Source organism: Gorilla gorilla, chromosome 9 (genome assembly GCF_029281585.2).
Source record: "Gorilla gorilla gorilla isolate KB3781 chromosome 9, NHGRI_mGorGor1-v2.1_pri, whole genome shotgun sequence".
Taxonomy (NCBI): domain Eukaryota; kingdom Metazoa; phylum Chordata; class Mammalia; order Primates; family Hominidae; genus Gorilla; species Gorilla gorilla.
In genome coordinates, this window is record NC_073233.2 from 81,258,641 (window position 1) to 81,546,998 (window position 288,358).

Here is a 288,358-nt window from a genome sequence, read left to right on the forward strand (position 1 = left end):
GACAGACCTTGTTTGAGATCTTGACTTTGCCGCTAACTAGCTATGTGCCTTTGGGCAAGTTGTATCCCCGCTGAGCCTCCATTTCCTCACGTGTGAAATGAGACTGATGATCCCTTCCCGAACAGGACTGCTGCTTGGCGTGCACGTCTTTGGATTGCAAGAAAGAGATTTCATTTTGCTTGTGAACTAGAAGGGTGCTTATTAGTGAAGATGTGAACTGGCAGCAAGGAGCTGTCACAGGGCACTGTGGCCCAGACATCAGAGCTGCATCTCAGGACATCTGGCCTCTCCACTTGAGTCGCCAGTGCCTCCCACACTGCCAGTCAGTTGCTGTTCCACTGCTTTCCAGCTTCTGCTGCCTCAGGGCCTCCGCCTCCTCCACTCGGAGGACCCTGGGCAGACTTCAGTTTCAGCACAAGATACCCAAGACCAGATCCTCACCACTTCCCCCACTCAAGTGCCTCAGTAAGAATGGGCTTGGCCCAGCCCACTGTTACTTAGAGGCCCACATTCCAGGGCACTGGCCAGCCTGTGGACAGCCCGGACCCCATCAGCTGTGGGCAGGGAGGCCCTGGAATGAGCATCAGACCCCAGGCTCCCAGCCCAGGGGAGGCTCCTGGAAGGATTAGCTCCTCTGAAGCAGTGGTTCTCAGCCTGGGATGCACATTATAATCATGAGGGTCCAGGCCAATTCCAAGCCAATTAAATCTGAACTTTGAGGGTGAGACCCAGGTGTCTCTATGTTTTTTAGAAACCTTTAGTTGAAGTATAACATTTATACAAAAAAGGACATAAAAAAGGACCCAGCGTGATGGGTATTCATAAAGTGAACACACCCAGGTCAAGGAACAGAAAATCTCATCACCCCAGAAGCTCCCCTTAGACCTCCTTCTGGTCTACCCTCCAAGGGTAACCACCACCCCGGCTTCTGACACCATGATCTAGCTTCACCAGCCAAGGTAGAGAACTACTGCTGTAAAGGGAATGACTATGGTTAGCCACTGGTGTGGGGGAAAGTGGGGCTTGGGTTTGATGTTAAGAGGGAACACCAGCCTGGCCAACATGGAGAAACCCCATCTCTACAAAAAATATAAAAGTTAGCCAGGCGTGGTGGCGTGCACCTGTGGTCATAGCGACTTGGGAGGCTGAGGCGGAGAACTGCTTTAACCCAGGAGGCCAAGGTTGCAGTGAGCCGAGATTACACAGCACCCCATCCTGGGTGACAGAGGGAGACTCTGTCTCAAAAAAAAAAAGAACAGCTCAAACCAAGGCAAGGAGGGGTAGAGGAGCCTGGTGCAGGCCCCGGTGGATGGGGAAAGAGGAAAAGGCAGGGGAGCCTAGATTGGGAGCTCCGTGAGCGTGGGATTTTGTTCTTTGTTCCATCCCCAGGCCTGCCACAGTGCGTGACACACAGTAGATGCTCAGTAAATATTTGTTGAATTAAATCTGGAGAATTCAGGTGAGAACCAACTCTAGGTCTTGAATGCCACGAAACAATAAACCCAGCTTCCACTTAGTGTTTGCTGCAAGCCAGGAGCATGGATCATCTCGAATCCTCACAATGGTCCTGGGAGGTTGATACCATTATTACCCTCCTTTTCAGATGAGGAAACTGAGGTTCAGAGAGGTTAGATGCCTTCCTCAAGGTCACCTAACCGCTAACTGATAGAACCTGGAATCTGTCTGCTCAGGTCTCTGTATCTCATGGAAGAGGAGGGCTGGCCTGGTGTGGCTGGAGGACAGGAGAGACAGCCTGAGCACCCAGAGTCACATGTAGTCACTCATGAGGCTGGACTAATGTTCCTTAGACCTGCCCTGGGAAGGGGATCCAGATCCCAGATGAGTGAGGAGAGTCAAAGCCAGAGGCCATCTCCTCTTCAAGGGAGTTCTCCAGGTGGTCCCTTGGGTTAGGGACAGGGGTCAGGGTTTAGCTAGACCATCTATCTAATGGAAAAGATGAGGCACAGAGGGTCAGGAACTTACCTGAGGTCACACAGAAAGGCAACATTGAGGCTGGGGGTAGCTGGGGAGAAGAGCCCAGGCAGGAAGGTTTCCTGTGGTCAGAAAAGCCAGGAAATGACGCTTAAAGCCAGGGGAGGCAGAAGGCTAGACGAGCTGGCCTCCAGGGGCCCCGTCACACACCTCAAACAGCCTCAGCACTGGGCTGGTCCAGAGGGCTTGGAGGGAGCAAGTCTGGCTAAGGCCTTACCTTAAACCTTCTGGGCAGGGCCTGGGGAGGGGATGGGGGACCTCAGGGCCTGAACTCAAGCTCCAGCCCAGCCTCTCGGCACTGGGTGATGCCAGGCGAGTGTCTGTCCCTCCATAGACCTGGATGACCTCTGTGAGCCCTTCACATCTTCTGCATGCCTGCCAAACACCAAATCTGTGTCCTCACAGACCTTAAGCCACAGGCCAGGTTGCAGGAAACGGCAAGGGGAAGTCTATTTTAGGCCCAATTATAGCCAGTGAGGAGTCCTGCCTGGCAAAGGCAAGTGAGCCGGCATCCCAAGCTGGGTCAGAGGTAGTTTGCTGGGCTGGACTGGGGAGGGAGATAGTGAGCAGGCATCAGGGATAAATCGGGCAGAGCCCCTGCCGCCCAGGGCAAACACTGCACCAAGGGAAGGGAGAGGAGAGAGAGCTCCTGAGCCCAGTGTCCTGGAAGAAGCTGGTGCCCCCGATATGAGGTCTCAGCAGATCCTCATAACACGCTTCGATGGGCGAGTTCTCAGAGAGGTGAAGTCACTTGCCTAAGGTCACACAGCCTGGCAACGGCAGAACTGGGACTTAACCACTATCCATGTGACACCAAAGCATATATTCTTCCATTTTCCCCTAGATTTCTCTTCTCCAGGCTCCTTAATCTCAGATGCTTCAGCAAGCCACCTGCCTCCCTGGGCTTGGCTCACACTCCCTAGCTCTTGACCTGCTCATGTTCTGGGCCCAGAGGGTAACTGGACTGCAAGTCTCACCCTGACAGTCCCCAGGGTCCCCACCAGCCCCATTGTCTGCAGTTCATGGCTCTGGGTTCCTCTCTCAGACTCACCATGGGAAGAAGAAAACCCCACACCTGCCTCCCTGAGCACCAGTCAGGTGGGCAATAGAACCTGGGATGGATGGAACTGAGAGTGCTGGGCCTCCCATGAGGGAGCCAGTGAGGCAGTCACCAAAGACTTGACACCTCCACCCCAGTGGGATTCCAGACCCAGGCCAGGGTCTGGACCTAAATGCAGGTTGAACCTGGTCCTCAGACCCAGACAGCCCCAGCTCAGCTTCTGGCCTGGCCCCAGGCTGAGCCCCATCCTGGCCTCCTAGCCTCAGTTTCTCCTCAGACTGAGCCCACCCTCCCCTGGAGCTAAGACACAAACACAGGACAGCAGCCCACCTTCTTAGGGTTAGGACTTGGCCCGCTGGGGGTTAGCCTAGGATGGAGCATTGAATTTTTTTTTTTTTTTTTTTTTTTTTTTGAGACGCAGTCTCGCTCTGTCGCCCAGACTGGAGTGCAATGGCGCAATCTTGGCTCACTGCAACCTCCACCTCCCGGGTTCAAGCGGTTCTCCTGCCTCAGCCTCCGAAATAGGTAGGATTATAGGCGCCCACCACCGCACCTAGTTAATTTTTTTTTCTTTGTATTTTTAGTAGAGATGGGGTTTCACCATGTTGGCCAGGCTGGTTTAGAACTCCTGACCTCAGGTGATCCGCCCACCTCGGCCTTTCAAAGTTCTGGGATTACAGGCATGAGCCACCGCGCCTGGCCTGGAGCATTGAAATTTAAGTCTGAGCCGGCCGTTCCTCCAGGCTTGTACTGTATGTACTTCCTTTTGGAATTCTAGCACAGCCAGCAAGCAGAGCGGCACCCACTACCTTTGGTCCATGACTCCAAGGCAGTCATCTACTCAGACCCCTGCATACAGCCACACTGTGGTGGCTCTGATCCTGCGACCCAGGATCCCCACCCCAGGCAGGGCCTGGCTGGGGCATGGCACCTGTACCCCTGCTTCCAGGTCCCCATCACAGCTCGTCCCAGTTTACTGGGACCTTGTGCGGTGTACCTACAATGAGGTGCACACATTCTCTGGGCCCACTTGCCCAGCTGTACCATGTGAAGTTCAACAAGATGGTCTCTGAGGTCCCTGAGCTCAGGGATTCCAGTGCTGACTCCATGGGTTCAGTTGAGATGCCAGGATTTTATAAAGCCTGTGATTCTGAGAGTCCTTTGTTCTCAAGCCTGTGGTTCTCCAAGCTCCATAAAAAGCGAGTCTAAATCTTTCCTGTGGCTTCCACAACTGCTTCCCTGTCTACTCACTGTGGAGCAACCCAGATGCTGGTAGACTCTCAGGGAGGGGCCCACATCACAGTGGTTTCAGGGTCAGAGCTGGCTGCAGGAGGAGCTGGCGCATCCACCCAGCAGTAAATAATAATTAGGCTCCCTCCTAACCTGGGGGTTGCAGGGCCGAGAATTGTTTGGGCTGTGGCCCCGGGAGACCTACTCTATGGAGCTGCTGCCAGGGCAGCCAGGTAGCTGCCTCCCACAGAGAACTTCAGGCAACATGTCTGGCACCCCAGTTTTCAGATAAGGAAACTGAGCTGGGGGTGGATTTGATGAAAACCTCACAGAGAGCTGGTGGTAGAGAGGGGCCTGGACCCTCTCTGGGATGTCTGATTAATAGCCAGTGCTCCTTAACCAAAAAGCATTTCCCCATTTAGTTTATTGATTGAGACAAGGTCTCACTCTCTCACCCAGGCTGGAGTGCAGTGGCACGATCGCGGCTCACTGCAGTCTCAACTTCCTGGGCTCAGGTGATTCTCCCACATATTTTTGTAGAGACTGGGCTTCATCATGTTGCCCAGGCTAGTCTCGAACTCCTGGGCTAAGCGATCCTCCCAACTCAGCCTCCCAAGGTGCTAGGATTACAGGTGTGACCACTACACCTGGCCTTCCCCATTTGGTTTATTGAGTGACGACACCTGAAATTGCCACCATTTGAACTCTAGAACCTAGAGCTGGGGTGTAGATGGTCCCCTTACAAAGAAAACATTTCCAGGAGTGGAGGCATTCTGGATACTCTGGCCTTCCATAGGCTGGGATGTGGGACCCTGGAAGAACCCCTGCCCCAGCCCTGGAGGTCTCCATTGACATATGAGGGTGCTGATGTCATGATCCTTACATCAATGACCTGTAGCTCCTTATGCCCTTCCCCCACAACCTGGGCATGACCCAGGGAAATGGAAATTCATCCCCTGCTCCCCTCCCCATGCGGTGTCCAGTTCGCCTCCTGGAATCTCCTGGACTCTGGGGACCTGACCTTTTCCGTCTCCTAGCCCCTGGGTTCAGATTCTATGACTGTTTAGAACTCCACCCCCAGCCATCTATCCCCAGCTGACTTATTTACCTTCCTCTCTCCATCTCTGTCATGGGCTGTGGTTATCCTGACCCCAGCCAGGCCTCTGGCCCAGCACTAGGTCCTCCCTGGTGTCTCAGTCTCCCATCAGCCCTACTGTCCCAGGAGGACCGCCTGAGATCCCCTGAATAGTACTGAGAGGGGGAACGGGCCACTGAGCTGCTCCCTCCAGTCCTGGAACACCCTGTAGCACAACTCCAGGGGACACGATTCGGAGTCGGAATACAGTGTGAATACTGCCTGGAGTTTGTGATGACTGGCATTGGAAACTGGCAGGGTGGGATGGCTGTAGTAGGGAGGGGGGCACTGAGTCACCTGTCCTGCTGGAGGGAAACTAACTACCCTGGCAGAGAGAAGTGGTGCGGGGAGTAGGGAAGTGGAGGCAGGAGACGCCTCCTGGAGGATTTCACTAGGCCTTGAAGGATGTGCCGAAGCCCACCGTGTGGGCTTCCTTTATAGACTCACCTTCACCAGGCCTTTTCGCCAACTAGGTGAGGGTTTCCAGGGTTGGGCCTGGGCCTCGTCAACAAGGCAAAGTGAGGTTATTCTTCCTGGCCACCAACTGGCAGGAGGAAGATGAGGCCCAGAAAGGGGCAGAGGTGGCTCTAGTTACACTGGCAATGCTGAGAGGACCCAGAGGAGTATCTCAGTCTCCAGTCTCTTTATCTTGCTTCGCACAACTCCTTTCTTGGTTCAGAGCCCTGAAGAGGCGGATACAAGAGGCCCTCTGGGCCCCGCCGCCCAGTCCCGCGCAGCCCCCTGCAGTTCCCAGGGGCGCGAGAGAGGGCGACGTGGAGCAGCGCCGCCCGGCGGCAGAGCGGCGAGCCCCTCCGCGGCTCGGGGTGAGTCGGGCGGGGGGCGCAGACCGCGCTCTGACGTCGGGGGCGGAGCGGCCGTGACGCGCGGGGGCGGGTCTGCGCACCTTCCCGGCCTGACCGGCGATTCATTCAAAAGGCGCACAGGCTGCGCGGCTGTCCGGGCGCTCGCCGAGCCGGGCGCGGCGCCGAGTTGAACGGGGAGCCGAGCTGGAGCTGCCGCGGCGCGGCCAGGTAAGGAGGGCGCGCGGAGCGCCCATCCAGAGTCCGCTCTCCGCGGCCGGGCCAGCGGGATACGGACCCCAGTGGCGCCCTCTGCCTCCCCGCGTCTCTGAGGAAGTTCGCGGGCTCGGCTGATGCGGCAGCCCGGCCGCGCGCCCCCCCACCCCACTCCTCCCGCCTCGCGTCCTGTCCCGGCGCCTTCCGCGCACCGGCCACCGCCAGTCTCCGAGCCCCGTGACCTGCAGGTCCTCCGGCCGCGACTCCGGGCCGGCCCTGCGTGGTGGCTGTCGGGGGGCGCGCGGGGAAGCAGCGGAACTTGCGGTGTGAGGGGCCGGCGGGGCCCGGAGCGGTCCCCGGCCCGGGAAACTTGGACCGAGACCAGGTTGTGGTGCGGGCTGGACGGCGGCGCCTCGGCGCGGCTGCGGCGCGGGAAGGCCAAGGGGGGGTCTGGACGGTGTCAGCCCGTGACTGTGGGTGACACGGCGCGTGAGGCGGCCTGGCCGGGCGAACGTGTGGCTGGGACACTGGGCGGTGACGCCGGGCCGAGCGGGCGACACAGAGGGGCTCTGTGTGTGGGAGACAGGCAGCGTGTGTGCGTGTGTTGTGTGAGGGAGAGACCCGGGGTCACTGGGGTCGCGAAGTGCGTGGCTTGGGGCGTGACCGGCGCAGGGCCAGGGCCACCCGTTACTGTGAGTGTGAAATAGAGGGAGAGGAGCCCAAGTGACTGAGAACGAGCCGAGCTCGCTGGCGCCATGGTGTGCGTGTGGGGTCAAGTGGTGTCAGTGTGTGTGTGTGTGTGTGTGTGTCTGCGCCTAGGGCGATGATGAGTAAGAGGCAGGAGGAGGAGGGACCGGACCTAGGACACCTTCCGGCAGATGGGGGGCGATGAGGAAGTTGGGGAGCCAGGAGACAAGGGTCTCCAGGACTGTCCCCACGAGGGCACCCCTCAGGAGTTCAGCTTAGTGAGGAGATGGACCCTGAGGGATAGGCCCTGGCCGAGGGAGAAAGCCGAGGCTGGGCAACATCTGGTGGGGTGGCCCAGCTGGCAGCAGGGTAGGGGCCCTGTGGTAGTCTCAGCTTCCCCCCGCCCACCTGCATCCACACACTCACGCATCGAAGTCCCTACACCTGGCAAAGTTCTGCCCCTGTGTAATCTGTATTCTCAGCGGACCCGGACACAATCTTGTTCTCAGACCCCCCCACCCCCCTCCCCCGCGCAGGCCTCAGTCTCCCCATCTGCACACTGAGGTGCTGGGCTTTGAATGGACTGTGAATCATCATTTTGGGATCCTCTATTGTTTTTGGGTCAACCGCCTGTGTTCTCCCTTCCCTTCAGGCAGAAAGACTGCAGTGGGGGGTGGGGGTAGGCTTCTCCTGGGGACACAGTGGCCCAGGGGCTGCACTCAGGGGCTACTGATAGGGTTGGAAGCACAGCCTTCTCCAAAACTGGTCAAGGAAACATTAGCCTCCCACCCAAAGGCTTCCTGGTCCTCTGTCACAAAATGGATCCATAGACAATATGGATCCCCAAATCCATAGACATTCACTTGTCTGCCTGGGTGTCCTTTCTTCAGTTCCTTGGGTTGGGGGAGAGTGGGGAGAGACTTGTTCCCCAGGAGTGGTCTCTGGTCTGGGAGGCTAAGTTCTTGCTGGAGAGCTGGAGCGGTGCCCTTTCACCATCTGGGCAAGACCCTTCTGAGGCCCCTTCTCCCATACGAAGGTCTGTGGGGTTCATGCAGGGTGGGGTGGAAGCTGAGCTCCCTAGTCTAGGAGAGGGTGGCACTTGCTGTAGAATCTGGAAGTTCTGTCTTCTGCTGTCGTCCTCTGAAAATGCTGATTACATTCTAGGGGTGGGGGACAGGGTGGGGGACAGTGTCAGGCACTGTTCTGAACACTTCATGGTGTTCTGTCTTGTTGAATCTTCGCAGTAATTCTGAGATGTAGTGACTGTGTTTCAGAGAAAGGAACTGAGGATCAGAAAAGCAAAGTGACTTGGCCAAGGTCATACAGAGTCAGGACAGTGCCAGGACTGGAATTCAGGTCTTCTGACCCCAGAGACCTGTGAGATGCTGGGAGAGAGGATCACCCACCTTCCTAATGACTGCTCATGGCTTTCCTGGACTTCTGTCTCTCAAACTTGGGCTAGTAGGCGTGGCCTTGCCAGGGCATTACATTGTGAGTTCTAAGTATGATATGTGTGTGTGCACACATGTCTGGAACACTGGGGATGGGTGGGTTACATGGTCATCCTGTTCCTCCCCAGACTTCACTCCCAACCAGACATCACCAGAAAGTCCTGTCCCCTGCCTTCTAGAGCCTGGACCTGGCTTTGGGGGTGTCCCCATGACTTAGAAGAGTGTATGGAGTTAGCAGCACAGCCTAGGGGTAGCAGGGAAAATTGAGAGTCCCAGGTGACCTTCATCATACTTGAGAGGCCCCCTCCCCTCTGCAGTTGCTCTAGAGGCATTTCCCCAAATCCACCTGCATGTTATGGTGGGGAGCAGACAGGGAGTGACCTTGAGCTGGTCCCTACTCTCTCTGGGCCTCGGTCTCCCTGTTCTTCCCAGAGACCCCTTTTGGCTCTGACCACTGTTGCCACTTGGCCAAGAACTGGAACTGGGGATCAGGGTGTCCCTCGGTCCTCTCTGCAATGACTGGAGCTGTGCTTCTTGGGGCTGATGAAAATAGCTGTCATGGTCTCTAGGGGCTGAGCCGGAGTTATTTCCATCCTCAGCAAAGAGGTGGAAATAGCTTAGGGCCTGGGAGGGGGAGCAAGAGGAGAAGGGTTAACTTCTCCTTATCCCAGCCTTAAAGGAGGCCCCCAGCCTCAGCCTGTGCCCTGGCCAAGCCAAACCTTTCTGGGAACTTGGGCCTCTGGGGATGACAGTGGGGCCAGGCTGGGTTTCCACTTGTGACCACAGTTGGGACTGGTGTGATAGCTGCTGGAGGGAGGGCCCTATGTCTAGCCAAGGAGAGGAGATATTGAGGGCCAGTCAGCACCTGCCCCTACTCATAGGGTCAGGCCCAATCTCATTTCACAGAAGGAGAGATTGAGGTTCTGAGAATTCAGGGACTTACCCTAGGACTCCTAGAACCTTCACCTTCCAGACACGGTACCTGCCTTCTGTCCTGAGTTTGTCATTCTGTGTCCACACTTTCCCTGGCGGCTGGAGGTTGGCCAGCACTGGAAGCAGGCCCAAGACACACCTGGACGTCGGCCTGCCTCATATTCCAGCTCTGGCCTTGCCATCCCTGCCCAGGCTCTGGTTCTAGCTTCTGTGCTTCCACGTCGGCTCTCCCACACACTGCCAGAGTGACCTCCATAAAATAACTTGCTTTTCGCCTACAAAGTGTAGTTCAAACTCCTCACCTGGCAATGAGGCCTTTCCTTCCAAGGCCTTTCAGAATTTACATCTTTACCCTCGCCTCTCCTTGCCAGATGCCTTGTCTGCCTTGCCTTTGCTTTTAAAGCTTCCCTCTTTCTAGAACCCTCTTGGCCATCCAGACTATAGCCCCAGCTCCACCTCACCCAGGAAGCCCTCCTGGCCCGAAATTAGTCTCTCTTCATTGTTGTGGGCCACCTGCCAGGTGTCCTTCCTCACTGCTGGGGAATGGGCACAGGTTTGGGGCACCTGTGGGTACCGCATGCTCAGCTTGGTGGGGCCAGCGTGGCCAGTAGCCCACCCCCTCCCACTGCCGTCTCTGTGCTGACGAGACCTCTTCCTGAGGAAGGGCAGCTGCTCTAGGATCCCAGCACCTGTGTGCTGGGAGGCACCGGGAGATTTGCACGCAGGTTTCTGGTGCTCACCATGACCTGAGGCAGAATGTGTGCTGGGGGGTGGGGGCAGAGACTCAGGGCCACTCCTGTGGGTAGGGGGCAAGTGTAGTGCTTGTCACGGTCCTCGACATCTTGAGCCAGTAGAGGCAACTGTCCCTGCTCAGGCCCTGTTGTGTGCCAGGCTCTGGGCCCAGCATTTCCTCACAACAGCACTGACCCGGGCCCTCTCCTTTCCAAGTTGGTATGGGGGAACCTCGACTCAGAGAGCAGCCCTAGGCTGAGTCACGCAGTCACTTGTGTTGTAGTCAGGTACTCCAGATCCTACCCAGCCCCCAGCCTGGTCTCCAGGCAGGAAGTGAGGGTCGAGGGGTTTGCCTGACAATTCTAACATTAGTTTCTCAAGAATGGCCAGGCTGGTCAGCACCCAGTCTGGCTGGGCAGGACCTGACTACTTCTGTTATGGGGCCAGCCCTTCTGCCAGGTCAGCAGGAGAGAGGACCAGAGAGGAAGGGGTTTTGCCTGAGATTACTCAGCAGGGTGTGTTTGGCGCCATTCCCCACTCAGGATCGATGGGGGAGCAGGGATGTGGTCTCTGGACGGAGAGAATACCCACTGTGTGCTGAACCCATGTCTTTCTGGGCCTAGGCTTGGTGCTGCTGAGTGGGGCTGGAGTGGCAGAGAAGACAAGAGCCAATGCTGCATCCCTACTCTGCCCATCCCTGGGATTATGGCCTGGGAGGCTGTCACATCCTCAGCCTTATACTCCTGGGGGTCATCATTCCCTCCAAGCACAGGCAGGGAAACCAAGGCCCAGAGAGAGGAGGCACTTGCCAGGCCCCAGTGTCACTGGGATCCAAACCCAGGTCTGCTGGCCTTGAAGGCCAGAGTTCTTTCCTAGGCCACTCTGGGAAAGATGAGAGCTCTATAAATAAGCTGCCCATGTGGCTGTGAGCAAGTGCCCTGGCTAGTTGTCACAGACAGAGGGGGACAGCGGGACCTCTACAGCCAGTTAGAGTCAGGGTCTGAGTGTGCAGGTAGAGAGAGGAGTGGGGGCTTCCAGAGGAGGGACCTACGCTTAGCCCAGTGCATGCACTGTGAGGAGGAGCAGTGAGAGGGGAGGACCTTGGCCGCCCACACCACCGGCCTGCTGCATGCCTGGCCTCCTGCACACACCCTTTCCCTCCCTCCCTCAAGGAGCCTCACCCCTTCTGGAGGAATCAAGGGAGACTGAAAACTGATGGCAGGGGTGAGGGGTGGGGGAGTCTGGAGAGGAGAGGGGGCCCTCTTGACAGGGAGGCTGGGGAGGCTTCCTACAGGAGGGGATGCCTGGCCCAAGGCCTGATTGTAAGAAGAGCCCCTGTTGCCTGTGAACGCTGAGTCCTCCACCACACCATGAGGTCAGCTGCACTGGTGTAATTGGGAAACAGGCTTGGGAAGTTGGGGCTGGGTTCCTGACTGCTGAACTACCCCTTACATTCCTGACCATGGCCCTGGCTGGTGTGGGAGCAGGTGGATGCAGGCCTGTACAGGGGCTGGGACATGGGCACTCAGGGCCCTCCCAGAGAGGCCGAGGCCCCTCTACTTGCGCTGCCAGGGTTTACATGGAGTTCCCCAAAGCACTCTTGCCACACCCAAGCCTCTGGGTGACCTCGGCTGGCTGTTGCTTGGTCCTGAGCTTGGGTTCCTCTGGCCCTTGTGGAGCTGTGTTGAGAGCCCTCAGTATCCCATGAGGCAGGGACTAGCACCCCTGTTTGCAGAGGAAGACCCCGAAACTCAGGGAGGGTAAGTAACCTGCCCAAGGCCACCGCTCTGCGAAGTGACAGAGCCAGAGTCTGAACCCTGGTGGGTTGCTCCAGGGCCCAACCTTGTCTCCTCCCTGCTCCACCACTGCACTTGCACTGACCCCAGTCCTCAGCGTAGCTCCACTGGGTAGGACCTGACCTGGGATGGCCCTGGGGGCGCCTCTTTCCCCAGCACCGCAAGTCTGGGGAGAGTTGGAGAATGGGGCAGACCAGGGCTGTGGTCTCCCCCAAGTCCCTCCCAAAGCCTCTGCCCAGGTCTTCCAGGTCAGGGTGATTGGGGGCAGGGCCCATGCTGAGCACATTAGGGACTTGGGATCAGTTTTATGGCCGGGGCAGGTGGCAAAGGTGGCTTCTTGGAGGAGGTAGCAGAGCATGAGCCGGGGCTGCAGTGAGGTGTCCTTCAGCACCCCCAGACCCGTTGCTGTCCTGTCTCAGGGCCAGGGTTGGCAACACAGGGCTGTCTGTGGTGCTGAGAGGTTGACGGTGGGCCAGAAGCAGTGGAGATACCAGGCCTGGGTGGCTCAGGCAGGGGTCGCCTGCCAGTTGCCCCTACTCCAGGGTAGGTAAACTTCATCTCCTTCAAGGTGAAGTTGTTACAGGCTACCACTTGACCTCTCTGAGCCTCAGTTTTTTCCGTGTGAAGCATGGAACATGTCTTTGAGGGGGTCAGTGAGACCCAGCTTAGAGTGGGAAGGGGACAGGCAGTAGTGCTCAGTGAGGAGGGTTAGGGAGCCCCCTCTCTGCCCGAGATAACTGTCTGGTCTCAGACATCCCTCCTCTAGCCCCAGACTCAGCCCAGGAAGTGGGGCAAGGATTGCACCTGTACCATACCCAGACTGGGAGGAGCTGGGTGGGCCAGGTGTGGCCACCTCAGCCCTTTTCTTGGCCTCAAGGGGCCAATTTAGCCCCCTTAGCCTCAGCCCCACCCCATCCACCTGAGCCACTGAAGCCCAGGCCCAGTGGCAGCCAGGAGGTCTGAGGTGCAGAACCATGCCCAACTTCTGGGGGTGTGGCTGAGAGTGGGCTGGGGAGCAGCTGCTGCCCGGCCTCGAGGTGGTACAGGATTAGGGGCCTAGGATTTGAGGGGTTTATACCCCATCATGGTGACCTGGGAGCTCATGGCTGCCCAGGGCTGTGGGAGGGGGCAGGAGTGGAGCACCTGTCTCACTGAGTGGCCCTGAGCCAGCCTCCGCACATCTCTGAGCTTCCAGCAGCAGCCCTAGTAAGCTGGGGTTCCACCCTGGGACCTCTTTTTCCCCGCTCTGGGAATTCCCAGACTTCCCCGGTCTTCCTGCCTCTTTCAGTTCACAGCTCCCTTTCCTGCCAGAGCTGGCACAGACTAGAACAATATGCAAATGAGTATAGATGCAGGCAACTCCTAGAGGCCCCATGGGATGGCGGTGCAGACAGCACCTTCTCCTGGGGCCCTCCTGGGTCCTTAGTAACAGACCCTCAGTTGAGCCACCTACTGGGTGCTACTAGCTTGCTAGCCTCCACCATCAGGTTGGCAAACACTGCAAGGACATTTACTATGTGCCAGGTCCTGGGCTAAGTTGCAGGGCAAAAGGAGGCAGAAAAGAGACAGTCCTGGGCTCCATTCCTGCTTCATCTCTTACTGGCTGTGTGACCCCCGCCAGTGACCTCCCCTGACCTCAGTTTGCCCAGCTGTGAAACAGGAATGCTCACTTCTCCTGCAAGGAAAGGCAACAACCCAGGATGAGGGCCCGGCCTGCACAGGGCTGGGGTCCATTCCTTTCCCTGTGAGTGTGGAAGAGGGAAAGCCACTCAGTGTGGTCACTGCCCTACTTCAGCCCCACTTGCCAGGGAACCGCTGGGCTCCTTGCTAACCTGGATTTCTCTGTTGATGGGTGGCCTTTGTCTTCCTGCCTTGGGTGTGGCCACCACCAAGGGAGGCCTGTGTCCAGCTGTGTTTCCAGGCAACCCTAGCCTCTGGAGGCCAGAGGGATGTCCACAGGCTCAGGAGCCACTATCTGGGAAGCAGAGTAGCTGCCCCCCCACCTGCCCTGCTCCAGGTGGGCACCAGCCCCCACCTCCATCTCCCCCAGTGCGGCCTCTCTTAGCAGGCAGCCTGGGGAGCCTGCTGAGACCGAACTGTTCATTCTTCTCCGTCCCTTGCTTAACCCTTCCTGGCTCCCATAGGCCCTAGGGGGAAGTGCAGGCTTTTTGGCAGGCAGCTGAGCCTTGGTGTGACCTGAGCACTGCCCACCAACCTTCCCAGAATCCTCCCGTCTCCTCCACCCTCCCACCCTCCAGATTCCCACCAGGGCAAACCCAGCACCGCCTGTATACCAGACTCTGTGCCAGGCGCTGAACGTAAATAAAAGGTGTGTGCCCTTCTCCTCCACATTCCACACGTAGGGAAACTGAGTCACAGTGAAGTGTGGGGAATGCTTACTCTGTGCCAGGCCTGTGCTGAGTACTTAATGTGATTCTCTCCTTTCAGCCTTACCACAGCCCTCTGCAGGCAGGCCACAGAGCCAGTGCAAGACAGAGCAGAGCAGGACTGCACCCCATACTTTGTATCCCCAGGTTAGCCCAGGGGTTCAGATCTGGGTTCTGACCCACCCCAGCCTCTGGGCTCCTTCCCCCTCAGCCTGCTCACTGGCTCTTCTAGCTCGGCATAGCTGGGCTCTCTACCAAGAGTGCCTTTTCTGCCTTCTCCCCCAAATCAGCCCATACCCGCCCAGGTCGGCACTGGGCATGGAGCAGGCAGCTCGTGGTGGGGAAAGGGCTCGGTAATAGGATCTGCGTGGCACCATGAATGCTGAGGGGGAGGTGGGGGAGAGGGTACTTCCAGGAGGAAGTGACTTCGAGCTGAGCTGTAAGGAAGAGTGGGTGCTGGCCAAGCAATGAGGGGAGAGCAGAAAGCAGGTGCAGCGTGTGTGAGGGTGGAAAGCACTCAGCGTGGCAGGTGTGTGGGTGGGGGAGGTTGGCGGGGGCGCGTCACGACGCCATCCTGAGGGTGGTGGGAGCTGGCCCAGGGCCAGGGCCAGAACTGGGTGTCAGGGCACCTAGGCTGCAGGGCGGGACTGACCTGGAGGCCAGAGACAGGGCAAGGGGGCAAGAGCAATGGGCGCAGGCCTTGGGAGAGCTTAGGGACTGTAGGGAAGGGGAGGGCCCTGCCTAGGGGAGGGGGAGTGGCGTGGCAGGGCCCGGGTGACCCCAGCGAGCTTCAGTTCTGGGAAAGGGGAAGCTGCCTGTGGCCTGGGCTGGTGGCACAGCTTCCTCTTTCTCTGAGGCCTCCGGGCTGCACCTCCCTGGGGCTCCACCGCCTGTGGCCTCAATCGTGGTCTGGGGCCCTCAGCTTGGGGGTCTGGCCATGGCCTTTGCTAGTTGGCTTTTCTCCAGGGAATTTCTGGTTCTCATTGTTGGGGCATGTTTTTGGAGAGCTGAGTCTGAGGAAACCCTCCCCGCCTCGTGAGCCTGTTTGGAGGCCTCCCGCTTCAGACATGGGGCTGGGTGTGGAGTTTTGTGGCAAATAAAACAGACGTTCCTGCCCTCACCACTGTCTGGTGGGGGAGCAAGGAATAAACAAGTAAGCAAACAAATACTTAATCACAGCCCTCTGCCAGCAGGGCAGAGGAGAAGGGCTGTGGAGAAGGAAATCCCATGACCTACTTTAGCTTCATTACCTCCTTTAAACCCCATGACTGGCTGGGCACAGCGGCTCACACCTGGAATCCCAGTACTTTGGGAGGCCAAGGCGAGAGGATTGCTTGAGCCCAAGAGTTGGAGACCAGCCAGGGCAACATAATGAGACCCCGTCTCTACAGAAAATAAATTTAAAAATTTAGCCAGGCATGGTGGGGCATGCCTGCAGTCCTAGTTACTCAGGAGGCTGAAGCAGGAGGATCACTTAAAAGTTCAAAGTTGCAGTGAGCTGTGATCGTGCTACTGCAGTCCATCCTGGATGGCAGAGTGAGACACTGTCTCAGAAAAAACAAAACAGAAATTCCCCAAAAACTTCGCGACAGCCTTGCCAGCGAGATGAACGTCCCCATCTCTGTAGATGAGAAAACTGAGACCCAGTGATGTGAAGGTCCCACAGGGAGATGGTGGCAGTGGAGACTGGGCCCCAGGCTACGAGACATGGGAGGAGTGGCGTCTAAGCCAAGTTCCTTCTCTGCTACCCCCCTGGGGCCCCTCCTCCCCATCCAGTGTGGCTGGGTGTGGCTCTCCTCTGTCAGGCATCGGAGGCTCTGGGGCCTCACTGACTGCCCAGCCTTTAGGATGAGGCAGAGGCGGATATGGGACCTTCACATATCCCCTCCCAGCCGAGGGGGCTTCCATCTAACTGTTTTTTTGGTCACGGTTCCAGGGCCGTTTTAGACAGTGGAGGCCTTGTGGGGCAGGGGGTGAGGGGTGCTGAGCAGCAGGTGTGGACATGTGTGTGCACCAGGCCTTTCTACCTGACCGGGCAAGTCCAATGGGGGCTCAGTCTGGGCTGAGTGTGGGGGCCGGGCAGCCAGACTGGAGTAAGTGCTGGTTTGGGGTAATGAGAAGGTGCGTAATTAGAAGGTGCAGGGCCCTAGGTGGCAGTGTCTATGCGTGTGCTGGAGTGGGTCCTCGTTGGCTTTGAGTCTGGGCCTTTGGACCCCGCTTTCTTCCTGGAAGATTCTAGATCACACAGCTCTGCGTCTGTCTGCAGATGAGCAGCTGCACAGCTGCTCCCTGTGGGCTTAGGTCACCTAGCAGGTGCCACCCAGGGTTGGGGTGGTTCTAGGGCTCTCTGCTGTGGTTGCTTGGCCTCTTTTCACCCCCGCATCAGCCCTCTGGGCCTACCTTGGGGACATGGAGGGCTGCTAGAGCCGGGGGCTGGGCTGTTGGGTTGGTCACGGTTCCCCCTGGCTTTGTCTTTTTTTTTTTTTTTTTTTGAGATGGAGTCTTGCTCTGTCACCCAGGCTGGAGTACAGTGGCGCAATCTCGGCTCACTGCAACCTCCACCTCCCAGGTTCAAGCGATTCCCCTGCCTCAGCCTCCCGAGTAGCTGGGATTACAAGTTGTACCACCACACTGGGCTAATTTTTGTATTTTTACTAGAGACGGGGTTTCAGCATCTTGGCCAGGCTGGTCTTGAACTCCTGACCTCGTGATCCACCTGCCTCTGCCTCCCAAAGTGCTGGGATTACAGGCGTGAGCCACCGTGCCTGCCACAGCCTGCCCCCACCCCCAGCATCAGGCTCTGTCTTACATAGTCAGGCCTAGCGGGGAAGTGAAGCCTGAGGACTTGGGGCTCGTGGTCAGGTCTGTGGGTTAGATCCCTCAAAGGACAGGGGAGGGGCCATGGGGAGACAGGCTCGAGGTGGGAGCTGGGCCCTGGCAAGGGCACAGGACACTTTGGGGCAGAAACTGGAAGGAAGACTTGTGACCAAATTCAAGGAGTGACAGGGGACCCTCCCCAAATGGCCTGGGGGTGCCATCTGTTGGGTGTTGACTGCCAGGTGTGGCCTCCACCTTATACTATGGCCCTACCTTCTCCTGTCCCTGGCTTTCCCCTGAGCTGGCCTGGGACCCAGAGTGGCTGCCAGTGACCTGGAGAGTCCTGAGATGATGTAACTGCTGCCCACTCCCTCCCCTGAGTGTAACTCAAACCCTGGGTCCCTCTGAGATCTGCCAAGAGGGAGGGCGGGTGGACAGATCGGTTTCCTGGGCTGCTATTTTAGGTGGGAGGGCTGGGCTGCCTACAGGGAGAGGGCTCTGAGTGATTTGGGACTACCACAGGAGGCGCTTTTCTCACCTCACCGGCCTTGGAGTCACAGCGGGGGCCTCCACCGCGGTGGCCCTGAGCCAGTGGCTGGGTTCCCAGGCTGCCCCTGGGCTTAAGAGGCTGCGTGTGGCCTGAAGAGCACGGCTTTCCTCAGCCTCGTGCCCCTGAAGCCAGGCCTCCAGGAAGTACACAGCGGACTTCCTTGCTCTGCCACCTGTCCCTTCTGCTGTCTGATGTGAATCCTTTGTCCTGCTGTGTCCGCCTCGTCCACTGGCCGGAGGCTTCTCCAGAGCAGGCCACCGTCTGGGCCTGGGGGCCTCAGTCTCAGACCGGTGGGCCGTGACGCCACCATGGATATTTCTCTGAAGTATCACACACTGCACTCCCACTCTGCTTTATTTCGTTTCTTGGCACTTACCACCAACTGGCGGGGGCACCTCTCTGTTTGCAGTTGGGTCTCCCCTGGAATGGAGCTCCCTGCAGACAGGGACCTTGTCTGTCTTGTTCATACCGATTTCTCCAGTGCCCGCACGCAGTAGGTGCTGGAGAGATGACAAAGACAGAGCACTGGCTGCCGTGACCACCCCAGCCCCATAGGTCTGCCAGGGGAAGAGCTGTGGCCAGACATGTTCCAGCCTCAAGGGAGGAGTCACCCTCCCTGGAAGAGGTGTGGACAGTGGCCATGCGGAAGGACCAGGACCTAGATGGGGTGGGGAGCTGTGGGAGCCAGACCCACTTTGGGGAAAGCTTCTAGAGAAGCTTCTGGAAAGAGAGGCCTTCGTGTTGGGCTTTGAAGGGTAAAGGAAAAGGCCTTCCTTGGACCAGAACCAGCAGGAGTGAAGGCAGAGGCCGGGCATGCTTGCAGACCTGTGAGGAGGAGGTGGGGGGAGCCTGAGCCTGGAGCGCTGGGCTGGAGTGTGGAGGCCGGGCTGGGGTGTTGGGTGTTGGTTGCAACTCTGTCATCACGGACACAGGCCGCCACACGCGCTTCCTTCCCCTGCTGATGCCTCGGGGCACCTGGCAGTTTAAGGAAGGGGAAGGAAGCCCTTCCTCCTCTGGGAAGCCTCCCAGCCTGCAGAGCCTTCTTCCTGCCTTCCTGCCTGTGCTGCCCCGTGAGGCCGGCTCCCAGGCAGGGCAGCCCCCTCTGCTTGGGCCTGTGCTTGCGGGTGTGGAGCCGGCCTCCCTGGGCTCTGCCTGCCCAGCAGCACCTTGCCTGCTCCCCATGAGTCCTGTCATCCTGGAAGTGGTGCTGAGGGGACAGCAGCTGCCTGCCTGTCCCTGCCGCTCTGCCGAGCCTCCTCTCCATTTGCCCTAGGCCGGCGACCACGAGGGGCCTGAGGATGAAGCCAAGTCTGCTGTGCCGGCCCCTGTCCTGCTTCCTTATGGTGAGTTGGGGATGGGCCCTGGGAAGGAGAAAAGCCGCACCCTCAGCCCTGCATCCCTCCAGCAAGAGGGTGCAGACACTCCCGGGGAACCCCGTGCTGGGCAGGGCTCAGTTACTCAGCTCGTGAAGAATCTGAGGCAGTCGGACCCTAGGAAGCACCTCTGGGCCCACCCAGGCTTGTCAGGGAGATGGAGAATGAAGGGCTTGCTGGCATTTATGGGCAAGGCAGGCATGGCTGAGGGCAAGATGCCCGTTGGCACGCAGGCGTGAGAACGGAGCCCAGCCCAGAGGGTATGCTGGTCACCAAGAGGAAACTGGGCAAAAGAGGCCTGGGATTTGGACCTTGAGAGCCATAGCACCTCAGGTGCTGGGGTTCAAGATCTGTATTGGTCTGGGGGGTCCCAGATTCCAGGTCCCAGGACCACAGGATCAGGCCAGCTGCCCAGAGCTGCAGGCAAGTCCACATTACAGACTTGCAGCATCTTGGGGTCTGCCCTGGGGCCCATCTTTCTGCTGTGACGCTGGAAGCTCAGGGAGGGTGAGACTTGGCCTTGGGCCTTGCTAAGGGTTGCTCCATGTACGGGAGGCCTTCCAGCCTTAGCAGGTGCTGGGAGCCGCTCTGGGGTCTGAGGAGATCCCTATTCCATCTCCAGGGCAGCTGATGGTAACCTCATCCAGCCTAGGCCAAATTGGGGGACTCCAGGAGGGATTCAGGAGGGATTCAGGAGAGACAGTTCATTCCTAAGAATGGGAAGCAGAGAGAACTCCTAGTGAAATGGGCTGGGGACACACACTGAGAAGATGGAGCTTTCTTTTGGGATGCGTCTCCCTGTTTGGGTGTGTGGGTGTGAATGGGGTAGCCTCGCCTTGAGGGCAGGTCGCAGAGGAGGATGTGGTCCTGGAGACTTTCGCTGAAGGGAGGGCCCAGAATAGGAAGCGCCACCTGCAGACTTGGCTCCAGGGATTATAAATGAGGCTGGTTAATGATATGCCCAGCTGTGATGGGGGCAGGGATGGACCCAAAGTAGGAGGAAGCGGGGGCAAAATACGAGAGAGGATTCGGAAGCATTTCCTCCTCATCGTTCTGGTTAGCTGGAAGGGCTTGAGATCCTGATGTGGCCTTATCTGGGGCTTTCCAGCACTTTCCAGAGCCAGATGTGGCTCTCTCCTTGCCCAGGTACTGGTCTTGCAGCAGGTCTGGGACAGGACAGGTTTTCCGCAGTGTGAGGTATTGAGGTTAGAAGAGTGTGTCCCTGAAGCCCGGGTGGGGTAGTCAGTGGTCCCCACCACTGGGGTTTCAGGAAATAGGTAGGGGATGGATGACCCCAGAGACCCCACACCCAGCACTTTCTGCCTCTTTCAATGCCTACTGTTCTTCTAGCTGCTGCCCTGGCCTCTCGCTACCCTGACATCAACAACCCTTTGGCAGTGCCCACCTGGGGAGGAGCCCGACCTGGTGAGCATTGCCCTGCTCTCCTGCCTGTCCTGGGAGGGCCCTGAGGGCCAAGGGCAGAGTCCTGTGCCTGGCCCCCAAGGGTCCTCAGGCTTGGCTCCTGGCCGTGCTCTCACCCTTTACCTCCCACAGGACCCGGGGCAGGGCACATTATGCAGGCCCTGCCCCCCAGGCACTTTCTCAGCTGCATGGGGCTCCAGCCCATGCCAGCCCCATGCCCATTGCAGCCTTTGGAGGAGGCTGGAGGCCCAGGTGGGCACGGCAACTCGAGATACACTCTGTGGAGACTGCTGGCCTGGGTAAGCCAAAGGGAGTGCGGGGAGGGCTCCTGGCTGGGTGACCAGGACTCTGGATCCTGGGGCCCCAGCCTTATTGTACCCTGAGCAGGCCTCATTCTTCCCATCTGTGAAATGGGATGGGGCAGGACCACGGAGGGTGCCTGGTAGGAAGGAATCCAGCCTCTCCTAAGGATAGTGTTTGGGGAAACTTCTGGGCCTCAGTGGTATCTTCCCTCCTCGCAGGTGGTTTGGGCCTTGGGGGGTTCCCCGCGTTCCATGTCAACCGTGTTCCTGGGCACCTCTGGGTACTCATGGCTGTGATGGTGAGTGGCAGACTGGGGCTAGGACTGGTGCAGGGGTATGTGCGGGAGGGGCCAGTGAGTTGGAGCCCAGCAGCCTCTGCAGTGTTCATGTGGGGGCAGTGGGGTCCTTCTTCCAGCCCAGGGCAGGGCGTGCAGCCAAAGGGTCTCCAGCAGGGCACAGTCAGCCACTCCCCTGGCTGTTTCTGCCCACCATGCTTCTGAGTGGCAGAGAGTGTCCTGCGGATGGCAGCCACAGCTGGGGGCTGGGGACTCACATACTGACCTGTCCCCTGTCCGCATCCCTTCAAAGAGATTCATGCCAGCCAAGTGCAGTGGCTCATGCCTGTAATCTCAGCAGTTTGGGAGGCCAAGGCAGGAGGATCACTTTGAGACCAGCTTGAGCAACATAGCAAGACCCTGTCTGCAAAAAATAAAAATAAAAAATTAGCCGGGCGTGGTGGTGCTACTCGGGAGGCTGAGGCGGGAGGATTGCTTGAGTCCATGATTTCCATGCTGCAGTGAGCTGTGATCGCCCCACTGCACTCCAGCCTGGGCAACAGAGTGAGACCCTGCCTAAAAAAACCCATGCAGATGAGTGTGCACATGCAAACACTCACGTACACACACGCACCTCCTCCCGCCACTGAGTCAGTCACCCCCTGAGGCACTAGATTCATGGCCAGGCCACAGGGAGGCAGATCCCATGTCCCTGTGACCAGATATGTGTCCTGTGTGCCATCTCTTCACCCCCTGACCCCAGCGTGAGGGGAGGGTGGGGCTGGGTGTCTGGCCGTCCTGAGGAGGCCTTGTTTAGGACAATGCTTCGATGGCCAGAAAGGAAAACAGGAGGACAGTGGGTTGACCTTTGCATCCCCAGCATGGAGGGGAGTGGGCTGCCCTGGGCACATTGGCTCTCCTGCAGCCCCCACTGACTTGGGCCCTGGGCCCCTGTCTCTCTGTGTTTGTGTCACTCTGCTTTTGTCCTGCCTCCATCGTCTGTGATGCTCAGAGTGGGGGCGGCGGGCCCGACGTGGCGTGGAGGTGGCAGCAGGGGCCAGCAGCGGTGGTGAAACACGGCAGCCTGGGAACGGCACCCGGGCAGGTGGCCCAGAGGAGACAGCCGCCCAGTACGCGGTCATTGCCATCGTCCCTGTCTTCTGCCTCATGGGGCTGTTGGGCATCTTGGTGTGTAACCTCCTCAAGCGGAAGGGCTACCACTGCACGGCGCACAAGGAGGTCGGGCCCGGCACTGGAGGTGGAGGCAGTGGTGAGGCACAGCTGGGATCCAGGTGGGGAGGACGGGGGCACGAGCCCAGCCCCAGCTCCACTTGGGGGCTGCCAGCGGAACCCTGCCTGGCCTCTGGGGTGTGAGAGGGAGAGGCCTGGGAGGTGATAGCTGCAGACTGACAACATGGGAGGAAAGGTGAGGGGACGAAGGTGTGGCCATGGGGGCAGAGCAGAGGTGGCACAGCTGGTCAAGTGGCTTCAGTGGGATCCTACCCTGGGTGAAGCCTTGCCCATATGTGGGTATCTGGACTCTTTGGAGGCCACAGTTGTGTGTATGGTTCCAGGGTCGGATGGTGGCCTTGGAGTTACTCAAGGTGACCTCTGACCTCTGGCCTGGAGTAGGAGGAGTGCCCTGTGGCAGGAGGGCTGGCAGGGCAGCTGTCCTGTCCTGGGCAGGCACCATAAGGGGCTCGGGTTTCGGTTCCAGGCTGTAGTTTGAGTTACAAGGCCTGGAACCGGAGGGACAGGCATGTGCCACCACCTTCACCCCCAGGGCCCCGGGCCCCTTTCCTTCTTCCCCACACCACTACTCCCCTGCAGGGCAGGGGCCCACTCGCACACACCCTGCCCTGGGCCCATGGGAACCTGTGGCTACCTCATGAGTGAAATGGCATCTCCCATGCTAGCACCCTCGGCTGTCTGGGGCTGGCATGGGAGCCAGAGCCCCTTCTAAGTCCTGACACTGAAGTCTGGCGGGGGCAGGAAGCGGACAGGAGCAGTAAGCCGGCAGGAGGGAACGTGGTGACTCAGGGCCATTTTGCCTGGGACTGCGCTTGTTTTCCTAGAGACTTCCCTTTAACTGCTGGATGCTGCCTGGGTGCAAGTCCTGGGAGCTCTGTTTGCTGCTGGGCCCAGGGCTGATCATCGTGGCCCATTCTCACACCCTTGAGATTTGGGCCCAAAGCTGACTAAGGGCCCTCAGTTAAATTGTTACACAGACAGGGCACGGTAGAGAGGCCATGGAATAGCAGTTTGCTGTAGATTTGGGGAGTTCTGGGTAGGGTGGCAGCCCACAGCTCCTTGAGGCTGAGGAGGAGACAGTGCAGACCCAGAAGACGCTGACGCACCACCCCCTCGCCCGCCCAATTCAATGACTGGAGTTCAGGTGGCCCTGAAGCCTCTATGCACCCGGGCTGTTGGGTGCAGGAAGCAGTGGTGTTGAGTCATGAAGGTGATATGGGCTTCTCTGAGCCTGGATCCCACATTTGCAGGGCTCTGGGAGGCTTGTCACCTAAATGCACATGCTCAGGGCCCTTAAGAAGGCCAGGGGTGCCCTCTGCTGGCAGATCATGGTTTAGCTGAGGAGTGCGGCTTCCCCCCTCTTCCCCAGGATCAGGGCCCTTCTCTTCCCCAGGAATCAACCCTGCCTACCGGACTGAGGATGCCAATGAGGACACCATTGGGGTCCTGGTGCGCTTGATCACAGAGAAGAAAGGTGAGGAGAAGGTCTGACCCCATCCCAGTGCCCAGGAGAGGAGGGTTTCCTCCAGGAACCTGTGAGGCAGCTGCGGTGGGCAGAGTCTTGCCCTGCTCTGCCTTCCCTGCCAGGGTGCCTCAAGCAGCCTGGTGCTCTCTGACCCAGGAGTGCACACCTCTGCCTCCCATTCTTGCCTGATGAAGTGGGAGGAAAAGGCGCACAGCCCAGGCTGGGAGTGGTGGTATGGAGGGTAGGTGGGGGGTTCTCTGCTGGGGCAGGGGGTGGGAGGTGTGTCCCATATGGCCACAGTGAGGGTCTGACTGCAGCTACCCACAGAGAATGCTGCGGCCCTGGAGGAGCTGCTGAAAGAGTACCACAGCAAACAGCTGGTGCAGACGAGCCACAGGCCTGTGTCCAAGTGAGTGGGCTGGTGGGAGATAACGGGGCCAAAACCTACATTAACCAGCCTGCCTCCTGGGGATCTCCCACTTGGGTCTCCCTCCTCAAGTCACCCTGTTCCCTGCTGGGGTCTCCTGCCCCTGGCCTGGCCTATGGCCACTTCTGCCTGTGCCCCCTGCAGGCTGCCGCCAGCTCCCCCGAACGTGCCACACATCTGCCCGCACCGCCACCATCTCCACACCGTGCAGGGCCTGGCCTCGCTCTCTGGCCCCTGCTGCTCCCGTTGTAGCCAGAAGAAGTGGCCCGAGGTGCTGCTGTCCCCTGAGGCTGTAGCCGCCACTACTCCTGTTCCCAGCCTTCTGCCTAACCCGACCAGGGTTCCCAAGGCTGGGGCCAAGGCAGGGCGTCAGGGCGAGATCACCATCTTGTCTGTGGGCAGGTGAGGTGGGCACAGACGCAGCACGGGCAGGTAAAGACGTGACAGCCTGGGGGCCGGGAGGGGGAGGCAGGGCCCCAGCTTGGGCCCTGAGCACCCTGCTCAGTGGGAGCCCTGCCCTTATTGGGCCTCTCTGGGCAGTGGAGGTGGCCAGAGAGATCAGGACTTCCCGGTTACGTTGTGTCTCACATGGAGCCCTTGCATCCCTAGGGCAGCATCTTGGCCCCCATGGCACCCGGGCCTCTCAGGCTAAGGCTTTGGTCCATGAACTTGCTGTGTGACCCTGGGCACGTGCTGCCTTCTCTGTGCCCGGGGATCCCTGCTAACAGGGATGATTGCCCCACTCTCCTCACAGGTTCCGCGTGGCTCGAATTCCTGAGCAGCGGACAAGTTCAATGGTGTCTGAGGTGAAGACCATCACGGAGGCTGGGCCGTCGTGGGGTGATCTCCCTGACTCCCCACAACCTGGCCTCCCCCCTGAGCAGCAGGCCCTGCTAGGAAGTGGCGGAAGCCATACTAAGTGGCTGAAGCCCCCAGCAGAGAACAAGGCCGAGGTGAGGGTCAAGGAGAAAGGTATCTGTTGGCACCTGGGCCAACCCTGACCAAAGACGGGGCAGGGGTGGAAGTGCAGCGGGCCCTAGGCAGGGGCCACTTTCCTGGAGCCAGAAGCCAGCCCCTGACTCAGCTCTGACCCCTCACCCCTGCCCACCAGGAGAACCGCTATGTGGTCCGGCTAAGTGAGAGCAACCTGGTCATCTGAGGGGTGGTCTAGTCTGAGGACACTGCGGCCCTGCCCTGGGAGGTTCCGAAGGCTTCCTGGAGGAGGTGGAGCTGCAGCTGGGACTGTGAGGACCGAGAAGCAATGGCCCAGCAGACGAGACAGCAAAGACCAAGGCCTGGAGGTGGGAGCGTCCGCCCCAGTGAGGAGGCAGGTGGCCGGCGGGCACTGTGTACAGGAGCAGGCTGAGCCCCGCCCCCGGCCCTGCTGCCATGTTGCTCCCCTGAAGGATGCCCTGACCCCCGTGCCTGCCCTGGCTGGATCCTAGGAGCCCACGGGATTCTCTGTATCATCAGAGGCTGGGCTTGGCAGAGGGGAGGGGCCCGTGCCCGTCACCCCTGGCCCCATTCCTTGGTAATTAGCCACACCCTTGCCTCTGTACAGGGCCCTAGAGCAGATGTGCATCCCCCTCCTCTTCTAGCAGGTCTATAAAGGGAAGGGGCAGCAGAAAGTCCTGGACTAGGAGAGTGAGTCCCTGGGTTCTAATCTTGGGCACGTCTGTGGCCATCGCTGGGTCCATTTTTCTGACTGTGAAGTAAGGAGAGACGTCTCAGTACCCAGGGCCTCTTCAGCTCTTTGTAGGTTCTGGGCTGGGTTGTGGGGGACTGGGGAGCTGGGCTCTACCATCCCTCCCATTAGTAGCTTTATCCAGCCCCATTTTTGCTGCTTCCAGGGCCTCTGCCTTCAAGGCCCCCATGGGGCTGTCCATCCATGGCTCTGCCTACGGAAGGGGCTTAATGCATGTGCCTGCCCCTCCCCCAGCTGTTTTTAATGAAACTGAAAAAACAGACTTGATCCCGGCAGGACTGTGATACAGAGCCCTAGCCTGCCCAGCCAGCCCCAAGATCTCAGGAGCTTTAGAGAGAAGACTTGGTGGGGCTGGAGCACACCTCGGGCCTCAGTGGTTTCTGTGTCCCTGTGGTGCTAGTGCTTCTGGGCAGTGCAGGCGGCTGCCAGGCCCAGCCCTGACCTCCACTCTGGCTCAGCAACCTGGTTATTTATGTGGGGCCGTGCAGGCATGGGCCCACTGCCTGTCCGTCCTGTTTCTCTTATTTATTGAAACTCACCATTGCCCTATCCTTGTGTCTCCACCCCCTTCCATGTGTTGAATAATAAAAGGTGGGAAAGTGCTGTCACGAGGAGCTCCTTTTCTCTGTGCCCTTTCCAGCTTATCCGCCTGTTCCACTTGTACCTGTCCAGCCCTGCCCTGTGTTGGGCACCGTGACAGGCTGCCCTCCCCTCACAGTTCCTGCACCTCAGCAGCCAGGGAAGCAGGGCCCAGAGGAGACCCATCAACTCATCTGGTTCTCACCAAAGCCCCTAGCTAGAGGCAGGGCTGTCCCACAGAAATAGTGTGAGCCACATATGTGACTTTAAATTTTCTGACAATCACATTTCAAAAAGTAAAAAGAAGCAGGTGAACTTAATTTTTTTTTAACCCAGTCTATCCAAAATATTTTCATTTCAATATAAAATCAGTATAAAAAGTGTGAATGAGCTGTTTTTGCTTTTGCTTTGAAATCTGGAGTGTATCTTACACATCTTGATTAGAACTCAAATATTTCAAGGGCTCCATAGCCACGTGGCCAGCAGCTACCACACTGGTCAGCGCAGCACCTGAGGAAATGCACTGCGTGGAGCCCAGGAGGTAATTGGGGGTGAGGAAGATGTGCGGGCCAGGGAATGTGTTCCACAGAGAGGGACAGCATGTGCAAAGGCTGGGCACCAACACATAGTGGGCACCTGGGCCTTATGCCAAGGACGCCAGGAAGCCTCCAAAGCATTCAGCTCCTGCTTGGCCAGTGTGGAGAGGAAAGGAGCCACAGGAGCGGGTGCCACACCCGGCAAGACAGAGCGTCTCCATCTAAAATTCCTAGGGCAAGCTTCCAACCTGGCCCAAGGGCCACATGTGGCCCAGGATATGGCTTTGAATGGGGCCTAACACAAATTCATAAACTTTCTTAAAACATTGAGATGTTTTTGCTTTTTTCTTTTCTTTTTAGTTCTTCAGCTATTGTTAGTGTTAATATGCGGCCCAAGACAATTCTTCCAATGTGGCCCAGAGAAACCAAAAGATTGGACACCCCTGTGCTAGGGTTTAGTAATGGGAAATGGGTCGGGGGCTTAGGGCCAGCTGGGTGGGGCAACAGGAGCAGTCCTGGGGGCACCTGTGACACAGCCATGGAGGATGTCCCATGCCATCCAGATGTGAAGGCCCAGAGCTCTCAGGAGACAGACCTGGAGACAAGAAGACCTACAGGCACTCAGGTGGGTGTTTAGGCCAGGCCTGGGCTGGGAGGAAATGTCCTGGGGATGATGCCTGGGCTGCTCCAGGGCACCACAGAGAAGGCACTGCTAGGGAGGCAGGAAAGAAACCAGGGAGGGCAATGTCCGTGGCAGTGTCCTGGCAGCCAGGGGAGGGGGTGGGTGCAGGGTGGGCTGCAAGGCCAGGTGCTGCTGGGGGTGAGGAGGACTGCTCTGTGCCCTGGTGAGTGGCACAGGAACTTGGTGGGATTCGCCTAAAGGGAGGGGGGAGACCAGGGCCAGGGCCAGGTGGATTGAGGGAGACAGCTCCCTGCCGAAGCCTGGCAGGCCATAGCTGGGTGGGGCCTCAAGCTCTGGGGAGAGACAATTTTCAGTTAATTTGAGGTTTTATTGTTGTTTGTTATGTTGTCTAAAGACGGAAGAGAGGGACACATTTAAACTAACGGCCTCTGAGAGAGGCTGAAGAACACGAGTGACACCTGATGGAACCTGGGGAGGTGTGGAGAGGACCAGCCTGTGGAAGTCCCCGGCCTGTCTGCAGCAGGCACAGGGCAGCTATGGGGCGGCCATGCTGGGGCTGTCGGGAGGCCTGGCTTCACAGGGGGCAGGGAACTTTCTCCTGAGCAGAAGCCAAGCTGGGGGCCTCCTCCTACCCTGGGCAGACGTGCTTTGGGATTTGACTCTCCTTGGGTACCTAGGGCACAGGCGTCTCTCTCCGGGGCTTTTCAGGTGGGCAGGAAGGGGAGGGACACCTCTGAAGATCCAGGAGATGTTTCACCTGCACCAGAAGAGGGGAAGGAAACAGGCTGGACATCAGGAGGAATGTTCTGGAGCAGAAAAGGATGCCAAAGTGTAGGACAGGGTGTCCATTGTAGGGGACTAGCAGGCATCACCAGTGTACCCAAATAAGTATTTCCTGCAGCTGCCAGAGTGTCTGGAGTCCCTATTTGCCAGCTGCTCAGCTGCATCTCAGGGTCTGGCCTCTCCACCTTGACTGGCCCTCAGCCTCCTTCCCCAGGGGAAGGCTGGGCTGTGGGGTCTAGATGCCCTCTCCGCAGCCTGCCCGTCTCGCCTGGGCAGAGGTACATACACATGCAAGCCAGGGTGCACCAAGGCTGGGTGCAGGCTTCCAGGCCAGGGCTGAGCGCCCCCTCACAGTAAGCACTGTGCTCTCCTCCAGACTCCCCCTCCCCAATTTCTGCTTGCTGAAAGGTGTGGCCCTGGCCTGTTTCTTCACCTGTCCCTTGGGGTATTGAGGCTAGCTTGCAAGAGTGGGATGAAGAGCTGAGGGCTCAAGTAGGAGTGTGTCTGATGCCCTTGGTCTTCAGGGTCCGTACCCTTACCTGGAAGCTTTTCTGGCTTGCTCCATCTAAATCCCTGAAGCTTTGTCAGCGCTTGAGTTCAAGAGGCCCACACGGAGGTGGGAGCTGGAGGACAGGGTGGGGTTCTGGGCTGACCACTGAGGGGAAGAGTTCTGAGCTTGACCTCTATGCTCCACCCCTCTTCCCTATGGGCCAGAATGGTAGGGGCTGGGACCCAAGTCTCCACCTCCCCTCCTGCTCCTGGCCCTCAGCTCTGCCACTGTGACCTGGAGCTGAGCCTCTGGGAGAAAATCCCTTCCTGCACTGGAGAAACTGACTATGGTGACTCAGCCCCAACAATGCCTGTGGCCAGAGGTGCCCCCTCAGACACTGGGGGTGGGTTTCATATTGGATCAAGGACTGGGAGGCTGGGTGGAGGCACAGGGTGAGATGATTTGGTGAGAGGCATTAGAGAGTAAGGAGGCCTAAGTTTTCATTTCAGCTGCAGTGTGAGCCAAGCTACTTGGCCTCTTTTGGCCTGTTTCCTCTCCAGGTGAGGAGGCTGAGTTCTCGGAGGTATAGCTATGGGGATGTGGAGCATGAACTGTAGGGGCCCGGCCCTGGGAAGGAATGGTGGACAGATAACCCAGTAAGAGAAGCCTGGGCCTGGGCTAGGGCAGTGGCTTCACCCAGAGGGGAGATAAATAAGAGATTCAGATGTTTAGGAGGCAAAACTGATAGCACTTGATGGGACTGCTTTGGATGAAGGCGCCAGAGCCTCCCTCAGCTGTCCTTTTTCTGTAACCACAAACCACCAAGTCCCCCTTGGTTTCCCATCTGACAAATCCATCTTTTAAGAAAGCTCAGGGGGCTGGGTTCAGTGGCTCACACTTGTAATCCCAGCACTTTGGGAGGCTGAAGCAGGCAGATCGCTTGAGCCCAAGAAGAGTTCAAGACCAGCTTGGGCAACATGGTGAAAGCCCGCCTCTACAAAAAAATACAAAAATTAGCTGGGAGTGGTGGTGTGCGCCTGTAGTCCCAGCTACTCAGGAGGCTGAGGTGGGAGGATCACTTGAGCCCAGGAGGTGGAGGTTGCAGTGAGCTGAGATTGCGCCACTGCACTCCAGCTGGGTGAGAGACTGTCTCAAAAACAAAAACAAAACAAAAAACAAAAAAACTCGGGCCTTGCTTGCTCTGAGATGGGCAGAACATGGGGCTTGGTGCGTGGGCTATGGAGCCAGAACAAGTGCCAAATGTGAGTTCTAACTCTGCCCCTCACCAGCTCTGTACCCTCGGCCAAGGTACTTACTTACCCTCCTCAGCTTCCCCATCTAAGATGGTGCTAACAACAGGGCTCACCTCATGTGTGCTGTGAGGACCGAATGCCTTAAACATGAGCAGCAGGCACCAGCCACACAATAGATGTCAGCTTTATTGCACGGATGGCTCAATGAATTTCAACTCTGAATGGCCCCACTGTACTCCCACATCACACACTTAGGGTGGGTGCTGAAGTTGCCACTTACAGCTCCCCGGCAGCTGTGAGACCCTTAGGGCAGACCCCTGTCAGATCAGCTGTAAGATGCACCATAGGTTTTTCTTGACTACTGAGAACAAATTTAGCATCAACTTGGGGAGAAGTCCAAGGGACTCACTGGCCCAGGACAGTCCTCTGTGCCTCCCTCCCCAAGAACCACTCAGTCTAGTCACCTAAGACTTTTTTTGGGGGGGGAATTTTTTTTTTAATAGTTATTGAGTGTTCTACAGCTTACAGTAAATACCATAGTTACAAATTCTTGGCTTCAATCTTTCAGAGTGATCACTGTCTGATCTTCAAAACAAAACAAAAACCCAAAAGAATCCAAAACAACAAAACAAAACCAGATTTACACTTCATACACACAAGCGAGGCCATGGGGCTTTCCAATCTTTACACTCCGGACTGTGTTTTGAAAACACCTATAAATTCTTTGATCAAACTACTTGGAAGACACTGGTCAAAGGTTTATTATTATTATTATTATTATTATTATTATTTTAAATTTTATTTCTTTTTAAAATGTGAGTTCCAATAAAATTTAAAAATTAGATTCCAACCTGTAGATTAAAATGAATTAAAAAATACAAAATCATATACAACGCTCTCTTCACAGGGATGTTACATGCCATGAGAACAGGTTTCTCTGTCATGTGATATGAAACAGGGAAGCAGATGCCTTTAAGTCAGGATGGGGACAGGCCCTTGGGCCTTTCAAGATTATTACAGACAACTCCAAGTAGCTAGAGGCCTGGCCTTACCTCCCCTGGGTAAGGAGGAGCTTGAGTCACACCATAGAACCTGACTATCTGGCTGACCCGAGGAGAAGGTCTCTGGGACAGTCTCCCCTCTTTCCCTGACTCTCTTAGGCCTGAGGAGAAAGGCTGGGGCCTGGAGATGTGGTCTTGCTGAGGTCAGGCCCAAAGCTGATCTCACCCATTTGATTCCTATGGGCCGGTACTTTGCAAAGCTGTTACATCTGTTCTCCTTAGGAAGGAAAATCCCCCCGCTATCAGTGGCTGGAATGGGTAGAGGACCTCACTACCCCACAGCAAGGATATCCAGGGACTATCCATGTGGCCATAGGGAAGCAAGTGCTGTTTTGTCCCTTTCTAGCTTTGTGGCAGCCAGTCCCAACTCCTGTGTGCCTCGGTTGGCCTTTGGGTTGGACTCAACAGCATGCACCACAGAAGCTATCCACTGGAGAAACTGAGGGACCTGGGACCCAAGTCTGGCTTAGGCAGGGCTGGCCATGGAATGTTGAAGCTGGCCTGCCAGGAATTTTGAAGGCTGGGCCCTGGAACCATATAATGCCTAATTTCAGAAACAAGGATTTTCTAGGAAAGGGGCAGATGGATAAGTAAAGGACAAACCCCGCAGCCCACTTGGCATGCCTGCCTGCGCGCTCAGAGGCTCCGGTGTGGAATCCCATCAGTTAGTCTGGCGTGTTTCTTCAGCTCTGCGGGTGGGTCCCAACTGGCCCACTCTACTACTGCCCCTCTCTGGATTCCCAAGCTTGGCAAGCAGCGGGGGCCGCACAGCCAGTAGTGATGTGGGAGAATACGGGATAGAAAAGCAGACTTCCACGTATTTTCACTTAACTACAATTGAGGAGGAATTCTGATACAGATGGTGATATATGACAAAGTTCACAGGGCCCAGAATGGGGCCCGCCCCCTCTGGGCACAGAACAAAGCTGAGGAATTTGATATGGAAGCTCTGAGCCTCGCTTAGTCAGTGCCTCGCTGGGAACCTGGATGAGTCCTATCTGTATGAGGAGCCAAAACTTGGTGACCAAGGGGCCTGTCCTTTTATACTTCATGTGATTCCTTTCTGAAGGCCGTCAGAACACAGCAAGCCCTCCAAAGAAGGACCCCCAGATCTCTGGGAACGGGGTACCTCAAACTTGGAACAATTTGGGTGGCCAGGGGTAAGGATGCTCAGAGTCTGGTTCTGGTCCTCACTCATGGGAAAAGCAAGCCCAGGGACTTCAGTCTGTATGCTTTTGTACCAACTCACTGGATCTGGACAGTGGGCAGGCTCTCAGGGGTTAGGAAGCCAGGTGTGCAGGCTTACCAAGGACATGGGTCTCCCAATAGAAAGATGCCTCGTGCTGTCCTTGAACATGTCTTCGGCCCTGGGCATTGTGACCCCAAAGTGTTTTGTCCAAGTGAGGCCTTTAGTTGCAAATTCTCATCCTCCTTGTGCTGCCAGCTAGATGTGCCTCTGGGTCCCTCCCCAGGGCTCATTACAGGTCCTGGCCCAAAGCAGTTCATACAAATCTGCTCAGCTCAGAGACTGGGCTTCCCAGCTCTATAAAGTACAGTTAGCCCCTCCCTCCATGCTTGCCAAGAGACCCAGCAGGTGGTAGTAGAAAGAGCAGAGGATTTGAAGAATCACTTACAAGCTGTGTGACCTTTTAGCAAGTCTCAAGCCTCCTGAGCCTTAGTTTTTTCATCTATAAAATGGAGGACTTTGGCAACCAATGTCAAAGTACTTTGCATACCAAAAACGCTCTGGACAGGTGTGTGTGTCTCTGCTAAATATTCAGGAAAGAGGATATACATTTTAGGGTCATTGCCAGGTAAGAAAGAACAGCAACTGTCCTATCTCATGAGGAAGAAATTAAATATATATATTTTTCAGAACATGGCAAACCATTATGTTTCAGGCTTTCACTATTTGCAGGCAATCCAGCTCCCAGACTCAAACTTCTTGACCCCAGGCCAGTGAGGAGAGGGGGTCAGGTAGAAGTAGAAGAATTCAAAAGAGTTGGCTGGTAACTGGAGCCATCTGTACCCCTGATCCTGGCCATAGGTGTTGCACCTGGGGAGAGGCAGTGGCATGAGGAGGAGAGAGGGGTTTGCATCCTGGGGCCAGTGCTGTAGCTCACTGTCAGGCGGCTACATCCCTTGTCCTCTCTTGCTTGCCTGCCTTCAATGAGACGGCCCTTCCAGCTCTGACTTTTTGTCTAGATTGACCACCATGCCATCTAGAATCTTTGGAGGTATCTACCTATGGTACCTCCCACTAGATCTCTGTGACCTTACCAGTAACTGTGCCCATCCTACCGGAGGCACATGACTGTCCCCGCTCTCCTGGGCTCAGTCCTTTTGCAGTGACTCCCCAAGCTTGGCTAGGCTTGTGGATCTCCATCACAGCAAGAGGCTGAGGCCAGCTGAACTGGGGCTCATACTGAAAAAGGGGTGCTGGACCTGGGCTCTTCCAGACCACAGCCTTTCAGTGCCTTATTTTCACCTTGGGGCCCCCCCTTTGCTCTTGAATTACATAGTAGGCGCTAAGATAGGGCACAGAGCACAGATGCTTCAGTACGTGAGCCTGTGTGGGGATCAGATGGAGGGGAACAAGACAGCAGACAGCCTGGGATTCGAGTGGCTCTGTCACTTATTAGCAAGTCACTTGACTTTTCCAAGCCTTGATTTCCTTATGGATCAAATAGGAGAAATAACCTCTATTTCATCGGGTTAAACCAGATAATTTATGTTCAACTGTTCTGTGAACTGTGAGGTCCAGCTGTTAGTTTTACTTACTGGTGCTGAAAGAACAATAGCTACAAGGTCATTCCTAGGTCTCCTCTTCTTCCTTTCTCCTCTCTGTGGTTCCACCCCAGCCCACATGGAGGCAGCAGGGTTCTGGGAAGCCTGGCAGATACCAGCATGCTGCTCACTATGGGCCTGTTCCCTTCCATAACCTGTCTCCTCATTTGTCAATTGACTGTAATAACTCTAACCCTGTCCCTCTCAGGGCGAGTACATGAAAGGCTGTGAAGCTTTGACCTCTGTGATGCACCTGACAAATCCAAAGGTTTCTATTATTATTATCATTATCATTATTATTATTTTGGCATTTTTCAAACACGTATGACATAATCTAGAACAACCTTCACCCACCTTTACAAAACCAAAGAGGGTGGGAGGAGGTATTTGCAAAAAGTGAATTAACACTGGAAAACTTTCTATTGTTTTAAAGTGAAACCTCATCAGCACCCAGAACAGATAACTTAGAACAGCTGAATTTTTTCTTACTGGTCCTAAAGTTCCTTGGAAGCCCAGGAAGGTGGGCCCCCAAACTCCTGGCTCTAGGCCAAGGATGCTGATGGGCTTTACCCTCCTGGGAATGGCTAGACAGCTTCTGAGCTCCTTCCAACCCAAGGGTTTCCTGATTTTTCCCTCCCTTAGGGAGACATGGGAGGTTGGGGTAAGGATATGTCCAAGTTTGCATGAATTTAAAATGAAAGCAGTTTTTTAAAGTCCCAAATGTTGTCAATGATCCCATTTTTTACAATAAAATGTTCGTGCCCCACCCCCAGAGGGGCTGCTGGCCCAGCCAAGCGCTGGGTGCCGGAGGCTGCTGCTGGGCAATCCAGGCTCCTGGCTGAGACTAGCAGGGACCTCCTCATCCCAGGGGTCCCTCTTCTCCCAGATGAGCCTGTCTCCTGGGCCTCATCCTCATTCTCCTCTCCTGATGACTCCTACTGTCTTCTTCCTCTTCCTCTCCTCTTGGGATGAGGGGCTACTGTCCTAAAAGCATGGCCTCTCCTTTTCGGCCAGTCCACCTGCTCCTTCTCCTGGAGGTGGAGTCAGGTACAGGACGAAAGTTCCAGATGTCTTCACAGAATTTCCAAATGCTATTTCTTCATTTGCAATTTCTGTTCCTGCCATCCGCCCCCATGTAGCCTCTGCCCAGTCTTCAACCCCCGCCTTTGGAGTCCGTGGAGGAAAAGAGTAGAAACAGGAGCCCAGAGACCATTCCAGACTCACCAGGTATGGGCGCTGCTGACTTAATTTTTACAAAACCAAGCCAATCCGTCCCTAGGTAAATTTTTGTAAGCAAGGTGCCCACTAGGTAGGAAGGCTGCATTTAATGCTAATTTACTGTAAGGTCTAGGGAAGTCCTTTCCGCTTCTCTGGGCCTCAGTTTCCTCATCTGCCAAATAGGGAAATGGATGAGATGATTGCTAAGGTCCCTTCAGTTCCATGAGTCTATGAAATGTTTATTGCTATTGCTTTTCCTTCACTATCCTCACCTTCAGAGCTGCCAGCACCCACCTGGAATGTGGTTCCTTCACTTGGGCCATGAATGGCACAGGTAACCAAGAGCTTGGCCTGCCTGCAAGCTCTACGGTCAGACAGGTGAGTCCTGGCACTGGGAAGGGCAAAAGAAAAGGGAGAGACATGCCCTAGGTTCCCACTCCAATCAGGAGGAAGCTCCTCATCAGAGTGGGTCCATGACAGCTCAGAGGCTGAAGTCTGGGTGACACAGGGCATCCGGCCTTCCAAGGCCTCGGGATGCAGGGATCCCACCACCCTGCAGCCGCTTGGCAGGTCTAAGGACAAAATCACCTTTTGAGGAAGTGCCAGGTCAGTTAACATCACTGTGCAAATCAGAAGGTCCAGGGCCAGATGCTTTGGCCAGAGACCTTTCAAACCAAAGCCATGAGGCAAGCACCGCTCCTCCCTTCTTCCCTCTCCTTCCCCACAATGCCCTCCCTCCCCCCACCCTCCCCCAAATTCTAAAGACTTTTTTCCCCAGGTTCTCAGCCTGGGGTATTAAGCTGCTAATAACACGCCTACATACTCAGGTGGTTTTGTTCTTGGTCTGTTGCAATGGTTCTCAGGAGACATTTCATTTGTGTCTGGGACATGGGAATGTCCTGAACTAATCTTGCTTAAGAAAAAACAACCAGAACACTCCCCTAGAGATGTAGCCTGCTCAACAGCTCTGAGTTCCTACCCTGGACCACATCTGTTTATGCTCTTCAAATGGAATCCAGCCTTCAGATGAACCACTGCAATAAACCCTACTCTCTGCTTGCCTCTAGACTGGGATCCCCAGGGACAGGACACTTAGGGAAGAGCAGAGAGGACATGGCCTGGTCAGGTAGGAGGAAGCGGGTAGAGCTGGAAGGGCAGGGGCTAAGAGGGGGACAGTTGGGGAGAGGCAGGAGATTAGAAAAAGCAGCTTTTACAAAAACCAAAAATAAAAATCAAAACCATTAAAGATGCATAAAGTGACCCTTGCACTTCCGTTGTCTCTTCTTGCAAATAGAGGTGGTGCTGCTAGGGAACTGCTCCAGCACCGGTGTAAGACTTGAGTAGTTGCATACAATGTGTGACTCCAGATCTGCAGAGGGAAAGGGGAAAGAAACAGTGTCAGTGATATTCAGAAGGCTTCTCCCCTCAACTCGGGAGCCCTCTGTGCCTTCCTAGTGAAGCTGCCTGCCTCCCGCCTGTGGAAGTTGTTGTGCTCTGGTGCCAAGAGCCCTGGAGGAGATGGGGGAGGCCAGATGATGTGGTGGGCCAGAGGATTTCAAAGTGACATCCCTGGAGCCCTATGGTTCACTGTCACTGCCTCAGGAGCTGCTAAGGGGACCAAGGAAGCCAGAGGTCTGGGTCAGCCCAAAGCCTCCAAATAGCTCCAACCAAAGCTCTTAACATATGATCTGGGCAAGAGTTCATTTGAAGAATGGGGCCCATAGTTAAAAGAAGTCCGAAGACCATAAGGTAAATGGCACAGAATTTAGTACTAGAGAACTGAAGTTTAACCCTAGCTTAATTTTTACTGGCTAAGTGATATTTAACTACATATTTATCTGTAAAATAGAGCTAATGATCCTTATTTCACAGAGCAACTGTAAGGATTATGAGATAACATAAGCAAAGGGATAGCTATTATTATTTCTGTTATTATTTAGATTTCAACAAGCAGTCAACAGAAGTGATAGCTATTATTAAGAGTGATATTATGGACCTTGGAGCAGGAAAGCAACTGATAACTTGACAGCTGTTACCTGCCCCAGCTGACACCTTTGCTCCAGACCCAAACCAGGGACTTTGAGGCAGTTCCTGTATGTACCCCGCTCCCACTTCTCTCACCCTGGCCACACTCACTTGGATGGGCTGCAGGCTTTACCAGTGTGGGGGCACGTAGCTGTACGCAGGGGTTCCTTGGGTCCTATATGTTGGCATGGAGACAGGGTGTGCCCCAATCGCCGTGTGCTGGGGTGTAGTCAGCAGGGTACCTGAGCATCCAGAGAGAGAAGAGTAACCTGACGAGGCTGCACCAGACACAGGAATGAAGAGGATGAAGCTACAGTCTTTTGCATGGCTGCTCCCTCTGCCCAAATCCCCCATCTCCCTCACCTTCCTGATGACCTGTTTTCTGCCCTTCTCCACCTCACCAGGCTTCACCTCCTTAGGGGAATCTTTTCTGATGCTTGAGGACAGAATCAATGACTATTCTAAGTCCTCCTTTTCCTTTTGTCTTTGAGACGGAGTCTCGCTCTGTCACCCAGGCTGGAGTGCAATGGCACCATCTCAGCTCACTGCAGCCTCTGCCTCCTGAGTTCAAGAGATTCTCCCGCGTCAGCCTCCTGGGCAGCTGGGATTACAGGTGCCCATCACCACGCTCGGCTGATTTTTTATTTTTACTAGAGATGGGGTTTCACCATGTTGGCCAGGCTGGTCTCGAACTCCTGACCTCAAGTGATCCGCCCACCTCGGCCTCCCAAAATGCTGGGATTACAGGCATGAGGCACCACACCCGGCCTTCCTTTTACTTTTCTTTGTATGCTTCTCTTATTGCACAATCATACTGAGTAGTAATTGTGATGTCTGTGGTTGTATTTCCCACACTAACCTGGGTGTTCCTTAAGGACAGTGTTCTGATCTGATCTACTGATACTGGGTTCCCAGGACCTGAACAAGGCTGGCACTGAGTAGATATCCAACAGTTTGCCAACTTGATCTGAGGAGTAAGAGGCCTCAACCATACCCTTACGTTAGGGACAGAATAAAATCCAAATGCTCACTCTACCCCTTGTACTTTCTTACCTCAGATAGTATCCTAGCTGGTTCTTTAAAAGTTGGGTCTCTAGGCTAGGCATAATGGCTTATATCTGTTACCCCAGTATTTGGGAGTCTGAGGCAGGTGGATCCCTTGAGCCCAAGAGTTCAAGACCAGCCTGTGCAACATGGTGAAACCCTGCCTCCACAAAAAAACACAAAAATTAGCTGGGTGTAGTGCCGCATGCCTGTGGTCCCAGCTATTTGGGAGGCTGAAGTGGGAAGATCACTTGAGCCCAAGCAGATCAAGACTGCAGTAGGCCAAGATCGTGCCACTGCACTCCAGCCTGGGTGACAAAGCAAGACCCTGTCTCAAAAAAAAAAAAAATACCTAACAGTCCTTGGGGACTTCTGCTTTTGTCATCCCTCATAATTATTATAATTATTGCACAGGTCCTTAAGCTCCTGCCTAATAAAGAACATTGCCCCTGTGTCCTCTTTTTTGGCACCCCTGCTGTTACTGGAGTGCTAGCATCATCTCTCTCCCCTAAAGTACACTGACAGCCTCCTCACTGACCTACTTGCTTCCAGATCACCCCTTCTAATCCTGTCTCCACTCTGCAGCCAGAGAATGTTTAAACCTAACCACATCCCTGCCCTGCTTGACCCCCATTGTGTGCAACAGAGGTACCACAAGGTATTCAGGACTTTCCACCATCTTATCCTTGCTAGCGATCCAGCCACCTTCCAACTCCAAGCCTCTATTTCCGAAGGGCCTTGGCTCCATTCCTCCATTCTGTGAACATGCCATGTTCATGTTCTTTCTGCACCACCCTTCCCTCTTTCACTTCTCTAGTTAGCCTGTGTTCACCCTTTAAGGCCTAGCTCGATATGTCCTTCTTGGTGAAATCTTCCTCATCCCCATAGACAGATTTAGAGGCTCCTTCCTCTGGGTTCCCAAGCCCCCTGGCACAGGATCTCTTGTGCTGTGCTGCAGCCAATTCTATGACTGTGTTCTCTGCTCCGTTTTGAGTTCCTAGAGGAAAGGGATGGACACTGATGCAGATGCTGCCCTCACCTGCTGACATTGCCATGGTGGTGCCTGCCACCATGCCCATGGCCACACCGTTGGTCCTCGGGGCGGCAACTGGCGCCGGGTAGATAGCAGAGGGAATGCTGTTGGGCTGGACGACCGTGGTGTGGTGGATGACATGAGGCTGGGCAGCATACACCGGCTGTGTGTAGTAGGCTCCCTGGGGGAAAGAGGCTGAGGTCACATAGGCATTTGGAGAGGTAGGTGGGATATGGAGAGAGCAGCACTGGCTGAAGGACACAAGGTCTGGACCCCAGCTGGGGCTCTGCTTGTCTTACTATGTGACTGTGGTCAGTGCAGTGCTGGGCTCAGCTTCTGGTCTGAAAAATAAGGCTCTAATCCTGTCCTGCCTTGCTCATAAGGCTGCTATGATGATCTAATGGGATAAGAGCTCTACTCCCTTAACCTTGGTTTTAGCATTTTAAAATGTTTTATCTTACTGCAATGAAATTTCATAAGCTGCCTAAAATTTAAAGTTAGGAATAACAATCAATCAGTTACCAAGCATGTGAACAGGGCTGGTAAACTCCAGAACACATACACGGAAGGATAATTAGTAGTAGTATCATAATGGTATAAGTGCATATTGTAAAAAAAAAGTACATGTTGAAAAAATAATGGCGGCCGGGCACAGTGGCTCACGTCTGTAGTTCCAGCACTTTGGAGGCCAAGGCAGGCAGATCACTTGAGGTCAGGAGTTCGAGACCCGCCCGACCAGCATGGTGAAACCCCATCTCTATCAAAAATACAAAATAATGAGCCAGGCATGGTGGCGCATGCCTGTGGTTCCAGCTACCTGGGAGGCTGAGGCAGGAGAATGGCTTGAACCCGGGAGGCGGAGGTTGCAGTGAGCTGAGATCATGCCACTGCACTCTAGCCTGGGTGACAGAGCAAGACTCCGTCTCAAGAAAAAAGAAAAAAAAAAGGCATACATGGATAGCATTTTCCAGGATGTCTCTTAACTAGCTATTTCCCTTTAGGTAAAAAGGTAAGGATGAAGAAGAGAGTGGTCCAAGGTGACTCCCAATGCCTGAATCACATGGCTGCTTCCTGCTGCCACAATTAACTGGCCCACTGACTTGTAGGGGAAGTAAACAGGAGCCCCTGAGATCATCTTAATTCAGAAATCTTCAAATGTTTCTACTAAATGAGATTAAAAAAAATAAAACAAGAGGCTTGAGATCAATTTAAGTTTTGTCTTCTACTCTAAAATATAGCTGTTTTTTAAACTAAAAAAGTATTCTCCTCACCACTTATATTTCCTATAGAGTCACTCCAGAAGAATGTGTCATGGGTATGCTAGAGCCCCATATGGTCCCCTGTCTCATACCAATCCTGGAATGCATATATCTTCTAGCTGAAGGAACCCAGAAAGGCCCATCAGGCACAGAAAGAGAGAGTAACTTGCCCAAGGTCACAGAGGATACTGGTGGCAGGGCCTGTGTACTTTCCTCCTCCCCACTCAGCTCACAGACTGAGGAAGGGTAGATGTGGGGGTTAGGGAGAAAAGACCAAGACGTTGGGGTCTTATCTTGACCAACCAATAGCTCGTGGTGTAACCTTGGACAAGTCATTCCCCTCTTTGGGTCTCCGTTTCCCCACTTGTTTAACAAAGGAGTTGAGCTAGAAAATCTCTGAGGGCCTTTGTCCTCTGACGTTCTGGGCTCTGTTAATCTAAATGACTTCATGCCTACCACCTCTAGGGGCTGAGGTGGAGTGAGGGAGTAAGCAGACTGCGGGGATATTGCTTCAGTGATACAACAAGGACGGCTAGCCAGAGCCACAAACCATCCTCTCCTTCCCTCACTTCCTCACCCTACCCCACCACACTGCACCCAGGCTGAAGGCTCCTCTACCTGCAGAAGAGGTGGCTTTGACATGTACCTACCTGGGCATACAGATTCTGCTGGGGGTAGGCACTTCTGATTGGATACATGGCCGTCTGATAGGGGTTGGGTGATGGGGAGTAGGGGGGTGGAGCAGTATTACTCTGGGTCGGTGGGACCTTGTATGGTGTCCCCGCAGTATATCCTGTACCAAGGCAATAAGAGAGACTTCCGGTTAGTTGGCAGAAAAGCATTGCTAGAAGGCAGCAGGTCCCAGTCACGACTCCCCAGACAAAGATGGGCTGAATCCAGGCTGGAAACAGAGATGAGAACAAACAGAGAACAGGATTCCACCCAGAAAGCCCTGGCCCCAGAGGCAGTTCCCTCAGTCCTGGTGCACAGGGCTGCATGGATGATTCTGGGCATCTTTTCTTTCTCTGGGTCTCAGGGCTCTCATCTATAAAATAAGAGGCTAGAACCACATGGTCCCTTTTAGCTCTGACAGCCTGGGATTTGGAGCTGTCTGTGTGAAATGGGCAGGTGCACAGAGATGGAAACCCTCAACTCACTTGCTCTTTATTGCTACTCTACTTGCTTTTCTGTCTTCTCACACAGAATCCAGGGTATCTTTTTGCTGCTGTTTCTGTCTTTCTCTCTTTTGCTCTATTTCTTTTTCTCCTTATCTCTCTCTCTCTCTCGCTCTCTTCTTGGACTTCCCTCCATCATGTTCCCTCCCCTCCCCACCAAGTTTGAAGGTGAAAACCCCATACAAAACACCATTCGGAGACCCTCATCTTCTGGGATGCTGACCATACAAAACACCATTCGGAGACCCTCATCTTCTGGGATGCTGACCATACAAAACACCATTCAGAGATCGTCATCTTCTAGGATGCTGAAAAACTTTGCTCTGCAGAGTTGGCTCCTCCTTCTCTCCTGGGCTCTAGGGGAAGGCCACCTCTGTCTGAAAATACCTGAAGTCAGGGATCACAAAGGTTCACATCAACCTGGAACCTGGGCCATGTCTGTCCCTCAGCAGGATGGACAAAAGCTGGAGCTAAGAATGGGGCTGAGATGTCAGGCCCCAAGAAGCTCACAATTGCCCATGTAAATAAACTGCTGCCTTTTAATCCTCCGGAAAAGAGTGACAGATCCTTTGTTCACAGAAAAAAACTTGAAACATGAGTCATTCAGGAACAACACTGTCTCCTTTTAGAATCACAAAATGGAATCATTCTATGGAACCCAAGTGATCATCAAGGGACTCCAATCCTTGCACTTTACACAAAGGGATCCTGGGCTCAGAAAAGGCAAGTCTTTTTAATAACTTCTCCTAAAGACTCTAAACTCTTCTAAGTTGAAGGGACAGTGCCTGAGGACCTAGGCTTTGAAGCCCTACTGGGGAGGTGCTGAGGTGGCTTCTTTCCTGTGGTTCCATCTTGGGTAGGTCTAGCAGACCTCACTGAACCTCTCTGGGCTTCAGCTCTTTCACCTATAAGATGCTCACCAAGGACCCTTTCAGCTCCGAGGTGCTGTTTCTATCATACAATAAGGGACTAGGGGCAGAGTGGAGGGAGTGCTTTATTGGAAGAGAAAACATCTAGTCTTCAGTCCTGGCTTTCCCCCTAATTTTTCATGACAATTGTCAAGTCTTTGGGCCTTAGTTTCTTATTTTGTAAAATCAGGTGGCTAAGAATGAAGATCTCTTCCTAAACAAAAATTCCATGGTTCTAAAGATCCTGGGTCTCTTCCACCTTAACCCCAAGTAAAAGCAAACTACCACATGGTCACAAATCTCTCTCAGTCCACATCACACCTCTTTGGCTTGGCACCCCCCTGCCCCTGATGACTCAGGAGGATAGGAGAGCTGCTGCACAGCTGCCACAAAAGTCAGCCTGTTCCCTGGATTCACATCATTTTTTTTTTCACCTGCAGATCCATAGTTCTTTCCATAGTTTTGTGATCAAATATGCTTGGGAAATAAGTAGCAATGAGGATAGAATGGAAAGTACATATGAAAGAGAGGGAAGCATGTTAAAGAGAAGTAGAAACTAACTGGAAGTGCGACTATGAGCTGAGTGAGAAGTCTAGAGCAGATTTCTCAAAGTTTCTAGATTATGGAGCTAATCATGAAATGTGGTCATAGGAGGAGAAGCAGATACTGTGGGGAAAGACAGGGAGTCTAGCTTTGCAGATGTCTAGAAGGAACCATCTGATGTGTATGGAGACACAATTTACTTATCTATAAAATAAAGGGGTTTTATAGATAAACCAGAGATAGACATTTCCCAAATGTGGACAACGGACTATAGATCCCAAGGGATCTTAATAGTTGTTTTTGCCAAAGAAAAGGAAACAAAAGAGTTCTATAGTCCCATATGTAAAATAGAGATAAACAGTTAAGATTTTGTTTTTATTCCACGACCCTGAGAAGTTTTTAAAACAATAGGGTGGGCTGGACCTGATGGCTCTCACCTATAATCCCAGCACTTTGGGAGGCCAAGGCAGGAGAAGCACTTGAGACCAGGAGTTTAACACCAGCCTGGGTAACACAGACAGACTACATCTCTAAAAAAAGAAAAAAACTTAGCCAGGCATGGTGGCTGGTGTAGTCCCCAGCTACTTGGGAGGCTGAGGCATGAGGATGGCTTGAGCCCAGGAGTCTAAGGCTGTTGTGAGCCATGGCACAACACTGTACTTCAGCCTGGGTGACAGAGCAGGACCCTGTCTCTTAAAGAAGGTGGGGAGGTGAACTGTGAATCTCTAAGATGGGAGTATGTACAAGACTGTATTTTCCAAATTAATTTTACCACAGAATCTTTTATTCATACTATAAACATTAAAACAATTAAATTTCAGCCATGTTTTTTGTAATTGAAGCTAGTTTTGGTAAACCAAGTTATACTGTAACACATCCACATCCATTCATTTACATATTGACTAAGGCTACTTTCCTGCTACAATGGTAGTCACTGACAGAGAGCATATGGCCTTTTTAAAAGCCTAAATATTTGGCCCTTTACAGGAATGTTTGCTGACCCCTAATTTAAAGGAATATATCAAGGTGTAGAGAAACCTAGCAGAGCTGAAAGCATCCCTTTTCTATGCAGGAGAGTAGGACACCCCTGAATCAGAAGGTGCCTGTTTCTGAAAGCTCTGTAGCACAGAGCCATGGTTATGAGCAGTCTGGAGACAGACTGACTGCCTGGGTCCAAACCCCCAGCTCTGAGACTTAATAGCTATAGGATACATCAGTCTCCTCGTGTGTGATATGGGAACAGTAATGGTACCTACTTCATTGTGATAAATACATTAACTGTTAAGTAAAAAGCACTTAGAACAGTACCTGACATATTAGAAGCACTTTATAAAGATCAGCTATGATTATTTTCTCTCTCACTTTATAGAGACAGTAAGCTTCTGTCCTAAGGGTATGCAGGCAGAGCCTGGTCTGAGAGACTAAAGCTAAACTATGACTACTATGGTCTGTCCCAGCTTGGAACACAGACTCCACGATTCTAAGATTCTAAAATGTTAGGGCTTAAAATGCCATGATTTTATGATTCTTTAAAGTTAACAGGCCAATGATGCTGATGACTTTCCTTTATGCTCCTGGAGAATGTGCTCTGGAATTTTTCTCTTCCCTGGGGAAGCTGGATTACCCACTGTATGCCACAAGGACAGCCATATTACAAAGTGGTGAGACTATCCCTCTGAGGAAAATCAAAAAGCTCCAAGAGACTGCAGTAGAATTTGGTTCCCACATCTAAGAATAACCTTCTCTGAGAATGTTTCCCTTTCTTTATGTTATGAAATGAGACACACACATACTCAGAATACAAATCAGTAGCCAAAACACCCTTGGCAGCCAAAGAGATGATGCTGCAGAAGAAGGCCTTGCTTGTTTGTCCAGACAGTCTGAGATAGGAGAAGCAGAACTACAGAGCTAGAAGACTCAGAGATCATTAAGACCAACATAAACATTTCACAGATGAGATAATGAGTAGTTGCTGAAAGAGAGAGCTGTTTGTGGGGATCTAAGACTCAGTGCTACTTCCTCTAACCACAGTGGTTCTCAAGGTTACCATTTGTCAGGAGGATCTTCATGAGGCTGGAGAAACTGCCTGGGGGCCCTCATCCTAGGTTCTGTCAGTAAGTCAGGTCAATTCCTCTCTCAGGGAATATCCTCATTTGGACTAGACAGTATCAGAGAACTTTTCTAGTGCTGACATTCTAAGTCTCTGAGTATTTCAGAAGACTTTCCTGAGGAAATCATTTCAGAGGACTTTCCATAATTTACTAGTGGTCCTGTCAATACTCTTGAGGAACACTGAAAATTCCCCTGGAGCTATAGCCTGAGCTTGGGTAACACAAAAATCAGGGTTTATTACTTTATGCATCTAAGTAAAAGAAGCTGTTAGGCTTGTTGCAAAAAAGTCTCACAGATTTTGCCCAAATGAACTCAGACTCAGTTCACTCACTGGAGGCCTGGCTATCCTGAAAGGAGTTCTAAGTCTGAAGGTCACAGAATTAAGACTTTGGAATGTTGTGCCTGAAGGACATTAGAGGTTTATATTCAACCTCCTCCTTTTCCGAGAAAGAACCTGGAGCCCAGAAGGACAGATTTTCCCCAAATTGTACAGCACATCAGTACACAGCTAGGCCCAAAGTTCAGGGCTCACCCTGCCCTAGGCAGAGCTCTTGCTGAGTTAAAGTCTCTGTAGTCCAATCTTGGGCATTTAATATACTGGCCTTTATTGTCCCCATTTCACTAAAGGCAATATCATGAAAGAAAAAAGGAATTAGACGACTCGAAGTCCCAGCTCTGCCTTATAAAAGAGGCTTTGTTTATGATGTCCTATTCTTTCTCTTAGGTTCCTAACCATAATTTTAGAATCAAATGGGATAATAAAAAGAGTATGTACATTAACAAGATAAAACCTTTTCAGCCCTTTCTGCAATCCTTTTTCACTGTCATAAATCTTTTTCAGTTGTAGAAGCCCTACCACCTTCAAAGGCATTGATCCTTGCATCACGGATGCCTTTTAGACTAATTGGTTTATTGATCATCAGATTTATATGTCTGGACAAAATAAAGCTCTATGTCTGAATCTTGCTTTGACCCCTAAGACTCCTTGTTGGTAGCCAAGTAAGACAGTGATGAATAAGTAGGAGACCTAATTACAAACAGGCTTAGCAAGTATCAGTGAAATTGAACTGAATTTGTCAAAGTGCCCTGAATTTTCTGTGGTACTAGAAGCCACAAAATCTGAATGCTGGGAGGAATCTTTTTGAGTATGGGAGGGCCAGTCAACCCCAACTGCATTAAAAAATGGCACAGGTTTATACATTACTTGCTTGAAACAGAGGTAGGCCAGGCATGGTAGCTGGTGGGCAGACAGCTTGAGCCCAGGAGTTCGAGACCAGCCTAGGCAATGTGGGAAAACCCCATCTCTACAAAAAATTAAAAAAACTAGCTGGGCATGGTTTTGCATGCCTGTGGTCCCAGCTACATGGGAGGCTGCGGAGGGAGGATTGCTTGAGCCTAGGAGCTTGAGACTGCAGTGTGATGTGATTGTGCCACTGGACTGCAGCCTGAGTGACAGAGCAAGACCTTGTCTCAAAAAAAAGGTGGGGGTGGGTACATTTTGGTCTTTTTCAGGGACTGTGATAGCCTGTCTGGGAGGGAACAGTGGGATGTGGCTGCTGGACACTTAATGGGATTTCAGGAAGATTTCAACATAGTAGAAGGCAAGGCCTTCTGTTACTCAGACTTTCTGTGGAAAGGGTTGCCTCTGAAGGGAATGAGTACTCCATTTTTGGAGATGGTTTGTTGGCCAGCTACTGTTAAGGGCAGCTAGAGAGGTGGTCCCTGTTGGGGTGGAAGACGCTGAGTACACATCATCTTGCTGAGAGATAAGGAGTCTAATTGCAAGAAAGAACCTTGGAGATGATTTAGTTCCGTTCCCTCATTTTGCAGTTTGAAAAATCAAGGTCCAATGCATGGACATCAATTATCCAAGGTTACACAGAACCCAGTCTAGAATTCAATGCAGCTTCCACTCCAGGCTGCTTTCTGCTACACTACAGTAGGTGTGCCTATATGTGTCTATATCCAGATGTTTAGATGTAAGAGAGAATATGTATATCCCTATTTTTATATATATATAATCTTACGTATGTTCATTCATTCTACCTGAGGTATCTGGAGAAACTCCTTATGGCTGACATACCTCTCTTTTTTTTTTTTTTTTTTTTTGAGACGGAGTCTCGCTCTGTTGCCCAGGCTGTAGTGCAGTGGCGCGATCTCGGCTCACTGCAAGCTCCGTCTTCTGGGTTCACACCATTCTCCTGCCTCAGCCTCCCGAGTAGCTGGGACTACAGGCGCCCGCCACCATGCCTGGCTAATTTTTTGTATTTTTAGTAGAGACGGGGTTTCACCATGTTGGCCAGGATGGTCTCGATCTTCTGACCTTGTGATCCGCCCACCTCGGCCTCCCAAAGTGCTGGGATTACAGGCGTGAGCCACCGCGCCTGGCCTGACATACCTCTCTTAAAGGGTAAAATCAATCTCATGAGAAAAGTCAGTAATTGAATCTTAACCTGGGTGATACCTTTTTCTGGCTGTGCTGGTTACTAGCTGGGTGGCGTTGGACCTATTATGTTTCTAGGCCTCATCATTCAAACTGGGATGAAAATCCACCTAAATAACTTAGTAGACTGAGTGTAATGTAGATTAAATGAGAGGGTGGATTATGAAACCATATTTTACAAAAGGTGAGTTACGTTGTATAAACATAAACTGATGTTAACATCTAGGGGCAATGAAAACTTGAGAAAATGACATTAGATGTTGATATGGTTTAGATGTTTGTTTCCTCCAAATGTCATGCTGAAATGTAACCTCCAGTGTTGGAAATGGGGCCTGCTGGGAGGTACTGGATCATAGAGGTAGATCCCTCATGATGGCTTAGCACCATCCCCTTGCTGATGAGTGAGCTCTGATTATTTAGAGTGTGGCACCTTCCCAGCCCCTTGCTCCCTCTCTCACCATGTGATATGCTGGCTTCCTCTTTTGCCTTCCGCCATGACTGTAAGCTTCCTGAGGCCCTCACCAGAAGCTAAGCAGGGGTTGGTACCATGCTTGTGCAGCCTGCAGAACTGTAAGCCAATTAAACCTCTTTTCTTTATGAATTACCCAGCCTCAGGTATTTCTTTATAACAACACAAGAACAGACTAACACAGATGTTTTAAAGAAAAGAAAAAAATACAATGAATTCTTCTAGTCTACTTACTTAGTACATTAATAATTTGTGGAACCACACACTATCAGGCCTTGTCTGGAATATCCCTGTGAGGGCTTATCCAGCCCTCACAACTTAAGAGAGAAGTTCTCACCACATCCAAAGTCAGTCATTCCTCTATTGAACAGCTCCAACAAGACACAAAGTTCTTCCTTATATGGAGTCAAAATGCCACTCAGTAATTTCATTTTTTTTTTTTTTTTTTTTTGAGACGGAGTCTTGTTCTGTCGCCCAGGCTGGAGTGCAGTGGCGTGATCTTGGCTCACTGCAAGCTCCGCCTCCTGGGTTCATGCCATTCTCCTGCCTCAGCCTCCTGAGTAGCTGGGACTACAGGCGCCCACCACCATGCCCGGCTAATTTTTTTTGTATTTTTAGTGGAGACAGGGTTTCACCGTGTTAGCCAGGATGGTCTCAATCTCCTAACCTCGTGATCCACCCGCCTTGGCCTCCCAAAGTGCTGGGATTACAGGCATGAGCCACCGCGCCCGGCTGCCACTCAGTAATTTCTAAACATTGGTCCTCATTTCCCCAGTGGAACCACTTTGTGTTAAAAATTAGATGTGACGGTGACAACATCAGTTACCCTACTGAGCCTCAGGATGAATATGACCAGTCTGACTGGCTAGCTGGTTTCTGGCCTCCCTGAAGACTCCTCATACACACCTTGGTCCCACAGTGCAGCTTCCACTAGGGCAGTGTTTCTCATACAGAGGGCAATTTTGCCCCATAAGGGACATTTAGCAATGTTTAGAAACATTTTTGGTTGTCACAATGAGGCTTTCCTACTGGCATGTAGGGTAGAGGCCAGGGATGCTGTTAAACATCCTATAATGCACAGGACAGCGCCCCCACAACAAAGAATTATTTGGCCTAGATGTCAATAGTGCTGAGATTAAGAAGCCCTGTGCTAGAGGGGGGAGTCCTCTCTGTCCAAAGACCCACAGACCTTCAAAATGTGCCCTCTGTCCTTTCCCCCTAAAATGCAGTAACAGTCCTTCCCCAATCAACTTGTTGGCCAGGTGAGTATTTCCTTCTCCCTCCCTCAGTGCTTTGTGTTTCCCCAAAGCTGAGTGCATGATCAAAGAGGATGACCTTTCCTGAATAAGGAGGGCTAATTTTTTGCCTCGGTAAAAGAACCTCTTAAAACAGTATTTATCTCATAAATGTCATTTTACAAAGCTCCCTTTCCTTTCTTCCTAAGAAACAAATCAGTCCCAACCAAGGGGAACAAGGAAAGGAGACAGGCTGTATTTACTGAAAGCCGCAGAGGATGCTTGGTAAGTTCGGTTCTCGGTCCCGGTGTCCACTGGGAGGTGGAAGGTGCCTTCAGTGCCACAGGAAGACGAGTTCTGTGGCCAGGCCTGTTTCATCAGCAGAGTTGCTTAAGGGAAGACACAAGAATGGCATTAGACAGAAATAAGAAGTGGCCACCACCAATCACAGACACAAAGCAAGGGTCTTGTGCTGGACAGAAACATACAACCCAAGGGGCCTGTTCAGACACATGGGATGGTCAGCCTTTCTGAGATGGTTGAGTGGGTTAGGAGGAGTGCTGAAGTATGTTTCCAAATGATTTGAAATCAAGGAAATCTGAACTTACACTAAAAGAGTCAGGACTTTCTACCTACTACGAAAACCACAAAGATGCCCATGAATAACCATCTCCTACTACCTGACACTGTGGCCTAGGGCTCTGGTATATTCCTCAGCCACTTTCTCATTAATGTGTAGCAACTTGGGAGCCTTTGTGTGTCACCAGATCAACTGAGCACTCTTTGTTGTCTGAAATTTCATCTGGAGGTATATTTATAAGCTGCTTTCAAAGACAGGCCCACAAATAATGACCACATTACATGAACCTTGCTGGACTACCATCTCTTCTGAAGGGACTGAGCTGTGGCCATGATAGCTTAAAAGGCACTGGGCACTGTGCTACACCGAACCTAGTTAGCCAGTGGGGCACTCCTTGCTAATAACTCCTTCTCCTGTACACCCAGCTGAGGCCAGACAGACATACTTCTTGCATACCCCTGAATATCTCCTACTGAGGTGTTACTGGGTGCCCCACCTGGGATATTTCCTCATGAATTAGAGGTGGTCCTTTGGGCCATTAAGAAAGCACATATGAAATTTGGGGTAGGTAGGAAATATAGATGAGGCCCAGTTTAAGATCTGCAGAGACTTCCCAGGCTGACTCAAAGCTCAGCTCAAGACATCTGAAGGATGATACTTCATATGTTTTAGAAATGGGGAGTGACTCAAAAAACTTACCTTCATGGTGTCCTGAGGGAAGGAGAAGAGAAACAGAGTTCTGAAGTGGGACTTGCCTAACTTTTTAGACATTTTCCTTGTTATAATTTCAAACACTAGAGAGGAAACATTCTTGACTCAAATTACTGTTTATGGTAAAACAAAGAATTTTAGCAACATATTTTCCACTCAAATAAAGTCTTGGGGGGGTCATGGATATGGGGTGTTATATAGTATATTAGCAGAAGGTGGGGCTGCATTGGCAATACTTAAAACATTTAAATAAGAGGCTAAGACAGGGTGTTACGAGAATAAAGTATGCCTATACGCTCTCTAATTCCACCAGGACAAGGACATTCTACCTCTAGAGAGATGCCGTAACCCCCTCTGCCCATTCAGGTAACAGGTAATGCCTCTGGTTCCTTCGATCCCAGAAGTACTGGGGCCAGAGAAGGTCAGGGACTGTGCTGTTTTTGTTGAACCAAGGCTAGAATTATGGCTATTGTAGGCTGACTCTGCATTTGCATTAATGGCCCGCGATATATACAGCAGATGCTGAGAAATGAGAAGGAAATCATGGGCAGGAAAGTCACACTAAAAGGAGAATTCTGATAAGAGAAATGGAGACCCAGCAGTACTCCATGTAGAGCCCAGGGCCTTTCCTGGACATGAAGACATGGCTCTGCAGACAATGCAGGAGGAGGAGAGTCTGTTTTGAACAGTCATTTTGCGTTTCTTTTCTTTGGGGGGTGGGAAACAGGAAAGGGATAAAGAATCCAATTAGTGTTAACAAATCTTATCAACATGTCTCCAAATTTAGACTCTGCCACACATGTGGCTGGAAAGCAGTGGCCACCCAAAACAACTCTCTAAAAAGTAAAACATGTAGCTCTGAAAAGTCAGATAAAGCAAACCCATGCCCTCAAGACCCCGCAGGAATGCCATCAGGGGGCAGGAGGCCTGAATTTGGCTGTAGGAATTTAGAGAATTTGGAGGTTCTCTTCCATTCAAATTTTTTCCTCCAAGTGGTACTTTACCATAATTTTCATCATAAGCCAAAAGTCTGACATCAGCCTGAAGGACTGTGTGACCATTAAAGTTAGTAAATCAAACTAACTTATTCTTTACAAAAGAGTAAATCACTCTTTTATCCAAAGAGTGACTGAGGCCTACACTGCACTCAGCACTGAGGGGAGCGCCACGGTGGAAGGGAACACACGTGGGTCACAGTCACCGCACACAAGGTACTTATGGTCTAGCTGGGGATGCAACACAGCCACACGCCAACCAGGGAGTGAACAAGACAGCATGATACATAGTAAAATAATGTTCCAGGTTAACCAGGAAAGAAGCAAGTGCGACTGTGCCTTTGGTTACTATGTCTTTTCAACTGATGACATGAACTATACTATATATTTTTCTGAATAAAAATATTTTTATTTATTTTCTTCGGTTTCTTTACAAAGAAAATGAATTAGTGTTTTCTGTACGTCTCTGTATATTTGAATCCTTATAATTTACATAACTAGATAAATGTGAAAACACATCAAAAAAACAAATATTAGCTGTCAACTTGACCTCCCCATTAGTTAGTTGTACCATGTGATCCAGCTCCTCCATATAACGATTCTAAAGTCACCCATTCTATTGGTGGGAGCGATTCAGAGCTCAGTTGTGGGATGAAGACAATTCCAACTGAAGCTTTTAGAGGCATGGTCACAGAGGAGGCTGCTCTGAATGGCATGCCTGCCTTTGGGTGCTTGAAAAGTACCACTTCCTAGAGATGTTTTGTATTTTGAACTAAGTGGTAGTTAAATATAGGCATATACATATGTGAAGACATTATTAAGCTGTACACTTAAGATAAGTGTACTTTATATACTTTGCCGTCTATGTGTTATCCCTCAATTAAACGAGAGAGAGAGAGAGAAAGAACCCTTGGCAGTGAAGGGCCATGGGCCCAGTCACAGCATGCTGCCCACATCCAGGTGCTGGGTTGTTCACTTCCCTGGATACGGGGCCCTCACGCCCTCTGACAGTTGAACAATCTGTTTAGCACACTTACAAGGAGATGAGGCAGCAAGGGACCATCATCTTGAACAATGTACTGAGTCAGGAAATCTGAGTAGTAGCCTGGGCTCTGCCACTTATTAGCTATGGGACCTTGGGCAAGTTACTTAACCTTTCTAAACTTCAGTTTTGTTGTCTCATAAAATGGCAATAATCATCACTCCTTGATTGCTTCATAGTACTGATGTGAGGGTCAAAAATAAAGTGTCACCCAGTCTTATAGTTTCTAGTTCTGGTTTCTGTCCCCTCTTCCATCTCCAAAGTTGTAGGCTACAGCTCTAATTGAAGCTCTCATCGTCTCTCATCTGAACTACTGCAACTGCTTCCTCATGTTAAATCTGCTCCCCCCAATTTTCAAGCTGCATTCAGAGCGATATACCTAAGACCTAAACCTAATCATAAAACCCCCTTTCTTGAAAACATTCCATAGTTCTCCACCGACTCTAAGCTAAAGTTTGAACTCCTGTGTAGCATTCAATGCCCCACCATGATCATCTTGTCCCAATGACCTCTCTAGACTCTCTCATTGTTCTCAATCTCCAGCCCATACTACAGCCACAGAAACTGCTTATCATTCCCAGAATATGCCAAGGAGCTTCATATCTCCATGTTTTTGTCCACACTGCTACCTCTTCTGGCATGTATCTCCCCAAACTCCATCTGGTAACATTAATTAATCCATCAATCATGAGCTGAAGACTCACACCTACTACGAAGCCTTTCCTTCTCCCCACCCCTTAACCACAGCTCTCTCATGCATACCTATAAACTGACTATCCCAATCCCTGTGATTCTTGGAAGCACCTGTACTTGATGGCATGTCTTCTCTCCACTAAACTGTGAGCTCCTTGAGAACAAGCCCCTTGTCTTACTAGTCTTCGTATTTTCAAAGGGCCAGCTTAGAGCCTGGCACAGAATTTTATAAAGTGAAGAACTGCATCTGTATTCTTTATGCAGATCTATTTCAGATGCTATAACTGGAAGGGGAAGAATGAAAGCTTCTCTAACTTTTTATGCACCCTTCTGTCCAGGTTCATATATCCTGAGGCAAACAAAAAATGACTACATGAGAAACAGGTCTGCAACTAACAAAATTGAAGTAATAAAATTATAAGAGGACAGTTTATTAGCATTTAAAGGGACCTCAGAGATCATGTGAAATTAAACAATTTATCTATGGCCTGGAGACAGTAGTAAATTGCCCAAGATCACACAGCCCACAGCAGTGGCAAGGAGAAATTTCACAGCTCATCTCCTGACAGATGCGCGACACACAAATTCAATTTCCAGCATCCAAATAATTCAAGGTTAAAAGTTGAGAAAGGGTGCAGAGATTTTACAGAAACATTTTCCTGAGCAGCCCAGGTGAGGGTGGTGAAAGTTGCAAGTCCCTCCCATGGTCCCTTCCTGTCTATGACAAAAAGGACCTAGTCAAGTTATACTGCTGGGACCCTCACAGGTGCCCAGAAGTTCCCGTGGTGCCTTGGGCCTGGAGTCCACACTGTCCAGAGAACCCAGTTCTGGTCCCTCATTTATCAGCACGCTGCCCCCCCACCTCTCACCGTCTTCTAGGAAAATGAGCCCAGAGCTCAAGTTCTGGGCTAAGGGAACAGATTGTATCTAAAGTCAACCAGGTCTTCAAACATGTCAGACTGCCGATGGAGATGGAAAATCTGATCCTGGGGCAGACTAGTTTTTTGGGTTCTAATAGGCATAATCCAGGTACTCCTTCACAGAGGCTGCCACAAAGCCAACTGAGGAGCTGCATACAGGCCCTGGAATTTTTATTCATTTGTTTGTTTGAATTCGGCAGCCAGGTTAGGGTGAGAGACGCCTTTTAGTGCCATGACCTTTGCTGCTGCCCTAGGGACGGTTCATGTGTGTCTCCAACCCATGATTTTTGCACCATCAGACATGTTCCTGCATGCTTTAGGAACTGCTGCTGAGCCACCTGGGGGGAGCCCAAGCCTAGGGGATGGGATTTGGGGAGGAGAGGAGAGGGGATCTACCATTGTTACAAGAGAACACATTCATAGACTGTAATACAGATGAGGAAAAATAGCTTTCCTACCATAAGCTGAATGCAGGAACTGAAACTCTGTTGGATAGAAATGTTAGTTGAAATTACCACTAAGAATTTGTGCAAAGTTGTATACATTGCAGTTACATAAACAGACTTTGTTTTGCAATAGCAGTTTCCCCCCAGCTTCACAAAAGCAGTAAATAAAGATGTAAAACACCTTTACCCTAGAGAGGGTGACAGACTTGTCATCTGGGAAAGTCCATTCAATGCAGAGAGCCCCTCCCTGGATGCCACAGTGTCTTCCAGACATCTGACCCAGAGCTGCCGGATGTGAACAAGCCCAAGTTCCTGCTTTTTGCTTGTCTGTTATAAGAATACATTTCAGTTCTCCCAGGAACTGCAGAGGGATTTCACATATGCTAGGAAGTGAAGGTTCAGAGACAATATCACCATCTTTGGCCTCTAAAGAGCTGTCTGTAAAACGTCTAAGAGATAGGACCAGTGCAGAGGCACTCCATCCCTGAAGCCTCTGGGTCACTGTGGTGCTATAGAAGGAGCACACGTTGTGGGGTCGGACAAGTTGGGTTTGAATCCCAGCTATACTGCCTTTTTTGGAGACAGTGTCTCACTTTGTTGCCCAGGCTGGAATGCAGTGGTGCAATGATAGCTCAATGCAGCCTCCGGCTCCTGGGCTCAAGTGATCCTTCTGTCTCAGCCTCCTAAGTAACTGAGACTACAGGTGCATGCCACCAAGTCTGCCTGTTTTTTTAAATTTAATTTTTTGTAGAGACAGGGTCTTATCATGTTGCCCAGGCTGGTCTTGACCTTTGGCCTCAAGGGATCCCCCTGCCTTGCCCTCCCAAATCTACTGGTTTTTAGCTGTATAACTTTGGGCAACTTATCTAACCTGTTTGAACAAAGTTGGAGGCAAGAAGCCCCAACTTACAAGACTAAGGTAAAAATGAATGTTTGTAACATGACTTGTGCAGGGCTTGGAACAGGGCAGCTGTTCAGAAAGCACAAATTCCTTTTCCCTACCCTTCTCCAAGTTTGTTGTACGTAAAATGGGAATAATGTATTTGTACTTTATAGGGATGCAATGAAATCAAATGAGACAATGGGGAAAATGTTTTGTCAACAGATTCTCATGAGGAGGTTATTTTATCTGTATTAGTTAACCTGTTTATCCGTCCCTTCATTTATTTTCAAGCCAGATTACCATTAATAGGTCCCTCGATTCTGAAAGCCAAGTCTTGATTGGCTCCTACCTCTTGTGGGGCCAAAGAGTTCTTAAATAAGATCCCTGAAATCATTAAGAGCTTGGGAAAAAGCTCCAAATACCCACATTGCTTTCAGAACCAATGAAAAGAGTGAAATGTTTCCCTGCATCTTGGACAGATGACATCTCAGGGTACTCAGAGCTGCTAAAAATAGCTCTCTCTCAAGCAACTTCTGGGTCTCCTTAAAGCAGCTGAAAGAAATTTAAACCTAAGAGCCTGGTTCCTTCTGAAGGCACCTCTCTGCATCACAAATGGCTGGCTCTGGCAGGAAGGTGAGAGTAACCTACACTGTCCTTTCTGACCTTGAGCCAGCTTCTCCATGGTAGGAAGTTGGAAGTCCCCCAGTCAGGAAATCTGCACTGTGAATCCAGAGGCCAGCATTCCAAAATATGCTGTGTGTGTGTGTGTGTGTGTGTGTGTGTGTGTGTGTGTGTGTAAGTAACTCAAAAGGAAAGGGATCTTCCCAAGGTTACACCAAAATCAGAAGCAAAGTTAGTGCTACAATCTAGGTCTTTCAACTCCGAGTGTGTGTGTGTGTGTGTGTGTGTGTGTGTGTGTGTGTAACTCAAAGGGAAAGGGATCTTCCCAAGGTTGCACCAAAATCAAAAGCAAAGTTAGTGCTACAATCTATGTCTTTCAACTCCGAGTTTGGGGCCTTTAAATACAATACTCTAATGCTACCCTCTCTTGTGGATTTTTGTCTGTTTTTGAGAAAATAGTCTGGGTGACTTTAGTAGAAATATGTTGACTTTTAAAAACAAAATTGGGGACAATCAAGTTAGATGAGGGCTTATTTTTTGTTTGGAAATATGTTTTATTTATTTATTTTTTTTGAGATGGAGTCTCACTCTGTCGGCCCAGGATGGAGTGCAGTGGCGTGATCTTGGCTCACTGCAACCTCCGCCTCCCGGGTTCAAGCAATTCTCCTGCCTCAGCCTCCCGAGTAGCTGGTATTACAGGCACGTGCCACCACGCCTGGCTAATTTTTTGTATTTTTAGTAGAGACAGCGTTTCACGGTGTTAGCCAGGATGGTCTCTATCTCCTGACCTCGTGATCCACCTGCCTCGGCCTCCCAAAGTGCTGAGATTACAGGTGTGAGCCACCGCACCCAGCCTGGAAATATGTTAACTTTTAAAAACAAAATTGGGGAAAATCAAGTTAGATGAGGGCTTACTTTTTGCTTGTTTTAAAATTAAAGCTGAATATACATGCCAGGATGTACTCAATCTCAATCTCTTTTTTTCCCCTACAGTTTCAGCCTCCTCCTATCTGCACTCCTTTCCCTCTTTAGCCAGTCTAACGCCTTAATTTCTCTCTGGCCCACTGATGCAACTACAATGTAGCAGTTAAGAGCTCATGCAGCACAGTGGCAGGGTGCTGGGGCTTGGATCTTTGGGCTAGTTATGTAACTTCTCTAAGCTTTAGTTTTCCCATTTCGGAAATGGGGATAATAAGAGTACCAACCTCAAAAGTTTATTGCAATATGCAACAAGCTAATATAGATAAAGAACTTCAAATAGTTCCTGACACATAGAAAACATTCAATAAATAGTAGCTATTTATTCCATGTCTTTCCACTTATTGGCAAACTGATCCTGAAACAATCCCACAGTCTATCACCAGAGGTGCTGAACATTATGAGAAAATAGCCCAGTGCTGGGGATGAGAGCCTGGACAAATTCACAGCCTCCACCATTCAGATGGGCCCCCAGTGTGACCCTGCTCTGTTATCTTTTGGTAGTTTCCAGTCCTACTCCTTCCTGTGAGGCTCTCACATCCTGATCTCCCTGGTTAAGAACCCTCCTTGATCTCTACTCCCCTCTGTCTCAGCAAATCAAGGTCATTAGATGAGAATTCTCCACTTTCCACTGGGCAATTTATTCTAAGCACATCTACCTGTGACCTTTCCTTTAGTCTTTTCTTTAGTTGCTCTCCTGCGTGAAGCACCCTGTCTCCACCTGCTACTCAACTTCCCAAACCAAAGAAGAGAACTGAGCTCCAGATTTCCCACCCCTACAGCAGCCTCTGTGGAGGCCCGGCTCTGATTGGCACCACCTCTCCTGTATCTCTGACTTGTCCTCTCCACTTGCACCTTCCTATCAGTACCCCAGACTCACACCTGAGAAAACCTTCCTTCAACCCTATATTCACTTGTAGTCAGTGTCCTTTTGTTTTTCCTTTCCTGGTAGCTAAGCTTCTAGTAAGAATAGGCTATATATGCTAAATCTACTTCTTCACTCCTGATTCACTGCACTCTGGTTTCTAGCCTCACCACTTCAGTGACAATGCTTCCAATGAGGCCACTGATGGCCTCCTGACTAGAAAGACAATGAATCTTCTTCACTCTTGATCTTACTTGACCTTTTGCAACAACTCATTTTGTTTCTAGACAGTTTACAAAGTCAATTCACAGATCTCATAGCACTTAAATTTAAGTCATTTATATATCATGATACACATGATCCTCAAAGCCATTGTAGTTAAGATAGAACTTACCAAATTTGATTATCAGAGAGAATTTCTGTAGCTTTTATTGTTTTTGCCTTCTATCATAGATCTTAGGGAAAATATTATATGTCATATTGACTAAAGGTAAATATAAAACCAATGCTGAGATACCATTATAGAACTTTAGCCCATGTGTCACTGCTCCCTTCATAAGCCTTCCAAAGGCAATGACTACAGCTTCCTCAAGTTTGAATCATCTACAGGGTCTTCCAAAGTATCTTGGGCATAACAGGGTGGGTCAAAATGTCTGTGAAATGACACATCTATGTAAGCACCTTAGGGGATACCATCGCCTATTTACATAAAATAGTTCTTGTTTGTCCAAAAAAACAGGGGCTGTCTGATAACTTCTTGGTGTGTGTGTATAATTATGACATGATTCCTACTTAGAGATGGGGGAAATGAGGTTCAGATAGGTCAGGTGACTCTAAGGTTGCGAATCTAGGAAATGACACAGTGAGGACTCAAATCTAGGTCTTCAGACAACCTGTATTCTTTTCTCCTTTAAGTAAGCCCCAAGAAAGAGAATGACAGTAGAATAAATACTATATTGGCAGAGAAAAGCATAGGACGAGAGTCAGGAGATCTGCCAAAGATTCTAGTCCATATGCGGCTGCTGACTCACTGGGTAACTTGGGACAAAACACTGCTTTTTGATTCTCCTTTTTCAAGAGAAAAGGTTGAACTGGACTATCTCTAAGGTCTTTTGAAGCTTTCTAATTCTACAATGATAAGTGCTAAACAAGAAAATGGGGGGGTATTATCAAGACATTCAAGGCCTCTCCAAATCAGCCCTTGTATATCTATAGTTCAGATTCATCTAGCTGCTCACAGTTTAGCCACTCCCCTACTTCTACGTTCCTCACAGTGTCATGTTCTCACATCTCTAAGCCTCTGCCCATCTTCTACTCTGCCTGGAATGCCCACTATTCCTCTGTGTGCTTAAAGAACAGCTTCTACTTCTTCAAATCTCTGTTGTTCTCCACTCTCTGAAGCCTCCCCTACACTTTCACCCCCAGGCAGACCGTTGTTCCTCCTCCTTCCCTTATATGTATTCCTTTTTACAATACTTAGCACATTAGTACCGCAATGAGTTTATATGCCAGGCTCCCAAATGGGAGCTACTTCAGGCAGGCAAAGATGGCATCTTTTAATTTTTCTATTCCAGTATGGAAGACATTCAACAAATACTTATTGAGTAAATGGAACTTACATAAAACCATCCACAACCCTGAGGCAGGTAGTCATATTTGAATCTTAGAGAGGTGAGGTGACTTGCCCAAGGCCTTACAACTAGTGAGTTGGGTAATCAGGATTCAAACCCAGGACTTTCTAACCACAGAGCCCATACTCTTTCTCCTGCTCTTGAGTATTAGAACACCAGCTGAGCATGAGTGTTAAGATCAGAACTAAGACCGCTGCAATGATCCAAGCCCAAAATGGAATAAACCTTTTCAACATTTTCAAACCCATTTCAACCTCAATCTGAGTGTTGGGCCTTTATTATTTTTGAAAAACAAGTAGCTTATCTCAGCTTGAAAACCATCTCTTTACCCTCTGGTGGCAAGAGCATGTGTGTGTGTGTGTGTGTGTGTGTGTGTGTGTGTGTCCCAAGGGGTGTGTGGGTGTGTGTGTGTCCCAAGGTGTGTGTGTCCCAAGGTGTGTGTGTGTCCCAGTGGCAGCCTCAGGGAAAACTGAGCAAAGAATGAATTTGGACATCGCTTGGGAGAGTAGAAAAGGTTCTATGAGGAGGATGCAGGTCTCAGACATTCCAGCATAGGACAGATGAGCCAACCTTAAGTCCCAGACAGAGTGGAGGAGATTCTATTCCCACCCCTACCCTGAGGCTGATTGTCCCAGTTCCCAGAAGGGACTCCCAGGAAAATCGAGCCTGGAGAGGCTGGGCCCGGAGCAATCAAGAACAGGAAAAGGCCAGCAAGTGGTTTTGCTTCTCCCAAATAGAGTCCCCCTTCCCACTCCATTCGCCACTGCTGTCCCATTTCCTCCTTACCTGGAGCATAACTGGGACTATTGGTGGGGTACAGGCTGGGATTGTAGGCAGGGGCAGCTGCTGGATAGGCTGTGGGGTAACCTACAGAGAGATAGGAAAAGGCTTATTTAGTTAGGCAAAACAAAACAAAACAAAACAAAACAAAACAAAAAACACCCAGATTTTTGAGGAAATAGAATCCAAGCCCTAGGTTTGGCATTCAGTCTCTCCATGGGCTATTCCAGATAATATATGTGACCAGCTTTCAGCCTCTCAAGAGAAAAGTTACCAATACCAAAATCCCAATATATGCAGACTTTTTGGTCTATTTTTTAAAAGCGATACAAGAAATATTCTATATGCTCACTATTAAAAAAAAAAAAAGTAAGTGGTCGGGCACGGTGGCTCATGCCTGTAATCCCAGCACTTTGGGAGGCTGAGGCGGGTGGATCACGAGGTCAGGAGTTCAAGACCAGCCTGGCCAAGATGGTGAAACCCCGTCTCTACTAAAAATACAAAAATTAGCCAGGCGTTGTGGTGGGCACCTGTGGTCCCAGCTGCTATGGGGACTGAGGCAGGAAAGTCACTTGAACTCGGGAGGCGGAGGTTGCAGTGAGCTGAGATCATGCCGCTGCACTCTAGCCTGGGCGACAGAGCAAGACTCCATCTGCCGCCCCCCACAACCCCCCGCCAAAAAAAATGGAAGCAACATTGAAGTTTACACTTTTTATGTTCAAGTTTACTTTCACATTCCTGCCACACTACTCTCCTCCCCAGAAGTAACACCATTAACAGTTTGGCATCTATCTTTCCAGATGGCTTTCTACACATTTTTATATACATATATTCAGTGGTGTGCTGGTAAATATTTAACAACGGGCTCGAAGGGGTTGGAAATGAGAGCTACTTTGCAGCATTTGCCAACTGCCATGGCATAAATGCTTCCACTATGACCAATTTGATGCTATCAACATCACTGAATGAGTAGTTCGGAAGAAGTGCCCACAATCAGCTCTCAAGAGCTTACACAAACCAGCTCCAGCTCACTACAGTATACTATATTCAGTTTGGGGGATTTTTTGAAATTTTTTTTATCATGGTAAAATACATGTAATATAAAATTTGCAATTTAACCATTTTTAAATATGTAATTCAGTAACATTAATGACATTTAAAATGTTATGCAACTATCATCACTATTTGTTTCCAAGACATTTTCATCATCCCAAACAGAAACTCTGTAACCATTAACAATACATCCCCCAATACTCAGCCTGGTAACCTCTAATCTACTTTCTGTCTCTCTGAATTTGCCTATTTTATGTAATTATTTTATGTAAGTGGAATCATACACTATTTGTCCTTTTGTGTCTGGCTTCTTTCACTTAGCATAATGTGTTTAAGGTTCATCCATGTTGTAGCATGTACCAAAACTTCCTTCTTCTTTATGGCTGAATAATATTCCACTGTGTATATGCCAGACTTTCTTTATCCATTCATCTGTTGAGGGACGCCCAGGTTGTTTCTACCTTTTGGCTATTGTGAATAATGGTACAATAAACAATGACATGTAAGTATCTGTTTGAGTACCTGTTTTCAAATCTTTGGGATACATACCAAGTAGTAGAATTGTTGGGTCATATGGTAATTCTATGTTTAGCTTTTTAAGGAACCACCAAACTGTTTTTCACAATGTCTGTACTATTTTACATTCCCTCCAGCAATGCATGAGAGTTCAAATTGCTCTACATCCTCAACAACCCTTGTTTTATTACTATTATTATTGTTATTATTATTATTATTATAGCCATCCTATAGTAAGTGTGAAGTGGGATCTTAGTGTGGTTTTGATTTGCATTTCCCTAACGACTAACAATATTGAGCATTTTTCATGTACTTATTGGCTATCTGTATATCCTCTCTGGAGAAATGTCTATCCAAATCATTTTCCCATTTAAAAATACAATTATTGGGCCGGGCGCAGTGGCTCATGCCTGTAATCCCAGCACTTTGGGAGGCTGAGACGGGCGGATCACAAAGTCAAGAGATCGAGACCAGCCTAACAAGGTGAAACCCCGTCTCTACTAAAAAAATAATAAAAATTAGCTGGGTGTGGTAGCGTGTGCCTGTAGTCCCAGCTACTTGGGAGGCTGGGGCTGCAGTGAGCCGTGATGACGCCACTGCACTCCAGCCTGGTGACAGAGTGAGACTCCATCTAAAAATAATAATAAAAATAAAATAAAACAATTATTTGTTTATTTTTTAGAGACAGGGTCTTGTTCTATTACCCAGGATGGAGTATAATGGCAGGATCATAGCTCACTATAGCTTCCAACTCCTGGGCTCAAGCAATCCTCCTGCTTCAGCTTCCTGAATAGCTAGGCCTACAGGTGCATGCCACCACACCCCGCCTTTTTTTTTTTTTTTTTTTTTATAGAGACGGGGGTCTCATTATGTTGCCCACACTGGTCTCAAACTCCTGGCCTCAAGTGATTTTCCTGCCTCGGCCTCCTAAAGTGCTGGGATTACAGGGCATTTTCCCATTTTTTCATTGGGTGGTTTGTCTTTTTGCTGTTACACTGCAGAAGTTCTTTATATATTCTGAATATTAAACCATTATCAGATGTATTACTTACAAATATTTTCTCCCATTCTGTGGATTGTCTTTTTACTTTCTTTATAATGCCTTTGATGCAAAAAAAAAATCAAATTTAAGTCCAATTTACCTATTTTTTTCTTTTGTTGATTATGCTTTTGGTGTCCTATCTAAGAATCCACTGCCAAATCCAAGGTCATGAAGATTGACCCTTACGTTTTCTTCTAACAGTTTTATGGTTTTGGCTTATATTGAGATCACTGATCCATTTTGAGTTAATTTTTATATATGATATGAGGTAGGGGTATACATAGCTATATATTCTACTTTTTCACTTTAACATTATAAACAATTCCTCATGTAATTACATATTCTTCAAAAGGCTTATTTTAATATCTTTATGATATTCCATATGTAGATACATCATTTAACCATTGCCTGTTTTAGTTGTTTGAAAATTTCATTTTTATAATAGCTAACAAACTAAAATAACCTAAGTAAATCTCTGACTGATTATTTCTTTAGGAATGAATTCTAGAAGTGAAATCTCTAGGTCAAAGGGTAGGCCCTTTTTTTTTTTTTTTTTTTTTTTTTTTGAGATGGAGTTTCACTCTGTCGCCAGGCTGGAGTGCAGTGGCGCTGTATTGGCTCACTGCAACCTCCGCCTCCCGGGTTCAAGAGATTATCCTGCCTCAACTTCCCAAGTAGTTGGTATTACAGGCACATACCACCACACCCAGCTAATTTTTGTATTTTTGGTAGAGATGGGGTTTCACCATGTTGGCCAGGATGGTCTTGATCTCTTTATCTCGTGATCCACCTGCCTTGTGCTGGGATTACAGGCGTGAGCTATCGTGCCTGGCCGGGTAGGCCTATTTTTAAAGTTTATCCATACAACGAACAATCTGAGTATCTACTTGGTGCCAGACACTGGTTTAGGGACTTTTGTCAGTGAACAAAACAAAGATTCCTGCCCTTGTGGAGTTCATATTCTAAGAGGGTGGGAGAAGGCACCCTTGGATAAATATTAAACATAAAGTCTTCAGTGCTATGGAAAAGAGAAAATGGGCAAAGTAAAGGGAACCAGAAGTGCCAAAGTGTCGAGGGTAAGGGCACTGCAATATTAAACATGATAATCAAAGTAAGACATATTGAGAAGGTATTATTTTTGCAAAGGCTTAAAGGAAATGATAGTGTTAAGCAGATAGCTGAAGGAGTGTTTCAGACAAAACAGTCAGTGCAAAGGCCCTAAGGTGACAGCATATGGGACAATGTTGGAGGAACAGCAAAAAGGCCAGTGTGGCTGGAATGGAACAAATGAGGGGGCAGTAGTAGTAGAGGAAGTCAGAGAGGTAAAGGGCTGGCCAGTTCATGTAGGGCTTTACAGGCCACTGTGAGGACTTAGACTTCTATTCGGAGCGAAATGAGAAGACCTCATAGGGTTTTCAGCAGAAGAATAACATGCTTTGACTTATGTTTGAAAAGGGTCACTCTGATTGATGTGTTGAAAACAGACTATAAGGGGGTAGAGAAGCATAGCAATCAGCTGAGAGGCTACTGCAAGCTCCTGGCAATAGATGTGGGATTCAGGGAAATAGTGGAGGTTTGAAGAGACGTGACATTCTAAGAACCTTCACATACTTTGCCATACTGTTTTCTAGAAAGACCATCAATTTGTACTTGTTCTAGCAGTGTATAAGTGCCTGTCTCACTGCTTCCTGCAGTTGCTAAATGCTCACTGGTATTCTGACTGACAATGAAAAGCTGGTTTTAAAAGTCAAAGATTAAATCCCTAAATCCCTAAAAGCTTCTTTGGGATTTGTAAATACTGGAGCTTTAATAATATATCTTTGTTAATATGCCTTTCCCTAAATCCTTTCCAATTCCAAAGAAAATTCATCTCTTTACCCCCTAATCATTTTCTGATTTTAGAACTGAGGTAGCTAACTTGTCGATTAATTAGCAATCTGGAGGTGTGCTACTTCTCAAGAAGAAAGTCAGGGGTCTAATCTGGGAAGCCAAGTGATCCAGTCTCATAGCCAAAATCTGTACTCAGCTTCATGTGAGAAATTGTGCAGCCACAGGTAATCACACTCCTGTTTTGTCATTTCAGATGCCTTTCACTTTAGGGGCAATTATAGGATGTTCCTTCAATGTTTCCAAGTGGAATTATTTTTAATTCACTTGAATTTGGCAGATATTATATAATGGCAGCATTACAGGGAGCTTTATTTGGTCCTCCCTCCCTCTCTTTCCTTCCTTTCTTACTTCTTTTCTTACCTTCCTTCCTTCCCTTCTTACTTTACTTCTTTATTTATTTATTAATTACAAGATCTCAAGCGTTGCCTGAGTCCAGGAGTTTTATAACTGTTAATACATTACGTCTGGTCAGGCATGGTGGCTCACACCTGTAATCTCGGCACTCTGGGAGGCTGAAGTAGGAGGATTGCTTGAGCTCAGGATCTCTACAGTCTTGTGACACATGACTGTACACTGAGTTCTTGAAAAGACATACCGTGTCTATTTCACTCATTTCTCATACAAAAGATATTTTCGCAGTTGTTTTTCATTTGAGCCTCAAATCAATCCTAATGTGATTTCTCCCATTTTATAGCTAATCAAATAGAGGTTGAGAGGTGAAGTAACTTTCTGGTTAAGATTATTCAGCAAGTCAGTGGTCGAATTGGGAAGGGAATCCCAAAAGCAATGCCTTTTCCACACCTACCAAATAATTATCACTTTGTCCTTAGAAACAAACCTGCCCCTTTTGTATTTGTATTTTTTGAAGGTCAAGAGTGAAGAGAATAAATGGACACAAGTTAGCTTTTCTCCTTTATATCCTAAAGGCTGCAGTAGTGATCAGGTATTCTGGGATTTTGATGTGTACATTTTAATTGCTTTATAGATGTCAATACAATCTAAGCCTCTTGTTGGTACTAGGATTAGGACTAAAGAAATGTAAAGCTATTTTTTGATTAATATGGAAATTAGAAATTACTTTCAACAGAAATCAGGGGACTATTTCTGAAAATACTTTACCTTTAGGAGCTAAAAATAGCAGAGTATCAAAAGGCCAGAGGAAGACAAACTCCCTGGCTCAGAAAGACAAAGAGGCTTACTTCTTTGTGAGCAGGAGAATACTTAGGCAATGAAGACATTTTAGGTCTGAAGCTCACAATTAAAAAGAAAACTGCCCTGCAAATGACCCCCTAGGGTGATCAAAACCAAAACAAGACCAAAAAAAATCTTTATTCTCTCAAGATAATAAAGAAGAGGGCAAGAGGAAGGATGTAATTTTGAATCTGTATTATGTTCTGGCCACTGTGCTAGGCACTTCTATATCTGATTTAATCTCTACCCAAAGTCAACAAAATATATTACTAGTTCCATTTTAGAGACGAGGATATTAGGACTTCTCTTACAGAGCTAATAAGTAGAGAGTGGAGACAGAACCCATTCCTACCAGCCTCCCTGCCTCTCCTCAAAATGAGTCTACTCAGAGAAAATCTCTGGATTTGGCTGCCATTTACTTTGCCAAAATTCTTTTACTTTATCTTCAAAACCAAGGAAAATAGGAAATTACTCTGGAGAGTCAATTTGGTCAAAGATGGCTGTGTTTAAGAAAAGAAATAAAACAACAACTACTGTTTCCACTCAGTGGAAAGGTCATGGTCGTGTTATTGAAAAGTATCACAGGCACTGAATTATAGAGTTGGAAGGGGTATTAGAGGTGATTGAGTCCAATTTGTCACTCAGCACAGGAATACCCTTTATAGTGGCACACATGACTGGCAACATAGCCTCTGCCAGCATACTTTTTTTTTTTTCCAAGACGGAGTCTTGCTCTGTCTCCAGGCTGGAGTGCAGTGGCGCTATCTCAGCTTACTGCAACCTCCGCCTCCTGGGTTCAAGCAATTCTCCTACCTCAGCCTCCCAAGCAGCTGGGATTACAGGCACATGCCACCACACCTGGCTAATTTTTGTATTCTTAGTAGAGATGGGGTTTCATCATGTTGGCCAAGCTGGTATTGAACTCTTGACCTCGTGATCCACCCACCTCGGCCTCCCAAAGTGCTGGGATTTACAGGTGTGAGCTACCAGGCCCGGCCACTCTTTTTTTTTTTTTTTTTTTTTTGAGACAGAGTCTCGCTCTGTCGCCCAATCTAGAGTGCAGTGGTGCGATCTCAACTCACTGCAACCTCTGCCTCCTCGGTTCAAGCAATTCTTCTGCCTCAGCCTCCCACAGCATACTCTTCTAATGATGGTATGCTCAGAACCTCTTCAGTGAGTCAAAGCACCGACTGGAGAGCTCTGAAGTTAGAAAATTCTTCACTCTGAGCTAAAAATCTGACTTATTAAGAATCTTACCCTGAACATTTTTTCAGCCACTGGAGTGCAGAGGCTGAGGCAGGAGAACTGCTTGAACCCAAGACACAGAGGTTGCAGTGAGTCGAGATCGCACCATTGCACTCTAGTTCCTGGTCCTAGTTCCACCCTCACAGAACATGTCTACCCTCCTCCTGGACAGCTTGCTAGAGATATAAAGATATCCATGATTCCTCCTGAATTTTCTTGTGTCCAAATCCAACAGACCCAATTCCTTCAATCTTCCCTCATCCTGACTGCTCACCTGTGATCAGACTTCAATTTACAAATCCCCTTCCCTTAAAACAATTCAATTTTTCTTCTTGCCTCGTTGATTCTTCTGCTGATAGTTTTTCCCCAATTAAAAAAAGATAATTAAGCTGACATAACAAGACTATGGTGATTGTGGTCAGTGAAGGCCTAAAGTGACTGCATCCAGATTTCATCATCATCATCATCGTCATCATCATCATCACCATCATCATCATAGCATCTGGCAAATACTCTGTGGCAAGCAGGGTGCTAGGTTCTTTACAGAGCACTTACAGTCTAATGGGAAAATAATACAGTTATTTAAATTAATCTCTAGCAGTAATATATGTAAGATATAATCAGAATGCTGAAAGTGTTATCAGAATGCTGAGGAGGAAATGAAGAACATGTTTAGAATAGTTGGGAAAGGCTTCTTAGAGAAATAAACATTTTAGTTGGCTTTGAACAATGAATGGGAGGAGTTTGTCAAGGTGCGGAGGGGGCAGGAACAAAGAAATATATACTGATTCCATGCATGAAGGTATGAAAGTGCATACCACATTAGGGAAATGGCAAATAGTTAAGTACAGTTGGAATTTACTGCGTGTGGGGAAAAGTGGCAGGAAATAAAGATAAAAAGGTAGACTGGGGGACAGGCTGTGAAGGGATTTGAATGCCAGGCTAAGGGATGGAATTAATCAAAAAATAACAGGAAAACATTGGAGGGTTTTAAACTGGGGGGTTTCATATGTATGTCTTACAAAAACTACTCTGGCGGCAGCATGAAAAGGAGTTCAGAGTGGTTAAGATCAGAGAAGGAGGAACATGATAGTAAGTCACTACAGTAGCCCAAAGGAAAAGCTAAAACACTAGCAATAGGATGAAGAGAGGAGGGACTACAAAGATGTTTAGGAGGCAGAGCCTACAAAATTTGATCCTGAGCACAAAACCCCATTTTAGTCCTGTGGGCTAAGAAGCTACAAAGAATGATTGGAAACACTCTAACTGCAGGGTTTGCAAGTACTATCCCATCCCCCCGCCCCACCCCCGCTTCTTTTCCTTGATAGGCAGAAGGAAATAAAATAAATAGACCCTTGAATCTGTTAGCTCCAGAAAAATGCATGAATCTGAATTTCTCTTACTAGCTGGGAGGCTTGACTGCTGAGAGTGCTATACTGGTGAAAATGTAGGTCAGCCCAAGCAGGCAGCAGTTCTGTAGTGCTGGCTCTGAACCTGTCCACCAGACCTGAATCTAAGATAGCCTGTATATTAGATTCAAGGCCCAGCCACCCAGCCTTCCACTGGCGAGCTGCAGGGAATTGTAAAGGGTGTGAACTATAATAAATGAGGCACTGTTCTCATCTAGGGCAAGGCAGCTCCTCCTGAGGTAACAAGACAGGAGGAAATATCCAGTAATCAATTGCGCTCTGAGTTGTGCTGCATCTTCAGAGAAAGCATACCTATCCAGGTTAAAGGCCAGCAACCTCTGGGTCATTCACCTAGGCTGAGCCCTAGCACAGAAAGGCTGCTAAAACCAGATCAGCCTTAACTTCCTATGTTATTAGTGTACAAACAGTATCAACAACAAAAAAAGATAAGAAAATAAGTTGCTTAGACGCTAGTAATATAACTGCTCCTACGTAAATATATAAGGCCAAGAGTGTGCTGTTGCCTCAGGACAAATTTTTTTTTAACAAATCTAAAAATATCTCTGCAGTTCCCTATCTGCTGGTATAGGAGAAATTTTAATGGGAAGCAGATGGCCTATTCTCTCAATCCCCATTCTAGAAGTGTGCTGTTGCTTCTTTTTTCTCCTACATTTATAAGGCACTTGGGAGGTACTCAACACTTCAGAGGTTGTTTGGTGTCTCTGACCTCTGTGTGTTTATCTTCTAAAACAGATCAAAGAGCAAGGTGAAATTTTGTGAATCGATAATTTGGTCCATGAATACCTTTGTCTCTCAGGTCACTTTTTTTTTTTTTTTTTTTTTGAGTCAGAGTTTTGCTCTTGTCGCCCAAGCTGGAGTGCAATGGTGTGATCTCTGCTCACTGCAACCTCTGCCTCCCAGATTCAAGTGATTCTCCTGCCTCAGCCTCCTGAGTAGCTGGGATTACAGGCGCCTGCCACCGCACCCAGCTAATTTTTGTATTTTTAGTAGAGACGGGATTTCGCCATGTTGGCCAGGCTGGTCTTGAACTCCTGGCCTCAAGTGATCTGCCTGCCTCGACCTCCCAAAGTGCTGGGATTACAAGTGTGAGCCACTGCGCCTGGCCCACTCTTTTATTCTATGGTTCCATTTAAAGATATTTACTGAAGGGAAAAATCTTGCTCAGATTCAACAAAATATATCGGAACACTTGTTTTCCATGTAAAATAATAAAATTAGACACCCCCAACCCCACACCTCACACTTCTCCAATTCTAGAAAGACCAAAGACTTTAAAATAAAACAGGCTGGTCGTGGTGGCTCACTCCTGAAATCCCAACACTTTGGGAGGCTGAGGAAGGAGGATCGCTTGAGCACAAGAGTTTGAGACTTGCCTGGGCAATGTAGCGAGACCCTGGCTCTAAAAAAGTGGTGGTGTGTGCCCATAGTCCCAGCTACAAGGGAGACTGAGGTGGGAGGATCACTTGAGCCCAGGAGATGGAGGCTGCAGTGAGCCGTGACTGCACCACTGCACTCTAGCCTGGTGACAAAGTGATACCCTGTCTCAAAAGAAGAAAAAGGAAAAAAAAAAGAAAAAGAAATAGGAGAATATCAGAGTCCCAGAGAATATCAGTATGACCTTGGGATTACAAAATGTTTCTTAGATGATACCAAAAGGGAGAACCACAAAAGGGTGAAAAAATTAACTAATTAAAACATAAAGTTCTATATGTCAGAAGATGCCATAAACAAAGTTAAAAGGCAAGCACAGAGAAATAAAAGACATTTGTAACATATGTAACATTGGACTAGAGGCCAGATTAAAAAACTCATATCAATCAAGAAGAAATGAAAATAAGCCAACAGAATCTAATCAGGCAACAATTCACAAAAGAAACCGTACAGCTGACTGGGGAGAAACAGAAAGATGTTCAACCACAAAAGTAATCAGCAAAATGCACATAAAAGGAATATTATATCATTTCATACCTATCAGACGGACTTTTTTTTTTTTTTTGAGACAGAGTCTTGCTCTGTCGCCAGGCTGGGGTGCAGTGGCGTTATCTCAGTTCACCGCAACCTCCGCATCCCGGGTTCAAGCGATTCCCCTGCCTCAGCCTCCCAAGTAGCTGGGATTACAGGCACATGCCACCATGCTTGGCTAATTTTTTGTATCTTAGTAGAGATGGGGTTTCACCATGTTGGCCAAGATGGTCTTGATCTCCTGACCTTGTGATCCGCCCACCTCAGCCTCCCAAAGTGCTGGGATTACAGGCGTGAGCCACCGCACCCAGTCTAGGCAGGCAAAAAAATTTTAAAGTGTAACAATATCAGGTGTTGGATAGGACCCAAAACAATGCTCATATTTTGTTCAGGGTTTCTACATTTGTATTCAAATGGGTTATTGGTCTATCTATAGTTTTCTTGTGATGTCTTTGCCTGGTTTTGGTATCAAGGTAATGCTGGCCTCATAGAACGAGTTAGAAAGTGTTCCTTTATCTTCCATTTTTTCAAAGAGTTTGTGCAGGATTGGTGTTAATTCTTACTCAAATATTTGGTAGAACTCACCTGTGACGCCACCTGGTCCTGGGCTTTTCTTTGCGGAAAGTTTTTTGATTACTAATTCTCTCTCTGTTATAGGTCTAGTCAGATTTTCTATTTCTTCACGAGTCAGTGTTGGCAGTTTCTTTCTTTCTAGGAATTTGTCTATTTCACCTAGGTGCCTAATTTTTTAGCATACAATTGTTCACAGTCTTACCTCATATTCCTTTTTATTTCTATTAAAAGTCTGTAGTAATGTCCTCTGTATCATTCTTGATTTTAGTAATTGGAGACTTCTCTCTTTTGTTCTTCATCAGCCTAGCTAAAGCTAAAAAGGTTTGTTGATTTTGCCGGTCTTTTAAAATAACCAACTTTTGGTTTATTGATTTTCTCTGTTTTTCTCCATTTTATTTCATTGATGTCTTTATCGTGTCCTTTCCTGTACTTGATTTAGGCTTCATTTGCTCTTTTTCCCCGCAGTGTGTTAAGGTGAAAGATTCAGTTACTGAGTTGAGGTCTTTCTTCTTCTTCTTCTTCTTTTTTTTTTTTTTTTTTTTTTTTGAGACGGAGTCTCCTCTGTCGCCCAGGCTGGAGTGCAGTGGCACGATCTCGGCTCACTGCAAGCTCCACCTCCCGGATTCACGCCATTCTCCTGCCTCAGCCTCCCGAGTAGCTGAGACTACAGGCGCCCGCCACCACGCACGGCTAATTTTTTGTATTTTTTAGTAGAGATGGGGTTTCGCCGTGTTAGTCAGGATGGTCTCGATCTCCTGACCTCATGATCCGTCTGCCTCAGCCTCCAAAGTGCTGGGATTACAGGCGTGAGCCACCGCGCCCGGCCTCTTCTTTTTTAATGTAAGCACTTACAGCTATAAATTTCCCAGACATTTTGGTATGTTATGTTTCATTCATCTCAAAGTATTTTCTCATTTTCCTTGTGATTTCTTTTTTGACCCACTGGTTATTTAGGAATGTGTCATTTAATTTTCACGTAATTGTGAATTTCTCAAATTTCTTTCTGTTACTGATTTCTAATTTTGTTCCACTGCAGTCACAGAACATACTTTGGTATGAGTTCAGTCCTTTATACGTACTGAGAGTTGTTTTATGGCCTAGCACACTGTCTATCCTGAAGATTGTTCCATGTATTCTTGAGAATTATATTCTATTATTGGAGTGCCCTCTAGGTGACTGTTGGGTATACGTGGTGTACAGTGTTGTTCAAGGCTTCTATTTCTTTTCTTTCTTTTTTTTTTTTTGAGACAGGGTGAGTAAAGATGCTGACAGTAAAGGAAAGGAGAGGAAGTGACAGCTTGAGGAGACAGAAGAGTCCACAGGAATTTTCCTTTATATATACAAAGGAGATGGCTTATATATATATATATAATATATATATATATAATATACATATATATATATATATATATATGGCTTATATGGCTTATATATATATATATAAGCCAAGTCTTTTTTCCACCCTTAAAAATGGAGGAAATTAGGAGCACATATCTAAAGGCATCTTTGTTTACATTTACACTCAGGTTGCTAAAGTTCACTTTTATACTTATTTTATCATCCCGAAGCCTGTATCCTACAACCTTTCTTAGCCCTTTCCCAGTGCTATAATTAGTTGTAGGCTGGAAAGCCAAAAATCCATGCTTTTTAGAATTATGTATACATTAAATGTTAATACTTGAGCGACTGCCTTCAAAAATAAGCCAAGTGCACAAACTTTGGCCAATTTAACTAAATAAATACTTATTTGAACACTTAATGTGTGCTAAATGCTATAATGAATGCAAAAGGAAGACATAATTCTTGCCCTCCGTGAACTCACCATCTAATGAGAAAGACAAGCAAGAACATAAGTAACCCTGATATTAGGCTGCCAGGGACAAAGGCCGTCACAGAGGGAGAGATAAGCGTTGTGGGAGAAGAGGGAAGAAAGACGAAAACACTTTTAATCTGGTCTGGCTTCTGGATTGGAAAGGTTGCTGCAACTCCAAGTTAGTGACAGAAGATACCTTAAATAGAGTGTTACCTGTGCTCAGGTCATGTCCCCTTCCCTACTGTTGTGGACACTGACAGCAGGTGTCAAACTGAGACAACCTGTAGTGTTATGCAACAGTGGAGCTTCATTTATAGGCAGACCTAGGTTTAAATTCCAGCTCTTTTACTTTTTAGCTCTGTGACTTTCGGCAAATCACTTCAATTTTCAAAGCCTGGGTTTTGATATTTTAAAAAATAAGACACAATCAGTTAACTTACTTATTGGTAAATAATTTTTGAGTATCTACTCTATGTTAGCACCAGCGTCCTTTTTTCCTTCTCCTGTATCTGCATGTGGGCTGGCTTGGAAGGTGAGCAGGGCCAGGCCAGAGTAAGTTCAGAGCAAGCCCTAAACTTACTTTGTAGAGACCCATCTAAACATTCTTACTGTGAATCAAAAGAGATACTTCCTCCTCTGGCTATCCTAAAGGAGCCATCACAGTCCAGTGGGAAGAACGGGGGTTCTGAAGGCAGGCAGTGTGGATTCAAAAGTCAGCTGTACCATTTACCAGACATAATATCATAGAAAAGTCCCTTTACCTAATCCTCATGAACACAAGGATATCCTATACTGCAGGCTAGAAAATTTTAAAAGATGGCATGCAAAGCACCTAGCATAGATACTTGGCACAGAACAGTAAGTACTTCAGTAAATAATAGTCTCCCACCCATGCCCTTTTCATTAAAAGTTCCCTGTTGGAAACAATTGTGTTTGCCCATGGATTTTAAGATTGTTTGATGAAAAATCTTCCAGATCCTCAATCATGTGCCTTATCATTATCACCCTGCCTTTCCCTCAACTCTCACATGGCTCCAGCTGGTTAGGCCTATTATTGTTTGACCAAGCACAAGCTGGACAAAAGCAAGCTTCTAGTCAGCATGGCTTTTTGTAGAAACAGTAAACCAGTCATTCTCTGAATACAGGTAATTTTTTGTATACTGTTGTGTGTATGTGTATTTACAATCTTTTGTGCATTTTAAAACATTTTTGTCCCTCTTTAAAAAATTGTAAATGAGAGTGTCCCCACATTTTTGCCTTTTTATTTGTAATTTATTTCAGTCTATTATTTCTGCTTTATGCTACTAGCTAATAGTGAAAGTTCAAACAACCTAAATGTCTACCAACAGGGCATTAGGTGAAACAAATCTAAACCCAATCTAGAATTCCTTAAGTAAATTAAGGTGAGTTATAGAACAGTACATAGCATATACTCTCATTTTTGTTGAAAAACAATGTATGTATGTTCATTTTAAAAGACCTAGAAAAACAGATACACCAAAGTGTTAACAGTGATTGTCTCTGAATCAGAGGAATTATTAGTGTTCCTCTATGTTCTTCTCATGTCAGTATTCTCTATTTTTTCTAAAATGAGCATACACTGTTTTGGAAATAAGGTAAAACAACAAGAGAAGCCATAAAATGATTATATTGGCTGGCCGCGGTGGCTCACACCTGTAATCCCAACATTTTGGGAGGCCGAGGTGGGTGGATCACCTGAGGTCGGGAGTTCAAGACCAGCCTGACCAACATGGAGAAACCCCGTCTCTACTAAAAGTACAAAATTAGCTGGGCGTGGTGGTGCATCCCTGTAATCCCAGATACTTGGGAGGCTGAGGCAGGAGAATCGCTTGAACCTGGGAGGTAGAGGTTGCGGCAAGCCAAGATGGCGACATTGCACTCCAGCCTGGGCAACAAGAGTGAAACTCCATCTCAAAAAAAAAAAAAAAAAAAGATTATATTATCGGTCGGACATTAGATATTTTCAATTAATCTCTTATTGTTAGACATGTCATCTGTTCCAAATAACTGCCACTCATACTTCTGGCAGAGCCAGTACTAGAATACAAACATCCAGTAGATATATGTAAAAATGTCTCTTTTTTTTTTTTTGGTAGAGACAGGGTCTCAATATGTTACCCAGGCTGGTCTCTCCTGGCTTCAAGTGATCCTCCCTCCTCAGCATCCCAAAGTGCTGGGATTACAGGAATGAGCCTCAGGTCCAGCCTTTAAAAACTCTTATTGGGCCCTAAAAATTTAAAGGGTTGTTGTTTCTAGAGACTTTGTCAACAGGCTGGTGAGGTCCTAAAGGAAGTAGGTGGGAAATATGTGCAACATGCACACCAGGACAGGATTTTCAAATAAAGTGAAATGGAACATGTCTTAGGTCAATGATCTCTAGAAAATACTACCATTTCAACACTTTTTTGTTTAGAGCTACCATTAGGTTACTATATGACCTGGGCAAGACACTTACAGCCCTTATCAAATATTCTATCTCTGTTTCCTCATCTGCAAGATAGTAACAACAGCTACTATTAAATGAACATCTCCCATAATGTTTTACAAGTGGGAAAACTGGGGCTCTAAGAGGTTAAGTAATTTGCTCATGGTTATGTAAGTGACAGTTAAGATTGAAACCAGATCTGACAAAAGAGAATGAAGGTAGGGAAATATCTGGCTCTATTTCTATGAGTTATTTTATTTTTTCCTTTTAACATTAAGGAGGTATCAGCAGAACTTTCTTTGTACAATGCAAATGACACTGTGTACTCTGTGGGATTGAATTAGAAGGTACATTGAATTACAATTAACTCAGGCCTCATCTTAACAGCTGAGTAATTAGATCAATCTAATCTTCTGAATTTTACTGCTTGTTTTATTATGACCTATAATCAGTTGAAATTATAACAGGAAGTCTAAAAGTCTTATACAAAGGCAACATGCTGCAAAGGAAAGAACATTTCCTAACTCTCAGTAGCTGGATGATTCAAGGCAAGTTACTTAACTACTTTGCACCTCAGTTTCCAAATCTATTAATATAAAATGGGAAGACCACTGTCCCACAATTACCAAGGTATATTGTTTAGAAATGCCCAAGAACTAGAAAAAAGAGGGATTCCTCAAGGGATATGAGAAAATTACCTGAGCAACATCTAAAAGGAAAGGTCTCTGACACACACTCTGGCCTCAGTACCCCCAAGAACTCAGTGAAGGTCATGCCCATGCAACCTGTCACCTTTGCTGGAGGAAGCCTGAGGTAAGTCCAGATTCCTCCTCCTCCCTCACTCCCTAAGTCCAACATCAAGTCCTAACTTATTCATTCATATTCCACAAATATTGAATGCCTACTGAAAGCTAGACACTGTTCTCTCTAAAAATGTCTCAAACATGTCCCCACCTCTGCGTCTCAAATACAGCTCCTAGTTCAGTTCTCTTGACTGAAGTATCAACACTCTCCTAACTGGTCTTCTCCTTTTTCCCTCTCTCTCCAATCCATCCATCTCATTACATCCAGAGAGATCTTTCAAAAATGCCAACCTATCCATCATGCCTAAAAGTCTCTGGCAGCTTCCCACCACCAAGGATAAAGTTCCAAACTTCTTATCACAGCATAAAGACCAGCCAAGTCTAGCTCTTGCACATTTAGATGTCCTATTTCTTCTCTGGCCAAGCCGGGTCTGGCATTTTACACTTCAACAACAACACACAGCTGTTCTAACATTTGATTATTCTACTTTCATGTCATTGTTCAGGCTCTTTTCAATGCTCAGATAGTCCTTCTCTTGTTCACTTCACCTCCTTCTCCAAAATGTCTTCCTTGACCTTCTCCCCTTCAGACTAGATTAGGTGTTCCTTCTGGTTATTATTCCCTTAACTAGTTTTTCTTATATTCCTTATCAAATTACATTTCCAGTTTTCTCAAATATTGCTGGGCATGGTGCCTCACACCTGTAATCCCAGCACTTTGGGAGGTAGAGGCAGGAGAACTGCTTGAGCCCAAGGATTTAAGACCAATCTGGGCAACATAGCAAGACCTCATCTCTACCAAAAATTAAAAAAAAAAATAGCCAGGCACAGCAGTGCGCATCTGTATTCCCAGCTACTTGGGAAGTTGAAGTGGGAGGATCACTTGAACCCAGGAGATCGAGGCTGCAGTGAGCTATGATCATCACACCACTGCATTCCAGCCTGGGCAACAGAGTGTAAGACCCTGTCTCAAAAAAAAAAAAAAATTCACCCCCCAATTTGTTAGGTCTAGTATCAGTCAAATGATGGCCCCCTACGTTGTGGTTCTCTATGTTCTTATATGTCCCACATGGGAGTTTCTGCTTGGGCTCTCACTGCCTATTTTTTTTTTTTTTTTTTTTTTTCAGTCTTTCTCCCTCTCTAATCCCTCTCTAATCACCAAGCCTTGTGGCTGATAAGACCCCTTGGCCTGGGTCTATCCAAGATAGACCCATCAGCTAACTACCATTTCCCTGCTGATTCAACCTCCACTGCAGAAAAAGCTGCATGGACTTCAGATTCAGAGACAGACTCAAATCCTAATTTTGTCATTTCAAACTATAAATTCAGGCAAGTTACTTCCACTCACTGAGCTTTAGCTATCTCTTATATAAAACAGGATAATAATCACTTTGCAGAGTTGAGATGATAACGCTAATATAAAATCCAGTATTATTACTTATGTGTCAAGTTACTTTTTGTTTGTTTGTTTGTTTGAGACATAGTCTCGCTCTGTTGCCAGGGTGGAGTACAGTGACGTGGTCTTGGCTCACTGCAACCTCTGCCTCCTGGGTCCAACCAATTCTCCTGCGTTAGCCTCCCAAGTAGCTGGGACTACAGGTGCACGCCACCACGGCCAGCTAACTTTTGTATTTTTAGTAGAGATGGGGTTTCACCATGTTGGCCAGGATGGTCTCGATCTCTTGACCTTGTGATCCGCCCGCCTCAGCCTCCCAAAGTGCTGGGATTACAGGTGTGAGCCACCACGCCCAGCCCCATGTATCTAGTATTTATGCTAAGCGCTTCACATTAATCCCATCTAATCCTCACAACCCTTTCATGAGGTAGGTCCTACCATTACCTTTATTGTATAGATGAGAAACCAACTAGAGAAACTAATTTACTTGCCTGGGTAATTGTGATAGACAATGGGCTCACTAACCCAATGATCATTCCCAACACCCTTTGCCCTTACCAAATGCTTTCACTACTGAGGCTGGAAAAGCTAAATACTCACTTTCCCAGCTTTCCTAGCACTTAGGAATAGCCACGTGGCCCAGTTCTGACCAATGAGATGTACACAGAAGTCTGCTGGGGATATTTGGGTCTTTGCTTTCCTAGGAGAAGAACAGACTTTACTCGTGTTCCTCTATACCCCTTTTTTCCTACCTCCATCAGAGACATAATGACTAGAGCTACAGCAGCCATCTTAGAGCAGGAGGAAAAGGCCAAAGAATCATAGAGATATTGGTCTTGTACTCACTGACCTAATAAATCAATGTCACCTGCCACTGACCTTCAGACTTCTTTTTATGTAAGAAAAATATACCTCCTATTTACCTATTTATTTAAGCTCCTGTTTTGTTTTGTTTTTTTCTCTCTCTCTCTAACTCTTATCTCTATTTTTCCTTTCTTTCTCTTTTTGAGATGGGGTCTTGCTGTGGTGCCCTGGCTAGAGTGCAGTGGCATGATCATGGCTCACTGCAGCCTTGACCTCTTGGGCTCAAGCAATCCTCCTGCCTTAGCCTCCTGAGTAGCTGGGACCACAGGTGTGCACCACCTAATTTAAAATTTTTTTTTGGAGAGCCAGGGTCTCTCTATGTTGCCCAGGCTGGTCTCCAACTCCTGGGCTCAAATGATCCTCTTGCCTCAGCCTCCCAAAGTGCTGGGATTACAGGCATGAGGCACCGCACCTGGCCTAAGCTACTGTTAATCAAGTCTTCCAGTAGCATATTCTGGCATTTATAACGGATGCATAGTGAGTGATAAAACAGTGGAGCTGAGATTCAAACACTGACAATTCTTAACTACTAAGCTACATGAAAAAAAAATCTGGCACTGGATTTACTAGGGAATGGGTACTCAAATGAAGAAAATAACTATAATAATATGAATCACTCGGCCTACCTTCTTAAGGCTCCAAACTCCTCTGGAAACTCAGGATGGTTAGTAAACTAAATTACAACAGAACTGCTTAGGATCAGGTCCCCTCTTTGGACACTGTGCCCAGCCCTCTTGTCTGCATTTCAATTCAGAGCTCCCAGCTCGGGATCCACACTAAGGCGGGAAGAGGGTAGGAAGGTTTGGAGTCAGGTCTTGACTCTTTGCCCATCCCCACCTATCTTATGGTACTACGAAGATTTCAGGCCTCCTGCCATGCAGGCATAAGGCAACAGAGTTCAATGAACTCAGTATAAACTTACAAATTGTGACAGCACTTGTGGTAACAGTGAAGGCCAAAGCTTCTCCTTGGTAGACAGAGACCTTTGGAGGTAACAAGAAGTATGGTTTTGTAGCTTAAACAAGACCAAGGACTACTGATTTTTCTGCATCTTCTCCTGCTGACAGCAGTAATAGCAAAAATCTGATTTAGACACTTAAATTCAAGTACCTTCCCCACCAGCTGAGCAATTTTCAAGTAATCACACTTTCGACCTTACTCAACATGAGTCCTTTTAAAGCCAATTTTGGGGGCCAATTATTTAGTTTTCCTAAAATATGCAAGGAAAAAGAAAATTGTTGGCTATCCTGCTGGAAACTGGCTTGCATCCCTGTGTCCAGGGTTTAGGACCACCTAATCTGTCTTGAGAAGGTGCCAGCAGCCCCTCCTGTCATAGCTGACACATGTGTGACATTTGACACATAACCTGCTTCTAAAGCTGTTTTGAACTTGAAGGAATTATGACATTCATGATGGCAAGATTCCTAGACAAGCTCACAAAATTGGGAGAGAAGAGGAAGACTATGGAACATTTACTAAATGGGAGATAGGTCCATTAGAATCATCCAGAGAGCTTGTAAAAACACCGATTTTGCTGGGAACCACCTCTAGGGTTTCTGATTCTGTAAGTCTGAAGCTGAAGCCCAAGAATTAGCATTTCTAGTACGTTTGTAGGCCCAGGGGTTACATTTAGAAAATCACTGCTATAAAGTATAAATCAATTATTAGTCACAGAGACTTTGGAAACTGACAATCAGGCACCTCCAGATGCTGGAAAAGTTTCTCCATCCGTAAGAAAAGGTTCACTGTAACAGGATATTCACCTAGCTTATGGCCTTTTTTTCCTCCCAAAAACAAAATGACCCCCCTTCTCCACACCCCTCCCCCCAAATCTAAACAGCAATAGTGACAGGTTTCAACTGGTTTCTTTTTATGGACCAGACAGACCCTGAATGCTCAGAACATAGGGAAATGCCTGTGGGTTTTCACAAGGCAAAGCTGTCTCTTAAAAAAGATGCTTTGAGTTCAGAAGAGGAATTCTCCTAGAAGTTCCAGACAATATACCCTGAAAGAAAGGACAAGTCTACAGTGGAGGTTCTCTAATCTCCCAAAGTATGCATATACTACTACTAGCTGCTACTAAGAAAAAAACTCTTAGACCAGCTTTTTCCACAACATACCTGTGCTTATTACCATAGTAAAAACCAGGAATGAATAGGTGCAAGGATGGAGACGAGTGTGTGCATGTGTGATATATATTAGGGGTTGGGAAGACAAACATAAACTAGATAATTCTGAGAACCCCTTCATGGCAGCTTAGGAGCTATCTAAATGGGTTACAGGTTGAGTTGAGATACTGATTCCTTAAGCTCTTAGGCTGTCTGGGAAGAAGGTGAGGCACAAGAGCTCCTGGGCAGCTTTGTCTATCTATCCAGAGTTCCCTATAAATAACATAATTTTCTGTGTGAAAGCACTGGCTTAGAGCTAAATGTGAATTACTGTTTAGAGAAGACCCTCAGGACAAAAAGCCTATTCCAAACTCTCAGGTCAATTTGCCAGAGAGATTTATGGACCTCTGAAAAGGCTTCATTATTAGAGGTTTGATCATTCAGTCCTTTATTCACTCAACTAACCAATATTAATTGAGAGTTCCCTTTGTGTTAGGCACTTTGTGTTAGCACTGAGAACACAATGACTGCCTGCAAGAGCAATGGGTATTACTAAAGATATAAGCAATTATAAGACAGTCTACAGTCATATGCTGCATAATGACATTTCAGTCACTGACCGCATATATGAAGGTGATCCCGTAAGATTATAATACTGCATTTTTACTGTACCTTTTCTATGTTTAGATACACAAAAAACCATTGTGTTACAATTGCCTACATTATTCAGTGCAGTAACATGCTGTACAGATTTGTAGCCTAGGCTATACCACATAGCCAAGGTGTGTAAGTAGGCTGTACCATCTACGTCTGTGTAAGTACACTCCATTATATTTGCACAACAACAAAATTGCCTAATTGTTGCATTTCTCAAAACGTATCCCCCTTGTTAAATAGTCCATGAGTGTAAGTTAACTATGTAGCTTAGTGGTTAAGAGCATGAAACATCCGAACTTAGGCTTGATTCTGGCTTCTCTACTTCCTGGCTCTGTGACAGAAACAAGTCCTTTCATCTTTCTTGATTTGTGTCTACACCTATTAAAACTTGGATAATACAGATTAAGTAAGAGAAACCTTGCAGCACAGCTGCCAGCACTGCCACCACCTTGAGTCAGGAGAACCAAGCCCAGGCTGGGGTGTTGGAAGTCTGGGGATTCCAGCCTCAGTCACTATGGACAGTTTTTTCTTCATCTGTAGCTCTCTGGCCACACCCACTCCTTTACATTCAAGGTAGAGGAAGAAGATAATATGAAGCATGTGCTGGCATTAATTATGCTCTGCTTCACCAATGGAGCTAACAATGAGTGTAATGTGGTAGAAGGTGTAACCTGGAACTATGACCACCAGGAGATTACAGTCCCTCTGGCAAACCTCAAGTTGTCCTGTCAACCCAAGTTACAATACGCAATGATGTTTCTGAGGAAGAGGAGGAAGCTGAGTTGTGCCCTGTCCTTCCTGCCAAAAAGCAGTGGGGATAAGCCCTAACCCTCACTGTTTAGCTAGCTGCCTGCTACATGTGCCATATACCATCTTCATGGACAAGACTGAAGAATTCTGAATGTCTCTTCTCTGATGAAAAGGAGAGTCTGGGGTGAGGGGGTGAGTGGGAGGCACTTGGGCCAGTGCTAGAAGAGAAGGAGGCCTGTTCTCCATAGGGCCCTGGTGTTCTGGTCCTATACCATGTCTACGGCTTACCTTTTCTCTAGGGGTGGGAAGCACTCTGAACTTCTATCCTGACCCTATCTCTTCATCTACCTATGAAGATTGGAGGTCAGTATCCAAAGCTCAGGACTACACATTTTTAACCAGTTTACATTTTTGGATGAAAGTTGAAATAAAATGGTGTGGAATGTTTTGCAAAAAAAAAAAAAAAAAAAGATTAAGTAAAATAATGACATAATTCTCAAACTGGGTACAGGAACTCCTATGGTTACTCAACACTATGCTGCAGGGTACAAAAAAAAAGTACTGAATAAACAGGCGCACCTTCCTGGGGTGTTAATTTTACCAGACGGTAAATAATTTGAAGTGTTTGTTTTATAGAAAACAAGTATGACTACATAATGGTGCCTTAAGGCAAAATCCTTATGAATTCTGAAGATAAGACATAGACTTCAAATAAATTTTAACCTTGGAGTGGCTGATGTGGGCTATTCACTCCCGCATCAATCCAGAGATGAATTCATTCTCCTCTGATAGCAGGTACACTTTGGTAGAAAAGTTTCCAAAACACGGTGTATGGCCCATAAGGGCCCTCAGCAAACAGCAACCATTACTGTTATTCATAGATACCTGTTATAATAAACCCATCCACTAGAGGAACAAAATGGGTGGGGAAAGGGGTCCTCTCTACCCAGATACCATTTTTTTCCCAAGCTCTGGACCTCTCTGGTTCCTGACCAGAATCTCTGTGATTCCATGGGAAGTAGAACTCTGGGAAGCTGGCCAATTCTGACCCTAAATGCCAAGGAGTTCTCTTCGAAAAAGAGATAAGCACTAGTAAAGTTACTAATCTCAACAGCCTCCTGGGGACCCAGCCCGCAAGCAGTTAACCCTCAAGATAAGAAAAGTCAGTACAATGATCAATGCAGCTCTACCCATGACTAGATCTGTCACATTTAAAAGGTTCTTCCAGATCAATTATGTCCTTAAAGTCTCACAAATAAGTGACAGATAGGGTAGATACTATTATTCCTACCTTTATAGGAGAGGAAACTGAGGCCGTTGGAAGTAAAGGAACTTATTAAAGTTTTTAGAGGCAGAGCCAGGAGTCAGACTCAGGTCTTCAGACTTCAAGAACAGGCTCTCCCCACTACATTAAGCAACAGAAACCATTCCAATGAGAATCTATGCAGCACAGCCAAAAGCTCTTCCAGTCCTGTGTCAACATCCCACTGATTTTCAGCTGTATTTGAGGCCACAAAAATTATATGACCATTGATTAAGGACCATACATAACTAATAGAAAGCTAAATTAAATTGCATGAGCTTAATTAGCAGGGAAAGGGAAGTCACTCACTGGTGGTAGCTATGGCTATACCTGACCTTTCATAGGATACTTATGGACAGGCTGGCTTTCACGGTCTATTGAGCTTGCCCAAGAATGTCAGAAGCTCCAGAGAAAGAAGCCCTGGACTGTCACTGTAGGAGAGGGCGCTGAGTAAAGGTACTGAGCTCACCTCATCTTAATCTGTTTCTGAACCCTTCATTAACACCAGGGATTCCAAGAAGGAACACAGAAAAATTGCATTTACAAGAAAATGCAAAAGAAACAGACTAAGGGAAGGAGTCAGCCAGCTGATTTATAATAAAAGAGATCTAACAAAAATTTAAAGATTAACACCCAGATTGTTAGAGCTAACAGGGAAACTACTAAACAACTCACATAAGCCCCTCATAGCCTAGATGGGAAAGTGAAGGCAAGGGAAATGGGTGGAACTTGTCAAGTGTCTCCTAGTTGTTAGTAGCAGAATCAGAATTACAACTTAGTAACTCCTCTCCTCTCATGCTTCAAGATTCACGCTTGCCTTCTCAGAAGGCTTTCCTGACACCAACTTCTTGATAGGGACAGGGGGCAGAGAAATTCTTGGCAGAAAAGAGCAGGCCCCTGGCAAAACCCCACCCTCAAGCCAAAAATCCTGAAACCGCGGCCCAAAGTGAGAACTTATATCTCTGTTTTCCTGCTCAAATGTTGCCTTTTCCTAAACCACCCATGGTCCCACCCCATCCTGTGCCTATAAAAACTCCAGATTTAGCTGGTAGACTGGACTATGGCTGGACATTGGAGAGAAGTGGCTTGACTTCAGAGGTACAGCTTGACAGCAAAACTTCGAAGAATCTGGCTGGAGACAGCTGGACTTCAGAGGAAGATTACCTACCCGACCCGTCCCCTTTTCAGCCCCTCTTCCCACAGAGAGCCACTTTCATTGGCAATAAAATCTCCTGCATTTACCACCCTTCAATTCGTTCAGGCGACCTCATTTTTCCTGGATGCCAGACAAGAGCTTGGGAGCCACGAGTGTGGATACAAAAAGGCTGGCACACTGGCCCTTTGCACTCGCTGGTGGAAGGCAGCCTCACACAAAAAGGCAAAGAGCCCACTGGGCTGTTAACACTTAAACTGTTCATGGACAGCAGAGCTAAAAGAGCACTGTAACACGCCCTCTGGGGCTTCAGTAGTCACAGGCACCCCCACCTGGACACTGCCTTGGGGCCCGCACAGAGTTCACTGATGCCAGAGCCCAAAAGTGGCCGGCTGGATCCTGCACTCACTTGCCTACTGCTCCCTTCCACAAAGGGTTGAGCATGGCGAGCTGAGTAAGCAGAGTTTGTTCCTGCCAGCGCCCAAAAGCACTTGCTCCAGTTCCTGCACTGGTTCGCTCACACGCTCTGTCCCACAAGGGGTAGACAAGGGTGGACTGAGTAAACGAGGCACCCCTGTCGCAAGTCCGGCAAAGGGGTCAAGAAAATATCCTGCTTCGCTCTGACAGTGTTGTGGCCCTCCTCTATATACACCATGCTTCCACAGCAATTTGTGCATTTATTTATTATGTTAGGCTTTTGGAATACAGTGGCACATCCCTCTGAGGTAGTATTTGTCTCAGTGTATTCTGTCTTCTTATACTTCTGTGTTTCCATTTCTTACAGATCTGTGCTGGTTAAGATGGAGAGTCTATGGAGGTACCATAAACACAAAGAACACACAATCACTGTGTGTATGAGTCTTTATAAAACTGGTAATCTTGCAATTTAAAGAACAGAGTATATAACAAAATTGGAAGGTCAGAATTCATCCAGTCCAGTCATTTAGGCCCCCTCCTATGGCAGTAGAATCCTTCTCACCTGGATGCCTCATCTATAAAATAGGCAGGAGCAGATCTCTACTGGAGGGGAAGAGAGCACCTATGTGGCTTACTGCTTTCTCTTTTAACAGCTCCTAGGCATCCTGAGGTGCAATCTCCTAATTTTCTGAATAAGGAAACAGCTAAAATAAAGGAACTTTTTACTTCTAGGCTCCCCCTTCATTCAGCATGAACAAAGAAAAAAGTAGGGCCTTTAGAGCCAGGCAAACTGTAAGGGAATCTTCTATGACCTTGGAAAAGTCATTTGACCTCTCTGCATCAGTTTTTTAACTGATCAATTTTTTAACATCTATCTTCTAGGGATGTCGTGAGGATTAAATGAAATAAAATATATAAAGCATCCAGCTTGTGCCTGGTACAAGCTCAATAAATAGCCACCATAGAATTACTCTTACTTGAATCAGGCTGGAACCTGGTATTCCCTAGAGCTCTGTTCAGCAAATCTGCCACCATCAAAGATTGGCTCACCATAGAAAAGATGTGATCACCAGCACCCCTGGAGGGTGGCAAGGCAGGTTTAAAATACCTTGATGCAAAACCTTAAATAAAATCTCTCCAGACATAAGCAGCCACCTAAATGTTAATTCAAAACACTCAGCATGGTAGTGAGTAAAGATTTTTCCCCCTACCAGGGCAGAAGACAGGTAAGAAAGTGAGCTATAGGACAATTTTCCATCATTTTATAGAAATTTACCAATGACTGAATATACTGCTATGTCTTGAGCTAATTGTGAGAATCCATCATTGTGAACAGATACATGGAAAGCATGTCTCTCACTGTCATGCAGGGTGATGACCATTCTTTATTTGCAAAGAATACTGTGATATAGCAAGACTTTAGCCAGAAAAAGAAAAAAAAAATCCTTACCCGATACTTTCTTTTATGCAATGGTAACAAACTACATGACACTGACAGCTTTTCATTGTTATTGTTTTAAGGATACCTACATTGGGAGCTCTTTTGCTATTCTGCTTTTGTCCATAGAAATCCTCCACCTAAACAACTACTGAGCCAGCAGAAACTATCTGAAGTAACTATTTCGGAATTCCAGAGTCTAATCAGAACACTTGCAGTATGCAGAGGGAGAGTTTAATGGAGAGGCTGGTAAAATTTTCAGAGAATTTCAGCCTTTTGCCCAGTGGCTACCATCCTCCAAGTCCCTGGTGCAGATTGCTGGAGCTAGATGGGCAGTAAGGACCTTGGCCTCCAAATATGGGAGTTATGTGTTCTGATTGTTAGTTTTGATCACTGAGAGGCCAGCACAGAGGCTGACAGCCATGGTTTCAACCTCTACTGGCCAAAGCAGATTCCAAGGCATTTACAAGAACAGATGAATGAATAAATAAATATTGTATGATTCTACTTATATGAAATATCTAGAATAGGCAAATTCATAGAAACAGAAAGAGCCAAGTACAATGGCTCATTCCTATAATCCTAGTGACTTGGGAGGCTGAGGTGAAATGATTGCCCAAAGCCAGAAGTTTGAGATCAGCCTAGGTAACAGAGAGAGATCCCTTCTTTAAATTTTTTTTTTTTTTAAATTAGCCAGGCACAGTGATGTACACCTGTAGTTCCAGTTACTTGGGAGGCTGAGACTGGAGGATCCCTTGAGCCAAGGGACTTCAAGGCTGTAGTGAGCTATGATCGCACCACCGCACTCCAACCTGTGGGACAGAGTGAAACTCCATCTCGTTTAAAAAAAAAAAAAAAAGAAACAGAAAGAAATTTAGGGGTTACCAGGGGCTAGAGGCAGGGCAAAAGATGAGTAAAAGAAGAGTTATTGTTTAATGGTTACAGAATTTCTGTTGATGAAAAAGTTCTGGAAATAGTGGGGATATTTAAACAACATTGTGAATGTACCTAATGCCACTCAATTATACACTTAAAAAAGGTTAAAATTGGCCAGGTGCAGTGGCTCATGCCTGTAATCTCAGCACTTTGGGAGGCTGAAGTAAGAGGATCAACTTGAGCCCAAGAGCTGGAGGCTGCAGTGAGCTATGATTGTGCTACTGTACTCCAGCCTGGGTGACAAAAAAAAAAAGAAAGAAAAGAAAAGAAAGAAAAGAAAAAAAAGGCTAAAATGGTAAATTTTGTATTACATATATTTTAGCATAATAAACTTTTCATAAGTACACCCATATTTCACATAAGCTGGCTTTTATAAGCTATATGACCTTGAGAAAGTTACTTAACTTAGCTGAACCTTATTCCCTCATATGTAAAATAATAATAGCTCTCCCTTGAAGGATTATCATAAAAATTGGAGACTACGTTTGTAAAGTGCCTGGCACCCCACTGACAGTAATTAATGGTAGTTATTACTATAATAACAGCAACAATAATATAATTTGTATAAACTAATAATAATTTAATTCAACATATATTTAATGAACTAACTGCCTACTCTGTTGTGGGCACAAGAAGTACATAATTTCTGCCCTCAAGGAGCTCACAGTCTAGAAAAACATACAAATAAACAACTTTTTGTAGAGAACAGGAAGCCAAGGAGAATTTAGGAGCAGAAAAATAATAACCCAACAACAGCAATAGTTCTTTGTTTGGGAGAAAGAGTTATTCTTCTTTACAGAGGTGGGAAATCATTTTGTAACCCAGGAAAGTAAATCAGTCACAAGCAAGGGGGTGTAGCTCAGTGGTAGAGTGGGTGCTTCACATGTAAATCAGTCACAAGCAAACACATAGTTTAATGTGCATGATTCTTGCCCTGACAAGGTTTAATCCATCTGCTTTTAGCATCACACACAGTATCTGAGACAGATACAAAATCACTGCTTATATGGACTATAAAACCCAGAGAGGACTTGCCTGACACTTCAGTGGAGTGGAAAAGGCTTGGATTTCTGAGTCTTTCCTCATCTGTAAAATAAGTGTTCTAACAGAAATTTCTTTCTTTCTTTCTTTCTTTTTTTTTTTTTGATATGGAGTCTCATTGCGCTGTTGCCCAGGCTGGAGTGCAATGGTGCGATCTCGGCTCACTGCAACCTCCGCCTCCCGGATTGAAGTGATTCTCCTGCCTCAGACTCCCGAGTAGCTGGGATTACAGGTGCCTGCTACCATGCCCGGCTAATTTTTTGTACTTTTAGTAGAGATGGGGTTTCACTATGTTGGCCAGGCTGGTCTCAAACTCCTGACCTCATGATCCGCCCGCCTTGGCCTCCCAAAGTGATGGGATTACAGGCGTGAGCCACTGCACCCAGCCTCTAATAGAAATTTCTACCTCACAGTGCTTGTTGTAAGGATTAAATGAGATCACAAATGGTAACTTTAAGTTGTAAAGTATTGTGCTTCTTATGTATTATTATATGCGGTTTTGTGAGCCTTTGTTCTCACATGCTTCAGAGAAAATTTGTCCTAGGAAAGTCAAACTTTGTTTTTGTTTTGTTTTGTTTTTATAGACGGGGTCTTGCTCTGTCACCCAGGCTGGAGTGCAGTGGCGTAATCATGGCTCACTGCAGCCTCAACCTCCTGGGCTCAAGCAACCCTCCCACCTCAGCCTCCTGAGTAGCTGGGACAACAGGCATGTGCCACCATGTCCAGTCAATTTTTAAATTTTTTTTTGTAGAAATGAGGTCTCACCCATCCTGGCTAACACAGTGAAACCCCATCTCTACTGAAAATACAAAAAAATTAGCCGGGCGTGGTGGCATGCGCCTGTAGTCTCAGCTACTCGGGAGGCTGAGGCAGGAGAATGGCGTGAACCTGGGAGGCGGAGCTTGCAGTGAGCCGAGATTGCACCACTGCACTCCAGCCTGGGCGACAGAGTGAGACTCTGAGTCAAAAAAAAAAAAAAAGGAAAAAGAAAAAAAAAAGAAATGAGGTCACACTATGTTGCACAGGCTGGTCACATTTTGTTTTTAAAAGTCAAATGTCCTGAGCAAAGCAGCTGCCACTCAAAATGAGCTAGCCTAAGGCTGACTACATAGGTAATATAAGAGGTTTGAAGACAACTCTTCGTTGCTAAATAGCTCAAAGGAATTGTCAAATTTCAACTATCATTGTTCTAAAAAAGAATAATTGCTGTAAACCAAGTAGGCAAGGAAAGAGGGTCTCTTGTTTTCTCTGAGGGTCTCTGCTCAGTCTCCATAAGACTCAAAAACAGAAAAGTCTCCCTGTTCCATCTGGTCCATCCAGAGGGGTTGACCAGTCACAACAGATAATCCAAATGAAATTTTTTTTATTTTTATTTTTTGAGACGGAGTCTCTGCTGCCCAGGCTGGAGTGCAGTGGCACAATCTCGACTCACTGCAAGCTCCGCCTCCCGGGTTCACACCATTCTCCTGCCTCACCCTCCTGAGTAACTGGGAGTACAGGCGCCCACCACCACGCCTGGCTAATTTTTTGTATTTTTAGTAGAGACGGGGTTTCACCGTGGTAACCAGGATGGTCTCGATCTCCCGACCTCGTGATCCGCCCACCTCGGCCTCCCAAAGTGCTGGGATTACAGGCGTGAGCCACCGCACCCGGCCTCCAAATGAAATTTTTATTCACCTACAAAGCAGAAAAAAATCTCTCCCGCACTGGCTACCTGTCCCAGACTCTCCTTGCCATATCAGAGGGCTACTCATAAGCAAGGATAGACAAATCACAGGAGTCTTTTCCTCAAACCCATCTCATACTTCTCTGCTGTAACCTCCTTCACTCATTAGAGTCTCATCTCCTTCCCTTTATTTCTTTCTTCTCCCCCCTTTCTTCCTTCAAAATTTACTGAGAGCCAACTCTGTACCAGTCCCTGTGCTAGGTACTGGGGATATAATGATGACGAATAATAAACAAAGGCTACTAATGCTTTTTTTTTTTTTTTTTTTTTGAGACATAGTCTCACTGTCGCCCAGGCTGGAGTATAGTGGCACAATCTCAGCTCACTGCAACCTCTGCTTCCTGAGTTCAAGCGATTCTCCTGCCTCAGCCTCCCCAGTAGCTAGGACTACAGGAATGTGCCACCATGCGTGGCTAATTTTTGTATTTTTAGTAGAGACGGGGTTTCACCATGTTGGCCAGGCTGTTCTCGAACTCCTGACTTCAGGTAATCCACCCACCTCGGCCTTCCAAAGTGCTGGGATTACAGGCGTGAGCCACTGTGCCCAGCCTCTCAAAGCACTTTTGAAGTAAGCAGACACTATTATCCCTACTTTATAGAAGAAACTCAGAGAGGTGGGAAATGACTGAAGATAAGAGAGTTACCTTGTTTAAAGAAATCTAACTAAGTGTCTTGGAAATTAAAAAGCAGCTATAAGGTGAGCAGAAAGAGAACTAGATTGGCTGCCAGAGGTCTGGGTTCTACTTCCAGGTTTGACATCTATCTGTCCATCCATTTGTTGAAAAACTAGTCAATATTCATGGCATGCAGGGGCCTAGCTGGGTATTAGAGATACAGGAGTAAATCAGATACTGAATTCATTATCAATCTTTTTTTTTTTTAAGACAAGGTCTCCACTCTTGTCACCCAGGCTGGGGTGCAATGGTACAAGCATGGCTCACTGCAGCCTTGACTTCCTGGGCTCAAGTGACCCTCCCAACTCAGCCTCCAGAGTAGCTGGAACTACAGGCAGGTGCCACCACACCCAGCTAATTTTTACATTTTTTTGTAGAGATGAGGTCTCGCCATGTTGCTCAGGCTGGTCTCAAACTCCTGGCCTCAAGAGATCCTCCCCCACCAGCCTCTTAAAGTGCTGGGATTACAGGTATGAGCAACGGCACATGGCCCACTGTGAATCTTAAGTGCTTTCCTTAGGCACTTATTAGACCTCAAGTTTCTCATCTAAGAACAGGGTTGGATTTGATGGTCTCTAATAATCTTACAATTCTAAATAAAAACATAATACCAGCCACCAGCTGGACTGAGAATATAGATAAATAGGATGAGCAGGAGATGGGCTGGAGATACCTGAATGGTAAGGTCATAAAAACTTTCTATTGCAAGCTAAGAAGTTTGGACTTTATCCAAAGGACAGTGAAGAGTCATTGAAGGGTTTTAAGCATTGCAGTGATGTCAAATTTTCAAGAGAGAAAAACGATTATGGCTATGTTATGTAAAGAACAGACTGGGGACAGGGGTATATGAAAGGAGTTAGAAAGTCCAGTTAAGAGGCAACTTAATCCCAGAAAGAGTAATAATGACCTGAATGATAACAGTGGAAAGATAGGGAAGAAAAGTCTAATCTAAGAAAGGCAAAGGAGGTTTTTTAAAAATAAAAAGAACATTTCATATCCATTACGATGGCTATTATTTAAAGAGAGAGAGAGAAAAAAAACAAACATTGGTGAAGCTGTGCAGAAACTGAAACTTTTATAAACCACAAGGGAGAATGTAAAATGCTGCAGCCACTAGGAAAACAGTATGGCAGTTCCTCAAAAAATTAAAAATAGAATTACTGTATGACCCAGCAATTCCACTTCTGGATATATACCCAAAAGAATTGAAAGCAAGGTCTTCAAGAGATATTTGTACATCCATGTTCATAGCAGCATTATTTACAATAGACCAAAAGCAGAAGCAACCCAAGTGTCCACATACCACTGCATGCGGCATATACATAAAACAGAATATTATTATTCAGCCTAAAAGGAAGGAAATCCTGACACACAGATGAAACCTGAGGTCATTAGGCTGAGTGAAATAAGCCAGTCACACAAGGACAAATACTGTATGATTTCATTTATATGAGCATCTAGACTAGTCAAATTCATAAAGATAATAAGTAGGTTGGTGATTGCCAGGAGCTGGGGGGGAGGGTGAAATGAAGAGTTATTGTTTAATGGATATCGAGTGTCAGTTTTGCAAGACGAAAGGAGTTCTGTGAATCAATAGTGACGACAGTTGCAAAACAAAATGAATGTACTTAATGCCACTAAATAGTACACATAAAAATGGTTAAGATGGCTGAGCGCGGTGGCTCATGCCTGTAGTCCCAGCACTTTGGGAGGCCGAGGCGAGTGGTTCACCTGAGGTCAGAAGCTCCAGACCAGCCTGGCCAACACAGTGAAATCCCGTCTCTACCAAAAATACAAAAAGTAGCCAGGCATAGTGGTATGTGCCAGCTAAGAAGGCTGAGGCAGGAGAATTGCTTGAACCTGGGAGGCGGAGGTTGCAGTGAGCCAAGATCGCACCACTGCAATCTCTGGGCTATAGAGAGAGACTCCATGTCAGAAAAAAAGAAAAGAGAAGAGAAGAGAGGAGAGGAGAAGAGAAGAGAAAAGAGAAGAGAAGAGGTTAAGATAGCAAATTTTAAAAAAATTATTTATTTATTTTTTGAGACACAGTCTCGCTCTGTTGCCCAGGCTGGAGTGCAGTGGCATGATCTTGGCTCACTGCAACCTCCACCTCCCAGGTTCCAGCGATTCTCATGCCTCAGCCTCCAGAGTAGCTGGGATTACAGGCGTGCGCCACCACATCTGGTTATTTTTTTGTATTTTTAGTAGAGACGGGGTTTCGCTTTGTTGGCCAGGCCGGTCTGGAACTCTTGGTCAAGTGATCCACCTGCATCAGTCCCCCAAAGTGCTGACATTATAGATGTGAGCCACCGCGCCCAGCCAAGATAGTACATGCGTTTTACTGCAATCTTTTTTAAAAAGGCAGGAGTTAATAACTGGCTTTAGAAGGCAAAAGAGGCAAGAGTATCAAGGATGATGTTTTCTGATTTTAGGAATAGGCAGATAGTGGTATTAATCACAAAATGATAAAAAATGGGTTACAGGGGAATGATAAGATAATGAGCTCAGTTTTAGACATAATAAGTCTGAGCAAAGCATGAGACATTCATGGAGGAGATGTTCAGGAGACAGCTGGATAAACTAGTCTGAAGCTCAGAAGAATGGTTTGCCACAGCCCTAGAGTTTATGAATCATCAGCCTATAGATAGCAGCTGAGGCTAAGGGAGAAACGGAGCCCTTGTGCAACATCAACTTTTAATGGATGAGCAGGGGAAGAAAATTCTGAAAGGAGACAAATTCAGGAACAGCTGGAGAAGAAGAAAGGGAAAACAAACAAAAATAAAGAAACAATTATGGTCAATGAAAATTATGGAGGCAATGAAAGCTTGCTTCAAGAAAGGGGTCAGGTGTCAAATGATATAGAAGAGTCAAATTAGGATAAAGGCTAAAAAGGGTCCACAAGGAGATTATATTCATGAGAACAGTTAATAAGAATTCTCTTTAGATGCTCTTCTTCAACCATAGGTGAAAAAGTAATTAAGTGACCTTGGAGTTCTCTCCCGAGGAGAGGAGATCAGTTTGAACATCAAAGGGGGAGTTGTGAGAGCAGTTTCAGAAATTAGAATCCATTTTCCAGGCTCATCTGAGATCCTAATCACTGTACTGTCCAAGACATAGCCATGTATGCTAGAGCCCTAAAAGCACCTACTTTGTAACTGGGGTTAGTTTGGCTTCTGCTATACAGTGTGACCTTAGAGAAGCTTAATTTCATCTGGAAAATAAAAACTATCTTCCAGAATTGTTATTAAAAAAAAACACACACACATATACGAAGGGAAAAATCCCACAAAAGTTATTTGCAAAGAATAAACAAAGTACAAATGTCAATTAATCAAAACCTCCAACAGGTGATCCTTACAAAGTTTTAAGCAAAAACAGCAATCTGGGGGGGAAAAAACCACCACTGGTTAAAAAAAAAAAAAAAAAGATGGTAGTCTTTGAACAGATTAATTTCCTAGCCTTCTAACCTTGAGAGTTGTATCTTTTGTTAGTGTATTTGTAGCATTTAGACCTATGTTTTCTACTGGCTGAAGCCAGGATATTCATTAAAGGTCAACACAGGAGGAGTCAGAAAGAGCTCTTGAACTGGAGTGGGCTAGCAGAGGAATGTGAAGTGGCCACAACGGAATGAAGAGAAGGGAGAACACTTGTTATTCTGTGGTAGAGAGACAATGAATACACAGACCCAGATGGGGAGACACGGGTTCCAGACTCAACCCCAACACTTTCTTCAAAACACTTCTTATACTCCATCTTTTCACCTATAAAATTATGGATTCATTTAAGGGCTTCATCTGTTCTCCCGTTTTAGAATTATTTTCTAATTGTGTTTTGGAAACTTCATCACAAGTCAGTGGCTAGCCCTGTTACATTTATTACTCTCAGCTGTCGTGTGAGGAAGACATTCCTAACCCCGTTTTATCTTTTTTTTTTTTTTTAAAGCAAATGATAGATTGAGGCCCAGAAAGCTTGATAACTTATCTGATGTCATATAGCTCTTAAGTGGCAGAATAGGGTCTGTAATCTAAGTCACTAACTCTATGTCCCATGCTCTTTTCCCTGTAGGTGTATACTCATTGCTATGCATTACAACAACCATTAATTGAGTGTCCACTATGAGCCAGGCACGACACGAGAAGCTTTATAAACATTTTCACCGACTGCAAACCAACCATCTGTATAGGTCATTATTCCATTTTACAGTCAAGGAAACTGAGATGCAGAAAGATTACTCAACCAAAGTTCCATAGCTAATTAGTGACAGAGACCAGATTTCAGCAGAGATCTGACACACTCCAGAACACATACTAGATAGACCCCTGGGTGATGCTTGGACACTGACACAATCAGAACATTTTAGAAAAGAAAAGATGAGAAGAATGTTGAGGTCTTGACTACACTCCAAAATTCTAACAGAAAAACCTTTACGAAGCTTTGGAAAAAGAAATGCCCTGGTCTATAAACAGCCCACTGTCATGGTGAATCTAGGTAAAGGGTATTCAAGTGTTCACTGCACTCATTATCTGTCCTAGTCAGCTTGAGCTGTCATAACAAAATACCAGACTGGGTGGCTTAAACAACAGACATTTATTTCTCATAGCTCTGGAGGGTAGAAGTCCAAGATTAGCGTGCCAGCATGGTCAGGTTCTAGTAATGACTCCCTTCCTGGCTTGCAGATGGTTACCTTCTTGCTGTGCTGTTACATAGCAGAAAGAGCTCTGGTGTCTCTTCTTCTAAGAGAACTAATTCCATCATGAAGATTCAACCCTCATGACCTCATCTAAACCTACAATGGTTCAATCTCCAATTACCATCCCATTGGGGATTAAGGGTTTCAACATACAGATTTTGGAGGGACACAAACATTCAGTTCATAGTATATAGTCTATGCTTAAACATTTGAAAGTATATGGCATATTACATTCTCTAAATTCACTCTGCCAAAATATATAAGGAACTAGTTATAACCACATTATAGATTGCTGCAAGTGTAAAAATAGGTGTTTTCTGTAAAATACTGAGCTCAGGTTTTGTCACACAGTAAGTACTCGGTAAAGGGGCTTTAAAAGGAAGAGAGAGAGAGAGAGAGAACACTATCAATTGGCTAGAAGACAGCTGCTTACTGGAATACATTGCACCACAAAACTATATTTTATTTCCCATCTTCAGACTTCAAGAGAATTTCAAACCAGGAGTGTTTCCGACTCCTCTGTTCCCTGCAGCCACCATCCCATTTCCTCTGAAGCAGATGACAGTACAATGGACTTGACCCCCTGTACTTTTGCCCTCCTGAGGCTACCCCAAAATGCTGGCCAGGAACAGGCTTCTAGCTCCTCAAAGGGAAGCTTTCCTAGCCCTAGAAATGGAAAAGACAATCCTCGTCTTTAGTTTATCATGGGGAAGAGAGAAAGCAGCACATATTTTAAGACAGATTAGCTTACTGTAACAGAAAGCACATATACTTTGAAACCACAAAGAACTGAGTTCAAATATTTTCTCATCCCTTAGAAGCTATATACATTAGTCAAGTCACATGACCTGAATTAAACTACCATAGTTGTTTATCTATAAAAACTACAGCATTTATGATTAATGAAATTATAATTAATATATAGTACCTAGTATGTTCTTACCAAATGATAATACTTTTAACATAACCATATAAATGCTTACTGTAATGCAATATATTTGGCATTTGTTTATAAATTATCTTCACTTAGATCTTCCATTTCCAGTAATACAGAAGAAAAATAACCTGAAAATCTGCCTACTGCATAATACCTAGAAAAGCTGGTTATGAAGTATAACAAACATCGTATTACGTAGAGTTGAGATTTTAAGAAAGAAAAAGAAATCCCTATTACTCAAAAAATGAAGAGGAAACAAAAAATCAGGAAGTCTATGTAGTGAGCTGATATTGGGATGCTTTGGGGAGATTTTTTAGTCTAGGCACTCAAAGGGCTTGCTTTTTACAGCCACCAGGGGTAGGAGATAGGCTGTGGGCCCTGGAGCAGCCAAGAGCTGCAACTCAAATTCCCCTGCATAAAGTTGGGACCTTGGAGGAGTCATAGTGTCAGTTAAAAAAAGAAAAAAAAAATCCAAAAGTACAGAGATTCAACAGCCAAGGTTGGGTTAAAAAATAAAAGTCTCCCTACAAATTTGAAACTTTGGCCTCTATAAAGTCTGAATTTATACTACTTATGTGGAGTTTATACTATCTGTGTGGTCCTAGAATCTACAGCAGGGAATTAACTTAAAACAGTTCCAGGCTCATAATATTCCTTGGTGATTAATAGAGACAAAAAAAGATCCTCCTTTCCTCTAGAGGAGTACAAATTATCTTGTTTGATTCTCACAACTGTCCTATGAAATGGATAATATTTTGTCCCATTCCCAGAATTATCTAGTATGAAATAGATAATATTATCCCAGTTCATCAAAGAAATTAAGTCTGGGGAGGTTAGGGCAAGTTGTCCAAAGTCACCCAGCTATTCTCTGACAGAGCTGGGATTTGAACCTGGTTGTTGTCCAGTCAGTCAAAACACATTACCGAGTCCTACTATGTGCCAAGCAGAGATAAAGTCTGTTCCCTTTCCAATTTTGGAAATTTGGAAAATTTGACAAAGTCAATTCCCCTTCCAGATTTACAATGTTTAAATCTTGATGCAAATCAATAGATAAATGCAACTGTTCTCTTCCTTCTCTAGTTTAGTAACTTAGTAAGAACGAAGGCAGCCAGGATCAAAGCAAATAGGAAACCAAAGCCCCACAGGGTTCCCCTGGGCTCCGTCTGCCAAAGCAGTTCAGTTCCCTCTGGCAAAGGAACTTAAGTTGCTGGAACACTCTGAACTGGAAAGGGGAAAAGCAACAAGCTCCATGAGCTAGTAGGGTATCGGGTACTGCCCCATGAGTCCTGGTTACTGAAAATTAATTTTGTTAGAATAAATATACAAATACAAATTCAAACAGAAAATATTTACTGTTAATTTAAGTAATAAGGACAATGAAACTGTTGTGATAAACACAAACATGGGAAATAGAAAGTTAGTGATAACAGTTACAGTTATATCAGGCTGAAACTCCAATATATTTCTGAATGTTAATTTGGTTGCATAGCATTGAGAAAATCCTGATTTAAAAACATAAGCAGATATAAATGGTAGCATTTTTTTAAAAAATTAACAGGCATTCTTAGAAGCTTAACACACTGATCATCTAACACGTATTCATGTTTTATAAAAATAGTTCTCAATATTTTAAAATAATCAAATCGAATGTTTGCAGACTCTCTAAAACACTCTCCTGGTATTATTGTAGAACAAAGTTGGGAAACAACCACACAACAGGTTCTCTGAGATCTTTCCGCTGGACCTCAGACATATCTTCTGCATGTTCCCAAACTTTCCCAAGACTTTTGGAGGTATATGTTAGGAGGAGGAGCAAGTTATTTGGTAATATCCTTAACCACCATTTCTCAAAATGAGGGCCATTCTCACACTACTCACCCGTGTAGGCCATGTTCTTAGGGTTGCCATAAGGAGCCCCAGGCTGCACGGGGCTGTAAACAGGGTTCATTGTGGAAGACTGAGGATCCTACAGAGAAAACAAAGAAAACAGCACTGATTATTTATTGTTCATTCTTCCTGACATCAGCTTCTCCTCCATAATCTTCAGTTTTCCCTGAAAGGAAAGCATCAGGGTGTAGTGGAAAGAAGACTAAACAAAAAAGCCAGTTTGCTTGTACTTGGCCCTATGTTAAATACTTTCCCCATTTTACAGATGAAGATAGTAAGGAGCAAGGAAGTAATATAACTTGCCTAATGTCAACCTAGGCATTTTGGCTCTCAGCTCAGTGTTAGTCCCACTATCCCACAGACAGCTCTGGCACTAGAGTACTATGTGGCACTGGCCATGTCACTTCCCCTGTCTGGACTTCAATGTCCTGATATAAAATGAATTAGTTTAAGATCTCTGAGGTCCTTTCTAATTCCAATGCTGCTAGTCTAAGAGTTGGAAAAGGATAAGCTTTCTATGGTTCACTAGAGGAGCTTGGTGTCTGGTGATGAGCAAACAGACTGCTGGAAGGAAAAGCAGTGTCTCATCCGCCCCTTACACCTGCAGAGGACAAGATACCAGTTACCAGCAGCTTTAAAAACAGAAAAGGGAATTTGTTGCCACTGATAATTTTAATGCAAACAAGGAAATATGGCTAGGATTTCTCTCCAAATTTATTCAAGGGAAAGAAATAAACTTGGAAATTTGTGTGCAATAAGTATCACCTGCACAAGTGCTCTGTTAATTATCTTAATGAAGCACATTCTCCATTCTGATTAATGCAAAATCTGTCATTAAGCTCTATTAGCCAGCCAATTTGTCCCACCTTGTTTAGGGAGCCTTTCCTTACTATATAGCCTGACACATTTGAAAATGTGTCTCCAAATATATTATTTACACATCATAAAAATCAAACAATTCCTTCCTAACTAGGTTCACAAGATAGATGGGCAATTTTTTAGGTCATTAACTTCTCTTGTATCACTTCAAAATAGGAAACAAGTCAAATGTTGAAGGCAGGCAGTGAACAGCTGGCATGATGACAACTGCTCTGTGATTAGTCTGCCTAGGGTTCAAAAATGAGATGTGGAGAAAAGGTGGGCTAACAAGGAGAGGAAGCTGGGACCATCAGATAAGCAAAACGGAAAATGCCACTGGCCAATTTCAGAGGACAGAATGTCCTAAAACATACGTAATGTGTAGCCCTGGCAAACTACCCCAGGGCAACGAGCTAGATAAAATTACCATCAGCCAACAAACTGAAACTAGAACAACTTGAAGATGAAAGTTAAAGGAGTTATATATATATTTCAGTTAAACTTAAGGGAAAAAAATATTCTCACAGCCAGAGTTATCTAAAAATATACCCAAGTAACATACACTCTCTCTCTAAATAAAAGCACTCTCCTCACAGAGTATTGAGACATTAATGATGAAAAGAGATCATAGATTTTTTTTTGGTTTTTTTTTTTTTTTTGAGACGGAATCTCACTCTGTTGCCTAGGCTGGAGTGCAGTGGGGTGATCTTGGCTCGCTGCAACCTCTGCCTCCCAGGTTCAAGCGATTCTCCAGCCTCAGCCTCCCGAGTAGCTGGGACTACAGGCACGTGCCACCATGCCTGGCTAATTTTTTGTATTTTTAGTAGACAGGGGTTTCACCGTGTTAGCCAGGATGGTCTCGAACTCCGACCTCGTGATCCACCCACCTCAGCCTCCCAAAGTGCTGGGATTACAGTCGTGAGCCACCGTGCCTGGCCGATCATAGATGTTAAAATAAGTTGCAAACTGTCAAGTGACATGCAAATGTAAACAATGATGATGTGGCAATGTTGCTCATGTGACAACAACAACACAGAGACTACTTGTACTCCTTCCAGCTTTGGGTCTCTCTTCTACCCAACCAGTTCTCTGCGTGGTACATCAGGATGAGGAAGACTGATAAAGTGCTGCAGTGGTTTGAATGTTTCCCCCCAGAAAGCACGCGCTGGAAGCTTAATAACCATTTTAACAGTAATTAAGATGTGGGACTGTTAAAAGGTGATTAGGCCATGAGGGATCTGCCCTGATGAATGAGTTAATGCCATTATTACAGGAGTGGATTTTATCACGGTGGGCGTGGGTTCCTTACAAAAGGATGCGTTTGGCCTCCTCTTGCTCTCTGTCACCCTCTTTTCGCCCCTCTCTCTTCCACCATGGGATGACAAAGCAAGAAGGCCCTTGACAGATGCTTGTACTCTGATATTGGACTTCCCAGCTCCAAAACTATAAGCCAATACATTTCCATTCGTTATAAATTACCCAGTCTGTGGTATTCTGCTATAGCAGCACAAAAAGGACTAAGACAAGTGCTAAGCAGTACAACTTACCTGGAAACATCTGAGCACTCTCCTACTGAGAAGACACTCTGTGTTGCTGATTGGACAAAGTACAAAATTGCTTTTTATAATCAAAGAAACTCATCAGCTTTGAAACTGGTCTCCTGCTGCTCCAAAATGAGGGCCACTGCCACAGGAGGAGATCATGCCTGGGGTAGATCATGCCTGGGGTAGCACTCCATAATAGCACTCCATCAATTCCAATCTCAATTAATGACTGACAGAAATGAGATCTGCCAGGGTTTCAAACTTTAGAATATGACAGCCACTTCTAGGGAGCTGCTCAAGGGTAGATGGGATTCCCAACTTCTAAAGGAAGGTTGGCCTTTTATAACAAAATCTATACTGTAAATAGTTTCAGGGACAGGCTAAAAATGAGTAGGAAGATCATAAACTCTACAATCAGGCAGATTTAGGTTCAAATCCTGGATCTGCCACATACCATGATGGGATCACAAGGTAGTCCTTTAACTTCTGAGTCTCTGTTTCCTCTAACCTCAAAATGGGAAAAAAACAAAAAACATACTTTTTAAAAAAAATTTTTTAATGACAGGTTCATTAAAGTATAATTTACATATAGTAAAATTTTACCTCTTTTAGGTATATAGTTCTATGAGCCCCTGAAAAATGTATTCAGTTGTACAAACATCACCACAATCAAGATATAAAATATTTTCATTACCCCAAAAAGTTGTCATATATCTGTAGTTAATACCACCCGCCTTCTTCAAAAGCCTTACGAATAAAATCCAAACTCTTTCACAGAGTATACAAGATCCTTGATGCTCTATCTGGGATGGGGCTCGGAAATCTGTGTATTTATGTTCCTAAGGAGATTTTGTTGCCCAGTTTGAGGACCATGCCTTAGCCTTTCTTTCCCAAATGCCATTTCTCTCACATAGGCTGTCTAGAGGAATTGAGATACAGCAGAGAACAAGAACAAAAATTTCTGCTTACATGCTAGTTGGGAGGGGGAAGAAAGAGATTTTTTTTCAAGTGAAAGATATATCAGATGGCAATAAAAACTGTAAAGCAGGGGTTCCCAACCCTGGGCCATGGACCAGCACCAGTCCATTCCATGGCCTGCTAGGAACCAGGCAGCATAGCAGGAGGTGAGCGGCAGGCAAGCAAGCATTACCACCTGAGCTCACCTCCTGTCAGATCCGAGGAGGCATTAAATTTTCACAGGAGCGTGAACCCTATTGTGAACTGCACATACGAAGGAATCTAGGTTGTGTGCTCCTTGTGAAAATCTAATGCCCCCCCTCCCCGCCCCATCCCCACACATACCCCTGGTCCCTGGAGCCAAAAAGGTTGGGGACCGCTCCTGTAAAGAAATCCACTCAGGCTGCTTAGGGAGTGCTAAGGGCAGGTTGTTGCAATTTTAAATAAGATGATGCGAAAAAGTGTCATTGAGTGACATCTGAGCAAACACCTGAATAAGTTGAAGGAGCAAGCCATGGAGATCTCTGAGAAGAAACTGTCCAAGTAGAGGAAACAGCAAATACAAATGCCCCCAAAGTAGAAGCATTTTTGAGAAAGAGCTTAGAGGCCAGTTTAGCTGAAGTGGAGTAAATGAAGGGGAAGAATAGCAAGTAAGATCAGACAGGTAATGAAGGCCAAATCATGCAGGGCCTTGTAGGCCACTATACAAACTTTGTTTTTATTCTAACTAAGATGGGAAGCCACTGGACTGTTTTACAAAGAAGAGTGAAATTATTTGTCTTCATTTTAAGAAGAGGTAGATTGTTGTGCTGAGATCAGACAGCAGGAAAGCAAGAAGACAAGTAGGGCATTCGGGAGGTTTTAGAAACAGTTCAGATGAAAGATGATGGTGGTAGTAGCAGTGATGGTGGTGGTGGAAACTAGTCATGATTTTTATATATTTTGAAGATCAAGCTGATAGGAATTGCTAATGGATTTAATATAAGGTATGAGAGGAAGAAAGACATCAAGAATGATGCCAAGGCTTGAGAAACTGGAATAATAAAAATGCCATTTACTGGTGAGAACTATGAGAGGAGTAGGTTTTGGGTGAAGAACAGAAATCTGGATTTGGACTTAGATTGGAGATGCCTAAGAATTTTGCTCAGAACAATGTTTGATATACAATCAACACCCTATAGAAGGTTAGCCATTAGGACTACCACAAACATTACCTCTTTGGTGGTTCTGCGGAGGTTAAAAAAAAAGGAAAAAAATAAATAAATACTACCCCTACTACCAGCAGCTACCATTTACTGAACACCTACCATGTGACAGGTACTGTGCTAAGGACTTATTAAGTCCCTGTCAGTCTTATAATACTTGCAAACTAAGTATATTTTTATTATATTACAGATAAGTAAACTTAAGTCCAAAAAAATGAAGTGACTAGCCCAAGATCTCATAACTAAGAAGTGAGGAAAAGCCAATTTCAAAGCCAGGTCTGTTTGATTTCAATGTCCAAGTTACTTTCACTGTACTAGATGAGGCTTCCAGGCTCTCTAGTCACCTACCCCAGTACTAGGTTCGCCTCTGGAACAGTAGGCCTCAAACCCTTGTTAAACTCAAGAGCCTAAGTGCTCTGCTTGGACCCTAACAGATCACAACATGGAGGCAGTTCATATCTACCACAGTACCTGGCACCTGCTGGGTCACTGCTGGGCACCATGGGCAGTTATAACTATATGATATGGCCTGATGTGCCTACCTCTCTGGTTGCAACTTCTACCACTATCTTTTTGTTTTCTTCACTTCAATCACAATGACTTCCTTGTTGTTCCCTGAAGACACCATGCATGCTTGTGCCTCTGGGTCTTCGCACTTGCTTTTTCCCCACACCTAGAATGCCCTTTTCCCCAGATATCCAAATGGCACAGCTCCTCACTTAATTCAGGTCTCTGCTCAAATGTCACCTTATCAGAAATGCCTTCCTTAACCAACTTATCTAAAATAGGTCCTCCACATGCTGTTATTCTCTGTTCTCTCATCCTTTCTTACTTTTTTTTTTTTGAGACGGAGTCTCGCTCTGTTGCCCAGGCTGGAGTGCAGTGGTGCAATCTCGGCTCACTGCCACCTCTGCCTCCCAGGTTCAAGCAATCTGCCTCAGCCTCCCAAGTAGCTGGGATTACTGGCACCCACCACCACACCCAACTAATTTTTGTATTTTTAGTAGAGATGGGGTTTCACCATGTTGGCCAGGCTGGTCTCAAACTCCTGACCTCAAGTGATCCACCCACCTCAGCCTCCCAAAGTGCTGAGATTACAGACATGGACCACTGTGCCCGGCTTACTCTTCTTATTGATATCTATTTTAGTCTGTTTTGTGATTCTATAACAGAATAGCTGAGACTAGGTAATTAATAATGAACAGAAATTTATTTCTCACAGTTCTGGAGCATGGGAAGTCCAAGATCAAGGGGACGGCATCTGGCAAGGGCCTTCTTGCTACATCATCCCATGGAAGGGCAAGAGAGAGAATCTATTCCTGAAAGCCTTTTAAAAAAATGATTTTTTTTTTAAAGAGATGGGGTCTTACTATGTTGTTCAGGCTGGACTGCAATGTCTATTCACAGGCACAGTTACGGCACACTACAGCTTCAAACTGCTGGGCTCAAGTGATCCTCCTGCCCTAGTCTCCCAAGTAGCTCCCTGAAAGCTGGCTCCTCAAAAGCCTGTTAAACAGACATTAAGCCCACCCCTGAGGACAGGGCCCCCAGAACCTAATTACCTCTTAAAGGTCCCACCTCCCAATACTATTACATGGGCAATTAATTTTCAACGTAAGTTTCATAGAAGACAAACATCCAAACCACTGTAACACCTATTACTGTCTGACATATTTTCTTGTTTATTCTTTCCCCCATTAGAGTAAGGTCCATGAGAATGAGATTCTGTTTATCTTGTATCCCCAGTGCACAGAATATTACCTGGCACAAAACAGGCACCAAATACATATTAGTTGAACAAACAATGAGCCATCTTTCATGCTTCTCCAAAATAAAACTGTGAAAAAAGCTTCAAGATGTTTGGCTTTCTTGGCATATCCCAGTCAACTTCTTGGCTCCCTATCTCTCCAGCAGCTACTTCCAATGCCCAGAGAAGCCTCTACTAGGAGCTCATCTTGGGCAAAATAAGCAATGGTAAGGCCCAGCAGTTGCATGACATGTGAGAGAGAAAAGAGAGGTGCTAAAGATTCCTCCTGGTGAAGCTGATTTTTCACTTCCAGATTCCTACCCACTGTTCTACAAATGGCTTCCTGCTACCCTCAAAACATCTCAACTATTTCTTTCAAAATAACGAAATATATGACCATTAAATGACAAACAAAAAAGCCCAGAGATTAAAGTAATATTTGCACAACAGGTTGCAGTGTTTAAACTTAGTGTTTTAGTTTGCAAACTACTACACTTTGCAAACTAAAATGGTAAAATTCTTTGAAAAATTTACCATTTGAAAAATGGTAAAAATGGTAAATTTTTCAAATAATTTTACCACTTACACAGTGCTTTAGACTTTACAATGAGATTTTAACCATTATCTCACTTGGTCCTTTGAAGTAAGCAATGCAAAGATTATTAATTTCATTTGACAGACCAAGAAACTAAAGCTTAAAGATTTAATGCCTTCTGGGATAGATACTGTTGGGAAAGGAAAAAGATTGTGTTTGCCCAAAAGAGGCTATGGTCTACCTAGGAAAGTTTAAAAGTTAAATAAAAATTAAAATGCCAAAAGTAATAGAAGGAGGTGGAACTTCTGGAACAAAGTGCTTACCAAACCCTTTCCCCCAAAAGCAAAAATAAAATGAGATGAAATGTTAAAAAAAAAACCATTTTGGGCCAAAGTATGAAATGTCTATTCAAGAAAAACTTCTGAACCACATTAAGAACCGTGAAAGTCCATGGCATTTTACCCTGGGGCCGCCCTTATCCCAATCCCAAGCTCTGTAGGGGGCCTGCTACTAGGGCAGGCTAGACCAGGCTAAAACGACTACTGCTACCAGAGTGGGCTGATTTAATTTGAAACTGAGCATAGAAAATCCAATGCCCAGAGTCATTGTCAAAAACAATAGTGAGGCAATTTGGGGAACAACAGCAAATAATCCAGGAAGGCCACTAATGCAGCTACTCTGAGGTCATACTAGTTGGTGCAGGCAACAGACCTACAGATAAGCCAGAAATTTTAAAGGGAGTTCTGGGGAACACAACAACCATAGTGGGTCTTGATAAACTTTCATAGGATCCCTAGTGGTCTGTAAAGAAGGTCTTCTCTATCTGCTGATCCTGGGTGAATTTAAGGCCTTGGACATAACAAAACTAAAAGTTAGAGCATAACTGTAAATTGCCTGAATTTTGAATGCATTCCCCAAACCACATACAGATCCACTACTGGTAAAGGGTGGAAGCCTTCCTGGCCTACGTTTAAGCAGAACTCCTGATCAAACATTGGATGGCCACTAATCTATGCCAACCCAGGGGTGACCTTTAGGAAGCCAAGTTTAAAAATTAAAATAGTAATTAAAAAAATATGGCCAGAGACATCAGAAATCACACTGCAAAGGAGACAGACTCTACAGAAGAGTCTAAGCAAGTCACTAAACAAAAAATCCCAGCAACAACAACCTCCTGATGGTGGGGTGGGGGTGGGGTGGGTGGGTGGAATCCGAATCAAGAATTGCTACAATATATTATCTAAAATATGTAGTTTTCAACAATACTGACAAAATCATGAAACATGCAAAGAAACAATAAAGTATGTCCCATTTGTGGGAGAAAAACAGGTAACAATAAATTTTGTTCTTGCAGGGGTCTAGATATTGGAATCAGCAGATAAATACTTCAAAGCAGCTACTACAAATGTTAAAAAAAAAACTAAAGAAAACCACACTTAAGGAATTAAAGTATGATAATAACTTATCAAATAGAGAATATCAATAAAAAATATAAAAATTGAAAGAGTCAAATGGAAATCGTATTCTGAAATGAATCATTCAAGAGAGGCTCAGAAGCAAACGTGAGCTGGCAGAAGAAAGAATCACTGAACTTGAAGACAGAGCAATAGAAGTTATACAATCTGAAAAACAAAAAGAAAACAATGAAGAAAAATAAACTGTGAGAAACTAGCAAGCAAACCAAAATACAAGCATGAGAGTCCCAGAAAGAGGAGAGAAAGAAAATTAGGTGGGAAAAATGGGAATACTATGCCATTAAAAAAATAAAACAAAAAACAAAATCATGTTCTCTGCAGCAACATGGATGCAGCTGGAGGTCATTATCCTAAGCAAATTAACCCAGGAACACAAAACCAAATACCACAGATTCTCACTTATAAGTGGGAGCTAAACATTGAGTACACATAGACACAATGATGAGAACAATAGACACTAGGACTTACTTGGGCAGGGAGGGTTGAAGGAGGGTGAAAGTCAAAAAAAAAGTCAGGTACTATGCTCGCTACCTGGGTGATGAAATCATTTGCACACCAAATCCCAGTGACACGCAATTTACCCATGTAACAAATCTGCATATGTTACCCCTAAACCTAAAATAAAAGTCAAAGGGGAAGAAAAAGAAATTATACCACAAATTGAAAAAAAAAGAAGATATAATGTCCAAAAACTTCCCAAATTTGATTAAGACAACAACAACAACACATATTAAACTACACATCCAAGAAATACAATCAACTTCAAGTTGGATAAACACAAAAAGATCCATAACTGGACGCAACATAGTAAAACTTCTAAAAGTCAAAGAGAAAATTTCAAAAGTGGCAAGAGAAAACAACTTATCTGATAAAAGGGAATAACAATAAGATTAACAGCTGACCGGAGGCCAGAAGACAGGAGGTTGGTATATTCAATGTGCTGAAAAAACAAACAAAAAAAAACCTGTCAACCAAGAATTCTAAATCCAGCAAAACTATCCTTTGAAACTGAAGTCAAAATAAACACATTCCCAGATAAATAATTGAGACAATTCATTGCTAACAACCTGCCTTTCAAAAAATACTAAAGAAATACTAAATATTTATGACTGAAAGGAAGTGATACTAGACAGTAATTCAAGTCCACACACAAAAATAAAGAGCACCAGGAAAGCTGATATGTAGATAGATAGATAGATAGATAGATAGATAGATAGATAGATAGATAAAACAAGGTATAAATATTTTTCGTGTTAACTGGCTTAAAAGACAATTGCATAAAACAACTATAAAACTGAATTGTTGGCCTTATGATACATAAAGATATCATTTACATAAAATAAGAGTCCAAAGTAAGGAAGTATGGGAATGCTGCTATATTGGAGCAACATTTCTACATTTTACTGAATTACATTAGTTTGCATCTGAACTAGACTGAAATAAATGCAATAAGTTATAATAAATTAAGATGCATATTTAATCCCCAAAGCAACCAGTGAGAAAATAAATTTTAAAATGTTAAATATCAACAATATCAATAAAAAGGAACAAACTACTGATACATGTCACAACATGAATTAACCTTGAAAATATTATGCTAAGTGGAAGAAGCCAGGGCAAAAGAACACATATTGCATGATTCCATTTATATGAAATGTTCAGAAAAGACAAATCTGTACAGGCAAACAGTAGATTTTTGATCATCTGGGACTCAGAGCAGGAATGGTGATTGACTGCAGATAGAAGCAAGAGATTTCTTTGGTGTGAAAAAAAGGTCTAAAATGATTTTTGGTGGTTACAAAATTCTGTAAATTCACAAAAAAAACACTGTACACTTAAAATGAGTACATTTATCATATCTAAATTATACCTCAATAAAGCTACTAAAAATACAAATTGTTGACTCAATAGTTACAAATTTTTAATAAGCTAAAAGAGATTAAGTCATTTACTTCAGCACACTCATTTTATATAAACTGATACTTGCTGTGCCAGGCCATGCATAAAGTGTTACAGATTCAGGGGTAACAAGGCACAATTTCTGTCCCTGGGGTATTTATATGAGGGAAACAGCCTTGGAATTAACAGCAATATAGTACTGTTGTTATACTGAAAGCTAGAATTGAAAGAAAAAAACAACTAAAGTGGGGTGATGGGGGAGCAGGTGGGCAGTGCTGTGACTGCCACTAGATGGCAACATGCTCAGTTAAAGGATTCTATTTCCCAACTTTCCCAGGAATAGTTAGGTGTGGCTATCTGATTAGTTTTGCTCATGAGATGTAACCGAAATACTCTGTAGAACTTCTGAGAAGGCTGCTTAAAGGGAACTCTGTTACCTGGGGAAGGTGCCCTTTCCTCTCCCCTTACTGATTCCTGCTATCTAGAATTAGGACATGATGATTATAGCTCAGCAGCCTTCTTTTCCATGAAGTGACCTTGAGAATGGAGGTTTTAAACTGAGAAAGGTAGAAACAACCTTGATTTCATGGAACAATCATTTCAGCTCTGCTGTACATACCTCTGTGCTTCTTTTACATGAGAAAATAAAACTATATTTTAAAACCACTATTATTTTTTATTACTGTTATATGTAGCTGAACCTAATCCTATTTAATTGGGAGGATAATACAGGTTTCAAAAAAATACGTCATTTGATCTATGTTTTAAAGGATGACAGGAATTCTACAGAGAGAGGAGGAAAGGCCATTTGTGAAATTACACCGTGAGAGGACAAGAAAACATTCAGAAAATATCAAGTAATTTGGGAAGGTTTGAGCATGCAATCTGAGGGAAAACACAGCAAGGATTTTATTCCTGTCCCCATTTCTCAACTCAGTCCACTTAGCTCTTAGAAAAGATCTCAGAAAGCCAGACTGTGCATGGCTACAGGTAATTTTATGATCCCAGAGCTCTCTACACTTCTGTGTTATAAATACTCCTTGCAACTGTAATTTGCTTGCCCAATTATTTTCTTCTTGCTACATTTTAAGCACCATGAGATCAACAAATTACCTCTTTTATTTACTCTGAATTCCTGGAAAAGGGCCTGATATTAAAGCAAGGTGCTCAATAAACATTTGTTGACTAGATGAATGAATGAATGGATGGATGAATAAAAAGAAACAGTCTACTGGAATTCAACAGTTTAATTTCCCTTTAGAAATTATTTCTTCTTACCAAACAACTTTAAGAAAACTCCATTTCAGTGGTTTTTTTCTTAATTCTATCAGTACGATATATAAGAAAGCCATTTTTATAGTAGCTGTCTGCTTCTTCATATTGCTTGCCAAATATAATCAGACAACACATTAGCTTTCTACATTTTATAATACTGTATATAATATTTCATCTCAGAAAATGCTTCAATTTAAAAATGAAATGGAGGAGAACCCTGATTTCTAGGAATCTGCCAGAGAATCTCAATATCTGAAAGGCTTCCACAGTTACCAGAAAGATCTTTCATGCAAAAGCTCAACACCCAGCTTTGTGCGTGCCTGTAAATGAGATGCTCATCGGCAAAATGTCACATTTCAACCACCAGAGCATTCAGCCCATTAAAATACCTTTAAGAAAATGGCTTTTTAGCTAATCAAAACCACAACAAAATTATCTCTAAAGCAAATGCTTACAAATAATATAAAATTTCTCTCTCTCTCTTTTTTTTTTTTTTTAAGAACAAATTTCAGAGAACACCTGCCTAAAGAACCCAACTATTCATTAAACCACACAAGTACTCGGACCTTACTATGTGCCAATTCTCTGCCCTTAAAAGAACTCATCTTTTAGTGGGGAAATAGTTGTATTTAAGATTGACTGTAATACAAGGTGCTGCATTAGAACAAAGTGCTTGAAACAGAGAAAGGATGTCATTTTTCTTGGTAGAAGGGTCAAGAAGAGCTTTCACAGTATAGCACTTTTATAGCTTATAAAGAGAGTGCAAGAGTTAACAATGACCATTTTACAAAACAAACAAACAAACAAACAAACAACAACAACAACAAAAACAGAAGTTAAGTGATCTGTTCAAGGTCCCATAGATAGTGGGATGCCAGAAACTCAAACCTGGGTCTACAGACACCAAGTCCAGTGTTCTTTCTATGATATCATGCTGTTTCACAATCCAGATGTATTATCTAAAACGGATGTAATTTCGAAATAGCATTTTTCTGCCTTCACACTCTACAATACAGCAGACTTGATATTTTGAGTTCCCCTGAACATGCCATACTCTCTTGTCTCTGAGTCTTTACACACGCTGTTTTGTTTTTAATACCATCGTTCTCCATCATTTCTGGTTTCTCTCAATCATCTTTCCTAGCTCCTTCCCTCTATCCCTCAGTCTGGATAATTCTTCTTCTTTGAAGATGCAGAGTATCACTATATTGCCCAGGTTGGACTCAAACTCCTGGGCTCAAGTGATCCTCCTGCCTCAGCCTCCCACGTAGCTGGGACTACAGGCACGTGCCACCATGCGCAGCTTCTGGATAATTCTTACTCTTCTTTTTAGGGTTCAATTATGTGCAACTTTCTCTGGGATGTTTTTGTAGCATTTATCACACTATAATTGTATCCCATCCCTCACTGTAAACCCCATGAGAGCAGTTTTGTCTTGATCAGACTTTCATCCCTAATACCTAGCAGAGTCAGGCACAGAGTACCAGGGTTTCACAACCACATCACACAATGGCTTTAAATTATCACATATCTCTGAAGCAGAATTATAATTTCCTAGAAATGGATTGCTGCAGACAGACTTTCTATAACACCCCCACATATTAGAAATTGTGATCAGGGATTTCTAGAGAGACAATAAATCAGCAATCCTCAGAGTCTCTCTTTAACGGTTACTTACAAGAGGTTACATTTGCAATGCAAATATATAAGCTAAATTTTTATCTCCTTAGTCCAATAAAGGCCTGTGATATAGTATAAAAATATTGGGGCTCCTCTTCAAAAGTACAAACTGCCGTATTACCTATCACATGTAGTTACAGAGAGCTAGTTGGAAGAGGTCTGTGGCATGGCATCTGCTATGGTCTAAATATGTCTCCCAAAATTTATGTGTTGGAAACTTAATCCCAAATGCAACAGTGTTGGGAGATGGAGCCTTCTGGGAGGTCTTCAGGTCATAAAGGCTCTGCCGTCATGAATGGATTAACATCCTTATAAAAGGGTTTGATGGAGGAAGTTCATCCTTTCATAGCCTTTCCACCTAGAGCCATGTGAGGACACAGCATTCCTCCTCTCCTCTGGAGGACACAGCATTCAAGGTGCCGTCTTAGAAACAGAGATGGAACTCTTACCAGACAATGAACTTGCCTTGATCTTGGACCTCCCAGCCTCTAGAATTGTAAGAAATAAATTTCTGTTCTTTATAAATTACCCAGTCTCAGGTGTTTTGTTACAGCAGCACAAAATACACAAAGACAACATCCAACAGCCTTTTTTTTTTTTTTTTTTTTTTTTTTAAGGGGGAGAATACTGAGGCATAGAGAAGGGAAGGGACTACCCTAGAAATGAACAGAAAGTCATGGTTGTGGACAGGGCTCTGAGCAAAACCCAAGCCTCCTGACTTTAGATTGGAGGCTTTCTACCATAAATCATCTTGATACTCTTCTCTGGATGGACAGATGAACAACTGGATAGAAAGACCGACAAATGAATATATAAGCTATGTGACAGCATACTTCCAGGAAAGCCCCTCCCCACCTTTGCTGGTCATAAGTCTTCCTGGGTATTTTAGATCTATCTGTCATGAGACATAGGATACTGAGGGAATGTGAAGAAATACAGGTGTTTGTTGAAGAACCCACAGAGTCAAGGGGTTCTACCAGAATATATTAGTTTTTTGAAGCAAACCTATGAGGCCCACTAGATTATAAATTCTCAACAGCACGTTTATAGCATGCAAAATAATCACCTTCCCTGAGGAAGCAATATGTGTGAAATGTCACCTAGAAATTTCATATAATGGTTAAGAACAGGTTTTTTTTGTGTTGTTTTTTCTTTTGAGACAGAGTCTCGCTCTGTCACCCGGGCTGGAATGCAATGGCGCAATTTCAGCTCACTGCAACCTCCACCTCCTGGGTTCAAGCGATTCTCCTACCTCAGCCTCCCAAGTAGCTGGGATTAAAGGCGTGAGCCACCACGCCCGGCTAATTTTTTGTATTTTTAGTAGAGACGGGGTTTCACCATGCTGGCCAGGCTGGTCTCCAACTCCTGTCCTCAGGTGATCTGCCCACCTCAGCCTCCCAAAGTGCTGGAATTATTTGGCGCACCCAGCCAAGAACAGGTTTTTAAGCCACAGTTAACAGCTGTGAGGCCTTGGATAACTTAATCTCAGTTTCTTCTTCTGTGTAGTGGGAAATACTAGTGGTATCAATATTCCAAGAATGTTGGAAAAATTAAATGAAATAATATATGTTCTGCCTGAGCACATGTAAACACGATAAATTGTGGTTTTTATCATTATTTTGCCTAGAGGAACATCTTCATCACATGCAACTGTCAACAACCAAGACCTACAGTGTCCATAGGGACCCAAGGCACTGGACTGTCCCTTTCCCAGGTCTAGGGCTTTAGAAGGGTAATTACAGAGCCTCAAACAAGTAAGGAAAGTATTCATTTCACCTTGAGGCTATCTGCCACAGGAAGACAATTACATCCTTCTCTATAAAACAGAAATACTACCACTTAATATAAAGAATTGCTATGAAGATACTATGGAGGATAAAAGTAACAAAGTAATATAATCATATCTGTGTTCTAGAATAATATTTCATGGGAAGATGAAGGATGGGTTAGCAAAGGAGAAACAGAAAGTCTTAAAGCAGCTATCCAGGTTAAGGAAATGAAGGTCTGAACTAGAAAGGAAAGCTAAAACGGAAAAGAAGGAAAGAATATAGGAAAATATTTTGCAGTCGGAACTGACAGAATTTGAAAATTCTCTGTATGCAGGGCTTGAAGAGGGGAAAGTCAGAGGTTTCTGAGGTAAGCATTCAAAGATGGTGTTCATTTGGAAGAAGTAGAGACAAAGATGTCCAACAGACAACTGGGAATCTGGAAATATTGATTTGGGAGATGATGGTTGCTGTGAACTAATTACCCACCAACCATTATTTTTATTAGCTTAGAGGTTAGCAGAAGAATCCAGCAAGAGTATAAAGGCAGTAAGGAATGAAGATTGTATGGGGGAAGTATAATAGCACAAGAGAATATTGTCAGATGTAATAATTCAGAGCCAAACAGGGCTCTCAGAAAGAACGTCTTTTGAACCTTCTCAGTCGTTAAAGAAGCAAGCCTGCTTGGTTCCCAATGTACTTTCTTGCTGCTTCTTTCCTCCCTCCTTATCTTCAGTCAATAAACCTTTACTGGGTCTTTATCTTATGCCAGTTCCAGCATCAGCGCTGAGGATACAGAGTACGTTATATACCATAACTGTTAACATCTTTAATTTTAACAGATGTTTAATGTTAACATCTTTAATTTTCACAGCAACTTTATTTATTATCCCCGTTTTACGGATGTATAAGCTGAATAGCCCAGCCTATGAGGAACACTCTCCTCTGAGCTTTCATAGTCCTTACAAATTTTATATCACATAGTACTCTGTATCATCAGGTTTTCTTAAATAACCATAATTTATTCATATCCTTTTCTTCCCCAGGGTACAGCACAGGACCAACTTCACACTACAGGTATTCAGTATTTGATGATTGTATTATTCAGGGTTCTCTAGAGGGGCAGAACTAAGAGGAGAGAGAGACATATATATATATATATCTATATATATATAGGAATTTATTAAGTAGTATTAACCTACAGGATCCTAAGATCCTACAATAGGTCATCTGCAAGCTGAGGAGCAAGGAAGCCAGTCCAAGTCCCAAGCTGAAGAACCTGGAGTCCAATGTTCAAGGACAGGAAGCATCCAGCACGGGAGAAAGATGTAGCCGGGGTAAGTCAGTCTGGCCTTTTCACATTTTTCTGCCTGCTTTATATTCAACGGTAGCTGATTAGATGGTGCCCACCCAGATTAAGGGTGGGTCTGCCTTCCCCAGCCCACTGACTAAAATATTAATCTCCTTTGGCAACATCTTCACAGACATACCCAAGATCAATACTTTGCATCCTTCAATCCAATCAAGTTGACACTCAGGATTAACCATCACTTTTATTTTAACAACCATCATGTTGTTAAATATACATAACACATCTAAAGGACTGTTTTAAAGTCATTCCATTGACCAAGTTTTTACATGAGATCCTAAAAAGTAGTAATTTCTTACTAATTCATTCAGCAAATCCCTAAGTACTAGATCTGAGCTAATCACTGGTACTAGATCTAGGAGAAACAAATCACACACAGACCCTGCCATCAGGTTTATTGTGGCACCCACTAATGTCACCTATTGTTTATAATGAGTTTTACTTCCTTCAGACATTAGAACCAGAGATACACGTGTCTTTTGAATATTCAAACACTTAATAGGAATAAACTATCAGCTGAAAGAATACGTGAATGAATGATAGACAATCTGAACCTTGGACCAGGCCTTGGTCTGGTCACCGGAAAGCTGAGCGTTCTTAGCAATGAGCAAAAACTTCTAGTACTAAATTTACTCTAGCTTTTTTACTAAATTTACTATATTATCCTATTTCCCCTTCACTGATAATCTGGTTTTCGTCCTATTCTATTACGTGTATTTTAAAAATTCATTCCCTTTAGGAAAAAACCATAGGTATACAGAATATAATCAATCAACCTGAAGATGGTATAATGAGTCGCTTACTTTGTCCAGATGCCCTGCTGAAGGTTTGGAGTCAAACCAGGCCCAATGTGCAAGTCAGCAGCAAAGTCAGTAGCTACTACTACCTAAGTTTAATAAAAAGGGTCTCTGCTGGAGGAACTGTGTTGCTTCAGAGCAGCCAGGGAACTCTATTCTTCAAAGCCCACCCTCTTCAAGTTTTCAGCCCCCACATTTATAAACAGGGAAGTTCTGGAACTAGACCATGGAGGACTACATGTGTATCTCTATCCCTGATCTACCAATACCTTAGAATCAGCTTCCTTATTTATTCTTATCTACCTACTATACAAATGTAAAGTTTGGGGGAAAATGGCCCATTATTGGTAATACAATATGGGTATGGTTGACTTAGTTTAGACAAGCAGTCCTGTAAGCACTGAATACTCAAAACACTGGAGGGTTTTGCTTGTTTTGTTGTTACAATATACATAACACAAAATTGACTACTTTAATCATTTTAAAGTGTACAGTTTTGAGGCATTAAACACATTCACATTGTCATGCAACCATCACCACCATCCATCTCCAGAACTTTTCATCTTCATGAACTAAACTGGACTCTTCATACCCATTAAACACTAACTCCCCATTCTCCTCTTCCTACCCAGTCCCTGATACCACCATTCTATATTCTGTCTCTAAATTTAACTATTCTAAGAACCTAATTTAAGATGAATTATACAATATTTGTCCTTTTCTGACTGGCTTATTTCATTTAGCATAACATCTTCAAGGTTCATCCATGTTAAAGCATGAAAATGCTGGTTTTCAATAACATTCCAGACTTCCCATTTCGGATAAAGATAATCACAAACTGTAAGTCTGACCATCATTTATTAGCTTTTAGAGATAAAATTAAAAGCTCACTGTGGAATTTTTCCCCTCCTGTGCCATTGAGATTTCCAGATTGATTTATAATCTAGAACAAGTATTTCCAAATAGATCATTTAGATGGAGCATCCTGCTACTTGGAAAATAAGTTCTAACACGTTCATCAGGAAGCAAAATGGCCCTCAATAGAAAAGACAATGTGGTATCAATGTTTGAATAAAGATTAATGCTTAGCATAAGCTACTCATCTGTTTTGGTATCCCTAAACATATTTTCTTGCAGGAGAACAAGTGTGCATCTGTCTGGTTTTCAGAATATATGTACAAATATTTCTTATTACAAGTAGTATGTTTTCAGTATTAATAAATTTATATCATCCACATTGATGAGCCATGGATTATTTTTTAACCAGCAAGACCAATGTGAATAAAATACGAATGATCCTACTAAAAACAAACAGAAAAGACCTCTTCCTTCTCAGTTGGGGATATTATTTTTTGTTTGCTTTTTTCCTTTTTTCCAACTCTCATCTTCCAGACTTTAATCCTATGTGGCTCTGTACATTCCATGCTCCAACTCTCATCACTCTCCCCCCTTCATCTCCTGATCTTTTTCCACTGTATTCTCTGGAACTCAAGGTTAGCAAAATCCTCTACAACTTCAACCTCTCCTATGAATGTCCCCTGCTCTAAGTGAAATCTGGCTGTCTCATATAATAATGCTTTCCTGTGCAGCACTTTCAAGCAGAGGCTGATTTTCTCTCACTTCTCACCTTCCCCTGGGCCTTGAACCTCACTGTTACTTACAGACCCTTCTCCATAAAAACATTCAGTTCTGAATCTCACATCATCAGATTCAACATCATCCCTCTTTGTAGCCATTTACTGCTTCCAAGTAACTTTCCTCTTATGCCTTAAAGATTGTGGCTCCTAGCTCACTGTCATTCTCTCTAATATATTCTTATCATAATTCCTGGTAATTTTAATAACCACATAAATAATGATTATAATGCATTGCCCTCTCAGTTATCTGATCTCTCCTCCACTGATCTTGACACTTCCACCCAACCTCAGCCTCTCATTTCCATGGTTATAATCCTTGACCGTGTTATTACTAATAACTGAAACCTTTTTTCTCTAATCTTAATTTCAAATATCTCATTTGCCAAACACCATCTCTTAACTTTCTAGTTTGCTCACTATAGTACCCCAATTCTAACAATCCCTCAACCTATCAGGACATTCAATCTACTAATTCTACCTATATTTCATTGTCCATCACCCTCCTCATACCCTCACCTCTCTCCTAACCCTGGCTATCCTAAATTCCTTGGTCAATTTTTTAATAATCATTCCCTTGCCCCTCTATCACTTGTATTGACACTAGTTTGGTTAAACCACAACCCTGGTTAAATTCAGTCACCATCTACTCTCTGCCAACACTGGTATAGGTCTTGGGAGTAGGAAAACACACAATTATGTTTACTAAAGTTAAAATTTAACTTTAAACTCATGATCACTATTTTCATGTAGGTCCTTTTTTTTTTTTTTCTTTTTAGACAAAGTCTCACTCTGCTGCCCAGGCTGGAGTGTCATGGCACGATCTTGGCTCACCACAACCTCTGCCTCCCGGGTTCAAGCAATTCTCCTGTCTCAGCCTCCCAAGTAGCTGGGATTACAGGCGCCTGCCACCATACTTGGCTAATGTTTGTATTTTTAGTAGAGACAGGGTTTCACCACACTGGCCAGGCTGGTCTTGAACTCCTGACCTCAGGCGATTTGCCCACCTCAGCCTCCCAAAGTGCTGGGATTACAGGTGAGAGCCACTGTGCCCAGCCTCATGTCAGTTCTAAATGAAATCTGACAATCATTCTATATTTGCCTCGTCCATCCTATACTGTTTCCTGCTTTCTTTGCTCCTAATCTCACTCTCAACTAGTGATTTTGCTTATTTGTCTAAAGAAAATTAATCATCGAGAAGAGAGTTTTCAAGAGCTCCCACCACATTTACCTACCAAACTGCACCTGTACCCACAGACTCTTAACTTCTCTCCTATCACCGTGGATGAACAGTCCACGTTCCAACCTTCCAGTGGTACACTAGATTCCATTCCCTTACCAAACAAAGGACACTACTTCAAGTCATTTCACCCCTCTTTCTTGAGCGTTATTAGGACTTCCCTTCTCTGCAGGATTATTCATATTAACATACTGTTACTTGTCTCACATAAAATAAATACATAAAATAAACAAAAAGTTCTGTCTTGATTCCATCTAACATACTAGCTACCATTTCTTTCTTTGTTTTTTTCTTGAGATGGAGTCTTGCTTTGTCACCTGGGCTGGAGTGCAGTGGTGCGATCTCGGCTCACTGCAACCTCTGCCTCCCAGGTTCAAGCAATTCTCCAGCCTCAGCGTCCCGAGCAGCTGGGACTGTAAGTGTGTGCCTGTCTAATTTTTGTATTTTTAGTAGAGACCAGCTTTCACTATGTTGGCCAGGCTGGTCTTGAACTCCTGACCTCTTGATCTGCCTGCCTTGGCCTCCAAAAGTGCTGGGATTACATAGGTGTGAGCCACCACACCAGGCCCCAGCTACCATTTCATGTCTCCTTCCCTTCATAGCAAAATTCCTATAAAGAGTTGGGTTATTTTCTTCTTTTAACCCTCCTGTATTGAGAATTCCAGAAAGAGCTGTTTTATACTGTACTTGCTTTCTCTCATCTTTCTTCCTATTCTTTTGAACCCACTCCAATCAGATTTCCATTCCCACCACTCTACCACCATGTTCTAATCAAAGTCACCAGTGACCTCCACTATGCTAAAACTAGTCGTCAATTTTCAACCCTCATCTTACTTGACATGTCAGCAGCAGCATTTAACATAATTGATCATTCTCTCCCCCACACCCCATCCCCCACTTTTTTTTTTTTTTTTTTTTTTTTTTGGATATCAGGTCTTTTGCTCTTTTGCCCAGGCTTAAGTGCAGTGGCACAATAATGGCTCACTGTATCCTCAACCTCCTAGGCTCAAGCGATCTTCCCATCTCAGCCTCCCGAGTAGCTGGGACTAAAGGCAAACACCACCACTCTTGGCTAATTTTGTTTTTGTTTTTGTTTTTGTTTTCATAGAGATGCTGTGTTGCCTGGGCTGGTCTTGAATCCCTGGGCTCAAGTAATCTGCCCACCTCAGCTTCGCAAAGTGTTGGAATTATAGGCGTGAGCCATGGTATCCAGCATCTCCCCTCTTTTCAATACTTTCATCACTTGGCTTTTGGACACTATACTCACCTGGGTTTTGATATGTTTGTTTTATTTTCCTCCCTATCATTCTGGCAGCTCTTTCTCAATTTCTAAACTTTGTGGTGACCTAGGCCCCTTCTCTTTTCTAAAGTCTCCATACACTCTCAAAGCCCCCTTACCTAACTGCATAACCAAATACCATCTACATTTTTATATTTACCACCTCCCACTCTTCCTAAAATCTGTTTCTCCTGAAGTCCTCCCCAGTTCACTGAATTGCAACTCCATGCTTTTAATTGCACAGATAAAAATTTTGGTGTTGTTCTTGACTTCTCTTTTTCTCACACTTTAACAACTAGTCCATCAGCAAATCACTTTCAGCTCTGTCTCTAAAATATATTCAGAATTCAATCAATTCTCACTACCCTCACTTCTACCATCTTAATCTAAATCACTATCATCTCTCACAAGTATTACTGCCCCGCCTGTTTTTGCATTTACTCCTTCTTTTGTCTATTCTCAACACAGCAGCCAGAGTGACTCTCTGAAAACATAAGTTAAATCAGGTCACTCATCTAATCCTCAATGACTTCCTACCTCACGCAGTGGGAAAGCTAAGTCTTTACTAGGATCTAGAAAACCAAACAAGAAATGAATTTATAATGCCACACATTATAAATTACCATCTCAACCTTTTGACTCCTGTTACTCTCCTCAACTTCAGGCACTTCACTTCAGCCATCCTGTTCCCTGTTTCCCTGCTATTCCTTAAAATATACCAGGCCTGGCCTCAGGGCTTTGGCATCTATTCTCTCTGCCTGAAATGTTCTTCCTCCAGTTCATTCTCTCACTTACTTCAGGTCTTAATTTAAAGTCACCTTCTCAGTGAGACTTTCCTTGGCTCCCTACCTAAAAGTGCAAACCTTTAACAAACTCAACATTATAGTTATCTTCCTTGCTTTATTTTTCCTCTTTCCCACATATCTATTGTACTTAATATTTTATTTTTTATCTTGTTGTATGTCTTCTCCCCCCTTCACCCAAAATGTAAGCTCCATGGTGATTCAGATTTTAATCTGTTTAGTCTACTGTTGCATCCCCAGTGCTAGAACAGCATCCAGAATATTAATCACTCTTCTCCACACTTTTGAGGAAATAATTTGAGAGGTGCCCCTGTTCTATGACTCAGATGATACACAGATTATACATAATGAAAGCTCCCATTAGTCAGTGTCTACTGACAAATACTAATTTCAGTTGGCCTCACTGATATTATTATATTTATTCCTCATAATAATCCTGAGCCTTCCAGGACCAGCTGTTGACAAAGAAAACACACATATATACACATACTCCCCAGACAGCTGGCCAGAGAGGGAGGTTAGGAGCTGATGGGAGATGAGAAAAGAGCCCATGGAGAAGGGAAGACCACAAACAGAAAGGAGACATGATGGGAAGTTACTTACGGTAATACCACTCCAGCGGGAAGGAGACTTAATGTTTGGTCATCCATGGTGGAAGCCTGCATGTCTGCATAATACTAACAACCAAAAGACACTCTTACAAGGCATAATTCTTCTCTCTGGACTGAGAGTTCCTAGAAGACTCTCCTTTCACTTCTGAAACTTCAGAATCCAGCTAGCACAGAGAAGACTCCCATAAATGTTTGTTAAATTGAACTGAATAATTATTGAGGTATTTATTCTGTTTTTACTCAAGACAAAACTGAGTTTTCAACAGCATTATGTAACATATTCAAGGAGGATGCATAGTTTCTAAGTAACAGACCGGGGACTTGAACTCAAGTTCCCTATTCTTTCTCCTGCACCACACTGTTGCTGCTGTTGTTGTATAAAAATGATAATCTCTAGTAGAACACTGACTCTCATCTCATACATGGGATGCAGACCTGTTAACCCAGCTATAGTCTAAGATGTCATAGAAAGAATCTTCACAAAGCAAGCCAGATCTCCAAACTGAACCACATAAGCTTGCAAGTCCAACATTCATATTCCCCAATTCTTTTCTCCATCTACCTCCTTTGTTCACTCCCTTGTTTCTTTGTGTTCATAACTGCCTGACCAATAAGGTGTGTAAAGTCCTTGGAATACAAAGGCCAAGTATGATTCTTCTTTCCATTCCTCCAGCACAAGGCTAATTATATCAAAGGTACTTTGTGAATGTTAGTTAAATTTAAAATGCTAAAAGCCAAAGAAATAAAAAGATAGCTTTATGATTTCCATAGTCTCCATGGAGAATCAGGGCTGGTATTAGCGTCTACTTTACAAATGAGAAAAACCTAAAAGGAGAGAAGCAACTTGCCCAGACTTTACCCTGACTCCTCACACGCCAAGCCCAATGTTCCTCCCATCATGTCATAAGGTTCACCGTATTTCTTAGAGCCAAGAAGATGGCTGAGGCAAGAACGAAGGATCAAGATAGACAAAAAAGAATGCCACACATTATAAATTAATCACTTAACAACATAACCAGCACATCCTGAAAAAATAAGCAAATATGACATTCATATCAGAGCAAAATACTTGGTTTAAAATAAACAAACTCAGCCTGGCATGGTGGTTTATGCCTATATCTCAGCACTTTGGGAGGCCGAGGCAGTGGATCCCTTGAATCCAGGAGTTCAAGACCAGCATGGTGAAACCCCATCTCTACAAAAAAAATTTCAAAGAAATTAGCCGGGCACGGTGGCGTGCACCTGTAGTCCCAGCTACATGGGGGGCTGAGGCAGGAGGATTGCTTAAGCCCGGAGGTCAAGGCTGCGGTAAGCCGAGATCGCACCTCTGCACTCCAGCCTGGTGACAGAGCAAAACCTGTCTCAATAAAATAAAATAAAATAAACCATATTTAATGATACTCTGCTCTGGATTATTCATTATGTAAATCACTTAGAGGTGGCACAGATGATAAGAGAATAAGATACGTTTTGCCCTTAGAAGTGGATAGTCTAATAGCAAAAATGTGACTCAAATACTCAGAGTTCAAAATCCTGGTGGCAATGGAACACAATGCAGCCATAAAAAGGAACAAAATCCTGTCCTTTGCACCAACATGGATGCAGGTGGAGGCCATTATCCTCTATTCATTCTTGCAAATGAATGCAGAAACAGAAAATCAAATACCACATGTTCTCACTTATAAGCAGGAACTAAACATTGGGTAAGCATGGACAAAAAGATGGCAACAACAGACCTTGGGCTCTACCAAGAGTGTGGAGAAGGATGGACTGAAAAACTACCTATTGGGTACTACGCTCACTACCTGGGTGACAGGATCATTCATACACCAAACTTCAGCAACATGCAATTTATCCATGTAACAAACCTGAACATGTACCCTCAAACCTAAAATGAAAGTAGGAAAAAAAAATCATAAAGTGAAAAAAAAAGTCCTGGTGGCAGACAAAATGAGAGAAGTAGCTTGAACTCACAGTTCCAAATAATAAAAGAAAGGCAAGATAACAAGTGCTAAACAAACTTTACAGGTAGCCCGTAGACCATACGTATACAGTTATCGTAGGGGTTCAGAGAAGGGAGGAAAGGCTCACTGTGTCTGTGTATGTATCTTTAGTTTTTAGGGTCTTTTTAAAGGTTGTTTTGTTTTGTGTTTTTGAGACTGGGTCTCACTCTCTCACCCAAGCTGGACAGCAGTGGTGCAATCTCAGCTCACCGCAACCTCTGCCTCCTGGGCTCAAGTGATCCTCCCAAGGCCTCAGCCTCCTAAGTAGCTGGGACTACCGACGTGTGCCACCATGCTAGGCTAATTTTTGTATTTGTTTTGTAGAGACAGGGTTTCACCACGTTGCCCAGGCGGTCTCAAACTTCTGGACTCAAGCAATCCACCTGTTTCTGCCTCCCAAAGTACTGGGATTACAGGCATGAGCCACCATGCGCAGCCTTGTTTTATTTTTATTTAAGGAGGAACATAACTTATCTTGAAAACTGTCCCAGAGTTTAAAAAAAGACCAGGTTTGGGAATTCACACGGAGATGGAGAGAGGAAAGAACAACAGAACAGAGGTGAAGACAAGACCAAAGACTCAAATGCTGTCTCCTACATGAAGCTTCACAGACCCTTCCAACTAAAATTAATCACTGTCCTCTATCCCAAAAACACATGGTGACAGTGCCATTCTAGAAACACTTCATGTTAGAAGATCTAGTTGTTTATGCAACTGCTTCCCTCCTGGACTATGAGCTCTGAAAGCAGAGTCTATTTTACTAACCTATGGAGTGCCCCACTGGCTAATAAAGAGCCAAGAACACCAAGACATGTACATTATGTACAGTATGTACATATACATGTACATGTATGATTAACAGAATTGAACCAAAGAATGTTAGAGCTTGGTAGGACCTCAAAGATCATTTAATTTAAGCCCTTCATTTTGCAACTAGGAAAACAAAGACTAAGTGACTCACTCAAAGTCACAGAGCAGGTCACAAATCCAGAACAGGACCTCAGGCCCCTAGAGTCCCAGCCAAGAGTGGCAGTGAGGCTGCTCTTCTACTCAAAGGACAAGAGATCTCCTGTGCTTATTGGTTAGTTCAAAGACACTGAGCCATTGCAGTGGGAGGTCTAAGGCTCTGAATCAGGAACTGTTACATTCCAAGCGGTTGACACTCTGAATACCAGGCCGAGTCCTTTGTCTCAGGACAGAAGGGCTCAGAAAAACCTGGCAGAACCACCCTTGTTTGATGCAGAGGCCCCAGAACATTTCAGGCTGCAGCCTTGGGCAAAGAACCAGGAAGAGTTTTATTGTGATGAAGACGTAGAAAAATTGGGGAAAAAATGGAGGATGGGAGCAATGGAGAGGTAGATTCCTAGCAGCACCAACTCCAGGAAAGCACTCTTGATAGAAAAGGAAGTACACTTTTAGAAGAAGTTAGCTCATGCCTGTAATCCAGCACTTTGGGAGGCCGAGGAGGGCGGATTACTTGAGGTCAGGAGTTCAAGACCAGCCTGGCCAACATGGCGAAACCCCATCTCTACTAAAAATACAAAAATTAGCCAGGTGTGGGGACCCATGCCTGTAATCCCAGCTACTACTTGGGAGGCTGAGGCATGAGAATCACTTGAACCCAGGAGGTGGAGGCTGCAGCAGTGAGCCAAGATCATGCCAATGAACTCCAGCCTGGGTGATGGAGTGAGACTGTCTCAAAAAAAAAAAGAAGAAGAAAAAGAAGAAGCTAAAGGCTCAGAAAATGGAAGAGAGGGTAATTTCAGGACTCAGTAAAGACTCCCCAGGGAATTGCCTGTCTAATTTGAGGCTTAATGGTATAGACGTAAAAAAACAAAATCAAACTGATCCCATCTCTGCTGAAAATACAAAAAATTAGCCGGGCATGGTGGCAGGCACCTGTAGTCCCAGCTACTCGGGAGGCTGAGGCAGGAGAATGGTGTGAACCCAGGAGGCAGAGCTTGCAGTGAGCCGAGATCGTGCCACTGCACTCCAGCCTGGGCGACAGAGCGAGACTCCATCTCAAAATTAAATAAATAAATAAATAAATAAATAAATAAATAAATAAATAAATAAATAAAATCAAACTGAAGAGTGTGTGATGCCAAGAATAACCCAATCAAGAATAATGCAGTTTGAGCAACCAAGCCTCCTCATTCTCCATCACCACTCCATCACCACTGCTGGCCCACTCACCACCAATCTCCATTGAAATCACCTGGGGTGCTCTTCCAGCCTCCTTGAGTGACATCTCCAGGCATGGGAGCAAATCAGATGGATAGGGGTACTATTTAAGACATAGAGTTTTACAAATAATACAATTTAAAAATGGATAAAGAACTTGAACAGGCATTTCTCCGAAGATATACAAATGACCAACAAGCGTATGAAGGTATGTTCAACATCATTAGTTATCAGGGAAACACAACTTAAAACTACACCAAGATACCACCTCACACCCATTAAGATGACTATTATCAAAAAAACAAAATAGCAAATGTTGATGAGGATGTGGAGAAATTGGAACCCTTATTTAAAATTTGGTGGTAATATAAAATGGTGTAGCCACTATGGAAAACAATACAGAGGTTCCTCAAAAAATTAAAAATATAATAACCATATGATCCAGCAATTTCACTTCTGCATATACATTCAAAAGAATTTAAAACAGGATCTCAAAGAGATATTTGCACACCCATGTTCATTGCAATACTATGGACAACAGCCAAAAAGTGGAAGCAACCTAAATGTCCACTGATGAATGAATGGATAAAGAAAATGTTGTATACACACATGCATACACACAACCTGCACCCACACACGCATGCTGGAATATTACTCACTCTTAAAAAAGAAAATCCTGCTGTATACTACAATATGCATGAACCTTGAGGACATTATGCTAAGTAAAGTAAGCTACTCACAAAACGACAAATACTGCATGATTCCACTTATATGAGGTATCCAAAGAAGTTAAACTCTTAGAAACAGAAAGTAAAATGGTGGTTACCAAGGTGGAAGGTGAAAAGGGGAGTTGTTGTTCAATGGATATATTAGGTTGGTGCAAAAGTAATTGCGGCTTTGACCATACTTTCAATGGCGAAAACTACAATTACCTTTGCACCAACCTTTAGTTTCAGTTTTGCAAGATGAAAAAGTTCTAGAGATCTATCACACAACGAAGTGCATATAGTTAACACTACTGTAGTGTATACTTAAAAATAGTTAGGATGGTAAATTTTATGTTATTTTTTGTTTGTTTGGTTGGTTGGTTGGTTGGTTTTTTGAGACGGAGTCTCACTCTGTCGCCCAGGCTGGAGTGCAGTGGCGCAATCTCGGCTCACTGCAAGCTCCGCCTCCCGCGTTCACGCCATTCTCCTGCCTCAGCCTCCCGAGTAGCTGGGACTACAGGCGCCCACCACCACGCCCGGCTAATTTTTTGTATTTTTAGTAGAGACGGGGTTTCACTGTGTTAGCCAGGATGGTCTCGATCTCCTGACCTCGTGATCCACCCACCTCGGCCTCCCAAAGTGCTAGGATTACAGGCGTGAGCCACCGCGCCCAGCCCTGTATGTTCTTATCACACATACACACACACACACACACACACACACACACACACACACAAAGTTTTAGGTCTAACACCAAAACTACTAAATCAGGCCACCCGGGAATCAGAATTTTAAACAAATTCCTCACGTATTTTTAAAAAATGGCCGAATTCAGAAAACACTCGCTTCAAAATAAAGTCCAAATTTGATTTCTGCATCGAATGCCCTGCGTGATCCCATCCCTTTTTATCTTTCATTCTCACCACTTGCTCTTGTGTCAGGCCTCACTCTGTTTTGGCCTCTGGCCTGCGTACCAGGAGGAACTACTGTCGGCCAGGCACGGTGGCTCATACCTGTAATCCCAGCACTTTGGGAGGCCCAGACAGGCAGATCACGAGGTCAGGAGATCCAGACCATCCTGGCCAACATGGTGAAACCCCGTCTCTACCAAAAATACAAAAATTAGCCAGGAGTGGTGGCGCGCGCCTGTAGTCCCAGCTACTTGGGAGGCTGAGGCAGGAGAATCACTTGAACCTGGGAGGCGGAGGTTGCATCACTGCACTCCAGCCTGGCGACAGAGAGTGACTCCATACCCCCCCACCCCAAAAAAAAAGACACACTGTCCAGCTGAACTTTCTATAATGATGGAAATATTCTAGTATATCTGTGCTGTCCAATATAGTAGCTATTAGCCACATGTAGCTACTAAGTACTTGATATGTGGCTATTGAACAGCACAGGACTAGAGCAATAACTAGGTCTCTAGAAGAAAAAGAGAGGGCATGGTTAAAACTCAAAACAGAAAACCAAACACCACACGTTCTCACTCATAGGTGGGAAGTGAACGATGAGAACACTTGGACACAGAGCAGGGAACATCACACACTGGGGCCTGTCGTGGGGTGGGGGGATGGGGAAGGGATAGCATTAGGAGAAATACCTAATGTAAATGACAAGTTAATGGGTACAGCAAACCAACATGGCACATGTATACATATGTAACAAACCTGCACGTTATGCACATGTACCCTAGAACTTAAAGCATAATAAAAATAAATAAATAAAACTCAAAACAACTCCATTTAATTTTTTTCTCACATATTATTGATATGCATTCATTCATTTAACAAATGTTTACTGCTTACTACATGCCAGGCACTACTCTAGATACTGGTGAAATAGCCGTGAGCAAAACAAACACCCCTGCCCTCAAAAAGCTTATGCTCTAATGAAGCCGACTAGTACAGCAGTTAAGAGCAGTGACTCTGGGGGCCAAGATGGCCAACTAGAAGCAGTGGCGTTTGGAGGCTCCCATCGAAAAAAAACATAGTAAGTATGTGAATCCTTCACCGGCCACCAAGGATCTAGGTTCTCTCATCAAAATTGACTAGAAGGCTGGCGTGACCCACAGAGAAAAGGAAGAGCAGTGTGGTACAGCAGCCCACCCAAGAGCTGCACAGGGAAGGGGACCCCCCCCCCTTCCCCCCCAGCCAAGGGAGGCAGTGAATGAGCACGCTACCCAGCCAGGGAAAATGTGCTTTTCCCACGCAACTTTGCAACCCACGGATCAGAAGATCCCACTAGCAAACCCACGCCACTGGGACACACTGATTCTTACAGCCTCTTAGCTGGAATCTGCTTAAGCCTACTGAACTCCCTGGGGGAGGGGCGACCAGCACCGGCTGCAGCTGCCTGCTGTCTAAGCTGTTTGAGCTCCTTGGGGAGGGGCAGCAGCCAGCACTGGAACTCGCAACCGCCTGACATGCTAAGCTCCCTGGGCAGGGTAAGGGCAGCACCCATTTATACAGCTCCAGGCTGTGTTTTTCCCCTGCTGGAGCCCGGGAGGCTGAATGGCTTGGTCCCAAGACTTGTCCCACAGCCCAACACACAGGCTGTGGCAGTCTGTGGGCAGAGTGCCACTTCAGGTCTAACCCTGACCCATCCTTCTTCAGTGAGAGGGGCTTCCCTGCAGGATCTCCAATAACTCCAGCCAGAGGCTCAGGGATGGAATTCGGATCTCCCTGGACCTGAGCCCCTAGCGGGGAGGCGTAGCCATAGTTTCTTTGGACCAGCAGGCTTAGCCTCTCCTGGTAGTTCTGAGGAATCTGGGCAGCCCAGATGAGTGGGTTTCCCCCCAGCGGAACACACCCTCTCCACCAAGGGACAAAGTGCTTCATTAAACAGGTGCTGCTCCCCGTGCCACCCGAGACCCTTCGACAGGGTTGTCAAACACCCTATACAGGAGCAATCGTACTGGCATCAGGCTGGTGCCTCTCAAGGTCAGAGGTCCCAGAAGAAGGAGCAGGCACCCATCTTGGCTGCTCTTCCAGCCTCCTTCAGTGACATCTCCAGGCATGGAAGTGAATCAGATGAACAAGACCTGAAGTGAACCCCCGGCAAACTGCAGCAGCCCTACCTACAGAAGAGGGACCTGATTATTGAAAGAAAAACAAACAAGCAGAAAGCAACAACAACAGCATCAACGACAACAAAAAAAGGCTCCCACAAAAATCCCATCCAAGAGTCAGCAGCCTCAAAGACCGAAACTAGACAAACTCACAAGGATGAGAAGAAATCAACGAAAAAATGCTGAAAACCCAAAAGGCCAGAGTGCCTCTTCTCCTCCAAATGATTGCAGCGTCTCTCCATCAAGGGCACAGAACTGGACAGAGGATCAGATGGATGAATTGACAGAAGTAGGCTTCAGAAGATGGGTAATAAAAAACTATGATGATCAAAAGGAACATGTTCTAACCCAATGCAAAGAAGCTAAGAACCTTGATAAAAGGTTGGAAGAATTGCTAACTAGGATAACCAGTTTAGAGAGGAACATAAACCACCTGATGGAGCTGAAAAACACAGCACAAGAACTTCATGAGGCACACCCAAGTATCAACAGCCGAATCAGCCAAGCGGAAGAAAGGATATCAGAGTTTGAAGACCACTTTACTGAAATAAGACATGCAGACAAAAATAGAGAAAAACGAATGAAAAGGAAAAAACAAAGCCTCCAACAAATATGGGACTTCATAAAAAGACCAAACCTACAGTTGACTGGAGTACCAGGAGATGGAGAGAATGGAAACAAGCTGGAAAACACACTCCAGGATATTATCCAGAACTTCCCCAAACTAGCAAGAGAGGCCAACATGCAAATTCAGGAAATACAGAGAACACCATTAAGATATTCCACAAGAAGATCAACCCCAAGACACATCATCATCAGATTCTCCAAGGTCACAATGAAGGAAAAACTGTTACGGCAGCCAGAGAGAAAGGCCAGGTCACCTACAAAGGGAAGCCCATCAGACTAACAGTGGACCTCTCAGCAGAAACTCTTCAAGCCAGAAGAGATTGGGGGCCAATATTCAACATTCTTAAAGACAAGAGTTTACAATCCAGAATTCCTTTTTTTTTTTTTTTTTTTTTTTTTTGAGACAGAGTCTTGCTCTGTCACCCAGGCTACAGTACAGTGGCATGATCCCAGCTCACTGCAACCTCTGCCTCCAGGGTTCAAGGGATTCTCCTGCCTCAGCCTCCCGAGTAGCTGGGACTACAGGTGCCTGCCAGCATGCCCAGCTAATTTTTGTATTTTTAGTAGAAGACAGGGTTTCACCATGTTATCCAGGCTGGTCTCAAACTCCTGACCACATGATCCGCCCACCTTGGCCTCCCAAAGTGCTGGGATTACAGGCATGAGCCACTGCGCCCAGCCTCAACCCAGAATTTCATATCCAGCCAAACTAAGCTTCATAAGCTAAGGAGAAATAAAATCGTTTCCAGACAAGCAAATGCTGAGGGATTTCATTACCACCAGGCCTGCCCTGCAGGAGCTGCTGAAAGAAGCACTAAATATGGAAAGGAAAAACCAGTACCAGCCACTGTAAAAACACACCAAAATATAAAGACAAATGACACTATGAAGAAACTGCATCAACTAGTATGCAAAATAACCAAACAGCATCATGATGACAGGATCAAATTCACACATAACAATATTAACCTTAAATGTAAATGGGCTAAATGCCCCAATTAAAAGACATAGACTGGCCAACTGGGTAAGGAGTCAAGACCCACTGGTGTGCTGTATTCAGGAGACCCATCTTATGTGCAAAGACACACACAGCCTCAAAATAAAGGGATGGAAGAAAATTTACCAAGCAAATGGAAAGCAAAAAAAAATAAAGCAGGGGTTGCAATCCTAGTCTCTGACAAAACAGCCTTTAAACCAACAAAGATCAAAAAAGACAAAAAAGGGCATTACATAATGGCAAAGGGAACAATTCAACAGGAAGTGCTAACTATTCTGAATATATATGCATCCAATACAGGAGCACCCAAATTCATAAAACAAGTTCTTAGAGACCTACAAAGATACTTAGACTCCCACACAATAATAGTGGGAGACTTTAACACCCCACTGTCAGTATCAGACAGATCAATGAGACAGAAAATTAACAAGGATATTCGGGACTTGAACTTAGCTCTGGATCAAGTGGACCTGGTAGACGTCTACAGAACTCTACCCTAAATCAACAGAATATACGTTCCTCTCAGTGCCACATGGCACTTATTCTAAAGTCAACCACTAATTGGAAGCAAAACACTCCTCAGCAAAAGCAAAAGAACTGAAATCATAACAAACACTCTCTCAGACCACAATACAATCAAATAGAACTTAGGATTAAGAAACTCACTCAAAACCACACAATTTCATGGAAATTGAACAACCTGCTCCTGAATGACTCCTGGGTAAATAATGAAATTAAGGCAGAATCAAGAAGTTCTTTGAAACCAATGAGAACAAAGAGACAATGTACCAGAATCTCTGGGACATAGCTAAAGCAGTATTAAGAGGGAAATTTACAGCACTAAATGCCCACATCAGAAAGCTAGAAAGATCTCAAATCGACACCCTAACATCACAATTAAAAGAGCTAGAGAGGCAACAGCAAACTAATCCAAAAGCTAGCAGAAGGCCGGGCGCGGTGGCTCAAGCCTGTAATCCCAGCACTTTGGGAGGCCAAGGCGGGCAGATCACAAGGTCAGGAGATCAAGACCATCCTGGTTAACACAGTGAAACCCCGCCTCTATTAAAAATACAAAAAATTAGCCAGGTGTGGTGGCGGGCGCCTATAGTCCCAGCTACTCAGGAGGCTGAGGCAGGAGAACGGCATGAACCCCGGAGGCGGAGCTTGCAGTGAGCTGAGATTGCACCACTGCACTCCAGCTTGGGCGACAGATCAAAGTTTGTCTCGAAAAAAAAAAAAAAAAAAAAAAAGGCTAGCAGAAGACAAGAAATAACTAAGATCAGAGAAGAACTGCAGGAGCTAGAGACACAAAAAAACCCTCAAAAAAAAAAATCAACAAATCCAGGAGCTGGTTTTCTGAAAAAATTAACAAAATAGATAGACTGCTAGCTAGACTAATGAAGAAGAGAGAAGAATCAAATAGACAAAATAAAAAATGATAAAGGGGATATCACCACTGACCCCACAGAAATACAAACTACCATCAGAGAGTACTATAAACACCTCTACACAAATAAACTAGAAAATCTAGAAGAAATGGATAAATTCCTGGACACATATACCCTCCCAAGACTAAACCAGGAAGAACTCAAATCCCTGAATAGACTGATAAGAAGTCTGAAATTGAGGCAGTAATTAATAGCTTATCAACCAAAAAAAGTCCAGGACCACACGGATTTACAGCCGAATTCTACCAGAAGTACAAAGAGGAGCTGGTACTGTTCCTTCTGAAACTATTCTAAGCAACTGAAAAGGAGGGACTCATTTTATGAGGCCTCATTTTATGAAGCCATCATCATCCTGATACCAAAACTGGGAAGAGACACAACAAAAAAAGAAAACTTCAGGCCAAATATCCCTGATGAACATCGATGCAAAAATCTTCAATAAAATACTGGCAAACTGAATCTAGCGGCACATCAAAAAACTTATCCACCACGATCAAGTCGGTTTCATCCCTGGGATGCAAGGCTGGTTCAACATATGCAAATCAACAAACATAATCCATCACATAAACAGATCCAAAGACAAAAACCACATGATTATCTCAATAGATGCAGAAAAGGCCTTTGATAAAATTCAACATGCCTTCATGTTAAAAACTCTCAGTAAACTAGGTATTGATGGAACATATCTCAAAATAATAAGAACTATTTATGACAAACCCACAGCCAATATCATACTCAATAGGCAAAAGCTGGAAGTATTCCCTTTAAAAACCAGTACAGGACAAGGATGCCCTCTCTCACCACTCCTATTCAACATAGTATTGGAAGTTCTGGCCAGGGCAATCAGACAAGATAAAGAAATAAAGGGTGTTCAAATAGGAAGAGAGGAAGTCAAGTTGTCCCTGTTTGAAGACAACATGATTTTATATTTAGAAAACCCCATCGTCTCAGCCCAAAAACTTCTTGAACTGATAAGCAACTTCAGCAAAGTCTCAGGATATAAAATCAATGTGCAAAAATCACAAGCATTCCTTTACACCAACAATAGGCAAGCAGAAAGCCAAATCAGGAATTAACTCCCATTCACAATCACTACAAAGAGAATAAAATACCTAGGAATACAGCTAACAAGGGATGTGAAGGACCTCTTCAAGGATAACTACAAACCACTGCTCAAGGAAATAAGAGAGGACACAAACAAATGGAAAAACATTCCATGCTCATGGATAGGAAGAATCAGTATCATGAAAATGGCCACACTGTCAAAATAATTTATAGATTCAATGCTATTCCCAAACAATTCACTGACATTCTTCACAGAATTAGAAAAAAACTATTTTAAATTTCATATGGAATCAAAGAAGACCCTGGATAGCCAAGACAATCCTAAGCAAAAAGAACAAAGCTGGAGGCATCATGCTACCTGACTTCAAACTATACTACAAGGCTACAGTAACCAAAACAGCATGGTACTGCTACCAAAACATAGAGACCAATGGAGCAGAACAGAGACCTCAGAAATAACACCACACATCTACAAACATCTGATCTTCAACAAAGTTAACAAAAACAAGCACTGGGGAAAGGATCTCCTATTCAGTAAATGGTGCTGGGAAAACTGGCTGGCCATATGCAGAAAACTGAAACTGGACCTCTTCCTTACATCTTATACAAAAATTAACTCAAGATGGATTAAAGACTTAAATGTAAAACCCAAAATAATAAAAACCCTAGAAGAAAACCTAGGCAATACCATTCAGGACATAGGCATGGGCAAAGACTTCACGACAAAAATGGCAAAAGCAATTGCAACAAAAGCCAAAATTGACAAATGGGATCTAATTAAACTAAAGAGCTTCTGCACAGCAAAAGAAACTATCATCAGAGTGAACAAGCAACCTACAGAATGGGAGAAAAGTTTTGCAATCTACCGATCTGATAAAGGTCTAATATCCAGAATTTACAAGGAACTTAAACGTATTTACAAGAAAAAAACAAGCAACTCCATCAAGAAGTGGGCAAAGGATATGAACAGATGCTCCTCAAAAGAAGACATTTACGTGGCCAACAAACATGACAAAAAGCTCAACATCACTGATCATCAGAGAAATGCAAATGAAAACCACAATGAGATACCACCTCATGCCAGTCAGAATGGCAGTTATTAAAAAGTCAGGAAACAACAGATGCTGGCGAGGCTGTGGAGAAATAAGAACGCTTTTACACTGTTGGTGGGAATGTAAATTAGTTCAACCATTGTAGAAGACAGTATGGTGATTCTTCAAGGATCTAGAACCAGAAATACCATTTGACCCAGTAATCCCATTACTGGGTATATACCCAAAGGAATATAAATCATTCTACTATAAAGACACATGCACATATATGTTTACTGCAGCACTACTTACAATAGCAAAGACACGGAACCAATCTAAATGCCATCAATGATAGACTGGATAAAGAAAATGTGGTACATACATACCATGGAATACTACGCAGCCATAAAAAGAAATGAGATCATTTCCTTTGCAGAGACATGGATGAACCTGGGAGACATCATCCTCAGCAAACTAACACAGGAACAGAAAACCAACCACTGCATGTTCTCACTCATAAGTGGGAGCGGAACACTGAGAACACATGGACACAGAGAGGGGAACAACACACACCAGGGCCTGTTGCAGGGTGAGGGGTGAGGGAAGGGAACTAAGAGTACGGGTCACTAGGTACAGCAAACCACCATGGCACACGTATACCTATGTAACAAACCTGCACATTCTGCACATGTATCCCATTTTTTTTTAGAAGAAATCTTTTAAAAAGAAATATTATGCATACACATAATACGGCCATTTTGCCAATAACATTCCGATTAGTTCAAAAGTGAAAATTAAAAGTCATGGAGTTTTGCAAAAAGGAAAAAAAAAAAAGAGCAAGGACTCTGGAGACAGAGAGCTCAGGTTCAGATTCTGGCTCCACTGCTAACCTTCTTGTGTTCTTTGAAAATCACTAAACTTCTCTATAACTCAGTTTCTTCATCTGTAACATGACAATAATAATAGTACTATCTAACAGGGTTTTTATGAGGATTAAATAAGAGCTAACATATGTAAAGTGTTTAGAACAATGCCCAACATATAAAAACTAGCTATTATCATTCTATTTTGTTGTTATTATTATGAATGGAGAGGGAGACAATTAGCAAACAGCAAAAAGTAAGGACTATTAGTGATATAGGAGAAAAATAAAAGAAGGGCAAAGGGAAGAGAGTACCAGGACAGAAGTTACAATTTTTAAGAGGACAGTCAAGGAAAGTCTCACTGAGAAGGTGCTACCTAAGAAAAGACCTAAAGGAGGAAAGAGAACAAGCCAGCAGGTATGTGGAGAAGAATTTAACCCCTTTGTGAAGTACTTGGTGTACTTCACCATTTTATAAATGGAAGAACTGAGTCTCAGACTAAGGAAACTGTTACATGGCTGATAAATGACTGACCTGGAGTTGAATTCAGGACCACTTGATTCCAATCCCTTCTCCCTTGAGACACTGACTTCCATTCTTTTCTGGACCAAATCAAGATTAAAGGACCCTTTTCACATCAGCTTCCGCTATTGGAACTGAGATTTATAAATTCAGTATGACTATACAAGCTCTCTAGGTGAATGGATTAACCAAATAAGTTAAAGGCATAGTCTGTTAACCCACTTGCCCACTCTCACATGCACTCTCTCTCACCCACCACTTCCTAAGAAGTTCCACACCAGGACCTCCATGTTAACTGCAGGCAGGGCACAGAAAACAGGCATTTATCAAAACCAACAAGACTCAAATACCAAGAAGAAGAGGTAAATTATACATCAGAAACAAAGGCCACTTCTTCTAACCAGGCCTTTGAGGGGAAAAGCTCTGCTAGATGTGGGCTGTGAAGAAACTTGGATCAAAAGTGAGGTTCAATCTACTGAATCTGATCTAATCTAACCTTGGTATACAAGATCTATAGAAATAAGGAGAAAGGAGCTCCAGTGGCACAATCAGTTAGCACATGGTACTTATGTGAAATAAGGAGAAAAAAAAAAAACCCTCCATATCTCACCTTAGCTTTAAAGAAGGCAGTGATTCAAAATACTTTCAACAATATTTTCTCTGTATGTTTTGCCTGTGCTCATGAAATCCCTGTGAAAATATTAGAAATCTATTACAGGAAATCATTAGTGCTTCCAGGAGCAGTAGATTCTGGTCCTCCTCTACAACTTACTAGAAAAGTCACTTCAACTTCTGGGCCTCAGTTCCCCCATCCGTTAGAAGCAGAGAATAGACAAGATATTCTTTAAAGGTCCTCCATCTTTAACCCTCTATAGCATACTATGTTAATATGATAATGTATAACACATTTAATATACTATATATCACATACATAATAATAAAACAGTATTCTGCACCTTCAGACTCAGACCCAAAATTCACTCACTCAATAAACATTAAGTACTAATAGTAAATCAGGCATTGAAAACACAGATATGCTAAATGACAAATTCATAAAAAGCTTCATTCACATATATTGCTTTCCCCACTCACATATATAATCATTTCAGAGTTAAGTTCCTACTAAAACAAACAAACAAAAAAACTTGACTCTAAGATTCTGTAGGTTTTTAAAAAATCACACTTAAGAGTGTTGCAAATCTTTTATTATCATATATTATACTTAACAACCCTTGAAAAGAAAACACACACACAACAAAATCCTCCCTATTAAAACATAGCTCACACTGATATTTCCTGGCTAAATCACTTATAGTCTGAACTACTCAGTTAGAGACTTTTGTTTTTTCCCCACGAACTATATGGTGGGAGCACTTGTAATTGTGTTCATATCTTTTTCTTTTTTTTTTTTTTTATTTATTATTATTTTTTTTTTATTGATCATTCTTGGGTGTTTCTCGGAGAGGGGGATTTGGCAGGGTTACAGGACAATAGTGGAGGGAAGGTCAGCAGATAAACAAGTGAACAAAGTTCTCTGGTTTTCCTAGGCAGAGGACCCTGCGGCCTTCCGCAGTGTTTGTGTCCCTGGGTACTTGAGATTAGGGAGTGGTGATGGCTCTTAACGAGCATGCTGCCTTCAAGCATCTGTTTAACAAAGCACATCTTGCACCGCCCTTAATCCATTCAACCCTGAGTGGATACAGCACATGTTTCAGAGAGCACAGGGTTGGGGGTAGGGTCACAGATCAACAGGATCCCAAGGCAGAAGAATTTTTTCTTAGTACAGAACAAAATGAAAAGTCTCCCATGTCTACCTCTTTCTACACAGACACGGCAACCATCCGATTTCTCAATCTTTTCCCCACCTTTCCCCCCTTTCCATTCCACAAAACCGCCATTGTCATCATGGCCCGTTCTCAATGAGCTGTTGGGTACACCTCCCAGACGGGGTGGTGGCCGGGCAGAGGGGCTCCTCACTTCCCAGTAGGGGCGGCCGGGCAGAGGCGCCCCTCATCTCCTGGATGGGGCGGCTGGCCAGGTGGGGGGCTGAACCCCCACCTCCCTCCCGGACGGGGCGGCTGGCTGGGTGGTGGGCTGACCCCCCCACCTCCCTCCCGGACTCATATCTTTTTCTTACAACCAACCATTAGGTCCTTGGGAACAGACCCAACATCTTATTTTTCTTTGCCTCCCCAGTAAGACCATCTTATAATTTATTTATGATCCATCCAAGACTAATCCAAAAACAATGTGAAGTGGTTCCTCTTATTAAGATATAAAAATAAGACAGTTAAAGATAAAAATAAATAAAACCCATCTGGGACAAAGTCCATTCTAAATTAAATAATCAAAATTCAGGTCCTACAAAGAGGGAAATAATAGACACTGAGGCCTACTAGAGGGTAGTGGCTGGGAGGAGGGAGGGGACCCAAAAAATAACTATTGGGTACTGGGGCTTAATACCTGGATGATGAAATAATCTGTATAACAAATCTGAGTTTACCTATATAACAAACCTATGTGTGTAATCCTGAACCTAAAAAGAAAGTTAAAAAAAATTTCAGGTCCTGATAATATCTACCATATACATGCCATGTTATTATTGGTAGTTTACTCATTTGTAAATGAACGTGCAATATTAACAACTGACCTCTGAATAATATCACAGGTTTGAAATGTACTGATCCACTTATATGCCTCCCTCTGACCCCCTGACCAAATATGGATCACAGGATGCGAAACCAGCATATATGAAGGGCCAACTTTTCATAATCAAGGTCCTGCAGGGCTAACTGCAGGACTTGGGTATGTGTAGATCTGGGTATTCACAGGGGATCTTGGAATTCAATCCCCTGGGTATACCAAGGGACAACTGTACTTCACAGATATAATACAATCAGCTGTTAGGCCAGACACTATTCAGTTCAAATCATAGCTCCATCACATAATTAATTGTGTAATCTCGGGCATAGTTACTTAACCTCTTTGGGTCTTAGTGTCATCTCTCTTAAGTGGTGATAATACCATTTTTACAGCTGATGTAAGAGTTAAATGAAATAATAAAGCCATTTAGCACAATGTCTAGCACATAGTAAGTACTCAATAAAAAGTAGCATCACCTCTAGATTGTTTATTAAAATATTTTAAATAAGTGGGGGAAAGGCTCTGAAGTTTAAAGTGCTATGAAATGTTCAGTATGCTTATTACTATTACTCATATCCAAAATTAAGGAGCAAATTAATAAAAAAGGAAAAAAATATTCAAAGACAGTTGTCTTACACAACATAGTTCTCTCTTTTCCATTTCTAGCCTCCCTTCAAACATCTTTAATACACAGTAAAACATGAGTGGAAATAAATGCAAGCTATGCATTTGCAACTGACATAAAGGTGAGGCCTGGGGTTTTTCCACCAAGTTGGAACAAAATTGCTACGTCTCCTACTTCTAGCCCTGCAGGTAGGTGCGTGCGTGCATGCGTGGGTGCATGTGTGTGTGTGTGTCCCTGAGAATACCAGGGGTGGGTACGGGTGTGTGGGTGTTTAGGGGTGTGTGCATACGTGGGTGTGTTTCCCCTGAGAGTACTAGGGATGTGTGTGTGTGCACGCACGCGTGCCCTAATAGTACTAGACCACAGTAGTTCTCTCCGTCTGTGGCCTGCTCTATAGGATGACAGGGGGTACAGCCTCCTGGCAGCAGAGGACATAAGAAAAGACAACCAAAAAAGGGTAAGACAGAAGAAAAATACTCAAAAAGCCAGTGTAATATGATCACCAATGGGAACTAGTTTGTGCGTATATGTTGAATAAGCCAGTATGTGTATAGTCACTGATCATTATGTTTTATTGCATTAAAACATAATGATGGCTTTATAAAGGGCAGTTCCCCTGCACATGCTCTCTTGCCTGCTGCCATGTAAGACATGCCTTTGCTCCTCCTTTGCCTTCTGCCATGACTGTGAGGCCTTCTCAATCATGTGTAACTGTGAGTCCATTAAACCTCTTTCCTTTATAAATTACTCAGTTTCAGGTATGTCTTTATTGGCAGTGTGAGAACGAGCTAATACACCAGTACAGCATCATTGTTATTACAGATATAGTAACTAAGGACCAGAGAGGGAAAGAAGCTTATCCATGATCACACAGGCAAGTCAAGGAGCAGAGCTGGATCAGAACTTAGGACAAGGCTGATTGTGAACCTGAGTATAAAGTGTGTTAGGAAGGGAGTCTGTTAAAAACCTTATCATTTGTTAACAAATCTCCAAGGATGGCTTAAGAATTCCCACAGTTACAAATCCTGCTATTAAGTGGGAGTCACTAAGTAAATCCTGCTAAGTAAATAATTCCCATCCACCACTGCCTTGTTGAATGTTTTTCAAACGTTCACCTCAGAAAAATGGGAAATTATGACATGTCATGGACCTTTGAAGCTGCTCAAGAATAGTCAAAGTGCCACATATTAAGTACATCAAAGTGAGATATCCACCACAAAACCCCAATTTGTAAAGGGCAAAAAGGCAGACAGTTCTATACCCAACTGCTGTACAGGGTTCCCATAACTAACTTTATAGAGGGATCAGTGGTATTAATAGAAATAAAAATTAAATCCCCAAATCTAGAATTCTAGGCTTTTAAGACCTATCAGCCTCCACTCTCCAGCACTTAACAATGTTCTAGGCAAACTGAACAGGTGCTTGGTTTTCTAAACTCTGTAAAGAGGAAGAGAAGTATGTGTTCACTTTGCCTCCACAAATTTTATGCCATCTATGTAAATTCAAATCCTGGCCATCCTTCAGGCCTAGTTCAAAGCTCCCAACTCTGGGAGGCTTTCCCTAAAAAGCCCATAGTACAGAGATCCCCTTTTCACCTTTTTCCTCCAGCATTTCTCACTGCTTTCCCTTTACCACCATTCACTTAATTCAACTTGTGCTCTGGCCATATTAGTCTAATTGCTTCTCTCCAAGTGCAGCTAACACTCACTGCCTCCAGAGCTCTGCTCCGTCTGTTTCTCCCCCGTGAAAATCATACCAATCCACTCATAGTGTACTAGAAAGAAGACTAGACAACTCAGATTCAGAATATCTGAGTTGGAACCTTGGATCCATCTATTCGTAGCTAAGATCCTCCATCCAAGCCTACCTAGCTCTTCCAACTAGGCAACACATCCCCATTATGCAAAACCTGATAATAACCACTAATTTAATAAACCTGAGAGGTTATTAGGCATATCTTTGAGGGATAAGAGATAAGGCATAATCTCTGTCCTCTAAAGAGCATGTGACCTTATGTGAGTAGAAAATTAGGAGGTAGTAGAGCCTCGTAGGGAGAAAAACTGGCCTGGAGTCAAGGCATCAAAGTCCTAGTCTCACCTCTGCCACAGAATATGTGGGATCTGGGTAAGTATTAGGTTAGTGCAAAAGTAATTGCAGTTTTTTGCCCTTACTTTTGCACTAACCTAATACTTTCACTTTATTGGGCCTAAGCTTTCTTCCTCTGTAAAATGAGCAGGGATTAGAGGCTGTCTCAGCTTTGATATTCTGTGGAAAATAACCACAGTACTAGCCCGTTCATGAGGTAAGCCAAAAGGGGGTACACATAATGCCTAATGTAATCAGAAACAAGCTGCTGAATTCAATGGAAGCTGCTCTGTGACCACCAGATCCAATGGAACCTCAAAGGGGGGATGGAAAAGTTGAAGTCAGATGATGAATGCATCTGTTGCTAGGAGGTCATGGCTAATCACAGGAACACTTCTCATTCACAGGAAGCTCCGCACAAACCCTCCATTCAGGTCCCAAGGTCCTTTCCCACAAAAGGAACCTCGTAGTCCAGAAAAGGAAAGGTACCAGTCAGGAGCCTGGAGACACAGACAACGGACAAAGCCAACTGGTGCAGAGCCCATTCAGCCCAGAGCCAAGGCCACATCTTGGGCCTTCTCAATTGTCAGGTTGTTTTTTTTTTTTTTCCTCCCTCGGGTAAAGGGAGCAATAAGCTCCAGTAGCACTGAATTTTTCTTTTTTTTTTCTTTTCTTTTCTTTTTTTTTTTTTGAGATGGAGTCCAGCTCTGTCGCCCAGGCTGGAGTGCAGTGGTGCGATCTCAGCTCACTGCAAGCTCTGCCTCCTGGGTTCCCGCCATTCTCCTGCCTCAGCCTCCCAAGTAGCTGAGACTACAGGCACCGGCCACTACGCCCGGCTAATTTTTTATATTTTCAGTAGAGACCGGGTTTCACCTGTGTTAGCCAGGATGGTCTCGATCTCCTGACCTTGTGATCTGCCCACCTCGGCTTCCCAAAGTGCTGGGATTACAGGCGTGAGCCACCGCACCCGGCTGAATTTTTCAAAATATGTAATGAATCTTAAGCTCTTTTAGCCAAAAACAGTTTTTGCTTTGTAGGACTTATTTGCAAATTTCAGAGAAATAGCAGCAAATTCTTTCTGTAAGCATCAGAAAGAGTAAAAACACAGGTTTTGCACCTCGTCAGAGTCAGGTTCAATCTAAGCTCAACTATTTAATATCTAGATGATGTTGTGCAAGCTATTTAACATATCTGAGTCTTAGTTTCCTCATCTGTAATAATGTGACTAAGGATCCCCACACGTCACAGGATTAGCCTGAGAATCAAATAAGATACATGAGAAGCACATTTCAGCCACTCTGTGTGTTCCTCTTTCCTTCTTGATCCCATGTCGCAGTGTATTTATTTCTACTACAGCATTAATCCTAATATAAAGTACGATCTAGCTATCTATTAGTATCTTTACATACTCTTTATCTGTCTCTGTCATGAGATTGTGAACAGCTTGCAAATAGGGGAAGTATTTAACCCATATTTGAGATCCCCTAAAACAATACCTGGCACACAGTAGAACCCTTAGGAAACTGGATAAATGTGCCTACCATGTGTCCAGTCCTATGCTAGGTACTATATAAGGAATGAAAAAATGATCACAATAATATTGAACATAATAAATGCATAACAACAAACACATATAATTTACTTTGTGCTAGGCACTAAGCCCTTTAACTCTTTCCCTGCTCCCATATCACGCTTATAACTACCTGATGAGTAGGTATTATTATACCTACATTTTTTATGAGAAAACTGGGGCACAGAAAGGTTAAGTAGATTTCCCAAGTCCAAAATAGGCAAATCCATAGAGAAAGAATGTAGATTATTGGTTGCCAGGGCCTAGGAAGAGGAGAGAATGAGAAGTGGCTGCTAACAGGTACAAAGTTTATTTTGAGGGTGATGAAAATATTCTAAAATTAGATAGATGTGATATTTGCACAAGTCTGTGACTATACTAGAAACCTCTGAATTGTGTACTTTCAAAGGTGGATAAGGGTGGATTTTACAATATATGAATTATATCTCAATAAAGCTATTTTATTAAAAAAGAAGAAAAAAAAACAACCTTGCCCAGGGTCAGAGAGCTAGGAATTGGCAGACCCAGAATTCTGACCCTTAAAATCTGTGCTTTTAACCACTATTCTATACTGCACTATTCTATACTAAAAAGTTAAAATCTAGTACTATCTAGTTATTATTATTTACATAAATATAATATAGCTAGCTAGCTAGCTAGACAGATAGAAACATAGAGGCTATAGATACTGGAAAGAAAACAAGGCCTGGAATTGCAGATGTTCAATAATATTTAGTTGAATTGAACTGAAAAATATGCCCATTTATTAATTTAATCCCTGACCTCAAGGCATTCAGTATAAAACATGGTCCAGACACACTAGCAAACTCGTCCTAATGTAAAGCTGGAAGGAAACATGCACTATGTAAAGATATTGCCCTAGGGAAACATCTGCTGTAAAGTAGTCTGGCAGGGATATTCAATATCACTGACTATCCATAAGCTCCTCAACAGTTTCCAGTTCCATGTTTTCTCTCTTGTAGTTAGCACCATATGACCAGTTTTGGCCAATGTTCTATGAACAGAAATGACACGTCTCACTTCCAGGTCAAAGTTTTTTCTTTTTTTTTTTTTTTTTTTTTTGAGACGGAGTCTTGCTCTATCGCCCAGGCTGGAGTGCAGTGGCGCGATCTCAGCTCACTGCAAGCTCTGCCTCCCAGGTTCACGCCATTCTCCTGCCTCAGCCTCCCGAGTAGCTGGGACTACAGGCGCCCACCACCATGCCCAGCTAATTATTTTTTTGTATTTTTAGTAGAGATGGGATGTCACCATGTTAGCCAGGATGGTCTCGATCTCCTGACCTTGTGACCCACCCGCCTTGGCCTCCCAAAGTGCTGGGATTACAGGCATGAGCACCGTGCCCCACCCAGGTAAAAGAATTTAAAAGCTAGTATATGACTCTTCTGCTCTCTCTCATCTACAAAGGCACCCTAGAAATCTCATGTTGAGATGGCAGCATCATAAGACTGAAGCAGCCTAAATACACTAGACATCACATCCTGGAGGACAACGGCCCTCCAGAGTCACCTGACCCGCACTGGAATTCATAAGCAAGAATTCAACAAATCGTTTTTATATTAAACCACTGAAATCTTGGGGCCAATAAGTTACCACAGCATAATTCTGCCTGTCTAATATAACAAGAAACAAACCCAGAATATGTGAATTCAAATCTGTACTCTATCACTTACATTTTGGCTATGTTGTTTGAACTTTCTGGCCCTTGGTTTACTCATCTTTAAAATGGAGGTAGTGGCCAGGTATGGTAGCTCATGCCTATAATCCTAGCACTTAGGTAGGCCGAGGTGGGCAGATTGCCTGAGCCCAGGAATTTGAGACCAGCCTGGGCAACATGGCAAAACCCTCTCTCTATAAAAAAATACAAAATTTAGCCCAGAGTTATGGTACATGCCTGTAGTCCCAGTTACTCAGGAGGCTGAGGCTGCAGTGAGCCATGATCACGCCACTGTACTCCAGCCTGAGCAACAGAGTGAGACTCTCTCTCAAAAAATAAATAAAATAAAAAGAAGGTAGTGAGCACGCCACTGTACTCCAGCCTGGGCAACAGAGTGAGACCCTCTCCCAAAAAATAAAACAAAATAAAAAGAAGGTAGTGACAACACTGTCCTTTCAGAGTTGTTATGATAGTTAAATGAAATATATAAACGCACCTGGCATAATACAACTGCTTTTGAGAAAAAAAACTGAATCTGGTGCTTGATTGAGAAATTCTAATTGAATTTCTATGTTGTCAAAAGCAAGAAAGGACATACATAGTGTTTGGGGGAAATTGTGCTTTAACTAGTTTAGAAAGAACAGTTAATTGTTTCTCTAGGGGAGAAAAAAACAATCCCAGACTTCTGTCTGTACAACACTTTATTTGTATGTCCAAAATAACCTCCCTGTGAGGTGCGGTGGCTCACATCTGTAATCCCAACACTTGGGAGGCCAAAGCAGGTGGATCACTTGAGTCCAGGAGTTCAAGACCAGCCTGAGCAACATGGCAAGACCCCTGTCTATACAAAAATACAAAAAATTAACCGAGCATGGTGGTGTGCGCCTGTAGTCCCAGCTACTCAGAAGGGTGAGGTAGGAGGATCACCTGAACCCAGGAGGTTGAGGCTACAGTGAGCCATGATCACAGTACTGCATTCCAGCCTGTGTGACAGAGTGAGACTCTGCCATCCATCCATCCATCCATCCATCCATCCATAACCTGTACACTACTACATTTGATCTTCACAAGGGTCCAGGAAAGCAAAGATCCTTATCAAAGAAAGATTAACACAAGCCCCCAAAGCTTAATCTACACCTACCCATGGACCAGTGGGAAGAGAACAGTGTCCTTTTAAAGCAATGGAAAGGAAAAGTACTTAACCTAACAGTAGCTCCCCACAACCACCTCAAGGAGTGATAGAGGTGCCATAATTTGTTCGCCCCAAAATAGCTCCCTCTGGCCCATTTATAGTGCCTAAAATTCCTTCATCAAGATACTCACTCCAGGAAGGGATAATACAGCATCAACAATTAACACATAAGTTCTTATAAACCAATGAAACGGCCAGGCACGGTGGCTCACGCCTGTAAGCCCAGCACTTTAGGAGGCCAAGGCAGGCAGATCACCTGAGGTCATGAGTTCAAGACCAGCCTGACCAATACGGTGAAGCTCCATCTCTGCCAAAAATACAAAATTAGTCGGGTGTGGTGGCAGATGCCTGTAATCCAAGCTACTCCGGAGGCTGAGGCAGGAGAATCACCTGAACCCGAGAGGCAGAGGTTGCAGTGAGCCGAGATTGTGCCATTGCACTGTAGCTGCGGTAACAAGAGCAAAACTCTGTCTCAAAAAAAAAAAAAGAAAAGAAACAACTATCTATTAATCAATTTTAAAAGGAAAAGAAAAAGTACCATTACCAATCTATCTCATTAACAACAACAAAAAAATTTCTAGGGGAGATATAAAAAAAACTATAATCATTCATAATATATAAATTATAAAATCCCATGACTTAACATAGGGGCTCAATTGAACTGGCGCTAATCAAGAAGAATAGAAATGTCATAGAAAGAATGAGGTTGAGGAAACACTTCTCACAGGACAAGTATCATGAAAGAGGTAACATTTTGGCTCAGTCTTAAGGGTCTTAAGAATCACAATCTTCTGGCCAGGCTCACGCCTGTAATCCCAGCACTTTGGGAGGCTGAGGCGGGCGGATCACAAGGTCAGGAGATCGAGACCATCCTGGCCAACGTGGTGAAACCCCGTCTCTACGAAAAATACAAAAATTAGGTGGGTATGCTGGCACATGCCTGTAATCCCAGCTACTCAGGAGGCTGAGGCAGGAGAATCGCTTGAACCCAGGAGGCGGAGGTTGCAGTGAGCCGAGATCGTGCCACTGCACTCCAGCCTGGTGACAGACTGAGACTCTGCCTTAAAAAAAAAAAAAAAAAAAAAGAATCAGAATCATCTTAGAAAACTCCTCAAAGGCATTAAGATTTCTGGCTCTTTGGGGGAACATCTGGGAGCTCTATAAAATGAACTTAGAATATAATATAAAAGGCTTGTAGTCAAAAGACCTAAATGTGTCCTGGCTCTGTCCTTTATTAGCTGTGTTACCTCATGAAAGTTACTTAACCTCTCTGGTTTCAATTTCTTCATTTGTAAAATGGAGAATAAAACCATTTACCTTACTGGATTGTCAAAATAATTAAATGAGAGAAATTGTTGAGGAAGTGCCTGATAAACTGAGATTGCTAACAACACTTAACTCTAAATGAATATCCTTGGGACTAATATCCCTCCATCCCTATACTATGATAGAATCAAGTTTAAGTAATTTTCTACTGTTAAATTATTGCTGGAACTGAATGCTGTTACATTTCTAATAATTATACTTCAAACTAAGCCCAATTAAAGTTTACGTTTAAATGTAGATTCCTTACCTCCTTCTCTAGGTTTCTGCAGAACTTCATGTTAAACTTCTAATATGTATATTTTTTCCATGTCCACCTCTTCTCATAGATTTTGAGTGTCTCTAGGCAGAGTGTCTCATGGGCAATTCACTTCTAATTCAGTGCCTAGCAGGAAACGTCTGTTGTGTTGTCTACCAATGAGTCAATGGACCTCTGGTACTTTAAAGAATGTCTGCATGTTAGAAAACCCCTCATTCATTCATCCAAAAATATTTATTATGCACTTTCTATGTGCCTGCTCAATCTTACAGAAGCAGCGATGAACAAAAGAGACATTATCCCTGCCTTCACGGAGTTTACTATCTAGTGGGAAAGACATATATGAATCAAATAATTTCAAGTATACTAATAAATTATTTTTTAAAATGCAGATTGCTATGGGAGCTTACAGTAGACAAGAGCATGTAGTAACCAAAAATTTGTAGCTGTAATTACGGCATTTGCGAGACCACTGATTCTACATACTTGCAGTGGCACAATCACAGCTCACTATAACTTCGAACTCCTGGGCTCAAGCAATCCTCCCACCTCAGCCTCCCGAGTAGCTAGGACGACATGTGTGCATCACCACACTCAGCTAATTTTTAAATTTTTTGTAGAGACATTGTCATGTTGTTCACACTGGTCTTACATGATCCTCTCACCTTGGCCTCCCAAAGTGCCGGGGTTACAGGTGTAAACCACCACACCCAGCCTCTGCATACTTTTTAAAAAGTAACTGAGTAGTAAATAATCTCCCCCATCCCAATTTCCACCCCCCTTCCCCTCATGCAGCTAGTCCAGAATCCAGATTACCTGACTGCTAGAAGCTATTTGCTCTTTTTACTATTCCAATTCATAGATTTCTAAGTCCAACAGAAAAAGATTCTATATTATTAACAGTTAAAGGGTACTGTTTCGGGGGGGGTGGTTAATACATGACGTGGTGGATTGTGATTGCCCATTAGTTCTTCGGAAGGTACACTCCTAACATGCAGAAATAAATACTTCTGTCTCTCAAGAGGATCAGGGAAAAACAATAACTCAGAAGTGTCTTTTATACTATACAATGTATACTATATGACCTTGGCTCAGGAATACCAATTACTTTTTGAAATACCCAATATGACCTTCAGTGTTTTTTAACACGAAGGCAGATACTGTAGCTTTTTAACATAAAATAGGAAGCATTTGCCATTCATACAAGGATCAATTACAGAAGCAGAAGACTTGAAACCAGTCCTTTCAGCGTTATGTCACAACTCAATAGCAAATGTCTATTCAAAAAAAAAGGAGTGGAGACTGTCAATGATTCCACTTACTGCCTTGCAGGCAGGAGCAAAGGCAATCTGGTTCACTACTGCATTCTCAGTGTCTAACACAGTGTCCAGGTCTTGACACATACTAGTACTTGTTGAAAGCCTGAAAGAATGAAGAAACTACATTTTTAAACAGGTTTTCTTTTTCTATCACTAGTAAGTGACAGAACCAAGCTCTGAACTCCTGACTTTTATACCGTAGTGGTGACTATCCAGGGATATTAGAGAGTAGTATATAGGCCTATAACCAGGCTGAATCAATTTCCCAGGGAAGATATGCAGTACCCAGCTAGGAATAATCTCTTGCAACAGATTGTATTTTCCAAAGATGGTCACAATAACATCTCTGCTATAGTTTGGAAATCTGACCTTCCAAACCTCATGTTGAAATTTGATCCCCTATCCTAAGTGAAATAAAAGAAATTTTAAAATATTAAACATTAAAAATTAAAAATTAATTAAAAATTAAAATATTTTCATATTAAAATATTTTTTAAAAAGAAATCTGATCCCCAGTGTTGGAGGTGGGGCCTAGTGGGAGGTATGTAGGTCATGGAGGCAGATCCCTCATAAATAGATTAATGTGGGGAGGGGGCGTGGAATTGTGGTGGGGGAAAAGTTCTTGCTCTGTTTGTTCCCTCCAGTGCTGGCTCTTAAAATGAATTTGGGCCAGGTGCAGTGGCTCACACCTGTAATCCCAGTACTTTGGGAGGCTGAGGCAGGTGGACGAGGTCAGGAGTTCGAGACCAGCCTGGCCAACATGGTGAAACCCCATCTCTACTAAAAAAATACAAAAATTAGCTGGGCGTGGTGGTGCGCACCTGTAGTCCCAGATACTCAGGAGGCTGAGGCAGGAGAATTGCTTGAACCCGGGAGGCAGAGGTTGCAGTGAGCCGAGATTGCGCCACTGCACTCCAGCCTGGGTGACAGAGTGAGACTGTCTCAAAAAAATTGGCACCTCCCTCAACTTCCTCTCTCACCATGTAATTTCACTGGCTCCCCTTCCCCTTCTGCCATGAGTGGAAGCAGCCTGAAGCCCTCACCAGAAGCAGATGCTGATGCCATGCTTCCCACACAGCCTACAGGACCATGAGCCAAAGAAGCCCCTTTGCTTTATAAATTACAGTCTTAGGTATTCCTTTATAGCAACACAAATGGACTGAGACAATCTCCCATCCCACATGCTCTACCACAATGTGATCTTGCCACAACTCCATCAAGAGGTAGATACTATTTCTCCTCCCCTTGAATCTGGGTGGGTCTGATCTTATGAATACCATTAGAATGCAGCTTTTGCCTGGTTTTCATGGGATGCTTCCTAGGAAGGAACCATGAAAAAAAATGTAAGGGTCTCCTTCATTCATTCAGGCTTTCAACAAATATTTGTTATGAGTTCCTACCATGTGTCAGGCCCTAGACATTGTGTTAGGCACTGAGAATGCAATTATGCATTACTCAGCCACTGCCCCATCCTCAGAGTTTACACTCTAGAGGAGGAAAGAGATGAAGGGCAAGTGGAACAGACTAATACATCCTATAATTACAACATGTAACAGAAGCTTATAAAGAAGCAAAAAGAGATTTGCTTGAGGATGGCAAGTCAAGAAAGGGCATTCCAAGGCAGTGACATTTAAACAAGCCATAACAGAGGAGTAGTTAGCCATGATGGAGAGAGGAACCGGCAAATATTTTAGGAAAAAGAACAGCATGAGCAAAGTCACTGAAGGAGAAAAAAGCTTGACAGGCTCTCAGAGGAGCTGAGAGATGATGAGGACAGCTGGAACACAGAGAACAAGGGAGAGAGCAGCACAAAGACCAGAGCGTGTATGTGTGTGCGTGTGTGTGTGCGTTTTTGTGTGTATACATATATATGTATATTTTTTTTTTCAAGAGATAGGGTCTCACTATGTTGCCCAGACTGGTCTCAAACTCCTGGGCTCATGCAATTCTCCCACCTCAAACTCCTGAGTAGCTGAGACTACAGGTGGTGACTCTGCCCAGTACATAGATTTTTGAAGCAATATTGTTGGGTTAATCACAGGTCAAGAAGTGTAGCATATCAGATTCACCTCTTAAAACTATAATTTTATTATTATTATTATTATTATTATTATTTTGGAGGCAGAGTCTCACTCTGTCACCAGGCTGGAATGCAGTGGCACAATCTCGGCTCACTGCAACCTCTGCCTCCCTGGTTCAAGCAATTCTCCTGCCTCAGCTTCCTAAGTAGCTGGGACTACAGGCGCGCACCACCACGCCCAGCTAATTTTTTTTTTTTTATTTTTAGTAGAGATGGGGTTTCACCATGTTGGCCAGGATGGTCTCGATCTCTTGACCTTGTGATCCACCCACCTCAGCCTCCCAAAGTGCTGGGATTACAGGCGTGAGCCACCGCGCCCGGCCTAATTTTATTATTGTTTTAAAGCTAGCTTTATATAATTTCAGATATAAAACAAAATAACTCAAGTAATAAATGCTGGTACTGAATACTGTATAACTAGATGTAGTCACATAGAAAGCACATTATGCAAAAATGGAACTGTTTCCAAGACAAAGGAACATATGGTTTGAAGGCCTTCCTGTAATTAACCTCTTTAGAATTTCAGGGCACAGAAAGACAGGGCTGACTTTCTCATTGCCTCATTAATGGTGCATTACATAAATCACACCTGATTTGACCTAATTTTGTTAGCAGTCATCTCAAAATGTTTCACTGAAATTATAATCCTTGAATGAAAAGGATTATCAACGCTGTCACCAAAGGATGCCCTGTCTAAAATGAAACTTAGCCCCTTTATATATTCAGAACATCAATGAGGCTCCCTACATAACTTGCCCAATGGCTTTGTTCCTCTCTTATCAGGTGTCAAGCCATTAAAAAAAAAAAAAAAAAGATGTGGTTATATATTATTTTAAACCACTGTCAAACGTCTGTTCAATCCCCCAAAGAAAATGGAAATAAGCAGCTAAAAAAAAAAACAGTACTGGTAACGGGTTCCAGGAAACCACCTCACAAGACAAGGGACCTTCCAACAAACACTACCTTATAGTGTTTTGATCTAGAAAACTGTCTTTTACATTTGTTGAAACCAGTAGGTTCCAAGTGATAAATGAGCTGATAAAGTTTCATTGTGATAAAATAGTTTCAGGAAATATATGTGCTATCATTTTAATAAGACTGATTATAGCCTTATAATTTGACAGGATTGGTAGGTTGTTCTGCATGTGCGACCTAGCCTATGAATGTTGATTATCTCAGTAAGTGCCACAGTCTTTTCCAGTTAGCCCCATAAAAAAAATCTTTTGGCCCCCTCTCCAGGGAAGCCTGAATAACAGGACACACACCCTATACTACTATTGTGTGTACTATTGTTGCAACTGAAGGGACTGTTCCTCAGGGACAAGAGAGCTGAGACACAACCTACCCTACTACCCTACCCACCCTCTCATCATGGGCACTTGACCAAGCTGAGGGGCCCCCTCTTCCATTCCACTGAGCCCAAGGGTGGAAAGAGATTAGAAAAAAAAAAAAGAAGAAGAAGAAAACTCTGCTCTTCTTTTTTGCTCATATCTAGTTAGAACTTTTGCTCTGGTGGAGATGGAGAGGTAGGGGATAACTGCTCCTAATTTCCTCTTTAGAACTAGGAATTAGTCTTTACCTGGATAAAACAACCACAGATTATCTTCACTACTAAGCAAAGAAAACGCAGGGAGCTTGCAGCTAATGTCTGAGAAGAAGAATGCTTTAATGGTAATAACAACAGGGAAGGGGACAATCTAGTATTTGATGTAAACCACCAGGATACTGACTCATCTTGAGGCCCTCATTCTGGGCTTGAAGCTGTTAGTTGGCAAATGAGGGCAAAGAATGATTCCCCAGCACTAGACAATGGGACTCCTCACTGAGAATAAAACTGTCACACATGATGGATGAGTGATAAATTATTTACAGAAGTAACCCAAAAGACTACATGAGGCACAGCAAATTTGGGAACAGTAGAGTTCAACAAAGGTGTTAAGGAGGGAATTCTCAAGGAAGTTGAAAGTGTACCCTAGAAAAGAAGATATCCTACTTTACTAAAAGGAGGAAAAAAACCAAGGAAAGTAATGGAGCATAGCTTGCACTCAAGTTCTCTGACTTCTAAACTCTGGCTGTGACTTCCCTCTTACCACAGGGGTATTTTGTCAGGGGCCAGCAATCAGCTTTTAAATTGAAGAGCATGGATCTATGTAATTCCTATAAAGGGGTATCTCTAGTCCACCAAAAAAAAAAAAAAAAATGGACATGGCTGCAGAACTGACATTTTGGAAAGCAATTTTATGTTAATTTATTAACACAGCATCAGCTACTCAGGAACCGGGGTCATCAGGACTCTGGGGTTTTTTTGTTTGTTTGTTTTGAGACGGAGTCTCGCTCTGTCGCCCAGGCTGGAGTGCAGTGGTGCGATCTCAGCTCACTCCAAGCTCCGGCTCACTGCAAGCACCACCTCCCAGGTTCACGCCATTCTCCTGCCTCAGCCTCCCAAGTAGCTGGGACTACAGGCGCCCACCACCACGCCCAGCTAATTTATTTGTATTTTTAGTAGAGACGGGGTTTTACTGTGTTAGCCAGGAGGGTATCAATCTCCTGACATCATGATCCACCCACCTCAGCCTCCCAAAGTGCTGGGATTACAGGTGTGAGCCACCGCGCCTGGCCAGGAACTGGGGTCATTAGGACTTTTACTGGCTATGTCAGATACTTTGCAGTGTCCCAAATGCAGAGGTTGTAATAGCCGATATAAAAGACAATGAGGCCAGGCATGGTGGCTCACGCCTGTAATCCCAGCACTTTGGGAGGTCAAGAAGGGTGGATCACCTGAAGTCAGGAGTTCGTGACCAGACTGGCCAACATGGAGAAACCCAGTCTCTACTAAAAATACAAAAATTAGCCAGGCATAGTGGCGGGCATCTGTAATTCCAGTTACTTGAGAGGCTGAGGCAGGAGAATTGCTTGAACCCAGGAGGTGGAGGTTGCAGTGAGCAGAGAGAGCACCACTGCACTCCAGCCTGGGCAACAGAGCAAGACTCTGTCTCAAACAAAAAACAAAACAAAACAAAACACACACACACACACAATGAGAGGAGGGGGCTGCTGGAACCACAGGTTTACTCATGTGAATGAACATCACCAGCAAACACTCCAAAGAAGGTTTCTGCTTTCTCTAGAGCAGAAAGGGCAATGGTGAGAGTCAGAGAGTCAGAGCCAGAACTGGAGTTTCAGCTTCTCTAGTAACTCATTCTAAAAACCTTTGGTCCCCTAATTCTACAGGCCTTATTTCCATGTATGGTAATAACGCTTTATTTCATATGTTTTTGGGGAGAAGGAAGGCATAATGATCATTTATAATTTTATTTTATTTTATTTATTTTTTAAGAGACAGGGTCCTGCTATGTTGCACAGGCTGGCCTTGAAGTTGGGCTCAAGTGATCCTCCTACCTCTGCCTCCCCAGTAGCTGACACTATAGGCACACAGTGACCGCCTTAATTTTACATTTGATTAAAGCTAATAGATTGATAGTTTCACAAGTCAAACTCAATACTATAAGGCTTATATCAAAAAAGCAGCAATCCCCTATCTTACCTTTGACCTCTGCTTCCCAATGGTAATCACTTTCAACTTTTAGCACCATGCCTGGTTAATTTTTCTCTGTTTTTTGTAGGGACGGGGTTTCGCCACGTTGCCCAGGCTGGTCTCAAACTCTTCCTGGACCCAAGCCATCTTCCCACCTCAGCCTCCCAAAGTGCTTGGATTACAGGTGTGAGCCACCATGCCCAGGCCCTCTTCCTTTTCTATCTCATTTAGGTATATCAAACTACCAAGTTTTCTGAGATAGCACAGGTAGGAGATAGATAAATCTTTTGAGATACTGCATATCTGAAAATGTCTCTTTTCCCCTATTTTTTATTTTTTTTTTTGAAGAGACAGAGTCTCACTCTGTCACCCAAGCCAGAGTACAATGCTGTGATCATAACTCACTGTAACCTCAAACTCCTGGGCTCAAGCAATCCTCCCATCTTGGCCTCTCAAAGCACTGGTATAGGTAGGAGCCACTGCCCCCGGCCCCTACTCTCATAATTAATTGTTAGTTTTGACTGGGTATAGAATTATAGCTTGAAAATCCTTTCCTCTCAGAATGTAAGATAATTCCTCCACTTTCTTCTAGCTTCCAATACTGCTTTTGAGAAATCAAATGCTTTTGTATATAACCTCTTAATTCTCTCTGGAAGCTTTTATATTCTCATTTTGAAATTTTATGGTGTTCTGAAATTTTATGGTGATGTGTTTCTTTTTTCATTCAGTGTATTGAGAATTGATAGGGTTTTCAATCTAAGCACATGTGTACTTAAGTCCTGGGAAAAGTATAATTTCTTTGATGATTTCTTTCACTTCATAAGCCAAAGTCTAACTATGAGGAGATCCAAAATCTAACTATGAGGAGTTTCTCTAACTAGAGAAACTGGAGAAAAGAAAATCATCAAAAAAATTAAATTAATATTCTTAAATTTAAATCTTTTAAATTTAAATAAACCTTAAATTGATCCTCTAATTTATTTCTTTCCTCTTCTATTTTCTACTTGTTTTCATTCTACCTTATTTTTGATATTATATACATATATATGTGTGTGTGTGTATATGTATGTGTATATATATATATGAAATAGAGTCTTGCTCTGTTGCCCAGGCTGGAGTACAGTGGCATGTTCTCAGCTCACTGCAACCTCCGCCTCCCAGACTCAGGCAATTCTCATGCCTCACCCTCCCAAGCAGCTCGGATTACAAGCATGCGCCACCATGCCTGGCTAATTTTTTGTATTTTTAGTGAAGACAGGGTTTCACCATGTTGGTCAGGCTGGTCTCGAACTCCTGGCCTCAAGATGATCCACCTGCCTCGGCCTCACAAAGTGCTGGGATTACAGGCAAGAGCCGCTGCATCCAGCCTACTTTCAATACTGTATTTTTAAGTGTTCAAAAATTATTTCTTGCTGACTATTCCTTTTTCAAATAGGACCTTATTCTTGTTTCACTAAGGTAATAACTTTTTTGATCTGAGTTTTTTGCAATTTTTTTTTTTGCTCCTACATTGTTTCTCTTGTGCTTGTATGCTTTCCCTTTCCCTCAATCCTTCTCCCCTCTCCATTCCCTCTCTTTTTTGGGGGGTAGGGTTCCTTCTATATGTTTCTTTTAGTTTCTGTTATTCATGCTAGACGTTTTTCTCAAGTATCAGGTGATCTTTGCCTATTCTTTCATATTTAAGACTAAGATACATACAGACACGTACGAACAGTAGAGCATTTTAATTGCTAAGTTTCACTGTAACAAGACAAAATGCCATGCCAATTTTTTTTAAATTGGGGAAAGGGACGTTCAAATGTCTATGGGTCAGTTTCTCAGCAATACATCCTCCAGCCTCCTATCTGAGGAGATTAAGTTTGACTACCTATATCTGGGAACTAAGAACTGAATGAAGACCTTTACTAAATCCCTGTTTTGGGAATGTCACCTCTCAGCTGAGTCTAGCATCCCCAAGTACAGGTCCTGCCTGATTTTATTTCTCCAGAAAATAAACCTCCAAAGTTCTGCTGAGAAAGGATGTGGGAGTTTAATTGTTCCTTATATAACCTTTGAACTAATCCTCCTCTTTTCACAGCTCTACCTCTCAACATTTGAGAACCTCTAATACCTAGGCTAGGGTCTGTACCACAAAATGACTGTTGATACTGACATTCCTCTGCAGTCTAAGTTTTCTGCTTTCTGCAACTTGCTAAATTGTTCACAACCTGCACCTCTTTTCCATCTTCCAAAATCTTGTTCCTTCTCATTTACTATTATCTCCTCTCCTATCTTCTTAGCCCTTGCGAAATACCAGTTTTGTTCCATTTCAATGTTTTTGAAAAGATATAAGATGTACATGTTCAAATTACCTTATTTTAATTGCAAGCCCCCTCATGAAGTTCTTGAAAGGACAAAAGACATAAAGAATATGAAAGTTTCTTGGAAAACTCAGAAAATAAATTTTAACTGGTAGTGTTAACAGGGGTAGTAGTATGCTGTTTTTTGAACAGTTAGCCTAGTATAAAGGACTATTTTCTTTGGTGCTCTAGGGAAGCACAAAGTTTCATAAATAAAACATCAAAAATATTTGCACCATGTATATCAAAAGAATTAACACTCTTAACATACAAAGAGTCTCCACAAAAGTGATAAGAGATGAAGAACCCAGTATAAAATGTATAATAAATGACACAAAATTCACAGAACTATAAATGGCCAATAAATATTAAAAAAATTAACTTCACTAGTAACTAGGGAGATAAAAATTAAAACAATGAGATATTTTTCTTTCAATGGGTTGGCAAAAATTATAGAGTGATAATATCTAATTTTGGCAGGGTGTGCAAGGTGTGACGATGTTCCTAGTGAAAATCAGAAACCTAAAAATAAAAGGGCTTTCTTGTGCCTGAGTTCTAATTCTAACCCTGCCTTTGACTCGATAGGTGTCTCTGAATTAAGTCACCTCTTCTCGGCCTCAGTTTCCTCATCAGCTAAAAACAATAACAAAAATCATTAAGAGTAGCTAACTTGCTTATCTTATAGAAGTATTATGAAGAAAAAATGCAACACTGGCCATGAAAGGACTTTGAAAACATCATAGCTCAATATAATCTTGTAGCATTTATGAGAAGGAAAACCGGTGAATATTCTTGAAAACAAATCGCTTATTGTTGGCTAAACATCTTGTGAAATAAACAACTAATTTCCCCAAAGAACTACAGGAAGAAAGTCAAAAGGAAGAAATCTAGGTTCACCATATGACTTTAAACAAATCCTCTAATCTCTGTGTTTTGGCTTTTGAAGATCTCTCCACTGCACTCCAGCCTAGCGACAGAGCAAGACTCCATCTCAAAAAAAAAAAAAAAAAAAAAAAACGGAGAGAAATGAAACAAACTGAAACAGTTGGAATTCAAACTTGCCAGAGTCTCTGGCTTGAAAAGACTAAGTAGATCACAGGTTAGCTTTGCGGGGACATCTAGCTTCTGGCCCACAAATATTTTTTACTGGCCAGCCCTCCTTTGTGGTTTGGTATAAAGAAATAGCAAAACTAACAGCATGATCACACCTCCTTAAAGGACCATAACAAACACTCCTTAATCTTGTGTACTTACCAGACCCAGAAATACAAAGTATTGGAGGTTTTGAACTACAACTCAGCCTTTCTCATCCACTAACAGCAGAAATAGGACTAAAAGTTTGGAAGGAAACTCATGGGGAAACGACTCCATGGTTCCATCTAGATACATGAATACCAGCAGACCACATAAAACTGCCCCTAAAGGAAATGACAAGAGCACCCCACTGAAAGAATTAATCAATGAGTATGTATTAAGCCCTGACCCATCCCACAGGAAATAACTACCTTTAATGATCTCTTTCTTTAGGTCTTCTAAAAACAATGGGTCATAATCACTTATTGAGCACTAGCATATGCAAAGTCTATGTACCAAACATGCCAGTAGACATTTCCATTTAAATTAGCCAATTCCTTTCTCAAACCAAACCTATTGTTGAGGAATTATCGCATCCATTTTCCAGATAAATTGAAGTTCATGGAAATTAACAGATATGCAAAACCATGGATTGCTATTGTCATTATTATCATTATTCTCATTTTAATGAGAAAACTGAGGCTCAGAAGGGATAAATAACTATTAAGTTATTAAGTAGCAGAAGGGGGTTTTGCCCAGGTGGGTTCTAGAAAAGCTCATACTAATACCACTATACCACCTTTCCTGTTCTATGCTAAATGACAAAATGAAAAAGACTTCAACTTATATAGAGTATGCAGTTAAAAATAAGTGACACATACAGGCTCTTTCAGGTCCTACCAAAGAATAAATGTCATCACTTCTGAAAAGCAGTTAGGCAGCAGTGTTCACAGCCAGGAAAACTAAAGAGGAAGGTGACTATCCTAAGATTCCCTCAATAATGATAGTACCAAAAGAAACTAAGGAAAGATGACATTGATCCAAGGACTTCTCACTCTCATCATGAGAGCACACCTTCATGTCAGGCAGTCTCTGTAGCCATCCAGTGGATAATCACAAAATAAACAGCTAAATAATTTGATTAGCAAATCCTGACATTACTGGCCTCATCCAATACTTTTGATGAAAACTGTCTCCTAGAACAGAATCTCTCCCAGGCCATATGCAATACTCTTGTCAGAGGCGTTTGAACCAGAGCGACTCCATTTTGAGTGAGGGCTAGGAAAATGAGGCTGAGACTTGCTAGGCTGCATTCTCAGAAAGTCAGGCATTCCTAGCCTCCAGATGTTTACAGTTAAGGGAACAAATTAATAATGTTTACTAAACAGACCCACACTTGGGAGTGTACAGATATCCCAATATCCGGAAAACAAAGTAGCATTCCTAATTTTGCTTTAAAGATAATAGTATCAATTCTTGAAAAATATAGTAATTAAGAAAATTAATCCTTTATCACAAACCCTTGTAGCAGAACACATCTCCCCATATATACAAATATTGTACCTAGAGTGGATGTGTTCCTCTTCTTACTTTCAGGAATGTCCTATTCTGTCTATGCAGTAGCTGTTCTTTCACCACTTTACTTCCTTAATAAACTTGCTTTCACTTTGCACTTAGGACTCGCCCTGAATTCTTTCTTGCGTGAGATCCAAGAACCGTCTCTTGGGGTCTGGAACCTGGACCTCTGTCCTGTAACACTCTGACCCTGCAAGTAATGAGACCAGGGTCCCCACTTGTGCCTGGATGATGACCTGGGAAAGGCATAACTGACTCCCAATCCTAAATACTTTACTGAGAGTCTTTGTGTCTGTTGGCCCAGAAGCAACAACATCAGCCTCATAAATTTTGCTTCCTAATAATAATTAAGTGGTCTACCTAACTTCAGCCCCCAAAAAAGGAAAGAAACCTGCCAGAGCAAGAAAAGAGACACTTAATATTGCAGGGAATACATCTGCATTCTTTTGTGAGCTGCTAGTATGGGATTTAAAAAAAAAAATACCCTGCTGCTAGGTAGCAACTGTTTCACAAATCAGGTGTCTGAAGCTCAAGCTCTAACTGGCTTATTTAAAAGGTCAATTATTACCAAACATTATCACTGCAGCTTGCAAGTGCTGCTATTGTGCATTGTTGTTGCTTGCCCAGCCCCCAAACAGCTAGGAAGAGAAATCACTTCCACAGATTTCTACTGCTATCAGCTAGCAAAAACTCTATGCTTGCCTTCATAAGCTGGGAGAAAGGAAGGTGTTGCCTGTTCAAATTTTAGAACAGCCAAACCTGGGCTCATGTCCTAGCTTTGCCTCTTACTTTCTGTATAACTTTGCATAAGTCTCTCAACCTTTCTGAGCCTCAGTTTCTCCATCTGTAAAATAGATTTTAAAAATGGGCTCCAGAAATGAAATAAACTATTGTAAACGACACATAATGTTTGTCTCTTTGCCCTTCTGAGGAGTACACTATGTGCAAAGCACCTACCCTAGATTTCAGATGGTCACCCTTTAGGAAAGAGGATGTGTTTAATCTCAGAGTATATTAATATCAACAATAGAATGTTCTCCTTACCCTCTCTCTAGCATCTAACACAAGCTATGCACATGAAAGGCACAAGAAAAATGACATTCAATAAAGCTTTAACTTACGTAAGAACAGAGCCTCTAGGGAGGATGCCTATTCCAGTGGTCCCAATCCATTCCAAGAAGAATCAGAATTAAGCCAACCTAGAGAAACACCTAACTTTCCCTATCTTCAAGAGACATTCCTTCATTCAAACAACTTTTTTTCTTTCTTTTTTTTTGAGACGCAGTCTTGCTCTGTTGACCAGGCTGAAGTGCAGTGGCGCAATCGCAGCTCACTGAAACCTCCATCTCCTGGGTTCAAGCAATTCTTCTGCCTCAGTCTCCAGAGTAGCTGGGATTACAGGCGCCCGGCACCACACCCAGCTAATTTTTGTATTTTTAGTAGAGACGGGATTTCACCATGTTTGTCAGGCTGGTATCGAATTCCTGACCTCAGGTGATCCATCCACCTCAGCCTCCCAAAGTGCCAGGATTACAGGCATGAGCCACCACACCCGGCCCAAACAGTAATTAATGATCACCTTTTTAGTGCCAAAGTCACTTCTGGGACAATGCAGATATGGAGACAAATCAGACTGTTCCAGACACTACCAAGTTCATGGTGCAATAAGGAAGACATATCAAAAACAGACGATTATAATACAGAAGTTAAATTATTGCCTTACAGTTCCAAACCAATTCTTCATTGCCTTGCTCTGTGATACTAGACTAACCTAGGCTGACTACATTTCTCCTTTCCCAGTGGAGCGAGTGGCTATTAGGTTCTGCCGATAGAGGGTGCTGGAAGGAGAATACAAAGCTAGTTGCAATGCTCAGTTTTTCACAAAGTAGCAAGTAGATCAGTGTGCAGAGGAGTCTTGGTACATTTCAAAGCAGCGACTCTCCAGGTTCTGAGGTGAGTGCCCTCCAGCCAGTTTCTTCTTCACCACAGCAACAAGCAGCATACTGCCACAGCAGCCATACTCTCCTCAGAGGTCTGAATCTCAGCCTTGTGGAGCTCTAAGTTCCTTCCTTTTTCACTTTTCCCTCAGCCTTAGGTACAGCAATCTTTTTCTGCAGTTACTATCTCTATTATACCTTAGAATTCTCTTTTATCTCTTTTAAGTAGTTAAAAACCTTTTACCTAAACAATTCTTAATATTAAATTTTATCTATTTAAATTATTGATGGCATTTCTGTCTCCTCAACTGGATCCTGACTGATATAAGTAGGATAAATGTTATGATACTGGTCATAGAGTGCAGCCCCCATATTTTACAGATAAACTGGAGCTCCAAAGATTGGAGTGACCTGCCCAAAGTCACACAGTGGTAAACCTGGGATTTGTAGCCCTGTTCCCAACTCTCAATAAACAATAAACATGTAGCAAACACCTATTCTGCATCTGGGCTCTATGTTGGCTGTTGAAAAAAACAAGAGATGAACTAACAAATCCCTCCCATCAGGGGAACCTACTATCTAGTAGAGGAGACAGACACTGAAACCAGAAGGAGTTCTAATGGAGGATGACAAGCACTAAGACAAAGAGAATAGGAATTACTAACTCTGGGAGAGTGGGAGAAGGCTTCCTAGAGAGTCTCATTTCACTACACTTTACTCCCCAGTCTGAAAGATACCTGAGTTGAACAGAGGGTTAAACAACTTCAAAATAAACCTGTAACCAAGGCTTAAGAAATGCAAGTAACCAAACAAGAAGCCTCAACTCTGGGCATAACCAGAAATATCACTAATGGCAAATCCTAAAGTAGAAAGCAATACAGAAACAAATTATGGATGAACACTCATCAATATTAACTTAGGAGATGAACTGCGCTGGCTCACAAAGAGCAATAGATATCAGATGAACGACAACATCCTGGAAGGCTTTTGAGAGGAGAATATAATTATGCTAACTAAGCTCTGAAGAAAGCCTGGCAAGACTGCAGAGGAGATGCAGCCTGTTTCAGAGAGCACTTGCACATGAGTAAGAATATACCTATGGTGAGCAGACACTGGTACAGAGTAACAGGAAGAGATCTTGAGAGCCCCAGACCAGAGAGGAGACCTAGGTTACCTTACTCTCCAGTTCTAACTGAATCAAGCTTCTCACTGCTTCCCTTAAAACAACAAGCTCTTTCAAATTTCTGTGATTTTGCATATACTGTTTTCTCTGCCCACAATGCCTTTCATTCCCCTTCTGTCTGAAGAGCTGACCCATCCTGCAAAGCACAGACCAAGTATCACTTTTTTTTTTTTTTTTTTTTTTTTTTTGAGACAGGGTCTCCCTCTGTCACCCAGGCTGGAGTGCAGTGGTGTGATCACAGCTCACTGCAGCCTCAACCTCCCAGGTTTAAGTGATCCTCCCACCTCACCCTCCCACGTAGCTGGAACCACAGGCGCACACCATCATGCTTGGCTAATTTTTTTTTTTTTTTTTTTCAGTAGAGAAAGATTTTCACCATGTTGCCCAGGCTGGTCTCAAGCTCCTGGACTCAAGCAGTCTACCCTCCTTGGCCTCCCAAAGTGTTTAGATCACAGGCATGAGCCACCATGCCTGGCCCCAAGTATTACTTTCACTGTAAACTTTTCTCCAGTCATTCCCTGCACCCTTGATCTGGGCAAAATTAATGATTATCTGTTTAGTGCTCTTTATACATCTCTCATTATAACTTATTATGCTGTAATGTAATTATTTGTGTGTCTCTTTCCAAACAAACCATGAGATTCTTATCAGGACATATACCTACCCCACCCCTGCCCAGTGCCTGTTATTATTCCCAGTACACCGTAGGAGTAATGTATATAAAATTGCTCTACTGAATTGCCTGGATAAACTCAGCCTTTAAGCCTAAGAATGAATGGATCCTGGAGCCCTAAGATTTCCCAATTCATGACAAATCCTTCCTGGGGTCTAGAACATTAGGCTGTACTAGAAATTCAGTAAATATTTCTACTTGAGAGCTTAAGTATTTCTTTGTGCCAAACCAGCAATGCAACTGTATATCTTTAGAGCTTCCACTAAAGGAATCAGTTTTTTGCAAGTCCAAACACAACAGTTCTTTATCCTCCTCCTCTACATAAATTGGAAAATAGACTGAGAATTCCAATCAGCTGAAACCTTCCTAGAGAAGAGGACTTGGTTGTTTACTACAGTTCAAACCATTGCTATCTAAATTTCAATGTTGCTGGCATATTTTTTCTTTTGGCAGCTCATTCTGACTTAGGGCGGATGCATCATGCACCGCAATCAGAGAGCAGGAGTTGGAGTCAAAAGAAGAGAATGAGTCCCAGACACTGTCACGCCTTATTTTTTCAGGTGAACTTGGACAAGTCATTTAATCTCTCTGAACTTCAATTTTCAGCTGGGAAAGAGGAAAAATGCTACCTGTCCCACCAGGCTACTACAGGATCAAATGAGAAGTATTCCTTACTGCATTGCTCTCTAACCTTAAGAATTTGACCTTCTCTGTAGAAGTCCATATACAAAGGCTAGAACAGAGAAACGACAGAGCAGTAAGGTTCGAATCAGACAACCTGAGATTAGTCTCAGCTTACCACTCAATTATGTGATAGAGCAAGGCATTTAATTCTCTGAACTTCAGATTGTCCAATCTATAAAATGGGGATAATCCTACCTGCCCTACTTACCTTATAGAATCATTATGAAGCTTTAAAAAATGAGATAATATAGATGAAAGCAATTTATTTGAGAAATCATGAAGTTTCATTATAATATGTCACTTGTGTGGAATTCAGCAACCCAATTACCTTGTCTTTCTGGAACACACAGAGAACTAGAAAGCAAGCAAAAAAGGCCTCTCTAAAGCCAAAATAACTGTCTTTAATTCTTCACACTTTACTACTAGTAGAGTCCCTAGGGCCTTACTCTTCCTTTGAAAACACATCTAATAAACAGTAATTTGGGAGCACCACACAGAGTAGGAGAAAAGTGACAAAGTAAGAAAGGAGAACAATATTCCCTGTTGTGTTTCACAAACAGCAAGGAGAAAAGGCAAAAAAAAATTCAAAACAACCACAAAAATCTAAAAAGCAATAGTATTCACACCAAAAAGTGGCTTTTAGCTTTTTTGTTTTAAAGTATAGTATTAGGGTATTTAGTATAAAATGTATTACTGTAACATAAAAAAGCAGACTAGCTGATGTTCAAAATAATTAACTTGAACCTCAAGAAAGATTCAATAATGTTCTAACTATTCTGAAGAGGGTAATATATAATGTTTTTAGGGGGAAAATTCACTCAAAACAGTAAACTTTTTGGGGGGAGTGCTTAAATGAATAAAGCATCAACTGTCAAGGTAAGTTAGTCATCTGGTGGGTGCCTCTACCTAATTTGCTAACGGACATAAAAATTTATTGATGGAATTATGAATAAGTGCCCTAAGGTCACACAGCTTGTTAAGCAATGGATTCAAAACCCAAGCCTCTCAGAATCAAAAGTCCATACTCTTCCCAGTGCAAATAGCTACCTTCAAACATGGTAATACATGATTTCTTCACCTGTCAAACAGGGAATGAAATGCTGATACAGACATCTTCATAAAGTTGATAAACTGAATAAATGTCCTCTCCTTAGACCCTACTTTTGGATTTTAAATAAAGTGTAAAACCATAAAAACAAAGAGAAATGGAGAAGAGCAATAGCCATAAAATACTGAAAGCTAGAAAGCAGATGGATGAGCAGAAACTGACTTATTAGATCCAAGGAAAATGAATACTAAGTCAGCAGTGGGAAAAAACAAAAACTAACTCAATTTTACCTGTAGAAGCCACACAAGGCTCAGAAACTGGCAGTACCATGTATTTCTTTCTTTCATTTTTTATTTTTTTATTTTTTATTTTTTTTTGAGATGGAGTCTCACTCTGTCACCCAGGCTGGAGTGCAATGGTGCGATCGCAGTTCACTGCAACCTCCACCTCCCGGGTTCAAGCAATTCTCTTCCCTCAGCCTCCCGAGTAACTGGGATTACAGGAGCCCACCACCACGCCTGGATAATTTTTGTATTTTTAGTAGAGACGGGGTTTCGTCATGTTGGCCAGGCTGGTCTCGAACTCCTGACCTCAGGTGATCTGCCCCCCTCAGCCTCCCAAAGTGCTGGGATTACAGGTGTAAGCCACCACACCCGGCAGTACCATATATTTCTAGAAAGCAAGCATGCTAAAATCAGGGGAATTGATTACATGAAAATCTGTCTGAGAACCAGTTAAAGACCAAGATTGCCTCCCCTAGTATAGAAGACTGAAGGTTTTCTTTTCCCTCTGGAGAGAGTAAAACAGAGAGGGTCTCCAGACAAGGAAATAACAGGCACAGTTGAGGGCAGGGTTACTATACAGCAAAGAAGACTGTAAGTGAAATGAATATTGAGGATCCCCCTGCAGCCTTCTTCTCCCACTTAGCTTCCAGACCACAGGCAGCCAGGCCTCCAACTTGTAGGAAGGAGACTAGAGGATTCTTCCAGAGAATCTGACGAGCCCTAGTGGAAAAACCTAAAGATACTGACATGTAGTTGCCCCACACATAGCCCAGGCAAATCATCACACAGAGAAGTCCACACTCAGTAAGCCCAACTCATGTATTTAAAACCTTTTTTTTTCTTTTTTTTACAGACAGGGTCTTGCTGTCACCCTGTCTTCACACTTTACTACTAGTAGAGTCCCCTTCTTTGAAAACACATCTAATAAACTCAGTAATTTGGGAGAATCACACAAGGCTGGAGTTTAGTGGCACAATCACAGCTCACTGCAGCCTTAAACTCCTGGGCTCAAGGGATCCTCCCACCTAGCCTCCCATGTAGCTAGGACTACAGGTGCTCACGACCACATCCAGCTATTTTCTTTCTTTCTTTCTTTCTTTTTTTTTGAGACAGAGTCTTGTTCTGTAGCCCAGGCTGGAGTGCAGTGGTGTGATCTGCGGCTCACTGCAATCTCCACCTCCCGGGTTCATGCCATTCTCCTGCCTCAGCCTCCTGAGTAGCTGGGACTACAGGTGCCCGCCACCACACCTGGCTAATTTTTTGTATTTTTAGTAGAGACGGGGTTTCACTGTGTTAGCCAGGATGGTCTTGATCCTCTGACCTCATGATCCGCCCGCCTTGGCCTCCCAAAGTGTTGGGATTACAGGCGTGAGCCACCACACCTCACCCTTCTTTTTTTTTTTTTTTTTGAGAGATGGGGGTATCACTATGTTGTTCAGGCTGGTCTCAAACTCCTGGGCTGAAGCGATCCTCCCGCCTTGGCCTCCCAAGGCACTAGGGTTGCAGGTGTGAGCCACCACATCTGGCCTGCACTTAAAACATTTTTTTTTTTTGAGACAGGGTTTCACTCTGTCACTCATGGCTCACTGTAGCCCCAACCTCCCTGGGCTCAGGTGATCCTCCCACCTCAGCCTACTGAGTAGCTGGGACTACAGGTGGCACACCACCACGCCTAGCTAATTTTTCTATTTTTTGCAGAAATGAGGTTTCAGCGTGTTGCCCACGCTGGTCTCAAATTCTCATCTCAAGCAATCTGTCTACCTCAGCTTCCCAAAGTGTTAGGATTACAGGTGTGAGCCATCACACTCGGCCAGCATTTAAAACTTCTAATCAGCTTTTTAGTATTCCACTTTTAACAACAAACAGACAACCAAGAATCACCAGAGATACAGGAAAGCCCCAACATAAAAGACAGAATTCAGATCCTATTTATACCAGAAGAAATTTGGGACCCCAAATAAAAAGTTATTTGAAAGAAAGCATAAACATGCTTGTCTTCATCAAAGTTTGTCAATGGTAAATCATATCAGGTGAACCTCAGTCATCAACCTGAGAATAACTAGGCCTCCCCAGGCCAGGCGCGGTAGATCACGCCTGTAATCCCAGCACTGTGGGAGGCCGAAGTGGGCAGATCACGTGAGGTCAGGAGTTCGAGACCAGCCTGACCAACATGGAGAAACCCCATCTCTACTAAAAATACAAAATAAGTTGGGCGTGGTGGTGCATGGCTGTAATCCCAGCTACTCGGGAGGCTGAGGCAGGAGAATCGCTTGAACCCAGAAGGTGGAGGTGGTGGTGAGCCGAGATCGTGCCATTGCACTCCAGCCTGGGCAACAAGAGCTCAACTCCGTCTCAAAAAATAATAATAATAATAATAGGCCTCTCCAAACCTAGGGTTTGTTTCATTGATGGTTATTCACTTCATGGGGGCAAGAGGTACAATAAAAAATTTGCTGAGTCCCGCAAGATGCTGCACCGTATCTGCATTTATTTTCCTGATTCCAAAGATATCTGTTGTGAACGGATCCATATGTGGATAAATTGAGTGTTCCAATGAAGGTACTAAAATAAAGAAACTAATGGGTCATAAACAAAGCATTAAGAGATGCATCACTGTGTTTACTAATCATTGATGCTACAACATGTAGTTAGATTTTTGTATGAGGAAGGAGGTCTCTCATGCCATAGCATTTCCCCTTCAGAAGTCAGGGAGAACTTCACACAAAACATGGTGCTTGAGAAGAGTTTTAAAGAAAGAGTAGAAGTTTGTCAGGCAAAACAGAGGAACAGAAAAGAGGGGAAGTGTAACATAAAAGAAAAACTACCAAGGGCTAGTCTAAATGAGCACAGAAGAGTTGAGAAACTGGAATTAATACAGTATTGCAAGAGCAGTAGGAAGTGAGGCTGAAAAGGCAGGCAGAAATCAGATCAATAAACACTTTGTAGGCCAGGCATGGTGGCTCACACCTGTAATCTTAGCAATTTGGGAGGCTGAGGCTGGCGGTTCGCTTGAGCTCAGGAGTTCAAGACCAGCCTGGGCAACATGGCGAAACCCCGTCTCTACTAAAAATACAAAAATTAGCCGGGCATGGTGGCATGCGCCTATAGTCCCAGCTACTTGGGGGACTGAGGTAGGAGGATCGTTTGAACCCGGGAGGCAGAGGAGGCAGAGTGAGAGTGGCTATAATCTTCCAAGCTATGTACTAGCTGTTCCCAAAAGGCAATTCTCATACTTACAAACTCCAGGTTCCGTTCTCAGCTTATTGTGAAGCAAATTATTCCATTTCTAAGAGACCAGTGACTACCAGAGACACTCTAATGGTCCCCCTGAGGAAATCAGCAGCTCAAGGCCTCTACCCTCAGGTTCTTTCATTTTTCCTCCTGAGGTCTTCTTTAGGCACACAAACATTGTGTTATGTTAGCTTATTAGAAAGTATTTCTCAGTCTGGTTTCAAGGAAGACATGTATCTGCCCCAAGCCTTCACTTCCCAATTCCCAATGATGGTGGCAAATTCCAGCCACTTTTTAGAACTATATTAAACTAACATGTGTACACACACACTTGCATAAATGTCTGACTTCCCCATGTATATACTCCTTAAGGAGATAGGAAGAAAAATAGAAGGGAATAGTTAATGAGCACCAACTTAACACTTGATCCTTTCCTATATATTCTCTCATTTAATACTCACTGTAACCTTGGGAAAGGTGATATCTATAACTCCATTTTCAGAGATGAAAAAACTATGGCTCAGAAATTAAATGACTTACCCAAGGTCTGAAACTTGAAGCCACATGTTTGGGTTGACTAACACTTTTCTACTACCTCATGTTAGGTTCCCCATATCTTATTTTATTCATTACTAAATATTCACTCAACACAGTCTGCTGAATTGCATTATACTAAGCCACTCACTGAACAAATTAGCAACCAGGAAAAGCAACTGAACAGAAAAATAAAGGACAAATTAAAAACTTGGACAATGGATGCAGGTTCCAAAAAAAAATTAAAAAAAGAAGAGAGCGAGAGAGTGAAGTAGCAACATCAACCCCAACAAGCTCTTCGGAGCCCAGACTAATACTGGCAAGGATTGAAATAGCCAAAATGCATGTTGATAGATCTCCATTCCAGAATTTTATCTCCTCAGCCAGCCCAGCAGAGTCCCTGGTAAATTACTGCCAGTCAGGCACACATCACAAATGAATTACAATAAGCAGATGCAATCTCTCCCTGTAGCCTTCCCACTCTCACAAAACCTCTAGGAACTAAAGAAAGCTTTTGTTCTCCATCTGAACTGCCCTTGCTGGTAAAGGGAAATTGGGTTTGAGAAGCAGATGGCTTGTCAAAGAGCCTAAAACCTAAAGTGAAAAGGAAGTAATTTACTAAAACCAAACATTCCAAAAGAGAAACCAAGCTTCTCTGAGGTGACAAAGAGTGTCTTCATTGTCATGGCTTGCCCTCTAAACAGAGCGTCCCCAAATCACCTTGTAGGAGGGGCTGAGGCAAAGACTCAGACTAGCTCTAGCCACATTCATCTAGATTTTTCTAAAAGTAAGCATCATTTGTTTGTAGCAACTGTGTTTGGTTATGGAGATTTGACTATCGAAGTATTTTGTTATGGAAGAAAAGTACTACTACAGTAGTTAGATCCTCAATATAAGAAGATGAGACAAAAAGGAACTTAAAGGTTAAATAAGATAATGTTAAGTAAAGAACCTAAGAACAGAGCTAGCACAAAGTAGATGATTAATTTGGCTGCGCATTTCAATCTGCTACGCAACTTAGGTCCCTTCCCCTATCTGGGTCTTCATCTTCTCAATTCAACAGTTAAATGGTACAACATTTAACTTAAAAAATCAATTGAATTAAACGATCTCAAACACTCCAGGAATATAGGATACACAATCAAGACTCTTTATTTTTATTTATTTATTTATTTATTTTTATTTTTTGAGACGGAGTCTCATTCTGTTGCCCAGGCTGGAGTGCAGTGGCACGATCTTGGCTCACTGCAACCTCCGCCTCCCAGGTTCAAGCAATTCTCCTGCCTCAGCCTCCCGAGTAGCTGGGACTATACGTGCATGCCACCATGCCTGGCTAATTTTTTGTATTTTTAGTACAGATGGGGTTTTACTGTGTTACCCAGGATGGTCTCGATCTTCTGACCTCATGATCCACCCGCCTCAGCCTCGCAAAGTGCTGGGATTGCAGGTGTGAGCCACCGGGCCCAGACACAATCAAGACTTTACTAGACAAGAAGCTCTTACTGCTCCTTCTAGCTACACTCTCAGGACTAAGAGATTCCCTCTACCTGTCCATCAGCCACTTCTAAGCCAGGAGCATCCTTTACAGTGCAGTTCACCATCTGTGCTAGATGCTTCATTAAGTGTAAAGCTGATACTGTACTTTGTTAGAAAGCTAGTGCACAAATGTTACCTAGAGATGAATAAATCATTCCAGTTGTGTTGGGTTGCAATTGCAAGGGCAGCATCTGTGGGTCTGAAAACAGATGGTCTTATAAGGATGGAGGATTTGGCTCTTATCTGAATTTCCTAAGGCAAGCAGGTTTGGATCAGCAGGAAGCCTGACAGGGAAGTGCCAGAGTAGAGCTAGTATCCAGTGATGAGGAAAGATGACAGAATTGCACATGCAGTTTCTTTCCATAATAAATGAATATATCAGAGGGTGCAATTACCAAAATCCCAAGCTGTTATTTTTGTACCTACTCATCAACTTCTAAATCATTTTCTTTTTTGTCCAACACTTTCTTATTTCAACACAAAGATGTGCTCAGAGAAATTACCTAGTAAAGCCCTGGCATAAAATAAGAACTTTAAGATCTACTGACTAAAACAAACTGAAAAAACAAAGAAAAACAAATTAAACTGATTTGATAAAAGTAGAATAAATGCCTATTACACTGTCAATAATAGTAGGTATACATTAAACACGTTAATGTTTGAGGTCTAGGGATTTTACATACATTCTCTCATTCAATTCTCAAGGTAATCTTTATTTTATTATCTCTATTTTATAGATAAGAAACTTAAAGTTCCAAAATGTCAGATACTCTGCCCAGAGTCAGACACCAAATTACCTAATGGAAGTCAGAACTAACCCCCACTCCCACCCCTACCAAGGGCTAAATGACTCCACAACTCTATGCATTTTGTCTGCCTCCTGCCCAACCAATTGCCTTCTTACTATTCCACAAAATGCAACTGGCTCATTCCTACCTCTGGATCTTTCTACTTGCTGTTTCCTCTGCTGAACTCCCTTCTATTATATCTTCTCATGGCTTACTACTTAAAATCATTCAGGACTCTGCTCAAATGCAATCTCTTCAGAAAGGTTTTTCTTGATCATCCTCCCAACATATGGTGTTTCCTTATCTTGCTTTATTTTTTATTATGGCCCTTACATTATATTCTTTATTAACATGTTTGTTTACTGTCAGTTTCCCCCACTAGAATGAAAGACTTATGAGGGCAGGAACTTTGTCTTGGTTACAACTGTATCTCCAGCACTTTGAGCAGTGACCACTAGAGCAGGTGCTCATCAAATATTCATTGAATAAATAACTAAATTAGGCCGGGTACGGTGGCTCGTGCCTGTAATCCTAGCACTTTGGGAGGACAAGGCAAGAGGATCACCTGAGGCCAGAAGTTCAACACCAGCCTGTCCAACATGCTGAAACTCCCTCTCTACTAAAAATACGAAAATTAGCTGGGTGTAGTGGTGCGTGCCTGTAGTCCCAGCTACTCGGGAGGCTGAGACAGAAGAAGCACCTGAACCTGGGAGGTGGAGGTTGCAGTGAGCCAAGAATGCATTACCGCACTCCAGCCTGGGTGACAGAGTGAGACTCCATCTCAAATAAATAAATAAATAAATAAATAAATAAATAAATAAGCTCACAATCACAGAGCTCTATAATATTAGTGTAAAAAGGTAGTTGCTATATAATAGAAAGACCACAGGCTTTGAGATCAGGCAGACCTGCATTTAACTTTCTCACTAATTATGATAGTGTAACTTTAGACAAGTGCCTAAACTTCTTTTTTTTTTTTTTCTTTGAGACAGAGTCTCGCTCTGTCATCCAGGCTGGAGTGCAGTGGCATGATCTTGGCTCACTGCAAGCTCCTCCTCCCGGGTTCACACCATTCTCCTGCCTCAGCCTCCCGAGCAGCTGGGACTACAGGCGCCCGCCACCACGCCCAGCTAATTTTTGTATTTTTAGTAGAGACAGGGTTTCACCACATTAGCCAAGATGGTCTCGATCTCGTGACTTGTGATCCGCCCACCTCAGCCTCCCAAAGTGCTGGGATTACAGGCGTGAGCCACCGCACCCGGCTCCTAAACTTCTTTAATCTCCTCATCTGTAAAACAGGTATAAATATCTAGGTCCCATAGATTTGTTATGATGATTAAATGAGATAAACTTATGAAAATGCTTTGTGTAAACTATAAAGTATTATAGAATGTTTATGATGTTTATGATGATGATAGGAGAAAGTTTAGAGACAATCTACTTAAGCCCTTCACTTTAGAGATCACCCCAAGGCCCTAAAAGGTAAAGTGAACTATCCAGTGTCCCAGTTATTTAAAACCAAACCATAACTAGACTCTAGGACTTCAGATGATCACACTAGGAGACTTGCTTGGCATTACCCACCACAGATTACCTGATCTCTGGTACTCCACTTTCTCTAGGTTCTTCCTCTACCTCACTGGCTACTCCCTTGATCTTCTCAACTTCTCTATGTTAGAGTGTCCAGAGTTTGGCAGTCAGATCTCTTCTTTGCTCTAAGTACACACATTTCCTAGGTGAGCACATCTACTCCATGGCTTTATATATGCTAATTACTCCCAAATTTATTATCTCCAACTTGAACTTCTCTGAATTTCAGACTTGTATATCCAACTGCCTGACATCTTTTGGTTATCTAATAACCATTGTAAAAATGTAATATGTCCAAAACCAAATGTCTAACTCCTTCCTGCAAACCTGCTCCTCCCACTATTTCCCAACTCTATAAGTGACAATTCTAATCTTGCAGTTGCTCAAGGCAAAAACCTCCGAATCTTCTTTGACTACTTTCTTACTTTCATAATCCTCATCCAATCTATCAGCAAATTCTGTCAGTTCTACTTTCAAAACACATGTTGATTCTAACCATTTCTTACCATTACTACACTGACTCAAGTCTTCATTATTGTTTTTAACTATTGTAACAGCCCCTGCTTCTATCCTTGCCATCTGCTTATCCTGTCTCTCTCTTCCCAGAAGCCAAAATGATCCTTTTAAATTCAGTTTGGAGCATGTAACTCCACTCTGTTCAAAATGCTGCAATGAGTTATCATCTCAGAGTAAAATACAAGGTCATTACCATGACTTACCAGGTAATCTAGCTCCCTTTCATCTATCTAATCTTACCCCATAGCACTCTCCTCCTTGCTCCATACTACAGTAAAATTAAATTTTAGCATCAACATTTGTGTTGTTTAGAAACCATTCTGAGGGGGCCAAAAGCACAGACACCAAGAAGAATATGCAAGCCTTGGATCGCTTAAGCTGAACAACGGGAAAATTCTCCTCTTCTTGTTATTCTTTGAAAAACCAAGTACATTCTCACTTCAAGGAGTTAGTACTTACAGTTCCCTCTGCCTAAAGCATTCTTCCCTCAAATTATCAATATGACTTGCTCCTTTATTTCATTCAGATCTCTACTCAAATTTCACCTCATCAGCAAGGCCTAAGTTAACTGATTATATCTAAAATGCTCCCACCCTTTCAATCACACCCTTTTCCCATACACTGTCTGTTTTTTTCTATTACTAGGACACAATTGAAAGCAGGGACTTTATTTTATTCACTGCTGTATCCCCGAAGCTAAGATCATACTGTAAGTATAATCAATACTAGTAATCAACTTCAGCCATTAATTGTTCTTTTTTTTTTTTTGATGGAGTCTTGCTCTGTTGCCCAGGCTGGAGTGCAGTGGCACAATCTCAGCTCACTGCAACCTCCGCCTCCCAGGTTCAAGCAATTCTCCTGCCTCAGCCTCCCAATTAGCTGGGATGACAGGCACCCGCCACCATGCCCAGCTAATTTTTCTATTTTTAGTAGACACGGGGTTTCGCCATGTTGGCCAGGCTAGTCTCAAACTCCCGACTTCAGGTGATCCACCCGCCTCGGTCTCCCAAAGTGCTGGGATTACAGGCGTGAGCTACCGCGCTCGGCCCATTAATTGTTCTTTAACTATATCTTAAGTCTTCAATCGGGTATTCCTCTAAACAGACCGAATATTCTTTGAAAATGGCCATTTTCTAGATATGCTAACTGAGTACTTTCAATTTAACCTGATAGAAGTAACCAAAAGAAGGAAAAATGATAAGATTAAGCTATATTTATTTCCTCTGGGACTCTCTTATAATCAACTAACAAATCAGTATTAATAAGCTCTTTTGGGTGCAGAGTACCATCTTAATAAAGAAGGATATCACCAAGCTAGGTAGTAAAGCACAAAGAGATACATAAAGTGGCTCACATCTATAATCCCAGCACTTTGGGAGGCCAAGGCAGGAAGATCTGCTCAAGCCCAGGAATTAAGAGACCAGCCTGGGCAACATAGCAAGACTCTACCTCTACAAAAAATAAACAAAATTAGCTGGATATGGTGGCACATGCCTGTAGTCCTAGCTAGTTGGGAGGCTGAGGCAGGAGGATCACTTGAGCCCAGGAGTTTGAGGCTGCAGTGAGCTATGATCCCACCACTGCAATCCAGCCTGAGTGACAAAGCAAGATTCAGTCTCTTAAAAAAGAAAAAAAATAGTAACAAGGTGAGCAATGAGCTAATGAAAGATGTTCAGCATCATTAGCCACCAGGGAAATGCATATCAAACCAAAATGATATACCATTTCACACTGAGTAGGTTGGCTAAAAGAAAAAAGACAAATAACAAGTGATTACAAGGATGTGGAGAAGAAAATGGAACCTTCATAAACTGTTGGTAGGAATGAATGTGAAGTGGTACAGCCACTGTGGAAAACAAGTCCTCAAAAGGGTTAAACATAGAGTTACCACATGCTCTAACAACTACCCCTAGATGTATACCCAAGAGAAATAAGAAATCTATGTCCACATAAAAACTTATATGCTAATGTTCACAGCTACATTACAAATAATAGCTAAAAGTGGGAACTATCCAAATGTCCATCAACTGATAAACAAATAAAAGGTGGCATATCCATACGATGAAGTATTTAGCAATAAAAATAAATGTATTATATATAATATATATTATATATAAAATATGTAATATATAATTATATATAAAATATATAATTATATAATTATATATATAAATTATATATTATATATATTTTATATATAATATATATAAAATATATATAATAAAAATATATTATATAATATAAAATATATTATATATAATATATATTTTATATATAATTTATATAAAATATATTATATATAATATATATTTTATATATAATTTATATAAAATATATTATATATATAAAATATATAAAAATATGTGTTTTATATATATATTATATATATATATTTTTTGGAGACAGTCTCCCTCTGTCACCCAGGCTGGAGTGCAGTGCCACAATCTTGGCTCACTACAACCTCCACCTTTCGGGTTCAAGCAATTCTCTTGCCTCAGCCTCCTGAGTAGCTAAGACTATAGACATGCACCACCACATCCAGCTAATTTTTGTATTTTTAGAAGAGATGGGGTTTCACCATGTTGGCCAGGCTGGTCTCTAACTCCTGACCTCAAGAGATCCACCCATCTCGGCCTCCCAAAGTGCTGGGATTACAGACGTGAGCCACCATACCCAGCCGAACCTTGAAAATATTAAGCTAAATGAAAAAAGCTAGCTATAAAGGCCACATATTATATTATTCCATTTATATGAAATATCCTGAATAGGTTAGTGATTGCCTAGGGCTGGTGGAGAAGGGGACAACAGAGGGTGATTGCTAAAGGGTACAAGTTTCTAATAGGTAATGAAAATATTCTAAAACTGACTGTGGTAATGATTATGCAACTCTATATATACTAAAAACCACTCAACTATACAATTTAAATGAGTGAATTGTGTGGCATATGAATTATATCTCAGTAAAGCTCTTTAACTTTTAAAATATAATCTTGGGCTTATTTTGGATTCAACTTAACATTTATTGAATACTATATACTTTTTTTGTTTTTTTTTTTTTTGGAGACAGAGTCTTGCTCTGTCACCCAGGCTGGAGTGCAGTGGTGCGATCACGGCTGGACTCAAACTCCTGGGCTCAAGTGGTCCACTTGCCCCAACCTCCCAAAGTGTTGGGATTACAGGCGTAAGCCATGGCGCCCAGCCAACATACTCTTTACTTTACTTAATATTCACAACAAAAAAACCCTATGAGATGAGGGTTATCAATTCACCCATCTTGCAGACAAAACACCTACATCTCACAGAAATTAAAAGATTTAAGGTTTTTTAGAAAGTTATCAGAGCCAAGAGTTGATTCTACATTCACTACCTCAATCTAGGGCTCTTTCTTAGCTCTTCCCACTTCTTACTACTGAGCATACTTAAGACCTAGCTGTAGTTCTTTTTTTATAAAAGCTTCTATGGATTAATAAACCAAAGACTAAGATCATAAGCACACAGATTGACAACCACAGATTGAGAGAATGTTTGCCAAAGTTATATATCTAAGATCCTATATCCCTGCATTTAATTATTTGGTCAGCAGTAATACTCTGCTACATGAAAAGAAGGGGCTAAGTCTGATTCCCAAGTTCACCTATGTGGGGGGCGGGAAGGGGGGAGAAAAAAGTATAGAGTATACCCCAGCAAATCAATCAAGAGCCATAAGCACTTTGGACTAATTTACAACTGACTAACCAATTTTGAAATAAGACAGCTTCTCAATAACACTACTGGAAAGCACCTATTAAAAAGCTAGCTGTTGGGCTGGGCACGGTGGCTCAACACCGTGTAATCCAGCACTTTGGGATGCTGAGGCAGACAGATGACCTGAGGTCAGGAGTTCAAGACCAGCCTGACCAAAATGGTGAAGCCTTGTCTCTACCAAAAATACAAAATTAGCTGGGTGTGGTGGCACATGCCTGTAATTCCAGCTACTCAGGAGGCTGAGGCAGGAGAATTGCATGACGTAATCCCAGCACTTTGGGAGGCTGAGGCAGACAGATGACCTGAGGTCAGGAGTTCAAGACCAGCCTGACCAAAATGGTGAAGCCTTGTCTCTACCAAAAATACAAAATTAGCTGGGTGTGGTGGCACATGCCTGTAATTCCAGCTACTCAGGAGGCTGAGGCAGAAGAATTGCTTGAAACTGGGAGGTGGAGGTTGCAGCGAGCCTAGATCTCGCCATTGCACTCTAGCCTGGGCAACAAGAGCGAAACTCCATCTCAAAAAAAAAAAAAAAAAAAAAAGCTAGCTGTGATGAAGATGATTTTTAGGTAATGGAACTGTTCTATATCTCGACTGTGGTGTGGTGACAGTTACAAAAATTACATATGTGTTAAAATTAAAAGAATTTTATTACAAGTTTGATTTTACTGTTGTTAATTTTAAAATAAAATTTAACAAAAACTGCATATGAAAAAATAACAACAACAACAAAACAATTACAATTTTAAAATGTGCAAAGAACTTGAATAGACATTTCTCCAAAGAAGATATACAAATGGGCTGCGCACAGTGACTCACACCTGTAATCCTAGCACTGGGAGGCCAAGGTGGGAAGATTGCTTGAGCCCAGAAGTTCAAGAAAAAAAAAAAAAAGAAAGAAAGAAAACAAAAGGAAGAAGAAAGAAAAAGGAGGAGGAGTAGACAGAGGAAAAGGCGGGGGGGAGGAGGAGGAGGAGGAGGAAGAAAGAAGAAGAGAAAGGAGGAGGCAAAAAGAAGGAAAAAAGAAGAAATACAAATAGCTAACATGCATTGTAAAAGACCATTAGAGAAATGCAATCCAAACCATAATATCACCTCATATCCATTATGATGGCAGGTATTAAAAAAAAAATCCAAGACAAAATAGAAAATAAGAAGTGTTGAGGATATGGAGAAACTAGAACCCTTGTGTGCTGTTGGTGGGAACATAAAATGGTGTTGCTGCTATTGAAAATAGTATATCTGCTTGCAGGAAGTAACAAAAGAAAAAGAAAAGAAAATAGTATAAAGCTTCCTCCAAAAATTAAAAATAAGCCAGGTGTGCTGATGCACACCTGTAGTCCCAGCTACTTGGGATGCGGAGGCAGGAGGGTCGCTTGAGCCCAGGAGTTCGAGGATAAGAGTGTACTATTATCATGCCTGTGAATAACCGCTGCACTTCAGCCTGGGCAACAGAGTGAGACTCCATCTCTTAAAAAATAAAAATAGAATTACCATACTATCTGGCAATTCCATTTCTAGATATACATCCAAAAGAACTGAAAGCAGAATCTTGAAGACATATTTGCATATCTGTGTTCAGTGCAGCATTATTCACAACAGCCAAGAGGTGAAAGCAAACCAAATGTCCATCATTGAATGAATGGGGAAAAAAAAAACACATGGTATATACATACAAAGGAATAGTATTTAGCCTTAAAGAAGAAGGAAATCCTTTCCCATGCTACAGCATGGATGAACCTCGAAGATATTATAACAAGTGAAATAAGCCAGTCACAGAAAGGCAAATATTGCATGATTCCACTTACATGAGGTATCTAAAGTAGTCAAACTCACAGAAACAAATAGTAAAATTGTGGTTGTCAGGAACTTGGAAGGAGGAAGGGAGAGTTGTTGTTCAATGGGTATAGAGTTTCAGTTTTGCAAGAAAAAAATGTTGTAGAGATCTGTTATGCAACAATGTAAATTAGTTAATACTACTAAACTATACACTTAAAAATGGTTAAGACAGTAAATTTTATGTTTTTCATCACAATTTATAAATAAATAAATAAATAAGCAAGCAAGCTGGGTATACATGGTAGTATGAAATAGGAAGTAAGATGATAATAATAATAGCTAACATTTACTGAGTGCTTACTATAAGCAAGCACATTATTTCGCCCAACTGTGACTAAGGTGGGGACTATTATGACCTTTCTTTTATAAATGACAAGGCTCAGCCTAGAAAAGTCAAATCACTTGCTCAAGATCAAACAGCCAGGGGCTCCAAGACAGTGTAATTCTTTAAGCTGCATATGTGACAACCAGTTATATCTACTCATTTTTGAAGACTCATAAAGATATAATACTTTCTTGAATCCCTCTCCCCACTCCCAGAACTGACCTAATCCTAGAGAGAACCCTAGATATATTTCTTTCTTTTTTAACTTGATTTTTTTGTGTGTGTGTGAAAGGGTCTTGCTCTGTCATCCACACTGGAGTGTAGAGGTGCAATCATGGCCCACTGCAGCCTTGACTTCCTGGGCTCAAGTGATCCTCCTGCCTTAGCCTGCTGAGTAGCTGGGACTACAGGTGTGCGCCACCAAGGCCAGACAATTTTTTTTCGTAAAGGTGGGGTCTCCCTATGTTGCCCTGGCTAGACTTGAACTCCCGGCCTCAAGTGGTCCTCCCTCCTTGGCCTCCCAAAGTGCTGGGATTATAGGAGTGAACCACCACACCTGGCTCCATAGACATTTCTCTTTTTTTTGAGACGGAGTTTTGCTCTGTCACCCAGGCTGGAGTGCAGTGGCACGATCCCGGCTCACTGCAACCTCCACCCCCCGAGTTCAAGCAATTCTCCTGCCTCAGCCTCCCAAGTAGCTGGGATTACAGGCATGCACCACCATGCCCAGCTAATTTTTGTATTTTTAGTAGAGATGGGGTTTCACCATGTTGGCCACACTGGTCTCGAACTCCTGACCTCAGGTGATCCACATGCCTCAGCCACCCAAAGTACTGGGATTATAGGCATGAGCCACCATGTCTGGCCTCCATAGACATTTCTATCATAGTACCTACTACACTTAATTGTACTTGCTTATTTACATGTCTGTCTCTCCACTGATCGGCACCTCTAGATCTGTGCTTTCAATAGCCATTAACCATTCATAGCTGTTTAAATTCAAATTTAAATTAATTAAAAGTAAAAAAAATTTAAAATTCAGTTCTTCAGTCTCACTAGGCATATTTCAAGCACTCAAGACCCACGTGTAGCTGGTGACTACTGTATTGGACAGCATGGATATAGAACATTTCCATCACTGAAGAAAGTTCTGCAGGACAGGGCTATGTCTAAATTCTGTGTGTTCATGGAGGCACAAACAGTCTAGCAGGCAGTCTGGCAGGAGCTATGCCTAACTCATTTCTGTATCCCAGCACCAACCTTTAGTAAACCTCCAGTAAGTGTTTCTTAGCAATGACACGGGGTAACACAGAGCTTGTTCTACCTTATTATCACACACCACCCATGATTTAAGTTCCATACATTCAATGTCCCTTACAGGCTAGCATCAGTGTAATAACCCACCATCATCCCAACTTGTGGAAAGAGGCAGGAATCACAATAAGTAGAGCTAATCGGAAAGTCTTTGTCTAGTCCTTCACCCCAAACCGAAGTTCCACTACTTAATGTGAGACTTGACTAAGAAGAGGGCTTATTTCTTGCTTCAGGTTTGGTATGTAATTAATTTACAGGTGTTTCTAAAAGGAATTTTTTTTCAAATATTGGAACAACCTCACAACTTGGCAGAAATAAAAATAAGAAGACTGGTTAAAATTTATCATACTTTTTATCATATCATTCATACGCTATGAATAAATATATATGAATGAACATATCCTCAGAATGCTCTTTATATTAAAAAACATAGTCACTTGACACACATTTTCTGAGGAACTATAATAAAGAAAGAGAGATAAATAAATTGCGTTGGTAGACAGAAACTTAAATTGGAATAACAGAAAGTGGTAAGAGCTCTAAGATAGAGAAAGAACTGCTAGGAACTATGAAGACCACAAAGGAGGGTCAGAACCCAGTAGTGAAATGGAATAGAAGGTGGGGAAACCACAAAGGAAGCTACTCAGAGATAAATCCCAATTAAGTTTTAAAGGTTAATTAAGGCCAGGCTTGGTGGCTCATGCCTGTAATCCCAGCACTTTGGGAGGCCAAGGCAGGCAGACTGCTTGAGCCCAGGAGTTCAAGACCAGCCTGGGCAACATGGCAAAACCCTGTTTCTATAAAAAATACAAAAATTAGCCAGGTGTGGTGGCAGGTGCCTATAGTCCTAGCTACTCAGGAGGCTGAGGTGGGAAGATCACCTGAGACTGGGGGGTTGAGGATGCAGTGAGCCATGATCGTATCACTGCACTCCAGCCTGGGTGACAGAGTCAGACTCTGTCTCAAAAATAAACAAACAATAAGTAAATAAATAAATATTTTTTTAAAAGGAGGGTGAGAGGGTGTCCCAAATAGAGATAAATGTCATGGATGAAGATACAGGAATATGACCTGGACAGCAGGTGAAAAGTAGTTCAATTTGGCTAGAACAACATATGAAAAAAAAAGGAGAATTTGGCCGGGCATGATGGCTCACGCCTGTAATTCCAGCACTTTGGGAGGCTGAGGCGGGCAGATCACAAGTCAGGAGATCGAGACCATCCTGGCTAACATGGTGAAACCCTGTCTCTACTAAAAATACAAAAACAAAATTAGCTGGGCACGGTGGTGGGCGCCTGTTGTCCCAGCTACTGGGGAGGCTGAGGCGGAAGAATGGCATGAACCCAGGAGGCGGAGCTTGCAGTGAGCCGAGATCGCGCCACTGCACTCCAGCCTGGGCGACAGAGCGAGACTCTGTCTCAAAAAAAAAAAAAAAAAAAGGAGAATTTGAGGCTAATGAGGCAAGCAGAGGCCAAACCATGAAAGAGCCTGCAAGCTAAGTTAAAGGGTTTGAATTTTATCCTCCAAGTTATGAAAAAACCTCTGGAAGGTTTTAAAGCAGAGAAGAGTACAATCTGTATTCAACAAAGCTCAGGAAGAAGCAGTAGGGAGGACAGATTTGGTGGAGGTGAGACAGTAGGTAGGGAGACCAGCCAGGAAGTTGTTGCAGAAAGTAATGAGACAGGAACTATCTGATACAAATAGTTTTAAACATACCCTATCTTAAATGGGTCTCTCTCCATTCGTCTATGCCTCTCAAAGCTGGAACACCATGATTCAGCTATATAGCACAATTACAAAAATAACTGTTAAAGTCAATTCTATAAACTAAAAATTTAACTGCACTCCTTTATTCAATAGCCATTCCGGATTTCGAACTAAAACTGCTCATTCTTCTCTTTCCCACTGCACACAATTTTGGAAAAACATTTCAGCCAGACGATCACATCTGTGCAGTGTGCAACAAGTGTAAACAATTTAACAGGAGTTTAATGAAACATTTCCTATTCAATTGGAGAAAAAGATTAGAAAATTCTAACATGGCAACATCAGGTTGCAAATTGACATTTTTTAATTAGCTTTTTTAAAAAATATGAACATGCCAATTTTAAATCCCATCTGGTTGCATGTTGCAGCTGCCCTGAATGAATTTCCAGTTATTAGGCACTTGGCTAAAGCATTCAGAACTGCCATGTGCTATCAGCAGCAGCAGCCACAGTACAGTACTTAGGAAGTACTTAAATACCCATGCTGGTACAAAAGGATTTCTTAGTCTGCCCTGGAGAGAAAGGAATATGTGGCGAAAAGGAAGGAACGATCTCACATTTTTAAGAAAATATCTTTCAGTTTTACCTCCTCTCCTCTTCAAAAGCAGTGGACTTTCTTATCTTTGACCTCACAGTGCCTTAGTCTGGAGAGTTTTACCTACCCTTCTGCCTTGTATAAACAAAATCCTAAGAACCAAGGATTTGGAATTGGACTAAAACTGGGTTCAATTCCAACTCTACCTCTTACAAACGGTGAACTTGGGCACATTTCTTAATCTTCCTTAGACTCTGTTTCCTCATGTTTAAATGATAATGCCTAACCTTGAAGAGCTGTGGGGAAGACGAAAGAAAATGTATATAAAATATCTATAGAATGTCTAGCTCATATGGGCATTCAATACACGGTAACATTTAACACTCTCCTTTGTATTCCACTATAATTTATACTTTACAGTAATTATGCACCTTCTTTAAAAGTTTAAGAATTAAATGAATTAATTTAGGTAAAGGCTTTATAACAGTGCCTGGCACATAGTAGGCAAGCATTAAGTATTAGTTGTGGTTGTTGCTACTATTACATACCAATATCATAGTATGTTTCATAGCGAACTACAGTTTCTTTATTTGCTGTTTTCCTTTCTATCTAGTACTTAGCATAAAACCTGGCATGAAAGAGGTACTCAATTAACATCTGTTGACCAGTTGAATAAATAATGGATGAGGCCAGGCATGGTGGCTCATGCCTGTAATCTCAACACTTTGGGAGGCCAAGATGGGTGGATCACTTGAGGTCAGAAGTTCAAGACCAGCCTGGCCAACATGGCAAAACCCCATCTCTATCAAAAATACAAAAATTAGCCTGGTGTGGTGGCACACAACTGTAATCCCAGCTACTCGGGAGACTGAGGCAGGAGAATCACTACAACCCAGAAGGCAGAGGTTACAGTGAGCCGAGATCGCGCCACTGCATTCCAGCCTGGGTGACAGAGTGAGATTCTGTCTCAATCAATCAATCAATCAATCAATCAATCAATAAAGGATGAATGACTGAAGGAATTAACTTAATTTATCATACAATTTTACAAAGTAGCCATTCAATAATATATTGTTTTATAAATTAATTAATCCTATCAAGCCCATATGATAAGAAAGGGAGTTATTATTATGGCCCTTTTTACAGATAATAAACAGAGTCCCAGAGAGATCAAAGGTTAAGGTCACCCAGGTAGAGCAGGAATTAGAATCCCTTTGGTCTCTCAGAAACTAATTCTAGATTTTTTTTCAACGAGATCTTAATCCCTCCCACATTTTAAATATTACCTACGGGATTGGTCAAGTTTTTCAAGTCTCTATGGTTTCAAGAAGGGCCCTCAAAGTCAGAAGATGCTACCAATAAATGATGGAAGGGTGAAGAAAGAACATGACCAAATGAGAAGTTCAGTATCTCTTCTTTGGGAAAGAAGGAATAAAGACCTGATTTCATCTGGCCTGAGCATAGAGAAAGCAATTAAGTCTGACTAATAAGAGGATAAAGCCCTCACTGTAAACAAATGAGGATGGAGGACACTGAGAGGATCAAATATGAAAGGCAGTATGGGGAGTTAGAGCCACTCGTCTACTCCTGTAAAGAGCATGACTACTCACAGTCTTTCTAGGGGGCAGTCATTCTTTCATTTAACAAATACTTAGTCCCTGCAATGAACTAGGATAATAACTCAACAGTGTATAACAAGAGCCTTTAAAAAGTTATACCTGGCCGGGCGCGGTGGCTCATGTATGTAACCCTAGCACTTTGGGAGGCCAAGGCAGGCAGATGGATTGAGCCTAGGAGTTCAAGACCAGCCTGGGCAACATGGTGAAACCCTACAAAAAATAAAAATAAAATTAAAAAAAATTAGCCAGGTGTGGTGCCGTGCACTTGTAGTGCCAGCTATTCAAGAAGCTGAGGTGGGAGGATAGTTTGAGCCCAGGAGGCGGAGGTTGCAGTGAGCTGAGATTGTGCCACTGCACTCCAGTCACTGCACCCCAGCCTGTGTGACAGAGCCAGACCCTATCTCAAAAAAATAAATAAATAAATAAATTATACCTTCACTCCAATTACCCTATTCCTATTTATCCTAAGAAAACTACCAAAAAAATAAAGACTGAGGCCAGGCACAGTGGCTCACACCTGTAATCCCAGCACTTTGGGAGGCCAAGGTGGGAGGATCACTTGAGCCAGGAGTTCGAGACCAGCCCGGGCAACACAGGGAGAACCCATCTCCATGAAAAACAAAATTTTAAATTAGCTGGGCATGGGGTGTTCGCCTACAGTCCCAGTTACCTGGGAGGTTAAGACAGAAGATCTCGAGCCCAGGAGTTTGAGGCTACAGTGAGCTATGATCGCGCCACTGCACTCCAGCCTAGGTGACAGACCCAGACCCTGTCTCAAAAATAAAAGGAAAATGCTTATGACATAATGTTAAATTAAAAAATACTCCAAAAGACTACCTATAGTATGATCTTAATTATATAAAATAAATAGAAAAAAAACTTTTCAAAAAAGCCTAAATGCTGAGTTTTAAAAGTAATCTCTGCATGGCAGAATATAGAGCGATACTATTTGCCAAGTTTTCTAGTTTTTCCATAACAGGCATTTTTCCAAAAAACAAGGTGAAGGAGATTTTAGGACAAAAAATGAATATATAAAATGCCATCAGGATTAATTAAGATCATTAGAATCCCTGCTACGTGAGAAACATATTAGAGGCATATTATTTTTACACAAAAAGATTATGTTAATCCTACTGAGAATCGACACAAATGCAAGGGTGAAATACAATGGGAGAGCAATAAAGAGGAAATCCCATCAGACTCCCAGGAGGTCACTTTCATTTCAGAATGTCTGTCATCAGCAAAGCCAAGTTCAATGAGTAAAGAGAGAAATGAAACTTGATGGGTGAAGAAGATGGCAAGCTAAGACCCACTACTAAAATCCATCAGTTCCTCAAGATCATGGAACCTGTCAATTACCATATAGCGTGACAAAGGCCATGGAAGGAAGGCAGCAGCAGGAATGTGGCAAAGTCAAGAGAAGGTCAAGGTAGCCTTTGTTGAAGATGACTAATTTAAAGGAGAAAGACATTAGCCTAGAGGAAAAGGGCATTCTAGGAAAAAGGGAGAGCCTAGAGAATAGAAACAGCTTAACATGCCTTGGGAAATGACATTTATTTCAGTGTTGCTAGAGTCCAAAGTGCAAGGCAGGCAGTGGTGAAAGATGTAGTTGCAAAAGTCATCAGGGGCCTGTCTCAGAGGACCTGAATATCTGGTCTACCATTAAGCCAAGCAGCTATACATGAGTCAGTCAACAAGGGTACCATTCCAGTAGAAGAGAGAGTTAGGCAGCATTATAATAAAGATAAGTGATGGGTGGTTAGAGCAGAAGAGGAACACCCAATCCAGCCTGGGGGCTCATGAAAGGCCTCTAAGAGAAAGTGCCAAAGTAAGGCACAAAGGAAAAATGGGGCTAAGGTCCCAGCACTTTGGAAGGTCGAGGCGGGTGGATCTCTTGAGGTCAGGAGCTCGAGACCAGCCTGGCCAACATGGCGAAACCCCATCTCTACTAAAAATATAAAACAAATTAACTGGGCGTGGTCGTGGGCGCCTGTAAAACCAGCTACTTGGATGGTTGAGGCAGGAGAACTGCTTGAACCCGGGAGGCAGCGGTTGCAATGAGCCAAGATCTCACCACTGCACTCCAGCCTGGGTGACAGAGCAAGATTCCATCTCAAAAAAAAAAAAAGAAAATGGGGCTAAGGGCTGCAACGTCCAAAGTGAGGACACACAGTTGATACCTGGCCTAATCATAAACTCAGCAAATCAGGGAACTAGTCCCTGGCAAGGCTTCCAAAGAGGGAACCATTCTTATCAACAGAATGTAACCTCCAAGGACCTTGTTAGTCTTGTTCACTGCCAGGCTTCTAATACTAAAAATAGTGGGCATAAAGAAGCTGCTCTATAAATATTTGTGGAAAAAAAGAAAAAGAGAAAGGAAGGCTTGCTGTTATATTAAAAAGCAATGGGGCTGGTAAGCTTCAACCCAGTGTAATGTTAAAGACAAAAGAACAACAAAAAAAGCAATGGGGCTGGGTATAGTGGCTCACACTGTAATCCCAGCATTTTGGGAAGCAGACGCAGGAGGATCATTTGGGGCCAGGAGTTCAAGACCAGCCTGGGCAACATAGCGAAATCCTGTTTCTACAGAAAAATTTTTTTTAGTTAGCCAAGTGTGGTGATACATGCCTGTAGTCCTAGCTGGTTGGGAGGCTGAGGCAAGAGGATGGCTTGTGCCTAAGAATTCGAGGTTGCAATAAGCTATGATCGTGCCACTGCAGTCCCTCCTGGATGACAAAGTGAGATCTGTCACTTTAAAAAAAAAAAAAGGCAGTGAGAACCCATTCCCTCCACCCCACCACTAGCAAATTAATAATAATAATAATTTAAATAATTAAATAAAATAAAAAGACAAATCCTATATGATTCTACCTATATGAGGTACTCAGAGTCATCAAAATCACAGAGACAGAAGATCGAATGGGGATTGTCAGGGGGGTAGGGAGAATGGGGCAATAGGGAGTTTGTGTTTAATGGGTAGAGAAATTTCAGATATGTAAGATAAAGAGTTTTAGAGATAGTTGACAGTGATGGTCACACAACATTATGAATGTATTTAATACACTAAACTATACACTTTCAAAAAATTGAGATGATAAATTTTATGTTATATGTATTTTACTGCAATAAAAAAAAAATTGAGGGCCAGGTGCAGTGGCTCACGTTGGTAATCCCAGCACTTTGGAAGGCCAAGGCAGGAGGATCGCACAAGGCTAGGAGTTCAAGGACAGCCTGGCCAACATGGCAAAACCCTGCCTCTACTAAAAAAAAAAAAATACAAAAATTGGCCAGGCATGGTGGCACGCACCTATAATCCTAGCTACTTGGGTGGCTGAGGCACAAGAATCGCCTGAACCCAGGAGGCAGAGGTTGCAGTGAGCCAAGATCACACCACTGCACTCCAGTCTGGGCAACAGAGCAAGACCCTGTCTCAAAAAAAAAAAGAGGAAAAAAAGCAATGGGAAATTCACAATCACCAAAAGGTGGAAGCAACTCAAGTGTCTGTTGATGGATGAATGGATCAAAAAAATGTGGTATATACATACAATGGAGTATTATTCAGACTTAAAAAGGAAGGAAATTCTGACACGTACCAAAACATGATGAACCTTGAAGATATTATGCTAAGTGAATTAAACCAGTAATAAAGGACAAACACTATTATTCTACTCATATGAGATACACAGAACAATCCAATTCATGGAGACAAAGTTGAATGGTGGTTGCCAGGAGCTGGGGTAGGGGAGAAATGAGAGTTACTGTTTAAGACAATAGTGCCACCACTCCTGGCTAAGTTTTTTTTTTTTAATTTTTAGCAAAGATGGGGTCTTACTATGTTGCCTAGGCTGGTCTTGAACTCCTGAGCTCAAGCGATCCTCCTGCCTTGGCCTCCCAAAGTGCTGGGATTATAGTCATGAGCTACCATGTCTGGCCAAAATTAAGTTATTAATTTAAAAATCCTGTATTCATGAATTGGAAAATTTAATATTGTTAAGATGTCACTTCCAAAGCAATCTACAGATCTTATCAAAAGTCCAAAAACCTCTTTTTGTAGAACTGGAAGAGCCAGTCCTCATATTCACATGGAATTGCAAGAGGCCACAAACAGCAAAAATAATGTTGAAAAAGAACAACAAAGTTGGAAGACTCACACTTCCCAATTTCAAAATTCACTATAAAACTATGGTAATCATTACAGCATGGTACTCACATAAGGACAGGTATATAGACCAATGGAACAGAATCACAAGTCTAGAAATAAATCCATACATCTCTGGCCAATTAATTTTCAACCAACATGCCAAGACTAATCACTAATCAATGAGAAAAGAAAAGTCTCTTCAACAAATGGTGCTGGGACAACTGAATATCACAGGCAGAAGAATGAAGCTGGACCCCTACCTCAAACCACATATAAAACTTAATTCAAAATCAAAGACCTAAATATAAGGGATACAACCATGATAAATCTTCATGGCCTTGGATTTGGCAATGGATTCTGAACTATGACAACAAAGTAAGCAATCAAAGAAAAAATAAACTGGACTTCATCAAAATTTAAAATTTTTGTGCATCAAACGATATTATCAAAAAAAGTGAAGAGGCCAAATGTGACAGCTTACACCTGCAATCCCAGCACTTTAGAAGGGCCAAGGTAGGAATTCAACATCAGCCTGGGCAAATAGCAAGACACTGCCTCTACAAAAAATGTAAAAAAGAAAAATTACCCAAGCATGGTGGTGCACATCTGTAGTCCTAGCTACTTAGGAGTCTGAGACTGGAGGATCACTTGAGCCCAGGCATTCAAGGCTGCGGTGAACTATGATCATGCCACTGTACTCCAACCTGGGCAACGGAGCAAGACCCTGTCTCTAAAAAAAAAAAAAAAAAAAAAAAAAAAAAAAGTGGAAAGACAACCCACTGAATAAGAAAAAATATTTGGAAATCATATATTTGATAAAGGTCTGGAATCCGGACTATATAAGGAACTTTTATAATTCAACAACAAAAAGGCAAAAAAAATTTTTTTTAATGGGCAAAGGACACGAATAGGTATTTCTCCAAAGGTATACAAATGGCCAACAAGTACATGAAAAAATGCTTAACATCATTTATTAATCATTAGAGAAATACAAATCAAAACCATAAGATATATTATGCCATACTCATTACAATAGCTATTTATTTTTTAAAAAAGAAGAAGGAAATAAGTATAAGCAAGGATGTTAAAAAATATGAACCCTCAAACATTGTTGGTGGGAATGTTAAAATGGTGCAGCCATTATGGAAAAGTCTGGCAGCTCCTCTGCTAGTTAAATATAGAATTACCATATGACCCAGCAATTCCATTCCTAGGTATACACTGAACTAAAACAGGTACTAAAATAAATACATCTACCCACATGTTCATAGCAGCACCTTCACAATAGCGAAAGGTAGAAACAACTCAAACGTCCATCAGTGGACAAACTGTAGCATATCTATACAATGTAATATTACTCAGCCATAAAAAGCTTAAAAAAGTAATGAAGTACTGGCCGGGCGTGTTGGCTTATGCCCGTAATCCTATCACTTTGGGAGGCCGAGGCAGGTGGATCACCTGAGGTCAGGAGTTCGAGACCGGCCTGGCCAACATGATGAAACCCTGTCTCTACTAAAAATACAAAAATTAGCTGGTCATGGTGGCAGTCACCTGTAATCCCAATTACTCGGGAGGCTGAGGCAGGAGAATCGCTTGAATCCGGGAGGTGGAGGATGCAGTGAGCCAAGATCGCGCCACTGCATCGAGCCTGGGCAACACTGGCAGTGACCCGAGATCATACCATTGCACTCCAGCCTGAGCGACAAGAGTGAAACTGTCTCAAAAAAAAAAGTAATGAAGTACTGATACATGCTACAACATGAACATCAAAAACATTATTCTGAGTGAAAGAAGCCAGATGCAAAAGGCCACACATTATATGATTTCATTTATATAAAATATTTACAATTGGTAAATCCATAGAGATGAAAAGCAGATTAGTTGCCGCCAGGGGCTAGGAGGGAATAGGAATGGGAATGACTGTTTAATGGATACAGAACTTCTTTTTAGGGTGATCAATGTTTTGGAACTAGACAGAGATGGTTGTTGCACAACACTGGGAGTGTATTAAATGCCACTAAATTGTTCACTTTAAAGTGGTTAATTTCAACAATGATATATAAATTTCACCTCAATCCCTCAGTCAATAATGAGAATCCTCCCTTCACACAAACTTCCCAAAAATTGTTTTGTTATCTTTCTTCTTCCCATTGCCCAAGTTGTAACCACAACAGATGGCAAAGCATTTCTTGATTCTCGGCAGGAAAAAAAACAGCACTGAGGAGTTGCCACAAATGAGAACAATGTAAACAAAATCCTTAGTACCACTACTGCAGCATTAAATAAATCCAAGCAGTTATATCCACAGAATTAGTCTCACTTAAGAAAAGGCCAATGAAGGTTTTTTTCTTGTTGTTGTTTTCTGAGACAGGGTCTCACTCTGTCTCCCAGGCTGGAGTGCAGTGGCATGAACATGGCTCACTGCAGCCTCGACCCCTCAGACTCAAGCGATCCTCCCAGCTCAGCCTCCCGAGGAGCTGAGACTATAGACATGTGCCACCACGACCATGCCTGGCTTTTTTTTTTTTTAAAGAGATGGGGTCTCACTATGTTGCCCAAGTGGTCTTGAAATTATGGCTTCAAGCATTCCTCCCACCTCAGCCTCCCAAAGTGCTGGAATTATAGGCATGAGCAACCATGCCCAGTCTCCAATGAAGGTACTTTTGCTAAGATGTGTGAAGATACCTGTTGCTGGGATCAGGAGACATGAAAAAACTAAGAAAAAAAATACTGAGAAAAGTTTTCAATAGCTTTGTAAGCCTTCAGAATGTAAAGTACATTAAGAAATAAAAACTTAAATGCAGTGGGTACAAACATGGCAAATCTGAAAGCTAAACCTGACTAAGGCTATCAACCTGCCATATGCTAAAAACAAATGTACTCACTCAGAAAAACTGAAAGAGGTACTACATACCTATTAAAACAGCTAAATTTAAACAGTGATAATACTAAATGCCAACAAGTATGCAAAGAAACTGGACTTCTCATACATTTCTGGTAGGAATGTAAAATGGTACAGACACTCTGGAAAATAATTTGGCAGTTTCTTATAAAACTAAACATGCAGCCAAGCATCGCTGCTCACACTTGTAATCCCAGCACTTTGGGCGGCCAAGGCGGGCACATAGCCTGAGACCAGGAGTTCGAGACCAGCCTGGCCAACCTGGTGAAAATGTCTCAACTAAAAATACAAAAATTAGCCAGGCATGGTGGCACACACCTGTAGTCCCAGCTACTCAGGAGGCCGAGGCTGGGAGAATTGCTTGAACCTGGGAGGCAGAGGTTGCAGTGAGCCAAGACTGCGCCACTGCACTCCAGCCTGGGTGACAGAGCAAGACTCTGTCTCAAAAAAAAAAAAAAAAAAAAAAGAATAGGCGCGGTGGTGGTGGCTCATGCCTGTAATCCCAGCACTTTGGGAGGCTGAGGCGGGCGGATCACCTGAGGTCGGGAGTTCGAGATGAGCCTGACCAACGTGGAGAAATCCGTTTCTACTAAAAATACAAAAAATTTGCCGGGCGTGGTGGCATGCACCTGTAATCCCAGCTACTCAGGAGGCTGAGGCAGGAGAATCGCTTCAACCTGGGAGGTGGAGGTTGCAGTGAGCCGAGAGTCACGCACCATTGCACTCCAGCCTGGGCAACAAAAGTGAAACTCCATCTCAAAATAAAAAAAGTTATCCTTCTCTCCTAGGCTTCCAAGAAATTCAGGGGTAAATTTGTAGCTCACCTACAGCAACTGGGGAGACATATATATATATATATTAATATATATATAATTCTATTTTGAATAGTACTCAGGGTTTTTCTTTTTTAGGTTATTTTATTAGATTACTTTTGTAAACTACTCTCAATCCCTTGTGGAATAAATACAAAGACCACACAAACGTGGTAAATGCTACTCTGTCCCTAATAAGTACGTGAAAATTATTCCATAGAGAACTAGAAATGGCATAGCCATTCACTCTTTTTTTAAGCATCTGATCATATAAGTAGAGTCATTCACTTTTTGGTTTTTTAATTCACAAACCAAGATCTTTATGAGGCCTCCCTTCGTTTACTGAAATAACTTTTACTTTTATATCTGTATCAACTAAGGGGTAAAAGTGACACTTTAGTCACTTTGGACAATAAAAATAAATTTTTAGATAATTTTAATACCCTTTTATCCCATACGATTCTTGATCTTGAATTTCAATGCTGCAATTTTAGGACTGTGGTTTAAAATATTACAGGAGGATTTTTTTTTTTTTTTCCAAAGACTGAGTCTCACTCTGTCGCCCAGGCTGGAGTGCAACGGTGCAATCTCAGCTCACTGCAACCTCTACCTCCCAGGTTCAAGCAATTCTCCTGCCTCAGCCTCCTGAGTAGCTGGGATTACAGGCGCACGCCACCACGCCCAGCTAATGTTTGTATTTATAGTAGAGATAGGGTTTCACCATGTTGGTCAGGCTGGTCTCAAACTCCTGACCTCGTGATCCGCCTGCCCTGGCCTCCCAAAGTGCTGGAATTATAGGCGTGAGCCACCGCGCCCAGCCTACAGGGGAATATTTACAGCTGTATGATCTCTCTTCATCTCTCTGACCCTCATCATAAATGAGGATAGTAACACTTATGCTGAAAGGTTCTTTTGGGGATTATATAATATATGCAAATTATCTAGCAGGTCCTTATAAACAGTATCATTTGACTCAGACCTTGGTCTACAATCTAGATCTCTTGCTTCAAGGAGAAAGTGTTTGCCACCACAGAATGAAGCGTATAATGCTAGTTAGACTTTTTCATTTGATTTCTTGCTTAATCTAGAGTCTGAGTTTAACATTCAATAAAGAATAGAAGGTTGGCCTGGCACGATCGCTCATGCCGGTAATCTCAGAACTTTGGGAGGCTGAGGCAGGCAGATCACCTGAGGTGAGGAGATCAAGATCAACCTGGCCAACATGCTGAAACCCTGTCTCTACTAAAAATACAAAAATTAGCCGGACATGATGGTGGGCGCCTGTAATCCCAGCTACTTGGATGCTGAGGCTGGAGGATTGCTTGAATCCAGGAGGTGGAGTGTGCAGTGAGCCAAGATCGCACCACTGCATTTCAGCCTAGGCAACAGAGTAAGACTCTGTCTCAAAAAAAAGAATAAAAGGTTACCTACTAACAGGGTGGTTCTGCCTGAACCTGAGCAAAACGTACCCTGAGTACCAGCTGAGCATATTTAGTAAGGCATCAATTCACACGGGACCCAGGGAGGGGACATTCACTGTAATATTCAATGGGACATCACCATAATATACAGTATCCTCGTGACCAGTATTTCTAATGCTACTACTCTCTGTATCTTTTATTATTATTTAATAGTGATGCAATGGATTAGTGAAGTCAATTAAACTACTCCAAGAAAAGACTCGAAAAATAGCCTTTCAAGCAATTCCAAACCAGGCCAGGATTTCATCCCCAACAGGTATTTACTTGATGTTCACCTCTATCATTCACCTAAGGCAGACATCTCAAACATTCCTGGTATATGCTTTGGAAGGCTCCATCACATTTATTTTCCATCATAACTCAACCAACAATTTCAGCTCTCTCGTTTGTTAGCTAAGCAACTATCCTCTGAGGACAATACTGCTTATCTAATAATAGCTATCTAATACTGCTATTAGCTAAGGTTTAGAGATAATTTATGTAGAATGCCTACACACTATCTGGCCCAATAAACGTATGCAATAAACTGTAGCTGCTATTGTCATCACTAATAAATATTCACGAGTGCCCACTATTTTCCCAACACTGTGCTGAGCAGTAGGAGGAAAACAGTAAGTATGTAAGATGCCATCCATTCTAAGGGGGTACATAATCAAGTTGAAAGAAAAAAAAATTATACAATGGTTATATGTAATTGTATAATTAAATGGTCAATTGTTTGGTATAGACTAAGTTCAGAAGGAGAGACCCAAAAGCTTTTCCTTCTATTAACTCACAACCCTTTGAGCCAGGCAGGCAGAAATTATCATTCCCATTTTACAGAAAAAGAAACTGAGACTAAGAAAGACAAAGTCATAGAGTTCAATCATTTACCCAATTGACAAATACTAGGCTATGAACTATGCTTAAGTGCAGAAGAGAAATAGATTAGTTAGGACTCTTGGTTGTAAATGACAGAAAACAAACTGGTTTAAGCAAAAAGCCTAATTACTGACTTAATTAACTAAGGCCCAAGATTAGGGTAGACTATGGGGGAGGCTCAATTCAGAGCTCAAAGTCACTGCCTCCACCTGTTTAGCTTCACTTCCTCAATGTTGGTTCTATCATAAGCCAGACTCTCTCCTCCTAAGGTGGCAAAATGGCTATAGCAGCTCCAGCCACACACCTCTGTAGTGTAGCAGGACTTGGAGAAGGTCTTCTATAGCGGCTTACAAAAGTCCTGAACATTCAGTTTAGACCAACTTAAAACACATTTACCCCTAAACCAATCACTATGGCCGGAAGAATGTGATGCCTTGGTTACCTTGAGCCTGGTTCACATAACACTAGAGCTAAGAAATTCCTACCCAAACTATATGAAGCAAAGCAGGGGGGAGGTGTGGTTCCTAAAACCAACATCTGAGGCCATTGCTGAGATAAGAAGGAAGCTACAGAAGCAAACTACAAATGTCCACCTCACGGAACCCTGTGACTGTGCTCTCACAGAATATACAGTTTGGGGCAGTGATTCTCAAGTGCAGATGGTCTGGTAGTAAAAAGAAGGCTAGAGGTGGCCAGGCGCAGTGGCTCACGCCTATAATCCCAGCACTTTGGGAGTCCAAGGTGGGCAGATCACAAGGTCAAGAGATCAAGACCACCCTGGCTAACAAGGTGAAACCCCGTCTCTACTAAAAATACAAAAAAAAAATTAGCTGGGCGTGGTGTCGGGTGCCCATAGTCCCAGCTACTCAGGAGGCTGAGGCAGGAGAATGGAATGAACCCAGGAGGCAGAGCTTGCAGTGAGCCGAGATCGCGCAACTGCACTCCAGCCTGGGCGACACAGTGAGACTCCGTCTCAAAAAAAAAAAGAAGGCTAGAGGTATAGCTCTAGTCTAAAAGAAACATAATTGCAGAACAATGTGGTAAGTGCCATACAGCCAATACTTAAAACAACGTGTCAGAGTGTCCAGGAAAAAAAAAAAAAGGAAGGCCACCCTAAGACTTTAGGGAAGTCTTCAAAGAGGTGGTACTGACCAAACTTAGTCCTGAAGAAAAAGGGTCAGTTAGCAAATCACCTAACTACAACTATAGCATCAAAGTTTCCTGATTCCCTATCAAGAGCTCTTTCCACTACTAGGGTGGAGAGGAAAATGGGCACTGAGGCCTCAAGGGAAGTGACTGCCACAGAAGCTCATTTAAACCAGCTGTCAAAATTGCTCAGCACTTAAGTACACTGTAAAGGACTTGTCCACACTGCAGCAGGACCACAAAGACCCTGACAACCTTACAGGAGGATGTTTCAGTTAGATAACAGTCATGATCTAAGCATGGAATGGGATATTCTGTCATTTCCCAGCACTTTGGCTTCCTCACCTACTACCAGGCTGCTCTTTCCACTATATGCGTAAGGGCTGACAGTTCAAACAGAAAAGTACCAAACACAGTAAGCTAAATTGAGACCACATTATAAGTTAAAGGAAAAACCCACTATACTGATATTTCCACACATGCAGTTTATGCTCACTGAGACAGGAGGTAAATAAAGGGTTTGCATCGGTAGGTAGGGTTTGCATCTATCTCTACCACTTACTAATTGTGTGACCCTGAGCAAGTCACTTTTCTGACCCTCAATTTCCTCATCTGTAAAATGGGAAACATTATAATACCTTTCTTGGAGCTACTATAGGAATTAAAACAAGATAAAAGGAAAGCACTTGGTCAAATTGTAAAGCATCAGTAAATATTAGTTATGTTCCCTAACTCTTTAAGGAGAGACATTTCAAAGTACTATATGACTTCTAACTTCATAAAGAGCAGAATCCTCAACACTCCATTCCATTTGGACTTGAAACAATAAAAAATCTTTCCAGGGAAGGCTTTTAAAAACAATACCATATTAAACATTGGTGATTTGTTTTAAAAGCTGCAATTAAGAGGATTCCACTGTTTCACCAGGCTCTTGTGGCATCCAATTAAGTAATAACATGAGAGAGGAGCTCTTAATTACGGAGGTAAACTTCCACAAGCCAGTGACAGGTGTGCAGGGCTCAAGCTGAGATCAAAATAGTTGACTACAGCATTAATTCCCCCCTTTCCTTTTTCCCAAAGACACTTAAGTTTGCATGCAATTAGTTGAAAAGTAAACCAGACCAAATGACTGCCATATTTCAAGCTTTATTACCTTTTATCATGTTAACATCTACCAATTGAGTTTTAAGGGATTAACACCAGAACAGATGGTTTAAATGCACAATAAGTGAGCTTCAGTGATCAGAAATGGTAATAGCCAAGCTGAATTTACACTTACACTGAGATGTTAGCATTTTTCCCTAAATTGTGGTCTATTGTAAATTAAAGTTATTCCTTTTCTATTTTCACATATATACTTTGCAAATAACATTAAAAATAAAAACCTCTTCAAGGGGATGCATTTTTTTCTAATTTGCCTGCCTTTCCTCCAAATGTAAAGCAAACTTCTTTTATCCCTTGATGTAATCAATAAAAATTAAAGCCAAACATCCAGCATTTATTTATTTTGCAAGTTACAGACAATGGTTTTAGCAGCACCTACCAAAAAAGCACACCCCCAAAATCCACATGGAGAGATAATTAAGCATCCATTTGTTGAAATAGCCCTTTTTAGGGCTACACTTGATTGCCAATGAAAAGAGCTCCTGGAAAGTCAGACCTCCAAATTTGGTGTTGGGAAGCAACTCAGGAAATATGTACACACTTACACAGGATGAGCCATCATGATAAGAAAAACACAAGATTTGGATTCAAGTCCCAGTCTGTCATACACTCTACTCATTCAAGCAATTACAGAGTAGCTGTTTTCTATGAGGTACAATATTGAGTGCTAATGATAAAAAGCAAGACACATTACAAATTATTACTATAAAATGTTACAGGTCCTATAACAGGCATCAACACAGGAGAAGCATGAGGAGAAAACAGTCAATTCTACCTGGAAAAGAGAGCAACAACTTTACAGTGGAAGCAATGTAGGTGGTAGATTTTCAAAAATAAAATAAGGCCATGTTTGCCAAGTTGAGGAGGGAAGAGGACCATTTGAGTAGAAGAAGCAACACGAGTAGAGATTTGGCAGTTTAACAGCGTATAGTAAGTCCCAAGGATTGCAAGTGGTTTGGCAGGGTTGGGCTGAGAAGAAGGAGTCACAGGAGGTGACCCTGGCAGCAGATGGAAGAATGGAGGCTGCTGTCCACACAAGAGCTGCTGAGAGTCTGAGCTAAGGCAACAGCTGTGGGGATGGAGAGAAAGGAATAGATTCGAGAAATGTTAAGGTGATAGTATCTATACAACTTAGTGACTGAAGGAATATGAGAAGATAAGGAAATCTCAAACTTCCGGCTTGAGTGACTGAGAAAATGGTGATGTCATTCACTGAGATAAGAAACACAAAGAGAAGAAGGTATGGAGGGAAAAGGATAACGAGTTCAGTTGTGAGCCAGACTTGTGACTTTAAACCAGTCACTTGAAACCTCATAATCAGTTCCCCAGTTAGCAAAATGGTTATACCACTTACCTCAAAGAAATTCTCAATGTGGTGAGAATTAAGATAATAAATGAGGAAAAGGTTTTATTATTTTTACCCTCTACCTATGACTCTGTGGAAGAAACTGCTAATAGTATCCATTTTCCCTTGCTTCCTTTTAATACAGACACTCCCCTATCACAACCCTCTGCCAAAATAACTGAGCACATGCAACCGAGTTGGAAACTACATTTCCAAATGTTATTTATAACTTGATATGTCTTGTTTCTAAAGATAATGAATGAGATGCTGGGAAAATTGACATATAGCTCACTTTTTTTTTAAGGCAACTATGTGTCCTCTACTCTCTCTTCTCCCTTCTCATGAACTTATTTCAAGGTAGATGTGTTAATAAGCTATCATTGAGAATGCAGATGAGGGCATCACCCCCGGACAACAAGATAGAAGGAGCCTGGATCTCTAGGTGATTTCATGGAGCAGAACCTCTGCCCACTGTGGTCATAAGAGACTTACCCCTGAACTGTTTTATAAGAGATAAATGTCCATCTTGTTTGAGCCACTGAATGTTTGGGTCTCTTTCAGCAGCTACCCTTTACTCTAACTACTCACCTTTCAAGCTTGTAAAATCTGTAAGGAAACTGAGCAAGACAAATTTTAGGGCCCTAGAAATCTACTAGACGTTGGCAGTGCCTTTTAGATTGGAGAGAGGAACATCCATGAGTATATATGCACATGCACAACTAACAGACATAAAATGAGAATAAGAGTTGGATTGATGTGTGCCAAGCAACAAAGCAGGCCCAGGACTGTAGCCAACTAATCAAGGCTGAAAATTCCAATTTTTTATCTCATATGGCTTCCGCATTAAAACAACTAATTCTTAAAAGATCCTGTAATATGTAAATTATTACCTGACACTCAAATCTACAATCTGGAACAATGGAATCAATTATGACATTCTTAGGTGAGGGGGTAATTTACCTGAATATAACAATCTCAGACTAAAATAAGAAAAGAAGCTTAGGAATTCTTAAATATTTTGCACTATAATAATACACAAAAATAATGCAGGGCAGGGCACATGGAAAACCAAGTAGCTATGCTATGACATGACTGTATTTGAATGTGATATAACCTAGAAGCTAGATGAAGTATAATGGCTTCTTCTCAAGGGTCAGGAAGAAGGCTATTAAGAACCAGACCCTTGGTCGGGGGTAATGGCTCACACTTGTAATCCCAGCACCTTGGGAGGCCGAGGCGGGCAGATCACAAGGTCAGGAGATTGAGCCCAGCCTGGCCAACTGAGTGAAACCCCGTATCTACTAAAAATACAAAAATTAGCTGGGCATGATGGTGGGCGCCTGTAATTCCAGCTACTCAGGAGGCTGAGGCATGAGAACTGCTTGAACCCAGGAGGCAGAGGTTGCAGTGCACCAAAATCCAGCCACTGCACAAGCGAAACCCTGTCTCAAAAAAACAAAAAAACAAAAACAAAAACAAAACTGAAAAACTAATTTGCCACTGTCATATCTTATTTATATAAAATACAAAAGAAATCTGACAAGGCAATCAAAAAGAATTCAATACAATTAAGTTCACCTAGACATCAAAAAAATTGTTTCTTCAGTGTTACAAAACGCTTAAGTGTAATCCCTCTCTTACATGAAGGCTCTGTTATAGACAGTTACCATATACTGGCTCAACTATATTTAATGCCACTATATTAGCACTGTTGTAATTCTCAAACATAATCAACTAGTGACTAAGAACGAAGCAATCAGGAGAAAGCATAGGATATAAAAATAAACTAGCAATTTTAGTATCGCCACTCTTTAATACTAGACACAGCATCAACTTTTTCGGTCATGCATTCCCTCAGCAATCATTGTGGAAAACACACTGTTGCCAGCTACTAAAACAGAGATAATACACAGGAACACACACACACAGCGGTCTTATCCACCTTCAAGTAGCTCTCACAGTCTGTCTACCACGGAATTTTGCTCCTTGGATTTGAGAAAGAAAGACGCACAGAAAGATTTTTAGGGTTACCTCTTATCTTCAGTTAGTATAAATGAAAGTATCTATTTTACATACGAAAAAGACTATTGTGTATTCCTAAGAAAATAGATGTTGGCTGGGCACGGTGGCTCATGCCTGTAATCCCAGCACTTTGGGAAGCCGAGGCGGGCAGATCACGAGGTCAGGAGTTCGAGACCAGCCTGGCCAATATGGTGAAACCCTGTCTCTACTAAAAATACAAAAATTAGCCGGGCGTGGTGGTGCGCACCTGTAGTCTCAGCTACTCAGGAGGCTGAGGCAGAAGAATCACTTGAACCCGGGGGGATCGGAGGTTGCAGTGAGCTGGGATCATACCACTGCACTCCAGCCTGGGCAATAGAGCGAGACTCCACCTCAAAAATAAATAAATAAATAAATAAATAAATAAATAAATAAAATAGATGTGAAGCTCTAATCAACAGCTAAAAGTATTACAGCAGGGGAAAAAATATGAGATTTGGAGTCAGGAGACCTGGGATGTGGAGTCCAGATTCTGTTACTCAACAAATGAATGATCTTGTATAATTAACTCATCTTACTTTTCCTAACCTATAGAATGGATATGAAAAGCATAATTAACTGCTTCACAGAGTTTTAAGACTCAAATAAGAGAGATAATATCTTTCATATATACCTACATATTCATACAAGCTGTTTCTGAGAAAATATAAGGGTTAAGTACATAGCTCTGGAATCAGATTGCTTGGGTTCTAATCACAGCTGCATCCCTTCATTAGCTGTGAGACTAAGCAAGCTACTTCCTTTCTCTGAGACTCAGTTCTCTCCTCTATAAAACGGGGATAATGAGGATTAAAACAAATACTGCACTTGGCACAAACCCGGCATAAAACACAGTGTTAGCTAGTATCATTATGATTATTCTTAGCTCAGTCCTAAATAAAGTGAGTATAAAGATGAAAAAAAATGGTCCTCCACAAAAAGAGCTACCAGTTTAGTACAAGAAACATATTAGTAAAAAGAAAAATTTTAGACTGGACACAGTGACTCACACCTGTAATTCCAACACTTAAGGAGGCCGAGGCTGATGGATCACTTGAGCTCAGGAGTTTGAGACAAGCCTGGGCAACATGGTGAAACCCCACCTCCACAAAAAATTAGCGAGACATGATGGCATGCACCTATGGCCCCAGCTACTCAGGAGGCTCAAGTGTAGAGATCACTTGAGCCTGGGAAGCTGAGGCTGCAATGAATCATGATCACGTCACTGTACTCCAGCCTGGGTGACAGAGTGAGATCCTGTCTTAAAAAAAAAAAAAGACAAGAAAAGAAAAAAAATATTTAAGTATCATAAAAATACTTTACAAAGAATTATGCAAATATCAGTTGACATTATTATATATAAAGTTAATATGATAAAGTAACTCAGGCTGATTCTGACTGGGGCCTATGGAAACCCATCTCCTTACTTAGTCACTGTATTATGTTCATACTAGCAGACCAAGAACAGAGAAGAAAGATGCCTAAGTATGTTCTTATAGGCAAATAAAACACAGACTTTGAAACTGTCCTGAACAACAACTATTCTACTGTAATACTTAATACAGAAGACAATGATCCAGACAACATAATGCAGTTACTTGCAATGGAGAAAAACTGACATCCCCCTGGAAAAAAATGAATAAAATTAGTGTAGTACCAAAACTCACAGCCAGAAGCCTCTCATATGGAAAAATCCTTAACTAATACACTGCAGCATTCAGATACATCAATAATTAAACACACTGAAAATTTAGGTTGATGTTCCACTTAGGAAAAATATCATCCACATTACTGAAATGCTGTAAACAGAATCAATTTTCAGGTAAGAGATAATCTGAATAAGCCTCCATAAAATTAAGCATTCTAGCCGGTGGAAGCAGATCCCCCATTTGCAAGCCACCATCTGCACCTCTTTAAATGAAGATACATCAATGTGCTCACCTGAGAGACACCACTGGATTCATGCGCAATAATTGCAAGACGCACTTGGAACTTTCCCCTAAAAATGGACACACTTAACTGTTAGAAGGTAGAAAGAGGAATGAAAAAAAATCTATTTTAACTTCTGTACATACTCCTAGAAGGCTTAAAACCAGGATTTCAACTTGAGTGTCATCCATCATGAGGGAAGCTATAGTTGTTACCTCTATCCCTATTCCTCAACAGTTCTCCACACACCACCCTGTGTCCTAAGTTTTTCTAATCAAGGAGCCTCCCACTTCCTTGTTCTAGGGATCAAGACTAGACCAAGATCCAAACCTCAAGTCTAAGCTCTTCTCTAAGTCCTCTGGGCCTGCCTCACAGTAGTACCTCACCCCATTTTCTCATTTCCACTATGTAGTTACATTCACTCAATACTTTATCTACCCAGAACATCATTCTGGCCTCTTTTCTTCTGCTGTCCCCAAGGACTACCATAATAAAACTCATCAAAATGTCTTTATATAGTTTAAGGGAAATTTTAAATTTCCCTCTTAAAATAGCAGTGAATTCCGACGGGGCACAGTGGCTCATGCCCGTAATCCCAGCACTTTGGGAGGCCAAGACAGGAGGTTGGCTGGAAGACAGGAGGTTGGCTGGAGGACAGGAGTTCAAAACCAGTCTGGGCAACATAGAGACCCTGTCTCTACAAAAAATTCAAGAATGAGCCAGGCATGGTGGTACATGCCTATAATCCCAGCTACTCAGGATACTGAGGTGAGAGGATCACTATGTCCAGGAGTTCCAGGCTGCAGTAAGCTATGAGCGGGACTCTGCACTCCAGCCTGGGTGACAGAGCAAGATTCGTCTCAAAAAACAAAGGGGCAGGGGCGGGGGCAGGGCATGGCGTTGCACACCTGTGGTCCCAGCTACTCAGGAGGCGAGGCAGGGGGATCACTAAGCCCAGGAGGTGGAGGCTACAGTGAGCCATGAGCCCACCACTGTACTCCAGCCTGGGTGACAGAGCAAGACCCTGTCTCAAAAAAAAAAAGGTAATTAATTCTCTAAGCCCCACTTAATACTAATTATGAATGTCACATAATAGTTACTATCTTGGCTGGCATTTTTCCAATTTAAAAGGCATTTTCACATTCATTATCTCATTTGATCTTCACAACAGATGGGAAAGTCAGCTATTACTATCTCTATCCCAAGTTTCAAACAGAGAAAGTCAGTTGTCCCATGAAACTTAGCTAGTAAACAGCAATGCTGGACCTCCCACCAAGTTTGTATAATCACAAATCCAATGCCCTTTCCACATATGCACTCACTCTCTTGACCAACAGAGTATAAAAAAATACATCATCTATCTAACTGCCCCTTAAACAAATTACCTAGATGGAACAGCAAGTTCCTGGAGAAAAATCAGCTCTATTAGTTTAACAGTATCACATGAAAATATAATATAATGGCACTTGAAGTTGGCCATCTTTTTTTCTGAGATGGAGTTTCCCTCTTGTCGCCCAAGCTGGAGTGCGATGACATGATCTTGGCTCACTGCAACCTCTGCCTTCCAGGTTCAAGTGATTCTCCTGCCTCAGCCTCCCAAGTAGCTGGGATGTGCCACTACACCTGGCATTTTTTTTTTTTTTTTTTTTTTTTTAGTAGAGAAAAGGTTTCACCATTTTGGCCAGGCTAGTCTCGAACTCCTGACCTCCAGGGACCCGCTCATCTCAGCCTCCCAAAGTGCTGAGATTACAGGTGTGAGCCACCGTGCCCATCCGATGTTGGCCATCTTTTAATAAATCCTGAGGCCAATGATGAAAGCACCAAATTATCCCCTGATACTCTACTAGCAGTAGCATTACTCAATAAAGGAAACCAACATATTACTGAGCCCCTATCATGTTAGAGTCATATACTAGACCCCACCACATACATTAACCCTAACATCCCTGTAAACTGTGTATCATATCCCTATTTTGCAGATGAGCAAAATAAGGCTCATACAAGAGTAAGGGTTATCCAATGATGGTCAAGAGGTTTATCCAAGATAACCCAATAAATGGCAGTGCCAAGATTTTGAAACCCAAGTCTGAGGCTATTTCCAGTGACTACGCCATGCTTTGGAGGCTTTTAAAGAATTCTTAAAACAGGATTATGCCTAGAAGTCCTTTAATTTTGGTGAGATAATCAAAATATTCCATGTATGTTACTGCTGTAAAACAAGATTAAATGACAGGAAGAACAATCAGATATATACATCTGATGATAGGTATTAATTCACATATAATATTATTTTTGAGCCAACTGCTGTAATATCTAACAGTTTAATTTCAACTTGAATGTATCTTCAGAATGTCTTACCCTATAATTGAAAACCTAGGATAAGCTTTGAATCTGGTAAACTGTCTGCCACTAATTAGCTGAATCCCTTAATTTAGTTACTAAACATGTCTTAACTTTTTACATGGGTAACATGGAAACAATACCTACCTATCAGAGTTCTCATTAAGATTTAGAAATGGCCAGGTGTGGTGGCTCACACCTGTAATCCCAGCACTTTGGGAGGCTGAGGCAAGTGGATCACCTGAGGTCAGGAGTTTGAGACCAGCCTGGTCAACGTGGTGAAACCCCGTCTCTACTAAAACATAAAAATTAGCTGGGTGTAGTGGCAGGAACCTATACTCCCAGCTACTCAGGAGGCTGAGGCAGGACAATCACTTGAACCTGGGAGGTGGAGGTTGCAGTGAACCGAGATCGTGCCACTGCACTCCAGCCTGAGCAACAAGAGTCAAACTATGTCAAAAAAAAAAAAAAAAAAAATTAGACATAATGTAAGTAAAACACCTATGGCAATGTCTAGCATGTGTAGCTATTATCAGCCTCTGCCCTCTGTGGATATTCCCTGCCAAAACATGCACATGAAAATTTAAAACTCAAACATAGGATATTCCAAATATAATGGGTTGTTTGGTGTCATGGAAAACAAATAGTCAGATGAATTAAATTTTCAATTTTCATCAAATATTTTGGTATTAGATAATTTTTTTAATCCCAGATAATCAAAACAAACCTGGGTATTTGCCTTGAATCCCTAAGTAGAGTTTCTTCTCCATTCAGAAGATCTTCTAGTTACCTAGTAACCACCTGCCAGCCCCAAACTGAAAAAAACTGGCTCTGTTCTGGGCTAATTACCCAACCAGCATGAACAATCTAAATCGAAGTGTAGAATAAAGGGAATTGTCAGCCAGAATGTTAGCGAAATCATCCACAACAGGAGACCTGAGAATCCAAATACCACCGGGCAGTTATTTCCATGAGAATAAAATCAAATTTATGAACCCTGCAAATTATACCATTATTAAAACAAACATCCCATTGAGGCTACAGCCATCAGATAAATGGTTTTATTGTCCCCATTGTTTCATCTACCGCAGCAAAGAGGTGAAAACTGAATGAGCGGTTACCAGAAGCAGTAATTTCTAGGAAATTACAACGCAGACCTCCATCTTAAAGCTCCCTTTGTGTTGGCGTGTACAGGCTCCGGAAATGAAGAGGAAAATGGGGAATCAACTGTTTTCTACATGCCCCCCAACTCAAAGATCCTGACAACTTTACAAGCAGAACTCACCAGTTTTCTCCACATCTTCCTATTTCTTTTCTTGCCCAGTAGTTCGATCCTGGGCTCACCCAGGAGGGAAGAATCTGAACTCAGCAAATCTACTTTATTCACTAGGGAACTTTTAGACAATCCTCCAACCCAAATAAACACAGAGAGACAAGAAAATGGCCCCTGGTTTCCCTGGCTCTCACAATACAAAGTATCTCTAGCTAGACAGAGCAATGAGAATTGATGAGAAAGTACAAAAGCAAAGCACAGGTGCCTCCCATTATTTAAAAAAAAAAAAAAAAATTCCTTTGCAATAACTGCTAGCACCACAAAGCTCAAATGACATTTACAGACTTGAATGGGAAACCTGAGACACTACCTAACAGCTAACCTGTGCTGAACCGCATCACGGAATAGAGAAGGCAAAAGTAATCCCTTCATGAATAGTTCAACGAATCCACAAATCTACCAATTTTGGAAATGGAAGGAATGAAGCTAGCATCACTGGGCATCTGCTATATGCCAACTACGGTACACATATTATTTCTAATCCTCCCAACAACCCTCTGAGGTAGAACAGATATGCCTTATTAACAGGTGAGAATTTAAGGCTCAGAGAAATTAAATAACTTGTCCATGGTCACACAGCTACTTAACTAATATCTGAATTAAAGTTTCTCTGACTTTAAAATGGAAGCACTTTTAACCTTGAGCAAATAATTTAACAAATTATTTACCTGTTGTTATTTATTTTTGCCACTTTATTCTATTAGCAGAGCCCAATTTAAAATACTCATATTAAAAACCTGTAAGATATCAGATTTAAATGCTACCTGATCCTTTTACAAAGTTCTAACACTGTGAGGCAGTCATGGGAGGATGCAGATGAACTATAACCTCATCATACAATTCACTTTCAGAATTCTCCTTTGATCCTCTCAACAAACTTCTGAGGTATGACTCCACCACCACCACTTCACACTGAGAAAACTGAGGCTCAGAAAGATTTTATGATTTGCCCAAGGCAGAATAGGAACTAAAACCCAGAACTCTGACTACAAACTCATTGTTTATGCAGCTTGATCACAATGCCAGACTTAAACACAGGCATAAAGAATGCAAAAATCTGCCGTGGAGATCTTTGCTTATTTTTGAAGAACATCTGTTCATAATTAATAGCATGTGTAACACTGGGCATGAGGGAGGGAAGGTAGGAGCAACAGAACGTCCCTTAGGGCCTTAAGCTGCCTAAATGTAAATTTTCCTGTTTCAAAAACACTGGAAGCCCATTCAGTGGAAGAGAACAGGAGCTCTAAGTGACAGAAATGCATTTTGGCACTCTGAACTCCTAAATGTACTCTAGACCACCAAGTGAAAGCTTGCTGGTAATATTGGCTTCCAGGGATTGAGGGCCTACTATGCATCAGACATTATGCTAGGCTCTTTATATACATTAATCCTAATCTTCTCCAATGGTCCTTTGGGAAGATGGTAGAATCCCTGTTTCACAGACGATCAAACTACAGCTGAGAAGTGAACTGACTGAATCTTGATTGATCTGACCATTGTTTAATCTATAGTGATAGAAAAGCTGATAGGTGGTTGCTTAAATGGGGGGATATGAGGAGAATGAGGAGGGAAAGACTTCAAAGGGGCACCAAGAAACTTGGGAGGTGATGGATATGTTCACCATCTGCTTTGTGGTGATGGTTTCATGGGTGTATATGTATGTCAAAACTTAGCAAATTGTACATAAAATTTGTATCACTTATTGTATGCCAATTTTACTTCAATGAAGCTGTTTAGGAGAAAATACACTCACACACAAACACACACACACAATTTTCTTTTTACTAACCACTGACTACCACCCCAGAATATCTGCCCTAAAACTGTCAGATCACAGGGAGGCCAGGCCAAAGATTTCTTTCCCTAACCAATTTAGTTTCAAGTTTATGTAAATGGTTAGTAAAACATCACTGAAAGTTTTAAATACCCAAGAATAACAAATTATTTCCAAGCACTCTACAGCATTTCAGAATACGTTTCCATACAAATGAAATGTTAATTACAAAATGTAGCCTGGTAAAAGAATAAACAGTAAAGTCTTTGGCATCACACAAACCTGGATTGAATCCCATCCTTGCCTCTTACTATGAATCTAATCAGGTTTCTAAATCTGTATTCACCTTCTCATTTATAAAATGAAAGTGATAATAACAATGCTATCCATCTTAGTCAGTTCAGGCTGCTGTGTACGTAACAGAATACCACAAACATTTATTTTTCACAGGTCTGGAGGCTGGGAAGTCCAAGATCAAGGTACTAGCAGATCTGGTGTCTGGTGACAGTCAGCTTCCTGGTTTGCAGATGGCCCTCTTCTCACTGTATCCTCACATAGTGGAAAGCAGAGAGAGAGGAAGTAAGCTCTCTGGTGTCTCTTCTTATACGGGCACTTATAGAGCTCCATCCTGATGACCTAATTACTTCCCAAAAATCCCACCCCAAACATCACACTGAGGATTAGGGTTTCAACATATGAATTTTGGTGGGATACACTCAGTCCATAGCACTACCATTTTCTGAAATCATACTATGTGCCAAACACTGAACTAAGCACTTTAGTTACTTCCTAACAATTATATAATGTAAATACCATTATGTCTCCATCTAATGGATAGAGAAAATAAGTTATAGAAAGATTAAGTAACTATATAATATAAATGCCATTAATTCTCCACCTAATAGATGGAGAAAATAAGTTATAGAAAGATTAAGTAACTTTGAAGGTCACACTGCAAGGAAGTACAATAGCTGAGATTTAAACTCACCTTACAAAATTATTGAGGAATAACTGGAAGAAGGAGGTAAAATATCATCAGTGTCAGTAAAGCATAAATAACAGAATTCCCCCCACCCACCATTTAGAGCAAGTTTCTCTAAAGAAATCTAGTGTAATTAAATGGAAATTTGTTTAATATTCCATAAATTAACTTTTAACTGATGAAAGCTAGTGGTAAGCAATTTATCCAGTTTATTCCTAATTCACAGTCTACAAAGTAACTATTATTTTTCTCCTTTACTGATGGAGAAAATGAAACTCTGAAATGTTAAATAACCTTCAGTGGTGGCACAGACATAAGCTGCATCACTTGTATGCAAGCATAAGTCTTCTGACAAGAAATGAGGCTCTTTCTAGTTCAGCTGGTTGCTATCCAAGCCACTCAGAAGCAAACTCAATAATTTTTCAGATACCATTCATTTAGGTACCTTAAGCAGTATCTTGCACAATAGCACAGAATCAAAGTTTCATGGATCTGAACTTTAAAATCTTTGCCTTGATACACGTTTATAGTGTTAGCACTTCATAAATGACGACTACACACTAATATACTCAATATTTTCCTCACTTATTTCTGGTTTGGGTAAGAAAACTGATGCTACAATCTGTCAAAATATAATTGTCAATGAATAAGTAAAAAACAAAAACCAGAAGAGGTGAGAACAACCTCCAGACCAACCAAACCCTGTGCTCTGCTGCATTCCACACCCAGTGCCTATGTCCCGCTGCCGTCGCTGTCGCCGCCACCATGCCCAAGAGAAAGGCTGAAGGGGATGCTAAAGGAGATAAAGCCAAGGTGAAGGATGAACCACAGAGTAGATCCACAAGGTTGTCTGCTAAACCTGCTCCTCCAAAGATAGAGCCCAGGCCTAAAAAGGCCCCTGCAAAGAAGGGAGAGAAGGTACCCAAAGGGAAAAAGGGAAAAGCTGAGGCTGGCCAGGAGGGGGATAACCCTACAGAAAATGGAGATGCCAAAACAGACCAGGGACAGAAAGCTGAAGGTGCTGGAGATGCCAAGCGAAGTGTGTGCATTTTTAATAACCGTGTACTTCTGGTGACTGTACAGTTTGAAATACTATTTTTAATCAAGTTTTATAAAAATGCAGAATTTTGTTTTACTTTTTTAAGCTATGTTGTTAGCACACAGAACATGTCCTTGTTGTTTTGAGAGGAAGGGGCATATGTCACTAATAAAATGTCTCCAAAGCTGGATTGATGTGGGGAAAACACCTTTCCCTTCCAGTTTTGAGAGACTTCCTCTTGGCTCCCAGGAGCAAGGATTCCCTGACTTTGACACACATGGCCACCTTGGCACAAAAGCCTTGTGGTATGGAAAAACAAATTTGTTTTTATGTCCTCTTCTCCCTTTCTACCTTTCAGCTAGACTTAACTCCCTTAAACCCAGACATCTGTTGGGACCTGACCCCTAATCACTGGTTACCAGTGTGTCAGGCAATCTGGACTTTCCAGTGATGCCACTGAGATGGCACCTGTCAAAAGAGCAGTGGTTCCGTTTCTAGATTGTGGATCTTCAGGTAAATTCTGTCACTTTCACTTCACTTCCTGAAAGTCAGGGTCAGCTTATGAAAAGTTGTTAAACAACATGCTAAATGTGAAATGTCAACCCTCACTCTAAACTTTCCCTGTTCAGAGCATCAGATGAAGACTTCATTGGGTTTTATAGTGGCTTTCTGATTTTTGGTAGGCCATTAAAGAAGGGAGTTTGAAAGTTGTTGTATACTGTTAACGATTGTCTGCACATGTCCTGTCTGAAATGCCATGATTGTTTATGGACACTATCTTTAATAAAGCTGGATACAGTTTGGCTTGGAAAAAAACAGAATATAATACTTGTATACCACATTTATGAGCTAAAAAACAGAATACTTGTATATCACATTTATGAGCTTCTTTCAAATGTATTAAATTTCAAAGGTGGATATGATATGACTGTCCCCACTTTACATGGGAAAAAACTGAGATTCACAGAGTACTTAAAACAACCTGTCCAAGTCAGACAGCTAGTAAGTGGCTAAGCTGGGGTTCAAATTCAGTTCTTCTGACTCCATGTCCAGAATTGTCCACACATAAGACCTAGTCTTCTTTCAAAAATAAGCTCAGGTTACTCTTCCTCCAAGAACTCTTCCCTAAAAAAAGGTTTGAATACCCTGTCTCTGCTACTTATTTTATAACATCTATAACATTGAACTGTAACTTGGTTTTTGTTTTTTTTTTGAGATGGAGTCTCCCTCTATTGCCCAGGCTGGAGTACAGTGGCGCAATCTCGCCTCGCTGCAAACTCTGCCTCCTGGGTTCAAGTGATTATCCTGCCTCAGCCTCCTGAGTAGCTGGGACTACAGGCATGCGCCGCCATGCCCAGCTAATTTTTGTACTTTTAGTAGAGACGAGGTTTCACCATGTTGGCCTGGATGGTCTCGAAATTCTGACCTTGTGATCCGCCCACCTCGGCCTCCCAAAGTGCTGGGATTACAGGCATGAGCCACCGCACCCAGCCAACTTATTTGTTTATACCTTATCTCTGTTGCATCTGGAGCTCCTTGAAGACAGCAACTACACCTTACTCATCTCCGTGTATCATCAAAACCAACCTAACATAGAGGCTGATATCCATGTTGACTAAAATAATGCATAGATGCATAAGTGATTATTTTTGCTTGCTACAAAGACTCTAATCAGCAAAATATTTTGGGGAATCCTAATTAAAATTGCCTGCCAGAGGCCGGGCACCGTGACTCATGCCTGTAATCCCAGCACTTTGGGAGGCCAAGGTGGGTGGATCACGAGGTCAGAAGATCGATACCATCCTGGCTAACACAGTGAAACCCCATCTCTACTAAAAATACAAAAAAAATTAGCCAGGCGTGGTGGCACACACCTGTAGTCCCAGCTACTCGGGAGGCTGAGGCAGGAGAATGGCATGAACCCGGGAGGCGGAGCTTGCAGTGAGTCGAGATGGCGCCATTGCACTCCAGCCTGGGGAAAAAAAAAAAAAATTGCCTGCCAGAAACTACTAATGGCTTAATAGGGTAATTAAAAACCCACATTTCTTAAAGTCTCAATCTTTCTACCATCAAATAGTTAAGTCAAGTCTTATATTTCAGTTGTAAAAATCAAATACACAAGCATTTGATACAATTTGGTTTTATAGCATTCATTTTACATTATCTACAAATTAAAACTGACCAAGGGTTAATAAAGAGGAAACTTGGAAGCAGAAAAAAGAACTCTAGACTAAGAGTCAGAAAAGCAATCATAAGGTCCCATCTTCTCCATTTACCAATGTGATCTGCATTCATTCCAAGTGAGATTCCAGGGATCCGTCATAAATCAAGTTCTTTCTGAGTCTCATTGTGTCTACTGTGTACACAGCTCCACTGACCCAGCTATGGGCAAAGAGTAAAGGAAAGCTACATGAGAGTGGGCTGAAGTAGAGTAGAGACAACACAACGGGCAGGGAGCAAGGCGCAACAACAATGATAGAAGAAACTCTATTAAAACTCAGCCTAGGCCAGGTGCAATGGCTCATGCCTATAGTCCCAGCACCTTGGGAGGCCAAGGCAGGCGGATTATGAGGTCAGGAGATCAAGACCATCCTGGCTAAAAGAGTGAAACCCCGTCTTTACTAAAAATACAAAAATTAGCTGGGCATGGTGGTGCACACCTGTAATCCCAGCTACTCGGGAGGCTGAGGCAGGAGAATTACTTGAACCCAGGAGGCAGAGGATGCAGTGAGCCGAGATCGCACCACTGCACTCCAGCCTGGGTGACAGAGCAAGACTCTGTCTCAAAAACAAAAACAAACAAAAAAAACTCAGCCCAGAGCAACATGGAGTAACTGACTCATTGGGAAATTAGAGCTGTTAATAGGCCAGTTTGAAATGATGGATTCACCTGACATGTCTTTACTGATGCCTATTCTGTACAAGGTCCCAAGATGGGCTCTGAGAATAAAAGGATGATCAGATACAACTCCTGTCCACTGCAAGTGGAAGAGACCAACAAATAATAAATGGATAACCACAATCAGAGTAACCCAGAGATGGGGTACCCAATCCCAACCTAGGAAGTCACGGAAAACCTTCTGGAAAAGGTTATCTCCTAGGCTGAGTCTTAAAGGCTAAGTCAGAGTAGACCAATTAAGAGTAACAAAGAGATATCTAGGCCAAGAGAACAGCACGTGCAAAGACAGTGAGAAAAGAGGCACTGCACATCTGAAGAACTGCAGACATAGTACAATGCAAACTTCAGGAGTACTGGAGGTAAAATGTATAAGCCAGGAGGAGAGACAATAAATGACAATGGTGAAGAAGTTGGGGAGAGGATCTTGAACTACCTCAGATACCATATTGGGAAACCTGGACCTCATCTCAAAGGTTTTAAGTCAAGAGTTTAACACTAACTCCTATCTAGGAGACAGTGTCCCTACAGTGACACTTGGTTGAAGGGCAGGCTTTCAGGCGTGCTCATTTTAAAGGGTGTTGGTTTTTCCCTTCATAATTATACAGCCTGATCAAAATGTAAGTAAACACAGAAATATATTTTTAAAAACGCTCCTTTGCTTCTGGGGCAGGGGATTATGGAGAAATACTGTACCTCCTCAATGATGATTGATCTAGTCAGAAAAAATTTAGAAAGCGGTGTTTTTTACATTCACTGACTTTTTTTTTTTTGAGACATTGTCTCACTCTGTCACCCAGGCTGGAGTGCAATGGCATGATCAGTGCTCCCTGCAGCCTCGACCTCCTGGGCCCAAGCGATCCTCCCACCTCAGCCTCCCGAGTAGCTGGGACCACAGGCATGTGTCATCACTCCCAGCTAATTTATTTTAATTTTTTTGTAGAGATGTTGCCCAGGCTGGTCTCAAACTCCTAGTCTCAAGTGATCCTCCTGCCTTGGCTTCCAGAAGTGCTGGGATCACAGGTGTGAGCCACCATGGCTGGCCCACTGACTTTTTTTTTTTTTTTTTTTTTTTTTGAGACGGAGTCTTGCTCCTTCACCCAGGCTGGAGTGCAGTGGCGCAATCTTGGCTCACTTCAAGCATCGCCTCCCGGGTTCACGCCATTCTCCCACCTCAGCCTCCAGAATAGCCGGGACTACAGGCGCCCGCCACCATGCCCGGCTAATTTTGTTTTTGTATTTTTAGTAGAGACAGGGTTTCACCATGTTAGCCAGGATGGTCTTGATCTCCTGACCTCGTGATCCGCCCGCCTCAGCCTCCCAAAGTGCTGGGATTACACGCGTGAGCCACCACGCCCAGTCCACTGACATTTTTAATTGAGAAAAAACTATCAACCTCAGTGAACTCTCCAGAACAATCCAATCTGTTTCAACCAAAAACCACAAAGTTTAAAAAGATGATAGAGTCCAAGCACTCGGGGAAACCAAGGCAGCAGAGGATTGCTTGAGGCCAGCAGTTCAAGACCAGCCTGGGCAACATAACGAGACTTCATCTCTACCAAAAAAAAAAAAGAATGATGGAGAGTCAAAGGTCATACCATACCTCCACTGGTTCACCAAGAAATCCAGGCAAATAGCCAAAGTTTGATCTCTGTTGCCAAGAAGAGACCAAGTAAGCTACAACCAGAAAATAGGTCCCAAAATACAGAAACCAATAAAGTCAGTGCTTAATTTCTCTAATAAAGGTGTTTTAAAAGACAAAACATTATTCCTTCTTCATATACTGAAAGTCACAATAAATTCCATACTTCTGCTCTAGAAAGATAACATTAATAACAGCTACCATTTGTTGAGTAATTAATATTTGCCAAGCACTGTGGTAAGTTCTTTACGAATTATCTCATTCAATCCTCACAACTACATAGGAATTATGTACTATTATTACTACATTTCCCTTTTAAAGGTTACAAAAATGAAACACAGAAAAGTGTAGTAACACACCCAAGGTCTCATAGCTATTAAGAGAGTAAGCCAGAACAAAGTAGATGCAGTATGTATTTCTAAAGAGATCATTAACAATCTAGGGAAAATTCATCCCATTAAATTTCTTAGACTACTAAATATCCAAATTATTTAAATAGTTTTACATTTATCATCAAGAAGACTGACCCTGGCCAGGCGTAGTGGCTCACGCCTATAACTCCAACACTTTGGGAGGCCAAGGCAGGAGGATCACCTAAGGTCAGGAGTTTGAGACCAGCTTGGACAACATGGTGAAACCCCGTCACTACAAAAAATACAAAAATTACCTGAGCATGGTGGCATGTGCCCGTAAACCCAGCTACTCAGGAGGCTGAGCCAGGAGAATCACTGGAACCCGGGAGGCAGAGGCTGCAGTGAGCCAAGATCATGCCACTGCACTCCACCCTGGGTGACAAAGTAAGACTCCATCTCAAACAAAAAAAAAAAAAAAGAGATTGACCCTTTCCCCATAGCAACAAATGGTGACCAGATCCTAGTGTGCAAAACCACTGCATTACTCTATACTTTGTAGTACCAACATGCACATTAGCTCAGAGTGGGTTATATCCTCCTCTGTACAAACTGGTTCACTCACTTAGCACTGGCTCAATCACTCCACAAAAATGTACTAAGCCCCTGCTAAGTTCCAAGTATCAGGGATATACAAATAATCAGTGAGACACTGTCTCTGGAAGCCAGCATGTCACATAGGAAAAAGCACTCATAGGTTTTGGAGGCAGAAAAGTCTGGGGATTAAATCCCACCCTAGTCACTTATTGGCTGATGGGCCTGCATAGGCTCAACATCTCTGAGCCTCTGTTTTCTTACACATAAAATAATTATGACCACCACAGCAGGGTGCAATGACATATACCTGTAGTCCCAGCCATGCAGGAGGCTGAGGCAGGATGATCACTTGAGTCCAGGAGTTCAAGACCAGCCTGGGCAATATAGCAAGACCCCATCTCAAGAAAAATAAAAAATCATCATCATCATCTTTTTAAATGTCTAAAACTAAAAAATATGGTCACATACACACAGAAAAATTGTCAGGTTTAAGTAAGATAAGAGGGCCTAGCACAACGTCAGTACACAATGAATGTTAATTTCCCACCCCCAGAACAAAGTTTCCAGGCTATACAGGGGTGTTAACTGGAAGATAAAATAATGTTTAGCACTACGACTTGTCTAGACTACTTCTTTCTCCATTCTCCTCTGTCCAATCACAGTGAAAAACCAAAGTCATTATACAAGATTATTTGCCTATGGCTACATCTGTACCTTTGTCTTTTTCTACTGTAAATGTACCAGGCTAAGGGTAGGGAGACCTAATATACCTTAAAAACCACTCTTATGCATAGCTATGGATAGTTCTCTAAAAGCCATTTCACACCTTTCCTTAACCACAAAGTGGAGAAAAGTAAGCACCAAGCCCAATTAATTTTCTAACATCCTGACAAAGTTGTGAAACTGTTCAACTCTAAAGTTTTTTTATTCTACTAAGGCAAAGAAAAAATTGCATTCACATTGGCTTTCAAAACAGTATTTTTAGTAAAGGTTTGACAACATCAGCCATTCCCCCAATAAGAAATAAGTAAAGCCTAGAAACATAATAATATCAACAAATAAAAATACATCATTTTATACTGAATCAAGGCAGTCACACCAAACTGTAATAGTGTCATTGCATTCTTCATGGACATGTTAAAAAACAAAAACAAAAAAAACTAAGTTTCAGTTTCATTAAAGAATGTTCTTGCCAGACGCAATGGCTCACACCTGTAATCCCAGAACTTTGGGAGGCCGAGGTGGGCGGATCACCTGAGGTCAGGAGTTCGAGACCAGCCTGGCCAACATGGCAAAAACCCCGTTTCTACTAAAAATACAAAAATTAGCCAGGCATGGTTTCGGGCACCTGAAATGCCAGCTACTTGGATGGCTGAGGCAGGAGAATTGCTTGAACCCAGGAGGCAGAGGTTGCAGCGAGCCCAGATCGCACCATTGCACTCCAGCTGGGGTGACAAAGCGAGACTCCGTCTCAAAAAAAAAAAAAAAAAAAAGGAATCTTCTGGAAGTCATAAAAACTATTAATTTTACCCAGGCACAGTGGTGCAGAGCTGTAGTTCCAGCTACTAGAGAAGCTGAGGCAGGAGGAGCACTTAGTGCCAGGAGTTCAAGACCAGTCTGGGCAACATAGCAAAACTCCACCTCAAAAAAAAAGTATTAATTTTACTAAATCTTAATCCTTAATTATACATCTGTTTCATATTCTATGTGAAGAAATGGAAAAATGGAATGCACATTTAAAGCATTTTTTTTTTTTTGAGATGGAGTCTAGTTCTGTCGCCCAGGCTGGAGGGCAGTGGCGCAATCTCGGATCACTGCAACCTCTGCCTCTCTAGTTCAAGAGATTCTTCTGCCTCAGCCTCCCGAGTAGCTGGGATTACAGGTGTGTGCCACCACGCCCAGCGAATTTTTGTATTTTTAGTAGAGATGGGGTTTCACCATGTTAGCCAGGCTAGTCTCAAACTCCTGATCTCAGGTGATCCACCCACCTTGGCCTCCCAAAGTGCTGGGATTACAGACGTGAGCCACCTCACCAAGCCTCGCATAAAGCATTTCTGCTGCATATTAAGGTACAAGAATTGTCTCAAAGAAAAGCACTAAAGCACTTGTGCAATTGAGTTGCAAACTGTACTGGCTGCTTTTTTTAATAAACACCATTTTTACTTGAAAAAAACGACTGGCAGAAAAATTATGATTATTCAGACTTGGATGTTTGGCAGACAATTTTTTGAAAATGAACAATGTGAGACTGTCACTTCAACGAAAACAACTGTCAGTATTGGTTGCCAATGATAAAATTTGAGCTTTCAAGTGAAAATTAGAAAAGACTTGTCTGATGAGATGAGCGGTGATATTAACAAATGTGGGTTCTTAAACATTATACAGTTCAGAAGATCTGCACATGGCCAGGTGCGGTGGCCCACATCTGTAATTCCAGCACTTTGGGAGGCTGGGGCAGGGGCATCACTTGAACCCAGGAGTTGGAGACCAGCCTGGGCAACACAGTGAAATCCCATCTCTATGAAAAACTACAAAAATTAGCAAGACACGGTGGCCTGCACCTGAAGTCTCAGCTACACGGGAGGCTGAGGTGGCAGGATTACATGACCACACGAGCCCAGGAAGTTGAGGCCAAAGTGAGTCGTGAATGCACCACTGACTGCACTGCAGTGTGAAACCCAGTCTCAAAAAAGATGCTCCACAATAACTCAGTAATATAGACTGAACTGCCTCCCCTCAAAATTCATAAATTGAAGCCCTATTCCTCAATGTGATAGTATCTGGAAACAGATCCTTTGGGAGATAATTAGGTTTAGATGATTTATAATTAGGTTTAGATTAGGTCATGAGGGTGGGGCTGCCATGATGGGATTAGTGCCTTCAAAAAGAGACACCAGAGAGCTTGCCTGTTCACTTGCACTTATTCTTTCTCTCTCTTCTCCCTCTCCAATCCACCATGTGAGGAAACATCGAGAAGACGGCCATCTAGATGCCAGTAAGAGAGCCCTAACCAAAAACTAACCATGCTGGAACACTGATCTTGGACTTCTTTCTAGCCTGCAGCACTGCGAAAAAATAAATTTTTGTTGTTTAAACCACCCAGTCTATGGCATTTTGGTATGGCAGCCTGAGCAGACTAAGATATTCAGTGAACCAATATTTTCCAAATGACCAATGCATAATGCTACAAAAATTATGCACGGGTAAAAGATCTAACAAAGTACGAACAGACCAATGGATTTTAATGTAATAGAGCATGAAAAGCTCAGTGATGCTCTCCCTCTCCCTCTCCCTCTCCCTCTCCCTCTCCCTCTCCCTCTCCCTCTCCCTCTCCCTCTCCCTCTCCCTCTCCCTCTCCCTCTCCCTCTCCCTCTCCCTCTCCCTCTCCCTCTCCCTCTCCCTCTCCCTCTCCCTCTCCCTCTCCCACGGTCTCCCTCTCCCTCTCTTTCCACGGTCTCCCTCTGATGCCGAGCCGAAGCTGGACGGTACTGCTGCCATCTCGGCTCACTGCAACCTCCCTGCCTGATTCTCCTGCCTCAGCCTGCCCAGTGCCTGCGATTGCGGGCGCGCGCCGCCACGCCTGACTGGTTTTCATATTTTTTTGGTGGAGACGGGGTTTCGCTGTGTCGGCCGGGCTGGTCTCCAGCTCCTAGCCGCGAGTGGTCTGCCAGCCTCGGCCTCCCGAGGTGCCGGGATTGCAGACGGAGTCTCGTTAACTCGGTGCTCAATGGCGCCCATGCTGGAGTGCAGTGGCGTGATCTCGGCTCGCTACAACCACCTCCCAGCCGCCTGCCTTGGCCTCCCAAAGAGCCGAGATTGCAGCCTCTGCCCGGCCGCCCCCCATTCTGGGAAGCGAGGAGCGTCTCCGCCTGGCCGCCCATTGTCTGGGATGTGAGGAGCCCCTCTGCCTGGCTTCCCAGTCTGGAAAGTGAGGAGCGTCTCTGCCCGGCCGCCATCCCATCTAGGAAGTGAGGAGTGCCTCTTCCCGGCCGCCATCCCATCTAGGAAGTGAGGAACGTCTCTGCCCGGCCGCCCATCGTCTGAGATGTGGGGAGCACCTCTGCCCTGCCGCCCCGTCCGGGATGTGAGGAGCGTCTCTGCCCGGCCGCCCCGTCTGAGAAGTGAGGAGACCCTCTGCCTGGCAACCGCCCCGTCTGAGAAGTGAGCAGCCCCTCCGCCCGGCAGCCACCCCGTCTGGGAAGTGAGGAGCGTCTCCGCCCGGCAGCCACCTCGTCCGGGAGGGAGGTGGGGGGGTCAGCCCCCTGCCCGGCCAGCCGCCCCGTCCGGGAGGGAGGTGGGGGGGTTACCCCCCGCCTGGCCAGCCGCCCCCGTTCGGGAGGTGAGGGGCGCCTCTGCCCGGCCGCCCCTACTGGGAAGTGAGGAGCCCCTCTGCCCGGCCAGCCGCCCCGTCCGGGAGGGAGGTGGGGGGGTCAGCCCCCCGCCCGGCCAGCCGCCCCGTCCGGGAGGGAGGTGGGGAGGTCAGCCCCCCGCCCGGCCAGCCGCCCCGTCCGGGAGGGAGGTGGGGGGGTCAGCCCCCCACCCGGCCAGCCGCCCCGTCCGGGAGGGAGGTGGGGGTGTCAGCCCCCTGCCCGGCCAGCTGCCCCATCTGGGAGGGGGGTGGGGGGGTTAGCCCCCCGCCTGGCCAGCCGCCCCGTCCGGGAGGTGAGGGGCGCCTCTGCCCGGCCGCCCCTACTGGGAAGTGAGGAGCCCCTCTGCCCGGCCAGCCGCCCCGTCCGGGAGGGAGGTGGGGGGGTCAGCCCCCCGCCCGGCCAGCCGCCCCGTCCGGGAGGTGAGGGGCGCCTCTGCCCGGCCGCCCCTACTGGGAAGTGAGGAGCCCCTCTGCCCGGCCAGCCGCCCCGTCCGGGAGGGAGGTGGGGGGGTCAGCCCCCTGCCCGGTCAGCCGCCCCGTCTGGGAGGTGAGGGGCGCCTCTGCCCGGCCGCCCCTACTGGGAAGTGAGGAGCCCCTCTGCCCGGCCAGCCGCCCCGTCCGGGAGGGAGGTGGGGGGGTCAGCCCCCCGCCGGGCCAGCCGCCCTGTCGGGGAAGTGAGGGGCACCTCTGCCCGGCCGCCCCTACTGGGAAGTGAGGAGCCCCTCTGCCCGGCCAGCCGCCCCGTCCGGGAGGGAGGTGGGGGGTCAGCCCCCCGCCCGGCCAGCCGCCCCGTCTGGGTGGGAGGTGGGGGGGTCAGCCCTCCCGCCTGGCCAGCCGCCCTGTCCGGGAGGGAGGTGGCGGGGTCAGCCCCCCGCCCGGCCAGCCGCCCCGTCCGGGAGGTGAGGGGCGCCTCTGCCCGGCCGCCCCTACTGGGAAGTGAGGAGCCCCTCTGCCCAGCCAGCCGCCCCGTCCGGGAGGGAGGTGGGGGGTCAGCCCCCCGCCCGGCCAGCCGCCCCGTCTGGGTGGGAGGTGGGGGGTCAGCCCTCCCGCCTGGCCAGCCGCCCTGTCCGGGAGGGAGGTGGGGGGGTCAGCCCCCCGCCCGGCCAGCCAACCCGTCCAGGAGGGAGGTGGCGGGGGTCAGCCCCCCGCCCGGCCAGCCACCCCGTCCGGGAGGTGAGGGGCGCCTCTGCCCGGCCGCCCCTACTGGGAAGTGAGGAGCCCCTCTGCCCGGCCACCACCCCGTCTGGGAGGTGTACCCAACAGCTCATTGAGAACGGGCCATGAAGACAATGGCGGTTTTGTGGAATAGAAAGGGGAGAAAGGTGGGGAAAAGATTGGGAAATCGGATGGTTGCCGTGTCTGTGTAGAAAGAGGTAGACATGGGAGACTTCATTTTGTTCTGTACTAAGAAAAATTCTTCTGCCTTGGGATCCTGTTGATCTGTGACCTTACCCCCAACCCTGTGCTCTCTGAAACATGTGCTGTATCCACTCAGGGTTGAATGGATTAAGGGCGGTGCAAGATGTGCTTTGTTAACCAGATGCTTGAAGGCAGCATGCTCCTTAAGAGTCATCACCACTCCCTAATCTCAAGTACCCAGGGACACAAACACTGCGGAGGGCCGCAAGGTCCTCTGCCTAGGAAAACCAGAGAACTTTGTTCACTTGTTTATCTGCTGACCTTCCCTCCACTATTGTCCTGTGACCCTGCCAAATCCCCCTCTGCAAGAAACACCTAAGAATGATCAATAAAAAAAATAAATAAATAAATAAATAAATAAATAAATAAAAAAAAAAGAAAAGCTCAGTGATATGGTTCAGACTGTACAAGGCAATGAACCTTAACAAACTACCAATTGTCAAGTTTTGGTGTAACATGGGCATCCATCCTTTTAGTTTCCCTGGGCTACACTGGAAGAAAAATTGACTTGGGCTTCACATAAAATACACCAACACTAACGATAGTTGATAAGCTGGAAAAAAAAAAAAGAAAAAAAAAGTGTGTATAATTTTCATGATATCCACTACAGATAAGCAAAAAAGTCCTCACATTCAAAGGGTTGGACATGACTGGTGTAGTATCAAAAAGGAATATCCACAATTATATAAAAACATTCCTCCTTTTGGCTGAGCACGGTGGCTCACGCCTGTAATCCCAACACTTTGGGAGGCCAAGGTGGGTGGATCATGAGGTCAGGAGTTCAAGACCAGCCTGAGCAAGATGGTGAAACCCTGTCTCTACTAAAAATACAAAAATTAGCTGGGCGCGGTGGCGCACGCCTGTAGTCCCAGCTATTTGGGAGGCTGAGGCAGGAGAATCACTTGAACCCAGAAGGCGGAGGTTGCAGTGAGCCGAGATCCTGCCATTGCACTCCAGCCTGGGCGACAAGAGTGAAACTCCGTCTAAAAAGAAAAAGAAAATTCCTCCTTTGTGGGACTGGATTTTCTTTATATTCCATGCAAAACAACAAATTGCAACAGACTGAATACAGAGGCAGATCCAATAAGACACTAAAGAGATTGTTTTAAATGTAAAATATTATTCTAATTTTTTACATTTAGAATAATATACTTATTTTCATTAGAATATGCTAACACAGCTGAAGGCAGTGGCTCACGCCTGTAATCCCAGTACTTTGGGAGGCTGAGGCAGGAGAATTGCTTGAGCCTAGGAGTTCGAGACCAGCCTGGGCAACAGAGCAAGATCCTGTCTCTACGAAAAAAAATTTTTAAATAAACAGGCATGGTGGCACATGCCTGTAGTCCCAGCTACTTAGGAGGCTGAGGATGGAGGATCGCTTCAGCCTAGTAGGTCAAGGCTGCAGTGAGCCATGACTGCGCCACTGCAAGCAAAAGTTCTTTGGAGTTGTCAATAAATATGAATGTGAAGACACCAAAATGTTTGAGAAACTGTTGCTACATAGCAATAAGCAAGAACACACTACACCTACATACAAGAATAAATGAGTCTCACAAATATATTATATATGAAAAGCCAGTCATACCTATGAAACGTCATAAACAGGCAAAAATAATCTACATTATTAGAAGTTGTTGGTTTCCTTGGAGGAGGAGATAATGTTCCCTTTCTTGATCCGAATGCTGGTTATACATTTTGTGCATTTTTTTCTACATGTTATACATACCTCAATATAATTTATTTTTAATTTATATTTTCTATATAAATATACACACATCTGCCTTATGCTCACCTACAGAAGTTTTGTTAACACTGGTCGAGAGTAGAACTGACACATATCTTTTTTTTTTTAAACAGCTCCTCGGGTGATTCTAAAGAGTAGCCAGATACTACCTGTCTAAGTAGGTTGAAGACTACTGATTAGGCTGGGTGCAGGCTCACGCCTGTAATCCCAGCACTTTGGGAGGCCGAGGCAGGCAGATCATCTGAGGTCAGGGGTTCAAGACCAGCCTGGCCAACATGGTGAAATCCCATCTCTACCAAAAATACAAACAATTAGCCAGGCATGGTGGCACGGGCCTGTGGTCCTAGCTACTCAAGAGGCTAAGGCAGGAGAATCACTTGAACCTGGGAGGAAGAGTTTGCAGTGAGCAGAGATCGTGCCACTGTACTCCAGGCCGGGAGACAAAGCGAGACTCTGTCTCAAAAAAAAAAAAAAAAGACTACTGATTTAACAGCTTAAAACCAGGAAGATTTATCAGCAGTACAACAAAAAGAACAATGGCTCTGGAGCAAGGCAGATCAGGTTTTTAAATACGAGCTTTTCTTCTCTTACTAGCTATGTAAACAAATGCAAACTAGTTAATCACTATATGCCTCAGTTGCTTCAGTTTCTTCTTCTGTAAAATGATCACAATTCCTTATACGATAGAAATATGAGGATTAAATTCTATCTATAAGGAAAAGAAAGCACCCAGCATACTGCCTGCCATAGACACTCAAATGTTAGGTACCTTTTGTCTTTCCCTACTAATTCCCTACTTGTCCTACGGCCTAAGACAAATTACCCTCTTGAATCTTTTTATTCATTTATTTATTGAGATATAGTCTTGCCCAAGCTAGAGAGCAGAGGTATGATCATAGCTCACTGTAGCCTCAAATTCCTGGGCTCAAGTGATCCTCCCACCTCAGCCTCCAAAATAGCTATGAACACAGGTGCACGCCACCACATCCAGGTAATATTTTTGTTTTTTGTAGAGACTGGATCTCACTATGTTGATCAGATCGGTCTTGAACTCCCGGGCTCAAGCGATCTTCCCACCTTGGCCTCCCAAAGTCCTGGGATTACAGGTGTGAGCCACTGCACCCAGCTACCCTCTTAGAGTCTTAATTTCTTCATCCTTAAAATGAAAATAATGCCACATGACCAACCTAAGAACTATATATAAAATGGCACCATTATATTTGCATAAGTATAAATAGCATAGCTGTTATCTACTGATAGAGACATTTGCTATCAACTCAAAATAAAAGATAGAGGAAGACACATTAGAAAACTAAAATACTTAGAAAAATTATAAAACAGAGGCTAGAAAAGAAATACAAGTTAGCAGAAATCGTCAAGCTTGAGGGACATGATCAGAAGGCAAATCAAGATCATAATCTCAAGTAGCCAGGGATTGAAGTTTACTGTGAAAAATACATCATCTCAGGGTTCCTTCAAAATGTCTATATCTAAGAAAAAGCACAACCTATATCATCATAAAATAGGCATATCCTGAAAGGACCCAGACACCTGCCTAACTGGCAGGAGGAGGAGGTGTATTGGAACTTTATAAACTGAGGTTTTCTCAGAGTGTCTTCATACAGAAAATAATGGCTCGTTTAATAAAATGTTAAACTTTTAGATAAACATAATTTGACAAAAAAATTCTATACCATTGTTTTCAATACTAAAGATATGCATAACTGTCCAAGGAACTAAATTTAACAAAATAGAGAAAGAAATATGAACTTGGTTTAGTCTCTTTGCTCTTCAATATTTTACAACTTTGAGTTGATTTCTGTTAACGTACCAGGGGTCGGCCAGCTATGGCCCGCCCATGGCCTATTTTTCTATGGCCTGTGAGTTTTACATTCTTAAAACCACATAAAAGGAGGAGAAAGAGAAGGGGAGGGAGAAGAAGGAATGGGGAGAAGCAAGAGGAGGGGCTTCAGGAAGGAGAAGAACGGGGAGGGAGATGGGGAGACGAAAAGGAAGGGGAGTGGAAGGGAGGAGAAAGAACAACAGAGGCCATATGTGGCACAAAATATTTTCTACAAAAAGCATTTGCCAGCCAGGCATGGTGCCACATGCCTGCATTTGTAAGCACTTTGGGAGGCCGAGGAAGGAGGATCACTTGACTTGACCAGGACAACATAGCGAGACCCTGTCTCTACCAAAAAAAAAAAAAAAAAAAGTGTTACTGGCTAATAGGACTAAAAACAATACTTATGCTTCTTTTTACTTTTTGTAATTTCTAGTTTCTATCATGAGCATACATTATTTAATGGTGGAAGAAATAAAGCTTTTTTAAAAGTTAAAAAATAAGAATAAGAATAAAGCAAGTCAGAAGAATATTTATCCTATAATTCTATTTATAAAAAGTTGCAAAGGTAAAAAATATACTGTTTAGGGATATGCACATATTTGGTAAAAGTATAAAGAAAAGCAAAGAAATGATTCACATAAAATTTAGGAAACTGTTTATCTCTGAGGGAGAGAGAAGGTGGGAGATTCAATCAAGTAGGACCTCACAAGAAGCTTTAAAGGTACTAGAAATCTCCTTTTTGTTAAGCTGGGTAGCAAGTAGAAAAGCCTTCAATTTGTTATTCTCTAAGTTGTGGGTTTACGTTAAATATACTTTTATACATATGACATATTTTACAATTTAAAAAAAGGATATAAATGGGGATGACAAATTAGAATTTGGGGGCTGTAACCCAGACTTTTCCACTGACTGTGTAACCTTAAACAAGTCATTTAACCTCTCAGAGCATAATTTTTCTTCTTATTTTATTAATGAGGAAGCTAAGAGCTAACATCTGTTTAGGACTTTGGCATTTAAAGAACTGCTTAAAGTTCCTAGATTGTAAACATGCAAATATGCATGAGATCATAAAACCAAATCATACCTCATTAATAAATACCACAATACTAAGAACTCATTGGTAGGGCACACAAGGCTATTCACCATTCTAGCCTCTGCCTATCTTTCTAACAATAAAGGCAGCAACTAATTTTTTTAATGTGTACTATAAAACACATTGTGTGAAATGCTTTCCATTGATTATCTTATTTAATCCTCAAAACAATCCTATGATGTTAATTCTATTATTCCCACTTTACAGATGAGCCCATTGTGCCCAACGTCACACAGCTAATAGTAAGTGGTAGACAGACTTCAAAACCCACATTTAACCACAGCATTCATTTTGCCTCACTTTTCTCACCATATTTGTCTATCTTTCCCATGACACTGAAAGCTCCTTGACAACTGCTTTCTGTTCATTTTTATTTCCCCCGGCACTTAGCAGACATTCATTAAATAAATAAATAGTGAACAGATATTTCATATATGTACAGTGTTTTCAGGACATGAACTGGTTTGTTCCCCTTGACAGCCTTGTGAAGTATGAAAGTTTGATTGTGTGACAGGGTCTCACTCTGTAACCCAGACTGCAGTGCAGGGAAGCACGATCATGGCTCACTGCAGCCTTGACCTCCCTGGCTCAAGCAATCCTCCCACCTCCCTCCTAGTATCTGGGATTACAGGTATACGCTACCACACCCAGCAAATTTTTTTGTTTTGTAGAGACGGGTCTCCCTACGTTGCCCTCACTGGTCTCGAACTCCTAGGCTCAAGCAATACTCCCAGCTCAGCCTCCCAAAGTCTGGGATTATGGGCGTGAGCCACTATGCCTGGCCAGTTTTTTTTTGGTTTTTGAGGTTTTTTTGTGTGTGTATTTTCACCTTTTTAACCAAAGTTAAGTGTACAATTCAGTGGTATTAACTATGTTCACAATGTTTTGCAGCCATTACCACTAAATATGAAAGGTTCTTTGTTTGTTTTTTGTTTGTTTGTTTTGAGACAGAGTTTCGCTCTTGTTGCCTATGCTGGAGTGCAATGGCGCAATCGTGGCTCACTGCCCACCTCCCCAGTTCTAGCAATTCTCCTGCCTCAGCCTCCCAAGTAGCTGGGATTACAGGCACGTGCTACCAGCTAATTTTTGTATTTGTAGTAGAGATGGCGTTTTGCCATGTTGGCCAGGCTGATCTCAAACTCCTGACCTCAAGTGATCCACCCACCTCGGCCTCCCAAAGTGCTGGGACTACTGGCGTGAGCCACCACGCCTGGCCATCTGAAAGGTTTTTAATGACTTGACTGAAATCACTCAGCTTTCAAGTAGTAGAACTGGGATTTGAATCTGGGACTCAACTCCTAAACTCATGGGCTATTCGTTCCACCAAGGCTTCTGTCTACCAATACCTCCATCTGCTCTCTTCTCACCAAGATATCTGGAGGATCAAATGAGGTAAAGATACAAAAACACATTACTACTACACAGGTAACCATGGCTGTGGAAAAAAAAAATCCACCAACACATTTCTCCCAGGCACTTTTCATTTTGGGCTTTCAAAAGCTAGGGCTTTAATATAAACATCCCACCTCTAGACCAAGCCTGCAGATCTGCAAAAACAACGTCTAGACCTCAGAGTAAAGTTATGAGAGAAATGCTCACATTAGATTACAGTCTCACTGAATTACAGGTAACTGCTCAAACCTGATCTTTATTATAATACAGAAAGCTTCCTCATTACAAAACACTTTCAATTCAAAGGATAAGTCCAACGTTCCATCATTCTGCCCATTTCGGAGCTAAAAAAAAAAAGATTCTAAATGGTATTTTTATATGCTCAATCGTGAAAGCCAAGGAAAATGGTTTGTTTGCGAGCTAAATTCTGAAGCTTGAACAAAAATAAAAAGAATTATTTCGATCCCAATGGTGCCAATTTTATCTTCTTTACATCCCTCCTCATTTTTTTTCAGTCTGAGCTCTAATCAACAGCCACTTTATGTTTAACATATTATCACAGTTAATGCAATTAGGTCCATAGAACTGTTTCTCTAAAGATGTTCCCTCCATTTGCACTCCTGTGTACCTTCCATTATCATCGTTCTGCCCTAAGAATGAGCATATCGCTAAGGTTTAAATCGAATTTCTGATGAATAGGTGGAGATACTGTTTCTGTAGTTAATACAATGCAACTACATCAACATCATTCCCCAAAAAATAAAATAAAAATGACTCAATATGCTTTATTTATTCACATCTGACAGAATTCTGATCACCTGAATTCCTTTGGAAGAAAATTCAATCTTTAGAAATACAGTCCAATTATTTTAAATCTTATCAATGTCAAAAGACAATCATATGAAAAACTCCATCAGTACCAAACCATCTCACCAATGAATATTTATGATATTTCCTGTCTTCTCTGTTTACATAAAGCGGTGGTGCCAAGACTCATCTCAGGATTATTAGCCTGCAATACAATGATGGGCCTAATTGCCTTGCAAACCAGGACACTAACAAATGGCGTCTTCAAGCAATCAATTTAAAGAGGGGGTAAAAAAGGCCCAAGCTCTTTTTGCCTATGTGCTTGTTACCTACCTACAAAATAAATTCAGTCTCATATTTTTCAGGCTCACTCATTAGTTCTCAAGCAAGGAATGCACCCTTAACAATCTCAAGCTCATCAAATCTATTTAAATTTCAAAATGCCTGGCTAGTTTTTAAATGCACCAGGAGGAGAGGGGAAAAGAAAAGGCAGAGACATCATATAGAAAGATATCCACTACATTCCAGTTTATCTTCTCCCACCTTTAGTTTGGAAGTATGCTTTTTTCCCCCAACTTACTTTTTATGATATACAAATAACAGAAGACACCCTCCCCTCCTTAATTCTACCTTAACTAAATCCCCTTTCAACTTTACCCTTTGGGCTGACTTGACTTCCAAATTATACTAATATAAATAAAACAAACAAAAACATCAACCGAACAGATTAAAATGGCCCCTAAGAATGAGAAGGTCTCTTCCGTGTCCCCTGCAAAGTCCCCTCTAACAGCCTTACTGCCTCTCACCCAACCACAGCCACCAAGGCTGTCCATTTAAGTATTCCAACCCTTAACCCTCATGTGTCTCTTGGAGGCCATCCCAATCCTTCACCACCAAAATAATCCAACCCAATTCCCCCCTGCTCCCAGCACAGCGCACTGTCCCTCTCCATCCTCTCTGCCCCATCCATACCAACAGCTCCAGGTCTCCCATTCCTTAAATTTCCCCTGTGCCACCTCACCATCAGCAACCACCTCCCCAGGCCTACCAGCTCATCTCCGAAAGTCCTTCTCCAAAACTCCCTCTGCCACCTTGGCCAAGGGATATTTTCTTCAAGATACCATCCCCCAACTTTGCTCACCCCTGCCGCTATCCTTTCAATGAATGCAGCCCAGTGATGTTTTATGTGCCCTCCTCTGCCTTGACCCTGCAACCAAGGAGCCACCATGCCCTTTCCAGTGATTGTAATATCACCCTAAATCCAACCCACTGTGCCCCACACTCCATTTCCATCCCTGTCCTCCCATTTCGGGCCTGACTTCCAATGTGACCCCTTCCTGCCAGCTCACCATCACACTCCCCTCACTGAATGTCCCACCTCCACCAACTCCTATTCCAACCTCCATCAGCCCACGCCAGGAAACCCCCAAATTGCACTCTTCTGCTCTATCCTAACCCATGCTATTCCATAAGTCTCCACAAATTCCACCAGCCCCAGATGACAAACACCCACTTCAAGCTTGGGTCTCAACCCATGCCAAGCCCCTCACCCCCAACTCCTGCCACCTCCATCATCCTGCCCCAGGTCCACCCCAAATTCCACCCTCCTGAATTAACACTACGCAGGGCCCTAACCAACCCTGTACATGCCACTCACTCTCCGTTGAAATCATTCCCCTACCCCTCACCCCAGCTCAGATCCCAAGCTGTCAACTGCTCCAGGCCAAACCCAAATCACCACCCTCATTCAGTCCCCTCCCCCATTAAAAGCCATCCCACCCTAGTCTCATCTTCCACCTCGCCCCAAGACCATCCCGAATTCCAACCCGACGCCCCCACCCCACTCTCCTGTCCCAGGTTGGGTTATTCTCCATCAAAAGTCCTCCTCCCTTGTCGCCCGCCCCCCAACCTGCTTGGGTCCCACCCTCACCCCACCCCCGGCCAGCGCCTGGACAAGTCTCCCCCGCCAGCCCGCCGTTCCATCGCGACCTCAACCCCCTCCCCCCAACCTGCACGGGGGCTCCGCAGCCTCCCCTCTCATTCTCGCCAGCGCCACCGGCCCAGACTCAGGAACAGCGGACCCTGTGGCGGGGGGAGTCTCCTCACCGGTGAGCAGCTGCAGGCGAAAAAGGCGGCGGCGGCGGCTGAGGCGGCGATGCCCTTGTCTTCTCCGGAGGCTACGGCGGCGACGCTCTCGCCCGTGTCCAGTAGGGTGTCGGATGGCGCGCGGGGACCGGAGCCTCCTCCTCAGCGACTCGGCTCTGAATCCTCTGCAGTAGCCGCCGAGGAGCCCGACGGGTGGGGGGAGGGGACGCTCGGCTGCGGGAGAGGGAGGAGGAGGCGGAGGGAGGAGGAGGCGGAGGGAGGAGGCGGAGGGAGGAGGCGGGGGACCGCTCAGAAGGGCAGGGAAGGAGGAGCCGGCGCGGCGCCGCGACACGTCCCACAGCTTCAGAGCGCCGGGACCACAACTCCCGGCATGCCCTGCTTTAGCCCGCGCGCGGCCTGCGCCTCCCGCCGCGAGCCCGGTGCAGAGGGGCCGCGCCCTCCCCGGTCACGGACAATGGAATACAGCCAACCATCCGCTGGCGGATTTTGTAGACTCAAAGACCACCTGTGAGGAAAGTCAGGTCACCCGAGGCCCCATCCCCAAGGGGCCGTACTCGCAGCGTCTCCATCCTCTTTGCATAGACACACACACACCCCCACACACACTCTCTCTCTCTCTCTCTCTCTCGCTCTCTCGCTCTCTCGCTCTCTCGCTCTCTCGCTCTCTCGCTCTCTCTCTCTCTCTCTCTCTCTCGCTCTTTCGCTCTCTCGCTCTCGACTACACCTCCCAGCATGCCCCTCAGCTTCCTATTCTCCTTCCGGACCCTTCTCAGACCCGGTACTACAGTTCCCAGGGAGTGTGGTCCCTGCGAAATGCTGGGAGATGGAGTTCTCGTTTCTTCCTCCATGTTAAGAAAAAGAAGTGAAAGAGAGGAAAAAGGGAAGGAATACGCCAGCCCACCGAGGATGGGCCTTGATGGGCTAGATCACCTGTGATTCTGTTCGTCCCTCGCCATCTCCGTTTCAGCTGTCTCTCACCAGAACTAATGCCAGAGCTTCCTCGCTGGTCTCCCTGCAAATTTGAGGACGATTCGGCAACTTGAATCCAAACGACAAAGGGCATACTTCTAGACCCAGCTCCATTACTTTTAAGAATTTACCTTAAAAAGATGATCGAACAATTTCGAAAAGATGAATGCACAAAGTTGTTATATGACGTAGTTAATTATGAAGGGAGTAAATGTTCATCGATAGGGTGCTGCTTAAATAAGACGTGACATATACATACAATGCAATACTAAGGAGCCATTTAAAATGATATAAATCTATTGACATGAAAAGCTATTCACAATTTATTCTTCGGGGAAAACGTTGATTACAGAACAGCATGTCTACACGAGTGCATTTATGTGAGGTTTGACACAATATGCTACAAGCATGGAGAGATTTCAGGAAAGAGGTTCGCCAAAATATTAGCAATGATTATCTTGGGGGAAAGGATGTCAGATTGCACGTAGGTTTTTTTTGTTTTTTGAGACGGAGTCTGGATCTATAGCCAGGCTGGAGTAAAGTGGGGGCGATCGCGGGTCACTGCAACCTCTGCCTCCCGGGTTCAAGCAATTCTCCTGCCTCAGCCTCCTGAGTAGCTGGGACTACAGGCACGCACCACCACACCCAGCTAATTTCTGTATTTTTAGTAGAGATGGGGTTTCACTATATTGGCCAGGATGGTCTCGATTTCTTGACCTCCTGACCTGCCCGCCTCAGCCTCCCAAAGTGCTGGGATTACAGGCATGAGCCACCGTGCCCGGCTGTAATTTTTATTTTCATATTGTTTGAATTGTTTAAAAGGAGCACATAACGACTGTTTTTTGTTTTCTTTTGTTTTGTTTTTTGTTTTGTTTTAATTGTAAGAGACATCGTCTCACTATATTGCCCAGGCTGGTTTCAAACTCCTGGCCTCAAGAGACCCTCCTGCCTCAGCTCTCAAAAGTGCTGGGATTACAGGTGTGAGCCACACTACACCTGGACAATTTTTTAAGCTGTGCTACTTCCAAAAAACATAATTTCCAAATCTAACAACCTTTCTTTGCTGCCTAGATGCTTTCCATGGCTTCCCATTGCCTCATTCATGCTTCAGCACTGTGCCTGCCTGGTTTTAATAGTTCCACTATTAAAACAAATAATAGTAGTCACTTCCAATTCATAAAGTTGGAAGGGAGAATTTTCTCAATTTTCAATGCATCTTCTCAAAATTTTTCCGTTTCTGGTCTTTCCACACCCATTTTCTCCTTTTCTCTTATTCATTCTTCAAACTCAAGCCAAAGTCCTACCTTCCCTAGAACATATTTTAGACACACTGGTTTTCCTTATATCTGAATTCTTTTTTGTTTGTTTGTTTGTTTGTTTGTTTGAGACAGAGTATTGCTCTGTCAGCCAGGCTGGAGTACAGTGGCGCAATCTCGGCTCACTGCAACCTCCGTCTCCCGGGCTCAAGCAATTCTCCTGCCTCATCCTTCCGAGTAACTGGGATTATAGGCATGTGCCACCACACCTGGCTAATTTTTTTTTGTATTTTTAGTAGAGATGGGGTTTCACCATGTTGGCCAGGCTGGTCTTGAACTCCTGACCTCAGGTAATCCGCCCGCCTCGGCCTCCCAAAGTGCTGGGATTACAGGCGTGAGCCACCGCTCCCGGCTTATCTGAATTCTTATAGCAGTGGTTTCTAATCTGTTGGCCAGAGATCACGGTGGGGAGAGGAAGTGAAGAGAGAGGTGCAGAGTTATTGTAAAGGGCCTATGCAGCTCTGCCTACACAAAGCTATATGTCTTGCACTTTAAAAAAGTTTTTCTCTTCTTCTGACCCCTGTGTCCAGCTCTTCTAGAATACAGAACGTAGTATCAGATTATTTTTGATTTCACGATTTTTTTCATTTAAGCCCTGTTTGACTTGATATTTTCTTTTCTTTTTTCATTTTTTGAGACAGAGTCTCACTCTGTCGCCCAGGCTGGAGTTCAGTGGCATGATCACAGCTCACTGCCGCAGCGACTCCCTGGGCTCATGTGATCCTCCCACCTCAGCCTCCCAAGTAGCGGGGACTACAGGCACCACCATGCCCGGCTAATTTTTCTTTTTTCTTATAGAGACAGGGTTTCGCCATGTTGCCCAAGGTGGTCTCAAAGTCCTGGACTCAAGTGATCTGCCCACCTCGGCCTCCCAAAGTACTGAGATTACAGGCATGAGCCACTGCGCCCAGCAGAATTTGATATTTTCAATTTTATATGCCATTGTTCCTTGGTGTTCTGTAAGAACAACTAGGACACTTTAGCTCTACTACAGGCCTACAGGAAAAAGCCCAGGTTGCTTAGCTCAGAGGATGACTTAGTCCCCATCCCGCTGCAGCGTGTCTAGCTTCACCCCATCTCACTCTAGTTAGACTCCTGTCCCTCAGAACTCACTTTCCCCAAATACATAAGGCACTCTCTTTTTCAAACTGCCCATCTCCCTTTACATCCTATTCTCCCAGCCTTAAAATCTCAGCCCCTCTTCTGCCTTTTCTGAGAATAATGAGAAAGATACCTATCATATGTTGGCTATGTGACAAACAAGTCTCTTCCTCTTAGTGTTACACTGACCTTGCCCTCTTCTAAACCCCGTCTTCTCCTCTTCCATTTCCCCACTTCTTTCTCCTAGTGGCACAAAGTAGGGGCTAGGCGGTCTATCTAGTAGGGGCTAGCTTGGTCTATCCAGCAAGTAAAGCATTGTCTGAGTTAGGAGAATAAATAGGTATGAGAAGCTTACTGGACTAGTAATCTGAGAATCAGATCCTAAATTAGAACTTGCCATAAACATGATGGGTGACATTTAGTAAGTCCCTTAACTTTTCGAAATCTCAGTTACTATAATACACCCACAAAATGGAAGGAATGAGTCCTGCCTGCCCTGCCACCTCATAAGGTTATTAGGAGAATCCAATGAAACAATGGGTGTGAAAGTGCTTTAAAGACTGTAAAATACCACTTACAGTCCAAACCCTTCATCTAACCACTTGAGAATTCTCTCTCTAAATCCCTGCAAAATCATGGTATGTAAACTTTCAACTCTGAATTATATCAACATTAATGAATTTATGAAAGTTTTAAAGAAATGAACTCTGTTAAATCAATTTAATTCCTGGATAAGTTTTTGATATAGCACAGTTAAGTGATTTCTAACTTTTAAAAATATTTTTCTATACTGAATTTTTATCAAGAGAGAGATATATATATATATATATTTTTTTTTTTTTTTTTTTTTTTGAGACGGAGTCTCTGTCGCCCAGGCTGGAGTGCAGTGGCGTGATCTTGGCTCACTGCAAGCTCTGCCTCCTGGGTTCACGCCATTCTCCTGCCTCAGCCTCCTGAGTAGCTGGGACTACAAGCGCCTGCCACCACGCCCAGCTAATTTATTTGTATTTTTAGTAGAGACGGGGTTTCACCGTGTTAGCCAGGATGGTCTCAATCTCCTGACCTCGTGATCTGCCTGCCTCAGCCTCCCAAAGTGCTGGGATTACAGGCGTGAGCCACCACGCCCGGCCTCAAGGTATATTGTTTAGCAGCTCGGTGCTGTGGCTCATGCCTATAATCCCAGCACTTTGGGAGGCCAAGACAGAAGGATCCCTTGAGGCCAGGAGTTCAAGACCAGCCTGGGCAACACAGTGAGACCCCATCTCTTCAAAAAATAGAAAAATTGGGCTTAGCATCGTGCCTCACGCCTGTAATTCTAGCACTTTCGCAGGCCAAGATGAGCGGATCGCTTGAGGTCAGAAGTTTGAAACCACCCTGGCCAACATGGTAAAACCCCGTCTCTATTAAAAATACAAAAAATTAGCCAGGTGTGGTGGTGCGCACCTGTAGTCCCAGCTACTCAGGAGGCTGAGGCACAAGAATCACTTGAACCTGGGGGTCAGAGCCTGCAGTGAGCAGAAATCGTGCCACTGCACTCCAGCCTGGACGACAGAGAGAGACTTCATCTCAAAAACATAAATAAATAAAATAGAAAAACTGGCTGGGTGTGGTGGCACGCACCTGTAAGTTCTAGCTGATCAGGAGGCAGAGGCGAGAGGATCACTTGAGTCCAGGATTTTAAGGCTGCAGCGAGCCATGATCTCACCACAGCACTCAAGCCTGGGTGACAGAGCAAGACTCTGTCTCTAAAAAATAATAAAAAAGATATATTCTTTATGAATTTTACAAGAAAAAAATTTGATTCACCCAACAGTTTTATTTTTATCAATTTTTACTGATTATTGGTGGGTTATAATGAAATTTCTTTGTTAGTCATTATTTCTACCAAGTCCACCTTTTCCTGACAGTAATTTGAACCATTGTTGGATTTATCTTGTATTGATTATTTGTAAGTAGAATTTTCCCAGGGAACAACTTTGCAGATTGCAGTGTTACCAACAAAGATGGGATCATTCAGTTTGCTTTTTTATCCATAGTAAATTTCATCATGTGTAGATTTAGCCATTGTCAGTTTTATTTTGTGTTGATTATTTCTACCATAATTTTTTTCTGCAACCCCATCAAAACAAACTCGAAGTCAAAATGACAGTGTCAAAACGCTATCCTTTGCCTGTTACTATCTGATTAACTTGTACTTTGCAATGGTTTTCTCCCAGCTGTGTTAACATGCTTCTTTGCCACCTCTTTCTCAAAGCATCTCTTCGGGAGCTTTGGCACATATGCGTCAGCTTTACTTTAAGAATTGCTCTAGGCCAGGCGCGGTGGCTCATGCCTGTATTCCCAGCACTTTGGGAGGCTGAGGCGGGTGGATCACTTGAGGTCAGGAGTTCAAGATGAGCCTGGCCAACATGGCAAAACCCCGTCTCTACTACAAATACAAAAATTAGCTGGTAGCACATGCCTGTAATCCCAGCTACTTGGGAGGCTGAGACAGGAGAATCGCTTGAACCGGGGAGGCGGAGGTTGCAGTGAGCCGAGATGGTGCCATTGCACTCCAGCCTGGGCAACAAGAGTGAAACTCCATCAAAAAAAAAAAAGAATTGCTCTAGAATCACAGGAAAATGGACGTTAGAGATCATGCTAGGAGAACTGATCTTGAATGAAGCAGCTATTATGCTGGTGTCTTAAGATCCATTATCTCATTAAATCTTTCAGCTTAAACATCCCTCACATGTCCATTTTATAGCAGAGGAAATTGAGACCGGGAGAGAGGAAGGGATTGGCCACACTAGGATTAGAACCAGGCCTTGGTTTAATCCTCAGTGCAATTGGAATGATTATAAATTCCAAAGTTATCTCATTTAATTTAAAAACTTTTGTAATGATCTTATTGGAAAATTAAATATAATTTTTCAGTTTAGCTAAGACTTAAAACAAGAGAAATCACATGAATATAAACAGAGCACTCTCAAAGAGCTTTTTGTCACAGCAAATGAGACAAGAGGTGTGAAAATGTTTTGTAAATGACCCAACACTGGGCAAATGGAAGTTATTGCCATTTATGCTGAAGACTATTATATAAACCTGCTATGCCTGCTTGCCAGAGTGTTAGAAAGCTAACAGCATACCATTAATATCGACAGATGAGTATCAAATGCCCATCCTAATATTTAATTATAATAACCAATATTAAAAGCAGAAAATTGCATCCTGCTTATCCTCAAGACCTAATTCAGACATCAAAAAGCCTCTGCTGACCTCTGGCTAGGTTAGAAGTCCACTCTGGGCTCCCACAGCTCTGCTCACATTCTGCGATCATTGTCTATATGCTGCCCCCAAGGACAAGGCTTAAGGTGGTCTGATCCACCTCTGTGGCCCAGAGCTCAGTCCAGCTCAGGGCTTCTCACAGGGTAGGGGTTCAATAAATGGTGGTTGAATTAATGAATCAATCAATTAACATGACAAGTATATAGACTATATAGATAATCAATTAGAATGACAAGGGAAAAGTACACATTAAATAAAGTTAAGGGCAAGAGTGAATCACAAATGAATATGCATGAACTGATTACAGCCACTGAAACTCTTGTACAGCAGCAACTATACAAGGAAGGAGCCTTGATGTTCTAGGTTCAATTTCTGCCTCAGCCACTTCCTAGCTGGGTGTCCTCTGTCAATTCACTGCCCTGGATGTGCCTGTTTCCACATCTGTAAAATGGTCAACCTGGCCCGGTGCAGTGGCTCACACCTGTAATCCCAGCACTTTGGGAGGCTGAGGCAGGCAGATTGCATGAGCCCAGGAGTTTGAGACCAACCTGGGCAACACAGTGAGACTCCATGTCTACAAAAAATACAAAAATTAGCTGGGTGTGCTGGTGTACATCTGTAGTCTCAGCTACTCAGGAGGCTGAACGGGAAGGATTGCTTGAGCCTGAAAGATTGAGGCTGCAGTGAGCCAAGATCATACCACTGCACTCCAGTCTGGGCGACAGAGCAAGACCGTATCTCAAACAAACAAACAAACAATCAAAAGCCAACCTTGGAGACCTCCTAGGGCAGATAAAATTGTTAACTAAGGTAATAGATGCTTTGCATGTCATGAAGAGCTGATAGAGTGAGAATTGTTACTGACAAAGACCAGAAGATAATCTGGAGGGAAATGGTTGGAGTTTAAGTCTAGCAGGATCCTTTACATAAAATCCCTCAAGTTCATAAAGTTGGGAAAAAAAAGTATACCAATTGTAGCAGGTTGAATTGTGTCTCCCCAGAAGATATTGACCAAGTCTTAACCCCCATATTTGTGAATGTGACCTCATTTGAAAGTAGGGCCCACGGTGGTCCGATGCATCTCTGTGGCCCAGAGTTGGTCTAGGTAGATATAATTAAGAAAGGATCTTGGGATGAGATCCTCCTGGATTTAGGTGGTCCCTAAATCCAATGACCGATGTCTTCATAAGAGAAAGCTCTGTGCCTGAGACATAGAGCAGAAGGCTATGTGAGAATGGAAGCAAAGATCAGAGTCAGGAAGCTCCAAGCCAAGGAATGCCAAGAATACTGGCAGCCACCAGAAGCTGAGAGGCGTGGAACCGATTCTTCCTCAGCACCTGCAGAAGGAACTAATCCTGCAAACACCTCGGTTTCAGACTTCTGATCTGCACAGCTGTGAGAGAATACACATCTGTTGTTTTAAGCCACCCAGTTTATGGTAATTTGTTAGGGCAACTTTAGGAAACAAATACACCAATTAAGTGGGTTAGGAATCTAATACACCAATTAAGTTGGAAACCCATGAAATCAAATAATTAGCAAGTATTTTAAGCCCCAGATTCAGAGGAGCCTGTTTTGGTAAATGTTCATCAGTTCTGGGCCGGGCGCGGTGGCTCACGCCTGTAATCCCAGCACTTTGGGAGGCCAAGGTGGGCAGATCACCTGAGGTCAAGAGTTCAAGACCAGTCTGACCAACATGGTGAAACCCAGTCTCTACTAAAAATACAAAAAAAATTAGCCAGGTGTGGTGGCTGGCACCTGTAATCCCAGCTACTCAGGAGACTGAGGCAGGAGAATCTCTTGAACCCAGGAGGCAGAGGTTGCAGTGAGCCGAGATTGCGCCAGTGCACTCCAGCCTGGGCGCCACAGAGCGAGACTCCATCTCAAAAAACAAAAACAAACAAACAAAAAGTTCATCAGTTCCATTTAATTTGTCATCCCTAACAGCAGCTATGGAAAACTGATGTTAACATCCATTGTCTTTGAATCTGTGCCTTTTCTCTTTTTAACTCCTATTGTACTCTTAGTTCTTGTCTTGTCTCCTGGGATAGCCAATATTTCTAATTAATGTGTGAAAAACTCTGATGTCATACAAAGTGCACAGAGACAGGGAGGCCAGACCTGGATTCATACCCCACCTGAGTAACTTACAGGCTGTGACACTGGAAAAATATCTTCTCCTTACTGGACCTCTATGTCCTAAATTGTAAGATGTGATTATCGTTATCTCCTTCACAGGATGAAATGAGTTAATTCATGGAAAACCCAGTGCCTAATCCAGGACTTTCATAACTTTGCCTTGTACAGAAAGCAAGAGAGATCTGGGGGCAGGGGGCAGGAGGAGGTGGTATTTGCTTGTTTGTTTCTGGAGTTATGGATGTTTGAATGATGGGAGATAGGGAACAAGGGAGCCACCAATTTTCATTTTAGCTAGAAGGTGGGAAATCTCTCCCAAAAAAGGGTCAGAACTGAAGGGCTTTTATTCCCAGAAGAGCTGAGTTTCCTCCAGCTGGAAGGTGATGAACAACATTGAATATTTATTCATTTTTCACTCAGCTTAAAGTACGAACCAGGTCTTTTGCTGGTGCCAGGGGCCTAAGGCAGACTCAAGCGTGGCTTTGTCTCCAAGGAACTCACACTCTAAGGAATACACTAACACAATTACATCCCAGCGTAATCAATGCCGTGGCAGAAGAGAGCGAGGGGCTGCAGGAACCCAGAAGAAACACCAGGCCAAGCACAGTGTTACCACCTGCACATTCTCCTCCAGCTGCTGTAAACTCCACAATGGCAGTGGCTCACACCTGTAGTTCCAGCACTTTGCGAGGCCAAGGTGCAAGGATCGCTTGAGTTTAGGAGTTGGAGACCAGCCTGGGCAACATGGCAAAACACTGTCTCTACAAAAAATAAAAATAAAAAAATTAGCAAGGTGTGGTGGGGCACACCTGTGGTCCCAGCTACCCAGAAGGGAGGATCACTTGAGCCTGAGGGGTCAAGGCTACAATAAGCTATGATTGCACCACTGTACTCCAGCCTTGAAAAGAGAGTGAGACCCTGTCTCAAAAAAATAAATAAATAACAAGATTTCACTGCCAGTTTAAGTTTGACTGCCAAAAGTTTACTGTAATGATGAACACAGATAATATTTTGAGATATCTGCAACAATTGTAATGTGATATGAAAACACCTGTGATTTCTGTTAGTGACAAAGTCACAAGTACTGTGGCACTGCAGTTTGACTGTAGTTTGTTATGTATATTCAGCATTGGAGGAAATACTAAATTTCTGTAAATATAAATGAATGTAAAAATGTAACTTTCCCATCCAAGATTGTGGAGCCCCTGAGTTCTCTCTGTGGACTCTCAGATAGGTTCCAGGTAAAGAATCTCTCTCACAATTAGTTAGACAAGAGCAGGGTATCTGGGGAGGAATGACAAAGATTGAGGGTTTGTGCCTGTGACAGTGATTTTTAATCAGGTGTTACGTTGAAAAGGTAGTGGGATAGAGTTGGCAGAGACTAAAGAGCCAGACAGAATTGAATTCCAGTCCTCCTCCCAGTCTGTCCTTGCACCAAACCAAGCTATGTGATCTTGGGTATAAGTCATTTCACCTTTCTGAAAAATGCAGAGACTGACATATAACCTCATTTATGAGAGTCCAGTGTAAATTTCTCATCAACTCTAAAGCTCTGCACAGAGACAAACAAGACACAAATATTTTGTGTTTTGTTTTATTTTGTTTACATTTGTATTGTTTTGGTGTTTATTAAGGAAGTAAGCTCTAGAAATGTTGGCAGGAGGCACTTAAGGATGTCAGGGTGGAGTGCAGCAGAGTGGACAAGATCAGGAGAAGTTGTCTCAGGATGGAACAACCTAGCACTTCTCAGAGAATATACTCTAAGTAAGCAAAACAGTACAGAGAGCGGGGCTGAGGCAGGAAACCCTCCAAGAGGGAAAAGCTGGGAAGCTGGAGCCCCCACAAAGGCCAAGGCTGTGTCCAAATACCTGTGTTGTTTTATGTTCTTGTTCATAAAATCCAATAGATAGGCCAGGCACAGTGGCTCACGCGTGTAATCCCAGCACTTTGGGAGGCTGAGGCAGGCAGATCACTTGAGGCCAGGAGTTCGAGACCAACCTGACTAACATGGTAAAACCCCGTCTCTACTAAAAAATACAAAACTTATCCGGGCGTGATGGTGCGCACCTGTAGTCTCAGCTACTTGGGAGGATGAGGCACAAGAATCCCTTGAACCTGGGAGGCAGAGGTTGCAGTGAGCCGAGATTGCGCCACTGCACTCCAGCCTGGGCAACAGAACAAGACTCCGCCTCAAAAAAAAAAAAAAAAACAAAAAATAAATAAAATAAAATCCAATAGATAGAAAAGTTCTATTAATTCCTAATGTTTTGCAAGAGTACGTCATTAAAAAAATATAAAACATTGCAGAGTGTTGAAAATCTCTGTTCCTCTGTATCCTGTATTAGCTGTAAATTGATAATTAGTTCAAGAGACTTGATTAAGGCCGGGCGCGGTGGCTCACACCTGTAATCGCGGTGGCTCACGCCTGTAATCCCAGCACTTTGGGAGGCAGAGGCGGGCGGATCACGAGGTCAGAAGATCGAGACCACGGTGAAACCCTGTCTCTACTAAAAATACAAAAAATTAGCCGGGCGCAGTGGCGGGCACCTGTAGTCCCAGCTACTCGGGAGGCTGAGGCCGGAGAATGGCGTGAACCCGGAAGGCGGAGCTTGCAGTGAGCCGAGATCCCGCCACTACACTCCAGCCTGGGCGATAGAGCGAGACTCCATCTCAAAAAAAAAAAAAGAGACTTGATTATACTCAAGTATAATATGGGGAAAAGATACCCCATATGCTTTAGTATACTTTCATCAGAGGCAAATAATGTGAAATTGTTTCTCTTTTGAGGATGTTATCGTTCACTGATGATGATTCCTAGATCCAGTAATCTATTAAATGTTTCAAAATGGTGACATTATAATTCTATCATTTCCTCTTCCTTTACTAGCTGGAGTTTTTCTTCTCTTCATCAACTATTTAATTACCCTGAAGTATGTAATTCATTCAGAAAAGACTACAATAAATGCTTGATACTTTCCTTTATTTGCCGATTTTCCGAACAATTAGTTCATAGCATTCTCTAAAGGTGACCAATGAGTTTTTGTTTTTGTAGTATCATTACGAATTCCTGGATTTAAATATGTGTAATGTATTTTCTTCCACTGCAGTTAGTATTCTTGGCTCCAGCTAAGCTTAGCGGGAGCTTCTTCAATGTGGCTCCTGACACAACCCCCAATGGCCTTTGACAGATTCCTTGATTCCTCGTTCAACAAGACCTTCCAAGCTCACTTTGCATTTCCTTCCCTGAATATAGAATCTAAGTAAGCAAAACAGTACAGAGAGCGGGGCTGAGGCAGGAAAGCCTCCCAGAGGGAGGCTTATCTCCCAGAGATAAACCAAGAAGCCCTGGTTTATTTAATGGCACTTACAGTCTAGGTCTAAGTGCTTATTGTTATTCGTTAGTCATTGTTTCTGGGCTTTTCTTTTTAGTGGATGAAGTTGGGAAATAACTTGTTTTTTCGGCCGGACGCGGTGGCTCACGCCTGTAATCCCAGCACTTTGGGAGGCCAAAGTGTGCGGATCACGAGGTCAGGAGATGGAGACCATCCTGGCTAACACGGTGAAACCCCGTCTCTACTAAAAATACAAAAAATTAGCTGGGCATGACGGCGGGTGCCTGTAGTCCCAGCTACTCGGGAGGCTGAGGCAAGAGAATGGCGTGAACCCGGGAGGCGGAGCTTGCAGTGAGTGAGCTGAGATCACGCCACTGCACTCCAGCCTGGGTGACAGAGTGCGACCCTGTGTCAAAAAAAAAAAAAAAAAAAAGAAAGAAAGAGAAATATGTAGAGAGAGTCTATTCTCTGTTCTTTTTTTGCACCTGCATCATATTGCATTCTATAGATGGATTTTTGCTAATTTTGAGAGTGAGAAATCGTTTCTCAGTGTAGTTTTAATTTGCATTTCTCTTATTATGAGCAAGGTAGGTCGTCAGGTCGTCTTTTCATAAGCTTAAGGATTATCTGCATTTCTTTCTCAATAAACTCTGTTTCTGGTCTTTTTCCTTTTTCTTTTCTTTTTTTTTTTTTTTTTTTTTTTGAGACAGAGTTTCACTCTGTCGCCCAGGCTGGAGTGCAGTGGTGCAGTGGCGCAATCTCGGCTCACTGCAACCTCTGTCTCCCAGGTTCAAGCGATTCTCCCGCCTCACCCTCCCGAGTAGCTGGGATTACAGGCACCCGCCACCACACTTGGCTAATTTTTATATTTTTAGTAGAGATGGGGTTTTGCCATGTTGGCCAGGCTGGTCTTGAACTTCTGACCTCAGGTGATCCACCCACCTCAGCCTCTTAAAGTGCTGGGATTACAGGCGTGAGCCACCTCACCTGGCCTTCTATTTTTTTTGGGTGGGGGTGGGGATGGGGGTGGGGACAGAGTCTCGCCCCATCACCCAGGCTGGAGTGCAGTAGCACAATCTCAGCTCACTGCAACCTGTACCTCCTGGGTTCAAGCGATTCTTGTGCCTCAGCCTCCCGAGTAGCTGGGACTACAGGCATGGGCCACCACACCTGGCTAATTTTTGTATTTTCAGTAGAGACTGGATTTCGCCAGGTTGACCAGGCTGGTCTCAAACTCCTGTCCTCAAGTGATCCACCCGCCTCAGCCTCCCGAAGTGCTGGAATTACAGGCATGAGCCATCACGCCTGGCCACTTGCCCATTTTTTTTTTCTAAAGGATTGCTGCCATCTTTTTAAAGCTTTTTAGTCTGAAAAAATAGTATACTTGAAGGTGCAAAAATAGTACATAGAAAAAAATAAACATAAGAATAAATAGTACATAGAGTCCCATGTACACTTCATCCAGCTTCCACCAATAGCGACATCTTATATAATGGTAGTGTAATATCAAAACCAAGAAATTTACATTGGTAATTTTTTTTTTTTGAGGCAGGGTCTCATTCTGTTGCCCAGGATGGAATGCAGTGATGCTATCATGGCTCACTGCAGCCTCAATCTCCTGGGCTCAAGCAATCTTCCCACCTCGGCCTCCTGAGTAGCTGGGACTACAGGCACGTGCCACCACACCCGGCTAATTTTTAAATTTATTGTTGAGACAGGGTCTTGTTATGTTGCCTAGGCTGGTCTAGAACCCCTGGGCTCACGTAATCCTCTTGGCGTTGGCCTCTCACAATACTGGGATTATAGTTGTAAGCCATCGTGCCTGGCCAGTAAAATATTTTTAACTAAACTACAGACTTGGTTAAGTTTTCACCATTTTTCACATGCATTAATTTGTGTGTGTGTGTGTGTGTGTGTATAATTCGATGAGATTTCTTACATACAAATTCATGTACCGCCACCACAGTCAAGATACAAAACTGATCCATGCACTACAAAGGAACTCCCTTGTGCAGTCCCTCCTCCCTTGTCCCCTGGCAACTACTAATAAGTTCATCTCTCTGGTTTTGTCATTTAGGAAATATAACCTTTTGAGATTGACTTTTCATTAAGCACAATCCCCTTGAGATCCATCTAAATTATTACATGCATCAATAGTTCATTCTTTTTGATGACTGGATAGTATTCCATCATGTGGATGTACCAGAGTCTGTTTAGCCATTTACTCATTGAAGGATATCTGGACTGTTTCCAGTTTTTTTTTTGTATTATGAATAAAATAAAGCTCTATGCACATGCATGTATAGGTTTTTGTGTGAACAAAAGTTTTTATTTCTCTGGGATACATGCCTAACAGTATGATTGCTGGGTCATATGATAAGTGCATGTCTAGTTTTACAAGAAACTGCTGGCCAGGCGTGGTGGCTTATGCCTATAACCCCAGCACTTTGGGAGGCTGAGGCGGGTGGATCACCTGAGGTCAGGAGTTCGAGACCAGCCTGGCCAACATAGTAAAACCCCATCTCTACTAAAAATACAAAAAACTAGTCGGGAGTAGTGTGACGCACGCCTGTAGTCCAAGCCACTTGGGAGACTGAGGCAGGAGAATCGTTTGAACCCAGGAGGCGGAGGTTGCATAGAGCCGAGTTCATGCCACTGCACTCCAGCCTGGGTGACAGAGCGAGATTCCATCTCAAAAGAAAAAAAAAAAAACTGCCAAACTGTTTGCCACAGTGACTGTATCATTTTATGTTCCCACCAGCAATGCATGATGATTCAATTTCTCTACATTCTCATCAGCATTTGGTGTTATCACTTTTTTTTTAAGTCTACCTGTTCTAATAGCTATGTCCCGAAACCTCATTGTGGTTTAAAGGGTTGTTCTTTTTCCCTCTATTTTCAGAAAGTCTTTATATATTGTGAACAATCACCCTTTGTTAGTTAAAACTGATTTCAAAGAGGGTAAGAAGTCTGTGTTTCAGGCCAGGCGCCATGAGTCACACCTGTAATCTCAGCACTTTGGGAGGCTGAGGCTAGTGGATTTCTTGAGCTCAGGATTTCAAGACCAGCCTGCGCAACATGGGGAGATCCCATCTCTACAAAAAAAAAAAAAATTTCAATTTGTGGGGCATGGTGGCATGCACCTATTGTCCCAGCTACTCAGGAGGCTGAGGTGGGAGAATCACTTGAGCTCAGGAGAACAAGGCTACAGTGAGTTACGATCTCGCCACTGCATTACAGCCTGAGTGACAGAGTGAAACCCTGTCTCAAAAAAAAACCTTATATGCTACATAATCGACAGAAAAAACAAAAACTGAAAATGGCTAAATCATATACAGTGAAATTACTTATTGACTAAAAGTTGATGGAAAAATCAAAAAAATGTTGGCTGGGCGATGATGGCTCATGCCTGTAAACCCAGCACGTTGGGAGGCTGAGGTGGGCAGATCACCTGAGGTCAGGAGTTCGAGACTAGCCTGACCAACATGGTGAAACCCCGTCTCCACTAAAAATATAAAAATTAGCCGGGCACAGTGACGCATGCCTGTAATCCCAGCTACTCAGAAGGCTGATACAGGAGAATTGCTTGAACCCGGGAGTCGGAGGTTGCAGTGAGCCGAGATCACACCATTGCACTCCAGCCTGGACAACAAGAGTGAAACTCTGTCTCAAAAAAAAAAAAAAAAATCTTGACAAAGTGCAGATCTGCAAAATTCATCCCAGAAAAAGTGGACTTGATAGAAGATAGAAATAATGACCACAGGCCAGACGTGGTAGCTCACATGTGTAATCCCAACACTTTGGAAGGCCGAGATGGGCGGATTGCTTGAGCCCAGGAGTTCAAGACTAGCCTTGTCAACATAGTGAAACCCTGTTTCTACAAAAAAATAACAAAAATTAGCTGGGTGTGGTGGCACACACCTGTAGTCCCAGCTACTCAGGAGACTGAGCTGGGAGGATCGCTTGAGCCTGGGAGGTTGAGGCTGCAATGAGCCATGATTATGTTACTGCACTCCAGCCTGACAGAGTGAGGTGAGACCCTGTATCAAAAAAAAAAAAGACCACAAAAGATAACTTACAATGGCAAGAGCTATAATTATTAAGCTGTGACATAGATTTTTAAGATTGATGGATGACTCAAATAATCATAAAATTTATATTGAAAATCATTTTTCAGATGAAGATAATTGAGTTCAAATTAAATGAAAATGGATAAGTCAGAAATAGATTTCACAGGCTATGTAGAAAATCAAAGGTATTGAACTGATCTAATGGCATTTGTTCTGGTAAATATTCTCAGTGAAAAATAATCAATATCATGTAATTCTATCTAAAAGCCTATATTCATAAACACAAGACAAAAACGTCTGTAGGGTCAAAGAGGAATTCAAATAGCCTGACACCCTGCTGGAGCTCCAAAGAGAAAACAGAAATGGAGACAGTGGCCAAGCATTTCCTGATTTATGTTTTGTTTTGTTTTGTTTTGTTGAGACAGGGTCTCACTCTGTAACCCAGACCGGCATGATCTTGGCTCGTTGCAGCCTCAAGCTGCCTGGGCTCAGGTGATCCTCCCACCTCAGCCTCCTGAGTAGCTGGGACTACAGGTGTGCATCACCACACCCAGCTAATGTTTGTATTTTTTGTAGAGATGGGGTTCCACCATGTTGCCAAGGCTGGTCTGGAACTCCTGGGCTCAACTGATCTTTCCACCTTGGCCTCCCAAAATGCTGAGATTACAGGTGTGAGTCACTGTGCCTGCTGATTAATGTTTTGTCAAGGATATTTATTTGATTATTTCATTAAAAAAACTTTCACTGTGTGCAGTTTTACTGTTGTAAGTTTCATTTTTTTCTGTTGATTATGTAGTGGTTACTGCTTTCCCAGTAAAGGCCCCTACCTTGGGGCCCCATGTTTTAATACCTCCTTTGTCTATTCATCTCTCTGTCCATTCAGCAGATATTTAGCAAGTGCCTACTCTTTGCCAGGCCCTGGCAGAAGAATCAATCCAAATCCATGCCCTCAACTAATAACAGTTTTACTTACTTATTGATTGATTGATTGATTGGTTGATTGATATGGGGTCTCCCCCTGTTGCCCAGGCTGGAGTGCAGTGGCACAAACATATTTCACTGCAACCTGAGGTCCTGGGCTGAAGGCATCCTCCTGCCTCAGCCTCCTCAGTAGCTGGGACTACAGGAGTGTGAGACACCGTGTCCAACTAATTTTCATATTTTTTGTAGAGACAGAGTCTCATTATGTTGCTTAGGTGGTCTCAAGCTTCTGGGTTCCAGCGATCCTCCTACCTCGGCTTCCCAAAATGCTGAGATTACAGGCACGTGTCATCATGCTGGGCTATTTGTTTTCTTTCTAATTCTACATCTTTTTTTGTCTCATTGAGGAGAGCCTCAAGCACAATGTTGAATAGAAGTGGTAATAGTGGGAACCCTTTTTCATTCTTTTCTTAGGTGTTTATCTCACCAGTATGATGTTTGATGTAGGTGTTTTGTGCAAGCTGTTTATTAGATTAAAGAAGTTTCCTTCTATTGTTAACTTGAAAAGAATCTTATAATAAATAGGTGGTGGCTGGGCATGGTGGCTCATGCATGTTGGGAGGCCAAGTTGGAAGGATCACTTGAGCTCAGGAGTTTGAGACCAATCTAGGCAACATAGAGAGACCTCATCTCTACTAAAAATCAAAATAAATAAATACGTGGTGAATTTTTTTTTTTTTTTTTTTTTGAGACGGAGTCTCACTCTGTTGCCAGGCTGGAGTGCAGTGGCGCAATCTTGGCTTACTGCAACCTCTGCCTTCCAAGTTCAAGCGATTCTCCTGCCTCAGCCTCCCGAGTAGCTGGGACTACAGGTACGTGCCACTATGCCCAGCTAATTTTTGTATTTTTAGTACAGACGGGGTTTCACCATGTTGGCCAGGATGGTCTCATTCTCTTGACCTCGTGATCCACCCGCCTCGGCCTCCCAAAGTGCTGGGATTACAGGCATGAGCCACTGCACCCAGCCAGTGGTAACTTTAATCAAATGATTTTTCTGCATCTCTTGAGTTGATTCTATGATTATTTTTAAATTTATTCTGTTAATTTGGTAGACTATATTGATTGGTTTTCAAATGTTAAACGAACCTTGTATTCCTTGAATAAACACAACTTGGTTGTGTAGTATTATCCTATTTATAGACCTTTGGATTTGGTTTGCTGATATTTTGTTTAGAATTTTGCATCTTTGTTTGGCCTGTTATTTTTCTTCCTTATAATGTTCTTGTCAGGTTTTCGTATCAAGGTAATGCTGAACAGATAAAATGAGTTAAGAAGTATTCCCAGTTTTTCTGTTTGCTGGAAGGCTTTGTATAAAGTTATTATTGTTTCTTCCTTAAATGTTAGAAAGAACTCACCATTAAAACATCTGGACCTGGAGTTTTCTTTGTGGGAAGATTTTTATAAGTAACGGAATCAATTTCTTAAAACAGGACAACTAAGTAGGCTGTTGTTCTAGAAAATGGTTGTTTTCTAGAATATAGTTGTTTATAATATCCTCTCACTATAGTTCAATAAATGTAGGCTCTGTAGTGACGGCCTTATTTCCATTCCGAAGGGATAGTTTTTTGTGTCTCCTCTCTTTTTCCTTCATCACTCTTGCCAGGAGTTTATCAATTTTGTTTTATTTTTTATTTTTATTTATTTCTTGAGACAGAGTCTCCCTCTGTTGTCCAGGAGTGCAGAAGCGCAATCTCGGCTCACTGCAACCTCTGCCTCCCAGGTTCAAGAGAGTCTCCTGCCTCAGCCACCTCAGCGTGCCACCACACCTGGCTAATTTTTGTATTTTTAGTAGAGACAGGGTTTCACCATGTTGGCCAGGCTGATCTCGAACTCCTGACCTCTGGTGATCCACCCACCTTGGCCTCCCAAAGTGCTGGGATTACAGATGTGAGCCACCACACCCAGTCAAGTTTATCAATTTTAGTAGTCTTATCAGCTAATTACCTTTTGGTTCTGTTGATCCTCTCTTTCATATCTTGGTTTTCTATGTTACTAAATTCCTCTGTCATTTTTTACTACTTTCATCCTTCTACTTTATTTGGACTTAATTTCTGCATGCTTTTCCTAACTACTTGAGGTAGACAGTTCGATAGTAGATTTTTCAGCCATTTTTTATTTCTAATATATGCATTTAAAGCCATAAATTTTACTCTAAGCATGGCTTTAGCTGCTTCTCACAAGTTTTGACATATTGTATTTTCATTATTATTTGATTCAACTGGTTTTAAATGTTCACTGGGGTTTGTTTTTTGACCCATGGGTTATTTAGTAGTATACTGCTCAATTTCCAGACATTTTGGGATATTCTAGCTTTCTTTTTCTTTTTCTTTTTTTTTTTCCGAGACAGAGTCTTGCTCTGTCACCCAGGCTGGAGTGCCGTGGCACGATCTCAGCTCACTGCAACCCCCGCCTCCCGGGTTCAAGCGATTCTCCTGCCTCAGCCTCCCGAGTAGCTGGGACTACAGGCGTCCACCACCACACCCAGCTAATTTTTGTATTTTTAGTAGAGACGGGGTTTTACCATGTTGGCCAGGCTGGTTTCAAACTCCTGACCTTGTGAACTGCCCACCTCGGACTCCCAAAGTGCTGGGATTACAGGCGTGAGCCACCACACCCAGCAGATATTCTAGTTTTCTTTTTGTTTTTTATTACTAGCATAATCCATCTGTGGTCATTGAGTATATGCTATATTATATATTTCAGTTCTTTGAAATTTAGTGCTATTTACATTGTGGCCTAGCATATCAATAAGTATTCCAAGTGCACTCGAATATATGTTCTATAGTTGTTGGTTTCAATGTTCCATATATGTCAATAATAAGGTCAAGTATGTTAAATGTGTTATTCAAATATTCTTTGTCCTTACTGTTTTTTTAATTTGCATATTCTATCAGTTACAGAGAGAGGTGTGTTAAAATCTCTCACATGTTATCATGGATACGTCTGTTTCTTCTTGAGAAATAGGTCCTGCCCTAGAACCTTGCACAGCTGAGTGTGAGGGACTGACACATAATGAGACAATAACTGTGAGAATATGTTTAGACATTCTGGCAGAGAAAAATCCAGTAAACACTCAAAGTTTTGTTCCTACTGAACTCCTGGAAGTTCCCTGAATGCAGATTTTGTTTTTCCCTATAAGACTATGGTGGTTGCTGGGTGCAGTGGCTCAGGCCTCTAATCCCAGTACTTTGGGAGGCCAAGGCGGGCAGATCACTTGAGATCAGGAGTTTGGGACCAGCCTGGCCAATAAGGTGAAACCCCGTCTCTACTAAAAACACAAAAATTAGCTGGGCATGGTGGCACACACCTGTAGTCCCAGCTACTTAAGAGGCTGAGGCAGGAGAATTGCTTGAACCCAGGAGGCGGAAGTTACAGTGAGCCGAGATTGCGCCACTGCACTCCAGCCTGGGCGACAGAGTGACACTCCATCTCAGAAAAAAAAATGACTATGGTGGTGAATTTTATGTGTCAACTTGACTGAAATAGACGATGCCCAGACATTTGGCTAACCATTGTCTTGATGTAGCTGTGAGGGTTTCTGGAAGAGATTAACATTTGAATCCGAAAACTAAATAAAGCCCTAATGTCGGTGGGCCTCATACAATCAGTTGAAGACCTGAACAGAACGAAAAGGCTAAGTAAGAGGAAACTCCTCCTGCCTGACTACTTGAGCTGGATGGGTATCAGGTCTTTTCCTACCTTTGGAGACAGGCTGAAACTTCAGCTTTTCTTGAATCTCAAACCTGCTGGCTTTCAGGCCACATTGGTCCTCCAGGTACTCCTGGGGCTTCATGTTGCTGACTGCGGATTTTGGGACTTCTAAGCCTCCATAAGAGCATGAGCCAGTTCCCGTGTGTGTGTGTGTGTGTGTGTGTGTGTGTGTGTGTGTGTGTGTGTGTGTGTGTGTGTGTGTGTGTGTTGGGAGTGGTTATCAAAATGGACAGCAGAGTCAAAGCAGCAATGAGAATAGTCTGATGTGCACAGATCTATGGCATTGGCTAGCTGAGCATGGTGTTCCTAGAAGTGAAATAGATAGGAAGCCTACTAAATTCTTACTTGATCTGTAGAAAACAGAAAAGTACTAGGTTAAGTGGACAAAAGTCTAACTCAAATCATAAAAACAGAGAGCTGCAGAAGCTCAATCAATTCCCAGGCTTAAGCCAGTTTATAAGCCCAGAACCCCTTAAATGGAGGGGAGACCAGGTTCCCTTCAGGAACCTGAAGCCTGATACACAGCCCCAAATTTATACTGTCAATCTTTTATTTTCTTTTTCCCAATACACAGTGACCGTGGTGAAAGGCGAAAGTGACCCTTTCACCAGGGTCACTGTGTGTTGGGAAAAAGAAAATAATCAGACCTTTTGGGGACTCCTGGATACTGACTGAACTGGCACTAATTCCAGGTGGCCTAAAATGTCATGGTGGTCCATCAGTCAAAATAGGGGCTTATGGATGTCAGGTGGAATTTTAGCTCAGGTCCATCTCACAGTGGGCCCAGTGGGTCCCCAAACCCATCCTCTGATTATATCCCCAGTTCTGTGCATAATTGGAATAGACTCACTCAGCAGCTGGCAGAATCCCTACATTGGTTCCCTAACCTATAAAGTGAGGGTTATTGTGATGGGAAAGGCCAAATGGAAGCCACTAGAACTGCCTCTACTTAGGAAGCTAGTAAAACAAAAGCAATACCACATTCCTGGAGGGACTGCAGAGATCAATATCTCAATCAAGAACTTGAAAGATTAAGGCATAGTGATCTTCAGGGGTGGAGGTACCCACCAAATCCCCATTCAACTTGCCCATTTGGCCTGTGAGGAAGCCAGATAAATCTTAGAGAATGATGGTGGATTATTGTAAACTTAACCAGGTGGTGACTCCAGTTGAAACTGCTATACCAGATGTGGTTTCATTGTTTGAGCAAATTAACATATCCTATATGTGGTACCTGGTATGCAACTATTATCTGGCAAATGTGTTTTTCTCTATCCCTGTGAATAAGGACCACCAGAAGTAGTTTGCTTTCAGCTGGCAAAGCCAACAATACACCTTCACTATCACACTTCAGGGGTATATCAACTCTTCAGCTCTATTTCATAATTTAATTTGCAGGGATCTTGATTGTCTTTCCCTTCCACGAGGTATCACACTGGTCCAATACATTCATGACAATATCTTGATTGGATCTAGTAAGCAAGAAGTAGCAACTACTCTAGATTTATTAGTAAGACATTTGCATGTCAGAGGATGAGAAATAAATCTAGCAAAATTTCAGAGGTCTTCTATTTCAGTGAAATTTCTAGGGGTCCAGTGGTGTGGGGCATGTCAAGATATTCCTTCTGAGGTTAAACTTGTTGCATCTGGCCCCTCTTACAATGAAAAGCAAGCACAATGTGTAGTGGGCCACTTTGTATTTTACAGGCAACATATTCCTCATTTGGGTGTGTTTGGCCCAAATGAGGGCCATTTACCAAGTGACCTGAAACACTGCAAATTTTGAGTGGATCCCACAATCAGAGAAGGCTCTGCAACAGGCTTAAGCTGCTGTGCAAGCTGCTCTGCGCTTGGGCCATATGATCCAATGGAACTTGAAGTGTCAGTGGCAGATAGAGATGCAGTTTGGAGACTTTGGCAGGGCCCTGTAGCTGAACCACAGTACAAGCCCTTATGATGTTGGAGCAAAGTACTTTCATCCTCTGTGGATAACTACTCCCCTTTTGAGAAACAGCTCTTGGCCTGCTACAGGACCTTAGTAGACACTGAACACCTAACCATGGGCCACCAAGGTACCATCCAACTCGGGCTGCCCATTATGAATTGGGTGTTATCAAACCATAAAGCTAGGCATGTGCAGCATACTCCATCATCAAATGGAAATGGTATATATAAGACTGGCCCTGAGTAGGCCTTGAAGGCACAAATAAATTATACAAGGAAGTGGCCCAGGCAGGGGCATGGTGGTTCACGCCTATAATCCCAGCACATTGGGAGGCCGCAGCTGGCAGATTACTTGAGGCCAGGAGTTTGAGACCAGCCTGGCCAACAAGGTGAAACCCCATCTCTACTAAAAGTACAAAAATTAGCTGGGCGTGGTGGCACACGCCTATAGTCCCAGCTTCTCAGGAGGCTGAGGCAGGAGAATTGCTTGAACCCAGGAGGCAGAGGTTGCAGTGAGCCAAGATTGCGCCACTGCACTCCAGTCTGGGCAATGAGAGCAAAACTCCATCTCAAAAAAAAAAAAAAAGGTGGGGGGGGCCCAATGCCCAAAGTCCCTAGTATAGCACCTTCTCTCTCCCAGCCTTCGCCTATGGCTTAATGGGGCGTTACCTACAATCAGTTGACAGAAGAAGGAAAAACTCAGATCTGCTTAAGAGTGCCAGAGCTGGTGTCCATGTTCATAACGAAGCATCCTAACTGATGAAACAAAAAGACAAGGCTTGGTGCGGTGGCTCACGCTTGTAATCTCAACATTTTGGGAGACCCAGGCGGGTGGATCACCTGAGGTCAGGAGTTCGAGACCAGCCTGGCCAACATGATGAAACCCTGTCTCTACTAAAAATACAAAAAATTAGCTGAGCATGGTGGCACATGCCTGTAATCTCAGCCACTCAACAAGAGCAAAACTCCATCTCAAAAAAAAAAAAAAAAAAAGAAAAGAAAAAAAGAGAGACAGTAAGGAGAAGAGAGGAGAAAGTAACTCAGAGAAAACAAATCCACTCTGAAGCCGTTCTGAGAGTAAAGTAAATGCTCATTGAGTTTTTTTGTTTTTCTTTTTTGGAGACAGGGTCTCACTCTGTCACCCAGGCTGGAGTGCAGTGGCGCGATCTCCGCTCACTGCAACCTCCACCTCCCAGGTTCAAGCGATTCTCCCACCTCAGCCTCCCAAGTAGATGGAATTATAGACACACACCACCATGCCCAGCTAATTTTTGAAATTTTTTTTGGTAGAGATGGGGGTTTCACCATGTTGGCCAGGCTGGTCTCAAACTCCTGACCTCAAGTGATCTGCCCACCTTGGCCTCCCAAAATTCTGGGATTACAGGTGTGAGCCACCATACCCACACCCAGCCCTCACTGAGTTTTGAGGAAGCACATGGCATTTTTGTGGCAACTGACTAATATCAGCAATAGGAAATTCAGGAAAAGAAGAGAGGATGTCACTGGGGAGGGCACACAGGGCTTCAGAGTATTAGTAATTCTTTGTTTTTCAAGCTGAGTAGTGAGTTCATAAGTGTTCATTACATCATTATTCTTTAAACTTTACACATCTATTTTACATACACTGTTATTTTTTATTTTTTTAGAAGCAAGGTCTTGCTTTATCACCCAGGCTGGAGTGCAGTGGCACAATCACAGCTCACCGCAGCTTCAAACTCCTGAGCTCACACTGTCTTCTTGCCTCAGCCTCCCGATTATACATACTCTGTTATTTAGTAATTTTTTCAAAATAATAAAAAAAGAATGAGGGAGAAGTCCAGGCACGGTGGCTCATGCCTGTAATTCCAGCACTTTGGGAGGCTGAGGTGGGCGGATCTCTTGAGGCCAGGAGTTTGAGACCAGCTGGCCAACATGGTGAAACCCCGTCTCTACTAAAAATACAAAAATTAGCTGGGCGTGGTGGCTCATGCCCCGTAATTCCAGCTACTCGGGAGGCTGAGGCAGGAGAATTGCTTGAACCTGGGAGGCGGAGATTGCAGTGAGCCAAGATCACACCATTGCACTCCAGCCTGGGCAACGAGTGAGACTCTGCTTAAAAAAAAAAAGAAGGAGAAGTTTGGGACCTGGTGCCGAATGGAAGGTGGTTTGAGACAGACGGGCAGATTTCAAGGGCTGGTGCAGAACAAGGATGGAAGGGCTAGAGTACAAAGATGGATAAAACCAGTGCAAAGTGGATAAGACAATAGTTGGATCCAGGTGGTAGAATCTGAGGGGATTTTATTTTCTTCTTCACCTTTTTCTGGGTTTCCCAAATATTCTATAATGAACATACATGACTTCTGTAATCAGAGAAAAGGACAAAAAATATTATGATGGACACTATTGGTCACTTCCCAACAGGCATTTTCTTTCTTCCCTGTTGACAGCATGAGTCATGATTGGTCTAATCCAGCCCTGGTAGTAGTCTCCTTCGTCTGTGGTTTGTTAAGTGGTGTCTTTGGGTCCCAGTTCTGACCAATGAAATGAAAGGGCAAGTCTGCTGAGGGGCAGGATTTTAAGAAAGATTTTCTTACTTGAGAAAAAAAAAAGAAAAAGACAAAAACAGGAGAGACAAGGCAGGAAGCTCTTCTGATATTCCCATCTAGGTTTCGGGTGTTGTCAGGTCATGATATGATATTTGGATCTGCAGCCATCATCTTGCAACCTTCAGGGAAGATGTTGCCACAGTGAGTGGCTGAGGGGAGAGATGGCCAGGCCCTCGATGACAGGTTGAGCCACTGAGTCAATCCAAGGACTATTCTGCTAACTTCTTGTTAAGCAAGGTACAAAACTTCAATGGCTCTAGTCACTTTTGGTTAGAAAGAGTCAGTTACAGCCAAAAATGTGCTACTTGACACATTTTTTTTTACATGTGAGAAGAGATACATCTGGATGTCCTTAGAAGTCAGTTTCATCTCCCCAGACTTCTAGTTCGGCAAGTCTGAATTAGCCCAATGGAAGAACTGGCTGCTGTTATCAGCCACTGGGTTCCAGGGGCTCCCCATTCTAACAAGGTCACTCTTCTACAAGGGAGCTTCTAATGTGACATAGTCACACAGCTGTTCCCTCCCCTCTGCTGATCCTATTTATAAGTTCCTTTTTCTATCATTCATGTCAGCAAAATATGTTCCTTCCCCATTTCAGCATTACGGAAAGTGGGGTAATGAGCGTTCCAGGGATTGCTTGTGCCCTACTTCTCTGCTTGCTCATTTCTCCCTATTAGATCCTATTTTATATCTGCACCACTGAGCAGAGCTAGTGGTGCAGATATATAACCTCTTTGCATGACAAAGTGCTATACAAAGAAGAAACCTTGGGATAGAGACAGCAGAATAGAAACAAACTCGAACTGACCAATGTCAATATCTGCTGATTGCAACTGGCTCTGTCCTCTCAACCAGATATGCTCCTCAGGATGCTTGCATGCATCCAGTGTGAGAGGCAGGGGAGGGGCAGGGTCTGTAGCTCCAGCAGTGCCATCTACTCAGGAGTCCTCCCCAAGGGTCCACTTTCTGTGGCCCTTCATCCACCATGGCTCATCTCAAGAAATTAGCAGTCCCTCCCACCTCCCCAAAGAATGAACTTTTAATAACATGATTCAGGCTAGGCATGGTGGCTCACACCTGTAATCCCAGCACTTTGGGAGGCTGAGGAGGAAGATCGCTTGAGCCCAGGAGTTCAAGATTGCAGTGAGCTATGATTGCACCACTGTACTCCAGCCTAGGCGACAGAGTAAGACCCTGAAAAAAAAAAAAAGAAAAGAGAAAGGAAAGAAAGAGAGAGAAAGGGAGGGAGGGAGGGAGGAGGGAGGAGGGGAGGAGGGGAGAGGAGGGGAGAGGAGAGGAGAGGAGAGGAGAGGAGAGGAGAGGAGAGGAGAGGAGAGGAGAGGAACAACATGAGTCACATCATGTCAAACTCTCCAAGGCTTTCCATTGCAGTCAATATGTGTTTGCTCCTGTCTTCCTCTCTGTGCTTCCTCACACTGGTGGGTCACAGCCCGTGATCTCCATGGTACCTGTGGCCATGCCCCTTCCTTTTTGTGTTTTTTGAGACGGAGTCTCACTCTGTTGCCAGGCAGGAGTGCAGTGGCATGATCTCGGCTCACTGCAACCTCCACCTCCCGAATTCAAGCAGTTCCCCTGCCTCAGCCTCCCAAGTAGCTGGGACTACAGGCATGTGCCACCATGCCCTGCTAATTTTTTTTGTATTTTAGTAGAGACAGGGTTTCACCATGATGGCCTGAATGGTCTTGATCTCCTGATCTTATGATCCGCCCACCTTGGCCTCCCAAAGAGCTGGGATTACAGGTGTGAGCCATCGCGCCCGACCTTGTCCCCTAGTTTTTATTGAAAACCCACATATGACACCTTCTCCAACAGTACCTGAGAGGAAGGAGAGGCTCTGGAGAATCTGGACTTCAAGACTTCAGCCATATGGGCAGGCCCAAGGTCCTCCCAAACACTGAGTTTTGAGAATGCCAAAGCCACAATCTGTAATAGCTGGTTGTTGGAGGGAACCTTCAGCTGCCCCTCCCCACTCCCCATCCAAACCCATCTCCTCTCCATGAAGGACAGGTTGTTGGTGGAAATCATCTACCAGGCACAGGGGTGACTTTATAAGTTCTAGCCAGGCTGGGGACTGTCAGATTACTTTGGTCTGAAGAGCTGCTCTAAAATGCCAGCCCAGGGCCGGGCACAGTGGCTCACGCCTGTAATCCCAGCACTTTGGGAGGCTGAGGCAGGCGGATCATGAGGACAGGAGTTTGAGACCAGCCTGGCCAACATAGTGAAACCCTGTCTCTACTAAAAATACAAAAATTAGCCAGGAGTGGTCGCAGACCCCTATAGTCCCAGATACTTGGGAGGCTGAGGCAGGAGAATCGCTTGAACCTGGGAAGCAGAGGTTGCAGTGAGCTGAGACCGTGCCATTGCGCTCCAGCCTGGGCGACAGAGTGAGACTCCATCTCAAAAAAATAATAAAATAAAATAAAATGCCAGCCCAGAAGGAGCCTAGTTTATCTAGTTCTTCACCTTGGCTAACGCATTGTAAAGTCCTACCTGCTGGGTGCCTGGCTTGAGTGCAGCAACCAAATATGGCCACAAGGGGGAAGTAATGCCTCTCGCCTGCGGAAGGGGTTTGGCTTCAACCAGGAATAGCTCGATATTTTTATCCTATTAAAGCAGAAGAGCCAGATGGAGATCTGGGGGTGCCCTGGTGAAGACAAATAACTTGATGTACCATTAAAATAACATTCTTGGCCAGGCGTGGTGGCTCACGTCTGTCATCCCAGCACTTTGGGAGGCTGAAGTGGGGGGATAGCTTGAGTTCTGGAGTTTGAGCCTGGGCAATGCAGTGAGACAAAAAAATTTAAAAATTAGCTGGGCGTCGTGGCGTGCGCCGGCGGTCCCAGCTACTCGGGAAGCTGAGGCGGGAGGATTCCTTGAGCTCGAGGCTGCAGTGAGCTGTGATCGCGCCACTGCACTCCAGCTGTGGTAACAGTGAGTCCCCATCTCAAAAAAATAAATAAGTGAAATAACATTCTTTAAACACTCGTTCAAATGTATTTAGTGGGGACGAAATGAATACTTTTCTGTTAATACAACAGTATATTTAAATTAAAAACAATAACTGCAAATACATTTACTGTATGTAAATATATACAGTGGGGTTAGCGGTGGGTTCCAGGACCCCCATGGATACCAAAATCTACAGATGCTCAAATCCCTCATATAAAATGGCATTGGCCAGGCGCGGTGGCTCACGCATGTAATCCTAGCACTTTGGGAGGCTGATCACCTGAGATCAGGAGTTCAAGACCAGCTTCCAGCTTGGCCAACATGGCAAAACCCCGTTTCTACTAAAAGTACAAAAATTAGCCAAGAGTGGTGGAGGCATATCCCTATAATCCCAGCTACTGGGGAGGCTGAGGCAGGAGAATCACTTAAATCCGGGAGGCAGAGGTTGCAGTGAGCCAGATCGTGCCACTGCACTACGGTCTGGGGGGCAGAGCAAGACTCCATCCAAAAAAAAAAAAAAAAAAAAAATCAATGGTAATGATGGATCACTTAAAAATTGCACTCTTTATGTTCAAAATAGAGATGTATTTTATGCACTGAATGTAGCATACATTTTTTGAGGAGAATAAATAGTTAATACATTCACAAGGTTTAAAATTCAAATGATACAAAAGGGTGAATTAAAATCTCTCTCCTGGTCAGGCACAGTGATTCATGCCTATAATCTCAGCACTTTGGGTAGGCTAAGGCGGGAGAATCACTAGAGCTCAGGAGTATGAGACCACCCTGGACAACACAGCAAGACCTCATCTCTACTAAAATAAACAAAATTAGCCAGGCATGGTGGCACACACCTGTAGTCCCAGCTACTCAGGAGGCTGAGGTGGCAGGATCGCGTGAGCCTGGGATATCATGGCTGCAGTGAGCTATGATCCCACCACTCCACTCCAGGCTGGGTGACTGAGCGAGACCCCGTCTCAGAAAAAAAAAAAACTCCTCTTTCCCATTCATATTCTCCAGCCATTGAAACCATTCAGTTCCGTCCCATAATAGTTACCTATTACTGTGTATTAAACCAACCCAAAACATAAAAGCATAGTGGCTTAAAGCAACAACCTTTTAAAAAACATTTTTTTTTTCTTTTGAGATGGAGTCTCACTCTGTTGCCCAGGCTGGAGTGCAGTGGCGCGATCTTGGCTCCCTGCAACCTCTGCCTCCTGGGTTCAATCAATTCTCCTGCCTCAGCCTCCCAAGTAGGTGGGATTACAGGCATCCACCACCACGCCCAGCTAATTTTTATATATTTAGTAGAGATGGGGTTTCACCATGTTGGACAGGCTGGTCTCAAACTCCTGACCTCAATGATATTCCTGCCTTGGCTTCCCAAAATGCTGGGATTACAGGCGTGAGCCACCATGCCCAGCTAAAAAAAATTTTTTTAACAGCCTTTTTTTTTTGCTCAGGATTCTGTGGGTCAGTAATTTGGGCTGGGCTCAGCAGAGTGGTGCTTCTGCTTGTCTTGCCTGGGGTGAATCATGCTGCTTCAGTCCTCTGATAGATTGGTGGGGATACACCTACGATGGCCTCACTCACTAGCGTGACTGTTCACATTGTTCACGCTGGCTGGCTGCTAGGCCCCTCTCTCCCTGTGGTCTCTCATCCTAAGGCGGGTAGCCTGGACTTCTATATGTGGCAGTCTCAAGGCAGTAAGTAAAAACGGGTGGAAGTTGCAGGGCCTCTTCAGACCTAGGCTCAGAACTCTGACATCACTTCACTCTCAGAACTCTGACATCACTTCACTTGCCTTCTGTTGGTCAAAGTAAGTCACCTGGTCAGCTAAATTTGAGGATGAGGAATAATATAGACTCCACCCCTGAAGAGAAAAGCAGCAAAGTCATATTACAAAACTCTGCTCATAACAGGGATTTTGTGTCTATCTTTTGCAATCTACTATGCCTCCCATGGAGTTTCTTAGGTGTCCTTCTATAAATATTTTGTACATATTTAAATATTCACAGACAAATGACTCCACTTCAAGCCAGAAACCTGAGTGTCTTTCCTAAATTCTCCTTTTCCCTCAAGATCTACACCCAATCCATCAGCAAGTTAGCAAAATCTCCAAAATGCATGCAAAATCCATCTATTTCTCACCATCTCTGTTGCCACCACCCCCCTTCCAAGTCACATCCATCTCCTGCCTGCCTCCTAGTCTTCCTGCTTCCACTGTGGTTGCACTTAAAGCCATTCTCACCCAGCAGGTAAAGGGAGCTTAAAAACAGAAATCACATCATGTTATTTATTTGCTGAAAACTCTCCAAGCCTTTCCATGCATTCAATATGTGTTTGCTCATGTTTTCCTCTCTGAACAATCTCATTCCACTCTCCCCCTTTTTTTTTTGAGATGGACTCTCACTCTGTTGCCAGGCTGGAGTGCAGTGACATGATCTCAGATCACTGCAACCTCCGCCTCCCGGGTTCAAGCAATTCTCCTGCCTCTCAGCCTCCCAGGTAGCTGGAACTACAAGCACATGCCACCACGCCCAGCTAATTTTTGTATTTTTAGTAGAGACGGGGTTTCACCATGTTGGCCAGGATGGTCTTGATCTCTTGACCTTGTGATCAGCTCGCCTCGGCCTCCCAGTGTAGGGGTTCAATCAGGATGGTGGGAAAAATTGTAAAATAAACACAAACCTTCTTGGAAGGCCAGAAGGTTTTTGCAAAAGCCTCAGGATAGAGTTATGGCTGAAGGCAGCCTAATCCTCTTTGAGCTATAGCAAGGGTAATTAACATAGGAATGTAGAGGAGTCTATCTAAATAGCTTGTTTACTCATGTGGTCCTAAGACTAACCTTTGACCATCCACGGGTCCATGATTGCTGTCTACTCTGGGGGTCAGCAATGGTAATTACCTTCTAGTGGTGTTTACTTGAGACTTTTGTCATTTAATGTGTGCTGAATAAATGCTGGGAGGGCCAACGAGTAGGGGCCGCAGTTGCAACTCTTTACAGCACTCTCCTGGGAGTCTGTAAGCGGCCCAGACTCTCAGCCGGACTGACAAGCATAATATCTGTGTCAGTGTATGTTATTCATTATTGGGTCAGGGTCTGCGGGATGGACCCCCACATCCCAAAGTGCTGGGATTACAGGTGTGAGCCACCGCGCCCGGACACTCTCCCCTTTTTTATTCACGAAGGTACAGCCTCTTTGCTCTCATTTGAGAACAGGCTCTTCTCTGCCCCAGGGCCTTTGGAACAGCTGTTTCTTCAGACTAGGCTCCTCTTCCTCTTGGGGTTTCACTCCTTTTTTTCTCCTTTGTGCAATTGCTTAGATATTATTCCTCAAGAAGGGCTTCCCTGACCATAATTTCCCCTGCCTACTGTACCATCATTTCTATTACAACATGCTGTTTATTTCCTTTAGTATTCATCATATTATCTTGCTTAGGTATTGGTTGTCTTCTATTTTTCCTCTCTCCTCTTTTCAGAACTTAAAGACTTTGTCTTTTCACTGATGGATACTCTGCACCAAGTATAATGTCTGGTATACAATAGGGGTTCAATAAATGCCTGTGGATGGAATGAAGATTAAAGAGGACATGAACGGCTGGGCCTGGTGGCTCATGCCTGTAATCCCAGCACTTTCAGAGGCCAAGGCGGGTGGATCACCTGAGGTCAGGAGTTCGAGATTAGCCTGGACAACATGGTGAAACTTCGTCTTTACTAATAAGACAAAACTTAGCCGGGCATGGTGGCATGCACCTGTAGCCCCACCTACTCAGGAGGCTGAGGCATGAGAATCGCTTGAACCTGGGAGGCGGGGGTTGCAGTGAGCCAAGATTGCGTCATTGTACTCCAGCCTGAGTGACAGAGAGAGACTCTGTTTCAAAAACCAAAAAAAAAAAAAAGGAGGACATGAACAGTGACATTACCTTATGGTATAATAAAGGGAAGCCCTTGACTACGGGAGCCTGGAGGAAGCTCATAGCACGGGCAGAGAACCCTGGGGATTCTGGCAGGACTTCCTGGGGCTGTGGTGTTTGAGCTGTGTTCAAAGGGATGCATCTGAGGATGTTGGGCTGCAGGCAGTTGGGATGCCAGGCAACCTCCAGAAAACAGGGTCACTTTAATAAGTGGAGCAGATATCATAGTGCTTATGAGCACAAACCCTAGAAAAAGATATTTTAGGCCAGGTACAGTGGCTCACACCTGTAATCCCAGTGCTTTGGGAGGCCGAGGCAGGAGGATCACTTGAGCCCAGGAGGTCAAAACTACAGAGAGCTATGATCATGCCACTGCACTCCCAGCCTGGGGGACAGAGCAAGACTCTGTCTTTTTTTTTTTTTTTTAAGAAAAAAAAAAAGAAAAAAAAGGGGGGCATTCTAATGTGGGATCCACTGACTCATGTAATTATGAGGTCTATGAACTTGGATGGGGAAATAATTACATTTAATATTCTCTAAACCTTGTCAACTTGAAAAAGAAGAAGCTGAGGCAAAATGAGTAGAGAAATGGGCCAAGCTTGAAACTCGGGAGCATAGATTAAAGTTGCCCTGAATACACACTCCAATTAGCAGCAGTTACAAGTGGATTTTTTAAGGCAAAAAAAGGGGACAGGAAGTGTGCAGATGCAAAGTTGTTTGTCAGGAATTCTCATTGGATTACAGAAATAACATTGATTAGCAATTGGCTATACATTGTTAAGTTATAGGGTGTGGGTTACAGGGTCCAGTGTGGTATTATTAGGTTAACTTCTAGCTACTTGTGGCAATAGCAAGCAGTTCTAAGAGATGAATACATAGCTCAAGGCGGAAGTAGGATGAGATTCCTGTCTCTTTCTTTTTTTAATTTTTGTGGGTACACGGTATGCTGTTTTTGTTTTTTTTTTTTTCTGAAATGGAGTCTTGCTCTGTCACCCAGGCTGGAGTGCGGTGGCGCGATCTCAGCTCACTGCAACCTCCATCTCCCAGGTTGAAGCAATTCTCCTGCCTCAGCCTCCTGAGTAACTGGGATTACAGGCTTGCGCCACCATGCGCAGCTAATTTTTGTATTTTTAGTAGAGACGGGGTTTCACCATGTTGGCCAGGATGGTCTCGAACTCCTGACCTCAAGTGATCCGCCTGCCTCGGCCTCCCAAAGTGCTGGGATTACAGGCATGAGCCACCATGCTGGGCCTGCTGTCTCATTTTAATGTCTCCCTGGATCTGATAATTTAAAAGGACTCACATTCCTCAGATAAAAGTTATTTTCTTTTCTCACCTATAATGAAAATTAGCATTTCCTTCGATTACGAATGTAGACAACTGCAGTAGTATTAGTAGTAACTGTGACTATGTCATTAACAGAATTCACAGCTATTTTCACACTACATTGCAGTTGTTCCAGATATCTTTAAATATCCTTCATACTCATTATTCCTTCAAAATTAGGATTTATCAGACCTGTTGCTAGGTCTGGTTGTTGAATGTGTGAAGGAAGAAGCACATATATTACTATATCTCAAGTATGCTTTTAAAAATAGCTTGATAATTAAATTTCAGTCATATTAGTTTTCTTTTGTTGAAGTCAAAATAAAAATGTTGAGATGGCCCAGGCTTGGTAGTTTATGCCTGTAATCTGAATACTTTGGGAGGTGGCCAGAGGATTGCTTGAGCCCAGGAGTTTGAGATCAGCCTGGGCAACACGGGGAGATCTTGTCTCTACAAAATAATAATAGTAATAATAACAATAATTAATAAATAAGTAGAGACAAATCTCTAAATTTAAATTTTTATTTGAGAAAAAAGAATTGCAATTTGGGGCATGCATGCAGACTGGGTGCTCTTTAGTATGACCAAAGAGCAAACAGAAGGTTGGAGGTTTTATAAAAAAAGAGAAATGTTACATATTGCTCTCTGAGAAAGTTCCTTGGCACGAGGAAGGTTCTGGGGAGTTGGCAAGTTCTGACTGGTAAGCGATGGCGGTGGGCAAAATTAGTCCTAGAGTTTCAGGAAGTTATCTCAGCAGTTATAGATCAAACTGGTCTCAGGTTATAGCAAGCAGTTTCAGCAGCCAGGCTTGCAGGGAATTATATTCTACTGCAATGTAATGTGTCCTAAATGTTTTCTCCCCCTGGCTTCTTGATTCTGTTTTAGTTGGGTCTGATGAGAATGACCCCATTTGCATGATCAACTTCCAAACTTTTTAATCCTATGTGTTTTTCATACTTAAAGACATGCTTCTGGGCCAGGCATGGTGGCTGACTCCCATAATCCCAGCACCTTTGGGAGGCCAAAGCAGGAGGATCCCTTGGGCTCAGGAGTCTGAGACCAGCCTGGGCAATGTAGTGAGACCCACGTCTCTACTAAAAATAAAAAAAAATAATAATTAACCAGGCATGGTGGTACATGCCTGTAGTCCCAGCTACTCAGGAGGCTGAGGCAGGAGGATCACTTGAGCCTGGGAGATCAAGACTGCAGTGAAGCTATGATAGCGCCATTGCCATTGCCATTGCATTCTAGTCTGGGTGATAGAGTGAGACCCAGTCTCAAAAACAAAACAAAACAAAGCATTATTCTGAAGAGGGGTCCATTGATGGACACTTGGGTTGCTCCCAGCTATTGGCTATTGTGAATAATGCTGCTATGAACACAGGTGTACAAATATCTGTTCAAGTCCCTGCTTTCAACTCATGTGTGGGTATCCCCAGAAGTGGATTGCTGGATCATACGGTCAATTGTTTTATCTCTGTTTTATAGCAGGGGTTTTGGCATATCTCTCTTGGTCACCAGACCTAGAATTGTCCAAGAACTCTGGAGGCGTATTTCACACAAAGAGGATAGTCCTGCTCCCAAATTCCACCAAATGCAAGGATCCCTGGACCATGGCTGATTCACAGCCCTGAACAGACCACAGGGACTCTTCCAACTCAGGCCATCCTGCCGAGTGCTGCCCCCAGCCAGATAAGCAGGCTGGATTCTCTGAGTTCCTTTCTCCTGTTCAGTCACTGCATGTATTCTCAAAACATAGAAATTCATTCTTTCTGGAGGGAGCCATGAGCTGAGCATAAGCAAGGCTATGTTTCCAGTATTCCTTACAGCGAGAGACTTTGAGGCCTTTCGCGTCTTTTCCTGCAGGCTCAGCTAGTACCAGATCAACCAAGAATGTTATAGCAATATGACCTCAATGCTTCTGGGAGGCTCATTGGCTGAAACGTAAAGTTCTCTACTTCTTTCCCAGGGACCAGATCAATGGGTAAGAGGAAAGGTCTTCTTTAAGACACCAGAGGCCTGTATCACCCTTCTCCCAAAACACTGGTATCAATTTATGCTATATTTACATAACCAAAGTAGCCATTCAAGTAACTCCTCAATAAAGTTCTGCTCCCTGGAGCCTTGCTGTCTCTGCTCAAATGTGTAGGCTATTGTTTAAGTCCCCCCAGCAGCCCTTCCTCCCCTCCTACCCTTTTGTAGGAAACAGGACCTGCCCATTGGCTAGAAGATAAGCATATGACAGACTGGGCAAGGTGGCTCACGCCTGTAATCTCAGCACTTTGGGAGGCAAAGGTGGGTGGATTACTTGAGGTCAGGAGTTTGAGACCAGTCTGGCCAACATGGTGAAACCCCGTCTCTACTAAAAATACAAAAATTAGCTCGGCATGTTGGCACACATCTGTCATCCCAGCTACTCGGGAGGCTGAGGCAGGAGAATTGCTTGAACCTGGGAGGCGGAGGTTGCAGTGAGCTGGGATTGCGCTATTGTACTCCAGCCAGGGTGACAGAGCAAGACTCCATCTCAAAAATAACAACAACAAACAAACAGAAGACAAGCACATGACAGAAGCTGGGCCAATCAGTATCCTTCTGCGGGATTTTTTTTTCTCCTAGGGCTGGTAGGTAGGAGAGAATGAAGCAGACACAGGAAGACCAGGGGCAGAGAGAGAGAACATACTTTTTGCTTAAGCGAGACCCAACTTCCTGTGTGTACAACCAAAAGCCCTGCTTGATACAGGCTGTTTCTGAGAGTTCCTCCTGATCAGACATATTTATCTATAAAGAGTTGGGATTTGTGCCATGTTATGACCTGAAGACTAGAGTTCATGTCTAAATTATTCATACCCCTACTTTTAAAGCATAAAACTAAAAACATAATCTCAAACATGCTTGCTGTTATCACCAGTCATTGATGTGGAATGGGTTGCTTGGGTGGCATGTGGAGTTTTTTGCACTGTGTAAAAGGGCCATGCATGGGCACAGTGGCTCATGCCTGTAATCCCAGCATTTTGGGAGGCCAAGGCAGGAGGACTGCTTGAGCCTAGGAGTTTGAGACCAACCTGGGCAAAATAGTAAAACTTCATCTCTACAAAAAAAAAAAAAAAAAGTTTAAATAAAAGATTAGCCAGGCATGGTGGCACATGCCTATATTCCCAGCTACTTGGGAGGCAGAGGTGGGAGGATCACTTGAGTCTGGGAGGTGAAGGCTGCAGTGAGCCATGACTGTACCACTACACTCCAACCTGGGTGGCAGAGCAAGACCTTGTCTCAGAAAAAAAAGTAAAATAAAATAAAAGGGCCATGGCTTAATAGATTGCAAGTGACTGCCTTGCACAGTCCAATCTTGGGGATAATCTGTCTGAGGGCACCAGGGTCATGAGTCCCTCCAACCCATGCAACCTATTTAACCAGTGTATTAGCAAATGTCAATGGCAGACCCAGATACAGGGATGAGCTGGGAAATCCAACAAAGTTGACATATCTAGGACATAGAAGGAAGCTGGTGCAGCCAGGATACCCAGAAGTGAGATCAACAACAGCGGGAGAGGTGGGGCCTTTGGATCCCTTCAAAAGGCTTCCTCAAGGAGACACAGCTGTGGATGATGAGTCTGAGTGGGTAGGGGTCCTACCACCACCCCCTCTAAACTCTCAGCTGCTGCTCCTCCCTTTACAACTGCAACCCCAGTACTAACCCCATGCCTGGTACATGGAAGCATTTGGTTAAACTAATGAGTAAGTCAACAGTCCTCACTTAATTCCTAGATGGGCCACATTGCTGAGAAGCAGCACACAAGCCATCCATAAAGAATGTTCCCTTCTTGGGAAATTCACAGGCACCCAAGTTCACTTACTGCTGGGGCAGGTTTGAGAGCCCAAGGAGTATTTTGAGGGTTGAGCAGTCACAGGCTCTTGCAGGCAGAGTTTGGGGTTTCATTGATAGCACTATTCCTTCAAAAATGTCATAGGCCTTTAATCCATTTTGTTCTGGTCAGTTCCAACGTGAATAACTGTAGCCAAAAATCTTATCTAGACATGGTTTCTAAGCCTGAAAACTCTGATCTTTTACTTACCAGCCATTCCCCAAACTTAATGATGGTTTTCTTCAAGCCATCTGAAACAACCGGCTTGAGTGGGAAAGCACCATCCTTAATTCCTTCTTTGCCAACAGGCTCACAGCTTTTCTAAAGAGGGCACCAGTCTTAATTCCTGCTAAGGCTACCACTTTGCAGTTACCACTTATAACTGCTTCAGTGCAGAAGCAATGGCTTTTTCAAGTCTGCAGAACTCAAAATTACAGGATTCTCAATCACCCCAGATTATAGGTTATAGCAAAGACTTCCTCCCTTGGCAAAGCTATGCAAAGAAGCTAACTCTAGCTTGATTTTCTCTCTCACAGGACTTGCTAAAAGTAGCAAGAAGAAGCCAGAAAACAGGAACATTCTGAATTTCCGTATCATTTATTTTTTATTTTTTCTTGAGACAGAGTCTCACTCTTGTTGCCCAGGCTGGAGTGCAGTGGCGCAATCTCCGCTCACTGCAACCTCCGCCTCCTGGGTTCAAGCAATTCCTCAGCCTCTGGAGTAGCTGGGATTACAGGCACGTGCCACCACACCTGGCTAATTTTTGTATTTTTAGTAGAGATGGGGTTTCACCATTTTGGTCAGGCTGGTCTCGATCTCCTGACCTCAGGTGATCCACCAGCCTTGGCCTCTCAAAGTCCTGGGATTACAGATGTGAGCCACTGCACCCAGCCCTGAATTTCCTTATCATTTCTACATGGCTGCATTGCATTGCTGCAACCTCAGTCAGTCCATGATCTGCCTTCCAAGGTGAGGTAGCTATTGTCTGAAGATTGTCCCTAGAGAGCCATGTCACCAGTATTCACAGCCTTGTGTAGTATCCTCCCTTTACATCTGGGCTGGGCCTGTGACTCACTCTAACCAACAGACTGTGGCAGAGTGACACTTGCCAGTTCTAGGCCTAAGCCTTAAGAAGGTCTTCCACTTTCGCATTCTTGGGATCCAGCCGCCATGTTATGATGCCCAGGCTAAGCCACGTGGAAGGAGAGGTCACAGCTTTTGGCCATCCTGGTGCCACACACGTGACACCAAGGAGGTGTCAACTTGCATATTCATCCCCAGCTTTGATCTGACTGTAACCTCATGAAATACCCCTGTGAGATCCAGAAGAACCACCCAGCTATCACCGTCAACCCACAGAATGGTGAGAGGTAATAAAACACTTGTTGTTCTAACCTATTAAGTTTGAAGGTGGTTTGCCACACAATAATAGCTAACTGAAACACAAGGTTTTGATCAAATGTTTGACCACTGCATAACAAGGATCACAAGCTTCCCAGTCAGCAATGTCTGAGTCTTTGCCATCTGCCACCCACCTGCATTCATTAATTAAGCATTTAGGTTCTGTCACTTGTAGTAGTCTTTTTCCAGGTGCCAAATTTTATATCAATTAGAATCAGGTTTGCCTGTGATTGACAGAAAAAATAAAGTAATAGTGGCTTAAACTAAATAAACGTTTATTTCTCTCTCTCATAAATGAAGTCCAGAGATAAGTCCTGTGTCTCTTCCACAGTTTCAGGGACCCAGGCTCCTTCTGTCTTGTTGTTCTTCCACCATCAACATATAGCTTTTCTCTCCTAGTCCAAGATGGCTGCTCCAATTCCAGCCAAAATGGCTGCTTTCCAACCAACAGAAGGTGAAAGAGACAAAGAAAGATGTCTCTCTCCCTCTAAGGACATTTTCTGAAGTTGCACAGGACACTTCTGCCAGTATTTCATTTGCCAGAATTTACTCACATAGCCACACTAAGTTCAAAGATAGGCTAGGAGATGTGGTCTTTATTCCAAGTGGCTACGTACCCAGATGTAGATCTAGGGTTCTAAGGAAGAATGAATACTGAGGATAGACTAGCAGTCTCTGCTGTCAATTGCTCTGATTACACTGGTTTTCTGATCAATCCTGATTTCTGGAGAACAGGTCTCCTCCTCTGTTCTTATTTTTCATACTTTTGACAATTCTTTTTTTAAAAAGAAATTTATTAATATTCTAGCTGGAACTACATGAAATTTATATAGTAATTTTAAAGAGTTTTTATGAATTTATATCTTTTCATACAAAAACATGATGTGTCTTTTCATTCATTCAAATCTTGTTTTATATCTTTTAATAAGATTTTGCGGTTTTCTTTTCTTTTCTTTTTTTTTTTTTGAGACGGAGTCTCGCTCTTTCGCCCAGCCAGACTGCAGTGGCGCTATCTTGGCTCACTGCAATCTCCGCCTCCCGGGTTCACGCCATTCTCCTGCCTCAGCCTTCCGAGTAGCTGGGACTACAGGCACCCGCCACCACGCCCAGCTAATTTTTTGTATTTTTAGTAGACATGGGGTTTCACCGTTTTAGCCAGGATGGTCTCGATCTCCTGATCTTGTGATCCGCCTGCCTCAGCCTCCCAAAGTGCTGGGATTACAGGCGTGAGCCACCGCGCCTAGCCGCGGTTTTCTTTTTATGGGTTCAATACTCTTCTAAAGAAAATGTATTCTGAAGTATTTCATAGTTTTGGTTGCTATCATAAGTATAATCCCCACCACCATTTTGTTTCCTGGTATTCATTTTAAGAGTAAAAAGAGACTGACACTTTTGCTTCCAAGTATAATACAGCAGCCTTTGGCATTGAGTGCTCTTGCTAAGAATGACAAGAAACGCCAGATAAAATAGCGTTTCACAAGAACCCCACACCTTGTCCCAAACCAAATATATAAAGGCAATGAAGATCTGCTGAACCAACCAGGCCTAGGGGGCCAGTGTTCCAGAGGAGGGAATGGAGGGAAGGGGAGCTAACAGTCTGCAGCTGCTTTTTATTCCTCATTGTAAAGTTTTCTTTAAAAACAAACAAATAAACAAACAAAACAGGTTTTTTGCTTTTTTTTTTTTTTTTTTGAGACAGAGTTTCACTCTTGTCGCCCAGGCTGGAGTGCAATGGCGCGATCTTGGCTCACTGCAACCTCCACCTCCCAGGTTCAAGCAATTCTCAATTCTCCTGTCTCAGCTTCCCAAGTAGCTGGGGTTACAGGTGCCTGCCACCACTCCCAGCTATTTTTTTATTTTTTAGACGGAGTCTCACTCTGTCACCCAGGCTGGAGTGTAATGGCACAATCTCGGCTCACTGCAACCTCCACCTCCTGGTTTCAAGCAATTCTCCTGCTTCGGCCTCCCAAGTAGTTGGGACTACAGACGTGTGCCACCATGCCCAGCTAAATTTTTGTATTTTTAGTAGAGACGGGGTTTCATCGTGTTAGCCAGGATGGTCTCGATCTCCTGACCTTGTGATCCACCTGCCTCGGCCTCCCAAAGTGCTGGGATTACAGATGTGAGCCACTATGCCCAGCCCTAATTTTTGTATTTTTAGTAGAGACGGGGTTTCACCATGCTGGCCAGGCTGGTCTTGAACTCCTGACCTCAGGTGATCTACCCACCTCAGCCTCCCAAAGTGCTGGGATTACAACAGTGAACCACCGCGCCCAGCCAGTTTTTTGCTTTTTATATTTATCTTATATGCAGTCACCTTGCCCAGTTATCTTATTAATTCTAGCAGTTTTTACTAGAATCTCTTCTGTTTACTAGACATATTATTTCTAGCAGTAAAAAGTTTTATTTCTTTTTTTTTTAAGTTTATAGCAGCTATTTTATTTTCTTATTTTCGTATTTTGAGATCTGGCTCAACCTGGGTAAAATAACCAAACATTTGACCAATAGAAAGAGTTGCTAATGTCTTGGATAATGGAATAAAGAAGTTCACTAAAAGGTAGTGAAGCCCTTACCTGCTGGGCTCTGTGTCATCCTCCTAATCCTCCCAACACTCACATGAGGAAGGCAGTGCTCTCTCCACCTACAGAAGAGGAAAGGAGACTTAGAAATGTTCAGCAATTTGTTCAAATCTCATAGTGGGGGTGGCAAGAGTGGGTGTGGGGTGTGGGGGGTGGGGCAAGAGGGAGAGAGGAACCCAGGCCAGAGTTGTCACCACCTCGTCTTCTCTCCACCGTCCTACACTGAGTTCTGAAAGGAGTTTTAAGTTTTCCTAAAAGAATTATCTGTCAATTCAACAAAGTATTATATGTGAATCTTCATAGATGACAAATGATGGCTTCATTCACTCCCTCATTCATTTGTTCTTTTTTTTTTTCTTTTCTTTTTTTCTGAGATGGAGTCTCACTCTGTCACCCAGGCTGGAGTGCAGTGGCGGGGTCTCGGCTCACTGCAACCTCCACCACGAATCTGTACCACGGACAAACCTAGAAGATGCTGCAGCAGAGTTCTTTTTTTTTTTTTTTTTTTTCTAATGAGACAGTCTCACTTACTCTGTTGCCCAGGCTGGAGTGCAATGGCACGATCTCGGCTTGCTGCAACCTCTGCCTCCGAGGCTCAAGCAATTCTCCTACCTCAGCCTCCTGAGTAGTCTCCTGAGTAGCTGGGATTACAGGCATGCATCACCACGCCCAGCTAATTTTTGTATTTTTAGTAGAGACGAGGTTTCACCATGTTGGCCAGGCTGGTCTCGAACTCCTTACCTCAAGTGATCCACCTGCCTCAGCCTCCCAAAGTGCTAGGATTACAGGCATGAGCCACCACCCCTGGCCCACTGCAACAAAGTTCTATGGAGAAGTATCTGACAATGTAAGACTAAGATTTACTCTCCTGGGGAATCAATGGGAGAAAGTTAATGTGTGTTGTGATACTACATGTGTTAATAGTAATCTTGGTTTGGGGCAGAATTTTCCTGTTTGTTTGTTTATTTATTTTGAGACAAGATCTCTTTTGCTCAAGTTGGAGTACAGTGGCGCTCTCATAGCTCACTGCTCCCTTGAACTCCTGGGCTCAAGCAATCCTCCTGCCTTAGCCTTCCCAGTAGCTAGGACTATAGGTGCATACCACCATGCCTGGCCTAAAGATAAAAGATGTGACAGCTTCCCTTGGAGAAGAGAACATGGGTAATAACTTAGAATCTGCAGGTGAAGACAGTATTTATGACCAGACAAGAGGAGCCAGGAAGAAATTGATGTTGAAAAGTCAAGTGTACCTTTAAACATCCCAGATGGGAGAAAAATCAATTCTACATCAACACTGCTAAAGAAGAAAACAGAAAAGCCAAGACAGATCAGGTAAAAAATCTTCAGGCTGAGCAAACCTCGACTGAAAGTGCAGATCAAAATCTTCTGCAGAGAGGAAATGAAGTGACTGAACTTTGTCAAGACAAAGCAGTGCCGTCTCTTGAGAAATGATCTGTCTGGGAAGGTCATTATTGGAGCAAGAGGAAGAAAGTTCTGAAGCAAATGCCAAGATGAGCCTGTTATAAAGAGCTGAAGACCTTCAGAAAGCAAGTCAAAGACCTTGTGGCGCAGTGCAACAGGATCATTTGTTCTTCTCAAAACCAAGTTATTTCCCTTGAACTAAAAGCTCATGATCGTTAGCTGAGAGTACAGGAGGCTGAAAGAAAGCTCCTCATCTCAAAACTAGAGATCACAAAGATGAGATAAAGAATAAAGAGGCTGGGCATGGTGGCTCACACCAGTAATCCCAGCACTTTGGGAGGCCGAGGTGGGTGGATCACCTGAGGTCAGGAGTTCAAGACCAGCCTAGCCAAAATGGCAAAACCCTGTCTCTATTGAAAATACAAAAATTAGCCGGGTGTGGTGGTGTGCACCTGCAGTCTCAGCTACTGAGGAGGCTGAGGCACGAGACTCACTTGAACCCAGGAGGCAGAGGTTGCAGTGAGCCGAGATCGCGCCGTTGCATTCCAGCCTGGGCAACAAAGCAAGACACTGTCTCAAAAAAACAAAAACCAAAGAATAAAGAAAACAGTGATTAAACTTGAGCTTCTAGAAGTCCTTATTCATCTGATGATCCAGATGGAGTATTGTTCAGGGAACATTTTCACCACCCCCCATCTCTAGACATGAGGTACCGTTTCCTCTAGACGGGAGGCTCTCAACACCCTCCCCTCAGATCTCCTTGTCTGCCAGGCCTTCCTGCTTCATTCCCAAACCTGGTGTTTCCAATTGATTCAAATTGGGAGTTAATGGAAGGAAGACATCCTCTTCTTCCCTGCATTAGTCAGGGCTCTCCAGAGCAACAGAAATAGTAGGAGATATATACATATACAAAGAGATTTATTTTAAGAGATTGGCTTATATGATTGAGGGGGCTGGCAAGTCTAAAATCTGCAGAGCAAGCTGGAAACTCTCAGGCTGGGGCTGAGGCTACAGTTCAATCCACAGGCAGAATTTCTTCTTTCTCAGGGAAACCTGTTTTGCTTGTTAGACCCTTCAACTGATTGGTGAGGCCCACCAATTATCAAAGATAATTTCCTTTACTTAACTTCAAATGATTGTATAGGTCAACCAAATCTACACAATATTTTTACAGCAACACCTAGATTAGTGTGTTAGATTGAGTAACTGGGGACTATAGCCTAGCCAGGTTGACACATAAAACTAACCATTACACTTCTTGGCTGGAGTGCAGTGGTGCATTCCATCTCCTGAGCTCAAGCGATCCTACCACCTCAGCCTCCTTCGTAGCTGGGACCACAGGTGCATACCGCCACACCCTAGCCTTAAAAAAAAAATTAGAAAAATATTTTATTAGTTTTGAAAACTTTTTACATCTCAACAACAAAAGCCAAATAACCCAATTAAAAAATGGACAAAAGATTAGAATAAACATTTCCCCAAAGAAGGTATACAAATGTCTAATAAGCACATAAAAAGATAACCAACATTGCCAGGCGCGGTGGCTCACGCCTGTAATCCCAGCACTTTGGGAGGCCGAGGCGGGCGGATCACAAGGTTAGGAGTTTGAGACCATCCTGGCTAACATGGTGAAACCCCGTCTCTATTAAAAAATACAAAAAATTAGCCAGGCGCGATGGCGGGTGCCTGTAGTCCCAACTACTCAGGAGGCTGAGGCAGGAGAATGGCGTGAACCTGGGAGGCGGAGCTTGCAGTGAGCCGAGATCGCACCACTGCACTTCAGCCTGGGCTGAACAGAGCGAGACTCTGTCTCAAAAAAAAAAAAAAAAAAAAAAAAAAAAAAGATAACCAACATCATTCGTCATTAGGGTAATGCAAATAAAAACCACAAGGAGTGAATACTTAAGACAGACAATAACAAGTGTTGGCTAGGACATGGAAATATCGGAACTCTTAGAGGTTGTTGATGGGAGTGTAAAATGGTGCAATCACTTTGGAAAATAATTTGACAGTTCCTCAGAATGTTAAACGTAGAGTTACCATATGATCCAGAAATTTCACACCCAAGAGAAAATAAAGCATATATATGTCCACACAAAAATGTGTACACAAATGTTCACAGCAGTATTATAATAGCTAAAGAGTAGAAATCACCCAAATATCTATCAACCAATGAATAGATAAATAAAACACGATATATCCATAAAATAGAATATTATTCATCAATAAGAAGGAATGGGCCAGGTGCAGTGGCTCAGGCCTGTAATCCTAGCAGTTTGGGAAGCTGAGGAAGGAGGGCTGCTTGAGCCTAGGAGATGGAGACAAGCCTGGGCAACATAGCGAGACTCGGTCTCTGCCAAAAATACAAAAATTAGCCAGGTGTGATAGCATGTGCCTGTAGTCCCAGCTACTTGGGAGGCTGAGGTGGGAGGATTGCTTGAGCCAGAGAGGTTGAGGCTACAGTGAGATCGCACCATTTCACTCCAGCCTGGGTGACAGAGTAAGACCTTGTCTGAAAACAAAAACAAAAACAAAAACAAAAAACAAGGAATGAAATACTGATAACATGCTACAACCTGGATAAACTTTGAAAACATTATGCTAAGTGAAAGAAGCCAGTCACAAAGGGTCACACATTGCATGATTCCATTTATTTTTTAAAGCTATTTATTTATTTAGAAACAAGGTGTCAGTCTGTCACTGAGTCTGGAGTACAGCAGTGCAGTAACAGCTCACTATAACCTCAAACTCCTGGCCTCAAGAGATCCTCCTGCCTTCACCTCCCAAAGCACTGGGATTATAGGTGTGAGCCAACTGCGCCTGGCCCATGATTCCCTTTATATGAAATGGCCAGAATAGGCAAATCCGTACAGAAAGAAAGCAGATTAATTTTGCCAGGGGCTTGGGGGGAAGACAGATTGGGAGTAACTGCTAAAGACTATAGGGTTTCTTTTCTTTTTTTTTTTTGAGATGGAGACTCGCTCTGTAGCCAGGCTGGAGTGCAATGGTGTGATCTCAGCTCACTGTAACCTCTGCTTCTCGGGTTCAAGTGATTCTCCTGCCTCAGCCTCCCGAGTAGCTGGGATTACAGGTGCGTGCCACCACGCCCAGCTAATTTTTGCATTTTTAGTAGAGACAGGGTTTCACCATGTTGGCCAGGCTGGTCTCGAACTCCTGACCTCAGGTGATCTGCCACCCTTGGCCTCCCAAAGTGCTGGAATTACAGGCGTGAACTACCGTGTCTGGCCTAGGGTTTCTTTTTAGGGTGATAAAAATGTTCTGAAGGCCGGGTGCGGTGGCTCACACCTGTAATCCCAGCACTTTGGGAGGCCGAGGTGGGCAGATCACGAGCTCAAGAGATCAAGACCATCCTGGCCAACATGGTGAAACCCCATCTCTAAAAATACAAAAATTAGCTGGGCGTGGGTGGTGCACGCTTGTAGTCCTAGCTACTCGGGAGGCTGAGGCAGGAGAATCACTTGAACCTGTGAGGCGGAGGTTGCAGTGAGCCGAGATCACACCACTGCACTCCAGCCTGGTGACAGGGCAAGACTCCATCTAAAAAAAAAAAAAAAAAAAAAAAAAAAAAAAAAAAACCCACTGAATTTTTTACTTTAAAAGGGTGAATTTTATGGTAGGTGAATTATATCTCACTAAAATTATCACTTTGGCCGGGCGCGGTGGCTCACGCCTGTAATCCCAGCTCTCAGGGAGGCAAGAGGCAGGAGGATAGCTTGAGCCCAGGAGTTCGAGACCTGCCTGGGCAATATAGCGAGACCCCGTTCTCCAGAAAAAGGAAAAAAAAAAAAAAAAGACCAAAAAAAAGGGTAAAATTATCACTTTAAAATGTTTTCTTTTCTTTTTTTTTTTTTTTTTGAGACGGAGTTTAGCTCTTGTTGTCCAGGTTGGAGTGCAGTGGTGTGATCTCGGCTCACCACAACCTCCGCCTCCCGGTTCAAGCAATTCTCCTGCCTCAGCCTCCCTAGTAGCTGGGATTACAGGCATGTGCCACCACACCCAGCTAATTTTGTATTTTTAGTAGAGATGGGGTTTCTCCATACTGGTCAGGCTGGTCTCGAACTCCCAATCTCAGGTGATCTGCCCGCCTTGGCCTCCCAAAGTGCTGGGATTACAGGCATGAGCCACAGCGCCCGGCCATTTAAAATGTTTTCATAAGCACTTTTACTTTTGCTCAAATTGCATCTTGATATAAACTTCAAGTTTTTTTAAATAAAGATAATATAAATCATTCTCATTATATTATACTCTCTAGAAAATGTAAGTAGTAAATTTGAATTTGATGAGCCAGTCCACTATTTCCTAAACAATGTATTATCTGTGGGCTGTTCATTCACCAGGGACACTTGAAATGGCAAAATCTTTTCCCCTCTGCCAATGGTTCTGTGCACCATAGCCACAAAGAAATGTAAAAGTTACTTATTGGCTTATTAGTCTCAATAAGTTTTAGTTGATTGAACAAACAAAGTCTCTCACAGCCAGGACTGCTGCGGCTGGAATTCCTGACATACTGTCATACCTCTCACTGGTCGATCTACACTCTCCTCCCATCTACACAGCTCTGGAGATTAAAAGCAGTCCAACCATGACTATCACGGCTTCAGAGGTCTATGAACTCCCAGGAATTATATGCAGATTTTTTCCTGAGGACAGTCTACACTTCCTTATTGGCTTCTCAAAGAGGGTCACTGACCAGCTTTTAGAGACATGGGCCAAGTCCGGCTACGTTTAGATTCGGTAGTGGTGTCCGTGGTTTTAGTTTGCCACGTCCTTTCCTCTTTTTTTCGTCATAGTGCCCGCTCTTTGGGAGGTGGGGGAGAGTCTTCCCCTGAAGTCTCCACTGCTGCTGGAGAACCTTCCTTTTTCATCTGGCTGCTAAATCCAGAGAATGAAATCTAGGAGATGATTGCACCATCCCCGCCCCCCAACATGAAGGATGCCCCACTGCCCATCGGGGAGGGGAGCAGGGAGAGCTGGAGAGAGGCTGGGTCGGGGCAGGACCCAGGCGCAGATCCTCCGAGGCCAGCTGCAGCCCTACCTACCTGCCTTCCCCCTTCCCCTCCCTTCTTTACTCCTTCTGTCTTTCCTTCCTTCCATATCTCTTTCATTCCCTCTTTCCCCCTCCCACTGCTTCCTTTCTTCCTTCCACTGTGGAGGTGGAAAATTTAGCTAGGAGAAGCTGGGACTGGGACGTTCCAGGAACCAGACAGAGAGTGAGTTAAAGGCACAGAGATGAAAACGCGGTTTGGGAGAGCTGGTTCTTGAGCCGGCTAAGAGGGGATGAACTCAGTGGTTAATAGGATTGGCCATGGCGAATCCCTCAGCAGGGCACGCACCGCACAAAGGGCCGAGGGTAGCTCGAGGTCAGGATTACAGAGACTCAGGAGCAAGAGAGGAAGGCTTAAAGAGCCAGACTGCGCAGCCAGGACTGGGGTGATGGGCGCTGTCCTGCCAGGCCAAAGAATGAAGATGTAGCCCCGCCCCCAACCTAGGGAGGAGGACCAGCCCCGTTCCTGTCCTGCCCCGCAACCTCGTCCCGATTCCACTCCGGGAACCTCGGCGATGCTGAGCCAAGACCACTTCTGAATCAGGGATGACTTGTCTAGTGAACCTAGGGTCAGAGCCATCAGTTGGAAAGGCTGGGAGAAGCCTGGAGAAAGAGGGCGACCTTCCTTGGGATCTGTGCGCTCCCTCCTTGCCTCCCCCTCCAGCCTCCCACTTGGTAGCACCTTCCTGATCCCCTTATCTCTAAGGCGCTCAGGGAAATGCCCCGCTGCGGGAGCCTTCTGGGAAATGCTGCCCTGGCCACCCAGGAACCATGAGCCCTGCAGCCCCGGTAAGGAAAAGTTCTCTGGGACAGGAGGAAGGGCCCAGGGCAAGGTGGGCACCCTTGCCACATAGGGGACGGGACAGAAGTCTTTTAGGCCCTGACATTCTCTGGTCTCTGAATGACATCCTGTGGCTGCTGGTAGGTGAGGGTTTGCGGGGCTGAGCTATTGAAGGAAATAATCACAGTCCGAGGTGATAGATACAGAAAGTCTTCCTTCTCCAGGTGGGCTCCCTCCAATCCATTCTTCACTGTGCCCTAGAGGGACCTTTCCGACCCCCTAATCACACACCTCACTCCTCATCTTGAAACTCCCACCCCCAGCTCCAGTCACTGCGTCCTAACATCCAAGCTCTCCGCCTGTCATGCAAGGCCTCTGTGCTATTTCTTTCCAAACCCTGCAGCTCTATCGCCTGACACTCCCCATGCCCTCCCCACCCCCTGCGCTTTATGTTCTAGACACACGGAAATGCTGGGCACTCTTCAACATCCTGACAGTATTCATAGGGGACATTTCGGGTCGCCTAGGAAACTGCCCCTCATCCTCCAAGGCCCCTTTCAGCCTCCTCTGGGAAGCCTTCCTGAACCCCTTGAGAAAAGTCAGGCTCATCTTTTCCACTGTTAAATCACACCTTGTGCTCCAATTGTGTGTTTCCATGTAATCTCCCTCACTAGACTGGAAGCTGGGGACGGAAAGGGGAAGCATCAAAAAAACATGCAAAACTAGGAGCTTGGCTTCTCCTTGCAACTTTACTTTTTCTTTTTTTCTAGGAACTGAGTTCACTGATTCTTAAGAAAAAGTATTTCATGATAAATGAGTGAACAAATGTCTTAACAGAAAAGTAAAATTGCAGGCGGGGCTGCTTCTGCCCAGCTCTACAGGGGTAGACTACAAGTCCCAGTATACCTCGGGTCAGCATCTCTTCACGTCACTCCCTCTCCCTGGGGTGGGCAGGTCCGGAGGGCGGGGCCCGGGGGCAGCTGGGCTCTCAGGCGCTGCCGGAGGAGAGAAATGCCCCAGGCTCTCCGGGGCACACAAAGCGCAGGCGCAGCGGGTTGGGTGGCAGCAGCATCGAGTAGCGGCCGCTTAGGCAGCAACATCCGCAACAAGTGTAGACAAGGTGGGTGCATCAAGGGGAGGGGCTGGAAAAGGAGTCTGCACCTGACCCTCTTGTCTGATCTGTGTCAAGACCGTGGAGAGGGGAGGGAGCGGCAAGAGGAACAGACAAGGCTGGGCCTTCCAGCCCAGGTGTGCCAGCCCTTGTTACGCAGCAACAGGTGTGAGCAAGTGGGGGAGGGGCGGAGGCACCCGCTGGCAAGTGAGTCGCCCTCAGGAACAGAGGGCACCTACCTGGATTCCAGTGCAAGCTACATCACGTACATGGATGAGTCATTTGCCGACCCTCAGTTTGTCCATCTGTAAAACAGGAGTAAAGATTCCCTTCCTAACAGGGTTAGAGTGGGGACAAGGTGAGGGAGTAGAATGTGCGGTGACGTCCAAACTTAGCTGTACATTGGAATCATCTGAGGATCTTTGAAGAGTACCAGGGCTTGCCTCCTGCCCTCAGACATTCTGATTTAATTGTTACGGAGTGTGGCCTGGTATCGGAAGTTCTCAAAGCTCCTGCTGGCATAACGGTTTGAAGCCAGGACTGCTGGGTGTGAGTCTGGGCTCCATTGCTTACTAATCAAGTGGCCCCGTGCAACTGACTGGACCTTTCCGGCCCCCGTTTCCCCATCTCTGAAATAGGAATAATAAGGACTGCAGGGAGGCTTAAATGAGATAATGGATGAAAGCACTGAGAGGGGGTACCCGGACAGAGTGCTCGGTCCATCACAGCTGCTGTTGAACTGCTCTTTGAAGCACTTTGTAAACAGCTCTAGTGGGGTCCAAATAGGAGGGAGCCTTTCCCTCATCCATTGCCGTGATTCTAATATTCTGCACTTCCACATTACAGAATCTCAAGGTTTCTAATACTTTAAGAGTCTCATGCTCCACCGACTGAGCTAGTCAGGCATATTCTAATGTTTCAAGAGCTCCTCCCTCCAGCCTCTGCCTGCCTCGCAGACACACTTCTACAGATCTAGAAACTGAGACCAGGACAGAGGGCCAGGGAGGAGGGATATGGCCAAAGTTACGAAGCTGAGGCTGGAATCCAGGCTCCCGGTCCCCACCCCCACCCCACACCAGTGGCTGCCCTGCTGACCCCACAGTGACAGTGCTCCCATTCTCTTCCTGAGCAGAGAATGGGGAGGAGGCCGAGGCCGCCTGGCCCTTGTTTACTAACCCTCCCTCAAACGTTTCCTGGGTGGCTCCCCAGGGACGGCAGGGCTGGGGGCTTCTCTCCAGGGAGCTGCTGCTGAGGCCTGTGTCTCCGTGGCTCCTCTGACAGGTCCCGCCTGACTCCGCCCTGGAAAGTCCTTTTGAAGAAATGGCCCTGGTGAGGGGCGGCTGGCTGTGGAGACAGAGTGAGTGATCCTGGGCCCCTGGTCCTGGGGCAGGGTGAAGGAAGTGGCTTACTGGGCTTGCCACGGGGAACACTTCTCCCAAGAAACCAGGACCTTTTCATCCTTCCCTTGTTTGTCCATGCTCTTCCCTCTGCCTGAAGGTCCTTCCCATTCCTGACTACATGGTTTAAACTTCTATTTGTTCATCACGACCCATCTCAGATGGGCCCCTCTCTGAGGAGCCTTCTCTGGCTTTTCCTCTGGCCCCCACCCCTGCCCCTGCAGTAGCGTCAAGCTGGATTAGAGGCTCACTCCTCGGTTTTCACGGCACCTTACAGTGATCTCCTTAGACCAGAACTGTCTATCTGTGGGTATCCCCACTCCCTGACCCCAGACTGGCCCCAGTCTGCGAACTCCTCAAGGACAGGGGCTGGGTTTGACCCTCTGTGTATCCACAGTCCCCTACCCCCAGGGGGGCTGGGTGACCCTCTGTGTGTCCACAGTCCCCCAACCCCGGGCTGGACACAGAACGAGGCACAGAACAAAGTGAAAAATGCCTTTGTGCTTTGGAATCCACAAAGCCCTAAGAAGCTCTCTTATGTCTTTGCCCTTCCCTGTTAAGATTTCCAGTTGCAAAATGTCAGAAGCTCGGTCTCGGGCTTCTAGACCCACCTCTGACCAGAGTCATGACCTGAGCAAGAGCTATCCTGGGGACCCCTGGGACAAGCAGCCCCATGCCCCATACCCCTGTCCATTCTCAGTTCATTTAGTTCAGCAAACACTGAGCCAGGTCTCCCTGGGTGCCAGGACCTGCGTGGGGAGCCATAGCCCCCAGAGTGGTACAGGAGGCAGATGCTACACAAATAACCATCACACAAGTCAGAGATGAGAGATAAGAGGCCGGGCACAGTGGCTCATGCCTGTAATCCCAAAACTTTAGGAGGCTGAGTTGGGAGGATCGCTTGAGCCCAGGAGTTTGATACCAGCCTAGACAACATGGTGAGACCCACTGTCTCCAAGAATACCTACCTGGCTAATTAAAAATTAGCCAGGTGCAGTGGTGCGTGCCTGATGTTCCAGCTATTTGGGAGGCTGAGATGGGAGGATCACTTGAGCCCAGGAGGTTGAGGCTGCAGTGAGCCATGCCTGTGCCCCTGCACTCCAGCCTGAGTGACAGAGCAAGACCCTGTCTCAAAAGAGAGAGAGAGAGAGAAGATGCAGGCTTAAGGTAGGGAGAGACCTGGGGCTTGGCCTTAGAAGCTTCCAAGTAATGGGCCCAGTCACTCATTTCCCTGTTCAGCACGTGTATCGAGCTTCTGCTATGCATCAGACCCAATGGGAGGCAGGAGGTGAACAAGACAGAAAGAGGTCCTGCCCTCATTTCAGGGGGTAGATAAGAAAAAGGTGGTTGTAACACTAGGGACTGAGGCTGAGGGGACTTGGGAGTCTGTCTGGGGCTTCTATTCCCAGCAGGCTCTGGGATCAGCCTGCCTAGTGCATCTGGAATATCGTACAGGCTCCATCCTCCGCCGCTGGAAGCGGAACTGGTTTGCCCTGTGGCTGGATGGGACCCTGGGATACTACCACGATGAGACAGCGCAGGACGAGGAGGACCGTGTGCTCATCCACTTCAATGTCCGTGACATAAAGATTGGCCAAGAGTGCCATGGTGAGCAGAAGCCCCTTCCTCTGTGGCACTGTGACTGTGGGCAGAGCCTCCCGCTGTCTCCAAGAACACTTGCCATTGGAAGTCTCTTTGCAGCTTTCAGAGGCATTTCACAGACATTGCTTCTGAGCCTCTGTCAACTCCAATTCAGTTTGGTGTGAGTTAAGAAATAGGTCCTTGGCTGTGTGTGGTGGCGCATGCCTGTAATTTCAGCACTTTGGGTGGCTGAAGCGGGAAGATCACTTGAGGTCAGGAGTTCTAGATCAGCCCGGCCAACATAGTGAGACCCTGTCTCTTAAAAAAAAAAAAAAATTGGTGAGATGTGGTCACATATGGCTACTGGGGAGGCCGAGGCAGGAGAATTGCTTGAGCCCAGGAATTCAAGGCTGCAGTAAGCTATGATCCCAGTACTTTGAGAGGCATGCAGATTACTTGAGTCTAGAGTTCAAGACCAGCCTGGGCAACATGGCAAAACCCCGTCTCTCCCAAAACAAAAACAAACAAAAATTAGCCGGGCATGGTAGTGTGTGCCTGTAGTCCCAGCTACTTAAGAGGCTCAGGTGGGAGGATTGCTTGAGCCTGGGAGGCAGAGGTCGCAGTGAGTGTTCATGGCACTGCACTACAGCCTGGGGGACAGAGCTAGACCCTGTCTCAAAAAAAAAAAAGAAAGAAAGAAAAAGAAATCAGTCCTTTAGTGCCTTTCTCCTCTGTGCTGTCTCAGAGGTGAGCCAGGCACAGTTCCTGCCCTCCAGGCGCTGGGTACTGGATGAAGATGAAATGAAATTAGGAGGCCCAGAGAAGCGAAGTGGCCCAGAGTCACAGCAAATCTCCACAATCCTCCACCAAGGCCCAGGCCACAGTTCTAACAGGGTAACTGGGAGGTGTGCTGAGGGAAGCCTCAGCATGGAAAGGTTGGAAAGGTTGGAAATGTAGAGTGGAATCCCTCAGAGAGTATATGGGATCAGAGGAGGTTGGCAGTGGCCAGTAAACAGAGCCCAGAGAAGTCAATTCCTATTCCTGTTCCTGCTTTGCTGGGGGGACCTGGGGCTTGTGCCTGTGGAAACCCATATACGTGTGTCTGCTTCCAGATGTGCAGCCCCCAGAGGGCCGGAGCCGAGACGGCCTGCTGACTGTGAACCTACGGGAAGGCGGCCGCCTGCACCTCTGTGCGGAGACCAGGGATGATGCCCTGTGAGTCACTCCCAGGAGAGGATGGGGTGGAATCTCGGGGAAAGTTACCATGTGCCCCCTTCTCATTGGGCCTTCTGGTTCTCTGACCGTAGGAAGAGGGCACTAAGGCCAGTCAGCAAGGGTGTCTTATTGGAGGTGGGTGGAGTGGATTTGAAGGGCTTGTGGTGACTGGCATGGCACACAGTGAACTCCTCATGTGCTCTACAATGAACTCAGGATTGCTGAGGGGGAGGTGTGCACACCTGCCTCAGGTATCTGGTTCCTGGTCTTTAGCAGCCTCTGAGGTGAGCCCTCACCTGAGGGTGATGCAAAGCAGCACAGCAGCCTAGTGGCACCCTTGCTCCCTTCTTAGAAGATGCCCTGGTGGGGGACTCTGATCTGAGGGGTAGCCCTGGACCTGCCTACAAAGGCAGTCAGCTGCGTCCCAGGCAGGGGCACCCCAATGTCAGATGCATATCCATGCGGCCAGCCTGGGTGTGTCCTTCTCAGGCACCATCCGCTCGCTTGCATTCCGTCCCTTCCTACCCTCTGGCTAAGGGGTACATGGCCTTTGCGCTGGAAAGAGATGGGTGTGTGGGAGTGGGGGAAGCTGAGCTCCAGGCAGACAGCACAGAGCTGCCTTGTCCAACCCAGCCAGGTGCCATGGCAACCAACAAAGGCCCCATTGTCCCGTGTCTGCTGGGCCTTCCTGAGGCTCTGGGGTCAGAGCTTTGGGGAACTGTTTTGTTTGTAGATTTGGGATGTGGAGGGGGACTGGGCTACAGCACCCACCCAAGAGTGTCAGAATCTGACATCCCCTGAGAGACCACCCAAGCCCAACCGTCCACTGTATAGATGAGGAAACTGGAACTTCTAGAGGGGATGAGAAGAATGAATTAGCCTAACTTAGTGCTCCATCCATGTGACTGGGGCAGGGGAGGGGTCACTTTTGTCTTCCTGAGGGAGACAAGAGATCTCTCCTTTCATGAGAGACTTGGGCTTGAGGCTGGGTTGGAGAGGAAAGTCTAAAATGTGGGGGCCCAATTCACCTACCCCCAAACTCCCTCCTCATGGTCTGGTGGGATTTGCTTTGCAGAGCATGGAAGACAGCGCTGCTGGAGGCGAACTCCACCCCGGTGAGTCTCCCGTTCTCTCCCCCTTTCCCCACCACCTCCATGTGCCATGGAATCATGAGTGACTCAGACTCAGTCTCCACCTGCCAGAAGTTCTCAGTCTTATGTGGATAGGTTTCTCTGCAAACTCTGATGCCTGAGTCCCAAGTGGGAAAGGATAAGGGAGAGCCAACTGGTGCTCAGAGGAGAGAGAGAAGCCTCCATGGAGATTTGCTGGAGGGAGTGGCACATGAGCTGGGGAAAAGGAACTGTCTTTTATCGAGCAACTATTATGTGCCAGGCGTGGTGCAGGTATCATTCCAGCTGCTCCTCACAACAGTCCTGTGAAGTTGGGGTTATTGTTCTCTCTCTGCAGATGATAAGACTGAAGCTCATTCATCCGCACAACAAATATTTACTGAGCTGCTACTATGGGCCAGGTGCTGTCCCAAGTGCCAGGGGTCAGAGGTGAACCAAGGAGATATGGGCTCTGCCTGCCTGGACTCAGCCTAGTGAGAAGCCAGACATGGAACAACTAATTAATTATTCCATTTCAATAGTAATAACGGCTATGACAGAGATTTGCAGTGTCTGGCTCTTTCATCCAGGTGGTAGTTCAGGCAAGGCTTAAACCGAGAACTGAAGGATAAACAGAAATTGACTGGGTGAAAGGTGTGGGGATGGGGTAAAGGGCACAGCATTCCAGGCAGAGGGATCAGCATGTGCAAAGGCTCTGAGAGAGGTTAAGACATTTGGCAAGTTGAGGAACAGAAGGACAGCTGGGGTGGCTGGTGCTTAGGGAGTGAGTGGGTAAGGAGGGAAGGAGGGTTGGCACGACCAGGCCTTGTGGGCTGTATGAAGGATGTTGGTTTCTGCTAAGAGCACCAGGGAGCCATGACAAGTTTTTGAACAGAGGGATGGCATGATCAGATCAGGTTCAATTTATATTTTTAAAAAGATAATTGTTGTAACGTTGGGGCATGTAAAAAAAAAGGGGGTAGTCTGTCAGTTTATGAAATTTTGTTGTAGAAAAAAGGAAAAAAAAAGATAGTCTGGCTGGTAGGTAGGGAATGGATTGTAGAGGGTAACTGCAGACACCCAGAGACCACTTAGGAGGCTGGGACAGTGTCCGGGCAACAGACTGGAGATCTGGATTAAGGCCTTGTTGGCCGAGACAGGCTGATGAGTACAGGACATATTTAGGAGATGGAGTCAACAGAGCTTGTGACTGATGGAAGTGGTGGTTTGAAGAGCCGCCCAAAGCCCAGCTTGGCCTCCACCCCTATCTGCTTGACTCCAGAATCTGTGCTTGCTCTTTCTCTGTATGGCACAATGGAGCTCCCTCTCACCTATAGAGAAAGTCCGTTGGGAAGTAGCAGGGGAGACCTGGATGCATTTAGAAACCTCCTCAGGCATCCACGTCCTGAGCGCCAGGCATCATGCTAAGCCCCTGGCAGCAGTGACGTCATTTCATCTTCCAACAACCCTGGCAGGGCAGCTGGGTGGGGGTTGGTATTATTAGTCCCATTTTACAGATAAGGAAGCTGAGGTTCAGAGAGGGGAGGTGACTTGTCCAAAGCTTATACTCTTAAGTCAGTGGAAAAGCCTATCATGGAACCTAGGTCAGTGAGATTTTGAGAGGAGGGCGTTATCTGCAGAAGTAGCTGCATGAGCAGAGACAGAGAAGTGATGTGTGCACATGTGTGTGTGCACAAGTGCGTATGCACATATACATGCGTCTAAGGGCCCAGAGTCTGCCTGGCTGGAGAGCAACTCATGAGGTGAATGAAACAGGAGAGATGACCTCTGAGGTCATCGGAGCCAGCTCATGATGGGCCGCAAAGTCCAGTTGGAAGAAATGGACTTTCCCTGAGGCCTGTAGGGAGCAATAAAGGGCATTCAGCAGCAAGGGCTGTGGTCAGATTTTGGGAGGCAGACTCAGGCTTCCAAGTGGTGGGTGAATTGGAGAAAGCTGGGAGTAAGGAGGCTACAGCAGTAGTCTGCAGGGTGGAGGGACCCAGGTCAGGCTACCCTGGCTCTGAGCTCCAAAGCCTCTTTATGTCGGGCGAGTCAGTTCCACCAAAGAGAGGCGGAGGGAAGGAGGCAAGGGTGACTGTCTGCACTCTGTGACTCTATGAAGCGGCCTCGTCCTTCTCTGCCTGTCCATCTCCTGTGGCTCTGCTGACCCTTCTCTCTAGCCCGGACTCTATTCTACCTCCCACTACTCCACATATACACGTCCTTCTGTGCCCGGGCTTACTAGAGTCGGGGTGTATTTGTGCCTGTGTCTACCTGTCTCTGTGTGTTCACCTCTGTTTACGGGCTTCTCTCTGTAGCCTGTGTGGGAATGACCTGCCCTTTGTCCTCCGACATGCTGGAGTTCATACCTCACTCCAGGTGGAGGCTCCAGGAGCCCCTAACACCAGCTTTACTGGGAACACAGGGCCTGGGGGCACAGCTAGGGATGAGGCTGGGGTGAAGCGGACCAGGTGGGCTAGAGGACAGATGGGAGTCGCCCTGTCCTCCCTGGAGACTGGGAACCCCAGCAGGATGAAATAGGGGAGGGTGGGCTAATTCTGGAAAGAGACTACTTGTCTTTCTTTTCTGCGTAACTTTGGCAGTCATCAGCCTTCTCTGAGCCTCCTCCGTTACCATGAGCTGAGGAGAAAGAGGACGCTCCCTGCCACAGCCCAGCTGGCGGAGGGCTCTGGTAGGGTCTGGAAAGAGCTCTTGAGTCTCTTTAGGTGTAGAGGGCCTCTGACACCCCCTCCCTCCCTCCCCCTTCTTGGGTTTCTGTGGCTTGAGCAGGCCCCAGCTGGAGCCACCGTCCCTCCCAGGAGCCGCCGGGTTTGCTCCAAGGTCAGGTGTGTGACCCGCTCGTGGAGCCCCTGTAAGGTTGAGAGGCGGATCTGGGTAAGTGCTGGCTCGGCCCTCCCTGCCTCCATACTGGCCACCAGGATGAGCCTCCAAAACCAGGCCCAGTCCATCCCTTCCCTGTGACAAACATTCCATGGCTCCCTATCACCCACAGGACACAAACCAGCTGCTCTGCTGTACCCTCTGTCCCCAGCCACACCAGACCTTTTCCCTCTGCCAGCCTTCGCACATGCTGTTCCCTCTGCTGACAAGACCTCAGTTTCCTCATTCACCTGACAAACTGATGCTCATCCTGTAAGGCCCACCTCAAAGGCTGCCTGCCACCTACTCAGTGGGGACTTCCTAGACCACTAGGCATCGTCATTCCTTCCCTCAGCCCAGCGGCACCAAGGCTTAGTGCTTTCTTCATTCTGCCTGGTTTCAGAGCTGGTTTATTCCTGTCTGTGTAGTCTTCCATGAGGCCTAGAACTTCCTCCAAGGCAA

At 44.5% G+C, this 288,358-nt stretch overlaps 4 protein-coding genes across 13 annotated transcripts in view; 3 read left to right on the forward strand and 1 right to left on the reverse strand.

The window, feature by feature from the left end:
• Positions 1-6,213: 6,213 nt before the first annotated feature.
• Positions 6,214-26,972, forward strand: RELT (RELT TNF receptor). Of its 2 annotated transcripts, none has more exons than XM_004051781.5 (11): positions 6,214-6,448; positions 19,060-19,129; positions 20,510-20,584; positions 20,714-20,880; positions 21,103-21,182; positions 22,171-22,428; positions 23,803-23,883; positions 24,202-24,283; positions 24,446-24,703; positions 25,056-25,254; positions 25,413-26,972. In XM_004051781.5, the coding sequence occupies exons 2-11, from the start codon at positions 19,085-19,087 to the stop codon at positions 25,458-25,460; spliced, it is 1,293 nt and encodes a 430-aa protein (XP_004051829.2). In that variant the 5' UTR covers positions 6,214-6,448; positions 19,060-19,084; the 3' UTR covers positions 25,461-26,972. The 2 variants fall into 2 exon arrangements, with proteins under 2 accessions (XP_004051829.2, XP_055212741.1); XM_055356766.2 differs by having other exon boundaries at positions 6,317-6,448; positions 22,171-22,416.
• A 3,789-nt stretch (positions 26,973-30,761) lies between these two features.
• FAM168A (family with sequence similarity 168 member A) lies at positions 30,762-230,884 on the reverse strand. Of its 3 annotated transcripts, none has more exons than XM_055356768.2 (9): positions 230,797-230,884; positions 98,680-98,767; positions 60,754-60,834; positions 55,002-55,028; positions 49,866-49,991; positions 41,368-41,510; positions 39,465-39,639; positions 37,493-37,623; positions 30,762-36,725 (listed from the first exon to the last, which is right to left on the reverse strand). In XM_055356768.2, the coding sequence occupies exons 2-8, from the start codon at positions 98,747-98,749 to the stop codon at positions 37,511-37,513; spliced, it is 735 nt and encodes a 244-aa protein (XP_055212743.1). In that variant the 5' UTR covers positions 98,750-98,767; positions 230,797-230,884; the 3' UTR covers positions 30,762-36,725; positions 37,493-37,510. The 3 variants fall into 3 exon arrangements, with proteins under 3 accessions (XP_055212743.1, XP_030871828.1, XP_030871830.1); XM_031015968.3 differs by lacking the exon at positions 230,797-230,884 and adding an exon at positions 229,867-229,998; XM_031015970.3 differs by lacking the exons at positions 55,002-55,028; positions 230,797-230,884 and adding an exon at positions 229,867-229,998.
• On the forward strand, positions 209,332-209,751 carry LOC101141058 (non-histone chromosomal protein HMG-17-like). Its single transcript, XM_055356471.2, has one exon. The coding sequence runs from the start codon at positions 209,332-209,334 to the stop codon at positions 209,749-209,751; it is 420 nt and encodes a 139-aa protein (XP_055212446.2).
• Positions 230,885-279,567: 48,683 nt separating the features above from the next.
• The window catches only part of PLEKHB1 (pleckstrin homology domain containing B1), a 15,210-nt gene continuing 6,419 nt past the window's right edge, over positions 279,568-288,358 (forward strand). Inside the window, exons 1-6 of one of the 7 annotated variants that reach the window (XM_019036619.4) lie at positions 279,571-279,723; positions 280,996-281,071; positions 282,567-282,719; positions 283,805-283,907; positions 284,983-285,022; positions 287,807-287,911. In XM_019036619.4, the coding sequence (XP_018892164.1) occupies positions 281,035-281,071; positions 282,567-282,719; positions 283,805-283,907; positions 284,983-285,022; positions 287,807-287,911 (438 nt within the window). In that variant the 5' untranslated portion in view covers positions 279,571-279,723; positions 280,996-281,034. Of the gene's footprint in view, positions 279,724-280,690; positions 281,072-282,566; positions 282,720-283,804; positions 283,908-284,982; positions 285,023-287,806; positions 287,912-288,358 lie in introns of those variants that run through there. The other 6 variants (XM_063693368.1, XM_019036620.4, XM_055356770.2 and 3 more) reach the window with 6 other exon arrangements.

Excerpts from the sequence above, each read along its gene's own strand:
- RELT (XM_004051781.5), top strand. The coding sequence starts at position 19,085 with ATGAAGCCAAGTCTGCTGTGCCGGCCCCTGTCCTGCTTCCTTATG. Across the intron at positions 19,130-20,509 it reads CCCTGTCCTGCTTCCTTATG|CTGCTGCCCTGGCCTCTCGC; the intron begins GTGAGTTGGGGA and ends CTGTTCTTCTAG. Across the intron at positions 24,284-24,445 it reads AGCCACAGGCCTGTGTCCAA|GCTGCCGCCAGCTCCCCCGA; the intron begins GTGAGTGGGCTG and ends TGCCCCCTGCAG.
- FAM168A (XM_055356768.2), bottom strand. The coding sequence starts at position 98,749 with ATGAACCCTGTTTACAGCCCCGTGCAGCCTGGGGCTCCTTATGGCAAC. Across the intron at positions 49,992-55,001 it reads GTTCCTGCATTCAGCTTATG|CAACTCTGCTGATGAAACAG; the intron begins GTAGGAAAGCTA and ends TCTTCCCTTAAG. Across the intron at positions 37,624-39,464 it reads CACCATGGCAATGTCAGCAG|GTACCCTGCTGACTACACCC; the intron begins GTGAGGGCAGCA and ends CTGGATGCTCAG.
- LOC101141058 (XM_055356471.2), top strand. The coding sequence starts at position 209,332 with ATGCCCAAGAGAAAGGCTGAAGGGGATGCTAAAGGAGATAAAGCCAAG.